At 48.1% G+C, this 238,680-nt stretch overlaps 4 protein-coding genes and 3 long non-coding RNA genes across 15 annotated transcripts; 4 read left to right on the top strand and 3 right to left on the bottom strand.

The window, feature by feature from the left end:
• Positions 1-13,352: 13,352 nt before the first annotated feature.
• On the bottom strand, positions 13,353-27,704 carry PDLIM4 (PDZ and LIM domain 4). 2 transcript variants are annotated; one of them, NM_001171345.1, is made up of 7 exons: positions 27,532-27,624; positions 22,712-22,863; positions 18,796-18,877; positions 14,515-14,696; positions 14,133-14,296; positions 13,748-13,862; positions 13,450-13,654 (listed from the first exon to the last, which is right to left on the bottom strand). In NM_001171345.1, the coding sequence occupies exons 1-7, from the start codon at positions 27,622-27,624 to the stop codon at positions 13,450-13,452; spliced, it is 993 nt and encodes a 330-aa protein (NP_001164816.1). The 2 variants fall into 2 exon arrangements, with proteins under 2 accessions (XP_051699255.1, NP_001164816.1); XM_051843295.2 differs by lacking the exon at positions 13,748-13,862 and having other exon boundaries at positions 13,353-13,654; positions 27,532-27,704.
• A 12,306-nt stretch (positions 27,705-40,010) lies between these two features.
• LOC108176461 (uncharacterized) lies at positions 40,011-51,015 on the top strand. The gene is made up of 3 exons (XR_001793076.3): positions 40,011-40,354; positions 43,534-44,568; positions 50,804-51,015. It is a non-coding gene; the product is annotated as an uncharacterized lncRNA (long non-coding RNA).
• A 4,537-nt stretch (positions 51,016-55,552) lies between these two features.
• On the top strand, positions 55,553-89,804 carry P4HA2 (prolyl 4-hydroxylase subunit alpha 2). 8 transcript variants are annotated; one of them, XM_002710197.5, is made up of 15 exons: positions 55,553-55,686; positions 65,688-65,786; positions 66,443-66,539; positions 66,932-67,083; positions 69,922-70,059; positions 73,225-73,464; positions 76,233-76,426; positions 77,382-77,558; positions 80,481-80,551; positions 80,785-80,884; positions 84,588-84,641; positions 85,168-85,233; positions 87,191-87,259; positions 87,587-87,683; positions 89,322-89,804. In XM_002710197.5, the coding sequence occupies exons 2-15, from the start codon at positions 65,705-65,707 to the stop codon at positions 89,390-89,392; spliced, it is 1,608 nt and encodes a 535-aa protein (XP_002710243.2). In that variant the 5' UTR covers positions 55,553-55,686; positions 65,688-65,704; the 3' UTR covers positions 89,393-89,804. The 8 variants fall into 8 exon arrangements, with proteins under 8 accessions (XP_002710243.2, XP_069932185.1, XP_069932188.1 ...); XM_070076084.1 differs by lacking the exon at positions 85,168-85,233 and adding an exon at positions 85,050-85,109; XM_008254990.4 differs by having other exon boundaries at positions 55,618-55,750.
• Positions 89,805-92,215: 2,411 nt separating this feature from the next.
• On the top strand, positions 92,216-208,615 carry LOC127490670 (uncharacterized). Its single transcript, XR_011389716.1, has 3 exons — positions 92,216-103,758; positions 179,752-179,829; positions 205,051-208,615. It is a non-coding gene; the product is annotated as an uncharacterized lncRNA (long non-coding RNA).
• On the top strand, positions 158,581-168,452 carry LOC138850141 (uncharacterized). Its single transcript, XR_011389717.1, has 2 exons — positions 158,581-161,568; positions 163,863-168,452. It is a non-coding gene; the product is annotated as an uncharacterized lncRNA (long non-coding RNA).
• CSF2 (colony stimulating factor 2) lies at positions 200,036-201,908 on the bottom strand. Its single transcript, NM_001171257.1, is given in 4 exon segments — positions 200,036-200,143; positions 200,859-200,984; positions 201,615-201,656; positions 201,750-201,908. Coding segments are annotated over 4 exon segments (435 nt in total).
• Positions 208,616-210,816: 2,201 nt separating the features above from the next.
• Positions 210,817-213,254, bottom strand: LOC138850088 (interleukin-3-like). The gene is made up of 5 exons (XM_070075911.1): positions 213,093-213,254; positions 212,960-212,995; positions 211,328-211,420; positions 211,174-211,209; positions 210,817-211,059 (listed from the first exon to the last, which is right to left on the bottom strand). The coding sequence occupies exons 1-5, from the start codon at positions 213,252-213,254 to the stop codon at positions 210,817-210,819; spliced, it is 570 nt and encodes a 189-aa protein (XP_069932012.1).
• Between the last annotated feature and the right edge of the window lie 25,426 nt (positions 213,255-238,680).

Genomic DNA, 238,680 nt, shown 5'->3' with positions numbered 1-238,680 from the left:
ACTGGCTCGCCCCCGGGATCGGCCCGAGGCCCTCGTGGGGCTCAGAGATTTCAGCACCGAGCCCGGGCAGGCCAGAGCGCAGTGGTGGAGGCGCTGCCGCCACCGCGCCCGGCTTCCGTTTTTGGTGCCTTGGTTCTCCCCATGGCCCCAGGGCTCTTGGTTGGGGCAGGTTGCCAAAGCCGTCTTGGACTGGCAGCTTTCGGTTGGCAGAAGGGCCTGTCCCCGGTCCAGGAACAGAGGGAGGAGGAGAACATCCCACTTGGCGCCTGGAGCTGGCAGACCGCAGCCCCTAGCCCCAGTCCCACCCTTTTCCCCACCGCTCAGGCCCAGGTCCAAGACGGATCTGTGTGTGTGTGCGCCTGCCAGGGGCCCGAGGCAGGTGAGACTGGCGCTGACGAGCACATGACTTTGGAGATCTCCACTGGGGAAGCTGTTTCTCCAGAACCCCATATCCCATAAAAAAGCAGAGGGACCTATCTGTACCTAACAGTCTGACCCCGCCTCTTAAACTAGCTTCCTGCTGCCTGGGACGCCGATGTGCCAGAACAGCTCGGATTCATGCCTATTAATCCAGTAAACTACTAACAGATTCTCTTTACTTTCATAAGTACCTTCTTTGAATGGCATCTCATGGTCATTGTCTCAGTTAGCTAGTGATTCATCCCTCCACTCCCTACCCCATATAATAAAGCAAAGCTTGAGCCAAGAACTTGTGTGAGGCAGTTTATTTTGAGTAGTGGTGAGGGAAGGGGGTGAACTCAACACATGACTATGAAAGTGAGCTGGTCGTTGACCGATACCCGTGCTAAGCCAAGGGGCCCTACTGAAGCTACAGGACAAATAAGCACCATCGATCCTGTCTTTATTTAAAATCTCAATATTGTGCTCATTAAGAATTTTTGCATGAATTATGATTCTTAAAAATGTTGCACTAAAACATGATCCAGATGCCTAGACTTCTTGGCACCCTCTCACATTTGCACTGGAAGCAAGTGCCTTGCTCTTGTCACTTACCTAAGCTTTGTCTCAGTCTCCACTGCTTTGAGTGGGCCCTTCTAAAGAGCCATCCAGAATGAGAAAGTGTTTGTTTCCTGGTCCTGTCTCTCTTGGTTAACTCCTCTGAACTTCCGGGTTGCACATATGTTCAAGCTGAACAGGTACCACTTGACTGAGAGGTTTGCCATTGCTCATCACTGCACAGAAACCCACACCCTGAACATGGCTCACCCTCCATACGTGGTAAATGAACAAGGTGCACTGCTTGCAGCTCAGCCCACTGGGAGGATTTTTTGTGTTTGTTTGTTTGTTTGTTTAGGATGAACATAGCAAGCTCACCATCGGTGAGTCAGAGCTGAGTACCCTTTCCCTCCGTCAGTTGGTTAGAGACCCACTCCATGTGGCCATAGGTTTGAACTGACAGAGAAGTGTTGGTATAGCCAAGGGAGGTGAACCTTGGCCGTTATTGGCTGAGCCAACTGTAATTGACTTATGTGTACACCGTTGATCTGATTAGTCCTGATCCTGAGTGTTCCATTTCTATTATGTGAGACACATTGCTGATGACCTGATAGAAATTGACAATACCCAGATCGTACTGGGCACCTCTGGTTGCATAAAACTTTGATGTCCCATTGACAGGCCCTCAGGTTTTATTAAGGCCCAATAGCTGCTTTTCAAAAGTCGAATATCTCTCTGCTGCAGATGATGGTCTTGCCTTGGAGATGTGCACTACAGCTCTATTACTAGGGCTAGTCAGACCCTCTCGCCAGCATCTCTGTTCACCATAGACCAATGGTGCAAATGGCAAGGGAGTTTGCACTACATTTGGGCCCACTGTAGAGCTCTTTCTTGCTCTGGGCTTCACTTGAAATGGGGAGCCTTCCAAGACAGCCAAGAGATGGCCCAGAGTAAGAATCATCAAGCACTGTGTGGTATGGGACACCACTTGCCTTTACATTACAGGGCATAACTAGTATGTTCCTGATAATGTCATCAATTTGTTTTGAAATAATATGGGATGGGAAAAAAAAGTGTGTAGGGATACAGAAAAGATTAGCCATGATAGTGGTTCTAGGAATTCATTCTACTAGTTTGCCTACTTTTATGTTCATTAAACTTATTCTAGAACTAAAAGGTAAGAAAATACTTCATCAACATGGACGGGCCTGAATCTTTATACTTTTTATCTCCCATCCTCTGGCTTGCAAGTGTCTTCCCAGGCCATGGAGAGTATTTGCTTATTCTCATTCACTAGTCAGATCAGCATTATGTCATACATGCTCTGTGCTAGCATGATGTCCCATGGAATATGAAGATAGCCAGAGTCATTAGATACTTGATTGTGACACAGAGCAGGAGAACTGACATAGTCCAGGAGCAAGAGACTGAGTATAGAGTGCTGTTATTGTCACTAAAAGCAAACAGCTTTTGATCCTTAGTCTATTTTCCACTATTTTAGCAGAATATGACAAACTGTACAATGTATAAAGAAGAGACATTCACTTCTCACAGTGCTGGAGGCCAAGAATCTGACCTCAAGGTGCTGCCATGTGACAAGGGCTTGCTCTCGGTGTTGTGATGAGGCAGAGGGCACCGTCCCATGAAGGCATGCGTGCAGATTCTGCTTCTAAAACACGGCCACTTCCACAGTGAATTTATCCAGCATGGGGCGTGCAGGAGGGCAGAGCCCTGGGACCTAACTCCTTTTAAAGGGCTTATTACCTCCCAACACTGTCACAGTGGCAGTGAAGACTCAAAATGGGTTTTGAAGAGGTCATTTAAACCAAATCAATCCACCTTAGGGAGGATATTGAAAAGAAAGCCGGGGCCAGCGCTGTGGCACAGCAGGTTAACGCCCCGGCCTGAAGCACCAGCATCCCAGATGGGCCCCGGTTCATGACCTGGCTGCTCCACTTCCCATCCAGCTCTCTGCTATTTATGGCCTGGGATACCAGTGGAAGATGGCCTGAGTCCTTGGGCCCCTGCACCCACATGGAAGACCTGGAAGAAGCTCCTGGCTCCTGGCTTTGGATTGGCTCAGCTCCGGCCATTGCGGCCGACTGGGGAGTGACCCATCGGATGGAAGACCTCTCTCTCTCTCTGCCTCTCCTCTCTCTGTGTAATTCTGACTTTCAAATAAATAAATAAATACATTTTTTTAAAAAAAAGTCTTTGATGTTAGGATAATCTCTGCACTTACTGCTCAGCAAGATGGAAGTATCAGGGCCTTCTCCGTTTGGCCTTTCCTACCAAAACACCTCTAAATAGCACAGATAGTAAATGTCGGGGTCCTGCCACCTGCTGAGTGCGTCTATGCCAGTTATTCACCTAGAGACAAGGTAAACTCTCCAGTGTGGATCTTCAGACTCACTGGACCAGTTTGCACAGGAACTCCATTTATCCCCGGGCTTTTATGAGCCACTGGTTTGACTGGGGGCCCATAGTAGTGTTTTCCATCAGCTGGAGTTGACACCAGCTCACGCACTGTGCCCAACAGCCCTCCAGAGGTCTGGTTCTTTTCCTTTTCCCAGCCAGACTTACTCTGGTAAAAAGCCACAGATCATTAATGGGGAAAGACTGGGGAAATAATTAACATGTATACTCTTGGTAGCACTGGAAGGTTCTTCTAGAAAGAGAGTTTGCCTTCCCTGAAGTCCCTGAGAACTGGCCCAGATCCGAGAAGTTTAAGGAAATACTATTTTCCATTGCAGCAGCTGTCATTTGCCTTCCATAGTCTAGATTCTGATTTTGGCAGCGCAGTTGTTGTATTGTCAGAGTAACACTTGGTCACCTACCAATCTATTTAACTCCTGGAAACACCAGGAGTGTTCTACTAGCCATTGGGAGTGTTCTATTAGCCACTGCCGTGGGCCAACTATAGAACTTAGCACTCTGACTGCCACTTTGGTTTTGTGGTGATGACGTCCACTTTAAGGATTAAGTATTCCCACCTGGTGTCTGCTATTCTAGAAGCCTCCCATCCCTGGGGACACTAGGGGTCCTTTCCCTTCGCACTTTGTGTTGCCCTAGTGAAGGAGGGGTGCTCTGGACTTCCTGAAGACTGTAAAAGTACGGGGGTAGATCTTCCAGGCATGCATGCTGACTGGTAACTACAGTCCAATCCTCTCATCCCCTTGAGCTTCTCACTCCTTCAGTACTCTTCCAAGAAAGTCATGGCCTCTCCACCTCATTCCTTAAGCAGTAACTGTATCCAAATTTCCAAGAGCTATCTGAGAAGCAGATGAAGAGAGCTGTATGTATCTTTGCTTGGATACTAATCACTGAGTAATAAAAGAGTGTGCCAAGGGTCATAAATTCTCACACAGGTTACCCATGCTCCTGCCAGGACACAGGACCTGTAATGTGTGCTTGCTCATCTTCTGCAGGTCAGGAACTGTGTTTCCCCACTTAGGCTGTGCTGAGACCTAACCCTAGCTACTGGTGGAAAAAAAAACATCATTTTTGAGGTCTCTTCCCTCAGGAGGAATCTGGCAGGGACTCCAGGACGGAGAGGTTTTTCTCCTACAGCAAGGGGGGAAACAGCGGTTTCTGCTGACCTTCAAGGTTCAGGGGCATCCAGAAATTCAAAATTCTCGCCTTAATCTACCCACATGTCTTTACTCTGTGTTCCAAGTTTCCAGACACTTCCTATCAGGGGCATGGCTTTGTGCTGTGTATTCAGCCTTTTCTGGGACTCTCCTTCCTTTTTTTTTTTTTTTTTTTTGACAGGCGAGTGGACAGTGAGAGAAAGAGAGAGAGAGAGAGAGAGAGAGAGAGAGAGAGAGAGAGAGAAAGGTCTTCCTTTTGCCGTTGGTTCACCGTCCAATGGCCGCCACGGCTGGTGTGCCGCAGCCGGCGCACCGCGCTGATCCGAAGCCAGGAGCCAGGTACTTCTCCTGGTCTCCCATGGGGTGCAGGGCCCAAGTACTCGGGACATCCTCCACTGCACTCCCTGGCCATAGCAGAGAGCTGGCCTGGAAGAGAGGCAACTGGGACAGAATCCGGCGCCCCGACCGGGACTAGAACCCGGTATGCCAGTGCCGCAAGGTGGAGGATTAGCCCAGTGAGCCGCGGCGCCAGCCTCCTACCCTTCTAATTCAATCCTGGGCATGCTCTTCAGTATAGTCTACCCTGTGACTACAGGAGCTAAGTCTCTTTCAAAGCTGCTATGGAGGCCCCCTGGTTTCACAGCTGCCTTGATTTAAGTGGCTGACTTAAGGTGTTGTGTTTTTCCCCCAAGGCTTCTACAGCCCTCAGTAAAAGCTAGTAGTCAACTCCACTATCTTTATAATAACCATTTTCTCATGTATTGTGTTATAATTAGGCTTTCTCAATCTTCTCACTACTGCAACTTTGGGACAGAAGTTTGGACTTTTTTTTAATCATGGAGGACTGTCCTGTGCATTTTAATATGTTTAGCAGTCTCTGGCCTCTATTCACTGGGCTCTGGTATACACTCTCCCAGCTGTGATAATAAAAAATTGTCTCCAAACATTGTCAAATGTTCCCGCGGGTAAGATGTCTACCGGTTGAAAATGATGCTATTGCATGCTGGGGATATGATCATGCCATTTATCTAACATAGTGCAGTCTATTTCTGTCCATAAGGTGAGGGCTCCAGTTCTAGAATTCCTTCTGGATCTGGTTTCTAGGGACATACCAGAGAGCTAGCAAGCGAGCACAGTGCCCTGGGGGCTGGCAGGGGACTGCTCCAGGCTGTCTCCCATTGGTTCTAGGAGCCACTTGGTACCTGTTGAGCAGCTGGAATGGCCCATTTAGCAGAGATCATGACCCAATTCCAGGAGCAAATCAAGCAGGCGAGCTGATGGGTTCCTGCATACAAGAATTGGTGATTAGGTACTGTGTCTCCCAACCTCATCCACATTCATTCCCCAAAGCTTCAGGGGTCCCCTTTACATAGCCCAGTTTCCACTGTTCCATGCCGCAGGGAGAGATGTCACAGGGTAGAAGGACCTGTTCAGAACAGCAGTGGACTGTGCAGAGGATGGCAGGGAACCCTGGAGGTAGATGCCAGGCAAGGAGCTCATCAGGTGGGCAAAGAGACTGTCGACGCCCCTGGCATAGGCTTCTGCATGTCCTGTTGTAAGTGACCAAAGCCCTGCTCCAACTCAGCTTCCACAGTCCAGGGCCAGCCTAGTAACCTGCTGGAGGGGATGGGTGCTTGGCTGAGGAGGGGGTGCTACTGTAGCAGGTAGCCCTTTCTTTGGCTCTTGGGGAAGATGGCAGGGCAGGGCATAATAAAGTTCATAACCTGGAGAAGCAGAAGGAAAGATTCCATTCTGTTTTAACTTCCTTGGAGGGTCAAGGAAGACTGGAGGAGTCTGGAGGAGAGGGTGATGAAGCTGAACTCCCAGAGCAGCACAACTCATGTGGTGGGAGCATGAGGTAGAGCTGTCAGCTGAGGTCAGCAGGGGCTGTACCACGTGGGGCCTTGTGAGCCGGGATTCGGAGTTTAAACTTTGTCCTATGAGCAGGGATGCACCTTGGAACTTTAATAGACAGGGGAGACATAGAATTGCATTTAAGAAAAATCTCCCTTTGCTATCCACAAGGCAAAGACTAAGGGGTCAGACAGGAGACAAAGGCTAGGCCAAGGCTGTCACACTACAGAGGCAGGGGGTGATGGGGGCCTGCACAGCAGTTAGAGTGCCTGAGGCACTGGTCTTCCTGCCCTCACCTTTGCCCCTTGCTGTCTCATCTCCATAGAGCAGCCAAAGTGATCCTCATTAAAACCCAAGTCCAGGTCATGCTGTTCCTCGGGCTTCCCATGTCAGATAAAAAGCCAAAGGCCTTACCGTGCCTTCCAAGGGTCGACAAGGCCAGGCTATGACTCCCACACCTCTTGGACCTCATCAACTACGGAGGTAAGAAGGTAGACATTAGCCTATGTGGTTGTGTATGAATTTGGTGTGGTTGAAAGATAGAATAAGAAGCAAGCACTGAAGCAGACCAGCATTTGCACGTCACAAGTCCTACTAAGGCATTAACTGTGTTAGGTGGGTAGCAACCCTCTCCCAGGGGCAGCTTAGAGGAATCTTTCTCACCCAGTGCCAGGGAGCTATCAGGTCAATAGCACCATGCTGATAAAATCCCTGGCTGCCACCAGAAAGCCCTCTGCCTAGCAATATCCCAGAAGAAGAGGATGGGGGAGAAGAAATGATTGGGCCTTACCCGTAACAGCTCCACTCTTCGCTGAGTTGTCTGCCTGGCCCACCAGATATTCTCTCATTCAACATTGCTACTTTGCTTACTGTCGATCTCTGTCTCATGTCTGATATTCTTTTCTTGTGCAAAGACAAGGACCTCTCTTCTACCTGTCTCTGGTAACACAACTGCTAGCTTCTGAACTCAACTGGCTACTCTTAGAACATGGCAGGCGTAGACCTCCCCCAGGTCCTTGCATTTGCTCTTCTCTCTACCTAGAATGCAGTGCCCCAGACACCCCCATGATGTTCCTTTGCCACTGCAGGTCTCTGGTCCAACGTTGCTTTATCTGTGATGTCCTCCTGTTACCAGAGATGGCTGGATCAGGGGTCTTTGTCTTTGTGTAAGAAAAGCATTTCAGATGTGAGACAGAGAAGCAGTAAGCAAGATAGCAAAGCTGAATGAGAATACATATGAAGCTCAGATGGGCATCTCAACAAAGAACCAAGAGCCCAATTTGCATTCAGACTGGAGTTTTTATGGATATGGATATTGTGGGGAAGATTCCCATAAGCTACCCTCAGACAAGGCTGGTAATATGGGATAGGTAAGCAGCTAGATAGGTCTGACCAGCAGGAAGCACCTGCAAGCCACCCTCCCCCTCAACACCTCCCATGTAATTCTATCCTCTTGCTTGTCAATCCACCAAAAAGACCGTCTCAAGACCTAAAAGAGGACACCGTGAAAATGTGGATATTGAGTTCCACGCGGAACTTGTGGAGGTGCTGTGTAATTCCCAGGTGGCTTCCTGTCTGGAGGCACCATCCTTTACTGCGTAAAAGAGATTCAGAACTGGGAGGGGCTCTCCCCTCCCCACAGACCACAGCTGGAGGTGCTGCCAGGAGACCTTTCCATCTCCCCACCTCCCTGCTCCTTTTGGGCGATCTTCAGGCCCACTGCCCACTCATGCTGGGTGTTTCTCTGTGTGGGGAAGCCCAGGATCACATGTTTGCGTGTGCTCCCTTATTTACCTTTTAAATACATTTGATCACTTTGTGTACCTTATTTGTGACAGCACTTAGAATGTGTCTTTGCACATACACCCCTTGTCCACATCATATTGATGAGCCAGCCAGGAGTTTGAGAAAGCTGTAGTGCCAGTGGGTGAGTGAATTTGAACTTGTCTCACCTACACATGGCTGTTAGCTGCTTATAAAATCCCTCACATCTCACTGTCTCTATTTGGCAGGTCTGCTAAAATGTAAATCTGGGTGTCCTTGTTCTTAACGCTAATAACTGCAGGGCAAGGGCAACAAGCAGCCAGGTGGATATTCCATATAATTTATAAAGGCTCATCAGGCAGGTCAGCTCCTAGCACTGAACTCAGATAGATGCTCTCTAGCTGACCAAATTCATTCTAGGTTCTGACTTGACGCTTCTTCCTAATTCAAATTGGTCTCATGGCTTGGTAACTCCACCTTTTTGCCTGGCAGTAGGTAGGAAGTGGTAACATTCTTTTGCCTAGTTACTACAAGCCACTGCAGCAGACAGGACTTCCACTTTTGCTGGAACACAGATGGGCAAACTCCACTCCATCATGGCAGCCTCCACTCCTGATCGCGCACTGCCTGCTACGTTGGCAGTGCTGTAAATTTTCAGCCCAATGCTGGCACCACCCTGAAGGCTGAGGATCAATGTCTCGTAGGGTCAAGGGCCCCAGGTGCTGTGGTGCAAACTCCTGAAAAATACTCAGGGGGCACTGGTGCTTCAAACACATTGTGAAGACTGCTCTCACCCTGGAGTGTAGATCCCAGGCAAGATGTTCAATGCCCCCTAGGGTCTGAAACTGTCTGGGGCTCCAGGGAAGGGCCTTGGGTAATGCATCTCATGTGCATGTCAACTGCCTCTTCTGGTTTGCTGGGACTGAAGCAAGGGCAGTGTCTGCTAGAGGCCAGATACCTGGGCATGCTGGTGAAAGGGCCCAGAAATAGAAAGGCAATTGTTCCAGTTGCTTCTGGTCTGGGAGAACGCCCCAGATTTAGATTAGCCGGCAGGGAGCCCCCCAAAATGGGCTGGAACAGGGAAACTAATCTTGGGGTACAAAAAGGAGATATTTGGACACCAGATCTCATCTAATACAAGAAATTCAAATCACATCTTTTAGCATAACTGGACTTGCAGAGAGCCGTGTCTAACTTTTGTCTTCCCAGGTCAGCTCTACATGACTGCATTTATTTTTTTTTTTTTTAAGATTTATTTATCTATTTGAAAGTCAGAGTTACACAGAGAGAGGAGAGGGAGAGAGAGAGAGAGAGAGAGAGAGAGAGAGAGAGAGAGAGAAAGAGAGGCCCTCCATCTGCTGGTTCACTCCAATTGGCCGCAATGTTCAGAACTGTGCCGATCTGAAGCCAGGAGTCAGGAGCCTCTTCCAGGTCACCCATGTGGGTGCAGGGGTCCAAGGACTTGAGCCGTCTTCTGCTTTCCTGGCTTCGGATCAATGCAGTGCGCCGGCCGCAGCGCGCAGCCACGGTGGCCACTGGAGGGTGAACCAACGGCAAAGGAAGACCTTTCTCTGTCTCTCTCCCTCTCTCTCACTAGAGACAAACAGAGAGAGAGAATATCTTTTATCTACTGGCTCACTTTAGCCACTCTCTCACACATGGGCCAATCTGCCTTCCTGCCTACCATATCCAGACTCCTTATGTGATCCTTTATTCCTTACTGTAATACCCTCTTTATTTCCTTGATAGCACTATTTACAGTCTGTACCTGGTTGATATGTTTGTTGAAAATGTTTCCCTAGTGTATAGCACACTGCCTGATACACAGTAGGCTTAAGTAGCAAGGTAGAACATTTAGTTGAATGAATGAATGGAGACTGAGGATGCAGGGGCAGGCAGTGGCCCTTAAAACTTCTTTCCCGGGAACCACCAAAGGATGGTCCAAATGTTTGGACACCTGCTATCCATATGGGAGACCTAGAAGAAGCTCCTGGCTTTGGCCTGGCCCAGCTGCCAGCTGTTGGGGGAGTGAGCCAGCCTGTAAAAGATCTCACTTTGTCTCTCCTTTTCTCTGTAACTCTAACTTTAAATAAATAATAAATCTTAAAAAACAAACAAAAACTTGCTTTGCACCAGGGGCTCTGGCATAACCTGGAGTAGGAGGTGAAGACGAGGGTGTTGGGAGGCAGGAAGGACCAGTGCCTGTGTTTGTGCACCTTCCAGTGCCTGGCCTGAGGTCAGGGGAAAAGAGATAGGTCTGGGCTAGGCTCTGATCCAGGAGATAACAGGTTGTGCCAGAGGCACTGGGCGGGGATGGAAGGGTGGGGTAGAGGACACAGGATGAGAACTGCTGACACTGCCTGGGGTAGGGGTGGGGGCTGAGGCTTTGCTGGGCAGGGGAGGGAGCTGGGATTTAAAGAGTGAGTAGGAGTTTGCTGGATGAAAAACAAAAAAAAAATCCCTTTGTGTTTAAGAGATCCAGGAGATGTGACAGCTCAGAGGTAACAAAGCAGTCAGCAGCTTGAGGTCTGAGGGGCTTGAAATGCTCACCCACAACCCAGACTCTCAGGGCCCTGAGGGCCAGAAGGCTTTAGGCAAGGAAATGCCCTAGAAAGGCTTCTGAGGCGGAGCTCTGGACTGGGGGAAGAGTAGGCTGTAGAGGCTGAGGTCCAGTCCCTGTGAAGGCCTCCAGGAAAGGACCTGAGGGTGTGTGGAGCAGTCTGGGGACAACAGTGAGAGTTGGTTATGGGCCAGGTGGTCTGGGACGCAGAGTTGGGGAGCTTGGCTCTGGCTTCCCCTCCTGGACAGGATCTGCTGACCCCTCTCCCAAGAATTGGAACCCTGGTCACGAGGCTTTGTTCTACACGCAGGACATAGATCCTGCCCACCATACTTGAGCCCAGCCAGGGCCCTGGGCAGAAATGGGGTGCAGGACTAGAGACTGGGCTGTGAGTCTGGGAAAGTATAAATTAGGTTGGCAGCTCTGGGTACCACTCCCCTTCACTGCTCTTGTAACACCGCCAGCAGGACACCCAGGCAGGACCAAGGGGCCAGGACAGCACCATCTAGGGAGTAGTGCCTGCAGGCAGAGGATGAGACTGAGCCCCCCTACCCCCACCCCCGGTTTAAGGTGGGCACTGGGGCTGGTAGATGGTGTGAAAGGTGACAGTGGGGGGCTGAGTGTTTTGCAAGTGAGTGTGAAGCAGGGCTGGGGCTGGTGCTCGTGGCTCTCAGTGCTTTTCCACTTGCTTCTGTGCTCTGGCTGCCAGTCATCCCCTCTGGCGCAGAACAGCTCTGGGTGGGGTGAGAAGGGGGGGAAGGGCAGACTCTCCCACTGCCCCGCCCTGTTAGAGGGTGGCCTTGGAGAGGGTGTGTGCACAGGGTGTCCTCTCTCCCCATCACATGGGTGGGGCTTTGCTGCTCACTGACCCCTCACGAAGCCACAGGGACAAAGGTGGGGCAGGGTCTGGGTCACCTGCTGGGGCAGGGTCCAGGACTCCAGCTCTACTCTCCTTGCCTCCCTACCCTGGGTGCACCTGCTCACTGCCCTGAGCTATGCTCTCCCAGGCACTGGGGAAGAAGCCTTTGGAAGGAATCCTGAGAGCAAATCCAATTCCAGACAGAAGATCTATGAGAAGAAAGCACAAGTAAAGACTTATGAGATGCTCACGACGCCGAGAGCAAGGCAGAGTAAGTACGATCACAGTTCTCTCCTGGAGGAAAGTGCTCCAAGCCCATTCTCCCCAGCCTCGGGATTCAGGGCAATTAGTCATGGTTCAGAGAGGGCCGTTTTCCAGGACCTGAAGCACAGAATCTAGACTTCTGACCATCGGAAATGTACAGGAATAGCCTTGACATGCTTGTAAGGGAAGAACAAGGAGTTAGACAATTACCCCCTAACACAGGGGTAATTAAAAAGTCACAGGGGTAGGAAAATAGATGGCAGGAATAGAATCCAGCGACAAGGACTTACAAAAGTATGAGAAGTCCCTACCAATCATTAAGAAGACATTAAACACACCTTGAGAAAAGAGGTGAAGGGTTTAGTGGAATTCACAAAAGAACCACTCTTAGTGAGGTCCACTCCGCTTCCTTGGGGACTGGCTCCCACCAAGTACCCATCAATCTGTGTTGAAGTCACTGGATGTTCATCTCTGGCGATAAGAAAGGCAAAATAAAACACTACTATAGACCATGCTTCGCTTATCAAATCGGCCACAGTGTAAACGGACTGATAATATCCTGTGTTGGCGAGAGTGGGAGGATACAGGTTCGTTGAGTGCTGCCAGGGAAAGCATCAACCGATCGTCTCCTATCCCTGGTCAGGCGCACAAACGCACCCGTCTCGAGGGTCCCTAAACGCAGGGAGGCGGCTTCCGGTTCAGATGCCTCCGACTGAGTCCAGAACCTGTCCTCGGAGGAGAACAGCCACCACTCATCACCTCCAGGACAGCACAACTGCTGTCTCTAATAAGTGCGGGTCTGTCCTGCCGTGCGCTGCAGGGACGGCCCAGGGCAGGGTCACCGCGCAGGCACTGCGGGAGCCCCCGGGAGGCGTGGAATTTCCCCTCGGATGGAGGAGACAGCAGCCGGAGGGGGTGTCTTTTTCTATCTTAAAACAAACACCCTTCTGTCTCACGCTGGAAAGTGAAGCGCGCCCCCTGCTGTGGAAGAGCGGGAAGGGAGAAACAAACGGGTCAGGAAGAAAAAGAATGGAGTGGGCGGGAGGTGGGAGCCTGCAGCGGCCCTGGCCACCTCCTCCTGGCCACCGTGTCCCGCGGCGACCTCTCTGGAGGCCGCGCGGAGGGGAGAGGGTGGCAGCCACACGGGGCGTTCGAGGTCTGCGCTCCCCCTTGGGCTCGCACGGTTCTCATCTGCGGCGCTCTCGCCTAGCTCATGTCTTAGCTCGCTGCTGACACCGGCCCTGACCCCACCCACATCGGACCCGAGGACGTCGCGCGGCAGCGCCCCACACCTCACGTCCGTGGTGTACAGCTGCCCCTTGAGACTCAGGCTTGCCATCTCCCCAGGCGGTGGCGCCTGAGGCCGGCATGGTGCCTGCCTGGCTCACCACCGCACCCAGCGCCTCGGGCTCGCTCTCGCCTTGGCACCTTGCACAGGTCTCAGAGCACGCGGGGGCCGAGGTCTGCTCTGGAGCGGGGCACGCCCGCGCACTGACACGCTGGAGGAGGGGCGGAGGGGCTTTATTAGGCTAGGGGAGCGTCTATTTACACGGGTCTCGCGCGGAAGCTAGAGAGAGCAGGCACGGGGCGGAGGGGCGGGCTCAGACGAGCTCCACCTTGGCGTTGGGATACACGGCCACCACGTCGTAGCCCTCGGGCGGCTTGACGCGCGCCTTGGCGTGGTTCTCGCAGTAGAGCCGCTCGTCCAGGAAGAAGTACCCGCGCTGCTTGAGGTTCAGGCCGCAGTCGCAGCACATGAAGCACTCCGGGTGGTAGAGCTTGTCCCGCGCCTTGACGATGGTGCCTCTGCGGGCGGGAAAGGGCGGCGTCGGGGGACGGATTCGGGGCGCCCCTACCTGGGTCCGGGGGAGCCAGAGGCGGGGCGGGGAGAGTACTCACACGATCCCGTGGCCGCAGCGCGTGCACTCTGGCAGGCCTTGCAGGCCGCTCAGCGGGGCGCCCAGCTTGGCCGTGGGCTTGAGGTTCCGTGGCCCGCCAGACCCTGGCCGCTCCCCTGAAAACCGGAGCGCGGGTGGGGCTATCAGACTCCATTTCTTCTGGGTGTGTGTTTGGGGCTGTCGGTAGCCATACTGGGGAGAGGGCTTGGCTTGTGCGCAAGGGTCGAGGGGCAGTGATGGGAGTGGCGCGTCGCGGGCGTGGGGAGGGCCCTCCCGCGCCTAAGAGGGGCGCACGGCGGGGAAGCGGGACTGGGGGGGGGTGTCGCAAAGTTGGGAGAGGCGTCGTGCTCAGCAAGGGGGGAAAAGGCGGCGGGGGTGGGGCTTACCGCCCTCGCCGGCCTCCAGCATGCCCTGCAAGTAGCGGAAGGAGCCTGACTGCTTGGGCTCCGCGGCTGTGGGCTCCGGTGGCTCCCGCAGCATCCTGTACACCTCTGAGCCCAGGTCGACTCTGCAGTCCCGGCTCCGCGCGACGCCTCTGGCTGGGTCAGCGCTGGGCGGGAGGAGACAGGGAAGGGGACAGGTTGCAGCTCCAGCCCTCCCTCAGCCGGCGCGGCTGGGGGGTGGGGGTGGGGTGGCGGTCTGGTGAAGCTTTATGAGTCAATCCAACCAGCTGAGTTCCGGGGAGCAGGTGCACGGGTCTGGATGGGATTGATGGGATTAAGATGGGCTCCAGGCATGTGTACAAAGACCATGACGTGTCTGTACTACCTGGAGGGTGGAGATACGTGCAGGGCGCTCATCTGGGCTGGCAGGACGCCCTCGCTGTTGCTGCCATTGTGAGGGACCGCAAGGCGAGGGGGCTGTCCATACGGAGATTCCAGGCCTGGTCTGCCCTCTTCTGGCCCAATCCCAGTGATGGAGGGCCGCCTACTGGTCGCTGGACTGCAGTCCTGTGAGAGACAGGTAAGGCACTTGCCAGCCCCTCTGTTCCTGGCCGTTCCTTGTCCGCCCACCCCGACCCTGCTCTGCCATGTCCTGGTGGAAGCTGGCTGGCTACCTCAGCTGTGGCATCTTGGGACTCTGGTGCCCAGCCAGGGAAGGGGTCCATGGGGAATGGCTGAGCCTCAGGCCCTAAAGAAATAAGAAAGCTCCGTGGAAGGTCAGACATGAAGACCTGAGTGCTTGCGACCCTACCTGCCCTCCCCAGCCCTGTGGTGGTCCTGAGCAGCAGTGCCTGGGAGGGGTGGTGTTGGCACAGGCCCGGGGGGCTGCAGCTGGTATGTAGCTTCCTGGCAGAGGTGGTCCTGGTCTCATGTGCCTGGTACAGAGGTGAGCCTGGTACTACGTGGCACATTGCTGGGAACACAAAAAGGTAACCGCTGTCCTGAAGCCAGGAAGGATCCTCAGTTGTGTGTCTAAGGCTATTTAGGGGGCAGGCTGAGGCTCAAGAGTAACCATCAGGAGGTCAGCTCCTTCTGGGCCTGCACCTGCAGCCTGTTTCCTGCCTCCCAGGCCACAGTGTGTAGCCTTCTGTAGGGATGGCAGAAGAGGAGCTGAGGCTGGGCCAGGGCTCAAGGCTTGCTGTCCTGCTACCCCATGACAGCAAGCTGAAACATCTCAGTGAGGGGGGCCCTGACCATGCCCCCTTAGGCCATGAGGAGAGATGCAGTATCTCTGGGTGTGGGTCTGAGTGGGGTCTGCGATATTGGTCTCTGCAGAGCCGAGTGCTGTGCTGCAGGCACACAGGTAGCAAGGCAAACAAGGCATGCACGTTCTCACAAGTACATGAAGGACACATACAGGCACAGGGCAACACACACGCGGCAACTATCCACCTGCACACACCCAGTCACACAGCATGGTTACATACACCTGCAGCCAGCACGGGGCACCGTGGGGCAGCCGGGGGCAGCCTCTGTGGCTGAGACGGGGATGGCAACCAGTAGCGCTTGATTTTAGGTTGGGCCTGAGCCCAGGCCATGGGGGTAGATCTTAGCTGGGGAAGTGACATGTAAATCTTCTCTCTGTTCCACTGTGTGGACAGGGAGACTGGGTGGAAGGAGACATCCAACCTTGTCGGAAAGGGTCTGGCTTACAGATAGGCAGCTGCTGGCACTGGGGCTCAACGGAGCCTGTGGGGCTTGGTCCTGACTGTCCCCTGCTTTCTGCAGGGTGGGAGCTTGGGGAAAGGGTGGGTCAGGTGAGGACCCCTCAATTCCTCTGTCCCAACAGACACAGAGGAGCATCTTGCTGCCCAGTGAGGCCCCATCAAAACAGCAGCACCAGAACCAGCGGCAGCAAGACCCCCATCTTCATCCAGCCTAACAAAAGCCCCTGAGAAACCTGAGCATTTACACATGTGTCTCTATCGGGCGGGCAGGCAGGCAGGCAGGCCAGGCTGGCCTCTAATGGGGACCAGATGGGCTGTGGTCGGTGGGGGCAGGGAAGGGGGAGTTGGAGTGTGAGCGACCAGGGCCTGGGAGCAGGGAGGCCTTCATTTGCCTGCACTCAGCAGGGTGTGAGAGTCCACGGAGGGTCATCAGTCACTGCCCCTCCCATGGCCACCCACGCAGCAGCCCTAGCTCTGACCTCAGTAGTTAGGATACACGTGGTGACCTCCGTTTTTGTATGAGTCCCAGCTCTCTCTCTCACTAACTGAGTAAGTCTCTTTGCCTCTCTCAACCTCAGGTTTCTCATCCATGAATGGGGGAGTGTGATGGTTTCTAAATACTAGGTTCCCTGTAGGGATCAAATAAGTCAGCTGCACACAAAGCACTCAGCGTCATGCCTGGCACACAGCAAATGCCATTGGAAGAACGGCTGTCATAGGACTTCCTGGACTGTCTCTCTCTGGGTGGTGGTGCACCTCCCGCCACATGTGCCCCTCTCCCCAAGTACCAGCTTGCTGCTGCCTTGGAAGCTGCAGCCTCCGTGGGTTTTTCAGCAGAAGGGGGTAACCATCTATTGGCTCATCAGCCGCCACAAGACCAAGGTCAGAGTCTGGGACTCTCAGCTTGAATGTAGGTGGCTGAGTCCCAGCTCTGCTGGTATGGACAGGACTGGCTGAGTGTGCCTGCTCCACCTGGCTGGCTTCTACCAGGCAGCTGGTTTTCAGCTTCAGTGTACCTCTCCAGGAAACTTTTTGTCACTACCCTTCCACTCTGGTTAGGCTGAGTGCCTCCTGTGTTCCCGCTTGCAGCCTAAGAGAAGGGTCTCCAGTGGCCATACAGGGAAGGTGGGCTTAAGGCTGCAGTTGGCCCTGTCCCACCCCACTTGGGGATATGGGCCACAGGCACCTTGTGCTAGTCTCAGGGCTAGCTGTGGGTTTCCCCTCCTCTGATGGCTACAGCTAGCCCCCCCCCCCCCCAACCGGGTGCCTGCAGGCAGAGGGTGGGAGCAGTGTGGAGACAATGGGCCCTGTGTGTTGGTGAGGACAGAGCCCTGCAGGGGTGGGGTAGGGGTGTTTTTGTCGCCACCCATGGAGCCCATGACCTTTTAAGTACAAAAGGCGGGTAGCAGCTGAGGGGCTGCCGTGCTGCTTATGGAAAGCCCCTCTGCCTCCAGCAGTTCTTGGAAAGCGTCAGTGAGGGTAAACATTGGGGCAGGGGATGTTGCTCCTTAGACCCCAGCCCCCAAGACCCCACTGGCCCAGAGCCTGTCCTGGAAGCCTAAGCACAGCTGTGCTTCAAATTCCAAACCTCAGGCCCCAGCCCTGATCTCTCTGGGGAAACTGGGCCTCACATATGCACCAGGGGCCCACACTGTGCTGCTCCCTTCTGCCTGCCCCTTGGCAAGCCTGGTTGACTTGTCCTTGCCAGCATCTGCTCCCTCTGGGTCCTGAGGGCCCTGGGGTGCACGGGGCCACCAGAGCAAGCTTCTGAAACACAGATGTGGCCATGAACCCCTGCAAGAATAGCTGAGGTCCCAGAGGAAGCCAAAGCTTCTCTGTGGTCCTGCCCCACCTCATCCCTCACTCTACCCTCCCACCCCCAGGACCTTTCTGATCTCTGAATCGGTGTGCACAGTGTCACCTCTGGGCCTTTGTGTGTGCTTCCTGAACACACTTCCTCTTCCATGACCCTGTGCCTGCCTTATTCTTCCTAGGCCTTTGGGTCTTGGCTCACATACCTCCTCCTCCAGGAAGCCTTCTCTGACCCCCTGGGCTGAGTCCTCTGCCTACTCTGGGCTCCACCTACCCCAGAACTTCTATGTGTCTCTCCCTTGCCAGGGTGGGTACCCCCTGGGCATATGATTAGCAGCTGGCCTTGGGGATGCGGACCAAGGAGAGCAGGACAGGGACCAGGATTGGGGGCAGGGGTGGCAAGGCAGATCCTTGTCCCTGGCTCAGTGACGCCTTTTCTTCTTCAACTGGTCCCTTTTCTTCCATGCTGAGACTGGACAAGGCAAGCCCAGGAAACCATGGACCCACATGCTAGTCCCATGGTGCTGGCTCTATCACAGACCAGCCCCATCTCCACCTTGCCCAAATCTGTGGCCCAGAGGTGTCGAGCTGCCTCTGGATACTTCAGTCTCACCCATGTGGCCATGGCAAAATGAGACCTAGAGCAGCCTGGCCCCCTCCTTTTCCTTGAGGACAGGAACAGAACTGGGACTCCTGTGACAGATCTGCAGGGTACAGTCAGGCCAGGAAAGAAGGTATAGCACCCAAGTCATTCCACAGCTCGAGGCGTCCACCACCCCCAGCCCTAACCCCTGCCAACCTGGTGATTTCCTGCTAGGAAGCATCACTGGGCACCAGAGTGAACACTAGTCACGTGTTCAAGGTCTGGCCCAGCCCCTGCCCATGACAGGGACCTCCGTCTAGAGCCCAGGACTTCCCAGAGGAGAGACAGAACCCCCACTGGGTGCTCATCACCTGAGAAATGTGGGCACAGGTCAGAAAGGCCTCTGCTTCAGGCTCTGTCCTGTGCATCAGAGAGGCACAGTGAAGACACCCCAGGCAGGTGACTCCATGGACCAAGCGTGGTCCCTTTGCCCCGGTCGCACTCTGAGCCAGGCCAGGCCGGGCCAGGCAGTGTCTGTACATACCTGAGCCTCAGCATCAATGTGGATCCTGTGTGCCTGGGCCTTGCCGTCGTCAGGGGCACTGGGCCAGCTCCTGCCCTCAGGCCTGCAGCAGGAATTGGGATGGTCAGATACATCTGCCTACAATGCTGGCCACACCCGGGAACCAGACCCAGAACCAAAAGGGGTGGGTTCTGAGCCCAGAGCCATGCCCAGGACCAGGCCTGGACCTGCAGGAGGACACCACCTCAGCATTTTCTCCATGTACCATGATGGTGTCCATGGCAGCATGGAGCCACAGATCAGATCTTCAACCCCCTGGGCAGGGCTGTGTGTTCCCTCCCCTGCCAGCCGCCCCAGTGCTCTCTGGTCTCGTTCCTGGAAAGGGTGCAGTAGAAGCCCTGCAGCTTCTCCACTCTTCCACACTCTCTGTGCCCTACAGAAGCTCCGATCAGAAAGGCCCAGCCCACACAAGGCAAGTTAGGCCTTACATAAGACCAGCTAGGAGGCCGCCGACTCATCCTTCAGCCATCCCCAGCCTCTGGCCTGGGCCTGGGGGTCGGGCGTCCATCCTCCTGTGGGAGGTAGACGGGAGGCTCTGTGGGGCGTGCCGTTCCCCCTGTAGCCACTGCTGCCGACACAGTCATCACCGATGTCTGCCCAGCCCAGATGGGAAACAGGCCATTAGGAAATTCCTGCTTCGCCATAGAAACCAAAAGCCAAACACCACTCAGGAGGGGGAAAAACATCATAAACCTGCCATGAGCAAGGCAGGCGGGCCTAGAGGCTATGGGCCTCGGGCCCAGCCCTGCTGCTCAGTAGCGCTGGGAGAAGGCAGGCCAGGAGGGTGCACGCCCTGGACTGGGAGTGGGACGTGAAGTGAAACCAAAGGGGAATAACATCCCCCAACTGGGCCCAAGAGGGCCCCTGAGGCTTCTTGAGGTTTCACCGCTGGCCTAGAAGCTCAAACCTGTCTCTTTCCCCTTGTCAGCCAAGTGATTTAATAATCTGCCTACACCTGCAGTCCACACTCACCTCTGCACACCCCTTAGCCCCTGGCAGGCTGCTTTCCTACCCCACAGTCTTCCAGGGGCCCTTGGTATGGAGATCTGCTGCCCCTGGGCAACCCCGCCCCGCAGCGGCTGTCTCCAGGCTCCTGAGGGACTGCCTAACTCACAGCTCTGCAGCTTCCACCTGCCCCACGGGAAGGAATCAGATATCTCGTGTGGCTGGCTGGCTATAGAACTTCCCTGAAATGCTCCCCAGAAGACCAGGACAAGTCTAAGGGTCAGAGGGCACAAAGTGTTCTGTGCCATGAGAATGGCCCAAGGAATCAGATCAGAATGAAGGACTGGGGGCCGGCGCTGTGGCACAGTGGGTTAACGCCCTGGCCTGCAGTGCCGGCATCCCATATGGGTGTCGGTTCTAGTCCTGGCTGCTCCTCTTCCAATCCAGCTCTCTGCTATGGCCTGGGAAAGCAGTACAAGATGGACCAAGTCCTTGGGCCCTGCACCCGCATGGGAGACCTGGAGGAAGCTCTTGCCTCCTGGCTTCGGATCAGTGCAGCTCCGGCTGTTGTGGCCAACTGGGGAGTGAACCATCAGATGGAAGATCTCTTTCTGCGTAACTCTGACTTTCAAATAAAAATAAATCTTTAAAAAACAAAAAAGAATGAAGGGCTTAGGTGTCAGCTTTCACCCCAAAACCCCATTTCCTACTGGGCAGGTGGCTCCACCTACCCATTTAAAATAAAATGATAGCTGAAGAGTGGGCTGGGCAAAGGCACTGTGGCCCACAATAGGAACTCCCCAAAGAACCCCAAGGTTAGAGTTGGTGCCAGGAAGGACCTGGACCTATAGGACATACCCAGGAAGTATGGGTTAACTTGTATTGTCAGATGCCTAGCTATGGACTCCAGACAAAATAAGCCTAGCAGGGGAGCTGGGCCTTGACTATACTTCTCTGTGCACTCAGGGCAGGTCGCAAAAGCTGCTCCTGGTAAAGGTCCCTGCAGTAGGAGCACAGAGCAGCCCACTGCCGCTGGCAAACCAGGCTAATCCTGCACAAGGCATATGTTGCAAGGGGAGAATGTGTCTTTAGGGCCCAAACCCAGGTCCTAGCACGGCAGGCAGTAAGGGTACTGGGTCGGAGGGCTGGCAGGGGGGAAGGTGGCTCCCACGTCTTGATCCCCCAGAGTGTGCATATGTGGGGGTTGGAGATGGGGGGCTGGAGGGCCCGACTGAGCAGGCCTGGTACCGCATTATCGCACAGTGCCCGGGTTACAAGGCAGCGTCTGTTCGGAAGTTAGGGGTCAGAGACTAGATCACTGGCTGAGGAACAGCACAGGTCTTTAAGTGCGGAACCGGGATAGAGTCCAGCTCTGTGACAACAGAGAATGCACTCTCATCTGCTCCACGGCTAGGTGGCCCTGGGGCTGGAACTCCTGGCTCCTTCTATGCCTGGCTTGGAACAAATGACCAGAGAAGGAAGGAAGGGGGACCTCCACCCCACACCCTTCCCTGACATCATTCTCTCTGGGAATCTCCTGACTCAGGCCGCTGCGAGCCTCCCCCATTGCACACCACCCGGGCTGTCTCTGTTCAGCAGCACAGAGGCAAAGCCGGAGGTGAGTCAGGGCCCAGGAACCCAGCCAAGCGAGGAGGCCTCAGAGGCCGTTCGTGGGCACAGCAGTGCTGACAGTTCCCTTCTTCGGCCCATATCTCAGTTTGGGAGAAGGTGATGAACACGATCCACTTTTTATGGGAAAGGAAATCCAAGTTCACAGAGGTCATTTGGGTACCTAAGATCCCAGAGTCTGGATGAGGACCAGCTCTGGCTAGGAAGTCCTCACCACGTGCCAAGGGGAGCACCAGGACTTGCTGCTGGGCCCTCTCAGTACCAAGGACGCAGCCAGGGGTGCCGACCTCAGCCGGACTTGGGCCAGACACAAATGGGGCCACCTCATAAGCCTTCCCACCATGTCTAATGGCTCCGAGCCAACACATCACCTCCTGCCCTGCCAGCTCTAATGCATGGTTAGCTATGTTGTGGTTTGGGGAGGCTTTGCCCACTTACTTCCACAAGAATCGTGGAAAGTCCCTGTTAACGTGAACATGGCAGAGCTGAGCAGGTGGGTCTGACTTCTCTGGGTCCAGAGAGATCCTGCTCATCCTGGACTAGGCCAACTGCCTGCTGGAGCTGACAAAAGTCTCTGGACCTGAGGACGGCTGCGGGACCCTTCAGGGGGACCTTCTATCCTGGCACCATCTACGAAGCACAGGTGGGCCTTGGTGACTGCTACCTTCCCCTCATGATGGGCAGGACGCAGTGCACAGTCCATGGTAGCAAGCTCATCTCAGATCCAGGCTTCACCAGAGCGGAGCATGGGCCATGCCGGGTTCTGCTGAGACCAGGCAGCAGGGTGCTGGCGGGAGTGGTCACAGCCAAAGGAAGGGACTAGTTCAGCAGCGAGAAGCCTGGGGTCAGATTTTGCCACCCCCCCCATCTTTCTGAGCTTCAGTTGTCTCACCTTAAAGTGGGAATTATAACAGGTTTTACCCATTTAAGTTGGCTTGAGGGTTATATGAGGGATTGGGCAAGAAGTTGCTTTGAAATGGTCATCCAGGTGGTCCCTTGGGGAAGAGAAAGGACTGAAATAAACACCAGAGAGGACACCCAAGGCCTTCCTTCAGCTGCCTGCAGTTCCTGCCGTCAGAGCCCAACACATTTCCAGCCTTGAATGCAAAGGGGGCTTCTTTTTTCTTAAGCTACTCCCAGCTGTAAAGAGTGCCCAGCAGGCCCCCTCCCCGCAATCACTACTCTTTTGAACAGGACCTGCCTAGTGGGGTGCCTGGGAGCTGCAGCACACCCAGGCCACTGGCTGACTGTAACTGCCTCCTCCTGCTCCCCCAGCCTCTGGCCCAGCCTGCCCTGTGCATACCTGCTCACGGAGAGGGTGAGGTGATCATGGCAGCCCTTGATGCGGTTCTGTGCCTCCAGGTGTGTCATCAACTCTGTGCTCTCACCGTTGATGGCCTGGATCAGGTCTCCTGGGCACAGGGCGGCCAGCGCAGCCTTGCTGCCAGCATGGACCTGTGGGCGGGCAAGCCAGACGGCTGGACACAGTCATTATGTGGCCCGCTGCAGGCTCTGCTCTACACCTCCTGCACCCTGAGATTCTGGCCAGTGTGGCCCTGCCACCAGTGTGACCTGTGGGTGTACAAGCCAACAAGCTGGCTGAGGTCGCCCTGTGGCTTTGCTGCAGCTTCTGCTCCATACACCCTCCCGACTCCAGCTCTTGGAGGCCTAATGAAGGCTGAGGATGTATGAGAGGGCTGGGACGAGTAGGATGTCATTCATGCAGGTTTCATATATGCCAAGGACATGCAAGGAACACACACATAGGACATATGTACTCACAGATACATAGAAAGCTTGGATGTGTCACTAATGCCCTACACGGCAATGCCCCACCTAGCCAGACTGCATTGCAGCTCCTTAACCTAACATGCAAGCCCTTAGTGACCTTGGTGCTCGACTGTTTGATCTCGACGCACTCTCACTCTGCACTCACCTCCTCCCACCCACACCCTGTCCAGCCCATCTGAATTTCTCCAACTACCTGCCACCTCCACGCTTCTGCAAACACCTTCCCTCCACCTGCACCTCTCTCCTTTGACTCCAGGTCCTAGGTTTTAGCTTACTTCCCCTCACCCTTCAGGTCTCCACATAAAGGCTACTTCCCCTGGGAGCCTCTCCTCTGGGCTCTCTCAGTACCTGCATGCCCCCTTTCCCACCTCTGTCCCCTATGTGGCTCATTCCAGTTACAGTGTGCAGATCTGAACATCACCTCCCCAGGCAAGTCCAAGGCCTTCTAGTTCCAGTTGCCAGCCTGCATTGTGGGATCATGATTCCTCTTCCACCTGTCCTGCAAGGTAGGCACTAAGGCCACCCCCGTGTCACCAATGACCCCATAGGACCAAGCACTGTCTACAACTGGAGACTCTTACAATACTAGGCATGTGACGAAGCCCACACGGAGGGGGTGGAGACAGAGTCACAGAGAGGCTGAGTAAGGAATCCAGCGGGATTCTGGAAAAAGGGCACCAGTCACCCTGTTCCAGCCCCAGCCCACCCTTGGAAACAGGCTTGAAGCACCCTCATTCTTCTATAGCATCTCCAACCAATGCCAAGCCATGGCTCAAAGGCCACGGGTGACCCCGTTCCTATTCGTGGGAGTGGGTTCCTGGAAACCCAGCTAGGCTCAGTCCAGCCAGTTCCCAGTAGTATGCAGTCAAAGCTGAGGCACTGCTGGGTGCTAAACTGCCTTGCTAAACTGACCCACCCTGAGATAGGATTCCTCAAGGAATGTTCCTCTCCAAAGTGTGACACCCTCAGCCCGCCAGCCTGTCATGAATGTGCATATATAGGGCCTGGGCACCTGCTCAGCCTGTCCCCCTGGGGACACGCCCACTTGGCACCATACCCCTCCCTTCAGGGACCTGCTCTGGTCCCCTCCCCCACACCTTCCAAGGGGTTCAGTGCTTTAACCCCGATGAGCTCACAGCCAACTGTCAATCACTGGGCAAGGCAGAGGCAGTTTTGTTCCTACTTTACAGATGAAAAAAGCGGGTGCCCTGCCCGAGTCCCCACACTGGAGGAGTCTTCTTCCTCAGGGGGCGGCTAGCTGCAGGATGACTCAGCCAGCACAAGGGGTCCATTCAGGCCCCTGTGGGCGGAGGAAGTTCTTGAAAGCAGGGGCGGCTGGGATGCCGCCAGCCCCGTTTAGCTAGGAGAGTTCTGGTCAGAGAGGGCACGAGGCCAGGAAACCCTGACTCTCCCAGCCACCCTGACAGGCATTGTCTTCATCCTCAAGGCAAGCCTGTTTCCTAGACGAAGGACCCAAGTCCAGAGAAGCACACAAGGACCTGGGATTGATAAACAGCTGACTCGGGATTTTATTCCAGGTCCACCGATTCCCAACCCAAACCTATGCTCTTTTTTTTTTTTTTAAGAGAATACTTTATTGGTTCTGTAATCAAACCGACATAGATAAGACCTTACATATTTAATACAGTGCGTTAAACCTATGCTCTTAACCACTACGCTTGTCTGCAGAGGGAGAAGAGACAGTATCCTGTGTGGAGCGAATGTTCCAGGTAGACAGACCAGCACACACAAGGACTCATCTGGGAGACGGTAGAGGGACGTTTGTGTGGCTATATCATTGTTGGTGAGGGAACAGTCGGCAGGTGAGGTGAGAGACCAGGTGGAGGCCACATCCTGCAGGGCCTTTTCTGATGGGTGACTGGGGACTACGGAAGGTTCTAAGCAGGGAAATGACAGGTCGGAACTGAATCCAGGCCAGGCCCTCGAGCTGCTGAGTGCAGGATAAACTGATAAAAGGAAGGGAGACTGGGCAGTGAGGGCAGGTAGCAGGCCCCCGCAGCGGCTGCATCGCAGCATCCATTCCAGCCAGCTCAGACACCGTGGTGGGCAGGGGGTCACAATCAGAGTCAGATGCCACATGGTCCCCATACCATCACAGCAAACCCTGGCCAGGCATGGATCCCTGCCCTTGCTCTGCTTCTCTGGGTACACCGCTTAATGTACCTCTCCGTGCCTCAGTATCCCCATGCTCAATGTGAGGCCAGAGGACTGCTCTGTTCTCAAAGTCGTTGTGGGACTACCAGAGACAATCAGAGCACCAACAGCCCCCACAGGAAGTCAGGCATGTGGCTCAGTGCAGCTGCTTCCAGGGACTGGTTGCTGGGGGGCTGGTATCAACACGCACGAGGGTGGGGCCTGGCATGCAGTGGGTGCTCAGCCAAAGGCAGCCATCACTATGGTTTGTCTGCGGGGAAGGAGTCCTGGACAATGTGCTCGGGGATCCCCAGAGCTTCAGGGCTGGGCTTGAAGCCTGCAGCCCCACCAGGCGGCCAGCCTCCTCTGTATGAGTAAGGTCCCGGGAGGGGGAGCCTGGGAGCACAGCACAAGGACTGGATCCTAGCCCCCTTGTGAGAACACTCCCACGTATCACCCCATCCCTGTAGGTAGCTGCCAGGCAAGCTGTGGCCTGTGCATCCCCAGTCCTGTAAATCCCCCCAGATCTCAACCAAATCTAGGCTCAGCCATCCTGGCTCCTTAGGCTTGAGCTGCAGCCGCGTGACTTTGGGGAACAGGGGGGGCTCTTCTTGGCAAACCTTCTCCCACACTGCCTGTCTGCCAGGGCCCTGTATCCCGATCAGCTCCAAACAAGGCCGCCCACCGCCGCCGCTGTGACGTGTGGCGGCCTTTCCTCCGCGGGCAGGCGGCCGCGTGGGCAACAGATGTCTCAGCTCTCTGCCGCCTGTGGCCGTCAGCCGCTGCAGCCCAGCCTGTCAGCGGCCTCACGCCCAGGGTGCCTGGCCTGCTGGCCCGCCTAGCGCCCCACCAGCCCGCGCCGCGGGACACACACAGGCAGACCCAGACGCTTGTGTGCGCACACACAGCCAGCACGGATCCCGCAGGGACAGGGCACTTCAAAGGCCCCCGGATGTGTGGTAGGCCCACCTCCCCCAGCCCCAGGGACCTGGCTGTGAGGGCAGATGTGAGAAGCTCCTGGGACAGCTGGGCCTGCCTGTCACCCCAGTCCCCAGAAACGGATTCCAGGATTCCACGCTCTGCTCAGTGCCACCCCCTCCCAAGAACTGCACAGAGGTCTCCCAGAGCCCAGGGGCCCCGCCCAACCCTGAGCAGGGGGTGGCAGCTGGGTGGGGCCAGGTGGTTTCAGTTCCCCTGACACAGGTCCCCAAGGACCAGGGCTTTTGTGGGGCAAGGGGGTGGCCCAGGGCCCCTCCAGATTGGGACCCTGTACGGCGGGGGCCTGGGTTCTCTCCTCTTTTGTCCCCTGGGTGGAGTATTCCCAAAGGCAGGACCCAAGTCCTCTCTTCTGTTCATCCAAAAAAGGGGACTCCAAGACGGGGCCAGGACCTGTTTCCCACAGAGTGGGCACAGGTCCCCTGCTCTGCTCTCTCTCCTCAAAGTCCTCAGGTCCCCTGGGGTCATGCTCCCTGTTCTTCCTCCTCTGTCCCAAGCTGGGGCAGAGCTGCACTCTGGGGGGCCTTGAGGAACTGCGCTTGAAGCTATCCCTGCTCCTGTAGACCCCTGGGTGGTCTACAGGGAGGTGGGCCATCTCAGAGTCTCGGATTGAGGTGTCCCTTTCGAGAGCTTCCTCCTGGTCACTTCCCCCTTAGGAGGACTGAGGGCAGGGGAGAGACTGAAGCCCAGAGTAGGGAGTGGCTGGATCCTTCTCCTCTGGGACTCGCAGAGGACTCAGACCCCCAGAGCCACCAGGGCTCCCCGCAGGGCCCCTCCATGGGGGCGGGGCGCCCTTGCTCATTTTGCCCCAATTCTTGGGTAGAGTTGGGTCTGGGCCTCTGCAAGTTTCTCCAGACCCCCGGCCCGTATCTGCAGGTCCTCCCCTAGCCCACGGGCACTCCCCAGCGATTGCGGCCACCGGGGGGCCGGCGTGCGAACGAGGGCGATCCTCCAGGGACGGGTTGGGACCGGACCGGACCGGATGGTACGCCCCGCGCGGGGCGGGGAGGGGACGGCGCGGCGCTGGCCTGCCCGCAGGCCGCCACGGCACACGCGGGTCACCCGGGCCAGCCCTCTGCTTTCAAGCCTCGGACACGTCGGGGATCTGCGTCCATGGGTGGACTGAGAGGACCTAGTCTCAGACCCCGCACCGCCCCTCCGCCCCGCGGCTGCCGGACTCACCCGCGAGATGGTGAGGGGCGCGCTGAAGTCCCGGCCGCCCACCAGGCGGAAGCCCCAGGGCGAAGGGCCGCGCAGGGTCACGGAGTGGGGCATCGCGGGCTGGAGCCGCCGCAAGAGCCGGAGCCGGACACTGAGGAGCCGCCGCCGCCGCCGCCGCCCGGACGCCGCGCCCCGCCCCCGCCGCCCGCCCCCGGCCCCCGCCGCCCGGCCCCCGCCCCCGCGCCCTGCGCGCCGGGATTGGCCCCGCGGCCGTGCGACCCTCCCACTCCGGGGGGCTCCGTGGGCCCGCCCCCCGAGCCCAGTCTGGGTAACTCGGACCCTAACTCGGTTCCCAGAGACCCCCCGGGTGGGGGTGGCCCCGACGTTCAGGGTCCTGCCGGGGCCTCTGAGCTGCAGGCCGCGGACCCGAGCCTGGGTGCGGGAGCTCCCGGCACAGGCCCTTTGATGTCGCTTCTGCGGGGCGGCGCCCAGTCGGAGGAGGGCTGGGGCGCGGGGGTCGGCCCGGATGGGGGATGGGACTGCGCCTGGCTCCAAAACCTCCTCCAGGTCTCTGCAGCTGAACCTGCAGTCCCATCCCTCGGCGAGAGGAGCCCTCGGAACGGAGCACGGATCGCAGGGACTCTGGGCCTGAGCAGGCCAGGGGCGGGACAAGTATAGGGGTAGACCCGAAAAGAAGCCCAAACTAGTTTGAGGAGGCCAGGAAAGCTACCTGGAAGAAGTGGCCCCAGAGCCGAACAGAAGCAAGGTGTTTGTCTTTCTAGGTGTCCCAGCTTCCCTGGGACACTCAGGCCTTCTTTGCTGCCACTACCTCCGGGGCCATCTCTCTGCACAGCCCCCTCCCCGCCTCCTGTGCCAGTTGCTTTTGCCTAGTTTTCCTGGGAGAGAAACAGCTAGCATGGCTGGGGCAGTGGCTGTAGAGTGGAAGAGGTGGAAGTGTGGGCAGCCCTTCCCAGAGCCCTTCTCCACTCTCAACCATTGTCCTCCACAGATGTCCTTGAACAGCTTCCAGGGATGCCCCTGGCGTGGCCGAGGCCCACTGACTGGCTGGGCACTCTGTGTGGCTACATCCAGGGAACGCTTTGCCGCTTTGCACAGCTCTTTGAGGCCCCAGTTCATCCAATGTTCTTGAGGGGTCCGTGTCCTCTTATCCAAGCTCCTGTAAGGGCTGTGCTGCTCTGAGGATGCTCACTGATTGCAGGGTGAGGCATGGCCCCTGGGTCCCTAACACCCAAGGAGGGGGGAGACTTGAGAAGTGCAAGGCTAGGGTGGTCCAAGGAAGGGGGTTCCTTCTGGGTGGAATGTGGATGCCTTCCTGGGAGGTGGGGTGCTGCTCTGTGTTCAGCGGGGAGAGAAAGCCCCATGAGTGGTGTGTGCGGCTGTGGTGTGTGTGTGTGTGTGTGTGTGTGTGTAGTGGGTGTACTGTGTATCTGGGGATGTCTGGACCCACAGAACAGCAGCCACAGGGCTCTCAGTACTCTGTGGTGGAGGAGGTTTTTGCTCAGCCCCCTGCATTCTTGGGCCCAGGTAGATGCAGGGGGAAGGGCTTGCAGGAGACGGTCTCTCTGAGGTCCATAGCCCAGAAGCCCTCCAGAACCAAGGCCCAGCAAAGGAAGTGGAGAGGGCAACCACCCCTCGTCACTGGCTGCCATGGTCTGAGACTGTCCTCTGGGTCAGGAGTCATGGTGAATGCAAACAGTTCAGAACCTTGCTTGGAGAAGGGATGTGTGGCAGTCTGATGGCTTCCATCCTGGGTACCCCTTAGTGGACTCCTGAATCTCCACCTCAGACTTGGCTTTGTTCTCCCAGTGAGTACATCCCGGGACTGCTCCCTTCCTCCCCCAATTCTGAAATCCCCTGGTTGCCTGCTTGCTTCTGTCTGGGGCAGTGTGTAACCCCTCCCAGCAGGGGTACTCTGCATGTTCTTCCTGCCCCCTGGACAATGGGTGGGGTGGGGAATGACCCCTAGAGAATCTGATACACAAGATGCCCAGGTCCATGCTTTCTGTCCCCCACATGGACCCCTGACAGCCTCTCTGACTTGAGAGAACATCAGAGGCTCACCTCTGAGAGAGGCCTGGCCAGGCTGTGTGCCCAGAGGCTGGAGCAGACCTTAAGGTCCACACTGCAGAGCACTCCTGAGGTTGCTTGGGTTCCAGAGAGCAGATCCTACCATTTCCCCCCAAAACTCACTCCAGTAAGTGCTCAGGATTTCCTTTCCCCTTTCATGGCCTTGGTTCTCCGGGACTGCTGTGTTGCTGAGTCTGTATGGCACTGGGCACCACCACTGGGTCTGGGAGCCCTCTCCAAAGTGGGGATGGGTGGTGGAGGGTCCTGCCTCCTGTGTGCCTTCACAGGCTTCACATCTTTGCTGTGTACCCCACCAGGTATCTGTGCTCCAGAGTACAACCAGACTGCTCATTTCATGCATTCGTCGTTCATTCAACAGATATGTATTGAGTGCTGTCCATATATCAAGGCCTGTGCCTGCCCATGGCTGGGCCAAAGCATCCACGGAGGCGGAGGCTGTGTCTGTTTATTTCTGTTTCCCTAGCACCCAGCAGAGAGGCTGGCACACACAAGGTGTTCACCAACATGTGCTATTAACAACATTATCACTGTTACGGAGTTACTATCTTAGCTCACCCCTTGGCCACGACCCAGAGAGAGGGAAGGCACGAGGGAGATTTTTTTTTAAACACTGCTTCTTAGCAGTTGTTCTTGATTTTGAAATAGGTGCTTAAAAAAAAATTTATTTATTTGAAAGTCAGAGTCACACAGAGAGAGGAAAGGCAGAGAGAGGGAGAGAGAGAGAAAGAGAGAGAGAGAGAGAGGTCTTCCATCCACTGGTTCACTCCCCAATTGGCCGCAACAGCCAGAACTGCACCAATCCGAAGCCAGGATCCAGGAGCTTCTTCTGGGTCTCCCACGCGGGTGTAGGAGCCCAAGGACTTGGGACATCTTCTTCTGCTATCCCAGGCCATAGCAGAGAGCTGGATTGGAAGCAGAGCAGTGCCCATAGGGATGTGTTAACCCGCTGCACCACAGCGCTGGCCCCACAAGGGAGATTTAACAGGGTGCAGGCTTTTGCTCTTGCTGCCTTGGGGGCCATACTCGGTAACCTCGTTCTTCCGGGGAACCCCAAGAGGCTCAGGGTGCAATGCTCAGGCCGCCTGTGTGTGGCCAGATCTGTCCAAGGTCAGGAGAAACCACGAGGCTCTTTCTTCCATGTGCAGACAGGGCTGGCAGGCTCCAGCCAGAGCAGACACCCTTGGGAGATGCCCTTGGGCTTGAGCCTAGAGGGAGGGAGAGGGAAGGGGTGGGGCAGGAACAACCTCAGGCTGACCGTGAGTTCAGCTTAGAGGCCAGCCCAGGAAACTGCCCCAAGCCTTGGGTGAGGGTGAGCCTGTGCTTGAGGGTGCCTCCGGTGAGGCAGTGGGGCTGCCCAGACAGCTCGGACACCTGCTGGACCCTGGCCAGGGGTCACAGGTCTTTGAATGGAGTCCGCCCACTCAGGCTCAGCTCCTGGGTGCTGACATCTCCCTCCTTCAAGGGCCAGTTCCTTTCCTCCAGTCAACAGCCTGGATTCCAGAGAGATCTGAATCACTGGTTTCCTCCTTCTTAGAATACCCTGTCTGCAGCACTGACCACTCCAGGGCCCCGGAGAGCAGTCAGGGGCGAGAATTCAAGAAGTCCTTATTTTAGTGTGGTCTGTCTGGCCCAGCTCCAGGCTCCGGGAACCCTGCCTCCCTGGGGGTCTGCTCTCCAAGAGGTCTGCCTGCTGGTCATGGCAAAGAGCCTGTGAGTCTGCGGAAGGGCAGAGCTGCATGTAGGGGCCTCCCACAGGGCTGCACTGGGGCCTTATGTGGTCTGTGTTGTGGTGGAGCAGGTAAAAACATTGCCTGCAGTGCTGGCATCCCGTTTGGGCCCTGATTCAAGTCTCTGCTGCTCCACTTCCGACCCAGCTCCCTACTCGTGATCTGGGCAAAGCAGCAGAAGATGGCCCAAGTGCTTGGGACCCTGCCCAGACCTGGATGATGCTCCTGGCTCCTGACTTCAGCCTGGTTCGGTCCTAGCTGTAGTGGCCTTCTAGGAAGTGAACCAGCAGATGGAAGATCGATTTGTCTGTCTGTCTGTCTCTCTCCGTCTCTCCCTCTCTGTAACTCTTTCAAGTAAATAAATAAATCTTAAAAAATAAAATGAAATAAACTTGGAGCTTATGAAGAAAGGGAGCCTAGGCCCTAGGAGAATCTGGAAGGGGTTCTGGAAGGCTTGGAGGCAGCCAGGGGCATAGGCACGAGTGGGCACCCAGAAGGAAGGTCTGGGGCCTGCAAAGCAGCTTGGGCACTGATGGCCAGCTTGTCCTTGGAGGACAGGACTCAGTCCAGGAAGCAACAAAGCTGGTCTTTGAGCTGTGTTTGCTTCTGCAGAGCACACACAGCGGGCGTGACCAAGGGAGTTCCCCAGCTCGTTTGGCGCCATTCAACCCCTGAACAAACACCAAGCACTCCGTGTTCAGCGTAGACCTGGTCAGCCAGACTTGGGGGTGTGGTGGGGACTCCCCACGCTGCCACACTTCCCTGGGGGTGGAGAGGATGGGTGCTCTGGAGGGAGCCCGTCTCCGAGGGTCCAAACAGGGACAAAGCCGATTCTGCCAGAATCCAGGGACCACACAAAAACAGAACCGATTCTCTTCAGGAAACTCAGCCTGGGGGAGGGTGAGTGACCTTGCAGGCTCACACTGCTTCAAACAGTAGGTGTGGGGTTGGGACCCTGTATTGCTGCATTTGTGCACACCCCTTGCACAAGGGACTGGATGTGTCTCAGCCCATAGCACCCCTGGCAGATCTGCTCCGTCTCTGTTTTCACAGAGAAAACTAGAAACAAAGGGACTGCCAGGTGACAGGGCGGGGGCAGGTTTACCCAGCTGGGTCCAGGGAGGCCCTGGGCCTGAGGCCTGGGAGTAGAAGGGTGTTGGAAGGAGTGGTGTCTCACACAGTGGTAGGCAGCAGACAGGTGGGAGCGCCAGAGGCGGCGTGGCCCAGCCCAGGCAGGGAAGCCACAGAACAGGCTGTCACAGAGGCAGGAGGCCCATGTCTCGGAGTGTTGAGCAACTGGGGCCTCGGGAAAGCAGCTGTCAAGGTGCCCAGCCTCACCCCCGCCCCGAGGAGCCCCTTCCTCCTTACACGCTTTCCTTTCTCATTGAGGTGCAGGCAGCCTGCCCAAGATCACTCACCCTCCCCCAGCAAAAGAAAGCTTCCATTCGACCTGCAGCCCCAGCTAGAGGTCTAACCCTGTGCTTCTCAGCTTTCGGCTTCCCCCTGACATCAGGCCTCTCTCCTCTGCTTCTGAGAGCCACAGGGGCTGTGATGCAGATGGACAGGCGGCGAATGCTTGCTCAGGAGTCCTGCTAGCGTCAACCTGCCTCCAGCCTACACTGCTTACTTCCTGTTTTTGGTTTTTTGTTTTTTTTTTTTTTTTATGTATTTAGGGGCCAGCGCCATGGCTCACTTGGTTAATCCTCTGCCTGCAGTGTCGGCATCCCATATGGGCGCCGGATTCTAGTCCTGGCTGCTCCTCTTCCAGGCCAGCTCTCTGCTGTGGCCTGGGAGGGCAGTGAAGATGGCCCAAGTGCTTGGGCCCTGCACCCGCATGGGAGACCAGGAGAAGCACCTGGCTCCTGGCTTCGGATCGGCACAGTGCCAGCCATAGTGGCCATTTGGGGAGTAAACCAATGGAAGGAAGACCTTTCTCTCTGTCTCTCTCTCTCTCACTGTCTATAACTCCACCTGTAAAAAAAAAAAAAAGATTTATTTATTGATTTGAAAGTCAGAGTTACACGCAGAGAGAGAGAGGTTTTCCATCCGCTGGTTCACTCCCCAGATGACCACAATGGCTGGAGCTGTGCTGATCCAAAGGCAGGAGCCAGGAGCTTCCTCTGGGTCTTCCACATGGGTGCAGGGGCCCAAGCACTTGGGCCATCTTCCACTGCTTTCCTAGGCCGTATCAGAGAGTTGAATTGGAAGTGGGACAGCTAGGTCTTGAACCAGCACTCATATGAGATGCTGGCACTGCAGGCAACAGCTTTACTCGCTACACCACAGCGATGACCCCTACACTTCTTTCTGTCCTTGATGGTCGGCCTGCTCCCATGTAGGGTTAGCTCCTTGAGCCACTGGTTTTGGGGATGTGTCCTGTCCAGTGGTGCCCAGCACTGCCAGTGGGGAATGAATCACAGGCTGGCAGGCACTGTTCTGGCTGACCTCACCTCCGGGCCTGGCCACTGGACACCCCAGCTGTGGCCACCTGGTGTGAGCCTGGCTGCCCGTGTGGCTGGGAGAGCAGGGCAGAGCCAGGCTACCAGAGTCCAGAGGCTGCCAGCTGGCCCAGAGGTCTGGGAATCCAGGTGCAGGGGGCCATGGGGATTAGAGCTGGGAGAGCCAGATCCAGGCCCAGGAGGATGGAGCTGGGCTGAGTTTGCTGGAGGCCCAACAGGAGAATGGGTCAAAACAGAGCTTCATGTCCCGGGTGGCTAATCTCTTGGCTCCCAAGAGTCTTCACAGTTCTTTCCCACTTCCCCTTCCAAAGCAAGATCCATAGCTTGCTGACCCAGGCTCAGTGGTGTGGAGTGGGAGGCAGAGTCCTCCGTACAGGTCAGGCCGAACTCCTAGCACCCACCCACAATGGCAGGTGCGTTCATGGGACTCCAGCCTGCCCCCACCAGGAGGGTGGCTGTCAGACTGTTTGCTGCCTATGAGATCACTGTTTTAATGGGAAGGTAGACCTGCCCCGCCTCACCTGAACCAGAAGCCAGATTGCTCCAAGAGAATGTACGAGAATAACAAGCACCAGGATAATGAGAGTTAAACAAGAAGCTGTCTCATCTCAGCAAAGAGGAGGACAAAATGCTGGTCTGGGCTGGGGGTAGGGGTGGGAGTTCAGCACTGTGGGACTGGCAGAGCCTGAGAAGTAGCTCCATCTAGGACTAAGACAAGCTGACCACAGAGAGCTGTGACATGCAGCACTGAAGCATGAAGCATTGCTGGCCCAGGGAAGGAGCACGCATGTTCTCCCTCGGGGATCCTGGCATTCTGGAGCTGGAGAGACAGGGAGAGTTTCCACAACCTTTGGGAAGACCTCTTTGTCCTTACACCGGTAAGAAAACGGTGGACACATCTAATTTGTGAGTATTGCAAATTAAAATCGGTTTCCATGGTATGTTAAAACACTATTACCAAATTGGAGACTTTTCTCATGAAAGAAATCAAATGATTAATCCATCAGATTAAAAGGAAGATTCCATCATCTCAAAAGGCATTTGATAAATTTCATCAGTCTTTCACACTAAAAAGTTGAGGAAACTAAGGAGAAGGAATTGATCTTAACAATAAAGAACATATATCAGAAATCAAAGCCAGTGTTGGACTTAACGGTCTAGAAAGTTCCATTAGTATGGGAACGCAGGAGCTGGTATAGTGGTCAAGTGGGTTAAGCCGCTGCTTGCAACACTGGCATCTCATATTAGACGTCTGTTGAAGTCCTGATCATGCACTGCCAATCCAGCTTCCTGCTGGTGCACCTGGGAAGGCAGCGGAGGATGGCCTGGGTGCTTGGGCCCTTGCCATCCATGTGGGAGACCAGGACGAGGCTCCTGGCTCCTGGCTGTGGCCTAGCCGAGACCTGGCTGTTGCAGTCATTTGTGGAGTAAATCAGCAGTCGGAAGATCTTTCTCTTTCCATCTCTCTCTCTCTCTGGCACTCTGCCTGTCAAATAAACACATCAGTCTTTTAAAAAAACTATGGGAATCCAAACAGCGTCCCTTCCACGACTATTGCTCAGTGTTGCTCTGGAGGTCCTAACTGGCACAATCAGGTCAAAAAAAGAAATGAAGGAAAAGTAAACAAAACAAGTATTAGATAATAGAAAGTCAACATGATGATTGTTTGCAGATGTCACTATGATTGTACCTCCACAAGAGAATCACTTGAGAGACTGTTATGACCAGTAGGAGGATTCAGTAGGACACAGCAGAGTAAGGTAAATTCATTTATGCATATACGTTTTTAGAAGTGTTAAATCAAAACCATTTAGGAAGCAAAACCAAAGCTGTTCACTGTTCACAATAACAATAAACCATGAAAAATATCTTGAAATGAATTTAGGGCACATTGAAAGCCTATAAACTTTTATCTAGGGTAGATTTAAAAGAAGCAAATAAATGGAGATGCATGCAATTCTCTTAGAAAACTTAATTTTTTCGGCCAGCACCGTGGCTCACTGGACTAATCCTCCACCTGCGGCGCCGGCACACCGGGTTCTAGTCCTGGTCGGGGCACTGGATTCTGTCCTGGCTGCTCCTCTTCCAGTCCAGCTCTCTGCTGTGGCCCAGGAATGCAGTGAAGGATGGCCCAAGTCCTTGGGCCCTGCACCCACGTGGGAGACCAGGAGAAGCACCTGGCTCCTGGCTTTGGATCAGCGCTGTGCGCCAGCCGCCCAGCCGCAGCGCGCTGCTGGAGCGGCCATTGTGGGGTGAACCAGCGGAAAGGGAAGAGCTTTCTCTCTGTCTCTCTCTCTCACTGTCCACTCTGCTTGTCAAAAAAGAAAAAAAAAAAAGAAAAAAAAAGAAAACTTAATATTTTCAATTTACTAATTGATAAATTCTAATAAACTCCATTCAATTTATTTGGGTGGAAGGAGTTAAAATAATTCTAAGGATCAACTAAAAAATTAAATATGGAAGAAAAATAAAATGTTGGATTAAAAAACTAACAAGGTGAGATTTGTCCTTCAGACATCAAAGCACGTATGAAATAAAGCTAAAAATAATTCAGAGTGAGAAAGCAGCAAAAGAAAACACAAATATATCCATGGAAAACAAGAGAGCGCATAGCATGTGACTGTAATTCATGGGACAGTTTATTCAGGAAATAAGGTCTGTCACTTATCTACACAGAAGAAAAACAAATTATAATTTTCTGTACTGTAAAATTTTCCAAGCTATAAAATGAATTTCAAGTGTATTAATGACCTATGTATTTCAATTTTTCCAACATGAATATGTTTGTAAACCACCCAGATACTTAAACTCAAAAAAGGACTGATAGAGAATATGGATAAATATTTTATAATGTTGGTGTGGGAAACGTCTTTTCCATCAAGATAAATTCTTTATGTTTTTCTGTTACACAGAGATTTAAAATATCAGAGACACATGCTGCGAATTATTGATAGTTGTGATTTCTGGGTGTGGTATTTTGGGACATTTATTTTTCCTACATATTATGTATTTATATAGTGTTTTTTTTTTTTTTTTTAACAGGCAGAGTGGACAGTGAGAGAGAGACAAAGAGAAAGGTCTTCCTTTTGCCATTGGTTCACCCTCCAATGATCAGTGCTGATCCGAAGGCAGGAGCCAGGTGCTTCTCCTGGTCTCCCATGGGGTGCAGGGCCCAGGCACTTGGGCCATCCTCCACTGCACTCCCAGGTCACAGCAGAGAGCTGGCCTGGAAGAGGGGCAACCGGGACTAGAAGCCGGTGTGCCAGCGCCGCTAGGCAGAGGATTAGCCTATTGAGCCGCGGCGCCAGCCTCTATAGTGTTTTTTTACATAAATAAATTTGCATTATGTCTGTGACTAGAAAAATAAAGATAATCAAAAGGAAAACAAAGACAAGAAAAGGATCAGAATTACTTCCTAGGTAAGAACCTTACAATAATATATTTTCACTATCTCTCCCTTCCTTTGTGCTGCTGTTATGCATTTACCTCTACACATGCTGTAAACTGCACATAAATTACCATGATTTATGTAATTGTACATAAATTATCACGACAATTTTTTTCTTTAATCACTCGACTGCCTTTTAAGTGATTTAAAAACCAAGAACCTCTGTTTCCTATTTACTAGTTTTATTTACTTTGTGGACAGCTGAATTCCCCTCAGCGTCATCTTTCAGCATTAAGAACTTCCTTTAACATGTCCAGTAGTGCAGAACTACTGATGATAAATTCGTTCCACTTGTTTAATCCAAAAATTATTTTTTTCTTTTTATTTAAAGATGTATTTATTTCTATTTGAATGTCAGAGTTACAGAGAGAGAGAGACAGAGAGAGAGAGAGATCTTCCATTTGTTGGTTCACTCCCCACATGGCCACAACAGTCAGGGTTTGGCAAGCCAAAGCTAGGAGTCAGGAGGGTTTTCCACATGGGTGGCAGGGGTCCAAGCACTTGAGCCATCACCTTCTGCCTCCCAGGCGCATTAGCAGGAAGTTGAATTGGAAGCACAGCAGAGTTAGGACTTCATCCAGTTACTGGGATATGAAATGTGGGTGTCCCAAGCAGTGGCTTAACTGACTATGCCATTAAACATGTCTCTAAATGGTAATTCTTATCTTGTTATCCTTATGTTATTTGTATGTATTTTATCATTTTTGTCTTAAATAATGTATCTAATCATTTTATTTGAAAGCGGGGGGGGGGGGTGTTTCATCAACTGATTCACTCCCCAAATGCCTGCAACAGCTCGGCTGGGCTAAGCCAAAGCCAGGAGCCCAGAATTCACTCTAGGTATCCCAAGTGGATGGCAGGGACCCAAGTCCATAAGCCATTACCTGCTGTCTGCCAAGGTGGGCATTCCCAAGAAGCTGGAGTTGGCAGTGGAGCTGAGACTCAAACTAAGCATCCTGACAGGGGTTGTGGCTATCCCAAATGGCATCTTAGGCTCTTTACCAAGGATCAATCCCTCTTTGGTATTAAGATATGTGACCACAATGTGCTGAGTTTGGTTTGTGTTGTACTTATCCTACATGGGGTCTTATAATCCCAAGCTTCTTGGGATGGATAGTTAATAATTTTTAAAACCATATTTAGAATTGCATTCATTGTTTTAAAAGGTTTTTGTATCTTTTTTCCCCCTTATCTCCCCCCCCCCATTCTTCTGGGACTCCAATTTTATGTACATTAGATTTTTTTTGTTAAAGATTTATTTATTTATTTGAAAGGCAGAGTAACAGAGAGAGGGAGATCTCTTGATATTGTTTCGTGGTCACTTCATTGAAGTGCTGTTTATTTTTCTCAGTACTTTCTCTTCCTGTTTCTATTCAGATGGTTTCTACTGACTTGACTTCAAATTAAGTGATCTTTTCTCTGCAATGTCTAGTCTTCTCTTATTGCATTTAGCAAATCTTTCATTTATTTTTAAGATTTATTTTATTTATTTGAAAGGCAGATTGAGAGAGAGAGAGAGAGAGAGAGAGAGAGAGAGAGAGAAAGTGAGCTCCCATCTGCTGGTTCAACTCCACATGTGGCCCAACAGCCAGGACTGAACCAGACTGAAACAAGGAACCAGGAGCTTCTTCCAAGCCTCCCATGTGGGTGCAGGGGCCCAAGCACTTCAGCCATCCTCTTCTGCCTTCCGAGGCACATTAGCAGGGAGCTGAATCAGAAGTGAAGCAGCTGGGACTCGAATTGGCACGCACATGGGATGTCAGCACTAAAGGCAGTGGCTTTACTCGCTACAGCACAACACAGAACCCCAAAGTGTTCGTTTTTAACATGATATTTTTCACTTCTAGAATTTCCAATTCAGGTTTTTTTTTTCTTGGTAGTTTTCATTTTCTGGTGAGACGGCTTATGTGTTCATTTATTAAGTTCATTTTGTCATTTAAGATTCCTGAACATATTTATAATAGCTGTCCCAAAGCCCTCATCTGCTAATTGCAGTTGTTGGTGTTGCCTCTGGATCTGTTTCTGTTGACTGTCTTCCTCTCAGTAACAGATCCCTCTTCTCTTTATAAGGCTGGAAATTAATTCGTTGCTGAGAGTCTGGATTACGTAGTGTCCTTTGAAGAGTGCTGAGTTTGTTTTGTTGGGCAGCAAAAAGAGGCTCGATTTGTCCTACTGAAGTTTGGGGCAGGTCTAAAGCAGTGCATACTGTAGGGGTAAAGTAGCTCTGTTCCTAAGGTGCGGACTTGCTAATGGGTTAATTTAATCAAAACAGGATATTCAGTGAGATCTTTCCACTCTTGCTGTTGAGAACAGATGCCAGCTCTGTGTGACCTCCAGAGCCCCCTCTTAGTTCACAGAAGCCTGGGAAGTTTCTGTCTGCCAGGCATCAGGAGATCCTGTCCTGCGTGTGTGCCACTCAGGCAAGGCCTGGTGAGGCTTCCTGTGTAGCTCCCTGGTGCTCCTGCTCTGGGCGGCTCACTCCTCAGGTTCCTTCCACAACACATTTCAGCTCCTCAGCACCCTCCAGCGATTACCTTGGTGGCCTGCACTGAAGTCCTTGCTGTCTGCGTGGGCTCCAGCTCTCTCTGCCACGGTTTGAAAGGGATACCAGGCAAAGAACTTGGGTGAATGAGGAGCTCATCTTGTGTAGTTCGCTCTGTTCGAGGATAAGCACTCTTTGACGTCCAGTGCCTTCGTTCAACTGCTATACACATTTTATCTAGTTTTATAGTTGTTTGCAATGGGAGGTAAGTTTATTACCTGTTGCTCCACCATAACTGAAACCCAAGAAAAGTTTAAACATTAAAAGGGGAATGGGGAGGAGAGCATAATAGGGAGCCTGAACTCGGGTTGTGGATCTGAGGCCTCAGGAGTCTGAGAGCCAAGTTTTCGCTGACAGCAGCTGGGCCTGGTGGGCCTACCCCTCTTCAGTTCTCTCTGACCTGGCAACAAAATTGGACTGAATACAACTTCCAGCTCCAGACAAGACAGATAGAAGTCAGTCTTGCATCAAGACTAACCCTCCTGTCAAAAACAGCTATGAAAGTTGGACAAAACATCGATGCCAGCTGTTGGAAGCCATGGGAGAACAACCAATTCAGGTGAGAACGGAGGGTTTCTGATTCTTGAGAAAAGGGAGCATTGTGTGGTGGGGTCCACGTATGTTCTGGCTTTTCCATGCAGAAAGCATCAATCTTACTAGAGTGAGAACACAGAGGTTGGAGTTGGGCTGCCAAAGGGGCTGGAACCTTGCAGAGAGGAGGAAACGACAGAGATGGAGCCAAACAGCTGCACACAAACCTCAGAACTGATTGTCCTGCTTTGGAACAGCGGCTTAAAGTCCAAAGAACTAAGCAGGTGTTAGAAAGCCTCAATGTGCTGGGGAGACCAATTGGAACTGAAGTTCTTTCAAGGTGGAGAGGCCTGGGTAAACACCTTGGTTTTCACCTGAGTCCCCGGAAGGGTCACACCCTAGGAAAGAGTTCGAGTTATGCCCTAGGACCAAGGTGAGCCATGTCAGCCTAATCACAGCAGAAAACCAAGCCTCAAAAGCAGTAAGGTGATCTATCAGAACCCGGCTGTCGGACTGGCGCTCGGTCACGGGGGCCACTGTGGCACGGGGAGGTGAGAACTGCAAGACCACTCGCGGAGCTGTGGGAGGTGGGTGATTCTTGCCTCAGGCAGCAGCAGCAGTAGCAGCAGCAGCCCACATGGCTGGTTCTTTTCATATGGGCTACTCAGTAGTGGCCATTAGCCAAGGACTTACCCAGCAGAAAATGCATCAGCCTTACTGGGCCTGTGGACCAGTAGAAAACATATCTATCACTGGGACTTGCCTGGTTGCCACGGAGGCACAGATAAGAAGGCACAGCATCATGCATTCTTAACACTGTTCGTCAACCTGTTTACTTAATACTGTTTTTTTCTGGATGAAGATAGCATCATCCAGAGTTTTCTAATTTTGTATTCAAAATGTGTTTCAGCCAATAGAAAAGTATGAGTCATGCTAAAAAAAAAATGAAAATCAAGAGAAAAAGCAGTTAATGGAAAGAGACCTATGGATGTTTCAGAAATGAGTGGATTTACATATATATGTGTGTGTGTGTGTGTGTGTGTGTGTGTATTTAAGACTTATTTATTTATCAGAGCCAGAGTTACAGAGACAGAGAGAGAGAAATACACACAGAGAGGTCTTCCACCCTCTGCTTCACTCCCCACATGCTGCGACAGCCACAGCTGAGCCTATCTGAAGCCAGGAGCCAGGAGCTTCTTTGGGTCTCCCAGTTGAGCTCAGGGGCCCAAGCACTTGGGCCATCCTCTGCTGCTTTCCCAGGCACATTAACAGGGAGCTGGATCAGAAGTGGAGCAGCCAGTAATCAAACTGGCACCCATATGGGATGCAGGCTTTGCAGGGAGAGGCTTAACCTACTTCACCACAACGCCAGCCCCATGAGTGCCTTTAAATAGTCATAATTAAAATGGTCAGTAGGGGAAAAGAATAAAATAGATGAAAATTGGAGAATTTAAAAAAAGAATTATAATATATAAAAAGAGTCAAATGGAAATACAGAACTAAGAATATAACATCTGAAAGTAAGAACTCCTAGTATACAGAGATGTAGCAGCAGGCTGGATATGGCAGAAGACAGGGGAAGTAAACAGGAAAATCTCCAGAATGAAGCATACAGAAGGAAACAAAAGGAAAGAAAATACAGCAGAGAATAAGAGACCTGTGAAACAGGAGTAAAAGGGCCGGTGCCGCGGCTCAGTAGGTTAATCCTTCGCCTTGCGGCTCCGGCACACCGGGTTCTAGTCCCGGTCGGGGCGCCGGATTCTGTCCCGGTTGCCCCTCTTCCAGGCTAGCTCTCTGCTGTGGCCTGGGAGTGCAGTGGAGGATGGCCCAAGTGCTTGGGCCCTGCACCCCATGGGAGACCAAGATAAGTACCTGGCTCCTGCCATCGGATCAGCGCGGTGTGCCGGCCGCGGCGGCCATTGGAGGGTAAACCAACGGCAAAGGAAACCTTTCTCTCTGTCTCTGTCTCTGTCTCTGTCTCTGTCTCTCTCTCTCTCTCTCTCTCTCACTGTCCACTCTGCCTGTCCGGAAAAAAAAAAAAAAAAAAGAAACAGGAGCAAAAGGACTGATGCAGGTGTAATCTGCATCCCAGAAGGAGATGAGACAAAGTATCAGGACGATATAAAAACATAATTGCTGGGGCCAGCGCGGTGTGGTGGGTAAAGCATCCCATATGGGCACCAGTTCATGTCCCGCTGCTCCTCTTCCCATCCAGCTCTCTGCTATGGCCTAGGAAAGCAGTAGAAGATGGCCCAAGTGCTTGGGTCCCTACACCTGTGTCGGAGACCAGGAAGAAGATCCTGGCTCTTGGCTTTGCATTGGCCCAGCTCTGGCCATTGAGGCCATTTGAGGAGTGCACCAGCAGATAGAAGATCTTTCTCTCTCTTTCTCTGTCTCCCTCTCTCTCTCCCCTCTCTCTCTCTATAACTCTACCTGTCGAATAAATAAATCTCTAGAAAAAAGTAGAAGGGGCTGATTTGGTAGCACAGCAGGTTAAGCTGCCACCTGAGATGTCCCTTTTCAGAGTACCCGTTGAAGTCCCGGAAGCTGGCTTCTGATTTAGCTCCCTGATAAATGCTCTTGGGAAGGCAGCAAAGACAGCCCAAGGACTTGGGTCCCTGCCATCCAAATGGGAGACCCAGATAGTGTTTCAGGCTCCTAGCTTTGGCCTGGCACAGCCCTGGCCATTGTGGTCATTTAGGGAGTGAACTAGCAGATAGAAGACCTCTCTCTCTCTGTATGTCACTACGCCTATCAAATAAATAAAATAAATCTTAAAAAAAAAAAAAGACATCAGGGCCAGCGCTGTGGCTCAGCAGGTTAATGCCCTGGCCTGAAGCGCCAGCATCCCATATGGGTACCAGTTCAAGACCCGGCTGCTCCACTTCTGATCCAGCTCTCTGCTGTGGCCTGGGAGTGCAGTGGAGGATGGCCCAAGTTCTTGGGCCCCTGCACCCACATGGGAGACCCAGAAGAAGCCCCTGGCTCCTGGCTTCGGATCAACGCAGTTCCGGCCATTACAGCCAATTGGGGAGTAAACCAGCGGATGGAAGACCTCTCTCTCTTCCTGCCTCTCCTCTCTCTGTGTAACTTTGACTTTCAAGTAAATAAATAAATCTTAAAAAAAAAAAAAAGACATCGACTCACAGATTTAAAAAAAGAAAGCCTTGTAGGGTTTTTTGTTTTTGTTTTTGTTTTGTTTTGCAGGCGCATTATAGTCAAATTGCTGAAAAACAAAGAAAAAAAATCTTGAAAGTTGTCCAAGTGAGGAAGCAGGCCTATTACTTTCAGTACCATTCTAAGACTGTCAACTATCTTTTAGACAGAAATGACAGGATTCGTGGACAGTGGAATGACATCTTTAAATTAGAGAAAGAAAAACCCTGGAAACATGGATTTGTTTACCCAGTGAAAATATCCCTCAAAATGAAGGCAAATTAAAGACATTTCTGACAACCCAAGGCTGAATTTGTCACAGGCGGAACTTCACTGTAAGAAATTCTAAAGGATGTTTGTCAGGCCAAAGGAAGAGAATTCCATATGGACACATGTAAGACAACAAACAACATTATGAAAACGCAAATAAGTGGGTAAGATAAAGGAATATTGACTATTTAAAGTGACAGCGCATTCCTTCATAACAACACACCGTGTTATTTACAACACGTCTAAGTGGTGAGCAGCACCACGTCCTACGGCCTCCCTGTTTCTGGGCCAGCCCTCCCCCGTCTCCTCGGCCAGAACACCACGGTTCTCCCAGACAGCCAGCCCTCCCGCCGGGTGCCTCCTCAGGGGGGTCCACGCCTACGCCGACCACCCAGCACAGGGGGTGCCCCTTCCGAGGGTCCCCTCAGGCCCCGGGGTTCACCGTCAGTCTCCTCGCCTGTGCCTCCTCTCCTCTCAACACCCAAAACCAACACGCACTCCACGCAGCCAGGAGTTCTGTCTGACTCCTGAGTCCCTGGGGCCCCGGCCTGGCCAGTCTGGGCAGCAGAGGACGATTATGGGCTGGCCACCTGCAGGGAAGTGCGGGTGCCGAGGGCTCCAGAGCGCATGCGTCTGCGGCGCCCCAGCCCCGCTAGGGCAGCCGGCGTCTCCCTCAGAGGCAGTCGTGGGGCCGGCCGGTCACTGAGCCAGGCCGCAGGCGTTTGACCAGTGCCGGCCTCCACCTGCCCGCAGACCTTGTCTCGGTTCTCTCCGTTGGTGGACCCCCAAGTGACTCGTGGATGTCCACAGTGCAAGGTCGGGAGTCAGGGCACAGAGCGGGGGCGGGGCGGAGGTAGGGAACCGAGGGACAAGCAGGCGGGTTCCCGCACAGAACGTGCCCATCTGCCGTTAGGTTACTCGGTGCCCGGACAGCTCGCAGAAGCAGCCGGGCCTCACAGAAAGCCAGACCAGGACGCCATGTCATGTGCCTTTTGCCCCTGTCCTCAAGGAGCTCAGCTCCACGGGATTCCGCGCGGGTCCGGGTTCCTGTGACAGCCTCCCTATCCCATCTCCTTCCCCAGCTTCAATGCACCGCCAGCCCTCGGTCCTCAGGGCCCCTGGCTCCTGCGGCCTGAGGCTTCCCCAGGGCTGTACCGCAACGCTACTGGCTGGGCCTTCCCGGCGTCGTCGGTGTCTTCCTCTCCACTAGGGGTCTCAGCACTGGAGTCGCTCCCTGGGGCCTGGAAAACTCCATCCGCTCAGTCGTTTATACTCACGCAGCTCGAGGCAAGGGTTACAGCTAAATCCTGGCAAGTGGTGGTGGTGGGGGATGGCGGGGCCACCGACTAAGCCCCTAAAGGTCTCTTAGAGCCAGGTCGGGGCAGCGCCTGTCGCTGGGTGTCCCGTGGAGGGCTCCGTGCGCCCTCTGGTGGCCATCCTCATTTATGCAGACACAGCCGTCTGGGCAGCAAAGCTCGCAGAAGGCCCATGAGTGGGGTGCGCGGGAATGAAGGCAGGGGGTCACCCTGGCCTGTTAGCTGTGGGCAACGTCAGGATGGGAGCACTGCTTGCCCTCATAACTGATACCACCAATGGTGGTGTCTGATGGCTCAGCCAGTTTAATAAAGCCATCTTTCTACCCTCACCACTCTTCAACCAGGAAAGCATGCTGTCCATGCTGTGTGCACTCTCTGGGGTCTCTGATTACAGCAGATAACGGAGGTAAACATCTTCCTCATTCCAGGCAGGTTCAGGATAAGGAATAAGATCAGATTCTGTTTCAAATCAACATCAGGTTCTGGACCAGAGTCAAGGTTAAATGCAGTCAGAGGACAAACGATAGAACCTCCTCCTCATCATAGGAGAGGCTTGTGTATGCCTGTGAATCCCTCTCTGTGTGCATGCATGTGCACACATGTGCATGTGTGTGTCGTGGGTAAGGGCCCTATTTCTAGGAGTCATGTCTCACTAGGTCACTGTTTTTCAGGCGCGAGAATCAAGCTTCTCACAGATATATGCCAGTGTTTGAGACTTGGAAAAATGCTAAATGCCAATAAATGTAACATTACATCATGGAAACTGTCACCTGAAGCCCAGCCATGTGTTCCTGGTCATGCACGGAACATATTTCTGCAGGATGTGGTGTACTGGGATATGTTTGAAGTGGTGTGAGTCATCTAGCCTCTAGAAGAATGAGTGCCCTGGCCTCCTTGTGGTGGGTCAGAGTCCTTGCACAGTGTCCCACGGGGCTCTCAGAGCAAATTCAAATGATGATGTCTACTCAAGTGACGGGGGAGGGTCAGAGGCACAAGCAGAATTGAAATCAGCAGAGTAGTTGAGGACAGGAAAGGGTCATGGAGGGTGGGGTCTTTGAGGCAGGTGTGAGTTGGCCTCTGTGAAACTGGTGACTTGGGCTCCTGTGATTATATGGTGGGAGTTTGCTGTCAGGACCAGCAGCTGCTAGAACATTGTGATTTTGTGCAATGTAGCAAAAGTCAGGTCCTGTTTCAGTTCACTTTGTTTCCCTTTGCTGCAAAGTGGTTATAATGACTATGCAAATCCAGGATGTCTGGGATACAAACGAGCTCCTGGGCCACACAGGGCAGCACTCTACGACTTGATCAGCCTAGGCACACTCGTGGATGAACTGTCTCACTCCGAAAAAAGGACACCCATTGCCTCACTCACGGGTCACTGCAGCAAGATGAAGTGCATTCATTTAAAAATAAGAGGGGGGTGGGTAATGAGCCTCGGGGAGAGGAAGGGTGGCGCCAGGAGAGTAGATGCTGAAGCCATCATTAAGTGGGTGGTTACCTTACAAGGCAAGCAGTCTGCAACTGAGGGAAGGAGATGTGGTGATGAGGATTCCATGTCAGCCTGAAACCCAGAAGTGCTGACGTGTGCTCCCAGGGAAACCAGTTTCTCCGCCCCTGCCCTGTTCTGGCGTTGTTTCGGGGCTGCCACTACTTCAGTGAGTGGGACCTGCTGTAGGGTGACAGGGTTGAGGGGGTCTGGATGATGAGTGGGGGCCTCGTTCCAAAAACGGATTTTAGCTTGGGGGTCAGAGCATTCTGACTAACGAGTGAGTGTAGGCACACAGCCTCTCCTGTTTTACCGCCTCATTAATTCTTTATTATTATTTTTTTTATTCTTTGGTTAACCAGCACAGAAATGGTTTATTGTACCTGTGGTACCCTTAGCCACAAGTGAGAACAGAACTGGCCCGGGATGCCACAGGCCCAGGGTAAAGGGCCATCAGGTATTTTGGTATCAGCAAGGTGGGTGTCTCACTGGTGATTTTGGCAATCCAGTGGTGCTGGGAGCTTCAGATCCTTCAGGGGAAAAGCTGTAGATAGTAGTGGGCAGCCCAGCAACTTGTGCCCAACTTGCACCTGGCTGCATTCCTAACTTCTGCTGCTTTGGCCATGATGGGTACACAAACTCACAGTGTAACTGGACTTCTGCCTCATCTTTTACATTTCAGCCTTGTGTTCACTTCTTCCTCCTCTTGGCTCTCATGGCATGGAGGTTTCTAAGAAGATAGCCCTAAAACCGAGAGAGACTCCTTGTTAATGCTTTTTTTTTTTTTTTTTTGGATTTGTTTATTTGAAAGAGAGAGAGAGAAAGAAATTTTTCTTTTGCTGGATCACTCCCCCAAAAAACAGCAATGGACAGAGCTGGGCCAAGCCAAAGCCAGGAGCCAGGAACTCCATCTAGGTCTCCCAAGAGAGTGGCAAGGGCCCAACTCCTTGGGTCGTTTCCCACTGCTTCTCCAAGTGTATTAACAGGGAGCCAGATTGGAATCAGAGTAGAGTCCTCAACAGGCACCCTTAAAGGATAACAGCATCACAGGTAGTAGCTTAATTTGCTGTACCACAAGGCTGATGACTCCTCACTCTTTTTTCTTTTTTAAAGATTTTTTATTTATTTATTTGACAGGTGAGTTACAGACAATGAGAGAGCGAGAGAAAGGTCTTCCTTCCGTTGGTTCACTCCCCAAATGGTCACAACGGCCAGAACTGCACCAATCCAAAGTCAGGAGCCAGGAGCTTCTTCCGGGTTTCCCATGCAGGTGCAGGGGCCCGAGGACTTGGGCCATTTTGCACTGCTTTCCCAGGCCACGTGCCCATATGGGATGCAGGTGCTGCAGACGGAGGATTAACCTAGTGTGCCACGGTGCCGGCCCCTACTCACTGACTCTTAAATCTATTTACTGCACGGGGCTGGAGCTGTGTTGCAGTGGGTTAAAATGCTGGCCTGAAGCACCGGCATCCCATATGGGTACCAGTTCTAGCCCTGGCTGCTTCTCTTCAGATACAGCTCTCTGCTCTGGCCTGGGAAGGCAGTAGAAGATGGCCCAAGTCCTTGGGCCCCTGTACCCATGTGGGAGACCTGGAAGAAGCTTCTGGCTTTGGATCAGTGCAGCTCCAGCCATTGCAGCCATCTGGGGAGTGAACCGGCGGATGGAAGACCTCTCTGTCTCTACCTCTCTCTGCAACTCTGACTTTCAAATAAATAAAAAATAAATCTCTAAGAAAATCTATTTACTGCTCTTCCAGATGCCATTCCTCAATTCACATCACCTGGATGGCTCCAGCCCCCTCCCCAGTCACCCTCAAGCCCTGTTCTTCCTTCTTCCCCTTCCTGCGCGCACGATGGAGGAGGTGCTCCTCTGAAATCCCAGGCTGATCCTGCCCTTTTCTGGCTTTTGTTCTGGGGTGGCTGCTTCATGCTGTCAGCATCTGATTCAGATTTTTTTCTGGGTCCCTTGAGGTCCCAGGCGTCCACCTCTGGGGCATCTGAAGCTTTACCTGTCGTTACCCCACCACCACCACTACTCTTCTTGCTCCCAGAAGGTCTTCCTTCTGTTGGTTCACTCCCCTAATGGCCGCTACGGCTGGCGCTACGCCGATCCGAAGCCAGGAGCTGGGTACTTCTTCCCAGTCTCCAATGTGGGTGCAGGGACCCAAGCACTTGGATCATCCTCTGCTGCCCTTCTGGGCCACATCAGAGAGCTGACTGGAAGGGAGCGACTGGGACTAGAACTTGGGGTATCGGCACCGCAGGCAGAGGATTAGCGAAGTGAGCCACGGTGCCGGCCCGCTCCCAGACTTTTTGACAATGCCTAAAACACTGTTATCCCTCCGAAGCCCAGGCCATTTGAATAGCAGATTAAGTCCAGTGCCCAGCAGCTCTCCTCAAGCCTCACCCCCACCCAGCCCTAGTCCTCAAGCAGCCTCAATAGGGCTTAGAGCTGAGAGAGAAAAGAGAGGGAGGTGCAATTCTGAAAAAGGAAACATTTAAAAAGTGTGCTTGGCCAGTACCACGGCTCACTAGGCTAATCCTCTGCCTGTGGTGCGGTGCTCCGGGTTCTAGTCCCGGTTGGGGTGCGGTTCTGTCCCGGTAGCTCCTCTTCCAGTCCAGCTCTCTGCTGTGGCCTGGGAAGGCAGTGGAGGATGGCCCAAGTGCTTGGGCCCTACGCCTGCATAGGAGACCAGGAGGAAGTACCTGGCTCCTGGTTTCGGATTGGCGCAGCGCGCCAGCTGTAGCAGTCATTTGGGGGGTGAACCAATGGAAGGAAGACCTTTCTCTCTGTCTCTCTCTCTCACTGTCCACTCTGCCTGTCAAAAAAAAAAAAAGTGTGCTGCACGCTGTATGCATCAGAACATCAGCACTTGTAAGCACCATACCCATCTGACACCTGATATTTGGGACTTGCACAAGTTCAGAGCCTTTTATACAGGTTGGAGACTTGATAAGGTGGGGCTAATGTCCAAGCCCGCTCTTTACTGTGAGGAGTCTGTTTTGGGCCTACTGGGAAGTTACTTCCCTTGAAGGGCCTGGGTGCTTTAGCAGTTGCTCAGCCAGTGCTGCCCTGCAGTCTTAGATGGCAGGGGTCCCCTGGGGAGGCAGCTGGGATGAACTTGTAGCCATTCTAGGGGTCTGATTCAGGTTTGCACCCACAAGTGGGCTCAGGGGTTGGTAAAGGACAGCCTCTTGGGGTCCAGTTGGCCCTGCCCAGGGCTGGCCACACAGGCTTCTAGAAATTTTGTCAGATTCCCTTTTCCTCCTCTAGGGTCCAGTACCAGGCCATAGGACCACAGTCCCAGACAGACTGTTTCTGAAGCTTGAAGGTTACCACTAGGTGGCCCCTCTCCAGCTGCACTTCCTGCCCTCTGCAACCGGCCTTTCCCTGGTCCCAGTGGAGGAAGCTGGGGTGGGCTGCGGGCTGCTTCCGAGGTTCAGTGGACAGCTCCGTGCCTAAGGTGCTGAAGAGCAGAGACAGATGCTAACATACACAGAGCCCTGTGTGTGGGTGTGGCCTTGGTTGATCCTGGGAACCCTGCTCTGGAAAATTTCCTGGAAGTTTAGATGCTTACTCCATCCAGCACAGAAGTTTCTGTTGTCAACTCATGGGGGACCTCCAGGCACTCCTCTTGGGATGGGAGTGGAGGGCACATAAGTCCATGTTGCTTCAAGAAGCCACTGGACGGTGATGTTGCCTAGGGGCCGCATGGAGGCTAAGCCTTTCTGGCAATGTTCTGGCTATGCTGAGGTCAAAGGTCACAGGCTGTGCCTGGTCTTGAGCTTGAGGAGAGTCTCTCAGTCTGGGTCATTTCATAAATCTCAGGCATATAGTACCTTCTATCAGCAGCCTTCACCAGCTGGAAAGAGATGGGCCTTTCTCTCCCTGGACGAGGTGGGCCTCTGTGCACCTGCCAGTTTTCCACATTAAATAGAGACCCTTTGACATTCACGGTCCTGGAATCACCAGCTAGGCCTCAGGTGACTATCAGCAAATGTTTGTTGAGTGAATGCATGAATGAACACAACAGAAAGGTTATCAACAGTGTGGTGTGTGGCTTTGTTCAGACAATGGATCTAGGGAGAAGGGCTGTGAATCTCTGTAATGTACTTGTATGGATAGTTGTCCAGGAATAAGTGTTAAGTAAGTGACACAACCTGGCGTGTTCAATGAGCTCTGTTGGAAGCTGTAAGAGTGTGGGGTATCTACTCATGTATATATTTTTGTTTACTATTTCCTGTTCAGGCCTTAGACGCCAGGTCCTATGCTACAGCTGGAGACACCATGATGAATAAAATGCCTTTGAATGTTGCCAGGTAGCATGACATCATTCATGAGGAGCTGTGGGGCCATGGCAGAACCTGACTCAGGTCAGGCCCAGAGAAGACTACTGAAAGAACAAAGCGTTTGCTGGAAGTTGTGTTCTTGGTGGAAGGAAGGACACATCCAAAGGTCAGGACACTGGAGAGTGCCTGGAGGGGCTGGGGCATCAAGTTTGAGGCTGCACATGATTAAATAGGACATCAGGACTGGATAAAGATTTGAGTCTATCTTTGGGACAGTGGGACACCTTTGAAGGGTTCAATATGTGAAAATGACATGATCAGAACCATTTATTTATTTATTTGAAAGGCAGAGTTACAGAGAAGGAGAGACAGAGAGTTCTTCCATACACTGGTTCACTCCCCAAATGGCCACAACGCCTATGCCTGGAGCCAGAAGCTTCATCCAGGTCTCCCCCATCGTTGCTGTGGTCTAAGCACTTGGGCCATCTTCTGCTGCTTTTCCAGGCACATTAATAGGGAGCTGGATGGGAGGTAGAGCAGCTGAGACTTGAACTGGTGACCCTATAGGTTGCCAGCATTGCATGTGGCGGCTTAACTTCCTATCCCATAATGCCAGCTTCGCAGAATCATGTTAAAATATTCCTCTGCCTACAGAGTGGAGGAAGGAGAGGAGGAAGTGGTGGGCCTTCTCCAGGTGACAGGTGGTACTGTCCTGAATTTGGCATATGACGGCAGGGGTGAAGAGAGGTAAAAGGATGGAGTCACATCCATCAGATAAGATCTCCAGTGTGAGGATACACTAGGGAGGAAAAGGAAGCAATTGGGAGATGGTGACTTCATTTCCTGAGATACAGGAAATGCATGAACAGAATTAGTTTGGGTGGTGTGAGGTGAGGTTGAGGAGACAGTTTGTTTCTGCCGAATCTATGGCTGGAGTTTTTGCCCCAAAGGTAGCAGCAGGGGAATTCCCATAAAGCACTTCCCCCAGTTGTCCTGAGATGTGGCCAGTTGGGATTCCAGAGAAAGAAACACCAAAACCTCAGGGTGGTCAGTTGAAAGCTTTTATTAAGGGAAGTTACATGAAGAGAAGGCTGCAGAAAGACAGAGGATGTCCTACTTGGGAGCATCTGCCACGAGGCGTTCACAGTATGGAGTTTATGTGAGCATCGGTGACTCTGCCTCAGAGTTGGGGGCAACTTCTTTCAGTGTTTGGGCAACAACTTAAATGCCTTTATCAGTTCCTGGATGGTCAAGGCCACAGCTTGGATTTAAACCTGCAGAGGAAAACATGCATCATGTTGGGTTATTTTGCATTTCTTAGGACAGAAAAACATGGAGGAAGCTGGGAAACCCTACAGGAGGTGAATTCACTGATCAAGGGGTTCTAAAGAAAAGGCTGTGACGATGGGTCAGGAGTGGCCCTGCTGGACATGCAGAACTGAGGTAAATGGGTTTACATGGGTTCAACCTCACTTGAGGGCATATGGGAATATTTAACATAGCACACTGAGTGGCGGCCACCCAAAAGATTCATCTGTATCCCAATACCTGGGCCCTGTGAATGTAACATTATTTGGGAAAAGGGACTTTGAAGACATAGTTAAGTCACAGTCATGAGGTGAGGTTATCCTAACTACCCCTATCTCCAGTGTCAAGTATTTTTATAAGAACACAAGCTGAAGAGAAGACATCCACAAGGAGGAGATGGCCGAGTGAAGCTCGAAGCAGAGATTAGTGTAATGCAGTGAAAGCCAAAGAAACCCTAAGAGGCAAAGGCGAATTCTCCCATTGGAGGGAGCACAGCTCTGTCAACATCTCGGATTTGGACTCCTGGTTTCCAGAACTGTGAGAGAATAAACTGCTCAGGTTATGTTTTTACTTATTTGAAAGGGAGGAAAAGGAGGAGGAAAGAAGAGAGTGAGCGAGAGCAAGCGAGGGAGAGAGAGAGAGAGAGATCTTCCATCTACTCACCAAATGTCCACAACAGCTAGGGTTGTAGCAGGCTGAAGCCAGGCATATTAGCAAGGAGCTGGACCAGAAGTGGAGCTGCCAAGTCTCAAACCAGTGCCCATATTGGATGCTGGCGTTGCAGGCGGTAGCTTTACCCACTGTGCCACAACCCTGGCCCCTGCTCTGCTTCCAATCTGGTTTCCTGCTGGTGTGCTTGGGAAAGCTGTGGAAGATGGCCCAAGTGCTTGAACCCCTGTATCCATGTGCAAGATGAATTCCTGGCTCCTGGCTTTGGCCTGGTCCAAGACCCAACTGCAGTGGCCATTTGAGGAGTGAACCAGCAGATCTGTCTCTGTCTCTGTCTTTGTCTCTCTGTGTCACTCTACCTTTCAAATAAATAAATTAAATCTTCAAGAAAAAAAAAAAAAAAGCCAGCGCCGCAGCTCAATAGGCTAATCCTCTGTCTGCGGCGCCAGCACCCCAGGTTCTAGCCCTTGTCAGGGCGCCGGATTCTGTCCTGGTTGCTCCTCTTCCAGTCCAGCTCTCTGCTGTGACCTGGGAGTACAGTAGAGGATGGCCCAAATGTTTGGGCCCTGCACCTGCATGGGAGACCAGGAGAAGCACCTGGCTCCTGGCTTCGGATCAGCGTGGTATGCCGGCCGCAGTGCACCAGCCGCGGCGGCCATTGAGGGGTGAACCAACAGAAAAAGGAAGACCTTTGTCTCTGTCTCTCTCTCTCACTGTCCACTCTGCCTGTCAATAAATAAATAAATAAATAAAGGTTGAGGTGCTTGAGAGATAGAGATGGCGCAGTTAGTTATGTGAGTCTGGGAGTCAGGGGGAAGGGCCAGGGCCAAGAGAGAAATATGTGAGTCACTGTGTATAGGAAAAAAAAAAAACAAAACCAAAAAAAAAACCAACTCTAGAAAGAATAGAGAGCCTAGGTTTGAGCTTTGAGGAACTCAAAACCTCTGGTGACCAGTGGGAAGAAGCTGGCCAGAGTTGGCCAGAGAGATTGGATGCAACCAAGGGAAATGAGGTTCCCAGGAGGAAGGGGTCCCTGCTGGGGTGTCAGATGCTGCTCTGGGCCTTGGCAGATGAGGACTGAAGAAAGGCCGTTGAATTTAGCGACTTGGAGGGGGCACAGAGTTTACTAAGACCTAGTTTGGTGGTCCCTGGCAGCTGGAAGGCTGACTGCAGGACCTGAGGGGCTGGAGGGAGATGAGGCCGAGGAGACAGATTCTGACTGAGTTTTCTTTTCTTTCCTTTTTTAGCAGAGGTTTGCTTATTTATTAAAAATATTTATATATTTATTTGAAAGAGTTACACAGAGAAAGGAGAGGCAGAGAGAGTGAGGTCTTCCATCCACTGGTTCACTCCCCAATTGGCTGCAACGGCTGGAGCTGTGCCAATCCGAAGCCAGGGGCCAGGAGCTTCTTCCAGGTCTCCCACGTGGGTACAGGGGCACAAGAACCTAAGCCATCTTCTACTGCTTTTCCAGGCCACAGAAGAGAGCTGGATCGGAAGTGGAACAGCCAGGACTCGAATCGGCACCCATACAGGATGGCAGCACTGCAGGCAGTGGCTTAACGCGCTACGCCACAGCGCTGGCCCCATCTGACTGAGTTTTCTTCTGAACGAGGAGACAGACACCCATGGGTTGGTGGGTCACAGGAGGGTGGGTCTCCCTAACAGGGAGCATATTTTAAAGGCCCACGGGAAAGGGCCAATCAGCAGAGAAAAGGGGCGATTCACAGGGCCAGCTCTCGAGCAGGGGAAGGAGACAGGGAGGCCTGGGCAGGCAGAGAGCAGCTTTTGTGCGTCGCAGGAGGTAGCAGACGCAGGAAGGCTTCGGTTGGGTTTTCTCTGAGCTCAGGCACGGCTGGCACACGCCGGCACAGCGGCCTTTCCCTGTTTGTGTGCGTCCTGCGTATTTCCGCCTGTCCGTTTTCCCCCCCGGTTCCAGGCTGCCTGCCTGCCCAGTGTGCCACGGGGAATATCCACCCTGGGTCTGGGCTCGGCTCCCTGATGAGATTCTCAGACCGGGTTTCCCCTCATTCATGAGGAAGCAAGTTCATAGAGCAGGCGTGGGAACGCGCTTGGCCGCCAGGGCCTGCTCCAGCTCAGGCCGAGGTGTGCTGCCTCCCCGCCGTAATAATGGCCTAGTAGGCTGCACAAGGCGTCCGTCCTCTCCGGGCCGTGTTCTAGGAAATAGTTTGGGCAGCCCAGCATTCGGTGGCTCCTCTGTCTGCACCTCAGGCCCACGTGCACCACCAGGAGCGCCTCCGCCTCAGCTCAGGGCAGTCTCAGTCCTCCAAAGACTTGATCTCCAGGCCCCCGGTCTTTCTTTCGCCACCGGCCTGCCCCTCGCCCGGGCGCCCTTGGCCTCCCGGAACCTAGCGGCCGTGATGGGGGGAGGAAGGGCCCATGTACCCAGCGGGACCACCGAGGAAATGGGCCTGAGCAGAGGGCAGCGTGGGACGTCCTGGCGGCGCCCGCCCGGCATCGCGACGTCGCCCTCTCCGGGCTCTGGAGACCCGTCGCCTTCCACAGGTGGCCGCGCCCGAGGCGGGCCGGCGGGCGCGGCGTACGTGCGGCGCGCGGCGGCCGGCATGAACGGCGCGCGCGGCCGGCTCCCGCCCGCCGGAGGCCCGCTCCGCCCCGAGCGCGGCGGGGCTGCCTAGCCTTCCAGGCGGCGGCGACCCCAGCTCGAGCTCCAGAACCGCGGGTCCAGTGGGCGGGCCGGCCCAGGAGCGGGAGGTGGGGACGTGGCAGCGGCTCAAGCGGGCGGAGCCGGCCTGGCGGGAGGCGGAGCCCCGGAGGGGGAGGCGCCGAGCGGGCTGGGCACCGCCGCGGGAGGTTCTGGAAACGCCGGGAGCGGCGCGTGTCCAGGTGAGCGAGCCGCCCGCTTGGCAGACGTGCCCACGGCGGGGACTGGGCGAACCGGAGGCTTGGGGTGCGTTCTGCCCCGCGCGGGGGTGGGAATCGGGGCCCTGCGCCGCCCGCAGTCCGCAGCGCAGCCCAGGGCACAGCCCGGCGCCCTTCGCGCGGCTCTGAACCCGCCTGGGTTCCTGTCCCGCCCGCGGCCCTTCCAACCCCGGTGGCTCCCTTCCTGCCCGGAGCTCGGCGGCCCGGCCGGGCCAGGCGGAGCCCTGTCAGGCTCCCGGGGAGGGGCCGGCCTGACCCGACGGCCGGCCGCGGTTGGAGGCGGGAGCGGAGGTGGGGGCGTCGGCCTGCCCCAGGGGGCCGCTTGACCTGAGGCCCCTCTAGGAGAGGCTGAGAGAGCCCCTGGCGTGCTTGTGTGGGCTGCTGGATCTGGGCGTCGTCCCTCCGGGGTGCATCCTGCGTGGCTTGTCCTCAGCCCGGAGACTTGTAATTGGTTAACTAATTCAGCAAAGAGATGGATCTGTGTGCCAGAAACTGCCAAGAGTAGGGCTGGAGGAGTGGAAGACGGACAAATCCAGGTCCAGAGCAGCGTGGTGTGTGCCATGCTGCAGGGAGCGCGGGCTGTGGGTTGAATGTCTCAAGCCAGAGGACTTCTTGGAGGAGGTGACGCCGAGCTGGCAGAAAGAGGGTAGATGGATAGAACAACAGCCTGTCTGAGTGGGAGCATACCTGGGCCAGCGTGGTCCTTTGTCGCTGTCTAGTGGAAGTAAGGTGATGGGGAAGAACCACTATAGGGGCTCGCTGCCCTGGGGTACCTGTCCCCAAGAGCCTGAAGTTGCAAGTGCTGTGTGAACTCCTCCTTTCCCAGGTGTTGCTGGGTAACAGGTGGTCCCTGGCCTCTGCATTCTAATTTGACACCTTTAAGGTGTAGTGGGAGCGCACTGAGGTTGCCCGAGGGTGGGACTGTTGTCTTTTGCTCTAGGGTGACACTTGACTTCTTGATGCAGACCACCTGAAGCCTGTCAGACATTACCCTTGTCCGGGAGGTCCTAGCCCTCAGAGTTGGGGGACGTTCACTTTGTAAACGCCCCAGACTTGGCAGAGACCCATGTGCCCCTAAAAATTTGCAGGGTATTTTGAAAGCTGCTGTTTATTATCAACCTGTGTCACATCTGAAATAATACATTCCTGATTCAGTTCTCTGTTAAATGAACCAGGATTCCCTTTGACTTGGGATTCAGCCACCCTGGAGGTGTTCAGGGTACTGTCTCTCCTTGTAGTTCTGCTTCTCAGGGCCTGGACTCTCTTGGCCTCTCCCCACTTTGCAGGATGAGTGAGCTTTGAATTCTTTTCTCCTGGGGGTTTTCTTGTTCTCACACAGTCGGGCATGTCCACCGCGGCCCATCCGTTGAAGCCACGTAGCAAGGATGGAGTAAGTTGGCTGGGGGCCTGATGTTAAAGATGCTGTCCTAGTGGGGTCACCCTCATTCTCTGAGGGCCCAGCAGGCAGACGGGGTGACAGCTAAGCTGAAGTGTTGTCTGTGGTTTGTGACAGGCCCTGCCATCTGTCAAAGGCTCTGCTGTGGGGTGCTCAAGAGAGCGCTTACTTTGCCCCTGGCTTAGACTGGCCATGACTGATCCCTATTCATTCCTTGAGCACCTCCTTAGTGCTTGGGGCTGGAGTGAGGGAGGGGGAAGGGGAGGAGGCTGAGGCACTCTCCTTGCCCTCGGGGAGCTCATAATCCCTCTGAGATCGCAGTTTCACCCTGGCGGCCAGCCATGTGCCAGGGGAGGAGCCCAGCATGTGGGTGCTCACCAAAGCAAGGGACTGCGTGGGTGCAGCTCTGAGGAATGAGTGGGATGAGGCAATCTAAGGTCTCCTCATTTCCCAAGAAAGCCTCTTTTTTGGGCTGTGTGCTTCCCACATCCTTGGGAGGGTCTGGGGCTGGCTGCAAGTCCTTGGCCGGTTTGTGGCCACGCTGGCTGATAGTGTGCAGAGGGCTGGAGGGTGTGTCCCTGGCTCCTGGGATCTGTCAAGACTTTAATTTTATGCAGATGGAGGTTGGCAGGAAATGTGGGGATGCAGGCACGTGCAAGCCCAGCAGAGTGCTAGAGTGAGAGTTAAACGTTGAGAAAATTGCTCAAAATCTGCTGTTTGTCTTTTTGAAGTGCCCTAAGGTGGGATGTTAGCCTCTCTTGGGGCAAAGAGGGCTGGGTCCTGTGGGCTGTGGCTTTTGTGTTAGGACGTAGGCTGAAGGATGGACAGTTTTATTCTCAGAGCAGAAGGCCGGTGCCGCGGCTCACTAGGCTGATCCTCTGCCTTGTGGCGACGGCACACCGGGTTCTAGTCCCGGTCGGGGCGCCGGATTCTGTTCTGGTTGCCCCTCTTCCAGGCCAGCTCTCTGCTGTGGCCAGGGAGTGCAGTGGAGGATGGTCCAGGTGCTTGGGCCCTGCACCCCATGGGAGACCAGGATAAGTACCTGGCTCCTGCCATCGGATCAGCGCAGTGCGCCCGCCGCGGCGGCCATTGGAGGGTGAACCAGTAGCAAAGGAAGACCTTTCTCTCTGTCTCTCTCACTGTCTACTCTGCCTGTCAAAAAAAAAAAAAAAAAAAAAAAACCAGAGAGGAATGAAGAGTCTGGATCAGATTTGCTGTAGCCCTTGAAGAGAGCTTTTTTGAGCTTTTGATTGGTGTCCTTGTAGGGCAGAGGATTAAGTGTTTGGGATGTGTGTGCTCCAGCTTGGATAGGATCTGTCTGGGCCTGGTCATAAACCAGCATCTGCTCCAGCCCTCTCAAGAGGTGATTGCTTGAGTAGCGCTTGCTCTGTACCTGGCTCTCCTGAGGCCCAGACAATGGCAGAGCCAGAGGCCTGGTACTTGTAGGAGCCTGGAATAGCAGCAGGTCAGAGGCACAGAAATACCTGCGCCCCAGAGTGTTGGTCCTGTCCACTGCCTTTTCCCAGAGGACTTTCTTGATGGGCTTTAGAGCCAGCGGTTGGCCATTTCCAGGATTACCTGACAATCAGTGTGCTGCGTTGTACCTGACTTCGGCCTTGCCTGAATTAAGTGTTTCATGTCTTTGCCATTGCTGGGATGTGGAGGTTGCCTGATTTTTGCCTTATTCTTGTTTCTTACCTCTGACTTGGACTGGGCAACTTGCCTCTTTAGGACCACTGCTTTCCCTCTGCGGCCCTGGGTACTGATGACGGGCATATATATGGTGCTTGGTGCTAGGCTACCTGCTGACATCTGTCATCTCATTCAGCCCTCACAGTAGCCTTGTGAAATGTTTTGGTGTTATCTCTGTTACAGAGAGTGGGAAACAGAGGCTCAGAGACGCCTGTAACTTAGGCAAGGTCACAAAAGCAGGAAGTAGAATTGGAGCTTTGATTTAGCTCTGGGTCTGTCTGACTCCAGGACAGTTGTCCTTACCCATTCGGCGGTAGTGCCTTGCATGGAGCTGGGTCAATGGCTGTTTGTGAGTGCTGTGATTTCAGGGTAGAAGTTACTGGCCTTCTGAACCCAGAACAGTGCCGTGGTGTTTTCTGAGTCCATGTTGCTCTCCTCCCTTTGTTGGAATGTAACCAGAGATGCCATAAACTTGCCTTGTGAGTCTCAGGGCCAGCCCATGATAAAGTCACTAACCTGGGCAGGCATGCTGTGCTGGGGGCCACGTGTGACTCCCATGTTTGGAAGGCCCTTGTGTGGTAAGGTAACAGATATTACAGAGAGGATTGGCAGCAATATTTAGCTGAGTGTGTTTTGGGTCTGAGTCTTGGTTTTGCTGTTGATTTGCTGTCAGGTGTGCAGGAAACCGTCATTTGGCCTCTGTTATCTATCTTACGTGTCTGCCTTGTACAGTAGCCTCTTATCTGTGGTTTCACTTTCCGTGGTTTCAGATACCTATGTTTAACCATGATCTGAAAATATTAAGTGGAAAATTCCAGAAACAGTTAATATGTACATTTTAAATAGTATGCCATGTAGTATGATGTAATCCTTTTTTAAAAAATTATTTGAGAGGTAAGTTACAGACAGAGAGAGGGAGAGACAGCGAGAAAAGTCTTCCCATCCGCTCGTTCACTCTCCAAATACCCACAATGGCTGGAGCTAAGCTGATCCGAAGCCAGGAGCCAGGTGCTTCCTCCCGGTCTCCCATGTGGTACAGGGGCCCAAGTGCTTGGGCTATCCTCCACTGCTGTCCAGGCCACAAGCAGAGAGCTGGACTGGAAGAGGAGCAGCCAGGACTTGAACCAGCGCCCACAGGGGATGCTGGTGCCACAGGCGGAGGCTTAGCCTACTGCGCCACATCGTCGGCCCCATGTGATGTCATCTTGCGCCATCCTGGCCTTTTCTGCCAGGTTGTGACTACCTGCAGAGTGTCCATGCTGCATACGCTGCCTGCCCGTTGGTCATCCCATCTTGGTGATCCGCCCCACTGTCGTGGTACTTGTGTTCCAGTGATCCTTATTGTACTTCAGATGGTCCTAAAGTACACAGTAGTGAAGCTGGCCACTTTATAGCAGCATATTCTTGTAATCGTTCTGTATTGTATTAGTTCTTGTTGCTCATCTCTCACTCTGCCTAATTTATAAATTAAACTTTATCATCGGTATGTACATACAGGTAAACACATAATGTAACAGGGTGCGGTATTTTCTGTGGTTTTAGGCATCCACCAGGGCCTGCGGGAGGACGGCTCCCTCTGAGATACAGATGATTATCTAGCTTACAAAGTTTTGGTGAGAATTAGATGGGAGAAATGAAAACTTTTTGGAAACATCAATTGTGGTTATCTTAGACTAGGTTCCCAGGAAACAGCGCCTGAGGCAGAAGTACTTATGGGAAAGTGTAATTGTAGGACAGCCAGGGTGAGGGAAAAGCAGATGGAAGTGGAGAAGAAGGAGGAGCAAACAGAAGGTGGAGTGTTTGCAAGCTGGCCTCTCGGTGCAGAGAGGTGCCAGGTGTCCAGCCTTGCAGGATCACGCTCTGCCATCGCTGTGGAAACTCCATGCCCCAGAGCGATGTATCGTGGGCAGCCCAAGGAGAGGGTGTGTATGCTGGCCGCCTCTGTCTGCTGTGTTTCACTCGCCATGGTTACCCACTGGAGGAGTTAAACCCGTCCCCCACCCACTCCTTACTTTGACCGGCCACTGGAGAGGCCAGGGAGGTGCTTCCTGGGAGTCCAGAAGTAGTGGGAGGAGCCAGGGCTGCAGCAGGCATGAGCTTGCACAATCTCCTCACTGGGTTGAGGCGGGCAGGGTCCAGGAAAGAGATGAGAGCAAGAGAATTCCAGGTGGAGCATCAGACCCGTGCCCCATGTTACTGATTGTGTCCTCCTGATGAGCCAGTCTACCCGGGTGTGGGGAGCAACTCGGACTAGACTAAGTTACTGGAATTAAGACTTATTCTATGCATCTGCTCTCCCACAATATGGCGCTGGGAGAGGAGGAAACAGCTTCTACACAGCTGCCTCCAGTTCGACCAGTAACCTGCAGGAGCTGATCCTGCTCCTGATTGGAGGAGAGCAGCGTACTCGGCGTGTGGGTAGCAGAGTTGGGATTGGTGGAAGAGGACTATAAAGGAGGAGAGAGACAACATGCACCAGGAACATCTAAGGGGAACACCTGAGGAACACCTGAGCAGCCCCCGAGAAGCCCCCGAGAGAGCCAGCCGGCGGTGTGCCGCTCCCCCGCGGAAGTGGGGAAAGTGGCAGGGGGAACCGCCCTTCCACGGAGGTGGAAGGATCGGTAGCCAACCCGGGAAGAACCAGCAGCAAACCCGGGGAGGGCCGAGCAGACAAAAGAACAGCGCAGGGTCCTGTGTCGTTCCTCCGCAAAGAGGGGGAGCGACATAATGGTGCTCGGATAGGAAACCTAGGCAGGGTTTAGTGTCGTTCCTCCACGAAGAGGGGGAGCGACACCCGGGCTGCCACAGTCCTGCTAAGACCGTGACAGTGGCTGTTGGGTGTTGATTTTAACAGCATTCTGTGCTGCCTCATGTCATCACAGAAGCAGGAGACTGTAGTTTGGTGGTACCTGAGTGGGGAAGTGGAGATCCCCGTGTTTAAGTGGTGGCTAAAGAACACGTAAAGCTAGATCCAGACACACGTCTGGGTTCCAGTAGCTTCTTGGTGACGTAGTTGGTGAAAAAAGGAAATCCAGAATGGTGAGGCAAGGCTGAAGAGGGCAGCAAAGCCAGGTCACACGAGACTCCAAGGGGCCCCTTGGCCTACGGAGTTCAGACTTGATCCTGATGGCAGCAGAGCACCCAAAGGGGAGCCCCTCACAACCACACGGGTTTGTAAAGTGGGGCTGGCAGGGAGGCTGGGGGAGACGTGGAAAAGGCAGTGTGGCTAGGGAGCAGCATGGCTGTAGAGGACTGGGGTTGGGGGTGCCGCCCACCAGGCATCAGATAAGGAAGAGAGGGAGCCTTCCATCCTTCCCTGGAGTGCAGTAGCGGCAGCCTGTCTCTGTGCTCTGGTGGCGTGGCCTGCTGGGGCCTCTGCACTTCTCCTAGATTGAACGCACAGGACCTGTTAGCTCTACTCTCATGGAGTTGGTCACAGCACTGGCACTCAGGGCCAGGAGTCCTGTTCTGGATTTGCACCCCTCCCCAGTCCCCCAAAAGCAGACAGCCTCTTGTTCATTGCCAAGGGAGACCTGTTTGTTCTTGGCGAACCCATGTTCTGTCTCTAAGCTGTTTAAATGCATTGTTAAACTCAGCCTGCTGCATTTGGGCTGCAGAGGGAGCTTGGCAGAGGGTCCTGCCTGATGAGGTAAGGGGAGAAGCTAAGGACGCCCGCTGGTTTGCAGCTGGAAACATCTTTTCGCAGCCATCTGGCCAGGTTGTCACTGTCCTTTCCAAAGAGCAGGCTTGGTGGGACCTCTGCTTGTATGTGTTGGAGTTGCCCTGTGCTTAGAAGCAGGGCTGGCCGCCTGGTGGGTGAATCACTGTCGCAAGGGTGTTGGCAGGCTTTGCAGGTCCTCCCCCTGGGGGTCCTGACTCTGGAATCCACTTGAGAAGGGTGCTTTGTTTCAGTTACATTTTAAGCATGTTATAAACTATTTTTAAGAACTGCTGTAGAATTCCTCATGGAAAGATTAGGAAAACAAGCTTAAAAAGAAAAATAAAATTACTTCACCAAGCTGCAAGTAGATGTGTGCCTATCTTGCACACATATATATGAGTACATATGTATACATACATGAATTTTCTTTGCAAAAGTGAAATCAGAGTACATTTTGTTTGGGGTCTGCTTTTGTCCCTTAACGGCATGTTTTGGTTGCTTTGAAACGATATATGAGTGTGTTTCCACAAGTTTGTGGAAAGAAGAATTAAAAGTTTATTTTGGTACAGAGGACTTTTGAAATCCGTGTGTAGTTTTCTCATCGTATGTATTTATTTTCCTTGAACTTTTTGAAGAGATTTTGTCCAGGTGCTGTTCTGTGGTTCTTACAACAGTTCACTGTCTGGAAGAAGTGTAACTGTTTCAGTTTCCAGGTTTGAACAAGTCTGTGAAGAAACCCTTCTTTGTTGGGGGCCTGATGCATTGTTTAGGACTCTGGGGATGTAGCTGAGATAACACAGAATTCAGGTTTTCTGCTCAAGCTTGATGCTGCTTTGTGTTTCAGGAAAACCGTTGCTCTCCAGGCCCATTCTGCTGGGATTGGGAGGGATCCTGGGAGGGCTTTTGGCAGCACTGGACACCTTGGTGGGGGCCCTGGGCAGCAGGGCAGCCCTTTCCCCCTAGCTATTCTGTCCTAAGTGAACCCTGGGTGTAGGTATGAGATGGGATGGAATTGGCCTTTCCCATGTCCCTCTTGACTAACTTGTCCCTAATTAGATGATCTTTTGTGCAAAGCCTTTTGTATTCCAGGGCTGGGGATCAGGAGAAATGGTGTGGGGCTCCAAGGTGCTGTGCCGGAGATGGCAGTGAGGATGGAGCAGTCTGGAAGTGGCTTGGGGGGCCCCTGCTCTTTGGGCTGCAGTGGTTGTCACCCTCTCTCCTGCCAGAGCAGGCCTCTGCAGCTCTTGTTAAGTTATTTCCCAAAACCCATCTGCGATTCTTTGGGGCTCTGCCTGCAGCTGGGATTTGTGGATGGACTCTGTCTAAGCCAGACGGCACATTCCAGAGAAACGACAGCTGGTATTCATGTAATGAAGAAACCTGGCTGTTTTCTCCTGAATGCTGTAAGGTGTGACCGTGATTGGAAAGGAGTGGAGGGGCTTCTCCTCCTCTGTACTGATTAGCTGATCTCTGAGGAAGTGTGCAGCCACAGCTGGTGACACCCCCAGGAGACGTGCTGGGGCCCCAACCAATGCTCCAGCCATGCCAACTTTGCAAGCAGTGTCTGCTCCCTGACTGTCCATGGGTTCTGTGTTTCTCCTGTACCCTCCCTACACACGTACAGAAGGTGCTCTGCTAAGTCAAGCCTGTTGACAGGTGGGGAACGGACGCTTACCCCCTTGCTGAAAGGGACTGTGGAGGCACGACGAAGGCCCCTCCAGCACCGTGGAGAAGACAGTGTGGTGAGGCCCGAGGGCAGGCCTCTGGCTGGAGCCAGGAGGGCCTGGGCTAAGCCTCAGAGCTACCCCAGGCCTACTGGCCTTCTTGCAGTGATTGTCTTTCCTCTGCTATCCTGGGTCCATAATCGTCTCCTTAGCTCAACATTTTCTACCCTGCAGCAGGTCTGGCTTGTAAGATAATTGTCCCATGTCCCCGATCCCAAAAATGCCTAGCCTGTGACGGGCGTGCACTAGCTCTGCAGTCTTTGGCAGGGGTGTGCACACGTGGCACCTTGGCACCCTTCATTTACTCTCCCATCTTAGTGGAGGAGGAGCCTGTTTGAGGGTGACCTTGTGGTTGGCTGCTTCTGAGCCCATCCTGGCGGCTTGGGGTTTCTTCTGACGGGGTGAGAGGAGGAGCAGTGGGAGTGACCCTGTGTCCAGTGGACCATGGCAGAATGAATTCGGTGAATGGGCATTCATTAGTAACTCAGACTTGGAATTTCTGTCAGAGGAGGCTGATGTTTTTGGGAAGCTCTTGTATATCCTTCATTTTCCTTGTTTTCTCCGAGTAAATTTCCACTCGAGCACTCGAGTGGGCCTTAGCTGGGTGGAGCAGGAAGGGGCAGGGCTTACAGAGCTGGGGCTCAGATGAGTACTGGTCCTCCGGCACGTTCCGGTCTGCATAGCTGAGTTGGGAGACGAGGTCTGAAGCTCCTGTTGTGTACTTAGGTCCACTGCCAGCAGGGCCTGCCCCAGGTTGTGTCTGCTGCCTCAGAGCTGGGTCTGGAGATGTCTGGGTTCTTGAGAAGGCAGCAGCTGGCCTCTCCCCCATAGCAGCAGCCTTGCCTGAGGTTTTGTCCTTGTGCGGCTGATTCATTTTTATGTCCCGAGTGCCTAGCTCGGTGCCTGGCCCCTGTGGTTCTTCAGTAAATACTTGTGAACACATGGTGTCTGGCCAGCGAGGACAGTGCCTGCGGAGAGGCCTCACAGCAGGAAGAGTAGTGTCTGTCCAGGTGTGGTGTCCCAACTGCTCTCTCCTTGGCAGGTGCAGACTGGCAGGGGTCAGTTTTATTCCTCTTCTTGCTGACTATCTCCTGTACACCTTAGCTGGGGTTGTGTTTCCCAGAGAATGTCATGTCAAGTTCTCTTTCCATCCACAGCTTCTCATGCGTTATCCCCCCTCCTGTGGGCAGGGACTGGGTCCGTAGCACCTGGCACATATGTCAGGAGGTAAGAGAGGAACAGAGAAGCAGTCTGGAAATGAGAAGGAATGGCCAGAGTTTACAGCCTTGTGTTCTTGCCCAAATAGCTGTCATAGCTTCTGTATGCCAGGCCAGGATTGCTGTATGGATGTGTGTGTGTGTGTGTGTGTGTATGTGTGTGCCAGGCCAGGATTGCTGTATGGATGTGTGTGTGTGTGTGTGTGCGTGCCATGTGATCCGTGATGCTGTTTTTCACTATGTAAATCTAATAAATATCACTGAATGCCCTGCAGATACTGCCTCAGTGACCATGAAACCCTGGGTGTCCACGTTGCTGATGGCCTGGTTTGCTGCCCTGAGCTGTGCATGGGCTGAATTCTTCACCTCTATTGGTATGTGCCGAGAAGTTTTCATCTGCCTGAGCAGCCCTCGGCTCAAATGCCGGCGCTGGCCCTGCCTGACAGGTTTCTCACTGAGGGGGGGTTGGTGTCACCCACTGCTTGTGACCAAAGCTTCTAGAGCTGCTGTTCACGTTCCCCGCAACCCCCTCCCCCCACCCACCCTGGACAGCACCTTAGCTCCGGTTAACTTGGGTGTCCTAGGAGCTAACCGCCTAAGTTGGGCCCTCCTGCCTGGCTTGTGCAGGCTTCAGTTGGTCTCTCTGGTCTCTGACCATTTAACCTGACCTAGAGTTTCTGAGTGCACTCTCCCACCCTCCCCTCTCCCTCACCTGAAGTTTCAGAGATGCTAGCGTGTGCATGCCCAGTGACAAGCCAGCCGGCTCACGGTGGGAGAATGAGATTGGGAGTTTCTAGCTGAGTAGCTGCTAGTGCATTTATTCCCATATCCTGTCTGCCTCTCTCTGAAGGCTGGAGCCAGGACCCTGTGAGTGCCTAGGCACCCTTTAACTCAACGTTCCCATGATCCCCAGAGAGCTGAATGTCCTTGGCCCAGGGAACTCGCATCTGTGAGGGTGTTCTGTGCTCCAAGGAAGGGAGCTGTACATCTCCCATGCACATCTCATCAGCACTGCTTCTCTCCCCTGCAGGGCACATGACCGACCTGATCTATGCTGAGAAAGACCTGGTGCACGCACTGAAGGAGTACATCCTTGCGGAGGAGGCCAAACTCTCTAAGATCAAGAGGTACCGCTCGCCCGAGTCCCCACGCCCACCCTCAGTCAGCCCCTCTCCTCCCAGGGCCCCATCCAGGGTGTCTTTAAGGGAATCCCTTGAGAAGGGATGTGATGCAGTCCTGGAGGTTATTTGTGACAGAACTCCGGAGGAGCTAAACATACAGGCTAAGGGTCACATTTTTTTCTCACTTTCTAAGACCCTTTTTTTTTTTTTTGAAACTGACATTGGGATTCCTGGCTCTGTCTAGATTAAAGGGCCAGAAAGAAGTATCTGCAGGGAGCGTCTGTATTTATTTTTTACTACTTCTTGATGAGAAGGGTTCTGGATCTCCCTAGGGAAGTTTCTGCGGATCAGGACCGGGTGGATTGGAATGTTAATCCTCCTCTTCCTCTGTTCCATAGCTGGGCAAGCAAGATGGAAGCCCTTACCAGCAAGTCAGCTGCTGACCCCGAGGGCTACCTTGCCCATCCTGTGAACGCCTACAAACTGGTTAAGCGACTGAACTCAGACTGGCCTGCGCTGGAAGACCTTGTGCTGCAAGACCCAGCCACAGGTGAGGGATAGTGAGCAGGTGTTCAGGGGAGCCTGTTTGTTTGCAGGCTTGTGCCTGGGCAGCTATGTCTGAGCCTGCCTTGAGGATGTGTGTGTCGGGGGTGAGGGCAGGTAGAGTATGTGACCATGGACCCGTCAGGCCGCCGCTCTCCCCCTTCTCTGTGAAGACCTGGCAATTGCCTGTCCTTGTTTTTTCATGTTTGAAAATAATTGGTTTTCATAGTGTTTTTATTTCCCGCCTCTATTAGGTAATACCATTTTTTTCTACTTATATTTTAGTAATATATACTGTTACAGAAAATTTGGAAAACACAAAAGCAGTCAACTCAGAAAAGTAAAATTCTTTTTTTTTTAAAGATTTATTTATTTGAAAGTCAGAGAGAGAAGGAGAGGCAGAGAGAGAAAGAGAGGTCTTCCATCTGCTGGTTCACTCTGCAGTTGTCGGCATCGGCTGGAGCTGTGCCAGTCAAAGCCAGGAGCTTCTTTCGGATCTCCCACGCAAGTTCATGGGCCCAAGGACTTGGGCTGTCTTCCATTGCTTTCCCAGGCCACAGCAGAGAACTGGATTGGAAGTGGAGCAGCTGTACTTGAACCGGCGCCCATATGGGCCACCAGCACTGCAGGCGGCAGCTTTACTTGCTACGCCACAAATCTGGCCCCGAAAAGTATAATTCTTAATCTAATTGCCTATTGATAAGTGCTGTTATGATTGTAGTCTTTCTACATGTGCATATACACTTAAAAAAGGAACTATGCATATATACTAGGGGATGCAAACGTAACTGCTTTGAGGGACAAATGAATTAACAAAAATGAGTCTTTTGGGCTTGGTGATGGGGCCACAGCAAGCTGGGAGCCTACGCATCATCAGAATTCATTTGTGTTTGTATCTTTCACAAATAAACATGACATAAGCATATATTCGCATCCTGAATTTCCCAGCTTCTCCATCTGCCGTTAAATGTTCTTCAGCCACGTGACTTCACTGTTGTAGTCTCATATACTGATATCCTGTAAAGGTGCTCAAACCACTGGATATGGGATTGTTTCCAAGTTAGCAGTCTTTTACATGCTTCTTTGTGACTACCTCTGATAATATTTTAGGCTAAATTCCTAGTAGTGGTTCTTACTGGTCAGAGTGATTTTTTTTAAAGTTTTTAGCTGTGTTCGGTGCTTTACTGTGATGGGACTTTCTGCACTGTAACACTTTCCTCTTTTCCACACAAAGAGAGGTCAGCGTGGGCCCAGAGGTGGGCCTGCCTGACTCCCAGCCCTGGGCTCAGTCCCCTGGACTCACGGCCTCCCCTCCCGAGCAGGGAGTGCTCATGAACTTCAGACGAGCTGTCTCTCTGGCTGAGAGGATTCGGCCCATTCGGCCAGACTGGGCTGGGCTTGGCTGGGGACAGGGAGGCCTCCAGGGAGGGATTGGTGAGCTCAGCCGTCCTGGAGCTGTGCCCAGTGAGCTCACTGCCTCCAGAAACCGCGGCTGCCTTTCCCAGACCCCCGCCGCCCAGCCTGGGCCTGTGGCTCAGAACACGCTGTCCTGCTGTGCTGCCGAAGACTCTGCCTGCTCAGTCGGCCTCCGCTCTCTGATCTTGTTCTCCCCAGACCCCTCCCCCACTGCCAACATCTGGTTTGCTGGGGGAAGCCTTAGAATTATCTGGAAGGAGATAGGCCAGGCCTGGAGAGCGATTGGTTGTTTTCAACTCTGCGTTCTTGCCCCTGAAGTGAGAGAGCGTGCTGACAGTGCAGCGTGGCTTTTTCTAGGTGCATGTTTTCTTTCTCCTGGATTCTAAACTCTTTAGAGTCTCTCCCTGCTGCTGTAAGGAAGACAAGATTGCAGCTTCTTGGTCCCTGGGTCCCCAGGCTTGGCTAGAAGCGAGTGTTTGAGCCCAAATTTGTGAGAGTAGGTAGCAGTGGCTGCTGCCGCTCTTGGAGAGAGACTGAAAAGGAATGGCCTTGGAGTTCCTTTTCCAGCTCTTAGCTGGTGCGCAGAACCAAAGGGCCTGAATCAGCATGGCAGGGCCTGGCTCTCACTTGAATTCTGGGATTGTAGGAGGTGCATCTCTTGTGGCTAGGGCTTGAAGTCCAAGAAAAGGCTCCTGGGGGTCTTTGTGTGGTCAGGGACTTGCCCAGGCCCTGGGCTGTGGTCTTGAGGTGAGAGTAGCCTACAGAGCAGAAAAAGGTCCTGTGAGGTCTTTCAGGGGACCATGCCAGGCTGGTGCAGGCCCCCGCCCTGTACTTGGCTGGACCGTATGGGTCAAGTCAGTAGTCTGTGGAATAAGGGTAGTACCACATCCTCCAGGACTGTCATCGTCACCTCTCTCTATGATAAGGACTTGTGGTCAGTGGACAGTGGGCAGCAGGGTCTTGGGACTGCCTTTGTCCCTGGAGTCTTTAACCTGAGAAGCATCAGCAGATTCCAAGGTTTTTCCATGGGATTCATGAACATGAAACAACAGTTGGCGGGTCCTCCCTGAGTGGTCCTGTGCTCCTCGCAGATGGCCTCTCTGTCCTCTTTGTCTCTGTCTCTATGAGGTCCAGCTGAGTGCTGTGCAGCCAAGACCCCTAGACTCCCAGATGTTAACCAGTGTGGGGGACCATTTCTGTCCATTTCCAAATGAGCAGCACAGGTAGTAGTCCAGTGAGGGGTAGGAAAGGAGAAATCCCCATGGCTGGAGCCGTCATGGAGGACTTCCTGGCAGAAGGGACAAAAGCCTTTGAGGGAAGGGGCTGGGAGATTTGATAGCCAGAAGTCTGGCAGTGGCTGCTGTCTGGTCCCAGGCTGAACTGTGCTCTTGAATTAAGGGTCACGTCTCGGTCCTGCTCTGTTCCGAAGGTTTCATTGCCAACCTCTCAATGCAGCGGCACTTCTTTCCCACTGATGAGGATGAGGCTGGGGCCGCCAAGGCCCTGATGAGACTTCAGGACACCTACAAGCTGGACCCAGCCACGATTTCCAGAGGGGAGCTTCCAGGTAACCCACCTGCAGGTTTTGCCTGCCCTGTGTGTGTCCCTGTGGTGGCTGCATGGGTTTGAACATGACCAACTGTGGTCTCTCCCTTTGGGTGGTCACTTCTAGTGGTGATCTTCTCTTGGTCCCCAGTTGGTACCAGTGTCCAGCTCCCACGGCTGCCTCCCTTGTGCCTTAGCTGAGGCCCTTGCCTTTGGTGACTCAAGAAAGCCGAGGCTGCTGCTCAGGAACTCCCCACCCCCACCTGCCAGCCTCTGCCCCCAGAGCAACACAAGGATCCACACCCAGACCTGCGTCCAGTCCCACCTCTCCTTCTTTCTGTCTTAGGCTGGTCTCTGGCTCACTGCCCCTGTTCTCTGTCCCCTCAGTTAATCTCTGCTCCAGCTCACACCCAAGCTCCTTCCCACTCCTGCCTTCGTCTGGGTCCCAGGCTCTGATGAGTCTCTGCTGCTGATTCATCTCTTCCCCCTGCTGCTGGGGCTGCTGGATGGAGTGATCCCCACCCTTTCCCCACTGACCTACTGCCCATGTATTCCTGAATCAGTGATGTCTGGCCTTTTCCCCATCCGGCCTTGTGAGTTCACCCGCGGCCCTGGGTTGGTAAAGCAACAGACAGGTTTCAGCCGTAATGTTCTTGAACTTTTCAGCAACTCACAGCACGTTGGCTTGTCCTGTTCTGCCTGGTATTCTCTCCTCCTTTGGTCTCTCTCTGCTGTTTCTCTTTTGGGTTGTCTGGTTGTTTGATCAGCTGATGTCTCTCTATTTTAAAACTGGCCCCTTTCCCACTGACTGCCCCAGTGTTGGTGTTTAGAAGAAGGTGTCTTGAGCTTGGGGGTGCTGTTCAAGAACAGTAAACCCCGAGATTCAGTAAGCCATTGCTAGGAGCTTAGAAGCCACCTTACCTGCAGGAGACACTGCAGGGGACTCAGGGTGGTGAAATAAAGAGGCACCGTTACTGGCTAGTCAAGCTTTGGGGTCTTAATGTAGAGGAATTGGAGCCAGCTTCTTCTTGCCTCAGTCAGGTCTTGGACCAAGCCTGGCCATGAGTCCAGAGAGAGAATGTAGCCTAGGGCACCTTGCAAGATGTGTTTAGCCCATGGCTGTGAGATGCGTAAATGGGGGCCGCACCCTAGCACTGACCTTTCACACTCAGTTAACACACCATGTGTGTCCTGGCTAGGGATGAGGGGCAGAAGGGAGTCGCTCTCCAGGGCTCAGCTTGCCTCATAATTCTCCCTAGCACCTTCCCCAGGTGAGTCCAGCTGTTTACATCACTTGGGTATTGCCTGTCTGGATCACGTGCAGATCTGTGTTTCCTGTCCATGCTTGTCTCCTGAGCTTCCGAGCAGTGCAGACAAATGCATGTGATGCGTCTCTGTGTGGATGTTCCTTGGATTCCTAAACTTCATGTGTCCCAAACTGAAGTCCTCATCCTTCTTTGAACTGTTCACTTTCCTCCCCGCAAACCCATTGCCTCAGCCAAAAGCAGCATCACCCACCTGTAGCCTAAGCCAGAGTCCCAAGGCCTGCGGATTCTGCCGCCTGAATGTCTTCTGTGTTTGTCCCCTGACCCCAGCCTCTCATCCACTGCCTTCTCACTGAACATTAAGTCTGAGTTGTTTCCTGCCTCTCACTGCTCCCTAAGACTGCCTCCATGTGGCCTTCAGCACATGTCTGCTTGCATGGGTCCTCGTTGCAGTGGGTAACTTTTGAGCAAACCCGAACTCCTCCCATGTGTAGTCTTTATCCTCAGTGTCTCAGCTTGACTCCTTTGTTGGTCCCACATCAGCTGGGCTGCTCCTTGTGTCTGCTTGCCCCTCAGCACTCAGCTGCCACTTGCCAGGGAGTAGATATGCGCGTTGGCTTCTGCAGAGGGTGCTGCATTCTTCCATTCTTGGCATCCGTGAGCTATGTCGATGATAGCTGCTGGCCTTTAGTGTCCTGGAGTCGCAGGTCATCTCATTGAATTCTTGGCATGAGTTCTTTAAATCTGATGGCATTATCTCCACTTACAGGTAAGGAGACTGCGTTGCCTGTCCGTAGTCACTCAGCTGGTGAGCCCATAGCAAGGCCCCAGACAGACACAGCTTCGCCCAGCTCCAGAGCCGCGGCTCACTCCTTTGTCTCCATCAGTGCATCTTGCATCTGCTGAGCCAGAGGAGATCTGGGGAGGCCCAGAATATGGGAGGGGATCCTCATGTACTCCCCCGGTTCCTGGCTGTCTGTGTCTTTCTCTCCAACTTCCCTTTCTGTGTTATTGATTTCTGAGCTTCCAGGGCAAGCAGACCCTGGTCTTGGCACCAGCTAACTCGCTGTGGCAGTGGTTTGGGCAGAGGCCCAGCTTGGGTATCAGACAGGAGCAGTCCTTGGTCGGCAGCTCTTTCCTGTCAGCCCTGCCCAGATGCTCTCCAGGGGATCTTCTTGTTATTTTCTGAGGAACATCCACATAGTCCTTGCTGACTTGAACCTGCCCTGAGCCCTGCATCTCCCTGTAGCTGCTGTTTCTCATTGGTGAATGACTGTCTTCGTGGTCACTTTCAAGTGCTCAGCCCTTAGCAGATGACCTATGGCCATAACACCTGCAGAGCTGGTGCTCACCAAGATAGATCCTGCTGCCCAAGTGGCAAAGCTGGCAGTGCAGCTTCAGCTCTTGGCCTCACTGTGTGTCACACTGCCACTTCCCCACCACCTGATTCCTTCTCAGGACTGTTGACTAGCTGTGCCCTGGGGCTCTGGGCTCTGCTACCTTCCCCCTTCAGGTTCTGTCTGCAGGTAACTATCTCAGGCTTTTGCTGCTGCCTACTCCTGTTTCTTATATTCGGCTAATGGTTCTGTCCTCCAGACTCTCATGGCCAGCTGCCCTGCAGGAGTCTCCTTTGTGCCTCACACTCCCCTCAGTGCTTCTTACTGGTTGCTCTCTTCCTGGATTCCCCATAAAGAGGCCCCTTTCCGCTTGGGAAGAGGTGGAGAAGCGCATTCTGAGGCTAGGAGATGGCCTGGGGCAAGGCCATCCTGTCTGCTCACTGTATCAGTATCTAATAGCCCTGCAGGGGTTCTACTTGGCCGCTGCCTCCTTTCCAGGGGCCCAGGCTTTTCCTTGAAGGGGGAATTTCCTTCCCCAACCCAGAGGCTCTGGAGCCTGACCATCAGCTTCTGCTGCTGCCGCAGGAACTAAGTACCAGGCAACGCTGAGTGTGGACGACTGCTTCGGGATGGGCCGCTCGGCCTACAATGAAGGGGACTACTATCACACGGTGCTGTGGATGGAGCAGGTGCTGAAGCAGCTCGATGCTGGCGAGGAGGGCACCACGACCAAATCTCAGGTGCTGGACTACCTCAGCTATGCCGTCTTCCAGTTGGGTGACCTGCATCGTGCCCTGGAGCTCACCCGCCGCCTGCTCTCACTTGGTAAGGAGATTCTAGGGGAAGGCAGAATGGAGATGGGGTGCTGGGCGAGGAACTGGACTCTGCTGGCCCAATTAGCTGATCCTGCTCCTGGAATTGAGTCTGTTTGGCCGGTCAGCAGGCCAGTGACTAATGCCGTACTGCTCAGCCCTGATACAGCTGCCAGCTAGCTCCTTAACCACCTTCATCCTGCAGTTAGCCCCTGCCTTCTCAGGCTTGTGGCACCTTTGGCTCTGCGTGTTTCCTTTTTAAATAAGGTGCCCAGGGCTGTGGTGCTTTTGTCACCATGCAGGGTGGGACCTTCACTGCATCAGGAATAGCTCGAGAGATGAGCCGTGCTTTTACAGTGAACCATCAGAGGCCAGAGGTCTGGCAGTCAGACTTTCCATGGCGTTGGTGCTTTGTGTGTCCTGCGATATACTGAAGTAGCCACAAACAGTATGGCTTAAAGACCCACGTGCTCTACCTCTCTCTCTCTCTTTAAAGATTTATTTATTTTAGAGGCAGCGTTACAGACAGAAGGAGAGATACACAGAGAGAGAGAGAGAGCTCTTCTTTCCACTGGTTCACTCTCCAAATGAACACAACAGCAACACAAGGAGTCAGGAGATTCTTCTGGGTCTCCTACATGGGTGCAGGGGCCCAAGGACTTGGGCCATCTTCTGCTGCTTTCCCAGGCCATTAGCAGGGAGCTGGAGCTGGATTGGAAGTGGAGCAGTTGGGACTTGAACTGGTGCCATATATGATGCTGGTACCACAGGTGGAGGCTTAACCTACTATGCCACAGTGCCAGTCCCCCACCTTTTACTGATACCTGGGGACACAGTCATCTGAGATTTCACACCCAGCAAAGGCTTTCTTAGGCTGCTGCATTTCATGAGGCTCTGAGTTTGATGTCAGCTAACATGGTGTCCTTCAGGGCTGATGTGGAAAGAGAGCTGTGTGACTTCTCTAAGAGCCTTGGACAGGCAATCAGGGCATCTGGATTGATTCTTACTCTGAATAGTCTTAACTTAAGTCATTTAACATCTTCTGACCCCACTTTCCTTACCTGAGGAGTGGCACAGAAATCCTGTCACACCATACCTGCTTCTTGGGTTGGTATTGATAGGTTGCTTAGACAGAGCTGTGGATTTTCATGTTTTTGTTTTGTTTTGTTTTAATATTTATTTATTTGAAAGGCAAGGTGACAGGGAGAGAGGGTGAAGAAGAGAGAGAAATCTTCCATCTTCTGGTTCAATCCCCAAATGACCAAAACAGCTGGGGCTCGGCCAGGCCAAACCCAGGAGCTGGGAATTCCATCTGAATTCATCTCCAATCTGGGTAACATAGGACCCAAGCATTTGGGTCATTATCTGCTGCCTTCCCAGCTGCATTACCAAGGAATTGGGTTTGAAGTGGAATAGCTGGGATACAAACCAGTGCTTCATTCGATCTGGCTAAAAAGCCCATGAGAGCATTTCAGTCATGGAAAGCCAAGACACTGTGGCAAAAAATGACCTACATGGCCGGTGCCGCGGCTCACTAGGCTAATCCTCCGCCTTGCAGCGCCGGCACACCGGGTTCTAGTCCCGGTCGGGGCGCCAGATTCTGTCCCGGTTGCCCCTCTTCCAGGCCAGCTGTCTGCTGTGGCCAGGGAGTGCAGTGGAGGATGGCCCAGGTGCTTGGGCCCTGCACTCCATGGGAGACCAGGAAAAGCACCTGGCTCCTGGCTCCTGCCATCGGATCAGCGCGGTGCGCCGGCCGCAGCGCGCCGGCCGTGGCGGCCATTGGAGGGTGAACCAACGGCAAAGGAAGACCTTTCTCTCTGTCTCTCTCTCTCTCACTGTCCACTCTGCCTGTCAAAAAAAAAAAAAAAAATGACCTACATGAAGGATCTCTGTGAGTGAGATCCTGGTGGAAAGAAGGGGCCTTCAAAGAAGGAGGTACTTTTCTCTGAAGGGAGGTGAGAACTTCTACTTTGCTTATGGCCCTGTCTAAATACTGATGGAGTTTGTCAACTCAAAAGGCTGCCATAGCCTTGGCAGCTCATGACAAGAGCCCTGATGATCACTGACATCATAAATAAGAGTGTCAATTGTTAAATTAACAATAGGAGTTACTAGGCACTTGCTCCCCATGTAGGACCTCTGTCCTTAATGAGCTGTACTATGAGAATTAATGGTAAAACTTGGTTCAAACAGTACTTTATACTTTGTGTGTCTTTGTGGGTCAAACTGTTGAAATCTTAGTATAGAGTTAGTCTTCTGTATATAAAGATAATTAACAATGAATCTTAACGAAGCTTTCCAAAAAAAAAAAAACCAATTCACTATTGAAAGTGGTAGATCAAACCACTGTGCCAACTCCAGCTGTATGTGCTGTTCTTGCTGGTATCTCATCCTGCCTTCCACGCACCCTGCTGTTTCCAGTGCACATTGTAGTCACTAGTAATGGCTGTACTCTGGCAAACAGCTGTAAATGGCACAGCCAGTCTTCAGGAGAATGCAGAACTCTACTGCTTCCCTGGTCCTGGGGCCTTGGGAAGGATGCCTCTTGGTGGTGGGATAAATTCCCTTGTGGATGATGCTCCTCCTTCGTTTCTGACCAGGGTGGGGAGAGCCTCTGCTGGTTTTAGGCTCTGACCGGTACAGCCTGGTCAGGTGCCACAGAAGGCAGAGCGCCGCGTGCAAGTGAGCTGCTGGAGAGAAAACGCTTATAGGGTAATTCCTCTAAATGACCTAACAGATGTTTGTGGTTTCCTTTTCCTTCTTGTTCTTTGCTTTTTCTAGATCCAAGCCATGAGCGAGCTGGAGGGAATCTGCACTACTTTGAGCGGTTGTTGGAGGAACAAAGAGGAAAGTCGTTATTGAATCAGACAGAAGCTGTGGCAGTGACCCAGGAAGGCATCTACGAGAGGCCTGTGGACTACCTGCCCGAGAGGGATGTGTATGAGAGCCTGTGTCGTGGGGAGGGCGTCAAACTGGTGAGATGTGTGTGGGCCCTGGGTGCCCAGGCTTGGACCTGGCTCTGGCTGTGGGGAGGCAGGTTTGGGGAGGACATACCTCTCTCTGCAGGTACTCTTCTTCTCAGTATCTGCTGAGGCCTAGCGTGTGGGTGTTCTCAGCATTATGGGACAGGAGACTGTCTCCTCTAAAGCCCCAGACAGTGTTTTTTTTGTTTTGTTTTGTTTTTTTGTTTTTTTGTTTTTTTTAACAGGCAGAGTGGACAGTGAGAGAGAGAGACAGAGAGAAAGGTCTTCCTTTGCCGTTGGTTCACCCTCCAATGGCCGCTGTGGCCAGCGCGCTGAGGCCGGCGCACCGCGCTGATCCGATGGCAGGAGCCAGGAGCCACGTGCTTCTCCTGGTCTCCCATGGGGTGCAGGGCCCAAGCACTTGGGCCATCCTCCACTGCACTCCCTGGCCATAGCAGAGGGCTGGCCTGGAAGAGGGGCAACCGGGACAGAATCCGGCGCCCTGACCGGGACTAGAACCCGGTGTGCCGGCACCGCAAGGCGGAGGATTAGCCTAGTGAGCCGCGGCGCCGCCCCCAGACAGTGTTTTGATCCTCAGTTCTGACTGAGTTCCCTCCCCACCCCACTGTGGCCAGCCTTTGCTTGATTGATGATTGTGAAGAGGGAAGTGGTTGAGTGGAAAGTTTGTCTCTTTGGTAAAGCCATGGCGTGTGCTGGGGCTTGGTGCCCAGCCAGCCTTCGAGAGCCTGGAATCCCAGCGCTTATCCATGGAAGCTCGGGGTGCGTCAGGCGCTCGCCTGCCATGTCTGCTAGCCCCCACGAGCTCTTCCGCCTGGCCCAGCCCTTCAGACCCACTCAAATCTCTGTGCTGGGGGCGTGCGGGAGCAGCTGCTGGCTGTGAGGGACAGGGCTGGGGCTGAGTGTCGGGATTTACCACACTCATGGGCCACTACTCTGTGTTCCCCAGACCCCCCGGAGACAGAAGAGGCTTTTCTGCAGGTACCACGATGGCAATGGGGCGCCGCAGCTGCTCATCGCGCCCTTCAAGGAGGAGGACGAGTGGGACAGCCCGCACATCGTCAGGTACTACGACGTCATGTCCGATGAGGAGATCGAGAGGATCAAGGAGATTGCGAAACCCAAGGTAGGTGTCTCCGCGTCTCCTCCTTGGGGCACTGCAGCCTGGGCCCTCTCCCTCATCCCTGGTGCCAAGGGGCAGTATATTTGCTTTACACTGTGGCCTTTCTCAGCATCCAGCGTCCTTGAGTGGTCTGTATAGTATTATCACCTGCAAATAAGTAAGATGTTGCTGTCTCCTTCTTAATACTTCCGAGGGCCTTTGTTTTTATTCTTTTTGAACTGCCCAAAACTTGTAGAGCACTGTCAGAGTATGCATCCTTGTCTGTTCCTGAACTTCCCGAAAATTCCCCTGGCATTGGGTGCCCAGTGTGCACTTGGTTGTTGGTTATGCATCATAGTGTAAAATTACTCTTCTATTTCTAGTTCCTCAAAGCTTTGCTCCCATTTGATGTCTTTCAAAGAGGACTTCGAGCAGAATTGTGGGCGAGAGGGCTGGGTGAGATGAGACCTGGTGTTGGATCCATGCTGGCTCCTGTATCTCGCCTTGGAACAGACTTGACTTGCAGGTCTAGAGCATCTAGGGCTCCGAGTCCATTGTTGGCACCACTGATGTGGCTGAGAGGGGCTAGCCAGTAGTGTGGAGATGAGGACTGGGACCCCCCCTTTCCACTGCCTGGGTCAGCTCCAAAGTCGTCCAGGAAGGAAATGTGTTCCCTTGTCCCCAGACGAGGGAGGCACAGTTGTGGCAGCATCTTCTGAGAGATTCCTCACCTGTGTTTCAGACTCGCAGACCGAGAACGTCCGTGTGTGTGTGTCAGTGTGAGTGGCTGGGTAGGGGAAGGAACACTGGGAAAACTTGCCTTTGAACAGAAGCTGTGTGTGAGCCAAGCATGTTGGCCATCATAAGCTGACCTCTTCTTTCCGGAGGCCATGAGGGACAGATGCCATTTAGGCTTTGAAGTGGGGCCAATGAGCTTAACTTGGCCTGTGGGGAATGCTGGGCAGCTGGCCTGCGTTCAAAATAGCCCTATGTGTCCCCTCTGGGCAGAGCACAGCCATTCAGAGCTTCTTTGTGGGCGCCAGGCCAACACTGGGCCTCAGACACTTGTGCAGAGTCTGGCCATTCAGCAGGCGTCGTGGGGTGGGAGATGGGGACAGACTGGAATGAGCTGGAGCTCAGGGAGGGCCCATAGATACGAGCTCAGGGAAGCTGTCTGTCCTGGGTGTGCTGGCTGTCTTAGAAGACAGGCAATAGCAGTGCAGTGTCCAGGTGGGTCTCTTTCACCCTCTGAGCACCTCTGGTCCGTCTTCTCTCCATCCCTTCTGCACTCCCTGTCCCAGGCCACCATCACCCCTTGCCCAGCCTCCTTCCCACTCAGCCGCACAGTCAGCTTTCCGGATGTGTTCACAGTCGTCCATTATACATTCAGGCTGTGAGTTCCCTCCCCTGGTTGCAGCCTTCCCCTTTGCTCAGTGGTCCCAAGATTGCCTCCAGACCCTTCTCAGCCTTGTCTCTTACCTCTTCCCAAAGCCACTAACTCACAGTCAGCACACACCTGTTTTCTTCCCTGCACCTCTGCCTTACTGCTCCTTACCTGTTGCTGTGTTGCTCCCCGACTTGGTCAATCCTTGCTTACCTGTCAGATCTCAGAAGATGATCCCCTCCTCTAGGAAGCCATTCTTAACCTTTGACTGAGCCTCCACAGGACATGGAGCTCACCCATGCTGTGCTGCAGTTACCTGCCTGGTTTTCTGCCTTCCCCACTGGACAGAGCTGTATAAGTGCAGGGGCCATATCAGTCAACACTCAGGCTCATAGTAGGCACTCAGGCTCATGGTAGGCACTCATCAGGTATTTCCTGAAGTTGAAGGGAAGTGAGAGTACACACCTACCTGAGGCCTTTAGGATGGCCCACAGCTGAAGCACATGAACCCTTGCCTTGGAGGCTGGGCCTGAGCAGCAGGTCCCTCCTGGGACTGTCATTAAGCTTGTTTTTGGAGATGGAGTTGAGGATGTGTGCAGATCCATGTATGGGTGGTAGCCTGTGTATGTGGGAGCAGGGGTGACTGGCTTCCAGGTAACAGCTCACTTATTTCTTCTTATTTTTTAAAGATTTATTTTATTTATTTGAAAGACACAGTTATAGAGAGAGGTAGAGACAGAGAGAGAGAGAGATCTTCCATCTGCTGGTTCACTCCCCATATGGCCGCAATGGCCAGAGCTGTGCCAATCCAAAGCCAGGAGCCAGCAACTTTTTCCAGATCTCCCACATGAGTGTAGGGGCCCAAGGTTTTGGGCCATCCTCTGCTGCTTTCCTGGGCACATTAGCAGGGAGCTGGATTGGAAGTGGACCAGCCAGGATTCAATCTGATGCCTATATGGGATGTGAGCACTGCTGGCCGGGGCTTTAACCCACTGTGCTGCAGTTCACTTGCTTCACTTGTCCAGTCCTCTCCTGGTTTTATTACCTGACTTTATGAGGTGGCCAAGAGAGTGAAGCTATGCCTCTGTGTTTACTTCCCACAGCAGTGAGAGCCAGTGTGAGGAGTTGCGGGGGAGACATTTGGATAGGTTTTTTAGCAGAGGAGTTGGGAGGAGGTTCAGCTGATGTGAGACTTCTCCAAGTCAAGAGAACAAGAGGTTGAGGGCCAGGGCTGGTGGCACCATCTGAGTATAGTTGGTACAGCCAGCCAGGCTGCATTCAGAGACAGTTGTGTGGGCCTGGCAGCTACATAGACAGAGCACACTCTGAAGGCATAATTCTGCAAGTGGCACACACTGGGTCTGAGGAAAGGCAGGGGCCAAGATCTGATACCAGAGTGGGAATGTATAGCCCTTGTATAGCCCTTGGATGCCAACCTGGCCTGCAGGATCACAGGGCCTTGGCTAGAACCACTGCCTGCAGAGCCTGGCATGGCTGGCACATCTTGGGAAAACACTCCAGGTGAAAAAAGATAAATTTTGCTTTTTCTTTCTATATCCCAGCTTGCGCGAGCCACTGTTCGTGATCCCAAGACAGGTGTGCTCACTGTGGCCAGCTATAGAGTTTCCAAAAGGTAAGTGCAGACAGCGGTGTAGGTGGGTGGTCGCTCAGTCCCCGGCCTTAGCCTCTCCAGTGCCCACCCCAGGGAGGTGGCATGGCTTCTGCTGCCTGCCAGCCCCTCCTTCCTATCTTGTAACTTTCACCCTGTGTGCCCTTTAAATTGTCCTTGACTGGGGAGGGTGCGCAGGACCTCGTCTCAGCTCAGTGTCCCCATTTTCTTTCTTCTTTTCCTTTCTTTTGGCTCAGCTCTTGGCTGGAGGAGGATGATGACCCTGTTGTGGCCCGAATAAATCGCCGGATGCAGCACATCACAGGGTTGACAGTGAAGACTGCAGAACTGCTGCAGGTACAGCCGGCCCCTGGGACCCTAGGAACTGGGAAGGGGGAATTTTGGTCTAGATGGTCTCCTGAGGTGTCCAGGACTGGGCTTAGGGAGGCTTGCCTAATAAACTGACTTCAGAAACAGGTCTCAAGTTGGGAAACTAGAATTAATCATGCTCACCAGTATTCAGCAGTGAGTGTCCAGCAAACTTTGGCTGAGCATCCGCTGTGTGTCCTGTCAAGCTGGGAGCTGGGGATTGGTGGTAGGCATGGCTGACTCTTTCATGTTATCTGCACCCAGAAGCTCTCACTCTGAATTATTCCAGGGCCACTTTTACACTTGGTCTTAGCTAAAAGGCCGAGAAGTGATCCAGGGCCACTTTTAAAAGAGCTAAAAATATCTTTAGAGGGTATGGTTCTGTGTCACTGTCAAATGCAGCTGGAGATACACTGTTCAGCGATATGCTGCTGGGACAAGTGAGGCACTTGGACCCCGTCGCTGTGAAGGTGGAATGTTCTTGTCAAAATCCCTGGCTTCCTGTCTTTATTTCAAAGGTGACTGAGAACAAACGGCACAGGTTTGGTGTAAACATTCTTACTGATGTGTCCTCTCGGGTCTTGAGTTCAAATTAGCACTGGCTGTGCTTCCTTCTGAACATCAGGACTTTGGGGTTCTGTGGTAGATGACCCGACGTACTCTCAGCAAAGTTTTACCAGTGTCTCCTGGATCTCTCTGTGTATTTAAGGATAACAACCTTTTGAGTTGGCCTTTGGGTCTCATCAGCCATGCATCTTGTTAGAATATTGCTGGAAGATCATTTGGAAAAAATTCTTTGAACTTTTACCTCTATGCATCCAAACAAATCAGCCAGCACTCAGTATTTTTTCTGCAGCTGCATCGGCTGTTGGAAAACCAGTCTTGAAGATCATCATTATGGATTTGTGTGGTGTCTACCAGAGTTTTCAAAAACATGGCTGATTACCTTGGAAAGGTCTTGTGAAGATTTTATATAATTTTTTTTGGCTCAACTCAGTGCTGCTTAGTTTCTAAGTAAGTTCTGTAGACAAGCATATGGACAGAAAACTTCTGCTGCATCTCCCACTTGCTTTGTCTACAGGAACCAGCATTCCACAAATCATAGGAGCCTTGATGTACCTGTTGGCATTATCTTGGTTCATGTCTTCTTGGAGCAAGGCTTTTTTTTTTAAAGCCATTTGTCATGACTTCTTCTTTGTCAGAGCCTGTATTCAGGGGTGTCATGACCTGAACAAGGACAATAGTCTGTTTAATTGGTTGATTCCATAGCCTGGCCCACTGGGCTGAGTTGACAGGATGTGTGCCTTGGTTGCTTTCCTGGCTTACCTAGCTAGCTTTCTGTACCTGTCGTGGACTCTACCATGGGAGACAGCAGCTTCATCTTGTCTGGCCTCTCATGTTACAGCTCAGTTGACTGGGGTCTGAATGCTAGAACTCTCAGTGGAGGGGCTCGTATGGTCAAGGCTGTTCTGCAGGATCCAGACCATGGCTGCCTAGGGGTTGAGATACCATTTTCATTTGCACTCTTTTCTCTGGAAGCCATCTTGACATGTCCTTTGGCAGCTAGCAGTGTTGAAAGCTTTGATCTGCATGGTCTGGAGGCCAGGACCCTGGACTTCAGCACTCCAAGCACACTGCTCGTAGTGGGACGAATGCCTTGATACCAGCAGCAGCCATCCCAGCAGGCCCCCTTTGGGGATGCTGCAGGTTCCTGAAACCAGGAGCTGTGCTGTGCTGCCTGTCAACACTCAGATGCAGTTGATGTGTTTGCTGTGGGCCATCTGGGGATAAAAGGGGCATTGAGGCCTTCTGGTGAATTTGGATGAAAGCCTGTGTGATAAAGGGCTGTTAATTGTCCAGCATTCTCAAATGCTCCATGATATCCCAGCATCACCAAAAGAAAAAAAGTCATTTCTAGCCCTTTACAAGTTTCTTTTTCCTTCAAGATGGCAGTAGCATCATAAATACCCAAGTCTTTCAGACAACTGATAACTACTTTTGTAGCAGCAACAAGTCTAGAGATTGAAATGAATGCCTCCTCATAGGAATCCAGAAGACATAAAGTAAGATTTATTTATTTGAAAGGCAGAGTGACAGAGAGAGAGAGAGAGCGAGAGTGAGAGAGAGAGAGAAATAGAGAGCGATCTTCCATCCTCTGGTTCACTTGCCAAATGTCTGCAACAGCCACGGTTGGGCCTGGCCAAAGCCAGGAGCCAGGAACTCCATCTGAGTCTCCTGCATAGGTGACGGGGGCCCAGGTATTTGGGCCATCTCCCATTGCTTTTCCAGGAGCATTGACAGGAGCTAGATCAAAGTGGAGTTGCTGATTTGAACTTGCACTCCAATCTGGGATGCTGGCATCACAAGCAGATGGTGTATTTATAATACCATCTGAAATACCACTTTGCCAACTGCTCTAGTACTGCCCTCCTGAGATACATCTGCAGCTGTAAACAGGGCCACCTGCTGAACAGTCCTCCTGGTACTGTTGACAGGATTTCTGGGCATTTTTGGTACAGGAACCTTGAAAGCCAGAGCAGTATGTTATGGCATATTTTCACCACTGATTCTTCATTGCAAGGTTTATTTGTATAGACACTGAGAATCATGCTTTCAAATTCTGCACCTCATCACATCTGGCAAACATTGTGCTCCAACAGGAGGATTTCCTGCCTCATAAAGCTCCCCCTACTTTTCTCTCCCCCCAATCCAGAGGTCTCTATAGTTGCCAAGTTTGCAGCATCATTTGTCTGACTCTTGGAGTCCCTAACAGTGGATATACAAAAAATGCCAACTTTGTGAGAATTAGTGCCTGAGGCCCAAAGGTTTTGGAGGTTTCAGTAAGACATCGGTAATGCCACTCCATCAGTTTCTATATTAGATTCCGTGCTTCATCTGGAACCTTGTCTTTCATTCCCTCTGCTGAGTTAGGCTGTGACATTGTGCTGATAAGCTGTTCATAGAGGCTTTTACAGTTTCTGATCCGATTAATGATGCCTCAGTAACTACTGATCGCTCAGGTCTGTACTTCAGGTTTAGGCTCAGGCTTGGAGTACTGAGATCATGCGGCAGTTCTTGGCTGTCTGGCAGCTGGCTGCCCACGTCCTGCAGCTTCACTTGGATGGAGCAATGCTGTGTGTCGTGGGTCACTGGCAGGGCTGGGATGTGTGTGCCCCACTCATTCTGTTTCAGAACAGTGGTGGGGACAGTGGCAGAGGTGGTAGGAGCAGTACCAGTTACTGAGTGGCTCCAAACCAGTGTCTAAAAAAACACAAAAATGAACAAACTTCTTGGTCTTGAGTTTGTTGTTGGCTTTCCTCTCGATCACTTTCCCGTTTTCCCCCAAACCTCTAAGGCCCAGGCCAGGGCTGAACTCAGAAACGGCTCACTCTGCTGCCGTGCAAGTGTCATCAAAAGAGCGATAGCTTCTCCGCAGTGCCCGACTGCAGGTCCACCATCTTGTTCTGTTTGGGAAACCCCATCTGTGCCACAGCCTTCCTCTTGGACACTGCCGTAGACAAGCTTGAAACGTTTGCTTTACCTGTGCCGGTACAGCTACCTGCACCTTAGAAAGGCTGCTGTTGGAGGCTCTGGTTGCTTTCTGGCCCTGGGAGATGGTATCTCTGGACACGTTGGCTGCTCCAAGATGGACTGTGTTGCTGACAAGATTCTTGCTGTTATTTCCCACCAGGTTGCAAATTACGGGATGGGAGGACAGTATGAGCCACACTTTGACTTCTCCAGGGTAAGACTCAAATCACAGGTGCTAGGCTGGAGCTCCTAGGAGTACCTCCACTTCCACATCTGCATCCCTCACCTGGGGCAAGTCTTTGATATTGATGAAACCAAGTCTGGAACCATGGGCCTGCGGAACCCAGTGGAACTGGCTGTTTCTCTTGCCCTAACCCTGCCTGCTCTGCCTTGATTCTAAAGCAAAGGCTCTTAATAGATCATTGTGAAGATCATTTCTACCCTCTCTGTTTCCCACGCCCCCAATTCCCCAGCCAGAGTTTGCTTTGCAGCCTTGGCCCACGCCTCTGGCTGTTATGGAAAGCACATTTATTACCTTGCCCTGAGCCCTTTTTGTTCTCAGTTCTGTGGGTGGTGGGTGAAATTAGTTGCAAAGTTGGGTGAAAGTTGTTGTCTGTTGCAGCGACCTTTTGACAGCGGCCTCAAAACGGAAGGGAATAGGTTAGCGACGTTTCTTAACTATGTAAGTATCGGGTCCAAGCCCATCTGTTCCACCTGTTCACTCTCACTTAATTTTATAGAACAATGAACGAGATGCTTTCAAGCGTTTAGGGACTGGGAATCGTGTGGCCACATTCTTAAACTACGTGAGTATGATGTTTGCAGCTGATGGGCCCTGAGGGGAGCTTGGGTCCAGAGGGTAATCTCCCACACTTGTCCCCCATCAGGGCTGACCCCACCAGCCACTGGGTAAAGGCCAGGTTCTTCTCGCCCTGGCAGCTTCGTGGCTGGAGGTGAGAGCTGGCCTTTGTTCCTGTTGGTGTGGTTCTGGCTTCCACTAAGAATTTTACATCCCTGGCTCCATTTTTTATTTTTCCAGTTTTAAAAAATTATGGTAAAATACAGATAAAATAAAGCATACCATCATAACTGTTTTAGGTATACAGTTCAGTGGTATTAAATACATTCATATTGTAAAACCCTTACCACCATCAGGCTCCATAATTCTTTTCACCTTGTAAAACTGAAACTCTACACCCATTAAACAGTAATTCCTTATTGCCTCCCAAGTCCTTGGAAACCACCATTCTGTTTTCTGTCTCTTATGATTTTGCCTACTCATGTAATGTAACCTTATATAGGAATATGTGTCTCTTTGTGGCTGGTTTGTTTCACTTAACATGTCTTTTAGGTTCATCCAGGTTGTGTTGTATTCTGGCTCCTTTGTGGTAAGCCTAGCGCTGGTCTAGACTTTTGGGATGGCTGCTCTGCAAGATTCCCTTCTTCAGAGCAGAGGGAGCAAGGAGCCATGAGGTGCTCTTAGCTAGGAGCTGCCTTTGTTTCTCCAGAGGGTTGGTGGCCTGATTCTCACCTGCTGCTGCCACTCCATTAGTGAGAAACAGTTTCTTCTCCTCTCTACTTAGCTCTAAAGAGTTACAGAGGCTGGAAAATAACTTAAAGGCTGAAGCTCATATTCATTCTTTCCTTTTACGTTTTTATTGTGTGTGGGTGATGTGCTGTGGTCATGCTGGTGAGCAGGACATCTGTGGTTTCTCTCGTGGCACTTGAGGTCTAATATGGGGACTTACTGTAAGCACAGGAGAGACCGTTGTTTAGTTTCCATGGAGACAGGCGCTGTTGAGAAGTAGCCCAGGCTGGGCTTCAGCAAAGGCCTCCCTTGGGAAGTAACATGCCGGGTGAGACTTGAAGGTAGAGTGGAGATTAGCTGGTGTAACGTGGTTTCTGGCAGAGGAGAGAATGTGTAGGCTTGGAAGAGAAAAGGAGCTTGGGATGTTGGGAAAATAGAAACAGGGGAGTGTGTCTGGAACGACAGCCAAATGAGACTGACAGGGCCTAGGTTCTCGAAGGGTCTGGGGTTGATTCCCAGGGCAGTAGGAAGGCAGCAGGGATCCTCATCCTATTCATTTGCTATGTGTGTATAGAGAGTTCTTCAGTCAGTCTGGGGTGTATCCCATGGACATATTTTTGAGTTCTAGTTTTTAGTATACTATGGGCAGAAACTTGAAGTGAGCTGGATGAGCAGGAAGCAGTGCTTTGCACATGCACTGAGACTTGTGCTGTGGGCAGGAGCGCAGCCTCGCTGCTCTGTAACTTGGGTCTGGTTTAGCTGGAGGCCTCTCCCTGGAGACACAGCATTCTACCTGCCCATTCAAATTGTTCTAAGGAGGGTGACTGTTCCGGAACAGTGACCAGATGAGCAGACTGCAGGAGCCACAGAAACACCTTGCACGGCTATGCCTGGTGCTGAAAGCAGCTGGGAGCTCCTGCTCAGGGCTGTTTGCTGGGCACAGTGACTTAGACATAACCCAAGCTGTGTGGGGGCTTGAGGGAGTGGACGACAGTTCTTTTCTGAGTGTGGACTCAGATTGCTCCCATGGAGGACAGCTCAGGTGTGGGTCGCTGCTCTCGAGTCCTTGGCGGAGACTGTCCTGATGAACCACACAGGTTAGGTAGGGCTGGCCATGGAGCAGATCCGCTCATGCTCAGAGGAGGGGGATATACACACCTCGCCACATCCTTTGTGATTGAGTTGCTCTGAGAGACCTGGATAGAGGGGCCAAGCTCTCTGCCTTGTATTCCCAGATGAGTGATGTAGAAGCTGGTGGTGCCACTGTCTTCCCTGATCTGGGGGCTGCGATTTGGCCTAAAAAGGTAAGTTCTGGGTTAGAGGTTGAAGCCAGGCTCAGATGTTGTCCCCCAGCCCCATTCCTTGGCCAGCTTGACTGTCACCTGTGATACGCCTTGGCTCCTTTCCACCTGTGCTCTCTTTGGCCTAAGCTTCCACCTGGGGATGGGGTGGTGGGGTGGTGGAGGAAAGTCCCTTCCGGAGCAGGTGAGTGCTCTTGGGAAACTCCCCTCTTGCTGGAGTCCCAGAGCCCTGAGTCCCCCAGTATGTAGGAAAGTGATGGTTCTGCTTGGGCTCAGGTCGTAGAGCCCAGTCTCAAAGGATTTTTTTCTGACAGGCTTTCTGTTTCGCAGGGCACAGCTGTATTCTGGTACAACCTTCTGCGGAGTGGGGAAGGTGACTACCGAACAAGACACGCCGCCTGCCCTGTGCTTGTGGGTTGCAAGTGGGGTGAGTTCTTGACTTTGGTGGGCTCCTTGTGGGCTTTGATGGCCTGCCTTAGACTCTGTGCCAGGAGACAGCAACCGCCACATTTGTACAAAAGGTTTTTATCTGTTAGGTGGCAGCACCATCCAGCCATGTTACTGACTACTCAGCTGGTCATGTGCCAGGAGATCTAGTTGGGAATACCCTTGAGAGATGCCCAGAGAGGGAGGGAGGCCCCAAGGAAGAACAGCTGGCCACCCACAGCCAGCCACCTATTGTTGGTCCAGGATGGCTCTCCAGGAGAGCAGGCTCTGGTATGGGCTCTGTGGGAGCAGACAGGAGCTGGAAGCAGGAATAGGAAGAGTCAGTAGGGCAAGGCCCACTGGAATAAGGGACAGGCTCAGAGTAGCATCAGGGGCCTGTGGGCTGCTGTCGTTGTCACATGAAGAAGGGGGAGGGCTTGGTGCACGGAGCCAAGAGGTGGGGCTGGGACCAAACCACAGAGACCAAAGCTGGAGCCTCATCCTGGGAGCAGTGGTGGTGAGCCACTGAGAGGCCTGAGATGAGTTTGTAGCCCTCTTACAAGAGTTTGGCGGATAGGTTTATGGAACATTGAGCAGTGAAAAAGAAAAGGAGGTAGTCACTGATTTCAGGGGGAAAACCAGGAAATGAAATGTAAGCATAATCTACTGCATGGCTCAAAACAACGTCACACGAAATCTTAGTTTTAAAGCTTGTGGTTTAATGATATTGGGAAGATAGATGGGGACAAGTATGTGTTTAGGGTTAGAAGAAAATAAGTTCAAAATTTAATATCAAGAAATAGCATTATAAATATGCTATTCAGAAAAATTTGGTTAAATATTAGAAGAAACAGCTGAAGTCTTCTGAGTAGGGCTTGGGGCTTGGAGGGAGTACTTTAGGAGATTGCTGTTTATCACAAAATTTTAGATAATTTGAGTGGTTCCATGAAGTACAAGTATTACTTTAAATTATATGTAAAAAGTTGTATGACTTCAGTAGTACAGTAAAACAATTTTACTCATGAGAGAGTCTGCGTTGGAGGCACAGAATCATGATCCCTGACTGAGACACGGCTTAGATGACAGTGATGGCACCAGCTCTTCTGCTCTGGGGCACACAGCGCACAGGTTGGGTCTGCCGGCCCACCGTGCCTGAGGTGATAGCCGAGCCCTCCTCAGTGCTCACGGGCTTCCTCACCCCCTGCCTCTCAGTTTCCCCCACCACCTCCCAGTAGCAGGTTTGTTGAGGTCCTTGACACACGCCAGGGCAGTTCCTGCCTGCTGAATTTCTTATCCTTCTCCCACTTCATGGGACCCCCGTTGGTGTGGGAGTTATCTTGGTATGTCCATCTTCTTCCCCATAACTTCTGTTCAGCTTTCTTCTCCAGCCCTGGGGTCTCTAGTTCCCTGACATGGTTTGATGTTCCTTTGACTCTGTTCTCAGGGCAACCTGCGTGCACACATCTTGTGTCACTGGCATGTGTCTTCCTCAACAGTGCATGAGCCACTTGAGGCCTGAGACCATGTCGTAATGGAGTCTGAGTCCAGAACACATTGCAGGGGTTATCATGAATGAATCGTTAGTTTTGGTTGCTGAACTGACCAGTAGGATGGTAATATACTTGGTTTCTGTTCACAGTTTCCAACAAGTGGTTTCATGAACGAGGACAGGAGTTCCTGAGACCTTGTGGATCAACAGAAGTTGACTGATGTCCTTTTCTGCCCTTCCCTTTCCTGGCCCCGCAGCCCATGTCAACTCCAAGTTCAGTGTGACAGACACCTTCATGTGTTCCAGATCCTATCAAGTGGGTCTTTGGAGGAATGAACGTTTGTCTGGAGTGGTGGGGTATAGTGGGATGGGTCCTGGTGCCCTGGTCCCCAGCCTCTGTGGTCAGCCTGTGCTATCTCTAGCCTCAAGTGTAGGGTCAGAGCGGCTGCAGCAGAGTCACTGTCTAGCGCCAAGCAAGGTGCCTTTGTACCTCAGATGTTTTAGGTGTAAGATGTTTCAGTGAACCAAAGTTCTGATGCCTTGTTTACATGTTTGTTATGGCATTTCTATCAGTTGTGGCTTTAACAAAAAAAAAATAATAATAAATAAATTGTCCCTGCCAGAAGCCTTAAAGAGCTGTATTTGGAGTGTTTTTTGTTGTTGTTTTTTTGTTTTTTGAATATGGGAAGCTTTTCCCAAGTTGACCGTTTTGCGTGTGTTAGCTATCTGGAGGCAGAATCTAGATAACGAAGGCTTTAGTGGCAGAAGCCTGGCCTTGGGGTCTAGATGTGGTTTCAGTACTTGTGTCCTCTCTAAGCTTCGTTGTCCTTTTCTAGAAAGTAAGTTGGAATATACAGTCTCTCCTTGTCTCCTAGAGAACGTAAAGAACATGTATGATCACAATTGTGATGCTGTTATAGCCTGAAATTTCTTATTTTAGCATTTTAAAATATATGAAATGTATGGGAATACTTCAAAAAGTTAGTGGAAAATGGAATTTAAAGATAAGCTTAGGGTGGGCATTTGGTATAACGGTGAAGATGCTACTTGGGGGCCGGCACTGTGGTGCAGCGGGTTAACACCCTGGCCTGAAGCGCTGGCATTCCATTTGGGCGTCAGTTTGAGTCCCAGCTGCTTCACTTCCCATCCAGCTCTCTACTATGGCCTGGGATAGCAGTAGAAAATGGCCCAGGTCCTTGGGCTCTTGCACCTGCGTGGGAGGCCCGGAAGAAGCTCCTGGCTTCGGATTGGCACAGTTTGGCTGTTGTGGCCAGTTGGGGAGTGAACCATCGGATGGAAGACCTCTCTTGCTCCCTCTCTGCCTTTCCTCTCTCTGTGTGACTCTAACTTTCAAGTAAAATAAATATATATATTTTTAAAGATGCTACTTGGGATACTCACATCCCTTATCAGAGTGTCTGGGTTAAAGTCTTAGCTCTGCTTGTGATTCCAGCTTCCTGCAAATGTGCACCCTGTGAGGTAACATTTGATGGCTCAGGTAGTTAGATCTCTGCCACCCATGGTTCTTGGTGCAGATAAACATTTCTTTAGGGCATATATGAAGTACTGGGGTCCCTGCCACCTATATAGGAGACCTGGATTGAATTCCTGACTCCTGCCTTCAGGCTGGCCCAGCCCAGGATATTGTAGGCATTTGGGAGTGAACCAGCAAATGGGAGTTCTTGGTCTGTCAGTCTGTCTGCCCTTCAAATAAATAAAATAGACAAAAAAGTTTTAAATGAAAGATGTTTATTTTAGTGCAAAAAATTTTAAAATCTGTGCATATGAGGAGTCTTCAAAAATTTCAAGGAAATGTATTTTCTGATAAAATTATGCATAGATTTCAAAATTTCTTGCATTAGGGCAGTGTTGTAGCATAATGGGTGAAGTCACCACCTGCAAAGCCAGCATTTCGTATGAGTGCTGGTTTCAGTCATGGCTGCTCCACCTCTGATCCAGCTCCCTTTTAATGTGCCTGGGAAAACAGCAGAATGTAGTCCAAGTGTTTGGGCCCCTGCCACCCATGTGGAAGACCTGGATGGAATTCTGGGCTCCTGGCTTTGGCCTGGCCCCGCCTGGCCTTGTTGTGACCATTTGGGGAGTCAGTGGATGGGAGACTCCCTGCCCCAGTCTGCTTTTCAAATTACCAGATCTTTTTTTAAAAAAAGTCTTGTACCAAAATAAGCTTTACATTTCAGTTTCCACAAACTTTTTGAGATACTCTGTTAAAGAAAAGGAAGAGGAGTAGAGGGGGCCAGCCCTATGGCTCAGTAGGTTAATCTTCTGCCTGTGGCGCCAGCATCCCATATGGGTGCCAGTTCTAGTCCTGGCTGTTCCTCTTCTGATCCAGCTCTCTGCTGTGGCCTGGGAAAGCAGTGGAAGGTGGCCCAAATCCTTGGGCCCCTGCACCTGCATGGGAGACCAGGAAGAAACTCCTGGCTCCTGGCTTTGGATCGGCGCAGTTCCAGCCATTGTGGCCATTTGGGGAGTGAACCAACGGAAGAAAGATCTTTCTCTCTGTCTCTCCCTCTCACTGTCTGTAACTCTACCTCTCAAATAAATAAATTAAATAAAATAAAAAAAACAAGAGGAGTAGAATCACCTGTGTTACCACTGCCTGGGTTGGAGAAGAAAACATTTATTTTATTTTATTTATTTTTTTAAAGATTTATTTATTTAGCCAGCACCGCGGCTCACTAGGCTAATCCTCCATCTAGTGGCGCCGGCACATCGGGTTCTAGTCCCGGTTGGGGCGCCGGATTCTGTCCCGGTTGCCCCTCTTCCAGGCCAGCCCTCTGCTGTGGCCCGGGAGTGCAGTGGAGGATGGCCCAAGTGCTTGGGCCCTGCACCCCATGGGAGACCAGGAAAAGCACCTGGCTCCTGGCTCCTGCCATCGGATCAGCGCGGTGCGCCGGCCGCAGCGCGCTGGCCACGGCGGCCATTGGAGGGTGAACCAACGGCGAAGGAAGACCTTTCTCTCTGTCTCTCTCTCTCACTGTCCACTCTGCCTGTCAAAAAAAAAAAAAAAAAAAAAAAAAAAAAAAAAAAAAAAAGATTTATTTATTTATTTGAAAGAGTTACACACAGAGAGAGATTTTCCATCTGCTGCTTCACTCCCCAGATGGCTGCAAGGCTGGAGCTGCACCAATCCAAAGCCAGGAGCCAGGAGCCTCCTCCGGGTCTCCTACATGGGTGCAGGGGCCCAAGGACTTGGGCCATCTTCCACTGCTTTCCCAGGCCATAGCAGAGAGCTGGATTGGAAGTGGAGCAGCTGGGACTTGAACCGGTGCCCTGTGGGATGCCAACACTACAGGTGGCGGCTTTTACCCACTGTGCCACAGTGCCAGCTCCTGTGATAAGCATTTTTAATGGATGACTACTCATGCACATAAACATACATTTCTTTTTTTTTTTTTGAAAAAAAAAAAAGATTTATTATTTATTTGAAAGAGTTACACAGAGAGAGAAGGAAAGGCAGAGACCAAGAGAGGTCTTCCATCTGCTGGTTCACTCCCCAGTTGGCTGCAAAGGCTGGAGCTGAGCCAGTCCTAAGCCAGGAGTTCCCTCTGAGTCTTAGGCAGGTGCAGGGCCCAGGGACTTGGGCCATCTTCTACTGCTTTCCCAGGCCATGGCAGAGATCTGGATGAAAATTGGAGCAGCTGGGTCTCAAACTGGCGCCCACATGGGATGCCAACACTGCAGGTGGCACCTTTACCTGCTATGCCACAGTGCCAGCCCCAAAACATAGTTTTCTTGGGACCTATATTAAGGAGCAGAAATACTTCTCACGAATGGGATAGTACTGTTACGAAAGACTTCATAGAACTCTCTAGCCTTCTTTCTGCTCTATGATGATACATTAGGAAGGTAGCTGTGAACCAGGAAGTGGGCCACCACCAGGCATTAAACTGCTAGCACCTGATCTTCTACTTTCCACCATTCCAAACTGAAGTAAGTACACTGTTTATCGCAGCCCTACCTTGACTAACACAGTACATGTATAATGCTAGCTGTTTCAACATGTTTATTGATTTTGAACAACTTTACATGTTTGTTGGTCATTAGATTTCTTTTTCAATTCTTTTTTTGGGGACTGGTGTTGTGGCATAGCAGGTAAACCTGCCATGTGCAACTCCGGCATCCCACCTTGGCAGTGGTTAATGTCTTGGCTGCCCCACTTCTGATCCAGCTCCTGGCTAATGGCCTGGTAAGCAGCAGAAGATGGCCTAAGTGTTTGGGCCTCTGCCACCCACATGGGAGACCCAGATGATTCTGGCTCTTGGATTTGGCCTGATCCAGCCCTGTCCTTTACATTTTTCTAGGGAGTGAACCAGTGGATGGAAGATCTCTCTGTCTCTCTCTCTCTCTCTCTCTGACTCTGACTTTCAAATAAATAAATAAATTTTTTTAAAATAGTCTTTTTTTTTTTTTTTTTTTTTTGACAGGCAGAGTCGACAGTGAGAGAGAGAAAGGTCTTCCTTTGCCATTGGTTCACCCTCCAATGGCCGCCATGGCCAGCGCGCTGCGGCCGGCACATCGCGCTGATCTGAAGCCAGGAGCCAGGTGCTTCTCCTGGTCTCCCATGGGGTGCAGGGCCCAAGCATTTGGGCCATCCTCCACTGCACTCCCTGGCCACAGCAGGGAGCAGGCCTGGAAGAGGGGCAACCAGGACAGAATCCGGTGCCCCGACCGGGACTAGAACCCGGTGTGCCGGCGCCGCAAGGCAGAGGATTAGCCTAGTGAGCCAGTGAGCTGCGGCGCCGGCCTAAAATAGTCTTTTAAAAAACTGATTCACATGAATTTTTTTTTAAGATTTATTTATTTATTTGCAAGAGATAGAGAGAGAGAGAGAGAGAGAGAGGTCATCTATCTGATGGTTTACTCCCCAGTTGACTGCAATGGCCAGAGCTGCGCTGATCCGGAGTCAGGAGCCAGGAGCGTCTTCCAGGTCTCCCACATGGGTGCAGGGGCCCAAGGACTTGGGCCATTTTCTTTCCCAGGCCACAGCAGAGCTGGATTGGAAGTGGAGCAGCCGGGTCTTGAACCGGTGCCCATATGGGATGCTGGCACTTCAGGCCAGGGCATTAATCTGCTGTGCCACAGCGCTGGCCCCCAGGAATTTTAAAAAAAATATTGTTTTAATGGCAGAGTTAGAGAATCTTGCATTTGTTGGTTCACTCCCCAAATAGCCACAATGGCTCAGGTTGGGCGGGGCTGAAACCAGGAGCCTGGTACTTCTTCCAGGTCTCTTGGGTGGGTGCAGGGGCCCAAAATTTGGGCTATCTTCTGCTGCTTTCCTAGACACATTAGCAAGGAGCTGGATCAGATGTAGAATAGCTGAGTTTCAAACAGGCACCTATATGGGATCCTAGAGTCACAGGTGGAGGCTTAACCTACTAAGTCACAATGCTATCCCCTTTGTAATAGTCTTTTAAAAATATATTTATTTGAGAGACAATCAGAAAGAGATCCTATGTGCTGGTTCATTTCCAAAATGGTTGCAGTGGCCTGGACTGGGCTAGGCTGAAGCCAGGAGCCATTAACTCAATCCATTTTTCCCACATGGGTGGTAGGGACCCAACTATGTTAGCTATCACCTGCTACCTTCTAGCATGTGCATTAGCATGAAGCCAGAATTAGGAGTGGAACTGTGAATCCAACCCAGGCTGTCTGATATGGGATGTTGGCATCTTAATCAGTAGCACCAATGTGCATTCCATAATTTTTAATATGTTGTGGCCACAAGCTATTTGATGGTTAAGTTTTGCAAATACATATAATTCTTTTTGCTTATATTTTCACCTTTTTAGTTCTGTCCTTTGTTTCTGCCTTGAAGGTTCATCTATTTGAAAGGAAGAGCTACAGAGAGAAAGACCTTCGATCTTCTGGACCACTCCCCAAATGGCCGCAATAGCCAAGGTTGGGCCAGACCAAAGCCAGGAGCCAGGAATTCTATCCTGGACTCCAAGATGGGTGGAAGAGTCCCAAGTACTTGGGCCATCTTAATGCTGCTTTCCTGGCTCATTAGCAGGAAGCTGTATCAGAAGGGAAGATCTGAGACTGGAACCAGAGCTCCCATATGGGTTTGCTGGCATCACAATTGGTAGCTTAACCTGCTACACCACAGTGTTTGCCCCTACTTCTGTCTTGATAAACTCAAGTTCTTTCTTTGTCAAATTTACCAAACTTTTTTTCCTTTATAACATATGCTTTTTTTTTTTTTTTTTTTTTTTTTTTTTTTTTTTTTTTGACAGGCAGAGTAGACAGTGAGAGAGAGAAAGGTCTTCCTTTGCCATTGGTTCACCCTCCAATGGCCGCCACGGCCGGCGCACCGCACTGATCCGATGGCACGAGCCAGGTGCTTCTCCTGGTCTCCCATGGGGTGCAGGGCCCAAGCACTTGGGCCATCCTCCACTGCACTCCCTGGCCACAGCAGAAAGCTGGCCTGGAAGAGGAGCAACCGGGACAGAATCTGGCGCCCCGACTGGGACTAGAACCCAGTGTGCCAGTGCCGCAAGGCGGAGGATTAGCCTAGTGAGCTGTACCGCCGGCCCTATAACATATGCTTTTTTTTTTTTTTTTTTTTTTGACAGACAGAGTGGACAGTGAGAGAGAGAGAGAGACAGAGAGAAAGGTCTTCCTTTGCCGTTGGTTCACCCTCCAATGGCCACCGTGGCTGGCGCACTGCGGCTGGCGCACCGGGCTGATCCAAAGCCAGGAGCCAGGTGCTTCTCCTGGTCTCCCATGCAGTTGCAGGGCCCAAGGATTTGGGCCATCCTCCACTGCACTCCTGGGCCATAGCAGAGGGCTGGCCTGGAAGAGGGGCAACCAGGACAGAATCCGGCGCCCTGACCGGGACTAGAACCCGGTGTGCCGGCACCACAGGTGGAGGATTAGCCTATTGAGCTGTGGCGCCAGCCCTTACTTAAGAAATTCTATACTCCAAGATTATGAAGTTGTTTACTGTGTTCTCTTCTAAAAGCTACACAGTGTTTGTCTTTTATTTTTGTAGATGATGCGAATTTTAAGGGTCTATTTTACAAATTTTTGCACATTTTAAGATCAGATAGGCTTATGCTACAGTAAGTAATAAGTAATCCCTAAACTATAGGCTTAATATATAATACTGTGTCTCATGCAAAAAACCGTTGGTTGTAGGGTAACTGCTATCCATCTGTAGACATATCTAATTTCTCTCTAGTGGTTTCTATTAGCAGAACCTAAAAGCAAGCCACTTGGAATTGGAAATGCAGTTTACAGTCCTGGCTCCAGTACGTGTAACAGAATAGAAAATAGAAAAAGCTTCAGCTGGGAACAGAAAAATAGTGCACACAAGTGGTTTTTTTTTTTTTTTCTTTTTCTTTTTTAAATTCCTATTTCAGGATTTTTGGACTTCTTGAATATATATGATGGTGTGTTTAATCACCTCTGGAAAATTGTTAAACCATTTTCTCTTTCAGTATTGTCTGTGTTCCTTGTGGAACTCTGATTAAATGTAAATTAGACCATATAATGCTGTCTCTTGCCTCTTAACCTGTCCTTTATATTTTTATACCTATATTTTCAAATAATTTTATGGCTGCTTTATGGTTTACTAGTTCTGCTACTTGAATCTAGGACTTTTTCCTTAAGGACTATATATATATATATATATATATATATATATATATATATATAAAAAGGTGTATATATATATATAAAGACTTTAAAGGTGTGTGTGTATATTCTGGCTTATACCATTTCTGTTAAAAAGCTAACTCTTGAGCACTGTCCATCGCTGTACCCTCTACCAACTGCTTTTAAGATTTTTCTCTTGTTACACTATGACTGTCTGCTTTTGATGGAGCCTTAGAGGCTTGAGATGGGTGTGGCCAGAGAGCTCTGGTTCCTCAGGGTTAAGGGTGTGCCAAAGGTGAAACTCCCAGGTTAGGTGTGGTAAATCTCTCCTCTCTCTCTCCTTTTTTTTTTTTTTTTTTTTTTTGATTCAGAAGGGAAGTAGTTCTGCACAGCTGAGCGGAATTGAAGGTAGTCAGCTTCCGATCTCTGGCTCCTGTGGGTATAACAATGGCCTGCTCTTTCCCAAGGACCACACAGGTAATCTGTTCTGCCCTCAGTGTGGGCTGAAATTCTTCGGCAGTCTCTCACTGGGTTGTCAAGGTTACCGAATTGTAGTGTCTCTGGAGAGTACTCACGTGAACTCTGTGAGTTCTCTCACCCACTGTCTCTTTTTTCACAGTCTCAGTTCATTAGCTCCACACATTCACTAGGTCCTAATCTCCTGTTATTTCACCCCCCCAGAGTCAGATTTTTCTGCTTGGCTGAGGGCGGGCACAGCCCTGAGGTCGCGCAGCTTTTACTTATGTCCAAAATGGTGCCTGCTCTTTGTCTTGCTTGCCTTTGAGAGGTGAGTGGAGAGAAAGAAACTCGTGTCCCTACTGGTCCCTTTTTTTTTTTCTTTTTTTTCCCTCTCTCCTCTAGTTAGCCTGGTGAACTTTCCCCCATGGGGCTTCAAGCCTCATTCCCTCTAGGCTCCTCCTTCTGCTTTCCCACTGGTGTCTCGGGCTATTGAGGTTCAGCTCACCTCTTGTTCCAGCGCTGGTGCGTTGATTCCGCCGCTGGTGTCCTGAGCCATGGTTCTCATGCCCTCCATGCAGGTCCACCGTGAATCACTAGTTCTGGAAGAGTTTCCTCTGCTATTTCTTCCTCAACTCTTCCTTGAACCTGCAGTATCTCTACTTTTATTAAACTGTCTCTTCCCAGACTATCAGTGTGCTCCCTTCCTATTCCGCCATCTTGCCGCTTCTCTTTATTTTGGTTATCAGTAGTTTTACAGTGATGTTCCTAGCTCATAGTATGATTTTCTTTTTGTTATTTTACTGCTTGGTGTTTACAGAGCTTCTTGAATTTCTAGGTTGATGTGTTTAATTAATTTTGGACATTTCTTAGACATCTTTTCTTCAAGTATTATTTCTGTCCCATTTTCTTCCTCTCTTCTCTGAGACTCCAATAAACTGGGTGTTAGAACTACTGTGTTTCTTATATCTCCTGTTCTCTCTCTGTGTCTTCTATCCTTTATCCTTTGTGCTCCAAACCATCTACGTTTGTACTGATACGTTTTGCAATTTATTTATCTTTTCTGCTAAACCTATATATTGGGTTCTTAATTTCAGTTCATACATTTTTCAAGTTTAGAAATACCCATTCATTTTTAAAAAATTTTTCTGATTCATTGGGGGAATTTATCTTTTGTTTTCTCCCTGTTTTTCTTGGACCAATGACTCAGTTACTTGAAACTTCTTATCTGATGACCCTATGATTTAGATTTCCTGTGGTTCTCTATCTTTTCCTCGCTTGATTTTTTTGGTCACTTAGTTCACTCTGTTGGTATGCTTCCTAACTTTCTGAATGCTGAACATTGCATACAACAAATTGTAGAGGCTCTGGATGGTGATAACCTCCTGTGAAAAGGGCTTCCCTTTCCTCTGCTAGGCAGAGTGGAGATGGATCACCTTCATGTTGTCAGAGTCTGAGCTGACTTTCTAAGGCTGAGCTGCAGTATTTCTGAGACTCTACCTTCATCTATTCTTTTCCCTCATATAGGATGTATCCTCCAGCAGTTTTCTAATTGAGCGCCTGTAGTGTTCCATGGATCTGTTCTTACTGGCAGTTCCTCAACTCTGATTCTTATATCCTCAGCACCTAGACCTTGCCTAAAAAAAAAATCCCTTTTTTCAATAATTTTGAATTTTTGAATCTAGGCAGAAAAATTCTTAGTTTCCCATTCCATACAGCTTTAGGATTCAGAAAATGTCTTACTAGGTATATTGACTCATTTCTCTACCCCTCCTATTCAGCATTCTGAAAACCACAATCTAATTTTGTTTTTCACTGCACTTAGTTTGCCATTTATCTGGTTCCTCATTCTTATCCCATGCCTAAAATCAGTAAATGGTTTAAGGATAAAAATGGCTGCAGATTCTTGGCTCATACTCATAAGATTCAGCCTTCCTTAGGATCTTTTTTTTTTTTTTTTTTTAAGATTGATTTATTTATTTGAAAGTAAGAATTACACTGAGAAGGAGAGGGAGAGAGAGCCAGAGAGAGGTCTTCCATTTACTGGTTCCCTCCCCAGTTGGCCTCAATGGCTGGAGCTACGCCGATCTGAAGCCAGGAGCCAGGAGCTTCTTCCAGATCTGCCATGTGGGTGTAGGGGCCCAAGGAGTTGGGCCATCTTCCACTGCTTTCCCAGGCCACAGCAGAGAGCTGGATTGGAAGTGGAGCCGCTGGGACTTGAACTGGTGCCCATATGGGATGCCAGCACTGCAGGTGGCTGCTTTACCTGCTACGTCACAGTGTAGGCCCCTTTTCTTAGGATCTTGATGCCAAATCCCTTTCTGTTTCAGCAATTCAGTGATGCCTTCAAACAGATTTTATCCAGTTTTCACGGCTTTTTTTCCTTTTGACGCGAAAGTTGGTCTACCATAAGCCTCTCCATTTTTGTTTAAAAAAATTTTATTTATTTATTTATTTGAAAGTCAGAGTTAGAGAGAGGCAGAGACAGAGAGAGACAGGTCTTCTGTTCACTGGTTCACTCCCCAAGTGGCCGCAACAGCCAGGGCTGAAACAGGCAGAAGCCAGGAGCTTCCTCCAGGTCTCTCATGTGGGACGAAGAGGCCCAAGCAATCGAACCATCTTCTGCTGTTTTTCCCAGGCCATTAGCAGGAACTAGATCAAAAGTGGAGCAGCTGGGACACAAACAGACATCCATACGAGATGCTGGCATTGCATACAATGGCTTTATCCACTACACAACACTGGCCTCTATTTGACTTTTAAACAATTTCTTCATGCAGAATAAAATATAGACACAGAAAATCTGATCTCAAATATCTTCCTTTGTTAGCTACTATAACAAGATGTTTTACATTGATCTTGAAGATTTCCTGCATTAAGCATGGAGTCAGTCACTAAGGAACTCTGTTACATTTTGATGTCTGTCTGTCTTGTGTGATTCTGGAAAGCACAGGATAGTATCTGCCTTTGGCACAGGGGACTGCTTAGCTTGGCGTTCACATGTTCATTATGAGCAGCAAAGCTGTTGAGCATTTCAGTGTGCATTTGATAGTGTGACAGTGATGTTACAGTTAGTTACTTCATCATACAAACACTCTTCAGAATAGGTAATCAAGAAGCTGCAGGTCAGAGAAAGCAAATGTACCCAAAGTCATATGCCCTGTCCAATAAAATTCAAAACAGGCTACCATACAAAGTACCACAGACCAGGTGGCTTAAACAACAGAGATTCGTTTTCTCACAGTTCCAGAGCCTGGAAGTCCAAGAGCAAGGTTATCAGCAGATTCTTGTGAGATTTCTCTTTTTGGCTGGCAGACTGTTACCACTTTGTGTCCTAATCTCTTGTGCGGACAGCAGTTACATTGAATTAAGGCCCCACCATGTGATGTCAATTTTATCTTATATCTTTAAGGTCCTTTTCTAAATACAATCACATGTTTAGTTAGGACTTAAAAATGAATTTTGGGGAGACCACAGCATTATACTTGTGTTAGATCTGAAATACTGTTGGGAATGAAAGAAGAAAAAAACAAGGAGGGTGGGCATTTGGCACAGCAATTAAATCTCCCCTTGAGGTGTCTGCATCATATATTGGAGTGCCTGGTTCGAGTCCCTGATCCTCTCCTTCCCATCCAGTTTCCTGCTGATGCACACTCTGGAAGGCATCAGTTGATGGCTCAAGTATTTGGGTGCCTGCCATTCACATGGGAGCACTGGGCTCTGTGCTTCGGTCTGGCTCAGCCTTGGCCACTGTAAGCATTTAAGGAGTGAACTGGTGGATGGAAGATCTCTGTCTCTCTCTCTCTGCATTTCAAAAAACAATGAAATTTTTGGGAAAAAAAGAAAGATATATTTTCTTATTCTTTGTATAACAGATATGGTCCATCATGAACAACTACATCAGGTTATTAAGTATGTTTAAATAAGAATAACATCAACATAAAAAGAAACTGACTTTAATGAAATTAGAAAAAAGGGACATGATGTTATGTTTTGAAATAACTGGAAAAAGGCAATACTGACATAAAACATTTTTAAAGATTTATTTTTCTTTGAAAGGCAAAGCTATACAGAGGGGAAGACAGATCTTCAATTTGCTGGTTCACTTTGGCTGCAACTGCTAGGGCTGGGCCATACTAAAGTCAGGAGCCAGAGCTTTCTCCAGGCCTCCCAGGTGGGTGCAGGGGCCCAAGCACTTGGACCATCTTCTGCTGCCTTCCCAGGAGCATTAGCAGGGAGCTAGATCAGAAGTGGAACAGCCAGGACTCAAACTGGTGCCCATAGGGGGTGCTGTCATCACAGGCAGCTGCCCTACCCTACCCACTACACTACAACACTGGCTACCATAAAATATCTTTGAGACGATAAATATAATGAAACACATATAGTAGGTGTATATATATATATAGGTGTATACAGGTATAGATGTAGGATGTAAAAGTTATTTTCCTTGTCAAAATGATTATGCCAAATAAGTTCATAATCTTAACATGCAAAAAATGCTTTTTCCATGAATTCAAATATAATATTTTTAGTATTGTACAAAGATACCTTTTTGTGAGTACAGTGAGCAGATGGAATGTTACACTGTTCTAAAAACTACATTTAAAATACACGAATCCTGCCGGCGCCATGGCTCAATAGGCTAATCCTCCGCCTAGCGGTGCCGGCACACCGGGTTCTAGTCCGGGTTGCTCCTCTTCCAGGCCAGCTCTCTGCTATGGCCCAGGAGTGCAGTGGAGGATGGCCCAAGTGCTTGGGCCCTGCACCCCATGGGAGACCAGGAGAAGCAACTGGCTCCTGCCTTTGGATCAGCGCGGTGCGCCTGCTGCAGTGTGCCAGCTGCGGCGGCCATTGGAGGGTGAACCAACGGCAAAGGAAGACCTTTCTCTCTGTCTCTCTCTCTCACTGTCCACTCTGCCTGTTAAAAAAAAAAAAAAAAAAAACTCAGAGGCATCAAAATTAAATACAATACACTTTAATACAAAATTAAATACAAGGCATTTTAATACAATATGAAATCAAATACAAGGCACTTCACACAAATTGCAGATGTTTGTAAAATATTAAAAAAACCACATCAAATGACAAAATTTAGAATCCTGAAACAGAAAACATCTTAGTGCAGATTATAATTTCTCTGCAACTTCTGTGTTGTAATATTGTGAACTAAGAAAAAGTTAATAAAGGTATATAACTTTTAAAAAATGACCATATACAAAGTTGCATGACTAATAAAGACCTATCCCTTTGCTTTTAACAAATGAAAGTAACTCTGAAAATGTTTGATTAATGTAAAACTTTAGCAAGAGATATTTAAATATACTTGAAAACAGAAATAAGAAATGCACAGATCATTGAAGATGCCTTTGAATTACTGTGGGAAAAGCGTTTAACATGAAGAAATTTAAAGAGATTATAGACATCCTACAAATGGAGATATGAAAAACAAATGAAGCATCTTCGGATTTGAATTATTACCCTAAAAACGTGATTTTCCATGAATACATCTTATGGACAAGAAGGAGCTTCAGATTTGCTGAAGCTATGGAAATTTAAATGCTATGGAAATTTCATCTATGGTAATTCTAAGCAGCATGCAGTATCAGTAATCTAATACAAAATCTGCATGGTTTTGATTCTCTAAAACTGATGTGTGGATTTTTCTGGGTACAGTTTTACCCAATTTGGAAGTGGCCTTGATAATTTTTTTTAAACAATACCAGTCACAGCGGCATTCTGCAAAATAAATGCTGGTAAACTAGAGTTAATTAAAAATTAGGAGCCCCACTTGTTCAACAATTTTTAAAATTACAATTGATGAGTTTGCTTCCATTAAAGACATTGCTATAAATAAAATATATGAAATACTGTATTTTAATATACCAACTTTGAATTTTTTATTATTTTCAACTAATGTTTCTGAGAAAAATCTTTCATTAAAAAATATACAACAACTTGGACACGAGGCTCACACTTCCTTTTGCCTTAGGCCCCAGTGTGGCTTCTCACAGCACTGCGCCTAAGTTCCATAACATGGCACCTGAACATTCAAGTTCTCAGCTTTAGCAAATAAAAATACAGCACACCAAAAATCATTTTGCGTAAGTGAAACTAAAAGTTACTGTTGATCCACAATGTACACTTAACTGGGCCTCCTGTGCAATTCTTACGCACAGTTTGTTGCACCCCCGGAGTCTCGTCTCTGGCCGCTGGAGATGCGCTGGGGACGGGGCTCACGTGGTCTGCGGACTGCGCGCCTCACCCCTGCAAGGGCCCACGGGAAAGCGCGTTCTCCGCGCCCCCCCCCCCCCCCCCAGCCTCTTGCCAGCTGCCTCCCGGACGCCTGTGTGACTTTTGGTCCTTCTTGCTGGAATGTTCTTTCTTCGGGGAGCCAGAGTTTACGCCCTCATTCCCTTCAAGACTTAGCCAAGATCACCTTTGATGGCGGCCGGGAAGGGACTGCCCCTCCTGCCCTTCCTCCTCACCCGGCCTCCAGCCGTCTCATCCGCTGGTACTAAAGCGCTCTGAGGGAAGGGACTTTACTTTCACACCTTTATCCGCAGGGTCTGGGCTTTGGCCTACACCTGGCAGGCCAAGGCTCAGGGACCGCGGAAGGCGTCAGGGGGCGGGGCCGAAGGTGGGGGGCGGAGCTTAAGGGATCTCGCGGGAGGGGCAGGGCCAGAGGTCTCTGGAAAAGGTCTCTGGAAAAGGCCTCTGGCGCGTGTCCCTGAGGTACGGCGGCGAGACTGGCGACTCAGCTTGACCGCACGGCTGTGGCGGCCGAGGCTGTGGCTGCGAAGGCCCTGGCTTACCGGTTGTGGCTGGGCCTCCCCTCCAGGCGTGGCGGGAGCGGGCGGGCAGGAGCTGCGGGAAGAGGTACGCGGGTGGGTGGGGGGTTGGGGGGCAGCCCTGAGGGAAGACCCGAAGGCTGGTCGGACTTTGAAGAGGTTGTTTTGATGTTTGTGACTTTTTAATTATAAACTTGGCAAAAACTTTTTTTTTTTTTTTTTTTTTTTTTTACTGCAGTTGTGGGATAAGAGACTGGAAATGGTAGGAAAAGGCCTTGGGTTTTGGCAAACCCAAAGCTTTATGGTGTTAAGGGGGCTTTTCAGAGCCTGCATCAAAGTATGTTACTGTGGTGTGGAGGAGCGTCAGGCTCCCAGGGGCTGTCTTCCCTGATTTCACTCTGAAAAGCAGTCTACCCTTCTCATCCACCTGCAGCAACAGAGCCTTACAGAGTGATAACCAAAGACCCCTTGGCCCTGATGGGCGCACAGCTGTTTTCTTAATTTCGCTAGCGAAGTGCTTAAAACCGTTTGCTGTATTTGCCGTGTTTTTGCCTGACTCTCTGTTTCCTTTCTTCTTCTCATTCTTTATTTTTGTATGTGTGTATGCTAAAGAATTTTGATAAAGAAAAATTTTGATACATAGGAAAGTTATACGTATTTATGGGTTACCTTGTAATGTTTCAGTACATGTACACATTGTGCAGTAAGCAGTCAGGGTTAACGTATCTATTTCCTCAAATACATAACGTTTCTTTAGAATCAAAACATCCTAAGATCCTATCTTAAGGGTTTTTTTAAAATTGAGAAATATATGGTATATTCATATGGTCAGTGGTCACCCTACTGTGCAGTAGATCCAGAACTTTTTATTCCTACTTAGCTGTGACTTAGTAGCCTTTCCTAGATCCTGTCTCCCCTCTTCCTTCCCCAGCACTGTTACACTTTTCACTTCTTTGAAATTACCTGTTTTAAGATTGCATACATGACCGAGATCATGTGATACTTGTCTTTTGTACTTAGCTTATTTCATTTAACATAAGCTCGTCTTCCTGTGTTTGGTTTATTTCACTTAACGTAATGGCCCCTGGTTCCATCCATGCCATAAAAAAAAAAAAAATGAAATCTTGTCATTTGGAACATTATTTTTGACAGAGTGAATCCACCTGAACTTATTCCTTGAAGTTGTGTAGGAAAGTGTTCTGGGTCCTCCTAGTGGCCAAATACCAATCCAGTAGGCATTTTTTTTTTTTTTTTTAAGATTTTATTTATTTGAGAGGCAGAGTTACAGAAAAAAGGAGAGACAGAAAGGTCTTCCACCTCCTTGTTCACTCCCCAGATGGCTGCATCAGCTGGAGCTGAGCTGATCCAAAGCCAGAAGCCAGAAACCAGGAGCCTCTTACAGGTCTCCCACGCCGGTGCAGGGACCCAAGTCTGGGCCATCCTTTACCGCCTTCCCATGCCATAGCAGAGAGCTGGATCAGAAGAGGAGCAGCTGGGACTTGAACCAGCACCCATATGGGATTCCGGTGCTACAGGCAGAGGCTTAGCTCACTACTCTTCAGCACCGGCCCCAGTAGACATTTTTGATGTTTTTTTTCCTTTCGGGGGGCACTTTGGTTTTCATAGTTCTTGTGTTCCCAGCCTCCCCTGCTAGCTCCTCCTCATCTGCTCACCTACTGTGCACTTCCAGGATTCAGAATATACCCTGGAAGGAAGGGTCTTAACCATTCTGCACTGCTTTAACATTTCTATGCTCATGATTAATTAGGTTGTCTTTTTGCATTCAAATCTTTCCCTTGAGTTCATTTCTAGACACCTTATATATCTAGAATACTCAGTGAATAACAGAGCTGAATGTGGAAAAAAAGTTATAGTGAGTGTTAACCTTTGGTGTGACAGATCCCTGGAGAATCTTATGAAATTTGGGGGACTTTGTCCCTTAAGAAGTACACACTAATTTTTGGCAATAGTTTTAGAGTGCCTCAAACCTGTTACAGTTAAAGAATTCACATCTTGGGTTAGAACTTGGGTTCATTACGATAAAATGGAAAAGTATGGTTTTGTAGGCATTCCATCAGATTTAGAACCTTTTAGTGAGAATACATTGCAATCCGACCTTCACCAGAGAGTAACCTTAATTAATTTATTACACTGGTTTGCTTTAGAAGTAGCATCATAGAATGAAAAGTCTGGAGCCCTATGAAGAGAATTTCTGAATTTGTGGGTTGCATGTTTTAAAGTTAAAAGTGGTTCTTTCTTTCAATGTGGGAACTAAAATTTAGAAAGAAAAAATGCCTATGTGTATCAGTATTGCATTGCTACAAATACAGTTTTTATCAGCCTTTGTTTTATATATTTATCAAACTAATAATTATGAATGTTATATTAATGTAGCCTTAATGATCTGTGTTACTGTAAAATTTGCTGTATATGGGTGAAATAGGTCATCCTTCCATTCAATTGATGTTTATAGCCCTTGCCTAACATTCCTGCTAAATTAGGGCCTGATTTGCTTTTTACTTGTTAAACCTTTTATTTGATGGATCATTAAGCCTTTGACTGTAGTATAAATTAAAAATATGTTAAAAACAAAAATTCCAAATGAGATCAGCTTTATCCTGTTCAAAGATCAGAGACTAATCAAGACCTTTCAGAAAATGCTTACTAGTAAAAGTGTAGTCTGCTCCCTTCCTTTTTAGGAACGGGATACAGTTGAGGTTGTGGAGTCAGGTACCTTGGAAGAGGAGCCCTGAGTGAGCAAGCCTTTATAGAACTGCCTGAGCTTCCAGGGTTTTTCTCTAGAAGAACTTTTTTCCCTTGGTGATTTATTGGGCTGGTGACTTCACAGTTTTGATATTTCCTTCATGGTCAGTGAGTGCTGCTTTGAGATTGACCTCACATGCTCCTGAATTAGGTCCATTATGTCTCTTAGTTTTTTAGTCAGTGTGTTACTTAATGTTTTTTATAAATGTGAAATCCAGAGAGACACTGTGTAAACCCTTCTCTTGGCTTCCTCTGTTTGGTTTTTTTTTCCCCCTCTTTTTATAACTTTTCGGTACTGTCTGGTCCGCTTTTCTCTATCCTTATTTATGGCTCAGGGTTTCTTTGTGGTCATCTTGCATACTCTAAAGGCTCTGACTTCTACATACTTCCTATATTTTGATAACTTTTAATTCCAGCTTTTGTCACTTTCCAGCTTGCAGCTCCAGCTCTACTTAAATGGCCGATAATTTCTTCTGTGTGAATATAGCCCAAACGAGGCTCATTATAAAGTCAGCCTTCTATGTTCACAGGTTCCCACATGTACAAATTCAATCAGCAACAGATTGAAAATACTGGGGAAAAAATTGCATGAGTACTGAAGTAATATAGAAATTTTTTCGTATTATTTCTAAACACAGTATAACAACTATTTGCATACTATTTAGGTTGTATTAGATAGTACAAGTAATCTAGAAATGATTTATTACAGTATATTATAGGATATGCAGAGGTTATAGGCAAATGTTATGCTATTTTATAGAACAGACTCGAACATCTTCAGATTTTGGCATACATGGGGTGGAGGACAAGGAAAGTTGCCCTAGAACCCATCTGCTGAGGGTATCTCTAGGGCAAGCTTAACCCTCCACTAAATAAAGAATTCAACAAGTATTAAGTAGAGAAACCACTGTGAAAATGAAAGGAAAAATAAGAAAGGAGGAAAGAGGGTGAAAAGAAGGCTGGAGCGGCTAGGTTGGGAAGTATCATACTTTTTTTTTTTTAAGACTTATTTATTTATTTGAAAGTCAGAGTTACACAGAGAGAGAAGAGGCAGAGGCAGAGAGAAAGAGATCTTCCATCTGCTGGTTTGCTCCCCAATTGGCAGCAATGGCTGGAGCTGCACCGATCTGAAGCAGGAGCCAGGAACTTCTTCCGGGTCTCCCATGCAGGTGCAGGGGCCCAAGGAGTTGGGCCATCTTCCGCTGCTATCCCAGGCCATAGCAGAGATGATAGAAAGCAGAATTAAAATTAGACCAAAAACTTCATATAGTAGACACTTATAAGAGATGCACATTTTAAATGATTAAATATGTCAAACCTGAAATAGAAAACACAAGAAAGGAACACAGTTCTTTAAAGAAATTCAGGAAGATTTGAATAAGGACCCAAAAAAATTTTTTTTAGTACTGGATTTTATTTTATTTTATTTTTTTGACAGGTAGAGTTATAGACAGTGAGAGAGAGAGAGAGACAGAGAAAGGTCTTCCTTCCATTGATTCATTCCCCAAATGGCCGCCACAGCCAGCTCTGCGCTGATCCGAACCCAGGAACCAGGTGCCTCCTCCTGGTCTCCCATGCGGGTGCAGGGGCCCAAGCACTTGGGCCATCCTCCACTGCCCTCCCGGGCCACAGCAGAGAGCTGGACTAGGAGAGGAGCAGCCGGGACTAGAACCCGGCACCCATAAAGGATGCTGGCGCCTCAGGCAGAGGATTAACCAAGTGAGCCACGGTGCTAGCCCCCCAAATATATTTTCTTTTCTTTTCTTTTTTTTTTTTTTTTTTGGACAGGCAGAGTGGACAGTGAGAGAGAGAGAGACAGAGAGAAAGGTCTTCCTTTGCCGTTGGTTTACCCTCCAATGGCCGCCGCGGCCAGCGCGCTGCGGCCGGCGCACCGCGCTGATCCGATGGCAGGAGCCAGGTACTTCTCCTGGTCTCCCATGCGGTGCAGGGCCCAAGGACTTGGGCCATCCTCCACTGCACTCCCTGGCCACAGCAGAGAGCTGGCCTGGAAGAGGGGCAACCGGGACAGAATCCGGTGCCCCAACCGGGACTAGAACCTGGTGTGCCAGCGCCGCTAGGCGGAGGATTAGCCTAGTGAGCCGCGGCGCCGGCCACCCCCAAATATATTTTCTAAAAGTAAACAGTTCTTGAAATCAAAAACTCACTGAATAGTATAAACAGCATACACTATTTATTAAGCTGTTGTCTCTCAGATTGAAATTTAGACTTCTGTATTCTGCTTTTTGATTCTGGAACTAGGATTTGGTAAGCTACATTTCTCTTTTGTCAACCAGCTTGCTGTCATTTTCTGTCAACTAGTACACTAGAGGTAGACTGAAAAGTGATAGAAGGAAGAAATGACCTGCTCTTTTCTGTTTTGCTAGTCAGTGTTGATCTAGAAATGGTTTTGAACTCCAAGGTGTTAGTTTACAGTTTTCAGTTTTTCCCTAGTATTACAGAACCACTTTTATTGTAACAATTCATAGAGAGCAGTACCACTGCATCAGAAATCTGAATCCACAACCTCTGGTGCCCCCTTTTCCAGCTCCAGAAATATTTGGACAATAACAACTTCATTTGAGGTCTGGGTTATAACTCTGTAGGGTCCCTATGTTTAAATCAAGGCGCTAGATTTAGCAGTCCTATCTTCCCTTTGTCTCCCTAGCTGTAACAAAGGGAACTGCTTTCTATTAATAGTTCTATTTCTATGTTATCTTTTGTTCTCTTATGGCTTTTTCATTCCCTGTGGTGAATTCTCTTTGATATCACAGTGTGGTTTCAATTTTTTTTTTCCTTTGATTTCATGCTGTGCCTTTTTCTTTTCTGACTGGGCCATGATTAATAATGCAACAGATTACGTATAGATAAAGAGAAAATGTGTAATCTAGAAGATTGCCTGGGGGAGATCAACCAGATTATAGTGCAGAGAGATATAGAGATGGAAAATAAGAGTGAAGTTAATAGGTTGCTAAAGACTTCCTATTTTCAAAGAAATTCAACTAGATTTCTTTCAATCAACACTCCCTTTGAAAAATGAAAGTGCTTGTCTGAGTATTGAAGCCACTGCCTAGTGCGTAATCCCCTTGACAAAGGCTGGGAAGCTTGGTGGTGCAATGTATCTGAGAAAACCTCTGGCCGATAATTAGTTGATCCCTGTGATAACCTGAGCTGAGACTTTAGTTGCCTCATAATACAAAGAATATGTAGTTTACAGGTTTAGTCCAGTGCTAAATAAACATCATCATCAACAACAGACAGCAAAAACAAATCATAGGGGGCAGGACAACAATAAATCTGATTATCAGAGTTCTCATAGCATATATTTTAGATGTCAAAACAGGACATTAGGGTGGCTTTTAGAAAAAAAATCTGGAGGCTCAGACATTGAACTTATGAAAAACAGACATTAGTTATAAATGTTTTCAAAGAACTAAAGACATGTCTAAAGAATTAAATGAGAATGTCTTACCAATAAAGAGACAAAAATTTAAGGTATGTATGTAAAAAGAAATTATAAAAAAATGAACCAAAAGTAAATCCTGAAGTTTAAAAATAATAAAACTGAAATATAAAATTTACTCAAGGAAATCACCATCAGATTTCAACTGACAGAAGAATAATGGATTTGCAGCAGGTCAGTTGAGATTGCCCCCATTTGAGGAACAGAAAGAAAAAAGAATGAAGAAAAATGAATGGAGCCTCATAGACTTAGGGAAAATCATCAAGTGTATCAGTACATGCTGAATGAGAGTTTAAGAAGAAAGAGAAAGGGACAGAAAGAATATTTGAAGAAATAATGGCAGGAAACTTTACAAACTTGATTAAAAATAAACAAACACTAATCTGCATATCCAAAAAGCTCAGGAACTACAGTGAAGGTAAACCTAAAAGATCAACACATCAAAGTGAAACTATTGAAAGCCAGTGATCTACATCAAGAGAGACATTTGAAAACAGAAAGAGAAAGCAACAGGGAATCCTTAATAAGATTATCAGCTCTGCCTTCTCACCAGAAACCACAAAGCAAGAAAAAAGGGAGATGAGGTATCAGAATGTTGGAAAAAAATTTCCAAGAATTGTCAACCAAGAATTTTTTTTTTTTCAAGATTTATTTTATTTGAAAGACAGAGTTACAGAGAGAGGTAGAGACAGAGAGAGGCCTTCCATCCACTGGTTCACTCCCCAGATGGCCGCAATGGCCAGAATTGCAATGATCCGAAGCCAGGAGCCGGGAGCTTCTTCCAGGTCTCCTGCACGGCCACAGCTCCACCCTCTCCAGGCACAAGCATCTCTCTCCTCTTCCTTTTTCTCCAGGCCTAGGAGTTTATTTATTTATTTATTTATTTATTTTTTAAGGCAGAGTTAGACAGTGAGAGAGAGAGAGAGAGAAAGGTCTTTTTCCATTGGTTCACCCCCCAAATGGCCGCTATGGCCGGCGCGCTGCGCCAGTCCGAAGCCAGGAGCCAAGTGCTTCCTCCTGGTCTCCCATGTGGGTACAGGGCCCAGGCACTTGGGCCATCCTCCACTGCCTTCCTGGGCCACATCAGAGAGCTGGAGTGGAAGAGGCAACCGGGACAGAATCCGGCACCCCAACCGGGACTGGAACCTGGAGTGCCAGTGCCACATGTGGAAGATTAGCCAAGTGAGCTGTGGCGCCGGCCCCTATTCTTATTTTTACTAAGATCTATTTTTTTTTTTTTTGGACAGATAGAGTTAGACAAGGAGAGGGAGAGACAGAGAGAAAGGTCTTCCTTCCATCTTCCTTCCATTGGTTCAACCCCCAAATGGCTGCTACGGCCAGAGCTGCTCCGATCCGAAGCCAGGAACCAGGTGCCTCCTCCTGGTCTCCCATGCGGATGCAGGGCCCAAACACTTGGGCCATCCTCCACTGCCCTCCCAGGCCACAGCAGAGAGCTGGACTGGGAGAGGAGCAGCCGGGACTAGAACCCGGCACCCATATAGGATGCCGGCGCCTCAGGCGGAGGATTAGCCAAGTGAGCCATGGAGCCAGCCCACTAAGATCTATTTTCAGTTAACTTTATACACTAAGCATAGAGCTGCCATTTTATTTTGCTATAATAAAATCCCTTAATTTTGATTTAATTAATTTTGTCTGTTCACTTTTCCCTTCCAACAAATCCCTTAGCTGGACTGAGAAAAGAGATACATTGAGCCTTGTAATCCATAAAGTTAAGGAAGATTTGGTGGAATTAGTGGACATGAAGGAGATGCTAAAGCAAGTAAATAAGGACTGGTTGGTGGTGAAGAGTACTGCTTTCCAGGACCTACCTGTTGGGGAACTGTGCTGTGTGTATATGTTTATACATGTATCACATGTGTGTTCATGACCCTCATTTTTCTTATTCTGTTTTTGAGCTGTGAAGGTATTTGAGAATATATTCCTTGAAAGTTTAATGTGTCTCAAAAATATCAAGATCTTGGAATTATTTAGATAGATATTTGATATATTTCCATTTCTTAATGTTTTATTTTCTATTTAAGCATTCTGTTTCTTTTTGTAACAAGTTTTATCACTCCATTTTTCTAAGTGTTAAAATTCATTGGCCAGTATTTGTTCATATTTATGCCTTTATGATGTTAAATAAATTCTTTTTAGTATTGATTATTCTCATTTTAGTTCACTGTTTCCTGATTTGCATCTTTTTTTCTTGATCATTTCACCATTAAAAATCTCTTAAAGAATCAGCTTTTGATTTTTACTCTGTTCTTTATTGTAAATATACATAACATAATATTCATTATTTTACCTGTTGTGACTATGCTTTGTACCCATCACCCCTATCTACACCCAATGTAAAATATCACCTTCAACATGTACTGTGTAGCCATTAAATGGTAACTCTCCTTCATTCTTTCCCCCCAGCCCCTGGCAATTTCTGTTCTGCTTTCTGAGTCTATGAATTTAGTTCATATAAGTGGAATCACACAGTATTTGTACTTCTGTATCTCACTTATTTCACTAAACATGTTTTGTTCAAGTCCTGTCTGTGTTGTAGCATATATAAAGATTTCAGCCTCCAATATATAAAGTGGAAGTTTTTTTCCTACAGACCTTTTGCTGCTGCTGTTCCTATCACTTCTCTTCCTGCTTACCAACGTATATGTGGAAAAAGTTTGAGATCATTTCTGTGCTCTAGTTTCTTCTGTTTAATTGAATGAAAAATTGGAACAGCAAACCTGACCTGTGGCTCATCCACCAAAGCACTAGTTAGTAGGAGTTCACAGAGGACCTGGAATCATGGGTGTTTGCATTTTCTTAGTTGAGATGGGAAAAATGAATTGGCCCTGTTACTCTGTTCTTCAGTTTTCATTGGCATTTCCAAACCCTGGACTATGTCTCCTTTAGTTAGTACTGAGTCCTGTTTGTGTTACTTGTACGTATAGTGACGTCCAGAATTTGTCTGCAGGCAGAAAGATGGAGTTATCATAGGGCTTCCGTGGTTTCTCTTTTCTTTCTTTTAAAAAAATATTTATTCATTCATTTGAAAGTTAGAGTTACACACAGAGAGGAAGAGAGTGATTTTCCATCTGCCAGTTTACTTCCCAAATGCCTGCAGTGGCCAGGGCTGGATCAGGCCGAAGCCAGGAGCCAGGAATTCCATCCTGGTCTCCCATGTGGTTGGCAGGATCCCAAGCCCTTGGGCCATAGTATTCTGTTTTCCCAGGTGCATTAGTAGGGAGCTGGATTGGAAGTGGAACAGCTGGGACTCCAACTGGTGCTCACAGGGGATACCAATTTCGTAGGTGGCCTAACCCACCATACCACAATGCTGGCACCTTGCTTTCTGTTTTCTCAAGGATCGGTCCTTCTCTATATTTTCTACAATTTCTGAAAGAACTTGTTTAATTTTTGTTGCATTTTTTATGATGAGGCATGAGTCCTGTGGGTGTTTTTTATGTTTTTGATTTTATTTTGTGGAAGGAAAGTATCATTTATTTTCATTTTCTTAGTCTAATATAGTGAGTTAATGTGAGTTTATTTTAAGAAACTTTCCAGGAAACCCTCTTTTGCTTGTTCAAAATACTTATATTCACTTTAGTCTTGTCTTACTTCCAGTGTGCCAAAACTGAAAGTTTGGCCTCAGGAACTCTTTTTGTTTCTAGAATTTGGTGTGGTAATGACTGCAGTCCAACTCTGGTTTCTTTGTAGAATACCTTTTTGTGTTTTTTTTTTTTTTTTTTTTCTTGAACCATGCAGAGTCTTTGTCCTTGGACTTGAGACTTCAAAATAGTATTTTTTTAAGAAAGTTGTTATTTAATGAATACAAATTTCGTAGGTACAGCTTTAGGAATATAGCGGTTCTGGGGCCAGCACTGTGGCACAGCAGGATAACACCCTTGCCTGAAGCGCCGGCATCCCATATGGGCACATGGTTCTAGTTCTAGCTGCTCCACTTCCGATTTGGATCTCTGATATGGCCTGGGAAAGCAGTAGAAGATGGCTCAACTTCTTGGGCCCCTGCACCCACATGGGAGACCCAGAAGAAGCTCCTGGCTCCTGGCTTTGGATTGGCGCAGCTCCAGCCATTGCGGCCAATTAGGGAGTAAACCATCGGATGGAAGACTTTTCTCTCTCTCTCTCTGCCTCTCCTCTCTCTGTGTATCTTTGACTTTCAAATAAAAATAAATAAATCTTTTTTTAAAAAAAGGAATATAGTGGTTCTTCCTCCCAATACCTGCCCCCCCCCACTTCTGTCCCATCTTCTACTCCCTCTCCCATCCCATTCTTCATTAAGATTCATTTTTAGTTATCTTTATATACAGAAAACAAACTCGGCCGGCGCCGCAGCTCAATAGGCTAATCCTCCGCCTGCGACGCCGGCACACCGGGTTCTAGTCCCAGTCGGGACGCCGGATTCTGTCCCAGCTGCCCTCTTCCAGGCCAGCTCTCTGCTGTGGCCTGGGAGTGCAGTGGAGGATGGCCCAAGTGCTTAGGGCCTGCACCCCATGGGAGACCAGGAGAAGCACCTGGATCCTGCCTTCGGATCAGCGTGGTGCGCTGGCCGTGGCGGCCATTGGAGGGTGAACCAACGGCAAAGGAAGACCTTTCTCTCTGTCTCTCTCTCTCACTGTCCACTCTGCCTGTGGAAAAAATAAATAAATAAATAAAAAACCAAACTCTATACTAAGTAAAGATTTCAACAGTTTGCACCCACACAGACACACAAAGTATAAAGTACTGTTTGAAGATAAGTTTTACCATTAGTTCTCATAGTACAGCTCATTAATGACAGAATTCCTACATGGAGAGTAAGTACACAGTGACTCCTGTTGTTGATTTAACAATTTGCACTCTTATTTATGATGCCAGTGATCTTTTGAGTCTCTTGTCATGAGCTGCCAAGACTATGGAAACCTTTTTTTTTTTTTTTTTTTTTTTTTTGACAGGCAGAGTGGACAGTGAGAGAGAGAGACAGAGAGAAAGGTCTTCCTTTTGCCGTTGGTTCACTCTCCAATGGCCGCCGCGGCCAGCGCGCTGCGGCCGGCGCACCGCGCTGATCCGATGGCAGGAGCCAGGAGCCAGGTGCTTTTCCTGGTCTCCCATGGGGTGCAGGGCCCAAGCACCTGGGCCATCCTCCACTGCACTCCCTGGCCACAGCAGAGGGCTGGCCTGGAAGAGGGGCAACCGGGACAGAATCCAGCGCCCCGACCGGGACTAGAACCCGGTGTGCTGGCGCCGCTAGGCGGAGGATTAGCCTAGTGAGCCGCGGCGCCGGCCTGGAAACCTTTTGAGTTGACAAGGTATCAGTATTTAGACAGGGCCATAATCAAAGTGGAAGTTCTCTCCTCCCTTCAGAGAAAAGTACATCCTTCTTTGATGGCCCCTTCTTTCCACTGGGATCTCACTCACAGAGATCCTTCATGGATGGAGATTATTTTTTGCCACAGTGTCTTGGCTTTCCATGCCTGGAATGCTCTCATGGGCTTTTCAGCCAGATCGGATGCCTTAAGGGCTGATTCTGAGGCCAGAGTGCTGTTTAGGGCATTTGTCATACTGTGAATCTGCTGTGTGGTCTGCTTCCCATGTTGGATCATTCTCTTCTTTTTAATTCTATTTATTGTTAGTACCATATACTTCATCTTATTATGTGATCCCTTTGACACTAAATCCTATTGACATGATCAGTTACACACTTAATATGATCACTTTAACATGTAAGATGGCCTTAGTACCACCCAGCTTAATGGGATTTGAAGTCCCATGGCAAGTTTTTATTCCCACTCTTATTTTTTTATTGGAATTTTTTCAGTTGAATTTATACACCTATGAATAATTCTATGTTAAATAAAGAGTTTGACCAATGGTATTAAGTAGAAAAAGAAGCTAATAAAAAAAAAAACTAAAAAAACTGTTCGTCGACAGTCAAGACAGGGGCTGTTCAAGTAATTGTTTTGTATAGTGTCAGTTTCACTTTTAAAGGTTTCCTTTTAGGTGCTCTGTTAGTTGTCATGGATCAGGGAGAACATATGGTATTTGTTCTTTTGGGTTTGGGACTGGCTTATTTACTAAGTATGATGTTTTTCAGATTCATCCATTTTGTTGCAAATGACTGGATTTTGTGGGTTTTGTTTTTACTGTTGTATAGTATTCCATAGAGTACATATCTCATAATTTATTTATCCAGTCTTTGATTGATGGGCATTTAGGTTGATTCCATGTCTTCAATAAACATGGGGTTGCAGATAACTCTTTTATTTGCTGATTTCATTTCTCTTGGGTAAATTCTGAGGAGTGGGATGGTTGGGTCATATGGTAGGACTATATTCAGATTTCTGAGGTATCTCCAAACTGTCTTCCGTAGTGGTTTTACCAGTTTGCATTCCCACCAACAGTGGATTAAGGTACCTTTTTCCCCACATCCTCTCCAGCATTTGTTGTTTGTTGATTTCTGTATGAAAGCCATTCTAACTGGGGTAAGGTGAAACCTCATTGTAGTATTGATGTGTATTTCCCTGGCAGCTAGTGATCCTGAACATTTTTTTCATGTGTCTGTTGGCCATTTGGATTTCCTGTTTTCTTTCTTTTTTTTTTTTTTCTTTTTTTGACAGGCAGAGTGGACAGTGAGAGAGAGAGGCAGAGAGAAAGGTCTTCCTTTGCCGTTGGTTCACCCTCCAATGGCCGGCGCGGCCGGCGCGCTGTGGCTGGTGCACCGCGCTGATCCGATAGCAGGAGCCAGGTACTTATCCTGGTCTCCCATGGGGTGCAGGGCCCAAGTACTTGGGCCGTCCTCCACTGCACTCCCTGGCCACAGCGGAGAGCTGGCCTGGAAGAGGAGCAACCGGGACAGAATCTGGCGCCCCGACCGGGACTAGAACCCGGTGTGCCGGCGCTGCAAGGTGGAGGATTAGCCTAGTGAGCCACGGCGCTGGCGGATTTCCTGTTTTGAAAAATGTCTAAGACCTTTGTCCCTCTCTTAACAGGGTTGTTTTGTTGTTATGGAGTTTCTTGATCTCTTCATATATTCTGGCTATTAATCCTTTATCAATTGCATAGTTTGCAGATAATTTCTCCCATTCTGTCAGTTGCTGCTCTACTTTCCTGTTTCTTTTGCCATACAGAACTTCTCAATTTGAAGCAGTCCCATTTGTTAATTTTGGCTTGACTGCCTGTGCCTCTGGGGTCTTTTCCAGGAAGTCTTTTCCTGTGCCAGTGTCTTGCTGGGTTTCCCCAGTGTTCTCTAGTAATGTGATGGTGTTAGATCATAGATTTTGATCTTTAATCCATGTTGTTTGGATTTTTGTGTAAAGTGTAAGGTAGAGGTCTTGCTGGTGTTTCTTCATGCACATTTTAGAAATTTTTCTTTATGTTTCACTGTGGAGAGTTTGACTACAACGTGCTGTGGTGAGGATTTTTTTGGTCAGGTCTGTGTGCTTTCTATACTTAGATGTCCCTTTCTTTCTCTAAATTAGGGATTTTTCTGTAATTATTTCACTAAAAAGGCCTTCTAATCCATTCTCTCTTTCCACACCTTCAGGAACTGCTAAGACCCTTATATTGGGTTATTAGATAGTTTCCCATAAATCTCTGACATTGTTTTTAGTTTTCTAATTTCTTTCTTTCTTTCTGTCTTTCTGTCTTTCTGTCTGTCTTTCTGTCTGTCTTCCTGTCTGTCTGCCTTCCTGTCTGTCTGCCTTCCTGTCTGTCTGCCTTCCTGCCTTTCTTTTGTGAAATTTCCAGAGATTTGTCTTCTAACTTGGATATTCTTTCTTCTCCCTCACTGAGTCTGTTGTTAAGGCTTTCCACTGTATTTTTTATTTGATTTATTGAATTTTTCATTTTTAGTAGTTCATTTTATTTCTCTTTAAAATCTCAGTTTCATGAGAAAAATGTTCATTCATATCATGTATGGATTTCTTTAATTTGTAGATTTGCTTCTGATTACTTCTAAGTAATCCTATGATCAATTTTTGAATTCTGTTTTTAACGTTTCTTCAGTCTCTTCATCTTCACATTCTAATATTGAAGTGTTGTGTGCTTTTGGGGACATCATGTTGTTCTACTTATTCTTGAATTGCTGCACTTACTTTTAGGCATTTGTGGAGATTCTTACTGTTTTTTTCCCCTGTGATGGCTTTTATCTTTGGACTGTTATACCCCTGTGGCTTAGTAGAGTGTCTGTTCTTTCAGTGAATACCCAGAGGCATGTGCTAGGTCTGGACAGGGAGTTCTGTTCAGTGTTCCAGCGTGAAGGGAGTGTCCAAGGTAACATCCAAGTTGGACGAGGTAAATATCCTTTTTTTTTTTTTTTTTTTTTTTTTTTAATCAGAGGTCTGCTCTGTTGGGATAGTCTCATGCTCACCTCTCCTCCAAGAGACCAATGCCTGGACACTAGCCCTAATGGGTACAATATTTATCTGCACTGCCACAAGAATCACACAAAGGATCTATGCCATCTTTGCTGTGAGCATAGATCCCACAGCAGTGGTGCTCATCAAGGAACCCCAAGTGTGTGGGGCCGTTTACAGTGACTGCACAAAGACCCAGCCACATTCTGTGCCTTCCCGCGCAGTCACTGTGTTTTCACAGTCACATCACACAAGGCCTCCACAGTCACGAGCACCCAACCCCCTGTCAATTCTCCCAACCAGACTCAGGCGTCTCCTCTCAGCTGGTTGCTGGACACATGGACACGAGCGGCACAGCTGTTATGGATGTCTAAGATGCTGCATGCCCTCTCTTGGTAGGTACAGGATGCCAGTGCCAGATGGTCAGGGAGAGAGAAACATGCCCCCTTTTTTCTCCTCTAGGTTGGCAAGTACACTGTCCCTCACAGGGTTGCAACCTGGACTCAAAACAGGCTCTTCCTGCAGCTTTATCGCCAGGCTTGGGCTGCTGCAGTCTGTTCTCAACTCATTCTTTAAAGCTAGGGCTGAGGCTCTTGGCTGTGGGGTCCTGAGTTGTGTATGTCCACACCCTCCACATAGATCCACAGTGTCTCTCTAGGTCGTGTAGAATTTCCTCTACAGTTTTTTCCCTAACTCTTCCCTGAGATGGCACTCTCTTCACTTAAAAAAAAAAAAAAAAAAAAAAAAAGTCTTTCTCTAGACTAGAGCAATAAACTTCCTTCCTATTCTCCATCTTTTTTGTTAGCCCCAATCTATTAATTTTTCCATTTAGTTATGTAATACTTCAGTTTGGGTAGTTTTTCATTGTTTGCTCCATATGTTATTGAAGTTTTGTCATATTTTGAGCTCCTACTTAATTTTTTATATATATTAAGTACCCTTTTTTCATACTGTGTGTCAGATAATTATAATATCTGAACTTTTATGAACTATTTCTGCTTTTTTCCCTGCCAGTCTTCTTCATAATGACTTATTTCTCATTTATTTTGTAATTTCTTGTCCCCCCCCCCCCTTTTTAAAGGGGAACTGCTTACTTTGGAATTTTATCTGTACAATTCTTTGTACAATTTACTTGAAAGAGAATTCCTCCAGAAGCAGTTTGCCAGTAAGCTAGCTGGGAACTACACAAATGGTTCATTTGAAGTTGATCCTCATAAGTCCATAACAGGATTTTGTCACATTTTTTAATTCCAGAAGTTGTTTTAAAACCAGTACTTCAAAGTAGCCATTTACATGCTGTTATATGACTGTTCGAATGTTTGAAATGTGATTTGTATGAGAGAGATACGTTTTTTAAATTTTACCTAATTTGAATTAGTTTACATTTTAATAACCAAAATGTGGTCCTGTGGCAGTTGCTGTGACGTAGCAGGTGAGGGCCACTGTCTGCAGTATCGGCATCACATATGGGTGCCAGTTCAAGTCCTGGATGCTCCACTTCCCATTCAGCTCTCTGTTATGGCCTGGGAAAACTGTGGAGAATGGCCCAAGTCCTTGGGCCCCTGCAGCTGCGTGGGACACCTGGAAGAAGCTTTTGGCTCCTGGTTTTGGATCGGCACAGCTCTGGCCATTGAGGCCATCTGGGGAGTGAACCAGCGGATGAAGGACCTCTCTCTCTGGCTCTCTCTCTCTCTGCCTATCTATAATTCTGTCTTTTTTATTTTATTTTATTTGAGAGGTAGAGTTACAGACAGTGAGAGGGAGAGACAGAGAGAAAGGTCTTCCTTCCGTTGGTTCACTACCCAAATGGCTGCAACGGCTGGAGCTGTGCCAGTCTGAAGCCAGGAGCCAGGTGGTTCTTCCCAGTCTCCCACATGGGTACAGGGGTCCAAGGACTTGGGCCATCTTCTACTGCTTTCCCAGGCCATAGCAGAGAACTAGATTGGAAGTGGAGTAGCCAGAACTTGAACTGGTGCCCATATGGGATGCTGGCACCACAGGCAGAGGATTAAGCTACTGTGCCATGTCACCAGCCCCTAATTCTGACTTTAAATAAATAAATAAATCTTTAAAAAATTTTAAAAAAATGGTCAGTAGTTAAAAAACAGTTTTAGAGAATCATTGCTCCAGTGGCCCAGTTTCCACTATGTTTGGGTGATTTCAGTTATGTGGAAAGTGGATTGCATTGAGGTCAGATTATATCCTCTGGTTTGTTCTTTATTTGATATATCCTTTTAATTTCATGTAACCTTCTTCCCTCTCCCCCTTCACTCTCTGCTTCTCTGGTATATAAAGGACTGTACTGCTAGGCTCACATCACTGAGCAGGTTTTCCTAAAGAGAATGAGATTAGGGCTGTGAAAATCCTGCTGTACCTTCTGCTTACTTACAGATTGAACTTGAAGGCTTTTTTCAAGGGACCCCTAGCGGGTAAGTAGTATCCATGGGTTTCTATTTGTACATAGATGTTCAAAGTTGTTCTTGTTGCCTTCAGAACTTGATACAGATGGAAAATCTCTAATCCTCAAATCCAAAATCCAGAGATTTCTAACTCCAAAACTTTGGGTGACAATACAGTACTCAAAAAGTTAAGGATTGGGGGTTGGCGCTGCGGCTCACTAGGCTAATCCTCTGCCTTGCAGCGCCGGCACACCGGGTTCTAGTCCCAGTTGGGACACCGGATTCTGTCCCTGTTGCCCCTCTTCCAGGCCAGCTCTCTGCTGTGGCCAGGGAGTGCAGTGGAGGATGGCCCAAGTACTTGGGCCCTACACCCCATGGGAGACCAGGATAAGCACCTGGCTCCTGCCATCGGATCGGCGCCGTGCGCTGGTCACAGCGCGCTGGCCACAGCGGCCATTGGAGGGTGAACCAACGGCAAAGGAAGACCTTTCTCTCTGTCTATCTCTCTCACTGTCCACTCTGCCTGTGGAAAAAAAAAAAGAAAAGTTAAGGATTGGGGCTGGTGCTGTGGTGTAGTGGGTAAAGCTTCTGCCTGCAGTGCCAGCATCCAATGTAGGTGCTGATTTGTGTCCTGTCTGCTTCACTTCTGATCCAGCTCTGTGCTATGGCCTGGGAAAGCAGTGGAGAATGGCCCAAATCCTTGGGCCCCTGTACCCACGTGGGAGACCAGGAGAAAGCTCCTGGCTCCATGGCTTCAGATTGGCACAGCTCTGGCTGTTGTGGCCATCTGGGGAGTGAACCAGTGGATGGAAGACCTCTCTCTCTGCGCCTCTCCTTCTCTCTCAGTGTACCTCTGACTTTCAAGTAAATAACTTTTTTCTTTTTTAGAAAAAGATTTATTTAAGGATTTTGGAGCATTTTGGATTTTACATTATGGCTGGGCAACTAGTAAAGTCTATGCAAATCAAAATCTGAAAGCCTCTGAAATCTGAACTAATTCTGGTGCTGAGCATTTCAGATAGGGGATACTCAACCTTTTTTGTCCTTTAGGATTTGAGAAATACAGAGATAAAAATGTTACATAAGCTTTTTGTATCATTTAAAGTGTAGCTGTGATGTGCTCTTGGAACTCTGAACCTTTCATGGGGACCCATGGAATCAAAACTAGGAAGGTCCCATGTTCCAGGAATCTGAAATCCAATTTTAAGAAATCGAAGAGAAATTAAATAGCTGCTACTGAATGGTGTGACAGATGGCTTTAGTGCTTTGCTTCTTAGTGTCTCATTCTTGTATTACCTTGGATCAGAACTTGCTCAAATCTCTTGATTCACATAATTCTCCCCACCTCTCCCTAGCATTTTAAATAAATTACTTTCCCACTAATGAGCTGGGCCATGTGTGTATTTTCAGTGTCTTCTTTGAGACTGAACCTCTTATGTTAAAGATAATCTCACTACTTTCTGAAGCATATACTTGAAATAAGATATGAAAGGAAATAACTGAAAATACTGGATATATTTGGGGAATGGAAATGAAGGAAGGTGAATGACTTTTATAGATCCCAAATACTACCTTTCATGTTCTTTCCTAAGAATATCATTGTTATTGCTTTTTGGACTAAGTGTTGCTCCACCCTGAGTATTGTTAATTGCTTAATTGTTAATAGGCCACACATCCACAGCATCAGCAACCACTACCACTCAATTCTTTGGATGCAACAGATGCCAAAGCAGCTGAATGCAGGGGAGCAAAGCATTATTACCATGGTCCAAGCCCTGAATTACTTCAAAAATGTCAAGGTGTTTTTTTTTTTTTTTTTTTTTTTTTTTTGACAGGCAGAGTGGATAGTGAGAGAGAGAGACAGAGAGAAAGCTCTTCTTTTTCCATTGGTTCACCCTCCAATGGCCGCCATGGCTGGCGTGCTGCGGCCGGTGCACCATGCTGATCCGAAGGCAGGAGCCAGGTGCTTCTCCTGGTCTCCCATGGGGTGCAGGGCCCAAGCACTTGGGCCATCCTCCACTGCACTCCCTGGCCACAGCAGAGAGCTGGCCTGGAAGAGGGGCAACTGGGACAGAATCCGGCACCCTGACGGGGACTAGAACCCGGTGTGCCGGTGCCGCTAGGTGGAGGATTAGCCTATTGAGCCTAGGCGCTGGCCCAAAAATGTCAAGTTTTCACATAGAGGTCTGTACAGGACTTTACTCATCAGCTATTTTGTCTTGGTAAGACTTTGGAGAGCAAAGTGGAATGAGTGATTGGCTCTGTATTGGTCTGCCCCTTTACCTCATTACCAACTTACCCTCCCTCTGGGTTTGGATGTAATGTGCAAACAAATTCTAAAATGTTCATGACACAGAGGGATAAAATTTTGATTCTTCATTTATGCAAAGTCCTGTGCAAGTTAGGTCACTCTCATAAAAATGTTGACTCATACATTTAGATATTTTCCATTTTAGGATGATGCAGCTGATTTGGAATTCCTTTATCCTCACTACATGGGGGATTTTTTTAAAAGCTTTTAAAAGTTTTTTAAAATTTATTTTAAATTGTTTTTATTTTCTTCAGAGAACCTTTTATTTCATGAATACATATCTTTTTTATAAAATTTATATATTTGAAAGAGTTACAGAGAGAGGTAGAGACAGAGAGAGAGGTCTTCCATCTGCTGGTTTACTCCCCAAATGGCCGCAATGGCTGGAGCTGTGCCAATCCGAAGCCAGGAGCCAGGATTTTTTTCCAGGTCTTCCATGTGGATGGAAGGACTTGGGCCATCTTCTACTGCTTTCCCAGGCCATAGCAGAGAGCTGGATTGGAAGAGGAGCAGCCGGGACTAGAACTGGCACCCATATGGGATGCTGGCGATTCAGGCCAGGGCTTTAATCTGCTGTGCCACAGCACTAGCCCCCCCATTTCTTAAGTACAACTTTAGGAATATAGTTATTCTTTCTACCATACCTGCCCTCCCACTCATAGTCCCACCACTGCCCAAAGGCACGAGCCAGTAGCTTCATGCAGGTCTCCCACGGGGGTGCAGGGACACAGGGACTTGGGTCATCTTCCTCTGGTTTCCTAGGCCACCAGCATTGAGCTGGATCAGAAATGGAGCAGCTGGGACTCAAACCAGTGCCCATATGGGATACCAGTGTTGTAGGTGGTGGGACTAGAACTGGCACCCATATGGGATGCTGGCGATTCAGGCCAGGGCTTTAATCTGCTGTGCCACAACACTAGCCCCTATTCCACATCTTTCATTTTCTGTATCCATTCTGAGTTTTTCAGTTTCTGACTTGTGTTCTTTCTTATCAATGATTATTTGATTAATTACATTTAATTCTTGTTGCAGTATTTTATTTCAGCTTTCCTCTGGTTTTTGACTAGAGCTGGATTGCTTAGGATTTTTAGATCCTGGTGAGGACTGATTGTCATTTTTATGTTTTTCTGTTCATATGTATGGATATTGACTTCTCTTTTTTTTATTGTTAATATATTTATTTGTGTTAAGTTTTCATGGGCCAGTGATGTCAGGTCAAGTGTCCTGTCATTTATTCCAGCAGTTAAATGTATTTTGTTTAATGAATAATACATTTTTGGGGTCTATCTTTGAGTTACTTACTCATATATAATTGGACTATCTCCCACTGCTTTCCTAGGTGAATTAGCAGGGAACTGGATTGCAAGTGAAGCAGCAGAGATTCAACCTGGCAGCCATAGGAGATGCTGGTGTTGCAGTGCTTCTATGCCCCATAGTGCCAGCCCCTCCAGCAATTTTTTAAAAAAATTTTCAACCCATGGTTGGTTGAATCTGTGGATGTGGTACCACCATGTATGGAGGGCTGACTGTCATGATTTTTGTGTGATATTTAAAATAGTACTATTTTAAAATTTTCAGTTTCTCATTGTTAATAGCTAATATACAGAAATGCAGTTTTTTTATTATGTGGCCTTGCTTAATTATTAGTTATTAATTATCCCAGTAGTTAATTATTAATTAGTTATTAATTATCTCAGTAGCTTTGTTACAAATTCTTTATAATTTTCAATGTAGAAAACTAGTTCTACAAAAAGAGACATTTATTTCTTTGTTTCCAGTCTATGTGCCTTTTATTTCATTTTCTTATAGCAATGATAAGGGCAAGTATTCTTGTCCCATTTTTAATTTTAGGGAGGTTTTCACCATTAAATATAAACCAAAGGTTTTATATAGATCGATTTTTCTGGTTATGAATGTTCCCCTTACCTTCCTAGTGTGCTGAGAGTATTTATCACATAGGAAAGTTAAATTTTGTCAAATGTTCTTTTTTCTTTTAAAGATTTATTTATTTATTTTAAAGACATAGTTACAGAGAGGCAGAGAGAGAGAGAGAGAGAGAGAGAGAGAGAGAGATGTTTTCCATTCGCTGGTTCACTCTCCAGATGGCCGCAATGGCCAGAGTTGTGCAGATCCGAAGCCAGGAGCCAGGAGCTTTCTCCGGGTCTCCCACGTGGGTACAGAGGCCCAAGGACTTGGGCCATCTTCCACTGCTTTCCCAGGCCATAGCAGAGAGCTGGATCAGAAGTGGAACAGACGGGATTTGAACCATCGCCATATGGGTTGCCGGCACTGCAGGAGGCGTCTTTCCCAGTTACGCTACCACACCAGCCCCTGTGATAAGCATTTTTATGGGTGACTACTGGTGCACATAAACATACATTTTTTTAGGGTCTATATTAAGGATCGAAATGCTCCTCACGAATGGGATAGTACCGTTACAAAAGACTTCATAGAACTCTCTAGCCTTCTTTATGCTCTATGAAGATACATTAGGAAGGTAGCTATGAACCAGGAAGTGGGCCACCACCAAACATTAAAGTGCTAGCGCCTGATCTTCGACTTTTCACCCTTACAAACTGAAATAAGTTCACTGTTTAAACTTAGTGTTTTGTTATACAGCCCTACCTTGACTAACACAGTACCTGTATAATGCTAGCTGTTTCAACGTGGTTATTAATGATTTTGAACAATTTCACATGTTTGTTGGTCATTCCTTTTTAATTCTTTTTTTGGGGGGCTGGTGACATACATAGCAGGTAAAGCTGCCACTTGGAACTCCAGCATCCCACCTGAGCAGTAGTTAATGTCCTGGCTGCTCCACTTCTGATCCAGCTCCTTGCTAATGGCCTGGCAAAGCAGCGGAAGATGACCCAAGTATTTGAGCCCCTGCCACCCACATGAGAGACCTGGATGATGATTCAGGCTCCCAGCTTTGAGCCCTGGCCATTGTGGTCATCTACGGAGTAAACCAGCGGATGGAAGATCTCTCTCTCTATATATATATAACTCTTTCAAACAAATAAATAAATCATTTTAAAATAAAGTCCTTTTTTAGCTGATTCACAGGAATTTTTAAAATTATTATTATTTTAAAGGCATAGTTAGAAGAGAGAATCTTGGATTAGCTGGTTCATTCCTGAAATAGCCACAATGGATCTGGTCATTTTGTAGCCAGGAGCCTGGAACTTCTTCTAGATCTCCGGTGTGGGTGCAGAGGCCCAAGCACTTAGGCCATCTCCCACTGCTTTCCCAGGCACATTAGAATTGCAGTAGCTGGGTCTCAAACCCATGAGACATGCTGGTATTTTAGGCAATGGTTTTATCCACTCCACTTTGCCACAGCACTGACCCCAATTTTATCAGATATTCTTTATTTACTGATGTAATAAATTTTTTTCATCTTTAGTCTGTTGATACTGTGAATTACATTAATTGATTTTTTGTTACCATTTCGCCTTTTTTCTTTTTTTATAGAAAGCTTTTATTTAATAAATATAAATTTCATAAGTACAACTTTGAGATTATAGCAATTCTTCCCCCATACCTGCTCTCCCACTCCCAAACTGTCCCACCTCCTACTCCCTCTCCCATCCCATTCTTCAGTAAAATTCATTTTTAGTTATCTTTATATATAGAAGATCGACTCTATACTAAAAAAGATTTCAGCAGTTTGCACCCACACAGACACACAAAGTATAAAGTACTGTTTGAAGACTAGTTTTACTGTTAATTCTCATAGTACAACAAATTAAGGACAGAGGTCCTACATGGGGCATAAGTGCACAGTGACTCCTGTTGTTGATTTAACAATGGACACTACTGGCCGGTGCCGCGGCTCACTTGGCTAATCCTTCGCCTGTGGCGCTGGCACCCCGGGTTCTAGTTCCAGTTGGGGTGCCGGATTCTGTCCCGGTTGTTCCTCTTCCAGTCCAGCTCTCTGGTGTGGTCTGGGAGTGCAGTGGAGGATGGCCCAAGTGCTTGGGTCCTGCACCTGCATGGGAGACCAGGAGAAGCACCTGGCTCCTGGCTTTGGATCGGTGCAGCGCACCAGCCGTAGCGGCCATTTGGGGGGTGAACTAAGGGAAGGAAGACCTTTCTCTCTCTCTCACTGTCTAACTCTGCCTGTCAAAAACAAACAAAAACATTGGACACTCTTATTTATGACGTCAGTGATCACCTAAGGCTCTTGTCATGAGCTGCCAAGGCTATGGAAGCCTCTTGAGTCCACAAACTCTGACCTTATTTAGACAAGGCCATAATCAAAGTGGAAGTTCTCTCCTCCCTTCAGAGAAAGGTACCTCCTTCTTTGATGGTCCCTTCTTTCCACCAGGATCTCACTCACAGAGATCTTTCATGTAGGTCATTTTTTGTCACAGTGTCCCTGCTTTCCATGCCCGAAATGCTCTTATGGGTTTTTTTTTGTTTGTTTTGTTTTGACAGACAGAGTGGATAGTGAGAGAGAGAGACAGAGAGAAAGGTCTTCCTTTTTTTTGCCGTTGGTTCACCCTCCAATGGCCATGGCTGGTGCACTGTGGCCGGCACACTGCACAATCCGGTGCCCCGACCGGGACTAGAACCCCGTGTGCCGGCGCTGCTAGGTGGAGGATTAGCCTATTGAGCCGTGGCGCTGGCTGGCTTTTTAGCCAGATCCAAATGCCTTAAGGGCTGATTCTGAGGCCAGAGTGCTGTTTAGGGCATTTGTCATTCTATGAGTCTACTGTGTGGCCTGCTTCCCATGTTAGATAGTTTTCTTCTTTTTAATTCTATTATTAATTAATTGATTTTTTTAAAGATTTATTTATTTATTTGAAAGTCAGAGTCACACAGAGAATGAGAGGTAGAGAGGTAGAGGGAGAGGTAGAGAGAGAGAGGTCTTCCATCCACTGGTTCACTCCCCAGTTGGCAGCAATGGCTGGAGTTGTTTCCATCCAAAGCCAGGAGCCAGGAGCTTCTTCCTGGTCTCCCATGTGGGTGCAGGGGCCCAAGGTCTTGGGCCATCTTCTACTGCTTTCCCAGGCCATAGCAGAGAGCTAGATCGGAAGTGGAGCAGCCAGGACACAAACCGGTGTCCATATTGGATGCCAGCACTGCAGGCAGTGGCTTTACCTGCTATGCCACAGAACCCGCCCCACATTAATTGATTTTTTAAAAGGATTTATTCATTTATTTGAAAGTCATAGTTACAGAGAGGCAGAGGTAAAGAGAGAGGTCTTCTATCTGCTTGTTTACTTCCCAAATGACCACAGCAGGCAGAGCTGGGCCAGTCTGAAGCTAGGAGCCAGGAACTTCTTTCAGGTCTCACATATGGCTACAGGGGCCCAAAGACTTGGGTCATCTTCCACTGCTTTCTGAGGCCATAGCTTAGAGCTTGATTGGAAGTGGAGCAGCCAGAACTTCAACCAGCGCCCATATGGGATGCCAGCACTGCAGGTGACAACTTTACCCACTATGCCACAGAACATCTCCTAATTGATTTTTTTTAAAGATTTATTTTATTTATTTGAAAGGCAGAGTTACAGAGAGACAGAGACAGAGATAGAAAAAGAGGTCTTCCATTCACTGATTCATTCCCCAAATGGCTGCAGCAGCCAGGGCTAGGCCAGGCCAAAGCCAGGAGCCTGGAGCTTCTTCTGGGCCACCATATTGGTTCAGGGGCCCAAATACTGGGGCCGTTCTGCTGCTTTCCCAGACGTATTAGCAGGGAGCTCCATTTATACTGGAGTTTTCTTTGTTGGAATATACTTTTGATAAGTATAGGATTACTGAAGTTATTCCTACCGGCCCCAATTGTTGAATTTATTAATGCAGAACAATCTATTGTGACGGCCTTTCTTTCATTTCTGATATGGTAATTTGTGTCTTCTTTTCAATGTAAGTCTGACCAGCAATTTAATTTTATTAAAGTTTTCAAATAATTAACTTCTGGTTTCATGCATTTTTCTATTGTTTCTCTGTTTCAGTTTTCATTGATTCTGCTATTATTAAATTCCTTCCTTCTCTTTGCCTTATATAGAATTTTCTTTTAGTGTAGAAGGTTAGGTTATTTACTAAACTTAAAATCATTTAATGAGGGGGCTGGCGCTGTGGCACAGTGGGTTAAGGCCCTGGCCTGGGGCACCGGCATCCCTATGGGGTGCCGATTCTAGTCCCAGCTGCTCCTCTTACAATCCAGCTCTCTGCTGTGGCCTGGGAGAGCAGTGGAGGATGGCCCAAGTGCTTGGGTCCCTGCACCCATGTGGGAGACCCGGAGGAGGTTCCTGGCTCCTGGCTTCAGATTGGGGAAGCTCTGGCTGTTGCGGCCATCTGGGTGGTGAACCAGGGATGGAAGACCTCTCTCTGTCTCTACCTCTTTCTGTGGCTCTTTCAAATAAATAAAATAAATCTTTAAAAAAATCATTTAATGATTTACACTTTCTTGTAAGTACTATCTTGGCTATATACCATGGGACATTTAAAAAATTATATTGGGATACTTTTAGATTTATGTAATAGTAATAAACATTGTATTTTTCCCAGTTTACCCTAATGTTAACAACTTATATAACCACATTACATTTTTAAAATTAAGAAATTAATATTTATTATTAATGTTACCCTGTCACCTATACTTTATTTATATTTCATGAACTTTTCTTCTGATACCCTTTTTCTGTTAGCATCGTGTCTATTGTTTCCTTCGTTTCTGTGGCCTTAGCTATTATAAAGGGTACTTGTCAGATATTTTATAGGAGGACTATCATCTGAGATTCACTTAGATGTTTTCTTATTATTAGACTACCAATATGGATTTGGGGGAAGGATGTGCCCTTATTGTTGCATCATTGAGAAGCACATGATATCACTGTGACATTGCTAGTTAAGTAAATGGTCAAGGTCACCAACAGATTTTGATATGTTGTGTTTTTATTTAAATTTAACTGAAAATATTATCTAATTTCCTTTATGACTTCCACTTTGACTCATGAGTTATTTCAAAACATGTTGCTTAATTGTCAAATATTTGGGAATTCCCAGATTTCTTTATCATTCTGATTTTATTTGGTTCTGATCAAAGAACAGATTTTGTAGATTTCAGTTCATTTAAATTATTGAGGTTTATGTTTTGGCTAAGAATATGGTATACATTGGTGAATGTTTGATATGTATTTGAAAGGAATATGTATTGTGCCATTGTTGGGTTGACTGTTCTTTAAATGCCAGCTAGATCAGATTGGTCAGCAGTGTTATTTAGGTCTTCTATATCCTTATTTACTTTGTCTTATTAATTATTGATGAGTGTTGACGTCTGTAGTTGTAGGTTTGTCTATTTCTACTCAGTTCTATTAGTTTTTGCTACATACATTTTGGAGCTCTGTTAAATGTATATACTTTTGCCTTCTTGGTTAATTTACCACTTTATCATCATGTAATACCAGTGTTACAGATGGCCATTTTTTGGTTTAGAAGTCAAATTTCTCTGATATTAATATAGGCATTACTGCTCTGTTAAGTTGGTATTTCTGTGATATAAAATGCATAATTTTGCTTTTATTAAGTTGAATGACTTTCTAGAAAAAATTGTTTTACAGAACAGTTGGGCAGACAGTACAGATTATTCACATTTATGTCTCCTGCTTCCCCAGTTTTCCCTGTTACTAACATCTGGCATTCCTGTGATATATTTGTTATAATTGATGAACAAAATTGATCCATTATTATTATCTAAAGTTCACTGTTTATATTAGAGTTCACTGTGTTGTATGTTTCTGTTGGTTCTGACAAAAATATAATGTCATGTATCCACCATTACAATATCATAGAATAGTTTTAATGCCCTGAAAATTCTGTGTGTGCTATCTGTTGATGACTACCATCCGCACACTCGCAGATCTTGGCATCCACTGATCTTTTTACTGTTTCAATACTTTGGCCTTTTCCAGAATGTCATGTAGTTAGAGTCATACATTATGTAGTCTTTTCTGTTTGGCTTTTTTTACTTAGCAATATGCACTTAAATTTCCTTCATGTATTTTTGTGGTTCATTGCTTTATATTACTGAAGGATAGTTCATTGTATAGAATATCACAGTTTATCTGTTCACCTCTTGGAGGGCATCGTGATTGTAAGCAGATTTTGGCAGTTATGAATAAAGCTGCCAAAAACATGTTTGTGCAGGTTTTTGTGTGAATGTAGGTTTTTTAACTAATTTGGGTAAATAGCAAGCAGCATGATTGCCAAACCATAGAATAAGATTATGTTTAACTTTGTAAGTAACTACCAAAGTACCTTCCAAAATGGTTGTAGTATTTTTCACTCCTACTGGCAATAAATGAGAGTTCCTGTGGTTCCATGTGCCCACCAGCATTTGGCGTTGCACATGCTTTGTTTTTTTTCCACCATTCTAATAAATGTTTAGTGATATTCTACTGTTATTTTAATTTGCAGTACCTTAATGACATATGGTCTTTAGCATATTTAAAATAATTTTAAAAAATTTATTTGAAAGGCAGAGTTACAGAGTGAGAGGGAGAAACAGAGAGGGATAGATTTTCCATTCACAGGTTGGCTCCCCAAATGGCTGCAATAGCCAGGGATGGGCCAGGCTAAAGCCAAGAGCCAGGAGCTTCTTCCAGGTCTCTTGAATGAATACTTGGGACATCTGCTGCTTTCCCAGAAGCATGAGCATGGAACTGGATAGGAAGTGGAGCAGCTGGGACATGAACCCATGCCCACGTGGGATGCTAGCATCACAGGTGGCAGCTTAACCCACTATGCCACAATGCCATCCTCTAGCATCTTTTTATATTCTTATCCCATCTATATATCTTCTTTGATGAAGTGTCTGTTCAGATATTTAGCTTATTTGTAATTGTTTTTTTTCTTTTACTGAATTTTAGGAGTTCTGTGCATATTTTGGGAAACAGTCCTTTATAAAATATGTATCTTGCAAATGTTTTCTTATAGTCTGTGTCTTGTTAACCTGTGACTTTTTGCTTAGAGTGGTTTTCTTGTAGACAGCATATAATTGTGTCTTGACTTTTCATCCAGTTTGACAATCTGTATCTTTTATTTAGGCAACTTATATTTAATATAATTATTAAAACAGCCAGATTAAAATATCATTTTCTGTTTTTTCCTACTGATTCCATCTGTTCTTTGTTTTTCTTTTTTCTTTTTCTGCGTACTTTGACTTTTTTATAATTCCGTTTTTATCGCCTCTTTTAAACAAATTTTAGTGGATGTCCTATAGTTTATAATGTGAGGGTCCTTCAAAAAATTCATGGAAAATGCATGAAAAATTGTGCATAGATTTCAGGGGTTTTTATGCACTAAAATAATCTTTTAATTCAATGTTTCCACAAATTTTTGAAGCACCCGTATAAGCACCTCTATTAGTTAACAGTCAGCCTTCAAATAATATACTACTTCATGGGTAATTTAAGAACCTTATGATAATACTCCAGTTTCTCCCAATTTTGTGCAATAGTCATACATTTTACTTTATCACAAGTCATTGCTACTATTTTTAGTCTGGTTAGTTATATTTCAGATGATTAAAAATAAGGAAAAAATATCTTTGATTTTCTTCATTCACAGATACTTTTATTTCTTTGTATTCCTCTAACATTTTTATGGCAGGTCTATGAGTAATTAATTCTTTCAGTTTTTATTTCTCTGATAAAATATTTAGGACTTCTGGTTCCTAGTCTCAGAAGTGGGGAGCTTAGAAGTTGCCATTCTATCCTAGCAACAAATAAAAAGCTGAACAGACTGAATCATCAACTTTTCTTAGATTAGTCAGAGAACTGAGATTACAGGGTAAGCTGCTGCCTCCAAAATTGGAGAGACAAAGAGGCAGATAGAGAAAAATCACAGATTATCAGAGTAGAAATCCATTTCCTGGGATCCAGCACTAGGATGGAAAAATCTGAATTGTTTGACAAGTTGCTGACATCTCTCTCTGTATAAGCCCAAGAGATCAAAAACTAGGGATAATCATAGTCACTGGGATGGGGAGTTGTAGAGAGGACTTCACACTTTGTGAGATTGACCTTCAGAAGCTCTACCAATTCTCAGAGTAAAGAGCAAAGAAAAATTTCCTTACACTTCTAGTAAGGGAAATAGGGGCAGAGAGAGGAAGAAGAGAGAGCCATTTTGAAATGGCTGTTCTTAACATTTTATTCTTAAGAAAGCCTTCCATAAGGAGAAACTGTTTTCAGAGTCTAACTTATGTGGGAAATACTCAACTTCAGCCACCTGTAGCCATCCTGTCACACCTAATGGGGCAATAAAACAGAAGGAGTGGTGAAATTCACATCCAAGGACTCACGCTCAGCCAAAGGCTGAGATATAATCATAACACTGGAGTGTACATCCTGCCTTCTTACTTCTTCCATCTAATGGCAGAAAACACGGCTTGAATAAATGGCATCAGAATCAGACCTAGATATGGCAGGAATGTTGGAATTAATGATTAGTTCTTTAATTTAAAACAACTGAGATTAATATGGGTCATGTAGGTAGCAGAATGTAAACTATAAAAATCTTTCAAAAGAAAATGATAGAAATAAGAGATACTATAATGAAGATGAAGAATGCCTTTGATGCCTCACCATGATGGATGCAGATGAGGAAACAAACAGTAAGCTTGAAGATATATCAGGAGAAATTTCCCAACAGGAAAAGCAAAGAGGAGAAAGACTTTTTAAAAAGTCTATCCAAGAACTTTGGAACAACTGTGAAAGATGTAGCATGTATTTAATAGGAATACCAAAAGAAGACACGTAGAAAAGAACAGAAACAACAGATGAAGCGTTAGTGACAGAATTTCTCCTAAGTTAATGCCAGACACCAAACTACATATTCAGGAAGCTCAGAGAGCACCCAAGAGGATGCAAAATAAAATTATAACTAGGCATATCTTGCTCAAACTTCAGAAAATCAAAGAGAAAGAAAAAGTCTTGAAATAGGCCAATGGTGGGTGGGTAGAAACTTACCTAAAGTAGCAAAGATAAGAATTAAATCCAACTTTTCCTAAGAAACCATATAAATAAGAAGAGTAGAGTGAAGTATTTAAACTGTTGAAAGGAAGAAGACCCACCAGCTTAGGGTTCTGAATAACAGGAATAACAGATATTTATTTGAAAATACTGGGGAAACTCTGAAAGACATTGGCATAGGCAAAGAGTTCTTGGAAAAGATCCCAGAGGTATAGGCAATCAAAGCCAAAATTGACAAATAGGATTACATCAAATTGAGAAGCTTCTGCACTCTAAAAGAAACACTCAAAGTGAAGAGGCAACCGACAGAATAGGAGAAATTATTTGCAAACTATGCAACTGATAAAGGATTAATATCCAGAATCTGTGATGACCTCAGTGAACTCTACACCAACAAAGCAAAGAACCCAATTAAGAAATGAGCAAAGGACTTCAACAGGCATTTAAAAGAGGAAATTCAAATGGCAAACAGACACATGAAAAAGTGCTCAGGATCACTTGCCATCAGGGAAATGCAAATCAAAACCACGATGAGGTTTCACCTCACCCCAGTTAGAATGGCTTTCACACAGAAATCAGCAAGCAACAAATGCTGGTGAGGAAGTGGGGAAAAAAGTACCCTAATCCACTGTTGGTAGGAATGTAAACTGATACAGCCACTGTGGAAGACAGTATGGAGATATCTGAGAAATCTGAATATAAACCTACCATATGACCCAGCCATCCTGCTCCTAGGAATTTACCCAAAGGAAATGAAATCAGCATATGAAAGAGTGATCTGTACCCCCATGTTTATTGCAGCTCAATTCACAATAGCTAAGATACGAAATCAACCCAAATGTCCATGAACTGAAGACTGGATAAAGAAATTATGGGATTTATGCACCATGGAATATTAAATAGTGGTTAAAAGTAATGAAATCATGTCATTTGCAACAAAATGGATGCAACTGGAAAACATTATACTTAGTGAAATGAGCCAGTCCTAAAAGAACAAATACCATATGTTCTCTGTGATCTGTGGTAACAAATAGAACACCTAAAAGGTAATCTATAGATGAAATTGAGGCTTTGAGATGTGGAGACTTTGAACAACTCTTGTGTCAATTGTTGAGGAACAGGTTTTTTTTTTCCCTGCTATTTATTGAACTCTTTACTTAGTATAGAGTTAATCTTATATGTATAAAATTAATTGAAAATAGATATTAGCAAAAAAATAAGAAGGGAATAGCAGAGAGAAGAGGAAAAAGTGTGGGAGTGCAGGAGGGATGGCAGATAGGGTGAGAAGAATCACTGTGTTCCTAAAGTTGTATTTATGGAATACATAAAGTTTGTATATCTTAAATAAAAGTGTTTTTTTGGGGGGATGATGCTGTAGGAAAAAATGTGTTATGTTGGGGCCGGTGCTGTAGTGCAGCGGGTTGAAGCCCCAGCCTGCAGTGCCAGCATCTCATATGGGCACTGGTTCGAGTCCCAGCTGCTCCACCTCTGATCCAGCTCCCTGCTATGACCTGAGAAAGCATTAGAAGATGGCCCAAGTCCTTGGGCCCCTGCACCCGAGTGGGAGACCCAGAAGAAGCTCCTGGCTCTTGCCTTTGGATTGGCTCAGCTCCATTTATTGTGGCCATTTGAGGAGTGAACCAGTGGGTGGAAGCCCTCTCTGTCTCTGCGTTTTTCTGTAACTCTTTCAAATAAATAAAATAAATTTTTAACAAAAAAATGTGTTACGCATTACAAGCAACATAGGTTGATTAAATTAAAACCTTGCTAACATTCCTCTAGCTTTCTCAAACAGAAGAAAGGGTCCTACTTTCATTATTTCTTATCATTCCTATATTATAAATAATTTACCAAGAGGTTTTTACTCTACTATTGTGTTGAAAACTGTTTATGTTACCTATTCATGTAATTTTCCATTGATACACTCACAACTGGGAATGTTTCTTAAAATTCTTTGAATTGCCTTCAGATGCAGAAGTACAATATTATTAATACTTCTGTAAAAAAAAGTTTATCCTTCAAAAGTGAATAGGAGGAGCTAGAGCAAGATGTCTACTGAGTAATAAGCGCCAGTGACCATCTCCCAATGGAGACACCAGTTTGAATAGCTATTCATGCACCAGATCACCTTCACAAAAACTATAGCAGCCAGGTGAAAGACCTAAGTGCCTAGTTTTAGTATAATAATAAGGAAAATCCATTGAAGAAGGCAAGAAGGAGAGAGTTGCTTAGGTCATTCTTTCCCCAGCTCCAAGTAATAAAGCATGAAGAGAGGCACCTTACCTCCTGCTTGATGCAAGAGGGAGAGGGCATTCAGTCCAGTCTTCAGAGATGCAAACTATGCAACTGATAAAGGATTAATATCCAGAATCTGTGATGACCTCAGTGAACTCTACACCAACAAAGCAAAGAACCCAGTTAAGAAATGAGCGAGGGACTTCAACAGGCATTTTTCAAAAGACATTTTTCAGTTCTATTCTAATAAAATTCAGAGTCATACAGGGCCCCATGGTATGTATCTGTGGACTGTTTGGACTTTCCATTTCCAGGTGGCCAGGAGACTGCCTCTGCCACTCTCTCCCAACCTCCAAGCAGACAGCAGAGCAAGACTGCAGCTCCTGGGGAAGAAGGGTAGGGCAGGAAGATCAGGACCCTGCCTTAGAGCTTAGACCTGCCCACCATGAGACCCAGCACCTGATAAAGTTCACATACTGAGCCTGTAGGCTTGCTCCAGCAGCAGGTAGAGACTTGGGCTCCAATGGGAGAGCATCATTTTAGTGTGTATTACCACCAGCCTCAAGTGGGCTGGGTGTGCACCCCCAAGACTTTGTAGGGCCTGGTGACAGTGTGACCTAGGTATGACCCAGCTTAGTGCCAGGCTGGACAGCCAAGGGGCTTCCTTTGTCATACATCCCCCAGCCTTTAGCAGACAGCAAGAAACATGTCTTAGAACTCAGTGCCAGACTGGTAAAGCCCAATACTGGGCAGATCCTAATGGTCCCTATCCCTAGGCCAGTGCCTGTGAATGGAGGTTCTAGACTTGTCCATGTACAGGTGAAGATCTGTGCATTGGTGGTGCAAACATATTTCATCATGTCTTGTCACCAGCCTCATGTGAGCCCATCTTGTGCCCCTAAAATTTCAAAGGGTTCAGTAATTGTGAGACCCATCTAGTGCCTGTCTGGCAGCTGAGAGGCTACCTCTATCATCCTCTTCCAACCTTGGACAGACAGCAAGGAACCACAGGACTATACTGGGCACTCAGTGAAGGCTGGTAAAATCCCAGATTGAGCAGAACCTAATTGTGCCTTTCCCTGTGCTAGTGCCTGAAGATGGAAAGTCTATTCCTGCTCTGATACCAAGTAGAGTCCCATGACCCCAGCTGGTCAGTCTTATTCACAGCTGACATTATTCATGACTAGGAGGAGCATCCTTGGGCGATAAGTCTACCTCAGTAGCAAACAAACCAAAGGAGGGTGGGCTTTGGTCCTGACTCCAGGCTAATCTCAGTGGGTGGTGGGCTCTGGGAATAATCTAGCATCAATAGCATTGGTGGCTACAGCACCCAGTATCTGGGTCTGCCAGGCCCCCAGAAGAGGCTTGTATACCCCTTTTTAAATAATTCCCTAGTTAGTTATGAACAACACATCTACTGAGGATTTGAGGTAATTCTGAGCTTGGGGATATTTTAGAGTACTGAAACAGTGAAAAAACACTAACTGAACCTCCAACAAGCTCCAATTTTAGATGCCATTAAGTGCTAAAATAACAGGAGCATCTATAGAATAAACAGACTGCTTAGAATTTCTAGAAGGACAGCCACAAATGAAGCAGAGTGTTATAATTAATACTTCAACACATGAACAGTGTTGTATACCAACAAGCATCAAAAACTTCTATGGAACCATGACCTCACCTGTTCAATGTTCCAGAAACCAACCACCGAGGAAACTGAAATTGTCAAATGTTCAATAAGGTTTCAAAATATGTATTTTAAGGAAACATAAGAAATTGTAAGAGAACACAGAGGAATGATTTAGTACTGTAACAAGAGACTTGAAAAAGAGGTGGAAGTAATTTTTAAAAAATCAAATATTTCAACCAAAAAGGACACTAAGTGAAATAGAAAACATGATAGAAGGCATGAATTGCAGAATAGATAAAACAGAAGAATCAGTGAACTTGAAGATGGGTTATTTGAAAATACACAGTTGTGGGGCCGGTGCTGTCGTAGGTGGAACCTCTGCTTGTGGGTGCTGGCAATCCCATATGGGTGTTGGTTTTTGTCCCAGCTGCTCCTCTTCCAGTCCAGCTTCCTGCTTGTGGCCTGGAAAAGCAGTGTAGATCGCCCAAGTGCTTGGGCCCCTGCACCTGCGTGGGAGACCTGGAGGAAGCTCCTGGCTTCTGGCTTCAGATTGGCCCAGCTCCTGCCTTTGAGGCCATTTGGGGAGTGAACCTGTGGGTGGAAGACCTTTCTGTTTCTCTCTCTCTGTAACTCTACCTCTCAAATAAACAAAATCTTTTAAAAAAATACACAGTTATAGGAGAAAAAAGGAAAAATGAATCAAGGAATGAAAAAAGCTTATGGGAGCTTTAGCATGAAAAGAGAAAATGTTCAATATATCTAGACAGAAAGGTCAAAGGTCACCAATCAGATTCAACCCAACCAAGTCTACCCCAGGAACTATTATAATTGAACTCTGCAAAAGTGACTATACAAATTCAGAGTGCTTTAATATTATAAACATGGTACATAATCCATGCATACATTTAATATGAAGACCGAAAACCAAATCAATGAAAATAATAAATATTAGAAAAATAAGAGCAAGTCAAATCCAAAATTAGTAGAAGGAAAAAAATATGAGTGCAAATCAATGACATAGATACCAAAAAAAATGCAAAAAATATTAGTGAATACAGAACTGGTATTTTGAAAAGGTAAAAATAATTGAGAAACCTTTAACTAGACTAAGACAAAAGAGGAGAGGATTCAAATATATGAAATAAGAGATGAAATTGGGGATGTTAAGACTGATGGAACAGAAATACAAAAATTTTTAAAAATTACTAGAATAATTCTGTGGTAACAGATTTGATAATCTCAAGAACAAATTCCTGATCACATAAATATTACCAAGATTGGATCATGAAGAAACAGTAGTTAAACAGATCAATAATAAGCAAAATTGAATCACTAACTAAAAGTCTTTCCATAAGAGCAAAGCTCAGAATCAGATGGCTTTACAGTTGAACTGAACCAGACAATTAAAGAAGAATTAACAACAATTCTTCTTAAATTATTCTCAAATATAGAAAGGAGAGAATTCTTTTTTCAAACTCATTCTATGAGGCCAGCTTTACTTTGATACCAAAACCAGAGACAGAATGAAAAAAATAAAGCTGTAAGTTAATCTCTTTGTTGAATACAGATGCAAAATCCTCAGCAAAATATTCCCAAAATGAACCCAATAATACATTAAAGAGATTATTCACCACAAACGAATGAGATGCATCATATTGCTAAGTGAAGAAGCCAATCTGAAGGTTACATAATCTATGACTCTACATGACACTGTACTCTGGAAAAGGAAAAATTATGAAAGTTCTTCAAAAAGTTCTAGGAAAATAGAATTAAAGAATAAGTATTTTGGTGCAAAAATTTTGAAATCTGTGCATAGTTTTCTCATACTACTTATTTTCCAAAGGCTTTTTAATAAAACACTGTAGATTTCAGTTATTTTTTACCAAAATAAATTTTTCTTTTAATTCCATTTTCTTAAACTTTTTGAAATAACCTCATATAGAGACAGGAAAAAAGATGCTGCCAATACTTAGTGGGAAGGAGAGATAAATAAGCAGAGCACAGAGAATTTTTCAGGGCAGTAAAACTGTTCTGTTTGGTACTACAGAGGTACAGTGCATGTCATTGTGTATTTGTCAATCTCTAGAATGTCTAATACCAAAAATGGACCCTAATATAAAATACACACTGTGGGTGGTACTTACATGTCCGTGTAGATTTGTTGATTTAACACCTGTTAAATTTAACTTCCCTGTTGTGCGGGAAGTCAGTTAGTGGAGGAGGTTGTGCATGTGTGGGGGCAGAGGTTAAATGGGAACTCCATACTTTCCACTAGATTTGCTGTCAACCTAACACTGCTCTAAAAAGTTATTTTTAAAAGTTTTTTCCTTCAATTTTAAAGATTTTATCAGTGTAGAATTCTGTTGTCACTTCTGATCCAGCTCTCTGCTCTGGTCTGGGAAAGCAGTAGACGATGGTCCAAGTCCTTGGTCCCCTGCACCTGCATGGGAGACCCGGAGGAAGCTCCTGGCTCCTGGCTTCAGATTGGCACAGCTCCGGCCGTTGCAGCCAATTAGGGAGTGAACCAGCAGATGGAAGACCTCTCTCTCTATGCCTCTCCTTCTCTCTCTGTGTAACTCTGACTTTCAATAAATAAATAAATCTTAAAAAAAAGAATTCTGTGTCAGCAGTTTTTTTTTTCAGTTATTTTAAGATTTCACTCCATTATCTTATGGATTACATACAGCATCCCTCAGTGTCTACTGGCGATCGGTTGTAGGAGTCTTCTTGGATACCAAAATCCTTGGATGCTAAGGTCCATTATATAAAACACATAGTATTTGTATGTAACCTATACAGTCTTCCCATGTACTTTAAATCATCTCCAGATTACTTATGGTGCTTAACACAATGTAAGTTCTGTGTAAAAGAATGTTAGACTGCTCTGTTGAAGGAATAATGGCAAGAAAATAGCGTAGGTGTTCAGTATAGTGAAATCATCACAGGCATAAGTCAAACAGTTGTGCTGATAGAAACTGGACCTGTGAGGTTATGTGTCACTTCCTTTGTATAGGTTCTGCTTTACACTTGGCATGTGACAAAATCAAATTTTGGTTTTAGAAACTTTCTGAAATTATTTTCTTGAACATTTTTTTAACCTGTACTTGATTGAGTCAATGGATGTAAAACCTAGAGATACAGAGGGTGCCTGACTGTGGTTTCTGAATATGTCTACTATAGTTCTTGTTCCTCTGTGTAATATTTCTCTTGCTGCCTTCAAGATTTTTTTTTTTTTTTGACAGAGTGGACAGTGAGAGAGAGAGACAGAGAGAAAGGTCTTCCTTTGCCTTTGGTTCACCCTCTAATGGCCGCCGTGGCCGGCGCGCTGCGGCCAGCGCACCACGCTGATCCGAAGGCAGGAGCCAGGTGCTTCTCCTGGTCTCCCATGGGGTGCAGGGCCCAAGCACTTGGGCCATCCTCCACTGTACTCTCAGGCCACAGCAGAGAGCTGGCCTGGAAGAGGGGCAATCGGGACAGAATCCGGCGCCCCGACTGGGACTAGAACCCAGTGTACTGGCGCCGCAAGGCGGAGGATTAGCCTGTTGAGCCACGGCGCCGGCCAGCCTTCAAGATTTTTACCTTTTTCTTTGGTTTCCAGCACTTTGAGTGTGTGTGTGTGTGTGTGTGTGTGTGTGTATAGGGGTTGGAGGATAGTATTTTTCCATGTGATCTCTGAGGTGCTTGGTTTTATAGTTTGTGTTTTATTATTTCATCAAAATTCTTGAGTAATATATTTTTAAATTTTTCTTTTTTAATTTTTTAAATATGTATTTTCTTCTGGGATTCTGATTACTTATGTGTTAGACCATTTGATACTGTCTCATAGTTCCTGGATTCTTTTGTTGGCTTTCATCTTAGTCTATTTGTGCTGCCGTATCAAAATATTTGAGCCTAGGTAATTTATAAAGAATGAAAAAAATTACTTGTACCAGTCTAAACGCTAAAAGTCCAAAATCAAAGTACCTACAGATTCAGTGTCTGGTGGAGGCCCAGTCTCTGTTTCTACAGTGGCACTTTGTGAGGCTGTGTTCTCCCATGTCAGAAAGCACAAAAGGGCAAAAAGGGTCTAACTAGGGTCACTAATTCTATTCACAAAACCTCGCTCTCATGACTTCATCATTGACTATCTCTTAATACTATCACAGTAGACACTAGGTTCCAACATATGAATTTTTGGGGACACATTCAGATCATTGTAAGTGTGCTGACTTTACAAGGAACCTATCAAAGGCATTTTGAGCTACTGTTTTTAGTTGCTTTCATCCTCATTTGAGTTATGATTTTCAAACTTCTGTTGAAATCTCCTTCTGTTCATATGTCATCCATTTTCTTCACTTGATAATTTACCTTATTAATCATATTACATATATATATTAAATTCTCTTTGGACAGTTTCTATATCTGGATCAATATCTGGATCTGAGTCTATTTCAGATGATTGCTTTGTTTCTATAATAATTTAGTCTTTTTTGTGTTTCTCATAATTTTTATTGTATGTTGCCATAATACAGAGTGGAATATAATTATGAAAATAAAATTTTGTTTTTGGAAAATGTGCGTGGTTCTTCCAAGTCATTAATGGTGGAAGTTCAGAAAATTAGTGTGTGACCTTGGTTTGAGATTTTGTTGTAGCGGTAGTTACTTTCAGCATAACTCCATTGTCAAAACATTGTAGAGTGAGTTTCCTATATATTTTTTCTTTTCTTGATGTTTTATTTTGTTTTTCTATGTTCCTGTGCTACATGTAGCTTTCAGACTTCCCTGTACACCTGCACACCTGTACTTGAGAGGGATGTTTCTTGATGTACTCTTGCCCCTTCTCCAGCAGTGATCTTTTTTTTGAAAGCTTTTATTTAATAAATATAAATTTCATAAGTACAACTTTTGGAATATAGCAGTTCTTCCCCACATACTTGCCCTCTCCCACCCCAAACCATCCCACCTCCTACTCCCTCTCCCATCCCATTCTTCATTAAGATTCATTTTAAATTATATTTCTATACAGAAGAAGGAATGATCTTCTGTTTGTTATTTATACTTGCTTGCCCAGTGGTGGGGAACAGTGAGGGTTCTCTGTTGTCTTGATTTGGTCTCATTTTTAAGAATGTAAAATCTGATTGTATGAAAAGGGTAGGCAATTAGCTGGTCCCAGCTCACCAGTGGTTCTTCTACTGGTATGGGAGGAATAAATTACTCTCTTCTGCCCAAGAAGCTTTTGTGTGTCATGGAGAAGAGGGTCAGGATCACTGAGAAATCCCCAGGGACGGAAGGGCAGTCTTTGTTGTGAATACCCAGTGACAGTCTGTGGGAAAGAGCATCTGAGATGGGTGTATTTCCCTTGGGTCTGTTATTTCCCTCTTCTGTACTCTCACATTAGCCCATGATTTACCTTTAGTGCTTTAAATTTTTTGTGTAAATTATTTCTTCCTGCTTTTGTGATGCCCAGTGGTTACTGCTTAGTTCCTTTTGTATTCTGCCACAGGAGAATCAGTGCTCATGTCCCATCTCTTACTGGTGGCACCTGTCTTTCCTTATATTTTAGAATTTCTTTTTTTTAATTTAATAAATGTGAATTTACAAAGTGCAACTTTTGCATTGTTGTGGCTTCCCCCCCAACCTCCCTCCCTCCCGCAACCATCCCATCTCCCACTCTCTCTCCCATCCCAATCTTCATCAATTTTCATTTTCAATTATCTTTATATACAGAAGATCAACTTAGTATATACTAAACAAAGATTTCAACAGATTGCACCCACACAACCGTACAAGATACAGAGTACTGTTCAACTAGTATTGTTATCGTTAACTCTCATAGTAAAACACATTAAGGACAGAGATCCTACTTGGGGAGCATGTGCACAGTGACTCCCATTGTTGATTTAACAATTGACACTCTTTTTTATGACGTCAGTAATCACCCGAGGCTCTTGCCATGAGCTGTCGAGGCTGTGGAAGCCCCTTGAGTTCACCAACTCTGAACTTGTTTAGTCAAGGCCATATCACAGTGGAGGTTCCTTCCTCCCTTCAGAGAAAGGTGCCTCCTTCCTTGATGGCCCGTTCTTTCTGCTGGGGTCTTGTTCACCGAGATCTTTCATTCAGGTTGTTTTTGCCACAGTGTCTTGGCTTTCCATGCCTGTGATATTTTAGAATTTCTGATTGCCCTTGACCTCTGCTCTCTGATGGATTCAGGAAAAGCTATTATTTTGTAGTTTATCTGGCTGTTGTTGTTGCTATTGTTTTTAGGGTGTAATACTTCCCCATATTTTTACATCCTGGAAATTTTTCCTGTAATCTACCCCAAATGTTTCTAGTAAGTGCGATGCTACTGCTTTTTGTTTTTATTTATTTGTAGTTTTGATTTCCTGTTTGATTCAAAGTTATTTATATAGTGACTTTTCAGAAATTTCAGTCATTCAGATTCATATTTAACCTTTTGTTCTTTATTTCTATTGTTATAACACTATGGTCCAAGAACGTTGGTAATAAAATTTCTGCTTTGGGAAATTTGTTGAGGATGTTTTTATGACTTTTTGAGAATGTATAGTTAATATAGTATTTAATAAAGCTCTTAATTATCAGTAACAGTAAATTTCTCTATGTCCTTACCTGTCTGCTTGATCTGTTAAAGACTGAACGAGGGCCGGCGCCGCGGCTCACTAAGCTAATCCTCTGCCTTGCGGCACCGGCACACCGGGTTCTAGTCCCGGTGGGGGCGCCAGATTCTTTCCCGGTTGCCCCTCTTCCAGGCCAGCTCTCTGCTGTGGCCAGGGAGTGCAGTGGAGGATGGCCCAAGTGCTTGGGCCCTGCACCCCATGGGAGACCAGGAGAAGCACCTGGCTCCTACCATTGGATCAGTGCGGTGCGCAACCGCGGCGGCCATTGGAGGGTGAACCAATGGCAAAAGGAAGACTTTTCTCTCTGTCTCTCTCTCTCTCACTGTCCACTCTGCCTGTCCAAAAAAAAAAAAAAAAAAAAAAAAAAAGACTGAACGAAATATATTGAAGGTATCCATTATGATTGTAGTTTTAACAATTTTTTTCTAAAATTTCCTTTCTTCCTTCCCTCTTTTTTGTTCTAGTTACTTTATAAGCTGTTTTTCAACCTGGACACATTTATGAATCTTTGTCTTTATTTTGGATTGTCATAAAAATAGCCCTCTGATTTCTTTTAGCCATTTTAATCTATTACTACTTCCTTCTGATTTCTCTTTGTTTTATGTATTTTTCCCTATGTCTAATTCATTTGCTTGTGTCACCAATAAAACTCAAATCCAAGTTTATTGTCATTGCTTACCTAGACTTTTGAAACAGATCCTTAAGTTTACCTCCTTGCTTCATTTACTTTATCATGATCTGTTTTCCATTCAACAGAGTGAACACTGTCCACTTAGAAGCTCTCCCATGGCTTCTCTCAGACTTCCTCTGATGCCTTACATTACTACTCACTCATTTCCTACCCTCTCTCCTTGTTCTCTGTGTTCACCATTTCTCATTTTTCTTAACCATGTCATGCTTTTACCTTAGGGCCTCTGCACTAGATATTTTCTTTCTGAGAAGGCTTCTTTTAATGACTGATATCTGCTTTTCATTTAGGATTAAGTACATTTATTACCTTAGAGAATTCTTTCCTGACTATCTAGAGTAGCCATTCCATCTCCAAGTCACTCCATTGTGTTATTTTTTCTTCAAAGTATTTACTAATATATGAAATGTTCATTATTGTTTACACCACAAAAGTGAGTACTTTAAGAGCTCTTCAAAATGTGAAAAACACATATTACAAAAAAAACTATATATGAATCTCAAAATTTCTTACACTAAAACAAACTTACTTAACTAAATTTTCCACAAACTTTTTAGGGTACGTTTTATGAGTTGTTGACTGCTGTATCGCTGGCATCTATAATCCTGTAGATTTCTTTCTCTCTCTCTCTCTCTCTTTCTTGCTTAAGATTTTATTTATTTATTTGAGAGATAGAGTTATAGTGAGAGGGAGAGACAGAAAGGTCTTCTGTCCATTGGTTCACTCCCCAAATGGCTGTAACGGCGCCGATCCGAAGCCAGGAGCCAGGTGCTTCTTCCGGGTATCCGTGTGGGTGCAGGGGCCCAAGGACTTGAGCCATCTTCCACCGCTTTCCCAGGCCACAGCAGAGAGCTGGATTGGAAGAGGAGCAGCCGGGACTAGAACCAGCACCCATAGGGGATGCTGGTTCCACAGGCGGAGGATTAACCCACTAGACCACGGCACTGGCCCCCAACTCTGTAGATTTCAAGGAAGTTTTCTTCAGGTATTTATTTGTTAGATTTTTTTTTTTTTTTTTTGGACAGGCAGAGTGGATAGTGAGAGAGAGAGACAGAGAGAAAGCTCTTCCTTTTGCCGTTGGTTCACCCTCCAACGGCCGCCATGGCTGGCGCGCTGTGGCCGGCGCACCGCGCTGATCCAAAGGCAGGAGCCAGGTGCTTCTCCTGGTCTCCCATGGGGTGCAGGGCCCAAGCACTTGGGCCATCCTCCACTGCCTTCCGGGCCGCAGCAGAGAGCTGGCCTGGAAGAGGGGCAACCGGGAAAGAATCTGGTGCCCCGACCAGGACTAGAACCCGGTTTGCCGGCACTGCTAGGTAGAAGATTAGCCTATTGAGCCTAGGCGCCAGCCTAGATTATCTTTCAAAATTTCATTTTTTAAAGATTCATTTATTTATTTGAAAGTCATACAGAGGGAGAGGAGAGGCAGAGTGAGAGCGAGAGCGAGCGAGAGAGAGAGAGAAGGAGGTCTTCCATCCGCTGGTTCATTCTCCGATTGGCCGCAATGGCCAGAGCTGTGCCAATCCGAAGCCAGGAGCTTCTTCCGGGTCTCCCATGTGGGTGCAGGAGCCCAAGGACTTGGGCCATCTTCTGCTGTTTTCCTGGGCCATAGCAGAGAGCTGGATTGGAAGTGGAGCAGCTGAGACTAGAACCGGCATCCAGATGGGATACCAGCACCACAGGCAGAAGCTTTACCCACTACGCCACAGCGCTGGCACCCCAAAATTTCTTTTATTCTCATCTTACCTTATCGGGAGGGTTTTTTTTTTAATTTTTTAGATTGCATATTTTTCTGCTTTTCATAGTTTTCTCTCAATTTGTCAGAGAATTTCAACTTTGCTCACTAATTCACTGATTCTGTTTTCTGTAGTTCGTAGTTTGCTATATACTGTTTCCATTGGGATTTTTTTTTTTATTTGACAGGTAGAGTTATAGACAGAAAAAGGCAGAGAGGACAGAGAGAAAGGTCTTCCTTCCATTGGTTCAGTCCCCAAATGACCGCTACGGCTGGCGCTGCACCAATTCAAAGCCAGGAACCAGGTGCCTCCTCCTGGTCTCCCATGCGGGTGCAGGGGCCCAAGCACTTGGGCCATCCTCCACTGCCCTCCTGGGCCACAGCAGAGAGCTGGACTGGAAGAGGAGTGAGCTGGATTGGAAGAGGAACAACTAGGACTAGAACCAGGCGCCCATATGGGAAACCGGCGCTGCAAGTGGAGGATTAACCAGGTGAGCCACGGCGTCAGCCCCTCTTTTGGGATTTTAAAACTGCAGTTATACAGTAAATATTTTTCTTTACAAATTTTTCTCTTTTCTAAATAGTTTTATTTTCTTTTGTTTATTTGAAAGGCAAAAAAAAAACAAAAAACAAAAAACAAAAAACAAACAAACAAAAAAAAAAACAGGGAAATAAAGAGAGACCGAGAGCTCCTGTCTGCTGGTACATACTCATAGCTGTGGCTGAGGCCACGCCAAAGCCAGAAGACAGGAACTCAATATAGGTCTCCCATGTTGGCCTGCTGCTCCCCAAGGTGGACATTAGCAGGAAGCTTGAATCAGGAGTGGAGGGAGCCAAGACTCAAATCCAGGTACCCTGATATGCGATATGGGCTTCTTAACCAGTGTCTACTGCTAGGCCAGCTGCTCACCCCTAAAGATGAAGCTGTGTACTAATTAACTAGAGGGACTTCTTAGTTATCAGTACCAACTTCCACAGGAACCCTTAGTGTAGTTTCTGATAAAAAGTTGGTACTGAATGTATACATTTACATTTCTTGAAATGAACCAAAGCACACTGAGTAACTGTTATATGCCTGACTCTGACATAAGTGCTATGGGAAATGTGGAGATAATAAAAGCATAGTCCATTTCTATAAAAGGCTACATCTATAAGTGTATATTAGCCATTTGAAGAATTAAGTAATAAAGGAAGATTTTAGATATACTAAAAGAAGAGAGGGCTTCCTCTAAACTGGAAGGTAGAGAGGCTTTCAGAAGGGGTCAATATTACCTAGTTTTTAAGGCAGTGGTTGGAAAAAGGAAGGATGTGGTTAGGGTAGATAAAGTGGTAGGAGAAATTGATAATTATGATGTGGAGGCCTTAATCAGCTTTCTGTATGTGGGAGAAATAAAAGGATCAGCTTATTAGTGACAGACATGACATGTGGTTTATATAAGTTTATATAAGTTTATATAAGTGTTCATCTTGGTGGTTAAGCTTAGGAAGCTGTAGGAAGCTTCTGGTGTCCTCTGATCCAGGAAGAAGAGAACTGTGGTTGGAACTTCTTCAGAAAGCTCCTTTGGTGCATTTCTGTTGCTGTGAGTTGGATAATGGAACAAGATACCTCCCTTGTCTTTTTCTCCTCATCTGCCTTTTCTCTGTTTTGTTTTGTTTTGCTTTTTCTCTTTCCCCGACCATTGAGTAGCTTCCTAGGATATTCCCTGGAATGGCTTCCTATTCTTACTATCCCCAAAGCAGTAACAAGATCAGCATCAGATAATTTACTTGCTAGTAACTACTAAAATCTGAGCCTGCAAGATGCCAGATATAGCACATATTGGAGTTTTCCAAAAGGGAATTTTGCGTTCTGGGGCCTACAAGGTGAATGTGGATGACAAAATTCTTGTCATATGGCTTATGAAAATTGGCCTTAACAAAATAAGTGACAAATGGAAGGAATATTACATTGTCACCTCCTCCTTAGAAATGAGTGGGTGGGGGTCAGTGTTCTGATACAGCGGGTAAAGCTCCACTTCTGATCCAGCTCCCTGCTACTGTGCCTAGGAAAGCAGCAGAGGATGGCCCTAGTGCTTGGGCTCCTGGACCCATGTGAGAGATCCAAATGAAGCTTCTGGCTTCTACCTGGCCCAGCCTTGGCAATTGTGGCCATTTGGGGAGTAAACCAGTGGATGGAAGACCTCTCTCTCCCTCTCTCTCTCTCTGGAGTACTGGGCTCACTAATTATCTAAACGATTTTTTTTTTTGAAAAATGCAATTTTTTAAAAGAGTTTGAAAGATTTTATTTACTTGAAGTAGAATTTATGTGAAAGGTAGAGTTACAGAGAGACAGAGGCAGAGAGAGAAAGAGAGAGAGAGAGAGAGAGAGAGAGGTCCTCCACTCGTTGGTTCACTCCTCAGATGGCCACAATGGCCAGAGGTAGGCCAATCCAAAGCCAGGAGTCAGGAGCTTTTTCCAGGTCTCCCACGTGGGTGCAGGGGCCCAAGCACTTGAGCCATCCATTGCTTTTCCAGGCCATAGCAGAGACCTGGATCACAAGATGAACAGCCAGGACAAGAACTGTTGCCCATATGGGACAACAGTTTTGCACTTGAAGGTTTAACCCACTATGCCACAGTGCCAGCCCCAAGAAAAATTCTTTTTTTGAAGGATTATTTGTTTGAAAGGCAGAGTAACAGGGAAAGAGAAGGGGAGACAGAAAGATCTTCTGTCTGCTAGTTCACTCCTAAAATTTATCTTCAGTGGTGAAGGCTGAACCAGGCTGAAGCCAGGAGCCAGGAGCTCCATCCAGGTCCTGTATGAGTAGCAGGGACCCAATTATTTGAGCCATTACCTGTGGCCTTCCCCGGTACATTAGCAGGGAGTTGGATCAGATGCAGAACATCAGGAATTCAAACCAGCATTTCAATATGAGGTTCTGGTGTTGTTCAGGTCCACTGTACTACATTGCCCACCCCTAAACAAGAAAATTTTATACCTCTTCTCAAGAGCCATCTTGCCTAAACAACCCAAGAGACATTTATATATATGAATAGTCTAATGGTCAGTAAGTTGAGGGCCTTTCTCAAACCATCAATGCCTTCCTGAGTCAGTCTGTGGAAGACAGGGGAGGCAAATCCCTACACTATGTACTGTGGTCACAGCCTATACCTGCTTTTGGCCACTTGCCAAAATGGCACTTCTCACTAGTGGGAGTGAAGATGAAGGTTTCACCCAGAGGGTAGCAGGAGTGTACTGTTCCACTATTCTGAGTTTGCTGCACTTGTTTCATATCATTCACTTTGGCTAAAATAATCCCTTTCGTCAGGCTTCTCTGAAAGCATAACTCATAAAAGATTTTTGTATGTATAGCAGTTGCTGAAGAAGATTTAAGATGCCAAAAGCATTTTCTGTTGCTGTGGTGCTTACTCCTAGCACCATCTGTTGTAAGGGCTTTGTTTCTCACAATAGTGTTTTATTTTGCCGAGTTCTACCATGCATCCTCTCCTGCCTTTGGCATACCCTACCCCAGATAAAAAATATTCAATCTAGAACTGTACTGTTCAGTACAGTAGCCACATACGGCTTTTTTTTTTTTTTGCCATACAGAGTTAGTGAGAGGGAGAGACAGAGAAAGAGTTATAGACAGTGAGAGAGAGAGAGAGAGACAGACAGACAGACAGAGACAGAGAAAAAGATCTTCCTTCCATTGGTTCACCCCCCAAATGGCCACTATGGCCGGCGCGCTGTGCCCATCTGAAGCCAGGAGCCAGGTGCTTCCTCCTGGTCTCCCATGCGGGTGCAGGGCCCAAGGACTTGGGCCATCCTCCATTGCCTTCCTGGGCCACAGCAGAGAGCTGGACTGGAAGAGGAGCAACCGGGACAGAATCTGGCGCCCCAACCGGGACTAGAACTCGGTGTGCCGGCACCGCTAGGTGGAGGATTAGCCTATTGAGCCGTGGCACCAGCCGCCACATATGGCTTTTAATGAAATATGACTAATAAACTCAAATTAGAACTTAAAAACTCTCAGTTGCCTTACCCATTCTTCAAGGGCACAGTAATCACATCTGGCTAGTGCTTCTCTATTGGAGTTTGCAGATAGACAACATTCCTATCATTACAGAAAGTTCTGCTGGGTAATGCTAATCTAGAATAATACTGCCAAGTTCCAGCCAGGTTGTCCAGCAGATATAGGTACTCCAAGGAACATCCCATTGAAGCTCTCCCATTGCTATTGTGTAAAGCATTGTTATTATTCATATAATTATTTGTCATTCCAGCTATCTACCTGATAACTGTTAGATACCTGTCTCTGTCTCTGTCTCTGTGTCTGTCTCTCTCTGTCACACACACACATGTGCAATCACACAGACATACACACCGTCACTTACTGTTGTAAATTGGGTAGTCTAAACCCCCGAAGAAAAAGAAAAATATTTTCCTTGTTGTTCTTAATTTTTCCTATCCATAACAAAGCTAATACCTCAAATTATTGTGTAGACAATCTCTCTGTTTCAGATTACTCCCCCTTGGGCCTCTCATACATAAGACAATAAACCCATTTCTGAACTTGTCATTTTATAGTTGGTCACTCCACTACAAAAGCATGCAATAAAAGCTGTTTTAATCTATTCCTTTTAAGAGCCTACTTAAGTTCTCACCTTTTTCCCAGTTTCTGCTGAAGCTCTGGAGGTAGAAATAGGAAGTCTCAGCATTGGGAAGGCCTTCTTAGATGCTGTAGTGTTGCCGTTTCACACCTTCACCTCAAAGGAAGTCCTTCTTTTTCCTGGGATGGAGCAGTTGAGTTCCACAACTGTTCTCTGAAGTCATTTTAGAGTAGGTGGAGGTAGGTGAGGGGGATGCTTTGGTCTGAACTTTCTTGGTAAACTTTTAAGTGGATCTTTGAAAACCAAAGGGTTTTTTTCCTAACCACACCACCCCCGGGATTCCATTTCCTGTAGATGTGGCAGCAACAGCTTTAGCCATCTCAGTCAGGCCTTTGGACTATGCTTTGGGAGGATGCTGCTCTCTGCCTAAGGGCCTTGTTACATCTCCAATGGAAAGAATGATTGTCTTTGCCCTTGCTTGGGGTGGGGTGGGAGATCAGGGCAGCCTCTTTCTTCTCTTACTTGATTGAGGTGAGAATTAGGGTCACTGTCCCTGTGGGTAAGACATTTTTGCCTCACCTTGGAAAAAGAGGTAGGAAATGGTTTCACTCAGACTTGTAGATGTGAACAAAACTCCTGTTCCTGATGCACTGTCTCATCCTTTCCCAGGTCCCATTCTGTTTGACTTATATTCACATTTTTCTAACCCTGCAATTATCCCAGATCATTCTTTTGCACCCTAACATTTGTTGTATGCACTGTAACAGACTCATTTGAGCTGAGGGACAATCTCTCCAATTCTGGACAGAGCCTCAGAAGGAGGCTGCTGCTGAGAGGATAGGAGAGGACATGGGGAGAGACATCTGGACTCTGAATGTTGGTCACTGCCTGCCAGGACTGGACCTTCCTTAACCTGCCCTCCTTTTGTTGTTGAAATGGTTTCAACAGTATATAACTTGCCCTCCTAGCTATTCAGTACCTGTGCTTGCCTCGTATCCCATTGTGGGTATTCAGCAGTGCTGTGAAGAAAGTTGATCTGTGCCAACTCTCAGGAGCCAGGAAGGCCCATGAGCATGGCAACGATGCTTAGGCAGAGACAGAGACGTAATGGGAGAACAGAGAGGCATCCATATCAGCAGGCCCCCTGGAAGTCTGCTCCTTTAAAAGTTGCTTGACTGACTTTTCATAATTTAATAAAAAGTAGTTTGGTTTTTAATTATCCAAATGATGCATGGATATATTCATTATTTGTAAAACTATGTTATTGCACTTTAAGACTATAAAATTAAATAAATGCATTTTGGCTGCCATCTGAATGCTGATAGCAAAGAAAGAGGTAAGAAGAGCCAATGCTGTGGCACAGGGAATTAAGCCACAGCCTGCAGTGCCAGCATCCCATATAGGCACCAGTTTGAATCCTGGCTGCTCCACTTCCAATCCAGCTCCCTGCTGATGTGCCTGGGAAGACAGCAGAGGATGACCCAAGTGCTTGGGCCCCTCCACGTATGTGGGAGACCTGGAGGAAACTTCCAGCTCCTAGCTTCTGCCTGGCTCAGCCCAGCCATTGGGCAGCCTGGGGAGTGAACCAGTAGCTGGAAGATCTGTTTCTCCCCCAATCTCTGTAATACTGCCTTTCAAATAAATAAATAAATCTTAAAAGAGGAAGAAGAAGAAAGGTAAAAGAATAGGTATTGGGGAAAGACAAATCTTTCCTTAAAAAAGTTATCTTAGAGGGGTCAGCACTGTGATGCAGTAGGTTAATCCTTTGCCTCTTGCGCTGGTTCTAGTCCCGGCTGCTCCTCTTCCCATCCAGCTCTCTGCTATGGCCTAGGAAGGTAGTGGAGGATGATGAGCCAAGTCCTTGGGCACCTGCACCCACGTAGGAGACCAGGAGGAGGCACCTGGTTCCTGGCTTTGGATTGACGCAATTCCGGCCTTTGCAGCCATCTAGGGAGTGGACCAGCGGAGGGAAGACCTTTCTCTCGGCCTCTCCCTCTCACTCTCTGTAACTCTGCCTCTCAAATAAATAAGAAAAGTTATCTTAGAGGCCAGCATTGTGGTTATCAAGTAAAGCTACCACCTGCAACACTGGCATCTCATGTGGACACCAATTCAGGTTCCAGCTGCTCTGTTTCCCATCAAGTTCCCTAAAAATGGCCTGGGAAAAGCAGCAGAAGATCGCCCGAGTGCTTGGGGCCCTGCCACCTGTGTGGGAGACTCAGATGGAGCTCTTGGCTCCTGACTTCAGCCTGACCTAGCGCTGGCTGTTATGGCCTTCTGGGGAGTGAATAACTAGCAGTTGGAAGATTCTCTTCCTCTCTCTCTGTAACTCTGACTTTTAAAATAAGTAAATAAACTGCCACCTGTGACACCAGCATCTCCTATCAGAGAACTTGTTCCAGTTATGGTTGCTCTGCTTCCTGTGCAGTTCCCTGTTAATATACCTGGGAAGGCAGCAGACGATGACCCCAGTAGTTGGGCCCATGCCACCCATGTGTGTGGGTGATCTGGATGGAGTTTCAGGCTCCTGGCCTAAGCCTGGCCCAACTCTGGCTGTTGTGGCCATCTGGGGAGTGAACCAGCAGATAGATGATTTCTTTCTCTCCCTTTCTGTCTGTCATTCTGCCTTTCAAATAAATAAAAATTATGAAAAGAAAAAATTATTCCATAAGAGAAGAAAATAAAGGTGGATTCTAGTTCTTAACTAAGTGTATATAACCGTTCAGATATTTTTCTGTGGATTTGCTTGCTGACCCTGTATATCTATAGAAAATACATAGAGGGTAGGACTGTTTTGTGATTTTCAGCATTTTTAAAAAATAATGTACTGTATGTATCACCCACAGTGGTCAATCAGTGACATCTTAGAAATTTCTCCATATTGGTTCAGAAAGATCATGTACATTTTTTTAATTGCTTCACAGTATCTTCTGGCGTGAACCTGCTTAAGTCTGTTTATTCATTCCCTAGTTGATGGGCATTCAGTTTTGCCCAATTTTTGCTATTACAAATAGCTTTAAATGAATATTCTTGCATATGACTTACTATGTACATGAGCAGCTATCTTTCTTGGGTGGACACAACATAAGAAATTACAGACTCATAAGATAGGTACCTATATCATATCTCTACACACACAAAGAGACGTGTGTGTGTGTGTATATATATATTAAACAGTTGGACCTGCTAACTAATACCTTGTGGAAATTACTGTCTTGTGGTTATCAGATATTTCTTACAGAATTTCTTGCTGTTGTGCTTCTCGAGTTCTTTAATGGTGCTAAGAATCTCTCTATACATTTATTGGGCATTTTTGCTTCTTCCTCTCCTTTTTCTCTAGAAGTTACTTAAACAAGTATACTCTAGATTCTTTATCTATTACAAGTGTGGAAAATGTTTTCTCCCAGTCTCTTACCTTTCTTTTATTGTGTAGTATCATACCACAGTGTTTCATTTTTGATAAATTGAATTATCAGCTTTTAGATGACTTTGATTTATTTCTTCTTTAAAAGGGCTTCCCTATGAGGAAGTCAAACTATCCCTATTTGCAGATGACATGCTTCTATATAGATGGGATCCAAAAGACTTCACCAAGAGACTATTGGAACTCACAGAATAGTTTGGTAAAGTAGTGGGAGATAAAAATCAGTACACAAAAATCAACAGCCTTTGTATACAAAGGAATACCACTGTGAAAAAACGTCTAAGGTTATCCCATTCACAATAGCTACAAAAAAAATCAAATATCTTGGAATAAATTTAAACAATGATGTCAAAGATCTCTACGATGAGAATTACAAAACATTAAAGAAAGAAATAGAAGATCCAAAAAATAGAAAAATTTTCCATGTTCATGGATTGGAAGAATCAGTATCATCAACATGTCCATTCTCCTGAAATCAGTGTACAGATTCAATGTGGAACCAATCAAAGTAAGAGACATTCTTCTTAGATCTAGGAAAAGTGGTACTGAAATTCCTATGGAAACATGGGAGATGTCAAATAGCTAAAGCAATCTTACACAACCAAAACAAAACTGGCGACATCACAATACCAGATTTCAAGACATACTACAAGGCAGTTATAATCAAAACAGCCTGGTACTGGTATAAAAACAGATGGATAGACCAATGGAACAGAATAGAAACTCCAGAAATCAATCCAAGCCTCTACAACTAACTTTATTTGTCCAAGGAGCTAAAACCATTCCCTGGAGCAGGGACACTTTCTTTAACAAATGGTGCTGGGAAAACTAGATTTCTGCATGCAGAAGTATGAAGCAGGACCCCTACCTTACACTTTACACAAAATCCATTCAAAATGAATTAAAGACTTAAATCTACAACCTGATACCATCAAATTACTAGAGAACATTGGGGAAACCCTGCAAGACATTGGCACAGGCAAAGAGTTCTTGGAAAAGACCCTAGAGACACAGGCAATCAAAGCCAAAATCAAGAAATGGGGTTACATCAAATTGAGAAGCTTCTGTACTTTGAAATAAACAGTCAGGAAAGTGAAGAGGCAACTGAGAGAATGGGAGAAATTATTTGCAAACTATGCAACTGATAAAGGATTAATAACCAGAATATAAAAAGAGATCAAGAAACTCCTCAACAACAACAAAAAACAGTCCAGTTAAGAAATGGACAAAGGACTTAAACAGACATTTTTCAAAAGAGGAAATCCAAATGGCCAACTGACACATGAAAAAATGTGTAGGATCACTAGCCATCAGGGAAATCCAAATCAAAACTACAATGAGGTTTCACCTCACCCCAGTTAGAATGGCTTTCATATAGAAATCAACAAACAACAAATGCTATTGAGGATGTGGGGGAAAAGGTACCCTAATCCACTGTTGGTGGGAATGTAAACTGGTAAAACCACTATGGAAATCAGTTTGGAGATACTGCAGAAATATGAATATAGACCTATTATCTTCATCCCACTCCTGGGAATTTACCCAAGGGAAATGAAATCAGCATATGAAAGAGTTATCTGCACCCCCATGTTTATTGCAGCTCAATTCACAATAACTAAGACAGGGAATCAACCTAAATGCCCGTCAAGGGAAGACTGGATAAAGAAATGATGGGATGTGTACTCTATAGAATACTACACAGTGGTAAAAAAAAAAATGAAATCTGGTCATTTGTAACAAAATGGATGAATCTGGAAAGCATCATACTTAGTGAAATAAACGAGTCCCAAAGGGACAAATACCATGTTTTCCTTGATCTGTGATAACTAATAGAGCACCTAAAAGGAAGTCTGTAAAAGTGAAATTGAGAAGCAATAGTCCTTGTATTAACTGTCAAGGAACAGTTTTTTTTTTTTTCTTAGTGGTGAATGGGACTGGGAATGGGAGAGGGAGGAGGAGCTGGGGTGGGAGGGCGGGTATGATGGGAAGAATCACTATATTCGTAAAGTTAAACTTATGAAATTTGAACTCATTAAATAAGCAGTTTCTTTGGGGAAAAAAAATAAAGCTTCCTCCACAATAAATAAATAAATAGGCTTCTCCTCTCCCAAAATATCATGAATATATTTTCTTCTATTTTTCTGATATGTTTATTCTTTATTTTTAGGGCATTAAGATATCTGATGTTGTTTTTGTTAATGGTATGAGCAGCTGTCTAGCTTTATTTTTTTCTTAAGGGAAAACTTCAAGGGAGGCTTTATTTGTATCTCCCTAATATCTATTCTTCTGTGTTTCTTTGTTAACATTATCAAGAATTTTAAAGCTGTTTGGTTTGTTTGGAATTGATTTCACCCTAACTTATTAGACAGGAAGCTAATTGGTTTAAACCAGTCAGTGTATCCCAGTGTATCTCTTTTTAAAATATTTATTTGTTTCTTGTCTTTGAAAAGCAAAGTTACAGAGAAGCAGAGAGAGAGCGAGGGAGAGTTCTTGCATCTGCTGGTTCACTCCCCAAGTGGCCGTGGCATTCACGATTGAGCCAGACTGAAGCAAGGTGCCTAAAACTTCTGGGTCTCTCATGTCGTTGGCAAGAGCCCAAGTATTTGGGCCATCTTCTGCTGCCTCCCCAGGTGCATTCCCGGGAAGAATGATTAGAGGAGGAGCATTTCCTGCCTCTTATATCTGAAGAGATCAGAAGGGTATGACCCTTTTGAAGGCAATGATGCATGAAGCAATGTTTGCTGGTAGCTTTTGAGAAGGAGGCTTTCTTTTAACCACTGGCTCAGTTACTACTGACGGTCATTTCTGACAAGAGAAGGTGGTTTTGGCCGGCGCCGTGGCTCAACAGGCTAATCCTCCGCCTTGCGGCGCTAGCACACTGGGTTCTTGTCCCGGTTGTCCCTCTTCCAGGCCAGCTCTCTGCTGTGGCCCAGGAGTGTAGTGGAGGATGGCCCAAGTCCTTGGGCCCTGCACCCCATAGGAGACCAGGAGAAGTACCTGGCTCCTGCCATCAGATCAGCGCGGTGCGCCGGCCGCAGCGTGCCGGCCAAGGCGGCTATTGGAGGGTGAACCAACGGCAAAGGAAGACCTTTCTTTCTGTCTGTCTCTCTCACTATCCACTCTGCCTGTAAAAAAAAAAAAAAAGAAGAAGAAGGTGGTTTTAGGGATGCATGAACAGAGTGGAAGGCAGTAAGGAAGAAGGAGTGAACCCAGTTTCTGGCTGTTCTCATTAATCAGCTGGATCAATCCTGTTCAGAAATATAACCTACTTCTAGACACTTTCACGTGAAATGGTATATTTATTTTATTGTTTTAAGTCAGGTTGAGTTTAATTTTGTCTTTTTTTTTTTTTTTTTTCTGACAGAGTGGACAGTGAGAGACAGAGAGAAAGGTCTTCCTTTTGCCGTTGGTTCACCCTCCAATGGCAGCCACGGCTGGCGCGCTGCAGCCGGCGCACCGCACTGATCCAATGGCAGGAGCCAGGTGCTTCTCCTGGTCTCCCATGGGGTGCAGGGCCCAAGCACTTGGGCCATCCTCCATTGCCTTCCCGGGCCACAGCAGAGAGCTGGCCTGGAAGAGGGCAACCGGGACAGAATCCGGCGCCCCAACTGGGACTAGAACCCGGTGTGCCGGCGCCGCAAGACGGAGGATTAGCCTACTGAGCCGCGGCGCCAGCCCTTAATTTTGTCTTAATTAAAACTGAAAGTAGGGATGGGTATTGTGGCACAGTAGGATAAGCCTCTCCTTGGAGTGCCCACATCTTCTATCAGAGTACCTGGGATTGTGTCCCAGCTACTCCACTTCTGATCCAGGTTCCTACTAGTGTGTCTGGGAAGCAGCAGATGATGGCCCAAGTACTTGGGTTTGTGCCACCCTCTTGGAAGACTTGGAGTTTCTGGCTCCTGGCTTTGCCCTGGCTATTGTGGGCATTGAGGAGTGAATAAGCAGATGGAAAATCTCTTCCTGCCTCTCCCTCTCTCTCTCTGCCAGTCTTCCTTTCCAATAAATAACTCTTTTTTAATAAACTGAAAATATTCCTAGCCTATTTAACAATTATCTCAATACTATTAATTGAAAAATTCATCTATTTTACACTGAAATGAAATGCCCCTTGTGGTAGACCATGTCTAGTCTTGATTACTGAAAGACCTGAAGTAAACATGAATATAAAACTCCAAGGCCCTGCACTGTGGCATAGCAGGTAAAGCTGTTGCCTGTGGAGCCAGCGTCCTCTCTGAGGAAAGATTTGAGTCCTGGCTATTCCACTTCCAGTCCAGCATCCCTGCTAATGTTCCTGGGAAAGCAGTGGAAGATGGCCCAAGTGCTTGACCTTTGAACCCATATGAGAGACTCAAAAGAAGCTCTTGGCTTTGGATCAGCTCAGCTCCAGCTGTTGTAGCCATTTGGGGAGTGAACCAGTGGGTGGAAGAAATCTCTCTCTCTCTACCTGTTCCTCTCTCTGTGTAAGTCTGCCTTACAAATAAATAAAATAAATCTTAAAAATAAAAAGGAAAACTCTAAGATGTTATAACTAGGTAAAACTAGATTGCCCAAAATACTGGCAATATGAATTTTCAAGGCCTAGAACTTGTGTATTAGGCCTGAGTGACATGGTTTACTGAAAAGCAGTGATAATGCTTTATTTAGTGGTGAATCTGTTTCTGGTGCAGAAATAGGCAAGGCTGTACAAGGCAGTGAGCACTCAAATCTGGTGGATATTTCATTCTGTACAGGTTGCCAAAACTGATGAACTTGGGGGATGCCTTTATGAGAATGTAAGAAAGGCAATGGGGATCCTCACCCACATGCATCCTCACCTCACTAACATCCTATGTATCCTAACTGCTAAATTTCTCAGGAGTCTGGAGGGTGAACCAACGGCAAAAGGAATACCTTTCTCTCTGTCTCTCTCTCTCACTTTCCATTCTGCCTGTCCAAAAAAAAAAAAAAAAAAAAAAAAAAAATTCTCAGGAGTCAACTAAAATAATTGGAACCTTAAATAGAGTCCCTATCAACATTTTCATCCACCTCTCAACCTAGAGTTTATCTCACTCCATAAATTCCATATATAAATTCCATATATATGTAGGTCTGTTTTTGGATTCTTCATTCTAGCATATTAACATTTTTATCCCTTTATCAGCCTTATGCTGTTTTATTTCTTGTTGCCTTATATTTTGATAGAATATTGGGCTAATCTCCCACTTCATTCTTCTTCAAAACAATCTAGAATGTGCTGCCATAAATTTTAGAAACAAGCTGTCAGACTATGAGGAGTTCTATAGATATTTTGGTTTTTGGTAGAATTGGAAAAGAATTTATAGGATAACTAGAGAACTGACTTGTGGTATTTGGGAAAGTTGCTTATTTCTTGTTTGTTGATCTTAAATCTGACCATATCACTTAACTTCTGGATTTTATGTGTAGATTCTCATATCACCAAGATTTTATCTATATATATATAATGATTATATACTATAATATATATATAATGATTAAAAGTCATACTCTGAAATCAGACTGCTTGGGTTTATTTTCTGGATCTACCATTTACTAGCCAAGTAACTCAACACCTCTATTATTTCATCTCATCTTTAAGGATAGATCTGGGGTCCAGCACTGTAGTGTAGCAGGTAAAGCTACCACCTGCAGTACTGCCATCCCATATGGGCACCAGTTTGAGTCCTGGCTGCCCCTCTTCCGATCCAGCTCTCTGCTATGGCCTGGGAAAGCAGTAGAGGATGGCCCAAGACCTTAGGTCCCTGCACCTGCCTGGGAGACCTGGGAAAAGCTCCTGGCTCCTGGCTCCTTGCTTCAGATCAGATCTGCACAGTTCCAGCCCTTGCAGACAATTGGGGAGTGAGCCAGCAGATGAAAGACCTCTCTCTCTGTCTGTGCCTCTGCCTTTCTGAAACTCCGCCTTCCAAATAAATAAATAAAATCTTTAAAAAAAAATAAATCTGATACTAATGCCTACTTTGTAAGGTGACTTTATTTTTTAAAAAATTTTTTTATTTGACAGGTAGAGTTATAGACAGAGAGAGACAAAGAGAAAGGTCTTCCTTCCGTTGGTTCACCCTCCAAATGACCGCTACAGCCGGCACTGCGCCGATCTGAAGCCAGGGGCCAGGTACTTCTTCCTGATCTCCCATGCAGGTGCAGGACCCAAACACTTGGGCCATCCTCCACTGCCTTCCTGGGCCACAGCAGAGAGCTGGACTGGAAGAGGAGCAACCGGGACTAGAACCCAGTACCCATATGGAATGCTGGCACCGCAGGTGGAGGATCAACCAAGTGAGCCACCACGCCGGCCCATAAGGTGACTTTAAAGATCAAATGAGTCAAAGCATTTCATATAAAGTAAGTGGTAGTAATAATTATCATCATTTATTTTAAAATAAGTTTATCTGTTTTTTTCTTTTTAATTCTTGTATCTGTTTTCCTTCAGTTGTCAAATTTGAAAGGTAGAATTTATGATTGATATTGCTATCTTGTTCCTCACTTTAATGAAATTTCTTCAATGTTTCAGTATTTCTTTTAAAGTATTATTTATTCGAAAGTCAGAGTTACAAAGAAAGAGGATGAGACAGAGATAGAAAACTTCTATCTGCTTATTTTAACTTCCCTGATGACCCCAAAAGCCAGGGCTGGGCAAGCCAAAAGTACTTGCTACTGATTACTGGTACAATGCCTTATATTGTTGTGGATGCACTTTGATGGTCCTAGCTTGCCAAGGGATTTTTTTTTTTTTTTGTAAACAGATTAGTCTGTTAAGATGATCATCTTTTAATTAATCTAGTCTTGTAAAGAGCTTCATTAGTAATTTTTTTCATAGTCAAATTTCTTTGCATTCCTGAGACATACTTGCTTAATCATGCTCTATTATTTCCTTTCTCTCTTTCAGATTTATTTATTGAAGGCTGGTGCTGTAGAGTAGCAGATAAAGCCACCACCTGGGACACCAGCATCCCATCAGGGTGCCAGTTCGAATCCCGACTGCCCCTTCTGATCCAGCTCCCTGTGAATGTGCCCGTGAAAGCAGCAGAAGATGACCCAAATGCTTGGGCTCCTGAACCTGCGTGGGAGACCTGGAGGAAGCTCCTGGCTCCTGGTTTCAGATAGGCTCAGCTCTGACCATTGTGGCCATTTAGGGAGTGAACCAGTGGATAGTAGACCTTTCTCTCCATCTCTCCCTAACTATGTCTGTAACTCTACCTCTGAAATAAATAAATAAAATCTTTAAGAAAGTATTTATTTGAAATGCAGAGAGAGAAAGAATGATTGATCTTTTATCTACTGGTTCATTTATCAAATGGCCACAACAGCCAGGGCTGGGCCAGGCTGAAGCCAGGAGCCTAAGGCTCCAACCAGGTCTCCCATATTGGTGGCAGGGGCCCAAGTACTTTAGCTAGCTTCCACTGTGTTCTCCGACACATTGGCAGGAAGTTAATGGTGGCCGGAGTGGTCACTAGGCATTATAGTTATGGCCACTACTATATCATCATTACAGACATACACAGCCACCCGACTCCCACACTTTCATGCAAGGCCTTTATCTCTCTGAAGATGATGCCACTGGAGAGCATTTGGACCCTGCCTTTTGGAGCAGGCAGATACCTTCTGTCCCAACAGCCCCATATCAGGAGCTCTCCTCAAGGGTACAGTGCCTTCTTTGCTAGGTTTAGAGCTGATCTGTGAAAACTGAGGGATTCCCAATACACTGAGATCTGGTAACCATATGCTGGATGCACACAGCACAGCACTGTTCCAGGACTGGCAGACATTCCATGCTAATCAGTGCCAGTGTGCTCAGCAGTGGAATCTTTTATTTCCATTTTATTACCTACCAGGTATTGACCGAAAATCTTCTACATTCCAAGTGCTATTGAAAGTACTGGGACAACAGCAAACTTTGAATCAAAAATGGACATGCTCTTGTGGAGCTTCTAGGGTGTAATCTACCTGATTTTTTTTTTTTAAAGATTTATTTATTTACTTGAAAGTCAGAGTTACACAGGGAGAAAAGGAGAGAGAGAGAGAGAGAGAGAGAGAGAGAGAGAGAGAGAGAGAAGAAAGAAAGAAAGTAAGTCTTACATCCGCTGGTTCACTCCCCAGTTGGCCGCAACGGCCAGAGCTGTGCTGATCTGAAGCCTGGAACCAGGAGCTTCTTCCAGGTCTCCCATGCAGGTGCAGGGACCCAAGGACTTGGGCCATCTTTCTGCTGCTTTCCCAGGCCATAGCAGAGAGCTGGATCAGAAGTGGAGCAGCCAGTACTCAAACCAGCACCCATTTGGGCTGCCTGCGCTGCAGGCAGTGGCTTTACCCACTATGTCACCATGCCTGCCCCATCTACCTTTTTTTTTTTACCCCATATTCTCTCATGGTTTGAATAGCTTCATCCTGGACTCACCAGGTTTGTAACAGGTGGTCAGTGTCTTCCTTCTCTTTCTGCTGCTTCTCTGTGCATAGCTGCTGGCATCCTTCAGCTCAGGTCTAGGGTAGGGATCATGGCTCAGCCTCAGGCAGGAGGAACAGAGCTCTTTGGATGGTTAAGAGATTCAGATGGTTCCCTCAATTTCAGCCTCTGGTGTGCAAGAATGGCCTCTGTCTTGCTCTATACCACTAACCTAGTCCCCACCTGGTTTCACACACAGGAAACAAACAAAGTGTTGTCTGAGACCATGAGATTGGGCCAACTGCTGAGCTATGAGATAAACTTATTCATAGCTCACTAGCTCCAAGAGAAGTAGTCAGAGCTGCAAGTGTTCCAGGTAGGACAGACCCCTGACTTTTTTTCTTTGTGAGTCCTATGCTTGGGCTGCCCATGTGATAGTTTCTCTGTAGCAATGGACAAGGCAACAGGTGGTGTGTACAAGAATACATATGGGGATGTATGTGTGTGCACATGCATGCATACACACACTGGTTCTCATTGCTGCAGTGACAGGCTTATGGAGCCTTACTTAGCCTTCCCTTCTGCAATGGTGGAGGAGGGGCTCCTGACTGCAATATCTCTTTTACATTGTCACAGTTTTCTTCGAGCAGCACCCCTATTGCCCTTAGAAGCAGGCAGAGTGATGACTGAAGCATCAAGCCTGTGGTTTCTGTAGCAGGAAGTGATTTCGATGCTGAAAGCTAATTTTAGATTAGTTGTTGTGGGGTTTTCAAGCAATGTTTCAGGCTCAAGGCGCAGCCCCCTGCTACTTTTTCCTACAAGGGATGGACAGTTTCTCACTGTCCCTGTCACTGTCTGACTGAGCTCATGTCCAGTTGGACAGGGTGCTTGGGTGGAAAGCCGGGGCTGGTTTTCCCTGAATTCCAGGCTGGCTGAGTCATTGTTATTGGCCTGGAGCTCCAGGCAGAATCCTATGACTCAGAACAAGCCTGGATGTAGGCCAGACACAGAGCCTCTTTTCCCTGGCTGCTTGACTGCCTTTAGGCTCCCTAAGGTCACGATAGCATAGGACCTTCACCCTGTGTGAGGCCTGGGTCAGAGATCAGATGAAGCTTTTGGGTTAAAGGAAATATGATTTTGGATGGCAGCCACTTAGGTGGAATATGTTCTCCCAGTCATCAGTGTCCTGAGCCTCATAGAAGGGAGAGCTGTCTGACTCAGGATGGGCACATTAGAGGTTCCATCCAAGCTTCAGCTCTGGAGACTGGAACTCATGCTGGTAGCCGCAGACATAAAAGAAGCCGAGGAAAAGGCACAGAATTCTCAGAGAGCCTCGTCATCTAGATGCAGAAGCACCGTATTTGGATGCCCAAGAGCCAAGTAGTTTCTGTCTCTGCAAAGGCTTTGGTATAGCAGATAGGATGTGAGGCTCCCTGCTCACCTCCACAAGTCTTCAAAGCCTATTTTAATCTACTGTCCCCTCTCATAGGGTTTCCACCGCAACCCCTGCAGCAGAAAATTCTATCCCCAGCATACTGAGAGCGATGACCAAAAGTTACACAGCTAATACAGGCAGCATAAGAGCCAGGCAAGGCACTGACTTCTTTGTCTTTCAAATAAAAAAAAGTTACAGAGAGAGGTAGAGGCAGAGAGAGGTCTTCCATCTGCTGGTTCACTCCCCAGTTGGCCGCAACGGCCAGAGCTGTGCCAACCCGAAGCCAGGAGCCAGGAGCTTCTTCCGGGTTTCCCACGTGGGTGCAGGGGCCCAAGTCCTTGGGCCATCTTCTGCTGCTATCCCAGGCCATAGCAGGAGCTGAATCAGAAAAGGAGCAGCTGGGACTAGAACTGGCACCCATATGGCATGCTGGCACTTTAGGCCAGGGCTTTAACCCACTGTGCCACAGTGCCAGCCCCAAGGCACTGACTTTTGTACTGTGCTACCCAGAATTTAGGGATGCCCAGTATTTAGAGAAAGCATTTTCCATGTGTGATTGAGGTAGCAACAAAACACTGGTGCCTCTGGAAAGCCAGTTAAAGCATAATTCAATTCTTCTCCAGTAGCTTATCTATCTTGCCCTGTTTTGGAGTGAGATGTGGCTTGAGAGATCAGACTAGGAATATAGGTATTCATTGGTGCATGAGAGGAAACACTTCTGCCCTAGAGAGGTTATAAGTGAACATTTTCAGGGACCAGTCAATACCCTGAGGAGGACTGAGCAATACAAGACTGATGACTGCCTCAGAGCCAAGGCTGAGCTCAGATCAAAGAGGAGGAGAGCATTCTCACACAAGCTCCAGTGTTTACAGAGTAGTGACTTAGCGGTAGATTGTGTGAGCTAACCTCTGCTTTGAGAGTTCCATAGAAGGTGTCTTTGACCCATTTTCAGAGGCTGTGGTGGCAGGAGGGATTTTTAGCTACATCATAAAGAGTTTTGTGGCCATCTTCAAAAGACTTAGCTCAGGAAGTTGTAATTTTCCATGATTAGGTTATTAATCATGAAAATGATCCCTACCCCCGGTTCCCAGCCCCTGTGCTGTAGGAGGCTGACAGAGGTGCCACTCCGGTGCTACGTTCTGCCTCCTCAGCAATGGGCAAGAAGCCGTGGTGGCCTGAGCACTGCTGGTGGGTGCTCTCTGTCTGCCTTGTTTATGGAGCCTCACAACTCTGTTCCCAAATCCTGAGTACTTTGTCCTACCTAAGAGACTTAGCCAGGGGACAAGAAATCCTTAAGATCCCTCCCTTAAGTGGAGGGATGTAGGTAGAGGAGTTTCCAAAAAGTCTCTTCAACAGAAGACCTGTGTACCCTGAGTTATTGATAACTGGGAGAGCCCAATCTGTAACACTTTTGGGATACTTTCATTTTAAGAAGAAAATCCTAAAATGAAGGAATACACAAACAATGGTGGTAGTTCATGAAGCGCTTTGAGGAACATCAGAGAGGGCTTTAGGCCCCTCGCCCATGAGAAAGATGGAGCTGTGCAGCCTGTGTGGATTCACTCTTGGCTCCCCAGGACGTGCTTCCCACAGGCAGAGAGAATTACGTGCAGTGCAGCTCTCTGAGAATCCCACCTGGTTAGCCCATTCATCCGAGCTCTGGGCTGTCTCATCTCAGCTCCTGAGCTCAACTGTATGCCTCTGAGGCACATCCCTGCTACTAGAGTTGGCAGAGCACTGCCAAGCTGAGAATACAGGGAGAGCTGGTCCCTGAGCTCGTCACTAAAGCCATAGGGGTAGTCACGTGCCTGCCTTGTCAGCTTGTGGTATTTTCCTAAATGTTTATTTAGGAACATTAGGAATATTTGTTGTTTCCAATCGTTTGTTTGAAAGTAACCCCTCTTTCTCTGAAAGTGTGGACACTGTCTCAAATATTTGAGAGCATCCAAGGGCCCTTTTCATGCCTGTGAAGACAGGTCACCCACCTACCCTCCCGAGGTGCCTGGTGCAATTGTGGGTCAGAAGAAGGGCTGAGAAAGAACTCAGCCTCCAAATATTGTACCATCTTCCTGGGGCATGCAGTATTCTCAGGACAGAGAATTCAAGAAGAGGCTAGCTTGCCATACTTGGAGAAACAGGAGTAGCAAATGCTATAGCAAGTGCTATGTCCAGGACAGGGTTAGAGGGTCAGTTGTTTAATGCATGATGGTTTTCATACAAACAAAAACCAAGAAATTGAAGGATAGTTGGGTCTGGGTGAGGTGGCTACTCTGTCCTTAGAAAAATAGGGGTCTGGGGGCCGGCACCATGGCTCACTTGGTTAATCCTCCGCCTGTGGTGCTGGCATCCCATATGGGCGCCAGTTCTAGTCCCGGTTGCTCCTCTCCCAATCCAGCTCTCTGCTGTGTCCTGGGAGGGCAGTGGAGGATGGCCCAAGTGCTTGGGCCCCTGCACCCACATGGGAGACCAGGAAGAAGCACCTGGCTCCTGGCTTCGGATCGGCGCAGCCAATTTTATTCTACCTGTTCAATAAAAACAAAACAAAACAAACAAACAAACAAAAAAACAGGGATCTGAGTTCATATGATAGTGACTCTTAAGTCTCACAGGTGTGTAAGGCCAGACATTACTGAAACCTTTTGTAGGCTGGCTCTTCACAATGTTTCTCACATTTCCCCACCTTGATCAACAGTACTGACCACAACCGATACCTTTCTGGGTGACTCAGGGGCACAGCTCAGGCTGCCATTGTGCACTGAATTCACCCAAGGATACAGGTGCAGCTGGATGTGGTCCAAGCCTGAATGGGCATCAACCTCAGGAGAGTCCCCTGTCTGCCACTTAGGCAAAAGTCTCACAAGTTGTCTTGCTTTTTATAGCTTTTGCCTCCTTCTTTCTGAGAGGCATGTGGTAAAAATACCCTTAAATGACCTGACTCCAATTCCCAATTCTGCTTCCTGCTAGTTACCAGACCTTGGAAAGTTTCCTGAACCCTAGTTTAATCCTTTATTCCTTCAGCAGATATTGCTTGGGAATCTTCTATGTGCCAGGTGCCAGTTTAAGCACTTGGGGGTAGTCATTAAAGAATCAGATGGGCCCAGCATTGTGGTGCAACAGGTTAAGCCACTGTGTGTGACACTGGCATTCCGTGTGAGTGCTGGTTCAAGTCCTGGCTACTCCAGTTCTGACAGCCAATGCACCTGGGGAAAACAGCAGAAGGTGGCCCAAGTATTTGGACTCCTGACATGCACAGATGAGACCTGGATGGAGTTCTACATGCCTGCCTCCAGCCTGCCAAAGCCCAAGCTGTTGTGCCTGCTGGGGAGTGAACCAGTGGATGAACGATTCTCTTTGTCTTTCCTTCTCTGTAACTCTGCCTTTCAAATAAATAAAATAAATCTTTTTAAAAAAGAACCAGTAAGTATTTCTGCTTTCAGAAATGTATATTATAGCATGAGAGGTACAAAATAAATGACAAACCTGATAACATGTTGAAAGGTTGTAACCACTATGGGAAAATAGCAAAAGAAGGGAGATTTGGGATGTTCAGAGTGGTGATAGAACAGGCTATAATCGTAAGTAGGATAGGCAAGGCATAGCTGTTGGAGAAAATTACATCCAAGCAGAGACTTGAAGGTGATGAAGGGATTAGACCATTCCGGGCAGAAGGGAAAGCCAGTGCAAAGGCCTTAAGACTGGTGTGTTCAAGGAGCAGCAAGGAGGCCAGTGGGGCTGGAGCAGAGTGAGTGAAGGGGGAGGGCCACAGGAAAAGAAGTCAGGGAGGCGAGGGAAATATGGAGGGGGAGGTGTTGGACCTTGTGCCATTGTGGAAACTATGGCTTTTGCTCTGGTAAAACACTGAGCCACAGGAAAACTTTGAATATATTTTTTAAAGATTTATTTATTTATTTGAAATTCAGAGTTACACAGAGAGAGGAGAGAGGGGAGAGAGGGGAGAGAGGGGAGAGAGAGAGAGAGAGAGAGAGAGAGAGAAGTTTTCCATCCAATTGTTCACTCCCCAGATGGCTGCAACGGCCAAAGCTGTGCCAACCCGAAGCAAAGAGCCAGGAGCTTCTTCCTGGTCTCCCATCTGGGTGCAGGGGCCCAAGGACTTGGGCCATCTTCTACTGCTTTCCCAGGCCATAGCAGAGAGCTGGACAGGAAGTGGAGCAGCCGGGTCTCAAACCGGCGTCCATATGGGATGCTGGCATTTCAGGCCAGGGTGTTAACCCACTGTGCCACAGCACCTGCCCCAAATTTTGAATATATTAGCATGATCTGAGCTACACTGTAACAAGATACACTCTATATTGTAACAAGATCACAAGATCAAAGTGAGAACAAAAGGCAGAACAAGGCATGGGTAGAAGCAGGGGAGGTAACATAGGACCCACTGCAGTATATTCTAAGCAGAAGATAATAGTGGCTTAAACCATTATGGATGCTATGATGGAGATGGTGAGAAATAATGGATTCTTGATATATTTTGAGAGAAAAGCCATCATGCGTTGCTGATGGATTTTATGCAGAACATGAGAGAGGGCTGAGTCAAGGGTGACTTCAAGGGCTTGCTCTGAGTAGTTGAAAAAAAAAAGACATGGCATCAACTGAGATAAGGAAGCTGCAGATGTTACAGTAGTGAAGGGGAAGGTCAAGAGTTCATGAGAACATGTAAAATGGGATAACAGTACTTCACAGGCTCTAGTGAGACTCAAACACTATAATATGTGAAAGTGCTTACCATCAGCACATAGCTGGCTCTCAGGAAGTGTCACTTTCTGTTTCACTCTCCCATATAGGCTCGTAAAGCATGAACAATTAGGGGTCTCTGAGCCAATATCACCAATTGCCTTTATGTAGTAATAATGAGCCAATCAATGCCAAAACAGTTTCCTCACAGTGGTTTTCTCACCCTTCAGGAAACTTTCACTGTTGCTAACAGGGTCTTTAGATTTATCAAAGATTTCTTAGTGAGGATGACAGACTGATGTGATGATGAGTTTCTGTGTCAGTAGCATTACCAGGCAGGCAGACCCCTCTGTGTGCTAATCCTTTCCATGTCACTCTGCAGATGTCAGATGAGCAGGAGCCATAACATCATCATAGCAGTGGAACAGAGATTGGCTACACACTGACACAGACACAAACACACACAAATTTATCTCTCTCCTTGGCCCCTAAGATTGCTGTGCAACTGTTGGCAGATTAGTCATCTGCATGGTGGGTTCTATTATTATCCCTGTTTTATGGGTGAAGAACAAAGTCCCAGTGAGGCTTGTTACATGACATCCAGGAGTTAGCACTTGCAGGAGTGCTGAACAGCTCTATATGGTACTAGGTAGGTAGCTGTTAGATAAATGTTAACCTTTGTTGCTCATCCTCAGTGGTTCCAGAGGATGTGCCCAGAAGCTCCAGGAGAACAAGATTTTTATATCCAGGAGCCCTATTTGAGAGTCATCAGTGGAACTGGCCTTTATGAGAACAAGGATCTCACTCTATACTGTTTAAATTCTGCAGATTGGTTAGGCTCATGGACACCTGCGATTGTGGCCATCAGCAAATAGATCCCAATACATAGATTTCATTGACCCTTAAAATAGTTCAGGCCAAAGTTTCTCAAAAAGCTGTACAACTATGCAGAAGCACAGCATTTGGGTAGCTTCCTTTGAGCCGTAGTGTCCTCTACATGGGAAGTTCTCATAGTATCCTACCCCAATCATGTTTCCCTGGGCTCATGCTTAGAGTCCAGAACAGGCCAATATTTTTTAAAGGTTTATTTACTGGCTTCTGAGGAATCTCCATAGTAGTACATAATGATTGTACTAGTTCACATTCCCATCAACAGTGACCCAGCCATTCCACTCCAGGGAATTTACCCAAGGGAGATGAAGGATGCATGTGAAAGTTATCTGTACCCCGTGTTTATAGCAGCTGAACTTGAAATAGCCAAGATATGTAATCATTCCAGAAGTGTATCAGTTGATGACTATATAAAGAAATTGTAGTATCTATACACAATGGAATACTACTCTATCATAAAAAAGAATGAAACGCTGTCTTTTATAGCAAGACAGGTGGAACTGGAGACAATTATGCTTAGTGAAACAAGCCAGTCCCAAAAAGACAGATACCATATATTTTCCTTGATTTGTGGTAACTGATATACAGAATACAAAATAAATAATGTATATGAGCAAAATTGACATTTTGAGATTTGATTATTGTTTATGGCTCTTTTCTATACTGAAGAATAGTGGTTTGTCTACTTACTACTTGTTTTTTATTTTGTTTTATTTGAGGTATACAAATTTCATGGATTTCATATAAACAGATTTAGGAACATAGTAGTACTTCCCACCCTACCCTCCCTCCTGCCCACATTGCCTTCTTCCTCCTCCCTCTTCTACTCCCACTCTTAATTTTTACAAAGACCTATTTCAGTTTACTTTATACTCAGATGATTAAGGCTTGACTAAATAAATAGTTCAACAAATAGTATAAAGAAGAAAACACTTTTCCTCAACAACAGAGACAAGGGCTATAAACAATCATCAAATCTCAAAATGTCCATTTCACTCCTATACATTACATTTTAGGTACTCTGTTAATTATCATAGATCAAGGAAAACATATGGTACTTGTCTTTTTAGGACTGGCTTATTTGACTAAATATAATGGTTTCCAGTTGTATTATTTTGTAGCAAAAGACAAGATTTCATTTCCTTTTTTTTTTTTTTACTGCTGAATTGTAGTCTGTAATGTATATATACCATGATTTATTTATTCAGTCATCAGTTGATGGACTTCTGGGTTGATTCCATATGTTAGCTATTGTGAATTGAGCTGCAGTGAACATGGGGGTACATATAACTCTTTCATCTGCTGATTTAATTTTGTTTGGATAAATTCCCAGAAGTGGGATTGCTGGATCATATGGTAGATCTATTTTCACATTTCTGAGGTGATTCCATACTATCTTCCACAATGACTGCACCAGTTTACATTCCTCCACAATGGATTAGGGTAGTTTTCTCCCCTACATGCTTGCCAACCTTTATTGTTTGTTGATTTCTGTATGAGAGCGATTCTCATTGAAGTGAAGTGAAACCTCATTGTGGTTTTGATTTGCATTTCCCTAATGGCTAGTGATCCTGTGCATTTTTTTCATGTGTGTGTTGGCCATTTGAATTTCGTCCTTTGAAAAATGCCTGTTCATATCCTTTGCCCATTTCTTAACTGGTTGTTTGTTTTGTTGTGGAGTTTCTTGATCTTTTTATATATCCTGGTTGTTAATCCTTTATCAGCTGCACAGTTTGCAAATATTTTCTCCCATTCTGTTGGTTGCCTCTTCATTTTTCTGAGTGATTCTTTTTTTTTTTTTTTTTTTTTTTTTTTTTTTTTTTTTTACAGGCAGAGTGGATAGTGAGAGAGACAGACAGAGAGAAAGGTCTTCCTTTTGCCATTGGTTCACCCTCCAATGGCTGCCGCGGCCAGTGCGCTGCGGCCAGCGCACCACGCTGATCCGATGGCAGGAGCCAGGTACTTCTCCTGGTCTCCCATGGGATGCAGGGCCCAAGCACTTGGGCCATCCTCCACTGCACTCCCTGGCCACAGCGGAGAGCTGGCTTCGAAGAGGGGCAACCGGGACAGAATCCGGCGCCCCGACTGGGACTAGAACCCGGTGTGCTGGCGCCACTAGGCGGAGGATTAGCTTAATGAGCTGCGGCGCCAGCCCTGAGTGCTTCTTTTGCAGTGTAGAAGCTTCTCAATTTGATGTAATCCCACTTGTCAATTTTGGCTTTGATTGCCTGTGTTTCTGAGGTCTTTTCTAAGAAGTCTTTGCCTATGTTAATGTTTTGTAGGGTTTCCCTGTGTTCTCTAATAATTTGGTGGTATCAGATCATAGACTCAGGTTCTTGATCCACTATGAGTGGATTTTTATGTAAGGTGTAAAATAAGGAGCCTTACTTCATGCTTTTGCATGTGGAGATCTATTTTTCCTAGCACTATTTGTTGAAGACTGTTCTTGCTCCAAGGATTGATTTTTTTCTCCTTTGTCATAGATAAATTGATTGTAGATGTGTGAATTGACTTCTGCAGTTTCTGTTCTGTTCCATTGATCTACACATTTCTTTTTTGCCAGTACCAGGCTGTTTTGATTATTACTGCCCTGTATGTTGTGTGCATTGATATCTGGCAACGTGATGCCTCTGGCTTTATTTTTGTTATAAGATTGCTTTAGGTATCCAAGATCTCTTGTGTTTCCATACGAATCTTAGCATTGTTTTTTGTAGATCTAAGAGTGTCATTGGCGTTTTGATTGGGATCACATTGAATCCATAAATTGCTATCGATAGTGTGGACATTTTGATATTAATTCTTCCAATCCATGAACATGGAAGATTTTTCCATTTTTTTTGTCTTCTTTTATTTATTTATTTATTTAATGTTTTAGAATTTTCATCAAAGAGATCTTTGAACTCCTTCGTTAAGTGTATACCAATGTATTTAACTTTTTTGTAACTATTTTGAATGGAATGATCTTAGAGGCTCTTTCTCAGACATTTCTGTGTATACAAAAGGCTATTGATTTTTTTTGTGTTAATTTTATATCCTGCCACTTTGCCAAACTCTTTTATGAGTTCTAATAGTCACTTAGTGGAGTCTTTTGGTTTCCCTGTATATAGAATTATGTCATCAGCAATTAGGGATAGTTTAACTTCATCCTTTCCAATTTGGAGCCCTTTGATTTCTTTTTCTTTCCTAATGAGTCTGGCTAAAACTTCCAGGACAATACAGAATAGTAATGGTGAGAGTGGGCATCCTTGTCTGCTTCCAGATCTTAGTGGGAATGGTTCAGCTTTTCCCCATTCAATAGGATGCTGACCATGGGTTTGTCATAAATTGCCTTGATTGTGTTGAGGAATGTTCCTTCTATACCCAATTTGCTTAAGGTTTCCGTCATGAAAGGATGTTGTGTTTTATCAGTTTCTTTCTCTGTATCTATTGAGATAATCATATGGTGTTTGTTCTTCATTTGTTTCCAGAATTTTTTTATTTATCTTTTGATTTCTTCTATGACCCATTGTTCATTCAGGAGCATCTTGTTCAGCCTTTATGTGTTTGCATATGTTCCAGTGATTCTTGAGCTGTTACTTTCTAATTTCATTCCATTGTGGTTCAGAAAAGATGCATGGTATAACTTTTATTCTTTTTTTTTTTTAATTTGCTGAGACTTGATATATGGCCTAGCATGAAGTTTATCCTAGAGAAAGTTCCATGCACTGAAGAAAAGAATGTGTATTCTGCAACTGTGGGATGAAAGGTTCTGTAGATATCAGTTATGTCCATTTGGTGCATATTATCAATTAACTCTGTTGTTTTTTTGCTGAAATCTGTCAAGTTGATCTGTAAGTCCCCCATTACTATTGTATTGAAGTCCCTTTAGATCCATTAACATTTGTTTTAAATAGCCAGGAGCTGTAATGGTGGGTGCATGTACATTTATTGTAGTCACATCTTCCTATTGAATTGATCTCTTAATCATTACATAGTGCCCTTCTTAGTCTCTTTTAACAATTTTTGTGTTAAAGTCTATTTTGTCTTATTTTAGGATGGCTACACCTATTCATTTAGCATGAAATATCTTTTTTCATCCTTTCACTTTCAGTCTGCATGTATCTTTGTTGGTGAGGTCTGTTTCTTATAGGCAGCAAATAGGTGGTATTGTTTAATCCATTCAGCCAGCCATTGTCTTTCAATTGGAAAATTTATACCATTTACATTGAAGGTTACTATTGATAACTAATTACTTGGCCCTGCCATTTTCTCATAAATATTCCTATTGCTTGCTTTGGATTTTCTTTGTACTTTTACTGGGGGATTTTCTGCCATAATGATGACCATCTTTCTGTGTTTCTGTGTGTAGTAGTACAACTTTAAGCATCTTTTGTAAGATTAAATGAGTGATGGTGAGAAATTATTTCAATTTGTTTGTTATGGAAGGTCTTTATTTCACCTTCTTTATTAATGAGAGTTTTGCAGGGTACAGTATTCTGGGTTGACAGTTTTCTTCCAGTTAGCTGTGAGTCTAATTGGAGATCCTCTGAAAATAATTGGTATGTCTCTTGTGGACATTTTAGAATTTTTTCTTTATGTTTTACTGTTGAAAGTTTGACTACAGTGTGTCGTGGTAAAGATCTTTTCTGGTCATGTCTATAATGTGATCTATGTGTCTTGTGTACTTGGTTGTCCTTTTGTTTCTCCAAATTAGGGAATTTTTCTGTAATTATTTCACTGAATAGGCCTTCTAATCCATTCTGTTTTTCCACACCTTCAGGAACTCCTAAGACTTGTATATTGGGTCATTTGATAGTATCCCGTACGTCTCCAACACTGTTTTTAAGTTTTCTAATTATTTATTCTCCTCCCCCCCACCTTTTTTTTTTTAAGTCTGACTGAAAAATTTCCAAGGGTTTGTCTTCTGGCTCGGATATTCTTTGTTCTTCCTCACCAAGTATGTCGTTAAAGCTTTGCACCGTATTTTTTATTTGACCTATGCATTCTTCATTTCTATTATTTCATCTTGATTTCTCTTCAGAATCTCAATGTCATGGGAAAATTTTTCATCCATGTCATATATGCACTTCATTGACTTGTGAATTTGCTTCTCATTGCTTCTAAGTAATCCTATATTTAATCTTTTGAATTCTGTTTCAGGCATTTCATCAGTCTCTTCATCTTCACATTCTAGTATTGAAATGTTATCATATTCCTTTGAGGGGGTCATGCTTTCCTTATTTTTGTTTCTTGAATTTCTGTATTTATTTTTAGGCATTTGTGGGAATATTTGTTGGTTCTTTCCTCTGATGGCTTTTATCTTTGAACTATGTCTCTATGGTATAGTGGGCAGTCTGCTCTTTCAGTGAATACTCAGAGGCCCCTGCTGGGTGTAGCCAGGGAGCTCTGGTCAGTGCTCCAGGATGGGGCGAGTATCCAGGGCAACACCTAAGTTGGGTGTGGCAGATCTTCTCTTGTTAGCAGAAAGGGGGACATGATCACCTCTGTTGGTGTAATCACACCCTTACCTACTCTCTTCCAAGGTGATCACTGTGAGCTCACAATGCATGCAGTACTCATCTGTGCTGCTACATGAACCGCATAAACGATCTGTGCTGTCCACACTGTGAGCACAGATTCTGCCTCAGAGACCCACCCCAGGCAGTCAGGGAGTTCGGAGTGTGTGGAGCCCCTCACAGTGATTGCCCAGACACCCAGTACGTTCTGCACCCTCTTCTGCAGTCTCAGAATTCTGTCTCAGCACAGAAGGCTCCCACAGTCATGGAATGTAGAAGATCCACTCCACCCTGCTAGCCTGTCCCATCCACAGAGAGGCAGAGATGTTTCAAGAACCAGCTGCCTGTGGGTGCTCCAACTAGGCAGTTTGAGCCCTGGAGTTTGTGATATATTGAGAGGCTGGGGGCACCTCACAGTCTTATTGGGTACCCAGGCTCTTGCCAATCCTCCTAGCCACACTCAGAGTCAATGGGGAATGCAGATTTTTCCTTCTGGTAAAATGTCTGGATCACACATGTGCACAAGAGCCTCTGGCCGCAGCCCCTAGTTGTTTCACAACGGTGGCTTCTCCCCACCCGTTGCTGGGCACGCACAAGAGCCTCTGCAGCCAGCGCTGATGTCAGAATGGCATCTTCTCCCCACATGCGAGCTGGGTGCATGCTCCCGAGCTGCTGCCACCAGAACTGTTGACAAGATGGCGTCTTGTCCCTGCCAGTTGTTGGGCATGCACACAAGAGCTGGTGCAGCTGTCCAAAATCTCAGCAAGTTTTTGGGCACCATTGGGAGGCATGGGGAGAGAGAAACATGCCCCTTTTTGTCACTGGATTAGTGGGTACCCTATCCCCCTTAGGGCTCCAGGCAAGACTCAAAGATGGTGTGGTCTGCCAGGCTCTCCCTCAGCTATATAACCAGTGGCACAGGCTGCAAAGTCTGATATCACCTAGGTGTTTTGTTTTGTTTTGTTTTGTTTTGTTTTGTTTTGTTTTGTTTTGTTTTGTTTTGTTGTTGCAGGCAGAGTGGACAGAGAGAGAGAGAGACAGAGAGAAAGGTCTTCCTTTGCCATTGGTTCACCCTCCAATGGCCGCTGCAGCTAGCATGCTGCGGCCGGCACACTGCGCTGATCCAAAGCCAGGAGCCAGGTACTTCTCCTGGTCTCCCATGTGGGTGCAGGGCCCAAGGACTTGGGCCATCCTCCACTGCACTCCCGGGCCACAGCAGAGAGCTGAACTGGAAGAGGGGCAATCGGGACAGAATCCGGTACTCCGACCGAGACTAGAACCCGGTGTGCCGGCACCGCAGGCGGAGGATTAGCCTATTGAGCCATGGCACCGGCTGATGAATTCTTTATTTAGTGGAAAGTTAAGTTTGTGATTATAAAACCAATTGAAAATATATCATAAAAATTAAATGAAAAAATAACAAAGGAAGGAGGAGAGAAGATGTATGAGGAGAGGAGGGAGGGAGGGAAGGAAGGAGCTCTTAAAACCATTTATGAAATACATGAGTTTTGTCCCCTTTATATAAATTTTAAAAATTAAAAAAATAAGTGTATTTATTTGAAAGGCCGAGTTAAATGGTGGGGTGGGGGGTAGAGTGAACGAGCGATAGAGAGCTTTTTAATCCTCTCCAAATGGCTGAAGCAATCAGGGCCAGGTCAGAGGCCAGAAACTCCATCTAGGTCTCCCATGTGAGTGACCGGAGTCCAAGTACTTGGGCCATCTTTTGCTGCTCTCCCAGGCACACTGTCAAGGAGTTGGATCAGAAATGGAGCAGCCAGGACTCAAACTGGAGCTCCAATATGGGATTTTGGTATCAAAGGCAGTGGCTTAACCTGTTGTGCTACAATGCTGGCCCCATCCCAGTTTTTCTTTTTTTAAGATTGAATTATATGTTTAAAAGAGTTATACAGAGAGAAAGAGAGAGAGGCATTCTATCCACTGTTTCACTCCCCCCAATGGCCTCAATAGCCAGGGCTGGGCCAGGCTAAAGCCTGGAACCAGGAGCTTTATCCAGTTCTCCCATGTGGGCCAAGAACTTGGGTCATTCTCTGCTGCATTTCTCAGGACATTAGCAGGGAGCTGGACAGGAAGTGGAGCAGCTCAGACATGAACCAGCACCCAAATGGGATGTTGATATCACAGGTGGCAGCTTTAACCACTATGCCACAATGTTGCCCACCCCCCCCAGCCAAATTCTTAAAAATGGCACAATTCTCATCCTTTCCTACCCTTGGGGTCCTTCTACAGAGTCAGACCAGCTATGAAGGTTATAATTGGATGGATCACAGATATCCACAGTACCCTAGCCACTGACATTTGTGATAGGAGTGTCTCTAGTGGATAACTTTTGTCCCAAAATTGAATGTGTATGCAACACCTCTGCCTCTTTCTGTCATAAATTGAATGCATATGCAAGACTGCTGCCTCTTCTGTCATATTGTCATTTATGCTGCAATGGTCGCAACTTCCATTCTGCACCTATCTTGGCATCCCCAGCCCTCCTGCCTTAATATCTGTGGGGCTCGGATGCAAAGTAGAGAGCTGCCATCAGTAGTACGCCAAGATGTGAGTGCGTGGTGAGTCACAAGGTTCTACTGGCTGATAATCCTCCTCCTGGCAGCTCTGTTCCTCCTGGCCTGTCACTACTGTCTGCACACTCCTCTCCACTCTCTTTGTGACCAGCAGCTCAGAAGCTACTCTAGGCCAAGTAGATGCCAGTTTAGATATCTGGCAGTGCTCAGTGGGCATTCCCTGCTGGGTACCATCCTGAATCATGTCCAGGTCAAGGTGCTGAGTGGCAGTCATCAGGCAACAGTTCAGTATCCACTCTTCAAAGTTCTGTTCAAGATGTGGGAGCACACACTTGCTGCATCTCAATTCCAGTTTCTCATATGATCAGAGTCAGGGTGCCCCGAGAGTGAGTACAGTCCAGCTGGACCAGGCTACAGGGCTCCCTTGTCATCTGTCCCCACTTCCCTCTGGATCATACTTGAACTATGCAAGGGCATTTGACAGAGGCCTTCAAGGACTGGGTCTCTAAGTGGGTGCAGGGGCCAAGCACTTGGGCCATCTTTTACTGCTTTCCCAGGCCATAGCTGAGTGCTGGATCAAAAGAGGAGCGGCTGGGACTTGAACCAGTGCCCATATGGGATGCTCGCACTGCAGGTGGCAGCTTTACCTGCTACACCTCAATGCCGGCCCCAGTGGTGTCTCTTTAAAAAGCAAGAGGCCTCCTCTTCCAAGGACTTGATCACCAAGCTCACCTTCCTCCTGTGCTCTAGCCTCTGTCCTCTGTTCCCTTGGGATCCCTTTCCTGACTGCTTCTTCTCCTCTTTACCTCCAACTTCCAGTTGAGGCCATCACTTACCAGGGCAGTTGTAATAAACTCCTCACTGCCCCTACCCCCAGCCTGCATCCCTGTGACTTTTGGCTAGTGCATCAACCTGTAGAATCCTTAAACACATAAATCCAGCTCCTCCTTGTCAGCTAGACATCAGGCATACATCATCTCCCCAAAAGGGTCCCAATTGACTCCACCAGGTGTTCACGCCAAAACCGGTTTACTGTTTCCGTCACTTTGAGCTGATACTACATTGGGAATTCTTTTGCTTACTGCTGTATTGTCTTTCCTTCACCAGAATGTAATCACCAAGAGGGAAGAGAATTTGGATTGTTTCCCACTTGGCCCCAATGTCCAGGACAGTGCCTTCTACACAGTAAGTAGGTGCTTGATAAATATTTATTGAATAAGTGAGCAGATGGATAGATGGATAGATACATCCTTCAGAAGAGCCCCTGCTGCCATCCACTGGGCTTGTTGGGCTTGTTGGCAGTCTTCAGGATGTTCTGGGTACTGAGAAGAGAGGAGAGCCTTTTGTTGTGGTGAGCAAAGCATGAGCCTACCATAACCCCAGGAGACTCATCCAAGGCACTGTTGGCCTGGTGGCAGGCAGCCACCTAGCCACGTGTCTCTTTAAAAGCAGTAGGAAGCCAGGCACTGGAGATAAGAAGTGTGGTTGGCAGCATGATAGTGATTGGAAGAGGGCCAGAGAGTGGCAGGTTAGGGGTTGCCATTTGCCCCTGTGTTGCTCTCTGGGAATGCCCAGACTTCTGCAGCTGGTCGGCAGCCACAAATGCTTCCTGTGGAGAGCAAGCAAGAGAGGAGATCCCCTGTGAAGGCCCTGGAGCTGGGGCTGCCCCAGGAGCCTCAATGGGGTAGCCAAGACCTAGATCCTTTCATAACTGCCATTCATGGATACTTGGGAGGCTGCCCTAGGAAACATGTTAGGTCCATGTGCATCCTGCCTGTGCTCTCTATCCCTGTGCTTCTCTACACTTTAGTCTCTCCAGTGGTAATGTGAAGTCTGGGATGAACTGGGGTCTGGGTACTGGAGTCCCAAGGAGAAATGAGAGTTTAGAAGGCCAAGATCCTGGGTATGAGAGGCTTCCCAGGGGTGATGGATGGGCCTGGAAGAGCTCAAGCAAAAGGTATCAGGACAGTGTGGGACAGACCTTTGAGGCCCTAGGACTACTTAACATTCTGAAGCAACATAGCAAGAGCTGGCAACTCTGTCTTATCCTGGTTGGTTCACACTTAGTGTCAAGGTGGGTAATGGAAGAACATCTGGCAGGGAGTCTCGAAGAATTAGGTTCAGGTCTCATCTCTCCCCCTGTCTGGCTATAACCTTGGACAAGTCAGTTCTCTGCTCAAGCTTGTTACATCATCTGTGAAAGGGAGTTCCTGATCCTCTCTCATATGACTATGCTGAGCATTAAAGAAATAGCGCAAGTCATTCCAGGGCATCTACAAGGTTCATCTACTCCTACCAGGTCATCCCCTAGGGTAGTGAGGATATCTGTGGCCACAAACTAAGGAAGCTAAAAACCACTGTCCTGACTCAGTGACTTGCCCCACCCTGGCCTCCAGCCCAGATTCTGGAGGCCTTAGTCAAGGGGCGGGGGTCTGTTTGCCTAGGGCTGGGGTTTCCCTGTAGGAAACAGTGTGGCCTGCTGGAAAAGCCCTCGAAACAGCTGGATGTCGCCCTGTCTGCAGAGAGCTTAGTGCTGTCAGAATGGATGGGTGGACCAGTTAGACTTGCCCCCTCTGGGAAACCCAGATGTGAGCTGTCACCTGGACCTGAGTATGGTTCCTGTCTATCCTGCTCTAGCAAGGCCCTGGGGAAAGTTCAGAATAGGAAGCTGAGGTGAACTGCAAGCCTATAGCTGCTCTCCCCTGAATTCTGCTCAGTATCCAGCCTGTCCAAAGGTTCCAGCCTCCACGTGCCTGAACTGTCTAGGCCTCTTCCAGTCACATCATCATCCCATCCTCTCTTACCTGCCCCAAGGCTCCTGCCACCTCACCAAACACTGACCTGCTGCCTCCAGGCTCAGGGGTGTTTTATACCCTCTAGGCCTCCCCTGGCTTCCACGATTTCACCAGTCCTGGTGCTCTTTCTCCTTCCTGCTTGATGCTTACCAGCCTCCTCTATAGCTATCTTCTCCTCTGCCTATCTTCTAGGTTGGCAGATTCTTTGGAATTTGGTTCTTTCTCTCCAAATCCATACCTGCACCCTCCAACCAGGATCCAACCAGGATCCCTGCCTTTGCTTAATCATCCTCAGACTAGTGTTATTTTCAGACGTGTTTCTGCAGGCCCCTCTTTGGGGAGAAGTTCTACCATTCTGGAGCTACCCTAACTGTGGCTCCTGGGTGTGGAATCCCCTGATCTGGCCTCAACCTATTCCTGCCGTGACTTTTACGAGGTCTCTTGGCATGGGTGAAGGACTTTCCCCCAGGCATCCATCACAGGCATTTTCTTTGCTACCCTCTTGCCACACTGGCAAGTGACTCTTCCTCATCCTTGCACAGGCTGCTCTCTACCCAAGGAATTACACCTGATTCCCTCCCCCAACCCAGATAGGGCTGACTCTGCTCACTGCCAAGGGATGATGAGTGCTTGGCTGGTGTCCATGGTACCTTCTGGCTGAGGCACAGTGAATACTCAATATTAGGGAGGGAGGGGAACCTTGAAGCCATTTCTTTTGAGGAGTTGGGTATCTGAGAATGGCAAAGTGTGACCCTTTCCTGGGCTTTTATGTCCCAGTACAAAAGAGGTTTAAGCTGAAGCAATAGAATCTTACTGGGGAGAGGATTTCTAAGCATCAGCCTTCTGACCCATTTTCCTGGGGTCCAGGCTTGTTTGGGGCATTTTAAGGTAGTCTGTGCACATGTGATGCACAGCCCAGATCCCTCTTTATGGGTGAAGATGTTATTCAGCTGTTAGCCTTCCTTGAGGCTGGCCTTGAATAAAGTCCAGCCAATGACTGAGAAATTTGAGTTTTAAAGCTTGGCTCCTTCCCTTTTGGGAAAACTCTAAAAGACCACCCAGGAGAGCTCCCATGGGCTTGACTGGAACTGTGTGGCAGCTCACTGTCTGCTTCTGCCTAATCATTCTTTAGTTCTTGTCTTCCACAGCGGTGATCACAAGGCTTTGCCTCAAAAAGTTTCTGCATGCTAACCTCCAACTCAGTTTGCTTCTTGCTGCATTTCATCTATGGCATGTTGTTCCAGAAGGGATCAATAAAATGAGATGGTAATATGGGATTTTAGAGATTGGTCACCCCCACTGTCTGGCTGCCATTGAGGACCCCATTGCAGGTGAGGCAGACAGCCTCTGGCACATGGTAATAATATGATTGTGAAAACTTTTATTCATGTTGGAGGAGAATACATTAACTGGTGCAGTACATAATGTGTTTGAAAATTAGGGGAAACTAATTACTATAGGGACAATGGAACTGCTAAGCTTGACTGAGTTTCAGCTAATGCTAATGGAGAGCTTAGAGTGATTAATTGGCAATGAAAAGCTAAGTGTGAAAACCATAGGCCTCTTTGGTGCATATGGGGAACCATTACCTCTTACCATAGCAGAGACGAAGCTGAAAACCAAATCTAAGACTTATTTGTCAAAGTAGTTGGTATGGTTTGAATGTATCCCCCAAGGGTTTATGTGTATGATGCTTGGTCCTCAGTGTGGTGCTATTGAGAGGTGGTGGAATCTTTACAACATGGGGCTTAGTACAAAAAACTAGGTCACTGCTCATACTACCTTTGGATTGATGCTGGTCTTAGGAGTGAGTTACTTGTTCTTGTGAGAGTGAGTTGTTAAACAGCAGCAAATCTGATCCTTGAATCTCTCTGACTTCCTGTCCTGTCATGTGATCTCTCTATTGAATGGGCTCCTGCCACAATGCTGTCTGCCATGATGTGGCACAGGGGCTATCATCCAAGCTGGTATCATACTGTTTGGACTTAAGTTCCAAGCCTCTGGTATTTTTGTGATAGCAGTGAAAAAGAGACTAACATAGTAGTTAATCTCCAAAAGTTAAACAGCCCTGCAACAAGTCCTTGATACCAAGAGCAGAGCCCTGATTGGAAAGAATGAAGCCTGATCCATAAGACTAGTATGTCTGATGTAGCTGAAAATCTCAAATCATCAGTGTTGCTCCCCGTCTTCGTGGAGGAGCGACACTGAACCCTGCGCTGTTCTTTCGTCTGCTCGGCCCTCCCCGGGTTTGCTGCTGGTTCTTCCCGGGTTGGCTGCCGTCCCTTCCACCTCCGTGGAAGGGCGGTTCCCCCTGGCCACTTTCCCCACTTCCGCAGGGGAGCGGCACACCGCCGGCCGGCTCTCTCGGGGGATGCACAGGTGTTCCCTCAGATGTTCCCCTTAGATGTTCCTGGTGCATGTTGTCGCTCTCCTCCTTTATAGTCCTCTTCCGCCAATCCCAACTCGGCTGCCCACACGCCGAGTACGCTGCTCTCTTCCAATCAGGAGCAGGATCAGCTCCTGGAGGTCATCACTCAAGTTGGCAAGAGGCAGCTGCGTAGAAGCTGTTTTCTCCTCTCCCAGCGCCGTATTGTGGGAGAGCAGATGCATAGAATAAGTCTTAATTCCAGTAACTTAGTCCGAGTTGCTCCCAGTTGCTCCCCACAATCAGATTCCTATAGACACTCTATACCTGCAGAAGTGGCCCACTCATCCTTATTAAAAACTAGAGCTTAACTTTGCCTCTTAACTTTAAAAAGATAATGCAAGCCTATGTCCTACAGGATCTCTTCTCTCATTCTATCAGAATCTGTTCCCACATTACCTCTTGGCCACTGGGCCAATAACTAAGATTAAGTTATAACAGTGGCTGGCTAGAGATGTGCTTGGGCTGCTAATGGAGAAAAGAACTATACCTCAAGGAAATGTGAGACTTAACCAGCAAGTACTTGGCAAGCTAAGAGAGTATGCATAGGACTGGATTCTAGAAAAAGAGAGTGGAATAGAAATTTGGATTAAAGAGTTTTGTGGGTATGGGAGCATACTCTCTCTCTAGGACACAGCATTTAAAACTGTGGCAGGGCCCTGGGAGTTGGTGCAAATACGTTGTTAGAGTAGATCCTAAATGCATGGAGGAAAGGATAGCTCACACTAAGGGAGAGAAGTGCCAGAATTGCTGCGTCAAACTATTAGGAATGGACATATTAAGGAAGACTAGATAATTCACTGAAGTACCCAGAATATACCAAAACAATAAGGAATGTGCTGGGGAAAAGGGTACCAGTATCATTAAGAAGTGAAGTTGTGACTGTCTTTTCTAATGCCATGACTGACGGTAGGAAATACTGTCACAGAACTGGGCTGACTGTTAGCAATCAGGGTGATTAGTCTCTGGAATAATAGAAGCCAACTGGTAGCACCTATCTCCCACAAGTTAGGGCACAGTTATTATGAGTAGCAAAGTTAGAGAGTAGCTGAGAAGACCTGACTCATAGAGAGTTATGGAGATGGTTAATAGAACACAGCATCCCTGGGGTCAAAATAGATCAGCAGCCAATGAAGGCACTGTTAATTCTACATGGTCAGAGAAACCCATTGTGGATGATGAGTTCAGTCACCCCAACAAAAAGTTAGCTCAGGGCCAGTGCTGTGGAAAAGCGGGTTAAGCCATCGCCTGCAGCAGCAGCATCCCATATGGGTGTTGGTTTGAGTCCCAGCTGCTCTATTTCCAATCCAGCTCCCTATTAATGTGCCTGGTAAAACAGTGGAAGATGACCCAAGTGCTTAGACCCCTGCCATCACATGGGAGACCTGCAAGAAGCTCCTGGATGAAGCTCCTGGATCCTGGCTTTAGCTTGGCCCAGCCCTGGCCTTTGCGGCCATTTGGGGAGTGAACCAGGAGGCTTCCCCCTCTCCCTCTCCCTCTCCCTCTCCCTCTCCCTCTCCCTCTCCCTCTCCCTCTCTCCCTCTCTCCCTCTCTCCCTCTCTCCCTCTCTTTCTCTTTCCCTCTCTTCCTCTCTTCCTCTTCCTCTCTTCCTCTCCCTCTCCTTCTCCCTCTCCCTCTGCCTCTCCCTCTCCCTCTCCCTCCCTTCCTCTCCCTCTCCCTCTCTTCCTCTCCCTCCTCCTCTCCCTCCCCCTCCTCCTCTCCCTCTCCCTCCTCCTCTCCCTCTCCCTCTCCCTCTCCTTCTTCCTCTCTCTCTCCCTCTCCTTCTCCCTCCTCCTCTCTGTAACTCTGACTTAAAAAAAAACCAAACTGTTAGCTTATGAGTTTCCGTATCTGAACTGATTGTTTGGAATTTTGACTCAGAACATATTGATTGAAGAAGAAGCCAAATATCCCACAAAGAATGGTGTCATACCACCACAACAGGTAGGAATGATGACTTCCCCAGTCATGGGGATCTGTGGCTTTTATTTGGGTAACCATACATACTAGGAAAAAGAGAATATTCAAACATGTCAAGGGCTGTTGAACACAAGATTTGATATCATCACCCAGGAACCTTAAATGTCACCAAAAGCTCTTGTTAGAGTAGGAGACTTGTGTGGGCCAGGAAACAAATAGATTTCTGGCCCAAGTTCTGTTTATGGCAGGCCCTCTGGATCCACAAGACCCAGTCAGTATTATAATCAGATAAACATGTTAATTTGAAACCCCTATCTTGGGCCCCTGGCCTGTGTGGTAATAGTGAGGAAAGCCCAGTAGAAACCTCCAATACTTCTTCCTATCTGAATCAAAATGGTATATAAAAGCAATGTCACATTCTAGGGGTATTGGCAGAAATTAATGTTACCAATAAAGACCAAAAGCAAGTCTATTCATCTTCACTTAATTTACCAAAAATCCAGATGGATCCTGGAACCAGTTCAGCAATCTTAGTTCCAGCTACAGCCACTATTTCTGTTGGATGCCGAATCTTTGCTTTGCTTTGGTCCCAGGCACACAGTGTGTCACTGCTGATCTGATGAATCCATTCTTTTCTCCCTCTTTCAGAAAAAGTTTGCATTTGTTTGAGACAAACAACAGTTTGAATTTCCAAGGCAAGGTTAACTCCCTTGCCCTAGGTCATAATATAAACCCAAGAGTGGGATCTGAACCATCTGGACATCCTGTGAAACATCACAGTAGTCTACTCTATCAGTGTTATGCCATTCTGACGAGATTGGTGGCCATGGCAAGATACTTGCACTCCAGAATATAAGCACTGTGAACATTCACATCTGCCATGTCATCAAAGTTTTCAGGGATCTATGTGGTCAAGAGCATGTTGGGAAATTTTTTCTGAACTATGGGACAAATCAGTATGTCTTATACTTCCTACAATGGAGAAAAAAGCAGGCTTCTTTGCATATGGATACCATCTGCTACACACCTGGGAATGTCACTATAACCTATATATCTGTCAGTGACATAAAAGCCTATCGTCTGTGAGTGGGGCTACAGGTAGGAAAAAGCTCTAGGAATTTCAGTATATACTGCAATACAAGTATCTCTGCTATGAGGGCCATATGAAACATCTGAGCCTGTGGTTTTCTAGGCATCAGTAGTGGGAAAATACATTTGTTCCTAAGTTTCTGGGACAAGGCCGTATTGTCTGCACTGGAGACTTATACACCATTTGAAAAACAACTCTTACCATATTTCTGAGTCCTAGAGACCTTAAAGTCCTGATCAAATGAGCATGCTGTAAGAACTACCACGATGAGTTGGCTGTAGGATCAGGTGGGCCCAGCAACAATCTGTCACAAGGTGGAAGGGGCACATCTGGAATCAAGCACAAGCATGATTGGAGGGCACAAGTAAGCTGTAAAACTGGTAACCCAAAATCCTGTGTTATCTTCCAAAACTTTTCTCACAGGTCACATCTGTTGCTGCATGGTTGATCCCTTAGCAGCTGACTGAGGGCAGAAATGCTTAAGCATGGTTCACAAAGAGGTCCACAACTCCATGCCTTAAGGATGTCAATAGGCTACTTGATTGCCACTTAACTACTGTGATATTCCTACCCTGGAAGGTCCAGTTTTGTCATTTAGACAAAAAAAAAAAAAAATACACATTGAGGTATCAATTGATTGTTCCTTCTGTGGAGTTTCATCCAAAGCTTTCAGAGTTTTTAATCCACTAGTATGGTGTTTTTTTTTTTAAAGATTTATTTATTCATTTGAAAGTCAGAGTTACACAGAGAGAGAAGGAGAGGCAGAGGGAGAGAGGTCTTCCATCTACTGGTTCACTCCTCAGATGGCTGCAATGAATGGAGCCGTGCTGATCTGAAGCCAGGAGCCAGGAGCTTCTTCCAGGTCTCCCACAAAAGTGCAGGGGTCCAAGGACTTGGGCCATCTTCCACTGCTTTCCCAGGCCATAGCAGAGAGCTGGATTGGAAGTGGAGCAGCTGGTACTCGAACCGGCACCCATATGGGATGCCAGCACTGCAGGCGGCTGCTTTACCTGCTGCGCCACAGTGCCAACCCCTAGTATGAGATCTTATATAACATTAGGTTAGACCTAAGAATCTGCTTTATAGTAAAGAAGGATGCATTTTCCAGCAAAGGGTGGAAATGTAGGTCCATGACCATGAGATCTCCTGGTTATATCGTGTACTGTGTCACCCTGGTGCTGTTAGTATGATAGAGTGCTGGCCTTAGCCTGTTGAAGACATAGTTGAAGCAGCAGCTTGCGAGTGATATTTGACAGAATAATGAGTTGTTCTTTAGGACACAGTTCTTTTAACAAATAAAAGACCATTATGTGGAACTGTGTCCCAGAAGATATAACACAAGGGTTTTGAACCAAGAGATAGAATAAGGAGACACCCAATTGAAAAATTTGAGCTTCTGGGGCTGGTGCTATGGCATAACAGACAAAGCTACCACCTGCAGTGCTCGCATTCCATGTAGATGCCAGTTCGAGTCCTGGCTGCTGTACTTCAGGTCCAGCTCCCCACTAATGCATGTGGGAAGACAGCAGAAGATGGCACAAATGCTTGGGCCCCTGCACCCATGTGGGAGACCTAGAAACAGCTCGTGGCTTCTGGCTTCAGATCAGCCAAACTCTGTCCTTGTGGCCATTTAGGGAGTGAACCAGCAGTTGGAGAAGGAACAGATGCTTGAGTCTGGCTCCAGGAACAATCAGAACCACAGCCTTCCTGGGACTCATGGGACTGGAGACATTGTAACTCTGGAAACAAGGGTCCTCAAAGCCTCTAGTCACAGTGCCAAGAGGGAAAACTTTTTTTTTTTTTTTTTTTGACAGGCAAAGTTAGACAGAGAGAGAGAGAGACAGAGAGAAAAGTCTTCCTTTTTCCATTGGTTCACCCCCCAAGTGGCTGCTATGGCTGGCGCGTTGTGGCCGGTGCGCTGTGCCGATCCGAAGCCAGGAGCCAGGTGCTTCCTCCTGGTCTCCCATGCAGGTGCAGGGCCCAAGGGCCTGGGCCATCCTCCACTGCACTCCCAGGCCACAGCAGAGAGCTGGACAGGAAGAGGACAGAACCAGCACCCCAACCGGGACTAGAACCCAGGGTGCCGGCGCTGCAGGCAGAGGATTAGCCTAGTGAGCCATGGTGCTGGCAGAGCGAGAACTTTTTAGAGCTTCCAGGCATGCACCATCTGGGACTTAGTCAAGAATGGAACTACCACTTTTTGTCCTACATATAGTCTGCTGCCATGTCTGTGTGTGTGCCAGAGGCTCAGACTGGAAGAGGCTAAATCTATCCACCTGTCTGTCTGTCATTCTGTCACTGCCAGTGTCCCCAGTTGGCTTCTCCATCTGTCCCTTCTGATCTCTGAGTCTGCCAGTGTCTGTCCATCTATCTGTTACTACCAGGAGTCCTGACCTGTGTTTATCTGTCTGCCTATCACTTGTGGACCTGTTGTGTCTGTCTGCCTATAAGGAAAGATGCTCATTCCTACCATGTGTGTTTATTGTATCCAGGAGACCCAGGTCCATGGCTGATTTTGCTTTGTTTCCAAGCCCAAAGCTGTGTCTCTCTGTCCTTGGGCCCCCTAGGCATAGGGACCTATAGAGGGACCATGTCCCAGGGCATGGCCTGAGGCTCTGGTTTATTTCTGTCCAGATTCAGACACTGGCTGGTGTGCATCTCTTTGGTTAGGGTCCATCTGATTCACAGCCCTGTCACTAGTCCTGAGCTGCTGTTTCAGTTGAGAACCTGGGAGAGGCCCACAGAAACCGTCTCAGAGAGGCCCTAGCAGGAGGAAGGATCTGTGGGCTATGGAAGTCAGTCAAGGAGAGCACCCCAAGTCTAAGGGGAGAAGGGAGACTATGAGTTATTTTTATGTTGTTGTGTCATTTCTGGGTTGGAGCTGAGGCTTCAGCAGCATTTGCTGCTTCCCTGGTCTCCCTCCCAGCACTTGACCTCACCCTCATCCAGCCTGGCCAGAGGAAAGGCCTGGGAAGGAGCCAGGTCCTCCACCAAGAAAGCTTGGGGCTGCCCCAGGCCCTGAGCTGGAGGAAGTGTGACACATTGTCAGAGAGCCGAGCCAGGCTTCCCTCTGTCTTGCTGCTTCCTTTGAGATGGTTCCCAAATCCATTAAGTGGGAAAATCAGCAGACAGCCGTGCTGGTGTTGAGTTCCCAACTCCCTTGGCTGGACCCAAGGGATGAGGGTGGTTTACCTTTCAGAGGCTGTTGTAGATAAGACTAATGATAACAAGGTCTGTGGCTGTGAACTGAGCAGTTTCTTGTAGCCTGCTGCTGGCCTTTGCCCCAACGAATGTTTTCTTTGGGAAATTCATGTTGCCCTTCCATCCTTTTTCCTTTTGTAAAACCTGTGAACATGTCATTTAATCAAAGGTGATAAGAGGCTCACTTTCCTCAAACTCTGGAACATAACCACTGCCAGCACCTATGTGGGGAGGAGTTCTCCCAAACCCAGGAGATGGAGCAGTTTGGAGCAGAAACTCCACAGTCCAAGGAGAAGATGACAGTACACTCTTTTGACCCTGGAGGTAGGCAGGCAAGCCCCGGAGTAGGTATTGACGAAGAGGGTACCCAATAGAGGAACTTGCTACCTCCCAGTGGATATTGGTCAACAATGTTAAGGGGACAGATGTCAATCAGTTGACTGGGACACAATCCAGTCAGGGAGCAGAGAATAGTAGGAAACTGTGGCTCATTTGAGTTCCTGGAGCCCAGGACTGCTGTCAGGGAAAGAGTGTGGTGAGCAGTGATGTGGCATGTCTACAGGAATCAGTGATAGGGCAGGATCTAAGACCAAAGGGCCTAGAAGTCACTCTGAGCCAGCAGGTAGCCAATATAGGACCTAGAGGATTAATTCCCTAAAATGTGAATACCTCACAGCTTGGGGGTCCCTGTAGAGCATGGAAGTTTCTAACGTTCAGTAAATATTGTGCAATGAATTAATGGTGGCTGTCAGGAGAGAGGGTTGGTCTGCATTAGGACAAGGGTCCATGGGGCTTTTGAGGTGCTTGTCTGTATGAATGAGATGGGCTGGGCCAGAATAAGGCTATCAAGACAGACAGAAGTGGGCAGATTTGAAAGGGGGCAGGAAAATGAACACACCAGGAGATGCTGGGACTAGGGACTTGGACCCCAGGAGGACCCAGAATGTACCTAGGGCTCTGTAGCTGAGCCTGGTCCCTCACATAGGACAACAGTACTTAAGTTTCCCCTTGGGGTCTCCCGGAGGTTTGTAGGCAAAGGCTGCACTAAACTGTGCATTGGCACCACGCCTGGGTCCAGCTGGCCCTAAGTGAGCCACCACCTCCAGAAAAGACACTGGACATGGAGGTAATCCTGCCACAGCCATGGCAACATAGGAGACTGCCGACTGATAAACTGGGCAATTTTCCTTCTCATGCATAAACACACTATCCTGTAGCTTGCCTAAGCACAGTGCCTGAGGATAGGCCCGCAGCCCTGTGAGCTTGGCTGAGGGTTCAGTCAGAACTGGGCTTTGTTCCCAGCAATTGGCTTATCTGAAAAAAATGAACAATGTAGAGAAGAATGTCCAATAGTGATAAGGGTGTTGGATAAGCAGGCTCAGATCACGTGAGAGGAAAGGAAAGATCCGACACGAATAAGCAGTGCCTACACAAGACAGGGAAACCAACAATAATATTGTTTAACTAAAGACTTCCTTGGGAAAAAAGTTTGGCAATCCCTGCTGCAGCTACAAGATAATTCCTGTGACCCAGCAACTGCACCATACCCTGCATCTCCAGCAGAAAGACAAACATACACTGACCAAAACATGAGTACAACAATATTCATAGCAGCTTTATCAGTGTGAACCAAGAAGTGGAACTGCCCAAAGGTCTGTTGGTGGTGGAATGAGGAAATAAATTGTGGGATGTTCAGGTAATGGAATACTATACGTCAGCAACAAAAAAGAGACCACAACTCTGTGTAACACCAGAGAGAAGTGCACGGACACAACATTTAATGAAAGAAGTCCAACAGAAATGACAGTGTGCTGTGTATGCTTCCACTTATCTGAAGTTCAAGAAGGGACAAAACTAGCGTATGGTAAGAGGTTGGAGGAGGATACTGAACAGGAGGGAGGAACTCAGGAAGCCTTGAGGGGTGCTGGTGGTGTTCTGTGTCTTTCTCTTGGTCTTCGTTATTTAGGTGTAAGCGTTGACAAGAATTCTCTGAACTGTACAATAATTTGCCTCCAGGGCCGCAGGCGCTTGAGGCAGATCCTGGCCTTCCCCTTGAGTGAGGGTCCAGATGGGTTGAGGGTAGGGCCTGGGAAGTTTGTGCAGATCTTCCCTTGAAGTTGAAAAAAAGAACAGGGAGAAAGGTTTTCGATTAATCATCTCTCAGGTTGAAAGAGCAGGTCTGGGCTCGAGATAGCATCAGCAGCAGCAACATGAAACTGTTTCAACTGCGCTTATCTCCAACCACAGTGCAAAATAACTGTGAAGCTTCATCTTTCCTGGCAACCATAGCCCAGGGTCTCCTCACAGGAGAGAAATCGGTCAACCATTTCCGAGGGCGAGGCCTCTGCCCAGCAGCCCTTCTGAGAGCCCAGACAGGGGCTTCTGTGGAGCTAGGCCCAAGAACTGTGTCTAGCTCACCTCCTGTGTAGTCCTGAGGAAGTCCCCGTCCTCTCTAGGGCTTGGAGGCGGGGAGCTTCCAGCACTGACAGTAGGCGAGCTGGCTGTCCTTTACCCCAGCTCCATCCTGGGGGCTGCCCCTGCCCTGACCTACTCTGCAGACCTGCGTGCCATGAGCATCTGTCTCCCTGGTTCTCTGAGGAGCTGGGCATTCTCAACAGTGACAGGTTTTTCTGACTGTATCTGTGCCTCTTTGTGTCAGGGAAAGCTGGTCTAGGCTGTGTTCTCTCCATTCTTGCTACACCCCACTTCACAGATCAGAAAGCTGAGAGCAGGAAGAGACCTGAGTGCTGGATTGCCTAACTGGGAAGCCCATGTAACACTGTGGAAAGGCCCATGACAGGAGCTGGCAGACCTGTGATGACTGACTGTGTACCATCAGCACCAACCAACAGCTTGCTCAGTAGTCCTGGGTGGCACCGTCTGTGGCTGGTCCCTGCAGCTCTTACCTTCCTCTTCAATTATTCAGACCCAAGTTACCAAGCACAAATATGTGTAGGCAGCCAGGAGCCGAGGGGAGTAAAGGCTTGGGAATATAGCACACCTAATTTCCAGGGCCAGTCTTATCAACTTGGGTATGTGTGGTACAGGCCAAAGAGGTAGCCCCCATCTGTGACTGGATAGTATCTCACAACCTTCAGTCCCATGCTGAGAGCCATCCTGCCTGCCTGCCAGGAACAGCAGATGGGCCTCTTCTGCTATTCTTGCTGAAAGAGGTACCTTGACTCTTGCTAGGCAGCTCCATTGTCTAAGATGCTACTGATTACCAGCATCTTGGCTAAACAGCTGCTGAAAGGAGTTGGTCAATGCAGTGCAAGCCATGATCAGGAATCTCATTTAGCCAGGGACATGGAAGATGCAAGGGGACCCTATCATGTCCACTGTCCTGGGACTCATCCTCTTAGATCAGGCCATGGAGCAAACTTACCTCCCATCCCACCTCCAGTCATCCCAGTTCCCTTCCAGACCTTGGCTCTTGTGGGGTCATCTCAGCATTGGTGCTATTGTGGGCGTTTCATTTTCATGGGTGCCTTTTCACATTTGCATGTTAGCTTTACTTCCATATCTCATGGCCTGGAAGATCGGCCATTTATTTATTTATTTAGTAGATGCAAAAGTGTGATCCCTTTGGGTATGATGCTGATTCAAGGAATGTGGGCATATAGTGGTTGTGACAGATACTGTCAGAGGAAAGGGGACAGGGGGAAGGGGCTGCCGTTAGGCCCAGCATATGAGATAGGGCTGTACTGCTGTTTTTGTGTGTTTCTTGGACTCCTGGTTCCACCCTCAGTACTACTGATTTCTGTGGGAAGAGGGGGTGCCTAGGAGGTAAAAGGTGATAGAGTTGAGTTGGTTTCTGGTGATGCCCCTGTCAAGGGAGGCATTATCTCATTGTCTGGGAAGTCTTGATGTGTAATGAGCCAGTCTGCTCAGAATACCCTGCCATGCTTTCCTTCTTGGTCTAGTGATGGACCCAGCAAAACCAAGAATGTTTCTTCAAGACCGGGTCTTCCCAAAGTTATTTCCTATAGAGGCACATACTTTCAATCTATTTGCTGGCCTCTTAGGGAAAAGGGGTGCTCAGGACCAATCTCAGCCAACTAGGGGTTAAGGCTCTGATTCTTTGGCCTAGAAGTGCATTCCAGAGCTCTGGCCTATCAGTATACCAGCATCTTCTTAGAAGATGTGTGAGTAGGCTTCCAGGAAACCATGGGCTCCAGCCTACCTGGGTCTCAGTAGCACTACCCACATGGGCCTGCCATCTGCTTTCTGGCTTCTAGCAGCCATCACAGCATCACTATCTAGATCTGATGCTACCTGGAGGGACCACTGGGGTACAAGGAAAACACAAGTGGCTCTCATTGTAGGATCTCTTCACAGGTGGCTATTAAGTGACCTTTACCAAGGTTTGAGGCCGTCAAGGGGAAAACAGCAGTATTTTGTGTAGTATAGTCTCCTTCCCATATTTTTACCAAGAGAACAATCAGACACTCTCTGTCAGCCTGACTGGCCTCAGTTTCCCCAGGGTTGGGCCAAATTCTCTAAGGCTGTTTGACTTGACAAAGACCCTGCACCTTGACTGTGGTCTGGCCTCTGGTGTACACTTACCTTTGTGGATCCTGTGGCAGAGATACAGAGGTAGCTGTCCAAGGTCACATAACAAGCTAGTGCAAGCCAGGTTTATGCATATCCTGCGGCCCTGAACATTACCATGATATTAAAGGAGTACATGTAGGCCCCCACCCCTCTACTGTCAGGTCCTCATGCTTCATCAGGAGCTCAAGGTTAGGGTCCTGCGTGCTTGCTAAGAGGGGGCTGGGGCAGTGAAGTATTGGTTCTTCCTTCCAGGGCATCCCAGGTGGCCCAGCCACTGGTGTACTCTGCAGACTGCCTGTGTGGTCCACTCAGTGGATACGAGCTCACAGGTTCTAGTGGATAGACTATGGCTTTCTCCAGATTGGAATGCCCTTGGCTCTGTACCTGCCCCTGACATCTGATCTAGCTACTGCTTCATCATATTGGTGACCTTAAGGCTAGTGTGACCTCTTGAGGTGGAGTTGAACAGAAGTGGTCTGGAGGTTCCTAAGGCAAGGGCTGGAGTCAGCTGGGCTGATCAGGCCTGAAATTGGCCTGTGTGCTCTGAAACTTGAAGTTGGCAGGGCCCATCAATGTGCCAAGGATTCAGATTCCCTGAAAGTCTGATCTGGGCCAAGTTGTGCTTGTGGCATAATAGTGATCATATTCCAGAACAAATGGGTCTTTATCTTTTCTGAGGAATCTGGGTTATAGGAATCTCCTTGGAATGGCAGGGTAATCCCAGTCACTGTCAATAAACTGCTCCCCTGAATAGGGTTAAGGTTAGAATTGAGAGAGTAGGGGGTGGGTCAGAGCTTGGTAACCCAGACTGGCGGTATTTTAGGACCTGAGCGACTGGATTCCTCACAGGCAGGGCTTTCTACTTAGTGCACTAGAGGGTGTGACTAGTCAGGAAACAGGACCTCTCATGCCTTAGAGACCCCAAGGGATGATTATGGAACGGGGCTTTACTTTAAGATCATATGACTCTTGCTGGTCTAGATGGAGCTAGGAGTTTGGGGATATTCCTAGTCTCATAGCCCTGTTCCTATCCCCAGATCCCATACTACCCTGTCTTCCAAGCAGCCTGAAAGCCCGTTCTCTGAACCATTTATCAGGATTGACATTGCTGTGGAACCACACTGGGCCTAAGGGGATGGGCAGGGATGGGTTAAACCCAGAGCTCCCAGGAGCTCAGTGGAGAACAAAATGAGGGAGGCTTTGAGTCTCAAGTCTTGGTGTTTGGATCTGGAGGCTGTTAGGAGGTGTCTGATGCTGGGAAGGAGGTCTGGAAAAGGACCTGATGAAAGTTCTGGAAATCCAAGGAGAAGGGGAGCAGTGACCAGCCTCTCAGATCCTGAAAGAGCTCTTCATGGGTGCCCACTGGCACTGGAGACATGGTGAGAGTCAAGTGAGATAGGGTTGCAATCCCCCCATTCTTGGCCAGTGGCTTCTCCTGAGAGACCCCTTGAGCTCCATTCCAAGAACCCAGTTATGGAGCTATCACCTCCACTCCTTCAGGTATATAGGGTTCCTACTGAGGTTAGATTCTGTCCTGACACTCATACACCAACATTTCCAAACCTGGGTTTATTGAAACAGCAGGTGCTGATGATCAGCTCCAGACAAGTATCCTCATGCACCCCATTCCCATTGCCCATCCAGAACCTCGCTGGCCCTCCCAGAGCCAGTGAATCCCCACGCCCCTGGCAGTACACTGTTTCCAAGCCTCCTCTGTTGGCATTTCCTGCAGCTCTAACCCTGTGGGAGGACAGGGCCCCAGGGGCTTCTCTTGACCCTCTCACAAGATTCACAAGATTTTCGTCCTTTTTTTTTTTTTTTTTTTTTGACAGGCAGAGTGGACAGTGAGAGAGAGAGACAGAGAGAAAGGTCTTCCTTTGCCGTTGGTTCACCCTCCAATGGCCGCCGCGGCCGGCGCGCTGCAGCCGGCGCACCGCGCTGATCCGATGGCAGGAGCCAGGAGCCAGGTGCTTTTCCTGGTCTCCCATGGGGTGCAGGGCCCAAGCACCTGGGCCATCCTCCACTGCACTCCCTGGCCACAGCAGAGGGCTGGCCTGGAAGAGGGGCAACCGGGACAGAATCCGGCGCCCCGACCGGGACTAGAACCCGGTGTGCCGGCGCCGCTAGGTGGAGGATTAGCCTAGTGAGCTGCGGCGCCGGCCGTAGATTTTCGTCCTTCTATGGATATGATAATGCTCTGTAAGGCTTCCTTGAACTTGGAGAAGTAATTTTGCTCAGTAGTGCAGTTCTTGGGAGAAGCTGTTGGCTAAATCAGAAATACATGTTTAAGTCATCTTCTTAGCAAAAATGAATAAATAAATAAAAGCAAACTCTTATCTTCACAGTTACAATGGACTTGCAAGCCCTCCACCTCCTAGGAGATGACTTGGCAGGGCCCTCCCTGGTCTGACTTGTGGAGAGTACTGGGGGCTGCCTGGGGAGACTGAGACCCAGAGTCAGGATCACCTGTAATCATGGGGAAAGAGCCAGAGGGTTTATGCAGGATCCGTGGCTTCTAGGACAGTGATGTGAGGACAAGCAGACTGGGAGCCCAGAGGACTATGCAAACAGTGGGCAAAGAGAAGAGGCAGCTCAGTCCTTTCCCAGACTTGCCGCCTTACACTACCCTCATCTCCCTGCTAACTCTGTCATGGGCTCCCAGTGAGTTTCCTCAGTCCCAAAGAGTCCCAAGTGTGGGGCACACTGAAGCAGGCTTGGGTCAGGCTGAGTTCATGACCAGTTCTGCTATGACCTGCCTAGAACTGCCCCACATTGACCCCTGTGTGTTGGGGCGGGGGTAGCTTGGCAAAAGGACATAGACAGAAAGCCCCAGAACCACCCTTGAATCTCCATTCCCTCATGCCCCACCCTTCACTCCCATCAGTGGCTGGATGTCTTTTGAATTGGAGTCTGTACTGGATAATAGCCATCAGTGTGGCCCTGGAATAGTCCCTCCTAGCTAGGCCTCCCTTGTGGCAGGGGTGGACTCCCTACTTTGGGGCAGGGAAATGAAGTCTCCGTTTCTCCAGCTGTGAGCTCATTTTTGTGAGTTTTTCCATGTTCTTTTGAACCTTGTTATATGATGTTCTTTTTTATTGTATTTGATAATGAGATCCTTCAGGGTGGAGGTGAAGTCCTTTGTAAATTCCCTGTAAATTCCCTGTGGCAGGGCTTCTGAAATAGTGTTGAGAGCCCTGGGGTGGTAGAGGTATGCAGTAAGCTACCAGCTGATCTGCATCCTAATCCATTCCTGGTTACCCTGCCTGGACAAAACCATAGCCTCATTCTCCCACAGGAAACTCTGGTCCCTAAGAGCCATCCAGTGTGGACAGTGAGTGTTCAGTCTCTCCCTGAGCCAAGGGCTGGGCCAGGATCGTGGCAGGAGAGCCTGGCAGAGCCCAGAACCTGGTCATGGTCATTGGTTCATCTGGTAGTAAACTCTCCATCCTTTGTTTTTTCCTCTTCCCTGGAAGTTGGCTGGTCTGATCCTCCCCTACCCCTTCAGCTCAGTGTGGTCAGACAGGTCCCAGGGGTAGGGGCTGCTTATCTCAGTTGTGGTTTGGGGAGATCTGCTGAAGGGACCCTGGAAGCAAGAGAAGCATCAAAAGCCACTGAAAGCAAAATCCTATTTGATGAAAACCCGGACTTGCCTTGTATGTGTGTCAGCAGAAAATTCTCTCCGAATCTCAGTGTAGATGGCTGTGTAATTCTTATGGGAAGGCTCTTTCACTGAGGTTGAATGGCTTTTCGACCCCCAGAGGACAGAACCCTGGAGCATGTACAGGTTCCTGGCACCACTTGAAGGTGGCTTCAAGCCAGTTTGAGCTCTGGGCTTGGCAGCTTTTCTGTGGAAGGGACACCTATGTATGTGGGTCTACGTAAATGCTTAGCCTCTTATCAGTCATCACTGGCTTATGAGGAAGATTAGAGAGGTCCTTATCACTGGGCAGGATGTGCTTTTCATTCATTTTCAATGACCACAGCACATCTCATGGATTCTTGTCTTTGCTAAAATTCACCCGTGGTCTAAGACTTTCTTTGTCTAAGACTTTTTCGTGTGTAATCACATCAGGACTCTACTGAGCCCAGGGGGTGGGACAGGAGGTAGGCCATGGGTCTCTGGCCAGGACTGGGACTGTCAGCAGATGCAGGGTGGCACACAGAGGGCATGGTGGAATGATGGGTGCACAGCTGTTAGAGGGCCACAGGCTGCTTCCCAGCCAACTGAATATGACCTGGACCCTGTGTCCCTTCCCCTGGCCCGTTCTCTCAGGGCTTCAGCCAGATAGACTGTTTCGGGAAAAAGAAACCTAACAAAGGAGAAGGCTGGCGCTGCTGACAAACTGAGCCTAGGGGATGCACCCACGTCCAGTCCCAGAAGGGACACAAGTAGCAAACTCAGGACCAAGGCCTTTAGCCTGGTCATCGCTGAAGGAGTAGCATGAGGCTACCTTCTCCTCATCCTGAAAGCAGTGGATTTAGGAGCAGATGCCTGATGGCTTTCCAACTTCATGTAAAAATAAAAATAAAACAGTTCAGAACAATGCTAGAGGCATGTCCCACTGTGAACTAACATTGTGACTGTCAAAAATTGAAATCATTCTGGAGAAAGTTTGGTGAATAGGCTGAGTCCTGACCCCTGTGGTTTGGTTTCTTTCCCCTGAGCAGTGAGTCTGTTTGCTGATCTACCTTAAGAATGACTGAAGCCCTGGGTGTGGGACATGGGGTCCATAGCCTCCCAAGGGGATTTTTCCCAGTGCCAGGGTGGGCCTGTTCATCCAGTGATAGGCAGACATGAGGCCCTTTCACTTGGACTTCCATCCAGGTGAGCCTGGGGCAGGGGCCATTGGGAATCCAAGGATATACCCCTAGGGGAGCACCTTGATCCACCTAGGCCCAGCTTCCTCCTCTGATCAACTGTGAAAGCATTGTCCCTGGCATAGTGCCCCACAACCCCAGCCCCTCAGGCCCTGGGCCCCTCCCACTGCCTGGCCAGCCTTCTCCCTTCCTTGCCCCCTGGGGCTAAGGGGCACCTTCAGCATTTGCTCATGGTTGAAAATAAATCAGCACACTGCATAAATAAAAGTAAGCTTTAAATAATTTATTATTATGTTAAAACACCTCAGATAAATATGGAGTATGAACCTAAATAAATAAATAAATAAATATTTTTACAAACATAAATATATAAATAAATATTACTGATTCCATACATTATCAGACATACCCCCTTCCTCTACCAGGCCCATAACTGGGTCAGTGTGGTCCAGGGCAGGTCCATGCTGTCCCCACAGTGGCCCCTTGGTCCCTCCAACACGAAGATCCTGAGTTTTTGGCTCTTTTGGGTGGGAGAGCAGTAGTCTCTGAGGTCAACAACCAGGGCTGGCCTGGCTAGCCTGCGCTTCCTCACTTCTGGACTGGCTCCCAGCAGTTAAAGGGGATGACAAACAGAAAGCACTTCAGGTTCTCTTTGAAACTTTTGAAGGTGATAAACTCGGTCTCACAGGAAGTTTCCTTAAGAAAAAATGAAAAATAAAAAACACTTGAGTACAGGCGAGTGGGTGCCATGGGAAAGCAGTAATGTGTTTCTGCACTCTCTAAGAACTGCAAGGCTGGAAAGTCCGTTCTGGGAGTCAGGTCATACTGTTGCCACCCATGTGTCACCTGAGGGGTCACAAACATAGCTCTACCAAAGGCAGCTGGGACAAGGGGCCTGAGAGAGTGCCAGTCGAGGCTACCCCCTGTCCAGGCCGACCACCCCTGTGATCCCAGGCTAAGGTGGAGCAGTTGGATTGAGGCTGGCTCCCGGTACTCAAAAAGAACAAGATTCAAGGCCACAGACCTCACTTTGGTCCCTTAGAAAGAAAGGGGTATTTGGGACCTTTGTCTATTCCAGGCGGGCCTCTTCCTTGTTCCCATGCAATCCAGGTACCCCACGTGAGGCCAGGAGAAAGTCCTGTTGGCAGATAGCATCTGGGCCCTGTACCTTGAGACTTTGGGCAGGCTCTGAGTTTCTTTGGGTTTCTCTCACCTTTGACTTCATTAATGATAACAACAGTGATAAAAAGGATGGTCACAGCTCCCTGGCTTTAACTCTGAGGGATGATTCTGGACTGGCTGCCCCCTCACTAGAGGTACTCATCAGACTCTTCAGGGTCCTGACTGCCATGGCCAGGGGTCTCTCCCAGCCTGGGGATTTTCCTGCTTGGTGCCCTGTAGTGCCACTTACCGGGGTTGGGGGACAGTTTTGCTTGTAGTGGCTGGCCATCAAAGTCAGGGTACTCGAGAGCCGCTCCAGGCTGCCCCGCAGGCCTTGCTTGTACAGTTCCAGGCGGGTCTGCAGGCAAGTTGGTTTCTGTGGGAGTATCCATTCTTCTGTGAGCAGAGTATGAACAAGGGCCCACAGTGGGCACAGGACAGCCTCTCCATGACTCCATCCTGTTTCTACTCCAGACCCTAAGAGTAGGGCCTGGGAGAGGCACAGGCTGAATCCCAACTAGTCTCAGGCTGGCCCACTCAAACACGCTGCCTCATCTACTATGGGTATGCATTGCCTCCTTCCTGCCCAGCTTGGGCCACCTCAGTTGGCACAGTCATCTTCCCTTATCCTGGTACCTCCAAGAGGGTCCCAGTGCCCAGGGGAGGAGCTCACTTATACCCCCACATCACCATTCAGGGAGAAGATAGGGTGAGGCCTCACCTGAGCCCACGAGTAAGGCTTGTTTCTGAAAACCCCCTGCAGTCTGCACCCTGTGTCCACAGTGAGCCCTTGAGTGTTAGGTCTGCCTGTGGCTGCTCAGCTGATAAAGGAACTCACGTGACTGCCACAGGGGCGGTCTGAGGCAGCACAATGCTGGCTCCCATCCTGGCAGCCAGCTGCCGGGAGAGAAAGTAGACAATCCTGTGAGGGTCCATTTACAGTGAGTCCCCCACCCCTGCAAAGGTAGAGAACCCTGGAGAGGTGTGTCAGAGAGAAGTGTCTTACCTGAGGATCAAACATTTCAGAGACGACTTCTACCATTTCGCCCTGCAGAGAAGGAAAATGTCACTTTTCTAGCTGACAGGACAAGGCTGGGGCCAGCGGGTGGCCCAGGCACAGCCACACTCCCCCCCCACTCACCGGCACAGCGGCAGAATCGTTACTGCGGCTCAGGATGATCCGGGCCTCCTTGATGGCATCCACATGCTTCAAGGGCTGGCTGACAGTGTTGGGCTGGTGGGTGGGTGCAGAGATGGTGCAGACCACACTGCCTAGGAGGAACAGGTTCTGCAACCACATCCTCCTGAGGACTTTAGCCTTTCTCTCTGAGTACTGGGCTCACTGGCAAGAGAGCTTTTATATACACAGTTAGAGGAAATGATTAATGGTGACCACAAAACACCAGGGAGGCGGGGGAACTACCTGAACTGTGGAATCTCCTGGCCCTTATCAGCTACACATGGGGACAGTGAGCCTTTTCCTAGGTGGTCACCTCAGGGGTTTTCATTAATGAGCCCTTCCACGAACCTGTAGCCACCCGCCTGCCTCCTTGAGCCCTCTCCAGCCCCTCTGTGGGCAATGCCTAGGGAGAGACCAGGCCCTAGGCTGACCCTCCCTTTGGAGGGCCTCCAGGCATGGCTTGGCCTTCCTGGCCTGGAGTGGCTGGGGCACAGCAAGGGAGACCCTAGATTGGGCTCCTGCTCCAGGGTCCCCTTCCTGCCTGCTATCTCAGGAGGCCTTGGGTGGGCCGTGCCGACCTTGGTGTCCCTTTCCAGGTTCAGGCTTCCCCTTCTCCTCTGGTCACCGTGAGAGATTTGAGTACAGTTCTCATAGGCCTGTCCCACTGTTCATTTATGCAGAGTCCAATGAAATGGCACAGTCCTATGACGGGTTGTGCAGGCTCCCATCAAGGACCTACAGCAGTCAGAAGCTCAGCCCAGCCAGGAACCCCTACCTCTGTGAGCAGAGGCAGTGACATCCAGTGCACATCAGCCAGTGATGTTGCGGTGCCTTCCTCCAGGGTGAGGCCCAGCTGACAGTTGCTGTCCGGGTTTACCCAGCAGGGGTGAGTTGGGGCTCTCAACTGGGGCAGATCAGGGCTCTGAGTTCAACTCCTGGCTCAGCACCCTCAGGTTGAGTGACACTTACCTCTGAGCTATGTGAGCCTTGTCGCCCTCTGCAGGGCAGGTTTCCCTCTCAGGTGGGCACTATATTCCCACCCACAGTCCCCAGCAGCAGGAGCTTCAGGGACGGACTGCAGAGCTGCGCCTGTACTGTACAACATCCAGGGAACAAAGGCTTTTCCAGCAAGGTCTTGTAGACTTCATTTCCTGCATGGCCCCAGCTCCAACCTACTTGCAGCTCTAGCGGCCTCCCTTTGGGAGCAAGAACTGCTTCTGGAAAACCTACAGGCTCTTGAGGGGCTGACAAGTGTTTGATTTTCACAATGGAGTTCAGAGGGGACAGCACAAGTTTGTGTTTGCACAAGGGATCCGGCTTAAGCCGCCCAGGACCTCAAATTCCATGGCCTCAGGGCATAGGTCCATGTGTACCCTCTTCCACCAAATGCATGCCAATGCAATGGATACACTTCCGTGTGTCCTGGAGGGGAGGATGTTTTACTGGAAGGTGCATCCTTGTGAGCCCTGACTTCTGTCACCTCCAGAGGTGCCCCTCACTCTAATAAGGGGGAACCTGGATGCCATGTTTCTGATTCAGCTTTGACTGATGGGGTTGAACACCAGGGAAGACCATATCCTAGCTCAGGTAGACAAGGCCTCAGAGAGCAGGAAGCACTGGTGGCTGGGGCTGGGTACTGTGGGCTGAGTCTACTGTGACAAGTTTCACTATACAGTGGCGCAGTTTTACTGCCTGAGCTCTTGAAGCCAGTCCTTAGTCCTGCAGATTTCCCTGGGGCTCCCTGCCAGCCTCTGGGACCCACCATGAGGCCATCCCTGCCCTCTGAGCCTGGCAGGGGGTGTCAAGGTGGTTGGGCCAGGGTGGGAGCATGACCTGGCCAAGGCCTAGCCCTTCTCCACCCTCTCCATGAGGCCTTTGCTCAACTCCCTCCAGGAAGCTCTTGGGGGGCAGAGGGAAGACAAGGGTACTACAGAGAGATACTACATGGAAGGGAGGTCTGTGTCAGTTCCCTGGAGGCTTAGGGGGCAGGGAGGGGAGCCATAGCTGTGGGCAAGGTAGGGAGGGGGAGCTGGAGTGGCCCCTGGATGGGAAGTCACTTTCCTCTTGGAAATGAATCATCATGGCTCAGTCAGCAAGCCTGTCTTCCAATCCACACCAGCCCTGTTGATGTGGGGTTGGAGGGTACCCTCTGATGGGCCTCACACCTGGCCTTTGAGGCTAGAGGTCTGGCGGGGAGACAGGCTGCAGTGGGCCCTCCCATGGTAGGGTCTGAGCTGGGATGGGGGAGTTCAAAGTTGAAGGATTCCAAGGAAACACATTCTGAAGCTTGGGATTCCAGGGATCGGAAGGCTTCCTGGGAGACACTGTCTGCCAGCAAGTGCTGGGCAGGCGGGAGTCATGTGGGCAAGTTAGGTTATGGGAAAGAAGAAAAGGAAAAGATAGGGGCCACAGTATTTGCAGCACAAAGAGGCCTAGAGTGTCAGAGCATGGTGAAGAGGAGGCAGGTTCCAGAGAGATGTGAAAGAGCCTGGTGATGTAGTGGACTCACCTACTCCTTCAGTGTTTATTGAGTACCTGTCGGGTTCTCAGCAGGGAAGAGGGATACAAGGATGATAGACAGAAGTCAGGGTCCTGCCTTCAAGGCCTTTGTAACTCCACTGATGGAGTGATGTTAACCTCTCAGCCTCCTCCCCCAAAGTATGCTTTTGAAAGTCGGAGAGTTCGAATCTCAGTCTGGGTGTCCAGGTGGGAACTGAGGAGCTGAAGGAGCAGGTTTTCAGGGCCCACAGGTCCAAGAATAGTTTGAAACCACTAGAGGTTACACACAAGGTGATGGGGACCGGGATGGTCCAGGTGCCTGTGAGTGCTGAGGCCATGGAGAGATGTTCCAGTGGCAGGGCTGAGGTCTCACAGCTGTGTTTAAAGCTGTTGAGGGGCGTGGAGCTGCTGGCTACAGGCTAGTGGCTCAGGACCCTGGCAGGGCTGGGAAGGGGAAAGCAGGAGCACAGGAGAGGTCCAGGCTGGCCGCATGGCCTCTGGCGCCCAAGGCAGCACATGCAGGATGGAGCTCCACGGGCTTGGCAGTGAGGTTTGTGGGCAGCCGTATATTCTTCTCCTGGAAAGATGACATCAAGCCTTGGCCATGACACAGGCAGGCATTCCTAGATTGCACCGCATGGAAAGAAGTGGCAACAGATAGCATCAGGTGGCCGCAGTGACTCAGGGCCTCCAAGGAGCTGTGGCTAGGCTGGGGTGGGGGCCGTGATGAGTGATGTCACCCTCTTTGGCCCCCTTCCCACAGGGCCAGGAGAAAGCCCTCTGGAAGGAGTTTCCTGTGTGTGTCCTGCCCACAGGCCCTGGAGGAAATGAGGACTTGTACCGCAAGGATCTTCACCACCAGAGGAAGTAAGTTATCACAAGCAGAAGGAAACCACCTCCCCAGTCCTGTGGGACATCTTCATAGGTACCTCAGGTGACAAAATCCTTCCTTATACCTGCTACCCCCTGGTGGGCGTCTCAGGAGTCTAGTACATGGCCCAATCGCACATTCACTGACAACAGAAGCAGGGTTTGAACCTGCCACTCAAATGTGCTCTACTATCTTGAGGGTCAGAAGTACTGGTCATATGGCTGGACCCACAGAGTGGTGTAAGGGGTGTGCTTCTCCCCATCAGAGTACCTGAAGAGGGGTACTCCTGCCAGGAGTTGGAGAGGGACTGGAGTGGCCTGTGACTGACCTGGGGAAGCCTGGGGGCTGAAGGCAGAATTTCCCCAACAGCTCCTGTCATCCAGTTGTCTACACCCCAGGCTTTGGCACTTGCCTGTGCCCAGCCACATCCAGTTCCTGGGTAGCCCAGGAAAATCTTGAGCCCAGCTCCCTCATCTGTACAATGGACTCATTATCACTGCCTCCTTGAGGAAAATGCTGTCCAAGAAACGCTGTGGGAGACTCCTAACAGGGAGGTGGCAGTGCCTCAGCCCCTCCTACCATTCGTGGGATTTCTGAAGCCCAAACAGGGCAGCAGACCAAGTTGCTCTGGAATTTTCAGGGATAGCTGCCCCTTGCCCAGGCCCAGTCCCAGAGAGCGTCTTTCTGGACAGATGTGGTGAGGTGGAGAGCCCAGTTCCTGTCAATCCAGGCTCCACCAGACCCATAAAGCAACATCTCTGGCCTTCGTGGTTCCAGCTTTAGTCTTGTTCCTCCCATATCTCCTTGTGGCACCATGAAACGGCCAGGCTTCCCTTGGCCACCTTTGGTTCTGCTCCTGTCCCCTGGGTGGTCCTAGCTCTGTGAGTCCTGAATGTTCTGAGGGATCTGAGGGTGGTTAACCCCAACCATGGGTGAACATAGCATCCATTCAGCCAAGCTTCCAGGAGAGTCTGCTGTGGTATGGACCCCATAGATCCCTTGCTCCCACAAGTCTGTGTGGTCCCAAGAGATAGGGACAGGGACAGTGAGGCCCAGACTTTCAGGTACAGTGTCAAGGGCACCAAGCAAGATGAGCACAAGGAATGAGCTGCCACATGGAGGTGGTTGTGAAAGGGGAGTAATGCACATTAACAGAAGGCATGGAGGGGACTTGTTGGGGCTGCGGGTGTGGGGCAGAAGGTGAATGAGGAGTCCCTGGTGCCCAGGGCTCTGACTCAGGGAGCTGGACAGACTCACTGTTTCCCTCAGCATCTCTCTCCCTCTGTCATGGCTCCTCCCTGTAAGGTTGGACACACAGGTCTGTTGCAGCCCCCTCCCTGTACCCATCTGTGCTCCTCTAATCAGTGGAGGGTAGACATGCTCTTCCATTTGGACAAAAAGCTGTCATATTTTTAAAGTTAAAATAGAATTCCTGGCTGATTTTTCTTTAAAGAGAAGTAGGATATATTCAAGTTGGAAACCTGCCAGTGTGGCAAAGAGAGGGGTTCCAAGGGAGGAAGACCCAGAGGGCTGCTGGTAGTGGGGTTTTTAAGCACAGTCTTGGGGAAGAAACTTTCAATCAATACAAGGTGGGGACAAACCCATCAAAAGACCTGATTTATATTTTAATATAAATTTTATTTGACCTTGTCTGGCTTGCTCACGATAAAATAAAGAACCATCAGAAGGATGGGGATACCTAATCCTGGCTGATTTTAATGTAATCAATTTCCCTGCTGAAGAGGCCTGCTGCTGCTTTAGGGTGGGGGTGGGGGACTCAAGGTAGTAGAGAGGTTTGAGGGGTTTAGCCAGACTGGAATGGCCCTGGCACATTTAAGAGGTCAAGGGACTCCAGGAAGACCTAGTGAGTTGTGGCCATCTGGGCCCAGAGGCAAGGGCACCAAGACATTTGGAGGTCATCAGTACAGAGCAGGTTCTCAAAACCTGAGGAGCTATAATGTGCCGGCTGGGGTCGTGCCAAGGGAGGCTGACTTTTAATGACAGGCCAAATACAGTGGTATCTCCTTGTCTGCTTCAGGATGCAGAAGCTGTGCCTGCCACATACATTCAGGCATACCGCAGGTGCCTGAGACCTGTCTATGATGACATCTTTGCTGCATGTGCCCATTACTCTCCCTGTGCACTCCCTCCAGGGATTGGCATTGCACTACATTCCCCTGAATCTCTGTCCTTAGTCCTAGCCCTAGCCAGGCTGATTATCAGGCTCTCAGACGGAGCTATTGCCTTTACTGCCTCCTTGGGAAAGCTACTGGGGACTGCATTGAAAAAAAAAAAAAAAAAGAACATTAAAAGGGGAGGACATTTGGCCTAACAGTAGGATGCTGATCACGACGCCTGCATCTCACATCAGTGTGCCTGGGTTTGATGCCTATCTCCTACTTTGACTGCTGTCTCCTGCATACTGATAAATTACACCCTGGGAGGCAGCAGCAAGTAATTTGGTTGCTGCCTCTCATGAAGAGACCTGGAATGAGTTCCCAGCTCCCAGTATAGGCCTGTCCCATCCCCAGCTATTGCAGACATTTGGGGAGTAAACCAGTGGATGAGAGAGAGTTTTGTTGCTCAAATTAGTACATTTTTAAAAGATAATTTTAAAAAACTAAAAGGATGAGAAGTCAGGAGACTAGAAGCCTTGGCAACTTTATGAGGTCCTGAGGACTCCCCTACCTGCCCTGTTTGTTGGGGGTTGGGATCTAGGCTTGGCCTATGAGCTAGGGAGAGCCACAGACCCTTGCTGGGCTCCCACATCTACTGTCCTATGTAACTGATGGACCAGAATCAAGGTGGCAGAAAGACTTCCAAGACTCTTCCAAGACTTTTCTAGATTTCCCAGCCCCCCCCCCCCACTTCCTTTGGCCCTCACTCTGCCCTGCCCCCTGGTACACACACCTTCCTCACTCTCTCCCTCCCACCAAAGATCCCCTGTCCTCCTGGACAGCCCTCATCTTCCCCAGCATCTCTTTCCCTCTGTTGTGGCTCCTTCCTGTAGGATTAGACACACAGGTCTGCTGCAACTCCCTCCCATGCCCACCTCTGCTCCCCCAATCAGTAGAGGGTAGACAAGTTCTTCCGTTTGCCCTGCCAACAAAAATCTGTTGAATTTTTAAAGTTAAAATAAAATTTCTGATTGAATTGTAATGTAATCAACTTCCTTGACAGAGGCATCTTGAATGTAGGGTGATAGGGACCTTGGCCTTCTACTGGCCATGCTGGGATTTACAATGGGGCATTACTGCCCCCTGGTGCCATTGGGGCTGTAGACCTGGCACGAAGGCAAGTCATGGTGGGAGAAAAGAGATGAACCTGACATACCTGCAGGGGACATGTGAGCCACCACTCCCTGCTCTGCAGTGGCCTCCCATGGAGTCACGGAGTTATCAGCCCTTCCCTGTCATTCTATTCTAGCTGCTATAACAAAATAGCATAAGTTGATGACTCAAACTTATTTCTTATAGTGCTGAAGGTTGGGAAGTCCAAGATGAAGGCTCTGACAGACTTGTTTGCTGGTGAGTCCTCGCTTCCTGGTTTGTGGATAGCTTACTTCTCACATGCCCTCACATGGTGGGAGGGTATGAATGGTCCTTCTGGGGGTCCCTCTTTAAGTATACTACTGCCATCCATGAGGGCTCCACGCTCTTGAATAGCTACCTCCCAGAGACCCCATCTCCAGTTATAACCACACTGGGTATTAGCTGTCAAAACACAAATCTGGGTGGGGATGTGGGGACATTAACATTCAGGCTGTAGCCCATGGAAGTGTCCCCAGCCTGACCAAGGACCAGTCATCCCTTGGTTCTGGGTTTTGGTAAGCCTGAGTAGGCCGGGCAGAAGGTCATCTCTGACCTTGACTTGGCTCCAGGCCTGCAGGCAGGGCTACTCCAGAAGAAGGGCTGTGAGGAGCCCCTAGAACATCTGAAAAGGCCCAGGCCCATCAAGCAAGTCACTGCTGCTGCCATTCCCTTCTTGCCCTGGTCCTGTCTCTGACCAACCTCCCTCAGGCCTGCTGATACTCCCTCACCACATACAGCTCTGACCTAGCCACTAGTCCATGCCCATTACAGGCATCAGTCATAGCACAGGCCCTGGCAAGTCCCCTCTACCCTTGTGCCCAGCTGAGGCCTTGGGTGAGAAGGGGGAGAGAATGAAATGGAGCTGTGGCTTCCTGCAGAATCCTCTCTCATCAGAAGTCTGCTTTCTGTCCTGTGGAGGTCTCTGCCCATTTCAGCTTCCCCAGCTCTGGCTGGCTGCTGCTCCCTCTGTCCAGAGCTCTTTCCCCTCTTAATTGTCACATGACCAGCACTTCCTCAGAGATGCTTCCCAGACCAGCCAGTCTAAAGCAAGCCCTCTGATTTCTGATTCACTGCCTGGAGCATGAGTGGGTGTCTTCACTGGAGGACAGCCAGGCAAGGGGCAAACTGGCACCTGCTGGCTCCCTGCTTGCTTCTCAAGTGCAGGAAGCTCTGGCAGCTGGTGAGAGGCTAACGAGACCCCAGGGTGTCTTTTTGGCAGCATTTGTGATTGCAATGGTATACATTTTTCTACCTGGGCAGTTTCAAGCTGTAGATAACTTGAAAATTGGATGGCAAATTTATCTAAGTCTATACAGCTGATTCTGTGAGCTACTATGAGCTGGTCCCAGCCCACCAGGGACTCTGGGCCACCAGGTCTTCAGGGGACAGGGTGTGGGAAAATCCACAGATCAAAGGAGAAGGGTGTTGACCCGCTCTGCAGGAGATGAAGAGAGGTGACAAGCAGTGGCTCATCATGGGGACATATCAGTGGGGCACAAATGCTACCCCAGCCAGTGTGAAAATAAGTCCAACCAGTTGCAGGAGGAATGATGGGTTGAGGGGTGGAGGGGGCGGGAGCTCTGAGGAAGCCAGACCCAGACATGCCCCATCTGTTTCCAGTGCCCTGTGGCAACCTCCCCCAGTGGTCCTGCAGCAGCATCTCCCGTTTTTAGTCCTGGGAGGAACGAAAGCTGCTGCTGCTGTTTCTGGAAAGACCACTAGAGGGAGGCATTCCACAGGGTGAGAGCACTCCAAGACTGCACCTGTGTTAGAAAAGGGAGCTGCACGATTAACTGGCTGCGGGACTCTGGCAAATTGCTTAGGCGCTCGGAACCTGTTTTCCCATAAAACAGAAATAACATTCTCTTGATTGCAGTGAGGCATAAGTTAGCACAGGTGAAGTACTCAGAACAGAGCCTGGTAGCTGGTTAAGAGTTCTGTGGGAACTGGCCATGGCCAGGCTTGTCACCACCTTTCGGGGCATCAGGACAGTGGGAGGCAGTGTCAGATCACAAAAACGTCAGGCCCACGAAGGGTCACTGAGAACTGAGTCAAATTGAGACACTAGTGACAAAGCTGTTGTTGGGAAGGTCTGGTTTATTTTCACACCTGCACGGAAACTGGTTGAGAACCTGAGGTGTAAATGAACATGGCCCCTAGTTCCACTCTGAGTTTTCTCAGAAGGAGCAGGATATAGCTTAAATAAATACACTTCACGTTGCAGAATATGATAAATAAATAAATACATGCTTAAATAAATAGCCTTAGTAGGATACAAATAAGAACATAATTGCACAAGGCCAATTGGGAGCTGCACATTTCAGAAATTAGATAATGAGCGACTCATCTAAGGCCCCAGGAGAACAGGAAATCCTTCCGACCCAGTAGAAGGTATCCCAGGATCTTCAGTCCTGCGACTGGAACACTTCTTGGCCTTGTGCTGTGGAAGTTTGCAGTGGGCATGAGCACTCAGGCTGGAGGTTCTGGGGTTTTGTGTGTGTGGTAGCGCTGCAGAAAGTATATTCAGGTAGTACTTCAGTTTGTTACTGAAGTCTTCCCAGTCACAGTCCTCAAAACGGATGGGGTTTCCCTGTAAAGGAATCAGGGATTTTGCAGTGAATCAAGGCTGTAAGGGGGTGAGAAGCTTAGGGCTGGGTTGCGGCTGAGGCTGTCGCCTGCAGGGGCATGGGAGGGAACAGCTTACCTTGGCTATGGTTTGGGGCAGGCATTGCTCAAGGCTCTGTGGAAAGGGATCAAAGCAGACAGTCAGAGATTCCCCCTAAAAAGGAGTAGGCCTTGCCACCCTCCTTCCCAGAGGCTGGTCATAGACCCTCCAAACCCTCGACAGCTTTACACACCTTGAGATTTTTCAAAACATTTGATGTGTTACCCTTGAAAGTCTCAAGAGCTTCCTGGAACGCACACAGGTTTGTCTTCAGAAGGGTCTGGTTCTATGGGAGTAGAGAGGGAATTATCAGAGTAAGGGGTGCCTGGTGGGAGGGGCTTCCCACAGCCAGACCGGAGTTATCACAAAACTTCCCAAGCCTCCTATTCCTTTCCTTGCCACAGGCGGATCCTTGAGCTACTCCAAAAAATAGGCCTGGAAGTGGTTGCACACTCCAGGAGGGCCCCCTTCCCCTAAGCCCCTGGCGCCACAAGAACAAGCTAAAGGACTTGGATAAATCTTTCATGAGGAAGCTGCACAAAAAGCAGAGTGTTGGCTGAGGGGGCTATCTGTTACGAAGAAGCTGGTTGTGGGGTTAATGCCTTGGCTGAAGCAAAGGACCCTAGAAAGGGGGTGGACGTTTGGTACAGGGATTAAGATGCTGACTACGATGCCTGCATCCCATATTGGAATGCCTTGGTTCTCATTCTGGCTCTGCTTCTGGTTCCAGCTTCCTGCTAATGTGTACACTGCTAATGTGTACACATAGTGCCACCCCATATGGGAGAACCAGATTGGTTTCTGAGCTCCTGGCTTCAGCCTAGCCCTGTCCTGGCTGCTGTAGGTATTTGGGGAGTGAACCAGTAGATGGAAGTTATCTGATTCTCTGCCTTTCAAATAAATGAAATACAAAATATGAAGATAAACTCCCTTAGAGGTGCCAGTGTTGCTGCTGCCTGCAACACTGACATTGCATATGGGTCCTGGTTCAAGACCCAGCTGGTCCACTTCCCATCCAACTCCTTGCTAATGTGCCCAGGAGAGCTGCAGAAGATGGCCCAAGTGCTTGGGCCACTGTACCTACTTGGAAGTCCTGGAAGAAGCTCCTGACTCCTGAGTTTGACCTGGCCCAACACCAGCCGTTGTGGCCATTTGGGGAGTGAACCAGCAGATGGAAGATCTCTCTTTCTCTCTTTGCGTAACTCTTGAGTTTCAAATAAATAAATAAATAAATACATCTTTTTAAAAAAAAGTCTCTTAGAAATCAGGAAGGAAATTCCAGAGACCTTAGCATGATGCAGCCTGTGAACTGCAGGTGCCCAAGAGAGAGGAAATAAAAATGGCTGACAAACTCAGGAAAGACTTCAAGTTCTTGTTTGACCCAAGATGTGCCATACAGAGGTGAGACAGAGGACTGCAGCCAACTGAACTGGGCAAAATCCCTGGGATGGCTAAAACCCAGGGCTGGTGAAGGTAGAATGGTAGACTCAGGTTTTTTTAAGGGACAGGAAGGAAGCAGACAAATTCAAAGAGGAAATCTTAATCTGCCTCTCCAGGAGCTACCCTGTTAAGAACTGAACTTAAGAACCTCCACATGGTTCGCCTATGGCCGCCTGTTCATTTTATGATATAAGCAGTCATTTTTGTTACTATAGTCCTGGCTGGAGCTATATATCAAACACCTAAGTGTCAGAATCTTTTGGTTCTCCTGACAACCCCATTGAGATAGGTCTGTTAACCCTGTTTTACAGATGAAGAAACCAAGGTTAGTCAAACTAGGGTGAGATGTACTGGGTGTGCCAGTACTCCAGGGCTGAGCTCTTACCTTCAGGATCTGTTTATCGTCATCATGAACAGAGTCCTGTGGGGGCAGAAGGAGCAAGAGTTATGAGGACTGTTGGCCTGAAGCACTCACCAGCACCTCCCTGCCCTTGAACAGCCTTATCCCAGCCACTCACTTTCAAGAACAAGGGTGAAAGCATGCTGAGATCATGTGCAATTTCATCGATGGTCGTATCACAGTACTCCTGGGCTATGGGAGCTTGGAGCCCAAGGCTGAACAGGAGCAGGAGCAGGTGCAGGACAAGGAGGCTGCTTGTGTTGAGGCTGGCAAGATGCATTCTGTCTTGTCCTCGGCCTCCGTGGGATTCTGAATAGTCTCCTCCAGCCTCTCCACCTTATATACACAGTGACAGTTCACCTACACCAAGGCCGAGGGGTGCAGCTACCGGCCTCAGGTGGATCTTTATCTGCCATGGAACCTCCATAGAAAACCACAGACTTATTCATCAGCTCTCAAGATCAGCGAAATGGGACGAAAGATGACTTAAACGGTTTCTCCTCCTCTTGCTGACAAGGACATGAGATGGGCAGAGGCGAGACAAGTGATGGACCCCATGGAGAGGTAGGGAGCAGGCTGACTCCGAGCTCACCCAGGCCTCCTGCCCTCTGGGACCTCATCCTGCCAGTCCTGACATACTGATCCTCACTGCCTACCTTAGCCAGTGCTGCGTGCTGCTGGCGCTGCTGGGTGGCCAAGTGAAAGTCCCCTGGAATGGATGAGGCTTTGTCTGGTGGCCTGTTATGTGCCACTTGCCCACATGCGAGCTCACCTCAGAAATACAACTTAAGACACCCGACACCCCTCCCAGTGCTGAGCTCCTGGTGTTCAAGCCCCCAGTGGTTAGCCCTCAGCACTTGCTGTTCTGGTGGGTAACAGGTGGAACTCTAGCACCAGTGCCTGTTTTGTTCTGTTTTATTTTATTTTATTTAAGATTTTATTTATTTGAAAGGCAGTTACACAGATGGAGCAAGATCTTCCATCTGCTGGTTCACTTACCAGATGGTAGCAATGGCCAGGGCCAGGCCAAAGCCAGGATCCAGGAGCTTCCTTTGGGTCTCCCACATGGGTGATGGGGGCCCAAGCACTTGGGCCATCTTCTGCTGTCCCAGGAGCACCAGCAGGGAGCTGGATCAGAATTGCAAAGCCAGGACCTCATATGGGATGCTAGTGTCACAGACAGCTACTTAACCAGCTATGCCACAGTGCCAGCCCCAGGTGCCCATTTCTTGTTAGGTCTGATGGCTACACAGCCAGGGTGTGTCTGGGGATCTTAGCCCTGGCTGCGGGACTGGCTGCAGCCCCTGGGAAGTCCCTCTGGTAGCCTGAGGACAGAGACCCTTGGGGACACTGTCACTGGGAGCAAGGGGAAGGGAACTGGCCTGGCAAGTAAAAGGGGCAGAACTGGCAAGGCCTGAGGGTGAGGGAAGAGAGGAAGTAGGAGATGACATTCTTGCTTCAGACTGAGTCTCTAGGAAAGTGACTGGAGGGAAAGAGTTGTACTGCAGCCTCTGGACATGATCCTGTCAGAGCGTGGATCAGCAGTACGGGCCTAGGAGGTGGGGAGGGACAGAGTTTGCAGAAGTGAGATGAGAATGGGGACATACCATGGGGATGCCCACAAACAAGAAGTAACAGATACAGAGGAAGCAGGCAAACAGGAAGGTGTAGGCCCCGTGTAGCTCCTGAAGCTCCCTACACCTCGGAACATATCAGGTAGGACCTGGCACAGGTCTGGGCCAGGACGTGGGTGTGCTGGAGGCACGGGGAAAGTTCTTTTGAGATGACTGGGCCTGGAGTGAGAGAAGCAGAGAGTCATGGTGGAAAAGCAGAGTGGGGTTGGGGCAAAGTGTGATGCTGTCAGTGTGGGACAACCCAAGGGGAATCTGGGTGCTTCAGGTTCTGCACCAAAGCAGATCCTGTGAAGACAAGGATCAGAATGTGGCTGCAGGGGAGATGGGTGAGAAGACTCTGACCCCAAGTGAGGCTCTGTCCCTAGCTGTACCAGGATCTGGGGAGTAGTAACAAAAAAAATCCAGAGAAGCACTGTTGTAAGTCTTGACGTTAGTAGTGTTTGCCTCTTGTTTCAAAAATAATTCTGAAGTTGATTAAAGGAGGGAAGGATCAGGACAGCAGGTAGCAAGTGAGGGGCCAGGGGCTCTTCAGGAGAAGAGCTGGGGACGGAGGCACCGGGTAGATTCTGGTGGGCACAGGGAGGGCTGGCTGCAAAGCTAATTCCTACTGAGTGGCGCTTAAGATGAGCTGGGAACTAAGTTCTTTTCATGAGTGAATGTGTTCAGACCTTCCAGTGGGCTTGTGAGACAGGTATGGTTATCCTCCCCATTCCATAGATGAGGAAACTGAGGCTCAGAGAGGCTGAGTTCACATAGCTAGGAAGTGGCATCACCAGGACATGATGTAAGTTGCCAGATGTGACCCTAGAGACTGAGTGTCCCCTTGACAGCACCGAAAAGTGACAGAGTTAGGGGGTGAACAGCATGATAGGAGGGGACAGTAGGGTGGGGATAAAAGGTGGCCCCCACTGGGGTCTCTGGGAGAGCAGCTGCTGTGTGGTAGGCATGGAATCTGATGTCAATGGGCTAAGGAGTGAGTAAGGGTGAGAAAGAGGGTGGCAGAGTCTGAAGGAATTTTATCCCCAAAGGAAGGAGACACAGAGAAGCTGCAGGAGTTGTAGGCTCCTTCATGGGCTGGAGTTTGGGATGGAAGGGCCCCCGAGATAGGTGCAAGGCTGGGAGGGGCAGTTGTGGGCAAGAGCAAGGGAAGCAGGAGGTGGGATGGCCTCAGCCTCCCTGGAGAGGCCCACTGAGCACAATTCAACACCTGCTGTGTGAAGGCGGGGAAGGAGAGGAGAGTGGGGGCGGGGGGGTTCCAAAGAGCAAGGAGGTTCGGGGGCAGCCTGGATGCCACTGCCCAGGACAGTGCGGTATCCACTTCTGTGACCTCTTGATGGAACAAGTCCAAAACTGTGCCTCCCTGTAAGTCGCTTCTGAGGCTTCCCTGACTATAGGAGCCTCTTGGGCTAAAATCACAGGAACCCACTTTCTTCCCTATGGGTCACAGTCCCACCTGTCTCCATAGGAACAGCCCCATCCCCTGTCAGAGATTCCACTCCAGGTCTTCCCAGCCCGGCCCAGGGCAAGCCTTCTCTGCCCCTGGGCCAATGGCTATTAAGAAGTGAGCTGCACATGCCACAGTAGAGCACTGGCCCAGGACAGCTGTCTGGGATCCACAGGGCAGGGGCCCCAGAGGTTTCTGGGTGGATATTCAGGTCCCATCTGACAGATCCTGGTGGATCTGGCTCAGTCCTCACAGAGAGGGGCACAGGGCCTGAGGTCCACACCTGCTCCTTTCTGTCACTCACCCACTTGGACCTAGTGGAATTTTCTGGGTTGCCCACCACCAGCAGGACTCAGGCCTGTCATTATGACAAGCTCCTCTACCACCCTCTATACATCATATGACAGATTTATCTGCCTGTGATCTCAGTTGTGCTTGCACTGGTGGCCCTGACCATACTGCCTCGTTTTGTCATGACCAAAGGCAGCTCAGGGCCATTAGGTGTCTCAAGCCTGCCTGAGTAGAGAGCTTAGGCACAGCTGCCTGAATGGGCCCAGTTGGAGAAGCCTGGCCTCCTGTGCAACTTGGCTCTACGTAGCTTCCCCTGTGCCCACAGCTTTCCATCCCAAGGTGCAGGGACACACAGCCTCCTGGGGCCCAGTCTGTGCAGAGTAGACCTCCCTCCCCACCCAGCTCAGCCTGATGGAGAAGACAGGTGGAGAATAACAGTCTAGAAGGATACAGCTGGTGGGAGGTGGGGAGCCGGAATGGGCAGCCCCGGCCAGGATAGACTGTGAGGGAGGACAGGAGGAAGGGACAGCTAAGACTCAAAGGACAATGTGGAGCTGGCTGCAGAGGCAATGCCTTGGAGCAGATCAGGTTCAGGCTGCAGGTGCTCTGCCTGTGGACCTGCTATCCGCTGATGCAGCACCTGGGTAACCAGAGATGGCCATGTTATTCCTGTTGTTATTTAGTACCAGTATGGACACCTGGTGCCTGTCATTCTCACTGGCCACCTGGAATAAAAAGATTTGGAATATTTATTCCTACTGTGTTTATCATACCAGGGCACTTCAAAATGTTTATGGGAAAATGGAATTAAGAGATAATATGTACTTTCCACACATTTTTTGAAACATCCTTGTGTTTGTATCAGACAAACTGAGAGCTAGGGAACAGAGAGAAACTCGGAGCCCTTGGCCCCCACATTCCCCATTCTCGGAGAAGTGAGGTGACTGTTGGGGCCTCAGTGCTAACAACCCAGCCTTTCTGGCTCTTGGGAAGTGCCCTTCCCAGGGTGTGAGGCTCCATGTGCATCGCCAGCTTTGTGGATGACATCACCAGGCAGATTCATGTCCACCACTGAAGCAGAGAGAAAGGCTGTCTGGGAGTGACAGGACCAGGTCGGGGCTGAGCAGAGGCATGGTCAGACCCAGGTGAGCTACAAGCCATGCTGCCCTTTCACCTGTTCCCACTCTGTCTTGAGGCATCCAGCACTTCTAGAGGTGATCAACTTTGCTTATCTTAATTCCCAGTAAATGGTGAGGGGTGTGTGTGTATTTTCCACATTGGAAAAGGGAGACCAATCCATCAGGGGTTCCTCCACCCCACCCCATAGACCCATACCACACTGGGCCTATGAGACAGGATGCGGACCAGGCCGCTTCACATCCCGCGGGGCAGGGCCTCCCAGCTCCAGGTCTGTCCCACTTCCACCTCATCCTGAACTCAAGGGGCACCTGAAAAGCTTCTTTGGTAGTCACTGGGCCAGGTTGTTCATGCGATGGGGATAGCCCAGCTTAACCAGGCTGGAGGCACCCATGGGTCCCTCCTCTTCCCTGCTGGAAAACAAGGTCCAGGAATGGTGGGTGAGCCTGGTGGTGAGGGCTCAGCCCTGTGGCCACTGCCTCCCTGCCAGCCCTTGCTACTGTGTCACTGCTCACTGCTTTGGGCTTGGGCACTTCTGCATCAGGTGCACCTGGGTGGTTGCACCTGAGTATTAACATTTACCTGGCATCATCACTGCTAGTACTGGACCAGCCTTGCCAAGTGTAAGGTGGGTGTAGGTATTTCCCCAGGTGTCAGCCTCCTTCTCTGTGGGACCTTTCCAGCAATGCAGGTCAGGAACAGCATTCCCACTCCCACCTCCAATTTGATCCTCTAACCCACTCACCCCCTCACCACCCCGCCACCACCAGAACCTTCCTAGTCAGAGACTCCCTGGCTCTGATGAGGCAATCCTGGTCCTCCTGGCTTCCCCAAAGAGCTGACCAGCTTCTCTGGCCCCTGGTCCATGGGAGCACCTGAAAACCCTGCGCATTCCCATACCCACAGCGCACATAAGCTGTCCCTGAGCTAGGATGCCCCTGGCCCCAAACTGCCATGCCCCTTCTACCTTCTCCACACCTGACCCAATCTTCTGACTTTCTCAAAGGAGAGAGCTGTTGTACACTCCAGACAGAGATTTCAGTAACTTCTCTACGAAGCTGAGTGTTTTCCTGGACGTCCTGGATTATTTCCTGAAGTCCATACTGAGCAACTCTCCCAGGCCTTTGTCCAGGCCCTTTGACTCCCAGGGTAACATCTGAGGTGCTAAAGAGAGAGGCGAGGAAGACTGGCCCCTGCCCACACCATTTTTGCTGGTGCCTGTTTGGGGAGGGGAAGAGATGGGGATCACAGTGGAGAAGGGACTGAGGTCCAAGCTGTGCAGGGTTTTCCCTTGTAATGCAATTCATGAGAATCTGCCCAAGAAGTGGAGAAGGAAGGGACACTGCTGGAGGCAGTTATTGGAAGACCCAAACTTGTTTCCTTTGTGTGCCCCACCATGTTTCAGGTGTCCTGCTGCCATGCGTGGGTACCTCAGGCCTCCTAAACCAGCCATGTGATATTCCCTTCACTCAGACCCAATTTTTCCCACATGATTGCCTCCCAACTCAGTCACCCTGACCAGCCTTTCCTGTGGGAGACTTGTTGGGTGTAAAATCCTATTCCTGTAGCAGCAGGAGTCACCTGATACAGAGAAGGGAGGGTTTGGACAAATGCTCGCCACTGCGTTTCTGATGCACAAATGCTTTCTCCTCTGGAGCATTGCTGTTGGGAGCTTAAGCCCTTCAGCTTCTGGATCATCACCCCCTCTTAGGGAAGCCCTTTCCTAGGCTGCTCCTTCATTAGTACTCAGCTCCTGAGATCTCAGGGGCCTGCACCTTCGCAAAGCCTGTTCGCACTCAGGCCGATGCCCACTTGTGCTCCTAGCGTTCCAGTCTCTAGCAGGCACTAGTCACAGCAGCAGGAAACTGTGACAAGCAGGCTAGAGCAGAATTGCCAGGGCCCTGAACGGCAGTCAGAGGAAGAGGAAGAAGCACGGCCAGGATCATGGGGCTATGTCTGAGGCTTGATTGTATGCAACTGGGCATTAAGGAGAGAGTGACTCAATGGCCTGGTGGACCCAGAGCTCAGTGATGTAGACCTTGGCAAGTGGGATGGGTCTCCCTGGTCTCACTGTGAGAGCCCTGCATGCTATTGCCTCTGTACCTGCTAGGGGAAAGGACCAGGCTCTTGACAACACCTGGACCCTTAGAAACTCTGCTCCTAATGCAGCACTAGGGCTGCAGGGCTGTGGGATTTACTTGAGTTCCAGGACAGGCACACAGAAATCCCTCTGAGAGCTCACTGGAGAGTACTGCCTGGTCGCTCCCACCCCTTACTCCCCCTCACCTAATCATGTAGGTATTGTTCTCCAAAGGGCTTTGAGGTTTGGAAGTGAAATTGTAGGAAGCCACACCTTGGATCATGAGCCAAGCATAAGTGTGTCAACCAGGAGGGAAGACGTCTTTCTGTAATTCATTTGCTCACTCCTGTGCTAAGAGACTGTCTTCCGGGGGCTTGCTGTTGTCCTTTAGCTTACATGGCTCTATTTTCTGTCTCAGATTAGGGATATCAATACCCTACTCACTGTGAATGTTGCCCCTGCAGGAACCCAGAGGTAAATACTGAGGAGATTATATATATATATATATATATATATGCACAATTTAACAAAGAATGATAATCACCCAATTAACCAATGCTATGGTTAAAAAAAAAAAAAAAAACAGCGTTAGAGTGAAGTGGGTTAAGCTGCCACTTGCAATACCAGAATCCCATATCAGAACGCAAATTCAAGTCTTAGCTATTACTCTTCTAATCCAGCTCCCCACTAATGCGTCTGGGAAGGCAGCAGATAATAGCCCACGTACTTCAGTTCCTGTCACCCACAGGGAAGACCCACATGGAGTTCCTGGCTCCTAGCTTCAACCTGACCCAGCTATTTGGGGAGTGAACCAGTGGGTGGTGTATTTCTCTGTGTGTGTGTCTCCCTTGTTTCTTTCTCTCTCCCTCCCTCCCTCCCTCCTTCCCTCTCTCTCTCTCTCTCTGCCTGTCAAATAAATATTAAAAAAAAAAAAAGAATGTTATCTAAGTAAGGTCCAGGGTTCTTCCCATATTTGTCCTCTAATCATGACTGCCTCATGCTTAGGGGTCACCTACTGAGCCTCTTTTATGATTGGTTTTCTTTGTAGCTTTATCACCTGTGTGTGCATTCCCAAACATTAGAGTGGAGCTTTGCTTGCTTTTAAACTTCAGCTAATACTTTGATTTGTTTCTATTTTGTGTTGCTTACAAATCTGCTATTAATATTATGTATGAGGACTCTTCAGAAAGTTCCTGGGAAATACATATTTTGAAAAAGTATGCATGCATTTCAAAATGGTGTTACACCAAATGAGCTTATCTTTTCATTTCAGTTTTCCACAGACTTCTGGAAGTGCCTTAATATATGAGTGTGTTCACGTGTTTATTAGAATAATAGGACTTGTGTTGTGGTGTAGTAGGTAAAGCCGCTGCCTGAAACATTGGCATCCCATATAGGCACTGGTTCAAGGTGCTGCTCCACTTCTGATCCAGAGCCCTGCTAATGGCCTGAGAAAAGCAGTAGAAGATGATCCAAGTACTTGTGTCCCTGCTGCCCACACAGGAGACCTGGGGGAAGCTCCTGGCTTCAGTCTGGCTCAGCCCTGGCCATTGTGGCTGTCTGGAGAGTGAACCAGTGATGGAAGATCTCTCTCTCTCTCTCTCTCTCTAGCTCTGACTTTCAAATAAATAAATATTTTTTTAAAAAAAAGGACATAATAATGTTCCCACAAGATGTCAAAACCTGTGAATATGTGGTTTTACTTGCAAAAAGGACATTTGCAGGTGAGATCAACTTAAGGATTTATGGGAAGAAGACCCTGGATTGCCCAGGTGTGCTCAGTGAAATCAGGAGTCCTTAGAAGAGGAATTAGGAGAGTCAGGTGCAGAGGAGGAGGTACAGAACAAAACTGGGTATTAGAGAGGAAGGGGAGAATGAAAAGAGGGTCAGTGAGAGAAAGAGAGAGATTTTAAAATGGCTACACTGGAGGCCTCTGGAAGCTGGGAAAGTCGGAAAAGTGGATTCTTTAACAGATGCAGTTCCACCAGCACTTTGGTCTTAGGCCTTCTCACCTCTACAACCATAAGATAAGTGTGTGTTATTTTAAGTCACTAAATTTGTGACACTTGTGTACATACAGACACACTAACACACAAGAGTGGAATTGCTGGGTAATGGGAATATATTCAGTTTTACTGGATGATGTTAAACAATTTCACAAAATCGTGTAATTTATACTCCCATCAGCAATACTGAGAATTCTATTGTTCCATAACCTTATCAACACAAGAGATTGCCTGAAATTGTCAACTTTTTTTTTTTTTTTTGACAGGCAGAGTGGACAGTGAGAGAGAGAGACAGAGAGAAAGGTCTTCCTTTTGCTGTTGGTTCACCCTCCAATGGCCGCCGTGGCCAGCGTGCTGTGGCCGGCGCACCGCACTGATCCGATGGCAGGAGCCAGGTACTTCTCCTGGTCTCCCATGGGGTGCAGGGCCCAAGGACTTGGGCCACCCTCCACTGCACTCCCTGGCCACAGCAGAGAGCTGGCCTAGAAGAGGGGCAACCGGGACAGAATCCGGCGCCCCGACTGGGACTAGAACCCGGTGTGCCGGCGCTGCAAGGCTGAGGATTAGCCTAGTGAGCCACGGCGCCGGCTTAACTGTTTTTTATTTACAGCATTCTTCATGGCATAAATGATATCTCATTTTGGTTTAAGTTCGCCTTGTTCTGATTACCTGTAAGGCTGAGAATTTTTTCTTATGCTTACTGAACCTGTGAATTTCCTTCATTTTGAAGTGCCTGTGCAGGCTTTTGACCAGGCTTCTGTGGGATTGTCTGCCATTGGTACTTGAAGGAGTTGAGTACTTTGTGTATGCTAATGCTCTGCGGTTTACATGGGCTTTCTGATGTTACTCATGTTTTCACTCAGTGGTGTCTTCTGAGAAACCAAAGTTCTTGATTTCAATGTAGTCAAACACTTCTGGGCATCCTTTTTGAATCTTGTTGAGGAATCCCTCCCCTACCTTGAGACCATGAGACTTCCTTGTGCACTCTCAACAAGCTTTATAATTTTGTCCTTTACATCAATGCCGTTAGTTGGTTTGGAATTGTAGGAGGTTGGACTCTGATTTGATGATTTCCGTATCAGTACTCACTTGTTCCAGCACCACTTTTTGAAAAGACTGCCCTCCTGCTGATTTACATCGCTGCTTCTGTCATATTTCAAGAGCTCATGGATGTGTGGGTGGGGTCTCTTTGGGAGCTCTGTGTTCTGTTCCATTGCTCTTCTTATCTCTCCTTCAATTAATATCACCTTGTCTTCATAATACATCTTGGTGTCTAGGAGAGCATGTTCTCCCACCTTGTCTTTTTCTTTATTTTTAAAAAATGTTTATTTATTTGAAAGCCAGAGTTACACAGAGAGAGAAGGAGAGACAGAGAGAGAGAAGTCTTCCATCTACTGGTTTAGTCCCTAGATGGCTGCAACAGCTCGAACTGGGCCATTCTGGCACCAGGAGCCAGGTGCTTCTCCCTGGTTTCCCACATGGGTATGGGGGCCCAAGGATTTGAGCTAACTTCTACTGCTTTCCCAGGAAATACCAGAGAGCTGGATTGAATGTGGAACAGCCAGAACTCAAACTGGTGCCCATTTAGGATGCCGGCACTACAGGCAGCTGCTTAACCTGCTATGCCCCAGTGCTGGCATCTGCACTGGTTTTATACCTCAGCATAAGTAAACTGGTATCTTTAAAATGTTGAGACTTCTAGTCTTTGCCATGGAATATTCACTTCTTTAATATCCCTCAATAAAGCTTAAAATTTTCTCAGTAGACAACTTATATATCTTTTGTTAGATTTATTGCCAGTAACTTTGTGTTTTGAAATAGTATTAAAATGGTAAGAAATGTGGTTGATTTTTATAGAATGGCTTTGTGTCTATGAAACTTTGTGAACTTATCAATGTTAGAAACCTTACCTACAGTCTTTTGGATTTTCCATGTATATAAATCTATCATGTGTGAATAGTGACAGTTTTTCTTCTAGTTTTTTTTTTTTTTTTGACAGGCAGAGTGGACAGTGAGAGAGAGAGAGAGAGAGACAGAGAGAAAGGTCTTCCTTTGCCGTTGGTTCACCCTCCAATGGCCGCTGCGTCCGGCACCACGCTGATCCAATGGCAGGAGCCAGGTACTTATCCTGGCCTCTCATGGGGTGCAGGGCCCAAGGACTTGGGCCACCCTCCACTGCACTCCCTGGCCACAGCAGAGAGCTGTCCTGGAAGAGGGGCAACCGGGACAGAATCCGGAGCCCCGACCGGGACTAGAACCCAGTGTGCCGGCACCGCAAGGCAGAGGATTAGCCTAGTGAGCCGCGGCGCCGGCCTCTAGTTTTCTTATTTTAATATCTTTTACTATTATTTTTTCTTTCCTTACCACACTAACTAGGACATCCTGTGCAGTGTTGAACAGAAGTGGTGCTATCTGGCATCTTTGTCTTGCCGTAGACTCACAAGGAAAGATTTCATTGTTTTACCATTAAACACACTATTTCCTCTGAGTATTTTGCAGATGTGCCTTATCAGATCAAGAAAGTTGCCTTTCATTCCTAGCTTTGCTAACAGCATTTTATCAAGAATGGATGTTGATTTTCTCAATTTTTCTGTATATACTGAGATGATCATTTGTGTTTTTTAATCTCTTAATGTAGTAAATCACATTCTTTTATTTTCTAATGTTAAAATAATCTGCATTCCAGATAAATCTAATATGGAAACCATATGTTACTACCATATTTATGTATTGCTACTTTGTGTATCCTAATTTTTTTTAAGAAATTTTGCTTTTAGGTTTAGGAGACCATATGTCCAGGCGTAGGACAATCTCAATTTACATCTGTTGTCCTGGCATCATCATTAATAGCATTTCCTTTCTCTCTCAGAAGTGCCTGGTTGAGATAATAAATCATGTGGCCACTCCAATGAGAATGACCTGGCATGCTGCCTTCTCATCTTTGTCCAGTTTGGGAATCACTATAATGTTTCTCTTCCTATATTTTCCAGAAGAGTTTGTATAATACTAAAAGTGCATATTTCTGGAGAATTTGGTAAGATTCACTGTGAGGCTATTGACGCAGCAGAATTTTCTTACTTAGTTCATTATTTTATAAGTTGTAGACTTACTAATGTTTTCTATTTCCCCTTGAGTCAATTGTTGAAGTTAGTTTTAGATTAATTTGTCATTTTTTTTCTAAATTTTGTGATTATATGGTTTTCCGAAATATGTACTAATCTTTTTTTTAAAAGAAAGATTTTATTTATTTATTTGAGAGGTAGAGTTACAGACAGAGGGGAAGACAGAGAACTGGTTCACTCCCCAAATAGCCACAACAGCAGTAGCTGAGCTGATCCGAAGCCAGGAGCCAGGAGCTTCTTCCAGATCTCCCACGTGGGTGCAGGGGTGCAGCACTTGGGCCATCTTCTACTGTTTTCTCAGGCCATAAGTAGATAGTGGACTGGAAGAGGAGCAGCTGGGACTCAAACTGGCACCCAAGTGGAATGCCAGCTCCACAGGCAGAGGCTTAGCCTACTGAGCCACAGTGACGGCTCCTGTGGTTACCTTTTTAGTGTCTGCAGCACCAAGGGTATTGGTCCTGATATTGGTTATCAGTTCTTCTGTCTACTTCATTATTCATTTCACTAGGGATTTTTACATTGTTTTAGTGTTTTTAAAAACCAACTTAATGCTTTAGTTGTCATCTCTATTATATGATCATTTTCTCTCTCACTACTGCTTGTTCTTTATTGTTTCCTTTCATGTATTTTCTTTGGGTTAAGTTTGCCATTATTTGTCAAATTTTGGGATACAAATGCTTAACTTCTTCTTTTACACCCTGTTTTCTGATATAGATACTCAATGCTCCAAACCAAAGTTTTTTTTCAGATAAGGGACAGATAGTGTGGGCTCGTCCTGCGAGCGTGATGGCATTCTTCAACAAGAAGCACCAGAGACAGTTTCTGTGAACATGTCCGTTTGTTAACAATCAAGCACAGACTTTTAAAGGGCAGGCAGAGGGTGCATACCTAGTTCAGGGCAACACTAATTCTATAGGATAAAGCGGATAATGGCGCCTCTATGCTTCTCCAATCAGCTTGAAGGTCACATAGCCCACGTAGCCTTCCAGGTGGTCTTTATGGGTCTGGGCCACACCCGGGACAAGGCCCTTCAACAGGAAGTAGGGGTGGGGGAAATGTGCCTGGGGCTCCTCCTGCTTACCAGCAGTCAGGTCATAGAGCCCTTCCCTGAAGGCATGGTGTGCCATGCCTCTTAACCTCCTGCATGGGTTAGGCAGGCGGTCTCCCAGCCAGGCACAGGATCACCCACATCTCCCAGCGAACTCTCGAAAGACACAAGCAAAACCTTCTCCATCATTATGAGGGGATCAGGCCTTTTCCATTGTTGGGTGGTTGGGTTCTTCCATTGAACCAGAAGCAACTATGTTGGGCCTATGAGAGGTCTCCACGGCCTCACTGTTGACGGCTCTCCAGAGGGTGAGACTTGTAAGAAAGTTAAGGTGAGGGGCCAGCGCTGTGGTTCACTTGGTTAATCCTCCGCCTGTGGCACTGGCATCCCATATGGCCGCCGGGTTCTAGTCCTGGTTGCATTTCTTCCAGTCCAGCTCTGCTGTGGCCTGGGAGGGCAGTGGAGGATGGCCCAGGTGCTTGGACCCCTGGACCCGCATGGGAGACCAGGAAGAAGCACCTGGCTTCTGGCTGCAGATCAGCACAGTGCCGGCCTTAGGGGCCATTTGGGGAGTGAACCAACGGAAAGAAGGCCTTTCTCTCTGTCTCTCTCTCTCACTGTCTATAACTCTACCTGTCAAATAAGTAAAAAAAAAAAAAAAAAAAAAAAAAAAAGGAAGAAAGTTAAGGTGAAGAATGGGGACTGCCATCTTGTGGTAGAGTCTGTTGCCCATCTTCTGATAAGGGTGGAAGTTCCGGTGGGGGGGATCGCCATCTTGGGATAGAAGTCCCACTGTCTGTAAGAAATAAAAGAGTTTTTTAAAGTTTCAAATTACAAACAACTTAGAACACTTAGAAGATAGCCCTCTGTGAAAATCTTTCTCATCTCTCTCTGAATTTGGCAGCAGCACGTTGCCGCAGGCACTGGCAGAGCCGTAGGAGCCGAGGCTGGACACGCTGGAGCGAGCACTGCGCGCTCCTACCCAACTGTGGCCTGGGGCTGAGGTGCAGGTCTGAGCAGCTGGAGCTTGGGCTACGCACCACAGGGCCCTCTCCGTGCAGCTCAGTTCATCCACCCCAACCTCGGGGCCAACGCCACTGCCACCCTGAGCAAGGCCTCCCTTCCCCCATGGAGTTTGCACAGTAGGACTAGCCAGGATTCAAGTGCATAGTATGTGCCTAGTGGCTCCCATTCTGGACAGTAGAGCTCTAGTTAATGTCACTCTTTGAAATTTAAGACTGACATTATTGTCCAACAAATGGTTGATGTTTATAAATATTCCATGTACATTTGAAAGGAATTTGTATTCTTTAGTCAATGGATAGAAGATTTAATACATGTCTGTTTGATCAAGTTTTCTCACTGTATTGCTCAAATCTTTGTATCTTTATGGGATTCTTGGTATGTTTATTCTATCAATCATGAGTAGTTTTTTTTTTTTTATTTTTTTTTATTTTTTGACAGGCAGAGTGGACAGTGAGAGAGAGAGACAGAAAGATAGGTCTTCCTTTTGCTGTTGGTTCACCTTCCAATGGCCGCCGCGGCCGGCGCGCTGCGGCCAGCGCACCGCGCTGATCCGATGGCAGGAGCCAGGAGCCAGGTGCTTTTCCTGGTCTCCCATGGGGTGCAGGGTCCAAGCACCTGGGCCATCCTCCACTGCACTCCCTGGCCACAGCAGAGGGCTGGCCTGGAAGAGGGGCAACCGGGACAGAATCCGGCGCCCCGACCTGGACTAGAACCCGGTGTGCCGGCGCCGCTAGGCGGAGGATTAGCCTAGTGAGCCGCGGCGCCGGCCTAATCATGAGTAGTTTTTGAAACTCTTCCACCATGATTGTGAATTTGTCTATTTCTCCACATAGTTCTGTCGGTTTTGCTTTATATATTTTGAGGTTATGTATAAATATCTTAAATGACTATTAATTATCTGTGAATTGAACAATTCAGTACTTTAAAGTGACTTTCTTTGTTTCTAGAAAGGCTATTTCCTTTAAAGTCTACTTTGTCTTATATTACTCCACTAGCTGTCTAGTGGCTGTTGCTTGCATGGGATATTTTTTTGTCAACTACTTTGTTTTAGGTGTTCTCTTGTAAAAATATGTAATTGAGTCTTTTTCTTAATCCAAATTTTATCTTTTACCTAGAATATTGTTGTATTTTTAAAATTTAATGTAATTACTCTTACATTTTGGATAAATTTGTCACCTTATGTAGGGGTTTCCTTTTGTCTTGATTGTTCTATTCTTTCACTCTTTTGGATTAAGTATTATTTTATTATTTTTTTCTATTTCTACTAGTTTGGAAGTTAAACATTTGGTTCCTATTCTTTCGGTGGTCATAACATTCTTGATTTATCAAAGTCTAGAGTTAATTGTTATTTTCCCTTGGGAAATGCAAGGAATTTGAAACTCTGTAATCCCATTTGCCTTTTTTCTGGCCTTTATCTTCTCATTTTTGTGTATTTCCTTCTATATTTTAACTTCATAAGAAATTATTATTGTTATTTTCATTTTTAAAATTTATTTAATTAAGTGAGAAGCAGAGAAACACAGAGAGTGCTCACCCTCTGGTTCATTCCACAAATACCTTCAAATCCCATCAGTTGGGAACCAAAGCCAGAACCTGGAACTCAGTCTAGGTCTCCCATGTGGGAGACGGGGTGGTTGAGGTACCTGCCCTGCCTCCTGAATCTGTTATTCCATATGTTTGAATGGTTCTACCTTACCCAATTCTGCATTTGTTTTCTTTGTTCTTCCTTCATCTAAAATTTCTATCTGGAATGACTTTCCTAATGTCTTGAGTTTAGTTTTAGAATTTCCTTTAGTGAGAACTAAGTGGTTGTAATGTTTCTCATTTTTTATTTCAAAAAATACAATTTTTCTCTGGATATAAATTTCTAGATTGATAGCTGTCAGTCTAGTTCTTACCCCTTTGAACAATGTTTCCATTCTCTGGCTACTTTTTAAGATTTCCTACTAGTTTTTATAAAACTATAATGTGTCTTGATATACATTTGTTTTTATTTCTTCTTTTTGGGAGTCATTGAATTTCTGAAATATGTCAGTAGTTGTCTTTCACCAGTTTGGGGAAAATATGTTTTGTCTCTAAATATTTCCTTTGTCTGTTGTTTCTTTATGTTTCATCTGGGATTCTGGTTAAAAATATTTAGTTCTTTTCTGTGATCCTTAATGTGTTTTAATTTCCCTTTCCTATTTCTGTTTTTTTTTTTCCTTCTGTGATGTAATCTGGATATTGTCATCTGACCTACCTTTCAGTTTACTGTCTCCTTTCAGCTAAATCTAATATGTTAGTAAACCTTGAGTTTTCAATGTGAAGTATTGTGCTTTTGAAATGCTACAAATTCGGCCAGCGCCGTGGCTCACTAGGCTAATCTTCCACCTGTGGCGCTGGCATCCCGGGTTCTAGTCCCAGTTGGGGCGCCGCTGGATTCTGTCCTGGTTGCTCCCTGCACACGCATGGGAGACTGGGAGGAAGCACCTGGCTCCTGGCTTCGGATCGGCACAGCACACCGGCCCATAGCGGCCATTTGGGGGGGTGAACCAACAGAAGGAAGACCTTTCTCTCTCTCTCTCTCTCTCTCTCTCTCTCTCGCACTGTCTAACTCTGCCTGTCCAAAAAAAAAAAAAAAAAAATGCTGTAAGTTCCACTTTATCTTTTAAAAACTGGTTTTTTTTTTTTTTCAAATCTTGTAAACATAGTCATTTTATTATCTATGTCTGACAACTGCATTATCTAAAGTCTTTGTGGTATATTTCTTCTGTCTTTTTCTTCTGGGGTTTTGTTTCCTTGTATGCCTGAACATTCCAAAGTCCTTGAAAGGGGCAGGTGTCGTGGCACGATGTAGGTTCAAGTGCCACTTGGTATGCTTACATCTCCTATCAGAGAGCTGGTTCAAATCTCTTTTCCTCCGCTTCTGATCCAGCTTCCTGATAATATAGCTGGAGAGGCAATAGATGATGATGGAAGAGCTTGGGTTCCTGCCACCTTTGGGAGAGATTTGGAAAGAATTCCTGGCTCCTGGCTTCAGTCTAGACCAGCCTCAGTTGTTGCAAGCATGTAGGGAAGGAACTAGCAAATAGAAGCATCTCTCTCACTTTGTCTCGCTCACTCTTGCTCTGCCTCTCTGCCTCTTGATCTACCTCTTACTCTCACTTTCTCTCCACCTCTCTATGTCACTGTCTTTTTATTATTATTATTATTTGACAGGTAGAATTATAGACAATGAGAGAGAGACAGAGAGAAAGGTCTTCCTTCTGTTGGTTCACTCCCCAAAAGGCTGCAAATGACAGAGCTGCACTGATCCAAAGCCAGGAGCCAGGTGCTTCTTCCTGGTCTCCCATGTGGGTGCAGGGGCCCAAGCACTTGGGCCATCTTCTACTCCTTTCCCAGGCCACAGCAGAGAGCTGGACTGGAAGAGGAGCAACCTAGACTAGAACCGGTGCCCGTAAGGGATGCTGGCACCGCAGGCGGAAGATTAACCTAGTGTGCCGCGGTGCCGGCCCCTATGTCACTGTCTTTCAAATAAATAAATCTTTTAAAAAAATGTTCTTGAAAAACATGTATGGTGAGAATGAGGTCTGAGGGGAAGGTGTCTTCATCTGCTTCTTCCAGGTGGATTTTTGGCTCACTCTTACTCTGACAGTGATGGATGGCCTCTTGAGTCAGGGACTGTAGGGAAGTGTTCCCTGTCAGATTCCCTGGTCAGGGCAGGCTTGCACCAAACTTCTTCCTTCTCACTCTGTAAGGCCATCAGAAGTGAAGTCCAAGTTTACAGAACCAGGCTTTCCCTACAACCCTCTTTCAAGTCACAACTACCCCTGCATAAGGAATCCTGGGAGCGTATCTGGCCCATCAGCCTACACTGGGGTCTCACCAGTCTCTAGCTCTAGCACACAGCCGGAGCTGTTTGCCCTGAGGTCTTCTAAATCCTTCTGGGCAGATCAAAGGAATGATAGGACGTGGTCCCCGACCCTTTTCCCATGGAACCTCACTTCCTTTTGTCTGCCCTCACCCCAGATACTTTGTCCCACCAATCCAGATAATCTGTATCAAATTGGGCAAGAGGCCTGGCTCTAAATCCATTCATTCCATGCGTACCAAACCTCTCCAGAGTGGGAGCTTCTGAAACAAAACGTTTTTTGTATCTCTGAGGAAACGCCATGCCCTGGAAGTCCTGGGCACTTTTCATTCCACCTGTGGGCACTGAGCGTGGTAAACTTTACCAGGAAAATGCAGCAAGGAGAATGCTTCCCTCCATTTTCATTTTACGTTGTTGTCCTCACCCCTTCTTCCCTTGGCTTCTTGGGAAGGAAGGAAAGTCATAAGGAGCAGAGCCCAGGGACCACAGTTCAGAGAGGGGCACTGGGTTCTGTGTAGCAGTTTTGTCCTCTCCCCTCTCATGTCTGTCTTCCCCTCAGTGTGGGCTGTCAGCACACCCCCAAGGAGGCTGCCCTGAAGGGAGTGCTGCTCGAGGTCCTTACCGTAGTTGAAGCACCATGAGTGGACTCCTGCCCCGGGATCTCCCTGAGTGGTTTTTGGGTCCTTCGCCTGTTGCAGCAGCTACATGGCTACTCTTCAACCTCCTAGGGCCGGGCCTCCCTGGATAGTCTCCTGATGGCCTTTTTTAGTCTCTAAAATGTGTATCTTTGCCTTTGCCTGCCATCCGGTCTTAAGACTCTACTTCTTCAACCAAGACAGCCACCGTCCCATGGCTCCTGCTTCAAGGTTCACATGTCCCCTTGAGTGCTCCATGAAGACTTCCAGTTCACTGTGTCCCGAGCTGGTCATTCTGCACCAGAGCCTTGCCTCTCACAGCATTTCTCAGCCAGTTACTGGCACCAACACCCACCCACCCAGGTGCCCACACCATGTGGCTTTCCTCCCCTTCCGTCTGCCTCTAAGCGCTACCTTTGGCCTTTGGATGGAAACTCCTCTTGGCTCTGTGCCCTTCCCCTGTCACCGTGGTTTCTCACTGGAATCTACCCCTCCACCCAGCAGCCAGATGCAATCTCCCTTAAATCCATCACCTGTCATCTCCCTCTCCTGCTTCTCTAAGCCCTCTGGAGTGTCTCCATTTCCTGGTCTGAAGGTCTGGCTCCTTGGTTTTCCGGCCCAAACCCCCCTCCCTCCCTGTGCCCTGCACCCTGTGTTCACCCAGCCTGGACCTCTCAGGCCCCTGTGTCTCCCTCCCAGGCCTTTACACAGTTGTTTTTTCAGCTCTGGAATGCTGGTGCTCCCTCCTGTCCTGCAGCCCCTGATCCACATCAGCTCCAGCTCAGACATCTCCCCTTCCTGGAATCCCCATGGATGGACCAGACACCTGTTGTGGGCTACACAGCTTATGTACTTCCAGGATGGGCAGTGGACTTTCTCCTTCTCTCTTAATTATTGTTTGATCCTCTTTCTCCCTACTGTGTAAAGACTGTATCCTCTTTCCTCTTATGATCTCAGCATCTTGTCAATGTCTTCATGAAAGCAGTCCTATTGTAAATGCCTGTTGATTGAAGGAATGGTTGAAAACATCCCTCTCTCCATCTTTCCTTAATTCCTTGTTCATTCACATCCTGAGCCCATTTCACCATGGAAGGCTCAAGTATTTTGCCTATAAGATTTTTCATATATTAAGGGGTGAAATATTTTATTATATTTGTGGGAGGTATTTCCTTCAGCCTGTTCCTTACCTGTTAATGTAATTCATGGTGATTTTCATGAATAGAAGTTTTCATTTGAATACTAGCAACTCTACTGTTCTTTTGGGATTTTTTCTGGCTAATTTTTGGGGGGTATTGAGGAAGAGGGGCTATGAAGAAAGCGTCTGGGCTGCGAGAAATATTGCAGATTCAGACGTGACTGTTGTGTCCACGAGTGTAGACATATGTAAAGATTCACTGAGCTGCTGGTGCTGCTGCTCAATAGGCTAATCCTCCGCCTGTGGCGCTGGCACACCAGGTTCTTGTCCTGGTCGGGGCACCGGATTCTGTCCCGGTTGCTCCTCTTCCAGTCCAGCTCTCTGCTGTGGCCTGGGAAGGCAGTGGAGGATGGCCCAAATGCTTGGGCCCTGTACCCGCATGGGAGACCAGGAGAGGCACCTGGCTCCTGGCTTTGGACCAGCATGGTGCGCCGGCCACAGTGGCCTTTGGAGGGTGAACCAATGGCAAAGGAAGACCTTTCTCTCTCTTTCTCTCTCACTGTCCACTCTGCCTGTCAAAAAAAAAATAATAATAATAAAAATTCACTGAGCTACACACATAATATCTGTGTAGTAATACATACAAGGTAAACTTCAGTAAAGAAGTTTTCAAAAATCCATTTAGCTTTTTATCTGTGACTTCCTTCATCAGTTTGAAAAAACAGTTGTCTGTTCATACAAGGATACTTCAAAATGTTAATGAAATCTACCTCTACAGTGATTCAGACGTTGGCCAAAGAATTACAGCCAGGAATGATGTTCAGGGAGGAGGGAAAGGCCAACCTAGTGGCCACTTTTTCAGCTAAAACTTCTTCCCACCCTGCTGCACTGAATGAGGCTGGAGAGAAAGCTTGGGTGTAGACGATAGGAGGCTTAAATGCTGAGCCAGCCTTTCATGTTTTGATACCTGCTCTGAGTACAACCCTGCGGTGAGTGCTGATTTTATAGAGATGACCAAATTTTAGGGCCCTCTGCCCTTGAGGTGCTCACCAAAAAGTAAACAGACAATGATGGCTTATTTGTTCCTCTGATATTTACTGATTACCCACTAATTGCCATTAACTTTTCTAAGGGCTTAGGATACACAGGTGAACAAAACAGCTGGAGATCTCTGCCCTGGTGAGGCTCGGCAGGGGGGAAGAGCCAACGTGGTATGACATCAAGTGATTGACGCTTTGGAAAGGTACAGTAGGTGAAGGGGAGGCAGGAATGCTTAGGGGAGGAGGGAGCAATAATGTTGAGTAAAGCCCTTTGTGGCAGCCTTATGGAGAGCCACAGTGTTCAGGGCTGTGGGCGCACAGAGCTGACTCCTGATGGATCAGTTAACACAACTAAGTGAAGATGGCCAGGGAAGTCCAAGGAAGCCACATGTGTGATGCTTGAAGTGAAATTGGCTCTGTGGAGAGCCACATATGGCCACTGTGGCTAGTGAGCAGTAACTGTGAGTAGGAGATGCCTATCCTGGGGCCGAGTTACGTAAAGATCACAAGCAGGGATGGTAACCCACAGGTGACCCCCTGGACCCAAACACCCCATCTGGTGGATCTTCAGGAGGCTCCAGAGCCCAGGAAGTGCTCGTCATGCCTGTGCTGAGTTCACATCTGCCCCTTAAGTACCCTGGCCCTCCAGGGCCTGAGCTGTTCCCAACAGGCTGTTCAGTAGACCCGCCACTGAGTATGCCCCAACTCTGAAAGTGCCTGCCTTAGGAAAGGCTCAGTGAGGAGGGGCAGGGTAGCTGATGTCCCAGGCCTGCTCTGTCCTTAAAGTGTCCTGGCCAACTCTCAGCCATAGTCAGCCTGGTGGGGGCGGTTGCGGGGACTGTGTCTGGGGTTTCTCCTCTCAGAAAAAGGCAGGAAGCTGTGGCCAAGGCTTGGAGGAGAAAGGAAGTGTACGTCAGGAAACAGGTGCGGCAGCGTCTCACCAGCCCAGGTCTGAATGGTCTCCATACCACAGAATCACCAGTCTGACTGGGGGCCTGTTACGGAAGCTGTGCTCCCTCTCTCCTAGATGGCATCACCTGCCCCCGAGTGGTCAGGGTGGTTACTACGGCACCAGGAACTTAGCCCTGGCAGATGTGGAATCTGTGACCAAGGCCTCAGGATGACTTGAGACCTCCCCACACACACCTGACACCAGGCCTCGGTGAGTTAGGGCTTCCTGTGGCTGCCACCGCAGATGTTTCTCAGGCCCCTTTACGCTGACGCTTTTTCCATACAACAGCTGGGAACTGATGTAAATCATTCTCTGGAGCCCCAGGCATCTGCCCCCGCACTCTCACATAGCCCAGAGACCTGCCAAGAACTGTGGCTTCCAGTGCAGTGAGTGGACAGATAGTCCGACATGAGCTAGACTGCAGCCACCCTCTGAATCTGGAATAGTTGCAGATGTAGCTGAACTTTACTCTCTGTGCAAGCAGTGTTAGGAGCCAGGACAGAGCAATGAACAGGACTGGGCCTGCCAGGAGACTGACAATAGAATGCAGACACACGTGCAAGCAAGACGGGGGATGGGAACATGAGAGCACTGTGTCTGCTGTTGTGTGGCTCGTGGTGCACCAGTTGACGAGTGACAGAAGTTCAAGTAAAACTGATCTCAGCATCAAGGGAAATGCATGGATTCTAAAACAGCAAAGTCTAGAGGGGGTCCAGAATCCAGGTGTGGTTTGATCAGAGGGTCTCCATCCTTTGGTTTATTCCCAATCTGACCTCCCTCAGTAGGGCAAAATGACTGTAGTGGTTCAAATGCTGACACCACCAGTATAAACCTGCTGCCCAACTATAAAACAAAAGTTGTGAACTTTTGTTCAGTTTGGTCCAATTTAGATCTCCAGTCACTGTGGCAGAGGGGTCAGAGTTACACAAATTGCCTCTTGGTAGAGGTATCTGTTAAGCAAGGGGGAACTGTGGAGTGGATGCTGAGAAAGTATGTCCACACTAGTGTCCATAAAGCCATGGGTCATTGAAGAAGCCATGTAGGTGTCTAGTGGAAGGTACCAAGAGGAAAGTGGGATATGAGTCTGCAACCCAGCTTAGAAGTCAGGACAGGAATTAAAACCTTTGCTGTCACTGGCACACACATGATACCTGTGAGGGCACCTGTGAAGTAGGTACAAGCAGCAGTCTGTGGACTCAGTCCAGGACCCTCCAGCAGCTGCAGGCAGAACAGATGTGGAAGAGAAGCAGCTAGTGAGTGGAAGGAAGAGCTGGGGAGTGGGCCATCCTCTCAGCCGAGTCAAAAGCTGTGGAGCAGAATACAAGATGAGAACGAAGACACGGACCCTGTTTTTTTTGTTTGTTTGTTTGTTTTGCAGAGTGGACAGTGAGAGAGAGAGACAGAGAGAGAAAGGTCTTCCTTTACCATTGGTTCATCCTCCAATGGGCGCTGCAGCGGTGCACCGCGCTGATCTGAAGCCAGGTGCTTCTCCCGGTCTCCCATGGGGTGCAGGGCCCAAGCACTTGGGCCATCCTCCACTGCACTCCCTGGCCACAGCAGAGAGCTGGCCTGGAAGAGGGGCAACCGGGACAGAATCCGGTGCCCCGACTGGGACTAGAACCCGGTGTGCTGGTGCTGCTAGGTGGAGGATTAGCCTATTGAGCCATGACACCGGCCAAGGACCCTGGGTTTTTTAACAGCATGGTGGTCAGTGGTCATCACTTGACAGGTGATATCTCAGAAGAAAGACCACGAGCTGAGCAAGTGGGAAAAGCAGGCGCAGATGACTTTTTCAGGGAGTTCTGCTGTGAACAGGAAAGAGGAAAGATGTGGTACGGAGAGGGGGTATGGAGCCAAGTTAGATTTCATCTATCTTGGCTGGAACAAGTGCCCATGTGGTTCACAGCATGGTCCAAGAGGAGAAACCAGGCCACAGGACAATCATTTTCTTCTCTGTTCTGGGATGAACATGGACTCTGAGCCACCATGGAGTAGGAGCCCCTCTTTGTCCCTGAAGCCCCTTGGTGTGCCTCTGTTGGAAAACACAGCTCACCATGCTTTCCGTCCCTACATCCACCTCTTTGCAACAGTTTAGGCTGGCACAGCAGTAGGCAGGAGTGGAGTGGAGGACTGATCTCCATTCATTGTGCTGCTGGGACAGATGAAAAACCCGGGCCCTGACAAGAGTGAGTGATAAGGTGTTTTGGATGGGCACCGGGGAGTTTGGTGCTGGACAGAAATAGATGAGAAGGGTGAGCAGCACAAGGCTGTGTTGTGTGGATGGGTGAGAGTGAGGGTGACAGGAGGAAGAGCCAGGTCCCAGAAATGTGGGCCGGAAGGAGAGACTGAGAACAGGTGCTGAAGGTGATACTTGGGCTCGGAGAAGCCCTAGAGGCTGGTAGCACACCATCTTATCTATCACCATATTTTTGAAGTACTAGACTTTCTAAGCTGCCTTGTCTGTCTTGTCCATGCCACAAAGAGAAAATACCACATGCCAACCCAGAGATACAACCACACCAGTGACAGAAGCCATGTGGGGCACAAGCAGCTGCCCAGGCCAGCACCAGATCCATGGCTGACTCCAGGAGCCACATGAGAACCCCGAGGACCACCTGTACTGCATTCTGGGGATGGGCACTGGAACCAGCCCTTGAGAGGTCCCCATGGGTTGGGCTGGAGTCACACACATAGCCGGGAGCTATGGTGGAGGTGGGAGTGTGTGTGTGTGTGTGTGTGTGTGTGTGTGACTGATGACACTGCTGTCTTGCCTGTCTCTCAAACCTACCTATATGTCAGCTGTGAGAAGAAAACAGCTCCTGTGGAGAGCTACAAGGAAGGAGTGGCCCGGGGTAGATCAAGGCAGGGGGTGGAGGGAAGGCCTTTGTAGATGACCAGGAAGTGTGGGGTGTCCTGCTCTGGAGTCCAGAGGACACAGGAGAAGCTTTGTGGGAGGGAGACTGGGCAGAGGAAGGGTCACTGAAGGGGGCTGCTGGGACAATGTCCCGAGGCCATGGTGTGGCAAGGATCATACTCTGGCCTAGGAGTAAGACGGTGCATCTGTGAGAGAACAGCGGTGGAGGATGGGACCACAGCCTCTCTGGAAGGACTTGGGCTTGGCTGGCTTGATGGGCGTGGGAGTGGCAGGTAGAGGAAGGGCTATAGTATTTCAGGATGTGGGAAAGAATCTTGGTCACCCATTGCCTGGTGGGTGCATAGTTTGATGAATAAATGAGAACATCAGGTGATCAAATAATTAGTGACCAGTTCTGAAACCTTGTGGTGGAATGAAAAGGCCATGCTAAGATGGTTGCTGGCAACAGAAACCGCTGGCAACAGGCTGTGATTGTTTAGCTTCGGAAACCATATGAAAATGGAGCCTGCCTGGCTGTGATTGGATGGCTTTGGAAACTGCCTGGCAACAGGCTGTGATTGGTTAGGGCATAGACCGCCCCTTGACCAGATTGGCTGCCTTGGCTATTTAAGCTGCTGTACCAACTGAAATAAAGGAGTCTGCGGGCTGCTCGCCTCTGGCCGGCTTTCACCTGACTCCCAGGGTCTGTGTGGTGACTATGTGCCTCTTGCCCCCACCATGCTCCTCCTCTCAGAACAAATCCACAGCAACAAAACCTTATTTCCAAAAGGCAGCAGGTCCTGAAGGATTGATTGAAGCCTGGAGCTCGGCTGCACGTGGGGGTGAGAGGCACTGACTCGAGGGAGGCCTGGTGATCAGGACTGGTGTGGTTCTGTGGGGAGGATGCTGAGGACCTGGAAGCTCTTCTTCAGCCTGGACTTTATCTTCCTCCCCTGTCTCATCCTATGCTGTTGGTCCTTTCCCCTCACCTCCATCCTCAGAGCTGCCTGCTCCAGACCCTCAGCCAGTTCTGTTCTCTAGAGAAGTGGGCAGTGGACTTGCAGAAAAACAAACTCCGGGATTTTTGAAAAGCCGACTATTATGTATGTCTTATAACTTGCATCTTTTTAGAACACAGAATGTTTTTTCATTCTTTCTGGCTACAAATGTGATCTACTCATGTGTTCATTACAAATTTGTAGGGCTCAGGATAGCAGAAAAAGAACAGAAACCACCCTTCATCATGGCACATCAGTTTATGTCTCTCCTGACTCCATTCCAAATGCATTTTTCTTTTTTGCCCACTGAAACCATACTTTACATTCCAGTTTATATGTTTTGTAATGGAAGTTATGCTCCATGAGATCAGGGATTTATTGTTTTTTTCTCTGCTATCATCTAGCACTTGGTAGTCACTCAATAAATATTTGTTCAGAGAGTAGATTTGATTGA

Source organism: Oryctolagus cuniculus, chromosome 6, assembly GCF_964237555.1.
Source record: "Oryctolagus cuniculus chromosome 6, mOryCun1.1, whole genome shotgun sequence".
NCBI classification, from domain to species: Eukaryota; Metazoa; Chordata; class Mammalia; order Lagomorpha; family Leporidae; genus Oryctolagus; species Oryctolagus cuniculus.
The sequence above is the reverse complement of the archived record's forward strand: the minus strand, read 5'-3'. Positions and strand labels throughout refer to the sequence as shown.

Coding starts and splice junctions, on each gene's coding strand:
- PDLIM4 (NM_001171345.1), bottom strand. CDS start 27,624: ATGCCCCACTCCGTGACCCTGCGCGGCCCTTCGCCCTGGGGCTTCCGC. Junction 14,297..14,514: donor CACGTATCTCCACCCTCCAG/GTAGTACAGACA, acceptor CCTCCCGCCCAG/CGCTGACCCAGCCAGAGGCG. Junction 13,655..13,747: donor CGCTGCGGCCACGGGATCGT/GTGAGTACTCTC, acceptor TCCCGCCCGCAG/AGGCACCATCGTCAAGGCGC.
- P4HA2 (XM_002710196.4), top strand. CDS start 65,705: ATGAAACCCTGGGTGTCCACGTTGCTGATGGCCTGGTTTGCTGCCCTG. Junction 77,559..80,480: donor AGGAGATTGCGAAACCCAAG/GTAGGTGTCTCC, acceptor TCTATATCCCAG/CTTGCGCGAGCCACTGTTCG. Junction 80,552..80,784: donor AGCTATAGAGTTTCCAAAAG/GTAAGTGCAGAC, acceptor CTTTTGGCTCAG/CTCTTGGCTGGAGGAGGATG.
- LOC138850088 (XM_070075911.1), bottom strand. CDS start 213,254: ATGCATCTTGCCAGCCTCAACACAAGCAGCCTCCTTGTCCTGCACCTG. Junction 212,996..213,092: donor TTTCACCCTTGTTCTTGAAA/GTGAGTGGCTGG, acceptor CTGCCCCCACAG/GACTCTGTTCATGATGACGA. Junction 211,210..211,327: donor ATGTTTTGAAAAATCTCAAG/GTGTGTAAAGCT, acceptor CCCTTTCCACAG/AGCCTTGAGCAATGCCTGCC.